Here is a 246,881-nt window from a genome sequence, read left to right as displayed (position 1 = left end):
AAAAGATGACCTCTGGAGTTTCCTTATGACCTCAACCATTCTGTGAGTGCTTCTGTGAAATGAAAGAGACCATTCTGCAGTGAATTTTTCTCCATTTTTCCTGTTTTACTGTATCAAGCACTTATCTACTAATTAGAAGAAAGTCTGAAAAGTACAAGTGGAATGGAGCCACCTAAACATGACATTACTTTAGCTATCCTAATCCTCTATCTGTTAGGTAGAAAGGGTACATCTCTTCTCTAAACCCTGTATCCTAAATAATGTCCTGAACATATGTCTTGGATAGGCTATGATATCACAGGTTGCCCTCAATAGCATAGTTATCTATCCTAGGTATCTCTTGCATATACAATTCTGTAACCTCACTTTTTATTTTCCCCAGCTCATTCAGGATCTAAATAATTTTTCAGGATAAAAAAGTACAACAGAGTACAACAGATGAAAGGCAACCTTTCTTTAAAAAAATGACAGAATCATAAGTTACTTGAATATATCTATTACTGTTTTTTTTTTGTTTTTTTTTTTTTCTTTCTTTCTTTTTTTTTTTTTTTTTTTCTTTTCTGTTTAAAACTTAAAAATCAGTCATGGATGAAATATTTTTTTTCATGACAGACTAGAGTGGAAGAGTGATCCAAAGCTCCAAGTGGTCATCTTCTCCACTGTGTAACAGCTAGCTTATAACCAGAACCCAGCACATAACTATATTAGTTTTCACCCTCGAGCAACTTTACTGCCTATCTTTCCAAATATTACTTCAAACTAGAGGCACTTGAAAGTACTGAAAAATCTGTATTTCTTACTTCTAGAGCAAGAGAAAGACTAACATTTATTCAACAGTTTTTGACAAATGACAATTTCTCTCACAGTGCCTTTGTATCATTTATAAAATAAGCACATATACATATTATATGTATACATATATATATATATTTTACGTAGCTAGCTGCTTAATAGGCTACAAGATTTTTTTCCAACTTGTTTTTTTTTTTTTTTTTTTTTTGCTAAGCATGATGTACAAAATACTGAAACAAGTTGAAGATTCGCCTTCAGATTACTCTAAAGATATATCAATTAGCAACTTCAGTGCAAAAACATTGTGCAGAACATTTTGAAGTCTCTGGAAACACTAAATAATTGTTTTCTTTATAGCTAATACAGAACTACAACTTATGTGTTTAATTTTTTAGTATTTTTTATACCTAAATAGATTATTATATGAAATAAACAGACAAACAACAACAAAACAACAACAAAGAAACAAACTAAAATTTACATTGAGAAGAATCAAGTCAGACCAGGCTATTAAAAAATAAACACAACATTAAAACAAAGTGTCTCATGTTAGTTTTTTTGCCAAATTCTTCTGGGGGCATTCCCAGCTTTCAACTTTCTTCTGACTTTTAACCTGTCAGGTCCAATTCGATAGATGCATGCAAGCATAATCTCTAGTGATATTTCTATTATACTGTAAAGTAACTCTACATTATCAACGTAAAGCAATAAGCTAAATTGTATATATTTCACTATATATACAATATATAGTCAAATATAAAGTATATTTGACTATATATTGTATATATAGTGAAATATAACTATACATTATATTTCCACCTTTCAAATTAAGAGAGTGATCCAGAGTAATTATCAAGTAGTTTTGTAAAGTAGGGTAGATCTTTTCAGTTAATCAGGTAAAGATCTGTTTCAAAAGACTTTCAAAATCATATCCATGCTACACGCTTATCAGATAATGAAAACCATTAAAATAAATGTCCACTACCCTATAATATTAAAAGTCTCTCATGTTGTTCAGGTGACATGTGACGCTTTAGTTCAGGTTGTAATCACATTTGCTTCTTAAAGCATAGTTACACTATTAAATGGACTGCTTTATTAGTTAAGTAATTGCTGACCACCACAAATTTGAGGGTATATAGTGGATTATATAGTGTAAGCTGCACTTTCGAGCTCCTGTGTTAAATGGTAAAGATAATTTTATAGTTGGAGCTTATTGTATAATTGTGGTACATCACATACTGTATAAATCTAGTAGAGAGGAGTACCTAATTTAGATTTTATGTAAGGTCCTCAGTTCCCAATCATAGCCCTATAAATCCTTACCATTTAGAAATTGACTTTGATTTTTTTTTCTCTGTTGACAAGTTCTACTTCCCTTGTCACTCAGTCACTTCTTAAGTAAAAAGTAATTAAAAATCTTTTTTTACTGTTTTATTTTTATCTTTACCTTCTTTTCCCTCAAGATGTTAAAAGCTCTGTACATTAATTAAAAAAGAAAAAAAAAAAAAAAGAAAAAAAAAAAAAAGAAAGAAAGAAAGTAGAAAAGAAAAAAAAGTCTGAAGCAACTATTTTGGGAAAAAGAAGGAAATTTCATTAACTAATGCATATATAAGCAAAACAAACAAACAAACAAACAAAAAAAAAATAGACATTTAAAAAGCTACTGCCAGCAATGGAAGAAAATGCTTTTGCCTGAGGCAGGATTTTCTGCTTAAAGCTTTTTCTCCTCCATCATTTTCTCTGCAAAGTGAAGATTATTTCACCATCAAAAGCAATACAGTGTGTGATTTCCCTTTTTCAGGGTTCTGGAATAAAAATTTTACTACCTTTATGGCTTTGATTTTTCTGCTTCTTTTTTCTTGAAGTTCTGAACAGTTTCTCATTTGAGTGGGGTTTATTTCCTGGAGTTTTTATGCTATACAGATAACAAAATTGCAATGTAAAGATGTGGAAGATGTCATTATTTATCTTGATGTTTTGATATGAACTATTTTCTGGAGTTACACTGGAGGAAAATTATGTTCAAAGTACTTGTAAGATCTTTTTTTCTTAAACAAATAAAGTATGATTTTTTATTTTTATTTTATTTTTTAATTATACATCAAATGAACCATTAGGATTTGTAATACTCCAGTGTTATGGTACCTAAACTAACTGCAGTCATTGCAGTATATATCTTTATAACATGCCAAGGAAAAATTAAGGACTAGATCCAAAACCAGACTACAGACAGATGTATGCTGCGCAGTACCAACATTTTATGCATAGGTCACCCTATTCACTCTGGAAGTGGTAATAACATACCTCACTATGGTGCTGCATTCACACTGATGCAGCCATGTTATTTTGGGGTATTATCTAGAGGAAGTTTTTAGAACTGGTTTCATTGCACAACAATTTTAGGCTGCAGTACTAAGTAATTAACATGTGAGTATGACCCTTACTATTATTTGATAAGACCTAGAAGTAGCATATAAAATAATAAATACATTTCACAAATGGATGCAACTATATCTTTAATATAAAATACTTATTAGCCAACAATTATAATGCACTCCCAAAATAATATTATAGTTCTTATTCTTTCTTGATATTTTAATTAACAAAACAGCTCATCTGCTCCAATTAATTTTCCATGAATTGTTTGGCTAATTTAAAGATCTATAAGGCTTGCAGATTTGACCAAGTTTGTCCAGCCTTATCCCAGAGCAGGATTCATCTTAGAATGCCACACATGGATATTATAATGAAGAACAAAACCCCAGGATTTCTTCTTTCTTAAAGGAGAGAAGTAGGGATCTCCAGAAGGATTTAACTTTTAATTTTAGGATTAACTTTAACTTTAACTTTAGGAAGGATTTTAACTTTAAAATAGACATGTAAAATTAGCCAGATGTATTACACTCCATATCTGCCTCTTCCTCTCTCTACCACCCTCTGGTCCTAAATTAAATTCTTGTCTACACAGATTCAGCTTGGAAACATGTTCTGGCAATTCTAGAGTGCAATTTATCTGATTTGTCTTAGATGTCTTCTTCAGAATGAGATGAACCATACCTTACAAGTACCTAGTTTGCTCATTGACTATAAACAAGATCTAAATGACTCCTTCTGTAGACAGATACATTTGGCCAAATGATTCCCACACACTGTCTAATGCAGAGCACATAGCTGGAGGCACAGTTAGATCATTTCAAAATAATGAATATCCCCAGCATTTTATATACCCCCTCTGGGGCTATATATAACTACGCATTTGTTGAAGCTGTTCTAATATATGTTAGCAGTCAAACTGGCACAAAGATCAAGGGAAAATGGAGATACCCTAAACCACATTTTATACTTCTAATTATGGGCAGTCTTGAGAACAGGTCACATTCATTGAATCCATACTTCATGAGATATGCATCTGAACTAAGGATAAAGCTCTATCCAAAAGCTCATTTTGTCACAGGATAAACTCAGTGTTGTGTGCCAGACCTAAATTTGATGCCATTCCAGCCTGCAGAACGTAAGGATGACTTTGTGCAAGTTTGGCCAAGCTAGATTTGAAAGTGTAGACAGCATAGATGTACCATATAAGTTTGTGGTACTTTGTGAGGTGAAGAGAAATTTTAGGGGAAATCAGACTCTTTTCAAAGAATTGCTTGTGAATACTGTAAAAAAAAAAGCTTTCTAGCTATTTGATTTCATAATTTGGTGTCTGAGTGGGCTCAACGCACACAAATCCATGGGTCCCAATGGGATGCATCCGCGTGTGCTAAGGGAGCTGGCAGATGTGATCACTGAACCACTCCCTATCATCTTTGAAAGGTCCTGGAGAACGGGTGAGGTGCCTGAAGACTCAACGATAGCCAATGTCACTTCAGTCTTCAAGAAGGGCAGGAAGGAGGATCCCAGAAACTACAGGCCAGTCAGTCTCACCTCTGTCCCTGGAAAGGTATTGGAGCAGCTTGTTCTGGATGCCATCGCCAAGCAATTGGAAGAGAAGAAGGCTATAAGGAGTAGTCAGCATGGATTCACCAAGGGGAAGTCATGCTTGACCAACCTCGTTGCCTTCTATGATGGCATCGCCAGCTGGGTAGATGGGGGGAGAGTGGTGGATGTCATCTACCTTGACTTTAACAAGGCTTTTGATACTGTCTCCCATGACATCCTACTAGCAAAGCTGAGAAAGTGTGGGATAGATGAGTGGACGGCAAGGTGTGTTGAGAACTGGCTGACTGGCTGAGCTCAGAGGGTGGTGATTGGAGGAGCAGAGTCTAGCTGGAGGCCTGTGACTAGCTGTGTTCCCCAGGGGTCGGTGCTGTGTCCAGTCTTGTTCAACATCTTCATCGACGACCTTGATGAGGGAATAGTGTCTGCCCTCAGCAACTATGCCGATGACACAAAGCTGGGCGGAGTGGCTGACACGCCAGAAGGCTGTGCTGCCATTCAGCGAGACCTGGACCGGCTGCAGAGACAGGCAGGAAGAAACCAAATGAGATTTAATAAGAGCAAGTGTAGAGTCCTGCACCTGGGAAGGAACAACCCAAAGTATCAGTACAGGCTGGGGGATGACCTGCTGGAGAGGAGCTCTGAGGAGAAGGACCTGGGAGTCCTGGTGGATGACAGGTTGACCATGAGCCAGCACTGTGCCCTTGTGGCCAAGAGGGCTAATGGGATCCTGGCATGCATTAAAAGGAGCGTGGCCAGCAGGTCAAGGGAGGTGATCCTCCCCCTCCACTCTGCCCAAGTCAGGCCTCACCTGGAGTACTGTGTCCAGTTCTGGGCTCCCTGGTACAAGAAAGACAGGGATATCCTGGAAAGAGTCCAGCGGAGGGCCACAAAGATGATACGGGGCCTGGAACATCTTCCCTATGAAGAAAGACTGAGAGACCTGAGTCTGTTCAGCCTGGAGAAGACTGAGAGGGGATCTCTTCAGTATATAAATATCTGAGGGGTGGGGGACAGAAGGATGTAGCCAACCTCTTCTCAGTGGTTTGTGAGGATAGAACAAGGGGCAATGGCTGCAAGCTAGAGCACAGGAAGTTCCGCACTGACATGCAAAAGAACTTCACAGTGAGGGTGACGGAGCATTGGAACAGGCTGCCCAGGGAGGTTGTGGAGTCTTCTTCTCTGGAGATATTCAAGGCCCATCTGGACGCCTACCTGGGCAGCCTGCTCTGAGGAACCTGCTTTGGCAGGGGGGTTGGACCCAATAATCTTTCAAGGTCCCTTCCAACCCCTACAGTTCTGTGATAATTTGGTAACACTAAGTTATTAAAGAAGCTAAAGAAGTTAAAGAAGTTAAGCTAAAGAAGCTAAGTTATTAAGAAGCTAAGTTATAAAAGACACTAAAAGACTTCTATCAGGTTTTCTCTTTTTTGGCTTTTCATCCCTCATTAACTTCATCCATTGATCCATTAAAGAAGCATAAAAGAGAGCAATGTCATTTTCATATTACATAGATAGAAAACAGAAGGCATCAGAACGTTTCCTAAGAATAACCAACAGACCACTGGAAAATTCAGGATTAGAACCGGTTTTGTTAAGATCTAGGCCAGGCTTCTTTGCATGAAACAGCACCACTTATATTGGAACTAATGTAAAGTGTGTGCACTTGCATTCAAGCATGTCTAAGTCATCAGGATGCTGACATGACAGTATTTAATTTTCCAGACTAAATTATATTCCATTTTCATTACATGGTGCCTTAAAAGCAGTTACAGAATATGTTCTCAGGCAATGCATTTACTTTTGGTAACACAGGTAATGAATATATTCATGAGAGGTATCCGTCACAAGGACAAATAGATCCCAATACTCTTTCTTGGCCTTAATTGCTAGTGTAGTACTCAGTGCTCAGTACTGTGCATGTCAGAATTCAATGTTTTAGGCTACATCTTTTTTTCATAATTTTTTGACATTACATGTATTAGAACAAATCCAAAAAAAAATATACTAGTGTAACATGGTTCCACATTTTAATCGGCAGTGTTCAAAAACAGAGAGATAAAGAATGAAAACCCAGCAAGACTGACATGCTTATAAATGAATAGTTAATAAAGAAATAAATGGTGGGCCAGCTGAAAACAAGTTCCATTACAAACAGGTAGAAAGATGATTCTGAAGAATAAAATTATTCAAGTAAGAAATACAAGATATGAAGCATGTCATACTATGGTAATAAACTCTGAAGATTACAAAGTAAAGGACCAGACTTTGAGTAAATGCTCTGTATTTAGCAGGCCCCAAAGCTTTGGACTTTGTATTTCAGTTTTAGTGACTGCTGAACTAGTTAAAGGAAAGACAAACAAAAAACAAAACAAAACAAAACAAAACAAACAAACAAACAAAAAAAAAAACCAACAAAACACACACACACAAAAAAAAAAAATCACAAAAAAAAACCCACCACATATTCAAAGAGCATTTAAAAAATGAGAGCTTGCGAATGCCAAGCATTACTCATTACTCTATGGAGACTTGAAAAGGCCAAGAAATAGGCTCCGCAGAAAGGCCACCTTGCACAGTGGATGTTACACACTGCCCGTAGGCTCTGCACACAATCCAGGCACTGTCAGACAGCTCTACAGGTTCTGGCAAAAGAGTAATTTGAACTGTTTTTGGCTGAGCTTGTAATGCTTCATTGCTCCCATGTCTTTCTCTTGTCTGAGATACAGTAAAGCAATCAGGAAATGTGAACTTTATTTCAATTGACTATATGTCCTGAAGGAGTTCAAGGGGGATCCACCCATTCTCTCATACCTTCCACATAATAAAGCTGCTGCTAGAATGTCATTTTGTCTAAGGTAACTTAAGGTTGAACTACACTGTCTTTAAATTATGTTGGCTTGTACTCAAGGTTTGATTTGAGATTTTAGAGCCAAGTGGCTTAAATATTCATTACCATACAATCTTGTAGGATTAAAGTTTGACAGAAAACATTTTTTTTTCCAGAGTACAGTTGACATACATATATAGTTGACAACATGTGGGCAATACAATAATAAGGATTTTGTATTTAAATGTGAGCTTGAGATGCAAACTAATATAATAATGCAGTTTTATTCTTACTTCTTTTTCACTTTTTGGTTTATACATACACAATAGAATGAAAATTTCAAGGTCATAAATTTATTATATGGAAGCTGTGTCTACACTCTTCATCAGAGTTAAAATGTTCTCATTCTACGCACTTATATATGTGTGTGTGTGTGTGTCTTTGTATTGTATAAGTAATCTCTCCTGTCTAAACCACAGGGAGCTTCCATCTATGTCAGCTTTAGACATACCAAAAGCAGATAAATTAATGAGTAGCCTCTCCTTTTGTCCTTAAGCAATGATGTTATCCTTAATAGCCATTTAACTGCTTTTGCACTTTCTCTAACGCTGGCTTCTATATACTGCAAATCTGTCCACAAAAACATTGTCCTTTCTTCTCTAAAGCTGCTCAACCACTTCTGCCAAGACCGATGGCTCCAGCTATTTTTCTTGCTCAGTTATACCACAAAGTGTCTGTGGAAAAGGTACATAACTGTACCTGTGCTTTTCCTGCCTGGTTCTCCACCCTGTCCTTACTATTTCCTATCCTACTTGATTTACATTAGTATTCTACATTACTAAGTTAAAGATAGTGTTATTTACAGTACTGCTGACCTCAGGCACTCAAAAGGAATGTGTTAGACCCTGAATAATAATGAGCTTGGCTTCAAATATATAAATTTACATGATCATAGGTATGCATTTTATTTGCCCTCTGCAACTTTACAGTAAACTTTTTCCAGTCCTCTTTACAAATTTGTAAGCCAAGATTTTTATTTATTTATTTATTTATTTTTTTTTATCAAAGCTGAGATTCTTATATAAAAATATTACTCTAGAAGCTGAAATGTTGGAGAAAATATCAGATATCCCAAAAGCTGTGATTAAATTCAAATGCAATGTGCTGTGTTGGGAATACATCTGTTTGAGCACCTAAGTTTTACTGCACTGTTATTTATCTTCCTGTACCCCAGAGCTTAGAGCTCTCTTTTTTGCTGGCTTTTTTGCTAACTGATCAAGAAATGATAGATGCATAAAAGCTGAACCCGATGAACTATCTTCTTCCCTTTGAGGAAGAAGAAAGAAGGCCAAGACTATCTTCCTTTTGATGTTGTTATGTACTTCAGCAATTAGTTATCAATGGAAGATTTCACAGCAGCCCACAAGTCTTTCAACCTCTTTTCTTAACACAGCTGAAATAAAAACTGGAAGCTGGATGTACAAAGAGTGAGAAAGAGGATTTCCAGCTAAAACTGAAAATGTTGCATGAAAATCCCGTGATATAGATCTCTGAAGCAGGACCAAGGTAAATCTGAACTTTAGCCACCATATGAAAATATTGTTGTGTCTAGAGAGAATAAGAATAAATGGGAGAACAAAAAACTCACATTCACATTCTCAATAAGCACAATACTAAAAGCATGTGTTCCATTAATCAGCATTATATATAGGTGATTTTACATTGGAAACATGGCTTACTAATAAGCTCAAATCTGCTTTTATGATTTATTTATTTATTTATTTATTTATTTATAAATATAGATGGGGGAGGGAGTAAATCCAACTGAATGTGTTCCTGCAGACTAAAAAGAGCAGCCTGGTAGATTGATTGTGAGTGACTATATTTTGCTATTTCCCTCCTCACCCAAATGGTAACCACAAATGGTCAAACATTAAATTTGGATTTTTATTTCAAGCTTGTCAAACTAAACCTAAGTCTTTCATACATGTATACTTATACCTATGGTTAATATATGTAATAATGCTTTCATGACTTTTAGTGGCAGCTTGCTATATATAACATTAAATACCTGCATGATCAGGTTATTTTATTAGGTACAAGTTAATAAATATGAAGGGTCAAATCCAAATGATTTCAATTTTCTGTCACATAAACTTACAAAAGAAGAAATGTAACACTTCAATGTGATTGATTGAAAATGTTTCAAATTTGGTAAAATATATTTAGGACCTTTGTTTTTTTCTTACATTTGCTGCGTTATGCAGCAAGGTTTACTGGGAGATAGATGTGGTGTACAGATATAGGTTGGATATTTCCAATAATGATAAAAATGTACAAGTAGTGAAAAATCCCTACATTCATCCCACCTATCATGCTGTGCAAAGAATACATCATCTGTTTCAGCACTGTAGCTGCAGCTCTGGCATAAGAACCTACATGTTATCCTGCATAATGAATACCGAAGAGAATTGCAGTAGCAGACAGAACATATTTATTTAATTTTCAGGGATGAATGGCTAGCTGATGTTTTAAATGATGATATGACAAAATGATTAGATTGTGTGGAGGAAAGCTACTTCCAATATCTGGCAGTGGAATGTAGTTTCACTACACCAGCAGCAGTGTTTTTGTGAAGTTTGATCAAAGCAGAGTACTTGAAAAAGATAAAGATCAAAGGATGGTGGGCCATGGCTGTGGGAATCACATATAAAATACAGCTGGATGAGCAGCATCTGTTGCTCTCTCTTTTTTTTTTTTTTTTACTTGTTTTCATTCCATCCAAAATGCAGCTGCAAAGATTTTCAATCTTGCTCTTCCCTTATCTACTCACATCTTAAATTCAAGCATCTCTTCCTCTCTTTCAAAACACTTTACATGTCCACTCCTGGTTGCACCAGGGCCCTCCTCACCGCTTCCTGCTCTCTGCAGCCTGCCAGCTCCTCTTGCATGACTGTTTTCTTTGTCTTCTGAATCCACTGAATATTTTTCACCTTTTATGCTATGACACCCTGTAGGCTGGAAAAATCTTCTGATTATTTCAGGCCAAATTCAGTTCCTCTGGTGTCTTCATTTTTTTTTAATTATTATTATTTTTTTTTAATTCCTCATGTTACTGTATTGGTATGTCAGGGAACAGAGTTTCTTCTTTTGATTTGATGGATAGAGGAATAACTTCCACATGTAATTTCTGGCAGCCCACGTCCACATAATGAGCCAAATTGTGTTATTGAAGGTATAAGGAGTCTCAGTACTTAGCAAAATACCAGGCATGGAGGCGACTGCATGATTTTACACATGTGGAGTTAAAAACAAGCTGAGAGAGTGTAGGGAAAATTTACCTAGTTGGTTTCACTCTTGATTTTATTTAGTTTAAGCTATATCTTTGAAGCCAACATAATCCAATCTGATCAATATGAAGGTGACATACAGCAGCTTGAACTAATTCATAAATTGCTCTTTTATGACACATTTCATCAGTGTATCTGAGAGCACTTTACAGGGGAGATGGCAGGACTGTTCCCACCATGAAGGCAGATGTACAGAGAGTTGAGATCTGTTTCCAAGGACAAAACAGTCATTAGCCAAGAAGTGAAAATAAGTTCAGGTCCTCTCTTTTCCAGTTTTGAGGTCTATCCACTACCATATGTGGTTAACTACTTATCACATCCTGCTTCCTAGCAAAGCCTTCCTAGCAAAGCAGGAGGTAATAAGAGAACAAAGTTCAGTGGTCAAACCATGTGGTCAGTTTTCCTATTATGTTTTAAGACATTTTTTAACTGGGCTATAAGGTTTAAAATAGGTTTTCAAGGTAAAACACACACACCAAAAACAAAACAAAACAAAACAAAACAAAACAAAACAAAACAAAACAAAACAAAACAAAACAAAACAAAACTTATTTTTGTTTTCAACTAACTGAATTCTCATTTTTGTTATATCTGGGTAAGTAATTCCCCCCCCCCCCCCCCCCTTTTTTTTTTTTCTTGCAGAATGAAATAGTCAGAAAATATTTCCTTATAAAATGTCAAAAAACATATCTTCTCTAAGGACAAAAACTCATTACACCTAGTTAGTGATTTATGCCTAGTGTTTTTTATTTCATCTAGCTGGGTTCATTAGGAAAACAGTTCTGATTTGGACATTTTTGGAGTGATTAGGAAAAACATCTCACTGGAATATGAGAAAGTCAGCTAATGCTTACCTTGCGTATTCATATTCATTTATAAATTCCAGCAATATGGGCATAAGACCGAAATAAAAGCACCCACTTTAGCCAGCTATAAATATACTGGAAATGCAATCCTGCCAACAGAAAGAGTTCATGAGGCCCTTTATTTTTGGTTTGCCACTAAGGAGAAGCTCTTGTCTTTCACATATGCTTTACAATGAATCTGTGTTTAGGCTAGATGGTGATATAAAGTCAGTGCATATATTTGGAAAAGAAAACTTGTGGAAGACACTAACAATTTCCTTTGTTTAATACTGAAGGCTCTGTTGAAGGCTCCTAAGAGGATGTGTTGGTGGTTTGATTCAGAAAATGAATAAAAACATGATCTTTTGAGAACCAAAGGTTAATCTAACAAAACAGTATCCAGAGAAGATGTTATAACTACTCAGAAGCCCCACAGAATAGCCTGAGGCAGTAACTCCTGAACATTTCTGATATATCATATTTATTTATTTATTTATTTTAGCTGGTGTGTAGACTTTAAATTGAGGTTACACATACTTTCAGCAAGATACATATAAGTTCTGCACTTAGGTCCTCCAGGTTCTCAGGTACTCTGGGAGCAAAAGCTAGCCATTCTTTTTATTGAATTGAAAAGGAGTATGAATAATTCAATAAGCACATTCAACCTTGTGTTTTTTATTTTGAAGTCAAAGACAGTTATTACCTTTTTGCTGTTGAAAGTTACAGTTTATAGAATATGCAATTTGTACTGTAAATCAGACTGAGCAGCATGAAAAGTCCCTGTAATAATTGTGCAAATCAGAGTGGAAATACAATAGTAAATTCAGTGGAATATATTTTAACTCCTGTTAACTAATTATATTTTAAATAATATATAACAATATTAAAAGCTTGTGATTCTGAAACAAAACATAATAAAAAACAGTTTTTGTAGTATGATAATAATGGTTAGGTATGTAGTCCTGCTAAAGAAATACATTTCTTAAAACTATGGTAGTAGTTATTTATATAAGATTTTTTTAGGGTGTTCAGAAGGTTTACTTTGTGACCATTTCTTTTCTTTCTTTTCTATTTTTTTTTATGTTTCCTAGAAATATAAATTATTCTACTGCAGAATCCTAAAATATAATAATGTTTATTACAAGATTTTATGTATATAGAACAAAAATTATATGTCATCTACATAACTATATAACACCTAGGGTAAATAGATGGTTTTAACATAACTATAATATAATTTTGTGTCAGTTTTCTGAGTAAAAGACTTATAAAACTAAAGATTTCATTCTGCATTTGAGATTAAAAGAAAGAAAGAAAAAACAAAAGTTAACCTAGAATTTGTGTGTACTACGATGTCATATCTTACCTACCTAGTGTTTGTACTTCTTTTTATATGCAAACTTTAAATATATTTAGTCAATGAGAAATATTTGGTAGGTCGCTGTAGTATTTATCCTGTGTCTCTCCTGTCATTCCATAACAATTTCTTATTTCTACCATCAGTCACGTAAACATGTATTACTCACGTGAAGATTTTATGGTTCCTTATTGAAACATTACTGACCATGTCAGTAAGTTACTTAATTATGATTTTATAAATTTATAAATTTGAATTTAAAATTTGATTGCTAATATTACATAAAGCTCATCTCAGTCTAACCATCCTTTGCAAGTTATACTACTGACAATAAATTCAGTAGTTTCCAGTCAATATTATTGAATTTTATATCTATGATGCTTCTGTCACTGAATGAATTACCTCCAACTGGAAGAATGACTCCTCCACTCCTTATTCTTTGCCCATCTTCCAGTTCTTGTGACACTTTAAAATCTGTTTTGCTAGATAATCAAATACACCAATCCACGGCAGTCCACTGTGGACTTTGGCGTAAAAGAACATTGACAGAATTATTAAACCTAAGCAGCAGAACAGATTTTTGCTCTCTGGAAAAGCTCAATCATTTTGGATTATGTAAACCAGCTATTTTGCTCTTCAGTTCTGCAGTTCTGATTACAGTTCTTCATGAAATTCTGTGATTAGACTTTCTATGTTTTATCAACATTAAAATACTTTACATCCTGACAGATGTTAACGAGAAGTATCAAAACATGAATACAACCTGAAAGTGTCACCTGCTATTTCTAGTAAATATGTGTTAGGCACCTGACTTCTGAACTCTTCTATTAAAAGTGCTAATTGCTATTAAAGGTGCTGAAATTATCACTGGATGCTTTAAATCATTGTCTTTAAATCAGCTTCTCTAAGAACTGCTTAAGAGAGCACTGGTAAATGTAATTGTAAAAAATATTAAATACCTGCAATAGGTATTCAATTTTCATGGTTTTTAGTATTTATTTATTTATTTATTTATTGGAATAGCCAAGAATAGTATAGCAAATTATTTCCTATAGCTTTCCCAGTTTACAAAAACATATTGCTTATCTAGGTCCATTAATGTCTAACAATGTTAATATAATGATGTATTTCACAGTTGCAGTCTTTTGCCATAAGACACTTTTGGTGCATGCAAAAAGCCCATGTATATAGCATTTAAAAGAATCTAAATGACTCATGATAGACAACCTCAAAAGAATGTTAAAGTTGAGCAATAAAAATTCTTGAGAAACAATTCAGTTTCTAGTTTAACTAACATAAATATATACTAACTAACATATAATTAGGAAATTTAAGATAGATTTGGAGATATAAAAATTACAGCCTAGAAAAAATAGTTCTTTTTATGCATCCCACATTCTTTCTTCCTCGGATGTTTGTGCCATGAAAGGTATTTGAAGTAAGGCCATTTAAATAACCTAGACTTATTGAGAATGTGTTTACTACACTAAAATGTTCCTGGAGAACTTGAGAATATTGGATATGTTTTGTGTTTGGAAGTGAAAAATATAATCTAGTGTGCAAAGTTGTTTTATGTTTATCGATGACAAATCAAAGTACAAGATGTACAGCCTTCCTGTCACTTTGGAAATATCTAATTATTATTGCGTTGCTGTATATGTATTGTGTTGTGTTATAATATACATTCTGTTTCTCTCTCTACTGAAGAGAAACAAATCATTTGTTTCATCAACAGGAAGGAGGCAAATGCTGATTTTAATTTATTTTATTTATTTTATTTTATTTTATTTTATTTTATTTTATTTTATTTTATCTTATCTTATCTTATCTTATTTTATTTTATTTATTTTATTTTATTTTATTTTTAATTTCCTAAGTGAATTAGTGGTTTTGAAAGTAAACTAGGTAGACAGAAAAGGTGGGCCACTGTTTATAAACAAAATCAGTCTTCATACAGTTCTAGAACCAGTGCCATGGATTGGTGTATTTGATTGTCTAGCAAAACAGATTATAAGGATAAAAAAGAGCTGATAGGAATAGTAATAATTTCATCAATAGCTTTATCATATTACTGACAAGCTGAACTCTTTTTCTGAGTTTCTAATGGTAAAAGACTGTAAAGAAAACATAAGTAGCTTGACCAAAATAAACTTTCATTATTCTTACTGATAAATTGGAATAGATCTGAACTCTGTGTGAATGTAAGATATAAAGTTATTCCATTTTCCATATGGTTTGGAAACACTGGTACCCTTACAGTCTCAGAAGTTAGTCTCATGTGATTATGGTTGTGCAATATATACTATCCCCTATAGCTCATTAATTAGCTTGTGGAACAATTTATAGGTTAAAGAGATAAATGAACTATTATTAAAAAAAAAACAAAAAACAACAACAACAACAAAAAAAAAAAAACTTGAAAATTGTCCAAGTAATAACAAAAGGAGAGATCTGGAAGGAACATGAAGTGCCTTCTGAAGGAATTGGTAATGGGATCTAACAACTTGTGAACCATTAGAAGGAATCATTTTCTCTGCTAACAAAACAACTGGGAACAATTTTCTACAATTTGGCAAACTATTAATTATACTGAAGAGACAGGAAATATAGAATAGACTTTAAGCTTTATGTGGCTTACACTGTGGTAACTTAAGGAGAAATTGTTTAAATAACTTTAAGACTTGGAGCATAATGAAATATAGGGAGAAAATTATTTGTGCCGATGGTAAATGACAGCATAGAATGCTAAGACCTCTATTAACTTATCAAAGAGACTTACAGAACAGAATACAAAAAGATTTTTTTGACATGTTAATTTCTTGACAGATGACTATTAGATGTTTTTGTATCTATACTATTAAGCACATTCTACTTACTAATATTTCTATTACAGTATAATGGAATATTAAATATAAGAGATATTGCTTATAGGCTTTTTTGTTTGTTTGTTAATCTGGCTAATTTTAAGCTAATTTTAGGAATAGAATTGAACTTCCACTCCGGACTGAAATTTTCCTCACATTTACATCCAAGTTTTATTTGGAAAAAAAAAAAAAAAAAAAAGAATTATAATTTATAGGAATGGTAATCTCTGCAACTGCCTTGGAAAATATCACTAAGTTTTAATGACACTTTAATATGCTTCCAAAGCTGCAGATGTTTCTGAATATGTAGAAGAGAAAAAAGCCAACCAAGTAAGCTTAATAAAGAAGGCTTTTGTGCAAGATAGATGCATGCTTTTTTAGTTATTCCAAGTTTATTTCTTGCAAGCTTGCAGACTGAGCTATTCACTATACCTTTCTTATCTGTGAAGGTAAACATTATCATAAATACTTGTAGCATTAGGAATTTACATAATAACTGCAAAAACTCTCTCAAACACCCTAGAAAAACAAATCATAGAGCAGAAGACAATCTGAGGTAAGGATTCTTTAAACACACTCACAAAACATTCCATACATTTCAAGGATTATATATGGAATTTATTTAGTACATATGCAAAACATGCTACAGCTGAGTCACAAAAAAAATACACCTTTCCTGATCAAAGCTATACCAGTAAATTTACGAGTAATATTCCCTTTGTAGCAATGAATATTTTTTTTTCTTTTCATTTTGTGTTTAGCAATTTTAAATGTCTCAGTTATTATTTCATATCAGTATTGATAAAGATGGTCGTTTTATAATTCAGGAAATAGTAATGCCAATGGCTAGCCTCCAGCACATACCATAAATGTTACCACCTTATTATATTTTAGTTAGGATTAGTTCTAACATTGTATTTCTATTCAGATAGCTTTGTCAGAGATACAGAGATATGAAGGTCTTTGTAGTCCTCTCATTAACATCATATATAACAGTGTGTTGTGAGACGTGAGGGAGCCTTTGTGGTTATACATCTTCCTTTCCTAATCGGGTTGAGGATATGCTTGTCTCCATTTTTGCTAATGTTAAAATTAAAATAGAAGTGTACATGGTGAAAGCATACTTTCTAACCTCATGTTTCCACTGGTTTGTAGTAGTAAATTGTATACTGGAATAGCAATAAGATACCTGCAACATGGGTACAGGGTGCACATAAACTGATTACATCCCACTCAATGTTAGTATCAGTATAGTAATTTGTTCCAATTAAGTTTAAGCATTTAACTGAAAAGTTTAAATTAGGAACTTGATTAGATTAAAAAAAAAAAAAAAAAAAAAAAAAAAAAAAAAAAAGTTGTTTCTGTAATCAGTTTTTTCTGTAATCAGTGGAGAGATAAATACATGACAGTTCACAATGAATTTCTAGTAGTTTATTAAATTCATCTATTAGTGGTACTGCCTTCTTGGACTGCCTGTTTCTGTTCCCTGAGCATGGATGAACCTAGGGCAGATAGGCTGTTAATTTATCATGAAAAATGAATCCTGCCTGCAGTGTCCCCCTGCTTGTGCCCACAGTGGTTGAGACTCCAAAGGTGAGACATGGAGAGGGTAGGTAACTGAAGTCTCCTGCAGTGTTTAAGTGGAAGACCCTGTATTCCACATTTTTTCCCAAAGTATGGTAGCTCACTCAAAGTTAACTCTGGAAAAAATCCGAATGGAGTGTCACATAGGCATGACGCTTCTGAATCCAGGAAAGAAAATTCTTCCTATTCTATTGATTTCCAGAAGATTTTTTTTGTTTTTATTGACTTCCAAACTTCCAGAAGAGCATTTGTCCTTGTCCTTGGCATGGGAGCTATGTCTTCCTAGCCCTCCAAGGAATGCTAAGGACAGTTAACAAAAACCAGACTGTATTTGATTTTAATGTTTTTGAAGTATTTCAGGCAGTAGATTCAAAGACATGCTGTGTACAGCTTAGCTTCTGAGTCAACCTAAAAACTGTGCTACTTACCCATATTTCCTAAAGAATTATATTCTTTCTGCTTCTTAGAGTTCAAGTCAGTTACACTAGGATATTTCAACATGTGATTTTAAACATTCCAGCTGCAAGTGCACCACATTGTTTCAAGAAGTTAGGAGTAGATTTTTCACAAATTATTTTTATTTGATAAGATTAATAGTGAATGTTAGATGTTAGATGCTTTAACGACATGATTTTTCCTTGTGTGAATATCTGCGCATTGTAAAAGGAAAATACTATTTGGATGGATCATCTTCAAGCCTGTAAGATTTTGACAAATTTATAGATTAGAGTGCCAGCAATTTGTGATATCAAATAATACAACTGTTTGGAAGATGGAGAAAAATAATAAAATAATAGAAACGTCCAATATTCATTTGAAAGAAGAACTGATAATGGTCAGCTAGATTTTAAACTGTTGTACAAAGAACAGACACAAAGTTATGATTCTCTGAACACAGTAAGATTTGATAAGGCAGAGTAATTACTCCATTTGTGTTTCTTTTTGAAGGCTCACTGCCTCTCTTTATAGAAAATGGTACCTAAATTATGAGTTTCTATAAGGCTTGTCATCCCAATTTAGGCTACAGAACTTCACCTAAAGTCAAGAACATTTGAAAGAATAAAATATTCATGACAATTTTTGGTGTAATGAGCACAAATCATCACTGGACTTTTTTTGGGACCATAGATCACTTCTTTTAGTGTCACATTCTGACTGGCAACAACATTGATACTATATTTGAAATATGGTTTTGATTGAGACTGAAGAAATTATTTAGTATATAGCAAATTACATTTTTTTTGGGGGGGGAGGGGGAATAGCCTCTTGTGTCATACAAGCTAAAGTAAATTTGAATTTTACTAATTACTTAATTAAATTTTAAATCTCTTTGGGAAGAGAAAACATGATATGTACACCTAATTTTGCCATTAAAATGTGTTACTGGAATAATTTTATGTCTTTCAAATATTTATGTATTTTTTAATTATTTTAAATATTAATTAAATATTAATTAACTATTTTCAAATATTTATGTATTTCAAATATTTTAACCATTACGTTAAAATACTAAGTGATGTGGCTTGTAACATCACACAAAAGAATTTCTGCCATCTTCAGATAGAAAGGAAGAAGCTGAATGTAACAAAGTAATTATTAGGTATATGAATATGTATAAACTTCATCAAAGGACTACGTTTGCATAACAATTAAACATCTTGTGTCCAACCTGGCTGAAGCCATGTTAGAAAACTTCTTCTTCCTTTAACATTTTATTTTCTCCAGAATCCCCTGCAACTCTTGGTTCATTACAATTGCTTCAGTGTGGGGTAGATCCTCAGCTGAACCAACAGCCAGTACAAGCTGACGCATAACTTTAAAAGAGTTTCACTGTCGGTGGCACTAAGCAACAGTGTCTTTACAACACCAAAGGGGAATAGGGAATACTGTAGCACTGGTAGGCAGAGAAGACTGAAGACCTTCATTTGGAGGAGGCATGCACAGCCTTTGAAGGATGAATACAAATTGTGTAAACTTGGCATTGAGGAGTTGGCATTAGATATATGCTGTCAAATATGAAAGGTATAGGCATATGGTATGCACTCAAATATCTGCTCCTTAAGGGTATAGGAAATAACTATGCAGAATTGGTAGCAGATGTTCCTTCAAGATACATGTATTTAGGTCCTATGGAAAGGTCCAGAGCTTTAATGACAACAAATAACATCTAAGCTATCCAAGTTTCTATAAATTCTACCTCACCTGCAGAGTTTTTTATGTAATCCAACCATTTCCTCTACATCTCAAGATAAGCTTTTGCTTTCTATGTAATTACACAGGACAGCTATGGAAAAGGTCATAAAGATGCTCAAATTCTCCAACCATTTAGAATTACATGTTCTTAATAAAAGAGTTGTCTGACTTCATTAAAATTATATTATTTACATTTATGTACATGTACATATATATATTATATACATTATGTACATGTACATATATATATTATATTTTTATAAATATATATATATAAATTTCAAAATGTTCTGTTCAAAGTGTATGTTTCAAAATATATTTCAATATGTACTATATACTTTCATTGTGTTGTTTTCTTTATATCCCTATTTCACTATTTTTTTAACAAGTTCCTTCCTAAGCAGAACTTATTTATTTGTGGGTGGCTGACAGGTCAATGATATCTTCTATTCAGATGACCTATCCCTTTAGTCTCCTTGTGAATTTTGTCTAAACAAACTCCAATACTTTTTGTTGTTTCTTTGGTTGTTTATTACCTTAAAATAGTGGGTAGTATCATGCAATTCTTACTAAACATCCTGAAAAGCAATAATACTAGTCTGCATCTATATGTGAAATGATGTAATATGAGAACAGGTGAGGGAAAGAATGAGACAAAAATTAAAAAAAAATAAAAAATAAAAATAAAAAAGAGGAAAATGTGAGGAAATTCTGATTCAAGTTCGGTTTATACAGAATGTCAGGACTTTTATTGAAAAGTTTTGGACAGATAACTTAAGGAGAATTGTTAGATGCTAAAAGTACACAAAAATATTTGCTACTAAAATAAACAGCAATGTGTAATGATGGCAAGATATTAATTCTGAACTTTTTTTTTGCAATATTTCTAAATCGATTACACCAGTTCCTGGTGTAATTTCCTGATGATGCAAAATTAATTCGAATAAATTGAATGATTCAGAGTGATTTCAGTGACTCTGTAATGAGATCACAGTACAAAGTACACAGTAGTAGGGTAGGTCTAAGTCACAAAAACTGTCTCTTTTTAGTTACCCAATATCATCAGGCTTATTCTGGGCCTATGTTTCCTTAATTTCTCACACATTGTTTTTAATACTTATTTTCTTTTTTTCTTTTTCTTCTTATTTTTTTTTCCCCGTGCTTTCCTGCCTTTCCAGTGTTTGACAAACTTCTTGTTTTCTTTCCTTGATATGGTCCACAATATTATTTTTTTTTTCCATTTCTCTTGCTCAAGAACCTTTCTGTCTTTCTGAATCTTAAACACAAATGAATTGACTCAAATATAACCCCCACAACAGATGCTATGATATAATCCTAATTATATTGCATATACATTTATAAAGCTGAGCAAAGCATGCAAAAATGACAAATAAAAATAAAATCAAATAGCGATGATGCATATTTAAAAATATAAATAAATGAGTTACAGCAATTTCTATTGAAGTATTACAAAGGAGACTATTATGCTGTTACTTGCTGACAGAATTCAATGAAATATGTGGAAAGATTCCCAATAATTTTATTTACAATAAATTATTACTTACAATATAAATATGCATAAAAAAATCTGTGAAGTTTCATAGATCAAATATTATTTCTAATAACTGATTTACTTTATAAAATAATATCAATGTTGAATATATATATATAATATAGATGAAGTTTGAATTTTTACTTTATATCAATACCCAAAACTTGTTGCTAAAACTGAAATTAAACACTGTTGTATTATCACATTACCCATTTAAAGATTAATGGGCTTGTGTCTGAATGACTGTTAATGATCATGATCATAAGTAATCTTTTCCAGCCTGTACAGTTGTTATAATGCTGGCAGCATTTAGTAAAAATAAGTTGACTTATTTCTAAAAGAAATACAATGTATGAAATGAGAGGTTGCAAATATTTATAGCTGGAGGAAAACAAAAACAAAAACGAAATCAAAAACAAAAACAAAAACTTAGTATTGCAGTGTGTCATCTTTGACACTTTGACACTTTTTGACACTTTGACCAGAAAACTGTGGAAATGGATCAAATGTGAAAGCTTTTATTTGGAAAAATTACATGCATTGATTTGTTTTTTTCTTTTATTGATTGTGAGCCAGATTCTGCTCTGTCCAGCATATTAATGTCTATCCTTTTTCAGAGCATGATACCCATGAAACACTCCATTATATTCAATAAAGAGACAGAAGGGAACATATTTACCAATGTTTCCTGATTAATGTATCTATAACTCAACTTTCAGGTGATAAAATGAATGCTGTGACATGTAGTGCCTTCTAAACCATAGACATCTTATACTTGCTGCATTTCTCTTTAATGAGAATTTATATGCCTTGTACTTAAAGATACCATTCTTCCATGCAACAGAAATTCCTGTCCTCTCCAAATTCAGTGACTCTAGTAAGAAAACTAGAACAAAACATGTTATTTTGTGTAGGTTTTTTATTTTTATTTATTTATTTATTTATTTTTCTGTAAACATGCCAGGAATGAAATCCTACCATCCGGAGATTCTCAGGGAAATATTTCTTCATAGATTAATTGGCCATCATAAAAAAAGAAATGCTCAGGAGACCATTAATGTTTTCAATGAGATAAAAAAAAAAAAAAAAAAAAAAAAAAAAAAAAAAAGATTTATTCTATATTTCTTTTTATTCTAAGAGAAAAACCTGGAAATAAGGACAATAACCTTAAATAGGTTATTGGAAACCTTGGAAATAGGGATGATAACCTTACCTAAAGTCTAAGATTGCTTTAGGAGGAAATTCAATTCCTTATTTCATAGCTGTTTACCTGTTCTGCTATTGCATTTGCAAGATACTTATGATGTATCCTCCCATCTTAGTTTCTCCTTTGAAATTCTCAGTTAAACAAACAAGTGCAGAGGTCAGAGTGATGTGACCTTTTTTTTCAGTCACACCTTTGGCTTTTCTCAATTCAATTTGTCTGCAATTCATTGTTAAGAGCTTACTAATATTCTTTTGGTCTTATTCTGTCAGGCCATTTTTATTGCTCCAAAGTGAACAAGTTACAAAGATTGAAAATACAAAACCTGACAGGAGATTAGAAAATAGTTATAGTCTCTGACTGAGGAATTCACAGAAATTTTCACTGTTTTACACAGCAGCTTTTTGCTTCCCCCAGAAGAAACGGTTATTTGTAGGTTTTTACTTAAACAAACAAACAAACCATATAAAAACATTTTATTATTTGAGGAAATAAATTAACAGAAAAGAACCTGTAGCTACAATGATGTATTTTCACGTTTCCTCACCACTACATTTCTTGCTTTCTCCATTCCCACATCTTTCAAAAAAATTAGGATTAGGCAGAGTTAGAGATCTGAAGAGAACTATTGATTCCTATCTGTACCAATAATTTTTGCTTTGCATTTCTCTTATGGGTTGTTGAAATCCATGGCTCCTTTCTTCCATTCAAGCAGCCTACTACAGATGAGCTCCTGAATGTGTTAGTGACACAGCACCTCGCAGCCAGGGGGCCCTCTGTACATAAAATAGGCAACAAGGATTTTTTTTCTTCCTCATCCCTCAGCTGCTTGCTGTATTACTGTGATTCCTCTGTATGGAAAGAGAGCATATTGTGTGCTCTAGTCCTAGCACAGAATTTCAGTAAGAATCAAATATGAATTTTCAACTGTAAAAACACAGCCTTTTTTTAATTGACTTAAATAATAGCTATTATTTTCCTTCTCTGTATTTTCAGAAATGGTATAAGTATTAAAACCACTTTGTCACTTATGTTTACTGGGTCATAGGTAGGAGACGTGGCTTCTAAAGTCTGTGTACAAAGGAATTCAAACGATGTATTTGCTACCCTGTGCCTCACCCAGATCTTTGTAACAGCAGTAGGCTTTTATCCTGGAGTAGACCACACAGAATTCACACACACACACAAAAATCCCAGTTGCATAACCCAGTTTCATCTTTTAGTAGAAAGCCAAATACCAAGTGAAGCTCCATTTTAAATTAAATATGTCTTAAGAAATTACATCTTTGTGAATGAGTTGCTGCTGATGAGCCAGGACTTTATACCTCTACAGTTCAGTATTAATTTGGAAAGAAACTGAAAAGAGCCTGGTGGTGTGATTTATATAATATGCAATAGGAAAGGAAAGGAAGCTCAATAATTAGTCTAGCTTAAACACTGTACAGTGTATAAATAATGAAGTAACACTTCCAATATTTTTCAGCTAGTTGTTTTCCTGACTCTATTTTTTTTTTAATTTATATAAAATTAATTCCTCTGGGACCAGTTTGTCAAATGTTCATGTATCCTTAAAACATCCTGTGAAGTAAGGAAGTACTATTAATTCCAATTCTATAGGTGGCTGCTAAGGCACAGAACAAAGATGATTTACACAGACTCAAGAAATCTGTGGCTGAAAACTTCCAGGACATGTAATAATTTATTTTTTTTTCCTCTATTTTGTAGTCGCTGGGTATCAGTTTTAATGATAGTAAAGTCAAGCAACACTTTTTAAACAGCTAATAAAGCTTTATTATTTTCTTCAGAAGATTTCATAAAGTCATGTTGAATGAACATTTAATTTAGTGTAAACACCCATTATGCACTACATACTGGGCATTCTATCCTGCATGTGTTATACCCTGCCACAGACTGTGGTTCACACCACTCAGGTGAGGGCAGCATCTCCATGTCAGAGCTGATCCCAGTTATGCTGTCAACCAAGGTCTGGCCTGCATGAAGTCTCCTGTTCTGCTCTGCAAAGGAAAGGGGGAAGAAAATGTCTCTTCAGGAGGACATTGGAGATCCCCTCTTTACAATAAGAAGTCAGCATAGATGGATTTGTATGAAAAGGAAATGTCTAATTGAAAGAATAAGAAAAAGTGGCTTAACAGATCTTGGTGCTCTCCAGGTTTGCCAGTAAAGAACATGACAAGCATACAGGAAGAACTATTCCTGTATGGAAGTTGAAACAGATTAGAAAACACAAACTCAGCAAATGTACTGCTGATGCTGAGTTAATCATCATCACACTTCAGATATATAATTCACATGTTATGAAATGTGTCTTCATTTGTATGTCTTCTGTATAAACTTTTTCTTAAAGGGACCGTGACTAACATTCTTAGATGATAGATTTTTGGAAATAAATTTTTATTTTTGTTTGACTTTGATTCAAATAAAGAAGAACACACCTAGTTACATACCATTGCTTTTACATCTAGGACTTTGCTTGGTAACATTGGTTGGATGATTTAAGAAAATAAATAAATAAATAAACTCTTATTCTGATTCAGTTCTGTAAATTTTCAAGGCAAACACAGAAGACAAAAATAGAGACTTCCAATGTGTTGTGGGGCTAATAAAGGCTGATCTCATGGGTTTGTGTTCTTTAGTATCCCAGCCTTCCTAGAACAGCAACCATGGCAGGACACAGCGATTAATGGGATTGGTTTAAAGGGTTGCAGATAATCCAGAAATACACATGCTCTTTTTTGGCCATGTTGAAAAGCCAGCCATCTGTCTGAATGCAATATATAGTTCTGCCTGTCTGAGCTATGAGTCCTATCTGTCTGAGTTTGATCTGTTTTTTTCCCAAAGCAGCACTGATAATTCAAATCTCTTTCCCAGATACAGATGACTATTCTTACAAAACGTGTAGGAATTTAATAATATTTATTACTTTCTTCTTCTTTCAGATTTGTTTGAAATGTTCAAAGTTAATCATGAAGAGGATGAGGGAAAATAAATAAGCAGATAGATAGGGAAATAACTACTGCAAATACACATACCTTGTTTCTTGGAGAAATGCAGCAGGTCAACAATAACAACAGAATTGACAGTCATTAGTAAGATTAAAGAAATGCCCGAATTTGTCTACTTCAGATCACACAGATATAGGCCATGTCACAGAAGAGAGCTACAAAAACAAACACCTAAAGAAACTTGGGAAATTCAAAAAATTCATTCCATGACCTTGTCTTTAAATATGCTTTCAAAATTCCTAAATGTTAGGAATTTAATTGTAAGATCAACATGAAATTCATATTGATTATGTAGGTGGATACGGTAGAGGAGGAAAATCATCCCTCTCTATGGAAGTATAAATTCAGAGAATCACAGAATGGTAGGGATTGGAAGGGACCTTGAAAGATCATTTAGTCCAATCCCCCTGCCAGAGCAGCAGGACTAGCAGGGTCTGACTATGTCAGGTCACACAGGAATGCTTCTAGAAATTCTTTGTAGTGATCTCAAAGGATCTAGTTGTGAGATTTGTTTGCTCTCTGTTGGATGTAGCCTGGATAATAAAGTCTTGATCCATAGAGATTCCATTAAAATAAAATAAAATAAAATAAAATATAAAATAAAATAAAATAAAATAAAATAAAATAAAATAAAATAAAATAAAATAAAATAAAATAAAATAAAATAAAATAAAATAAAATAAAATAAAAATTAAATTAAATTAAATAATCATCTGAGGGAAATATTCTTCATCCTGCAGAGTCCCCATAGTAAAGAACTACAGAAAGGCAGTCCTTACAGCCAGGAGAGGTATCTGAGTTAACTAGATGCCCTTCCTGGGGTATTATTATTATTATTATTAACTAGATAATTGTGTTTCAGAGTGGATCTCTATGATGGATAGAGGGAACATACAGCTGCCATACAAATGGACAACTGCCAGACACTGTTTTTCTTGTGAAAAACAATGGAAGATCCCTAGGGATCCTCCAAAGTTGGAATTATTTGGAGATCATTTGTTTTTGTCCATAAAAGGTGTCTTACTGATATTTCATAATAAAAATGAGCTCTGTACAGTTGCTATAACCAGAGGCAAACAGCTTTGAGTTCCTCATTAGGCACTTTAGGCCTAATGGACATTGTGTGCAGAATCATTTAGGTGGTCATAGGAGAGAAGTTCTTAAGTCACAGTGGTGACTTACCCTTAAAATCTTGCCACTAAAATGACTACTGCATTTGGCTGTTAAAATACTTTAGAAATTTTAAAAATAATTCCTAGACCTAGTCAATAAAACTTTATCACATATATCTTGATATGTGTAGCTTAAGCACACATTTAGTTTATAGTCCATGAATTTGGTCATAAAAAGTTACTTTCACTTTTCCACTCCCTTCTGTTTTTTTTTTTTTTTTTTTTTTACTTAAACTTTAATGATTAATAAAAGGTCTAGAATTAAGTTGGAATCCAGAGGTTGGCACATAATTTTTCAACAGATCTTTCTTCTGTATTTGTTGATCCTTTACTTGCTGTCAGACATCTCTTAATGTTTTGGTGGTTTCTGTGTCTTATTAACTAAAAACTCTAAAGTATTATTGAAATCAGTTTACATATTTTTTTATTTTATTGAAATAAGATATTTTGCAAGCATAATAAATATAGGTTTCATCTCAGTTTATGTGGAAAAGCTTTTGTTCCTTTAAAATACTAGGTGTATTTAGTCAAAAAAATGTGCCGTAGTAATATAGCATATCATCTTTCTAATATAACATAAACTGGAATGTATGTACCTGTTTGTTGTCTTCATAGTTTCACAGTTGTTGAGAAATATAATTTCTCCTTTAGTTCCAAATCCTAGACTTCTGGAGAATATTTTCAAAACTATAGATTCAATTGTTTTCTGCTCTCCCTGTAGTGAATGAAAATAGCTTATTCGTATTATAACGACTTCTTCTCTTTTGATCAAAAGATTCAAAATAGAAAATACTTGAAAATTCAAGGGAGAGGGAGGGTACATTCTTCCTCATTATTCATTTTACAACTTAAGCTAGTTGGTGCAATCAATTGGTTGTATTTAAAAATTGTTTGGCAAAATGTTATGCCTGCTAAGACCAAGGTTTAACAACAGCACAAGACCTAATGCAGTAATGTATGAGCTTATTAAAATGAAAAATAGTTTTTACAGAGGCTTTGTAATTCAAAATCAAAATGTCGTAATAGAAGTTTGATAAATTATATAATTGATATAAACAATCATATCTTTTCTAGCAAGCTCTTTGAATTTATTTGGTACACTACTTCACACTCGATACTCTTTCCTGTTGTAAATTGACATTGTCCCTTTTATATTAAGGAAGCTTTATTTTGATTTATGCACATTGATTTATGCCTTCTGAAGACTGGTAGTAAATATTGACATTAGATGTGCTAGTTCTGATGACTCACTAAGAAAGCTGGTGCTTTGTAAGATTTATTTTCTAAAGAGAGAATGAAGAAGGATTTAAAATCTTTCAAGTAAAAGTCTTAAGAGTTGTCACACCTAGAGAAAAGGATTCATTGGAATGTTCTTCAATGTTACCCTAAAGACAAATCCATGCTATGGAAGACAGAAATTCTGACCCTGTGAAATTATGCAGATAAAACTGTATTCCAAAATACTATTTTCCCAGTACTATACTGGACTAAATGTTATTGATAAAATATAAGAATAGTATACAGGAATTCATAATCAGTTGTCATATACAATCATCTGAAAAACTCTCTGACTGGGATTTAACATCCTTTTAGTCACTGTAAATATCTGTATACCACAAGAAGAAAGAATTCTGTTGGGATGATGGATTGGAGATGTTCCTGGTTTTGATTTTCTCATCATCTTCCAAAGGAAAATAATAGTACATTATAATAGTACAAAACTACATCTTAGTTGTGTTTTTTATTCTATATTAACTTATTTAAACATTTTCATTCAGGTAACTGGTTCAATATTCCTTTCAAGAAGACACCCAAGCTACAGAAAACTGTACATAGAGCCAGTTGTAGCTACTACTCTATCTGTAATGAATTCATCCCATGCAGTGCAGAACAAGTTTTAGAATTTTTTGATTATTCTTTTCAACAATTTCTCAAATGCTGGACTTACTGCCCAGAAGACGATATCATATTTAACACCTAGATACAAAGACACTTAGATTAAAAATCTTCAGCTTCAATAAGTGGCCACTAGCAACCAAATTAAAAATCCTGTGTCCTCATCATACACCAAATGTATTTTCAGATGAATTTTGGTCATTGTGGCACATGCTAGTGGTGTTCTACTTTCAAAATATTCTTTGTAATTCAGAATCAGGGATGACATGTTGAACCTCCTTCAACTATATATATATATGCTTTTTTAATTTGTATTAGACCTCTTAATAAGTTATCTTGAAAAGCTGCCTGGCGGAGAAGGACCTGGGAGTATTGGTTGATAGTCAGCTGAATATGAGCCATCAGTGTGCTCAGGTGGCCAAGAAGGCCAACAGCATCCTGGCTTGCATAAGAAGCAGTGTGGCCAGCAGGTCTAGGGAAGTGATCGTCCCCCTGTACTCGACTCTGGTGAGGCCGCACCTCGAGTACTGTGTTCAGTTTTGGGCCCCTCACTACAAGAAGGACATCGAGGTGCTTGAGTGGGGCCAAAGAAGGGCAACGAAGCTGGTGAGGGGCCTGGAGAAGAAGTCCTACGAGGAGCGGCTGAGGGAGCTGGGCTTGTTCAGCCTGGAGAAAAGGAGGCTCAGGGGCGACCTTATCGCTCTCTACAGGTACCTCAAAGGAGGCTGTAGCGAGGTGGGGGTTGGTCTATTCTCCCACATGCCTGGCGACAGGATGAGGGAGAGCGAGCTAAAGTTGCACCAGGGGTGTTTTAGGTTGGATATTAGGAAGAACTTCTTTACTGAGAGGGTTGTGAGGCATTGGAATGGGCTGCCCAGGAAGTGGTGGAGTCACCATCCCTGGAGGTCTTTAAAAGACTTTTAGATGTTGAACTTTGCAAAATGGTTTAGTGGAGGACTTGTTAGTGTTAGGTCAGAGGTTGGACTTGATGATCTTGAGATCTCTTCCAACCTAGACAATCCCATGATTCTGTGATCTCTTCAATTCGTCTACATTAAAAAACAAAGCTTCATATTAATGTATAAAAAAGCTTTGTATATTAATGTAGCTGAATTGAAATGTATGCTACAAGTTATGTGGGAGCAAATGTTAACAGGATAAAAATGTATATCCTATATATAAGCCCTTACATGTGGTAAATAATATTTTCTGTTACATAAAAGAAAGAATTGTCTTGAGGGACAATAGAGTGTCACATTTTTCAACTTTGCTCATCACTGCAATTTAATTGCTGTGGATCCAGATCTTGATCTCATTTACATTTCTGAATTCACTATCTCAGTCATAGACTTCATGGAGAACACATTGCAAAATCTTGATGTCTTTTTGTCTTTTTCTTCTTTTCTTTAATTAAAAGCTTTTATAACTGGCCTTTTTTTTTTTTTTTTTTTTTTTTTTTTTTTTTGTACTTTATAGAAATAATTTCTGGCTATCATTAGACTTACAGAAAGATTAATGAATCTACAACTCTGAAACCCTCTCAAAGAGATCAGTTCTCAGCAGAGGTCAATCAGAAAGTCAAACTGAACATTTTTTAAGCAATTGAATAGGAGAATATTCCATTATAGATGTCAAGAAGAGATGTAACTAATGTCACAGAAGTTAAAGGTTAGGGGCTAATCCACTGAGAAGTCATTCATGGATCATATTTAAATTGTTTCAGACACTTTTAAAAAGTGTATTCCCTTGTAAGATCTCTGCTGAGATGAACCTTAAGTCTTTTCCTTAAAAATAGAAGGAATTTTCAATCAATTAAAAACAATCTCTACTAAAAAATGTTAATGTAGCAAGAATAATATATTTAACATCCATTTACTCTTTCTAGAAGTTCTACTAAATTAAAAATGAACTCTATTAAAATGTGTACCTCAGAGAGCAGAATTTTGGGTGTTAATAAGGTGAACAAATTCTAGTATAAGACTTTTTGCTTAGACATTAGCATATGTACATTTAATAAAACTGATTTGAAGCATCTATTTTGACTGTTTTGACTCAGAAAATGTTAAGAGTAGTCTTTTTAAAATGGAAACTGCCACAAGATAACATTAAATTATCAGTTAACAGAAGTGTAATGAATTCGGGCTGTTCTTGGTTTAAGGGGGAAAAAAAAATAACAGTTTGTTTATGTTCAGAAGACACTAATGCCAAATGGTGCCATAGCAACCATTTCAGGACCAAATCATGCTCTCAAATGTCTTTGCACAATGCCTATGATAGTTTTAATGGGAAGAATGCCATTATCCAAACTGGATTGTGGCCAATAATACACACCCACCTGGATATATTATTACAGTGGTTTCAAGAAAAAATTATGTGATTCAATTAATAAAGGTTGATGCCTCTATTTTGAGATATATGAGTTAGTCATCGTTGTTCTGTATATAAACTGTAGGTTTATATAGACATACAATTTTCATTCTAAAATATGAAATAACTGATTAAATTCAAAGTGTCCATTCCTTGGTATCTACCCCTACTGGAGTAACCAGGCTTAGGCAGAGACGACTAAGTGCTTCAACTTCTACAGTCTAAGGCAAGCAGAGAAGAAGTTTTCTTTCCTCTTTTCTCCTACAACTTTTGTAAATCTGTTTTATAAAAACCCTTTCAGAATAAGGACTTCAAGAAGAACAGTAGGGCTTAGTTCCTAGTGAATATCCTATGTATTGTAGAGACTCTGAAAATTGTTGGGTTTGATCTGAGCAAAAAAGAAAATGTCACCGTTAATTATTACAGCCATGTCTGGCCAGACAGAATGATGATATCACATATCAGAAGCAAATGTTTTGAGGAATATCTCCAGGGTTTTGATTTTAGAAGACAGAGAAAACACTTTCTGCTCATATTTTATGAATTTTCCTTTTTTTTTTTTTTTTTTTAGTAAATAAATAAATAAATAAATCCTGAATCTATCTGCAGGCAAAAGTTTTGAGGTTAAGTTCTACAAAGACAAATAAGTTGAAAAAATTTCTTATGCAATAACTGTTCTGTGTGTTTGATTTGGAAGGGAAGGCAAAGTGCCTGTTTTCTCTTTGGGGATTTTTAAACTGCTAACTTTCTATACTAATATTTGTGGCTGTTTGAAACCATACAGCTGGCTTTTTTTTGTTGTCTTTCAGCCGTATCATCAAACGTAAGCCAAGGACTATGCTGTTGCTTATCTATTTTCATCTTCAGTCCCAAACTGCATCATAGCCATGTTGGCAGTTATCATTTTCAGGGTATTGTGATGCTTGGTGTTCTGTATTAAGCTGATTGGGTAAAATACTTTTTGGATAATATTTATGACAGTTTCCAACTCTTGCTCCTACAATCATATAATCAAAGGTTGGAAAGGGCCTTTGAAGGTTATCGGGTCAGCCCCAACACTCAAAGGAGCTAATTTTAAACTGCATAACTCAAGGCAGCAAAAGTCCTCTCTGACTTCTCTTCTTAAAGCTGAACAAATGCAGTTCTCTGAGCTTCATCTCACACATTATATGCTCCAACCTCCACTCATCTTGGTGCCCTCCCTCAAGTTTTATTCACTTCAGTAAAAGCAAGAAGAAAATAAGCAAAAGATTAACCTAGTGCTTTCACTGTTTCGTAGATGTAAACTGGGTGGGGCAGCTTTCTGTATTACATAGATTTTAATTTCAGTGTACTTAGATCTCTTTCCCTTGATGGAGATTTCATTGCTTCCGTAAGGTGTAAAGAAATTCCTGCTTCCTAAACTGAATGAAAACACATTTCCTCACACATTCTCTTTGTGATTCCATGTATTTCTTGCATTTTTCACTAGGACTGCAATATTTCAGGGTCAGGACTATTTTGTTCCTTCTCTGCAACATCTTGTATAATGAAGCCATGTTCTTGCCATACAGATCTTGATGCTGTGACATTGATTTCCCTCTGCTTCATCCCTTGTTTCAGAGGTAAAATAAGTAATGCTTCAGTATTTCCCCAGCCATAGTGTCACCTGAAACTTTCCTGGCTTCCATGTCACATGTTCCAAGTGCCTTTAAACACTTGCAAGCCCCAGCACACAATTAATAAAAGTCTACATGTCGTGGTTCCGCTCGAGTGGGCAGCCGAGCTCCACCACAGCCGCTCTCTCACTCCCCCTCCTCAAAGAGGAATGGGGAGAAAATATGTGAAAAGGGCTCAAGGATTGAGATAAGGACGAGAAAATCACGCAATAATTATTGTAACGGGCAAAACAGACTCGGCATAAGGAGATAGTAAGATTTATTGCCTACAACTAACAAGCGAGAGAAGTGAGAAAACAAAGGAAAAAAAACCAAAAGCACCTTCCCCCCCCATCCACCCTCTTCCACCTCCTCCCCCCGAGCGGCGCAGGGGAACGGGGAATGGGGGTTATGGTCAGTCTACAGCACTTCTTCTCTGCCGCTCCTTCTCGGTCACTCTCGTCCCCTGTGCTGTGGGGTCCCACCCACGGGATGCAGTCCTTGATGAACTGATCCGGCGTGGGCTTCCCACAGGCAGCAGCTCTTCCAGAACTGCTCCAGATATGGGTCCGTACCACGGGGTCCATCCCTCAGGAGAAAACTGCTCCAACCTGGCTCCCCTACGGGCAGCAGCTCCTGCCAGATCACCTGCTCCTGCGTGGGCTCCTCTCCACGGGCTACAGGTCCGGCCCGGAATCTGCTCCGGCAGGGGTCTTCCACAGGCGGCAGCCTCCATCAGTGCAGGGCCACCTGCTCCACCGTGGTCTCCTCCACGGGCTGCAGCGTGGAACCCTGCTCCACCGTGGTACTCCATGGGCTGCAGGGGGACATCCTGCTTCACCATGGTCCTCACCACAGGCCGCAGGGGACTTCTGCTCCGGCGCCTGGAGCACCTCTCCCCCTCCTTCTACACTGACCTTGGTGCAAGGCTGTTCTCTCATTCCCTTGACTCTCCCGGCTGCTGCGTGGCGCAGCGTTTTTTCCCTGTCTTAAATATGCTCTCACAGAGGCGCAAAACAACATCGCTTATTGGCTCGGATCTGGAAAACAATGGGGCCCTTCCCAAACATGGGGCAGCTTCTAGATCTTTCTCACAGAAACCACCCCTATGGCTCCATGCTACCAAAACCTTGCCACGTAAACCCACTACACTACAATACCTGCTAAAAGCAATTACTGCATCTCTCCACTCAAAATATGCTCTGTTCAGCTGGAGCACCCCACTCAGAGTTTATTAAGACTTGGCTCTGTTATCATCTGTTTCCCAGCCAGGAACTATGAAAGTTATGACACAGGAGGAAAACTAAATCAGCAGAACTGACATTGATTTCCATGTGTGCATGATCTTGCTCCAAAGACTAGTAACATAGCAACAAGGGTTGGATTTTTTCCTCTTTTTTTTTTTTTTTTCTTTTTTTTTTCTTTTTTTCTTTTTCTGTTTATATAGCTCTATTCACCTTTATTGCCTATGGATTAAATTGTATACTTCCTTTGGGGCATTTTGGTTTTATCAAAATAGAAGATGAATTCACAATACCTTGTTCACAGTATTCATTTCCAAATGTATCATGTTTGTGATAGTTAAACCTTTATATAGCATCTGGTTTTGATGGAATTTCTGCTTTTATTCACTAATGCTGTTGGTCTGACCGGGTCATCATGTGTGACTTCATCTGATATGTGACTTCATCAGTATGGTTTAGTTAGTTTATTTTACATCTGAACTTCAACATCTCTATTTCACTCTTTACAGAACTCCCATATATAACTTCAGGAAGATCAATCAAGAATAAGATAATTTTTAGAGATACATTTTATTTTCATTTTCCACTCTGGTTCCCTTTTTGTGTCAATGCATTATTATCTTCTCTTAGCTGGATGGAACAGAGTAAGCAAGTTATGTATGAGCAGTAAGACAGTTACATAACGTGAGAGTGAAGTCTCAGCCAAATTTTTAGGTATCCCACTACCTGGACACTTACACAGTCAGGTTAGGCACAGGGTCTCAGTAGCCATTGCATGAGGCTACCGTGCATTACAACAGGGAGTTTCTGGGTAGCTTTGTTCTAAGGAAGCTGTACAGTCAAAAATGATAAAGAAGCCTATGGTGGTTTATTATTTACCCTGCTCACAGATTTAAGGTACTTGTCTTGTCTCAGAAATCAAAGCCTTCTTTTTCCAACAAGGAAAATTAAATAAAATTTTCTTGAAAGGATACAATTTTCTTCTTATAGCAAGAGTTTACTGCACCTCCTGGTTATGAAGCTGAGGCTGAAATCCCTTATTACAAGGGAAAATACTTTCTTTAAATCTTTATTTCATTTTTTGGTAATTTAACTTCACTAACAATTCTAAACAGTTTGAACTGTGAAGAAAAAAAAAAAAAAAAAAAAAAAAAAAAAAAAAAGAACAGTATGGAACAGAGCAGGAACCTAGTTATATATTGACTCAGTTACTTGTAGTGATTTTGGAATGTGCTTATGAAAAACATCAAGCTCCTGAAAGAAAAAAGAAAAAAATAATAATAACTGTAAGCACTCTGTCAAATCATACTCAGGTGAAAATCCCCTGGTACAAAATTTCAGTCCTTCTCTCTCAGACGGTAAGTTCAACTCTTTCAGAATAAAGTAAATTAACAGAAGCTCAGGATATCAGTTGTGTTCTTTCCATCAAACCACAGTCTCTTGACAAAGTCAGTCAGTCAGTCCATCCATCCGTCTGTACATCCATCCATCCATCCACTCGCCTACTCAATACTCCCCCTCAACCAAGCTTCTAGGAGACTTTTATGAGGACCAGGTGATCTTCAAGCTATTATTTGATTCCCCCTGTCTCACATGTACAATTGGGAGGTACCTGATTAGTTGCAGATGGAGCTTGTTAAATGTTAAGAACTTTAAGAACTACCACTTTTTATGATACCTAATGCCAGATTTCAATGAAGTGGAACAGGTCTGATCATTTCTTTTATCTCCAGATGTGCATGTTATTTTTAGAAACTCTGTTATTAGAAACTATGAAATTGTTAATTGTTAATGTAAATAATGTTTGATGAAGCTATCCTGTATGATGGCAGGCATGATGGCAGTACAGCAAAGCACTTTAATACATGTGCAGCTTAAAATTGTTAATTTCATAGTTTCTAATTATCTAATAAAATATCCCTGAACTTGTGGAAGGACCAAAAAGCCATATAGCTCTCAGTTAGCTTAATTATGGGGTGAGAATCAGGAAGACAAAAAATACAATGGACAGGAATTTCAATTGTCAGACAAGATTCTCATCAATAAGAACTGGTTGCAAAATTTTCTCCCTGCAGGTTAGTACAAATAATAAATAAATATTGTTTAAATATTGTTGTAAATAAATAAATATTGTTGTAAATAAAAGTTTTTGTGCTGTTATTATAACTGAAGCACTTTTAGGAAACAAAACAAACAAAAACAACAAAAAAAAAAACACCAAACAACAAACAAGCAAACATAAACAAACCTATTAGAATTTACAAGTAACATTAGTTTTGGTTTCAGTCTGTCCCCAAAGAGAAGGAATATATTTAGGGGATTCTACTATCTTTTTGATATCTAGGAAACCAGAACAGAAAAAACTATGAACAAGAACATACTGACAAATTCAAACAGACATTTTAGTGTTCTGAATAATTTATTGATACTTAGAAGGGAAAAGATAAATACACAGGTGGCTAATATTTAATGTGAGACTCTCAATGATTTACTAAGAACATCTGTAGGTTGGTTTATATGTGTTCTGTTCAGCACTCGGACACTCATAAAGAAGTTGTACTGAAGGAATGGGAGAACCACTTCAGAGCAGTCATGATGTATACAGTGTAACTCACATGCCAGTGCTGATAGAGAGATTAAGTTTCTCTCAAGGACTGTCAAGTACAAATGGATTATTTTTTTTCTTTGTCATGCTAAGTTTAGTCAGATGGTGAAAAACACAGAAAAGGATTCTGCAAAGATTTCGAACAGGCAGAAAGTGTATGAGCACATGTACAAAGAGGTTTTTACGAGCTAGTAAAACTTTCCTCAATCATCTGCTGTAATTTCAGCAAGGTATCTTTTGTACAGAGTTTACTTTGACTGTTTATTTGGTTCTAGACACCTCAGCTAAACTTCAACACAACTCATGAATTGTCTATACTGGGAGTCAAATAAGATTGCAATGTTAAATATATGTCTCTGGAGATGGATCTTACTGAAATAGTGTGTGCATACTAACGTGAATGTAATAGAGCAAAACTGAACCTTTGGTACATTCATGTGTCACTAAAGTTGGTCCTCATCATGGACTTGCAGTGGATTATAGCTGTCACATGCCAGTGTCTTCCAACAGGTCAAGTTATTAAAGCTAACTCTAGAGGCAAGTGCTCTCTGAAATGCAGTTGTTTGATGAAGCTATCCTGTATGATGGCAGGCATGATGGCAGTACAGCAAAGCACTTTAATACATGTGCAGCTTAAAAGAAATAGTATACTTCCCTGACTACCAAGGAAGTTCTCCTATGCCCCAAGGGAAGGAGCTTTTCAGTCCCAAAGCAAGAATACCCAAGTTCTGACTCATTAAAATAGAATTCTTCTATTTCCCTTTGGATGCTTTTTTGGACTGGGTAGCCCCTTGCAAACCCCAGTACTGTACACAATTATTCAGTTACTTCATAAGATATTTCTATACAATTAAAAAGTAGTAGCATTTCTTTACTAAGATTCCTGTGCTGAAATCCCAAAAGGATACTTTAGAAAAGAATTATGTAGTGATACTTAGAATAACTGAAAGATCCCAAATCAGTCTCATGAGTTTATTACATCTTAATGGCTTTCATAATTCCATTTTGTTCTTTTATGATAAAACAGCAACAAACAAACAAACAAACAAACAAAAACACTTCTCTTGTTATCACTTGTCCTTTATGCAAAATCCAGGTTTGTATCCCATTGCAACAAATGTATAAATGTACCTCTGCCCTTTATTAAGATTGTGTGCTGGGTGAAAGACATTGCTTTTCCTGATGGCTTATAAGACAGAACTGAATTCAGCTCACCCTTCTGTTTCTTTTTCCAAGATAACTTGAGTTAAAAAAAAAAAAAGATTTATTTTTATCATTATGTCAAGTAGATTTTACTTGTTACAGACTGAGGCTCTGAAATGTTTGAAATTGAAGATAAAGAACTCAAGCAAGATCCAGACCACTGATCTCTTCTCTGTAACAGTATCTTTTGTGTGTTACTTTAAAGGTTGAGAGACCCATGAATACCTTGAGAATAGCAAGGAAAGCAAGTAAATAAGTTAATACATCCTCACACAAAATTATCTCTCCCCCACCCCAAAAAAAAAAAAAAAAAAAAAAAAAAACTACACAAATTTTCAAACAATAAAAAGGAACTTTGAAGGTGGAAGGTTGAAAACAATCACAAATGGAAGTCATTTGTGTTTCATACGTTTTTTGGAAGTTTAAGCTTACAGCTATTTATTTGATGAAAAGAAATCAAATATACTATGCTTATCTCCCTGTCTTCTCACACGTGTTCTTCAGGAATGAATTCCTAGTGAAATCATTCACAGTTAAGTGGGGTGAAAGGATGATATAAATAGGGCATAGGGACCATGCATTTGCTCAGCAAGATTCTGCTTATTCTAATCTGTTTTCACTTACTTAGCATCCACCTGGACTATTGTCTTTAGATAATTTCATATTTTTTAACTGCATTTAATGTCATCCTGAAAAAAAAGAGAAAAAAAAAAAAAAGCAATCTAGCAATCTCAGGTATTTGGCTCAGGATCATGGCAATCTCAGGTATAGACTCAGGATTGTGAAATAAAGGGAACAATATGTCAGTATGCAAATCAACATTGACTTAAAATACTCTTACCTTGTATAAATACACCAAAGCAGAGAAGTTTAAGCTCTTCATCAGCCCTGGAGAGATATCTTTGTCTGCAACAGGTGCAACATTTTAAAATTTTCTTTAACATTCTTGGTAAGAAAGCCTTCAATAAAGCAGACCTCTCCACCTCTCAAGATGAAGTTAAATAAATAAAAAACCATTTAATGGTAGCTCTTAATGCATATTGACATAGTAGGTAATGGCTAATTCAACATTTAGAAGCTAATGAAAATCAGTGTAAGGGTGATGTATGATCTGCAGAATACACCTTTGACTTTCTATTCTACAACATTTTGTATCATGAAAGCTTGAGAAGATTTTATCTGCCAATCAATTAGGAAAAAAAAAAAAAGAAAAGAAAAAAGAAATTGTTTTGACTCACTTTTTTTTTTTTTTCTTTATGCTTTCAATAGATTTTGAGTCATCAAAGCATTTAATTAAAGCTCTAACTTCAAGCATGGTGCTGAGCAGATATTTCAAAGAAACCAGCTTGCCATTGTGTTTTGTTAAACTGGAAACAGATTAGCAGGAGGCATGATGTGATATAACATGATATTTAAGTTAATGTAATGTAATGTAATAATATAAGAGATATCTGCAGCTTCTCTGTAGTGGTGTCCAATAGTCTTTGCACCAGATGCGCAGCCTGGCAAAAATGCCAATAAATGGGGAGACAGCTAACACTTTTCTTTTTTTTTTTTTTTTCTTCAGTCAAGGTCTTCCTCCCACTAGTCAGTTCTTTCATCTGAGTGATTGCTGCTGATATAACCACCAGCTTGAGCAAACTGTCAGCAATTTTGGCTTCTCTATTTTACAGTCAAAGGTGTAATTTCAGGCCATGCAGGCATAGTGGGACTGGTATAAATAAGCTGCCTTAGGTGCTACTAATCTACCATGAGCCTGTAGCAACACAATATGGGAAAAGCATAGTGGAAAAACAAGGAAGGAAAGAAGGAAGGAAGGAGGTAAGGAAGAAGGGAAGGAAGGAAGGAAGGAAGGAAGGAAGGAAGGAAGGAAGGAAGGAAGGAAGGAAGGAAGGAAGGAAGGAAGGAAGGAAGGAAGGAAGGAAGGAAGGAAGGAAGGAAGGAAGGAAGGAAGGAAGGAATTATTCAGCATTGTGCATGCCTGTTAAGGCAATCACATTTACAAGAGTCGTTTCAAATAAATGTAGGGTTTTCTCCTTCCAAAATACATACATACATACATACATACATGTACATACATTCTGGAGCTTAGATCTAATCATATCCTGAAACTTCTATCATATAACACAGTAAAATAATTTTTAAACTTTTCTTTTGTATATGTACAGAAAGTCTATGGAGTGCTTCAGGAACCTCAAAAGCTTTCCTAAAATGGTCATTTTATTTAACTTACCAAACCTTCACATTCCTGTTCATAAAGTTGTTAGGTCTAAATCCTGAACTGTTTAAAGTCATTGCCAAAATTTTCAACGAGTACATTAAACGCTGGTCTTTCAAACTATTTTTATATTTGATAAATATTTCATGAAAGACACTGTATTTAGTAAAAGTTGAGATATTCTGACATATTGGTACATACTTTAGGTCATCCTATTTTGTTTTTCAACTTCCTTGTTTTCCAAAGATACAAAGTTGTTATATTAAGAGTTACCACTGTTGCACCATGTGCTGTGCAGATTTCTAGCACTAACCAGGTGTGCCAGTTTTCTCTCACCTGCATCCCTTCACTCATGTTATATTTAGCAGTATAATTTCAAAGTATGATTGGAAATAAAAAATATATACTACTGAACTCTCATCCAACTTTCTGTGAAATTCTGCTTGGTAGGAGAAGATACTGCACTTTTCAGTAATGTGAAAATAGATGTTTTAATTATCTGCCAATATATATGGACTGTACATCATAATGTTTTCCACACTAACAGTTTTGAAATACAATTTATGTATACATGACAGTCAGAATGGTTATACAGGAATGTTTTTTGAACTTGTATCTCAGATTGTGTTTACCTTTTTTTCTGTAGTCACAGGCAAGACAAGGTAACCAAATTTTACTGTTAAATTTTGTAGATTTTAAGAGTGAGTGGATAAATGAATGTAAATATCATGACTGTATTAAACAGTACTAAATTAGGACAAAAATAGCAATAAATAGAAGGAAGGAAGGAAGGAAGGAAGGAAGGAAGGAAGGAAGGAAGGAAGGAAGGAAGGAAGGAAGGAAGGAGGGAAGGAAGGAAGAAGGAAAGAGAAAGAAAAAGAAAGAAAGAAAGAAAGAAAGAAAGAAAGAAAGAAAGAAAGAAAGAAAGAAAGAAAGAAAGAAAGAAAGAAAGAAAGAAAGAAGGAAAGAAGGAAAGAAGGAAAGAAGGAAAGAAGGAAAGAAGGAAAGAAGGAAAGAAGGAAAGAAAGAAGGAAAGAAAGAAAGAAAGAAAGAAAGAAAGAAAGAAAGAAAGAAAGAAAGAAAGAAAGAAAGAAAGAGAAAGAAAGGAAGGAAGGAAGGAAGGAAGGAAGGAAGGAAGGAAGGAAGGAAGGAAGGAAGGAAGGAAGGAAGGAAGGAAGGAAGGAAGGAAGGAAGGAAGAAAAAGAAGGAAAGAAACATTAAGATGTTTATTCTTTTCTTATGTTTTGTATTTTGAGACACCTTTTCACTTCTCAACAATTTTTTGGATGACAGCCAACACAATGCTCTTTTTTTATTATTATTTTTTTATGGTATAGACACTAACTCACCTTACCAACTCATTCTCTCCTCAAAATATCTATTCAAATATTACAACATACCAAGATTTATATCCTTTTATGACAGTTGTACAAGATAAAAATTATGTCTTCTGGTAGAAGATGTGTCATATTATTGTTGAGAGGACTTCCAAGGGATTCCTCTAATTATATTACATGGGTGGAAAGGGAGAGTGGGTGCTGTTAAAACAGAGCATATGATTCTGAATGTGGGTGTCTGCTTGAAACACACTGTGCTGGTGAGTCATTTTTTCAAGCTGTAAAGATTTAGGACTACTTTATTTTAAAATGTTAGAGATTGCTAAATCCACTATTTCAATGAATGTGAGAACACTGTAGCTCCATGTCCCAGGGTTCAGCTAGTAGCAAGGCTGAGCATGAATTCTCAGAAACCCCACACACAGCCAGCCACAGTGATCAAAGCCATGCACTCACTTAAATGCACCCAGCACCCACAAACATGAGCAGTATGGGCAGCCCAATCCTTCTCTTCTGTTGATTAGGGTGTCCAAAGTCTGGTATATGGAATACATATGTGTATATACATGAAATATGGATCATTTCAGTAGCAACCTTAGAGAGTCCATCCAGTAAACAATCAATAGTGTCCCTCAAAAGAACCCCCTTTTCCTCCTGTTGCTGGTACTCAGCCATACAAACCCTGGAGTTTTGCAGTTCCTCTCTGACTGATGGTATTCAGACCTTGTATCCTACTTGTCACCAGTCCATCTTGAAGTTCGCTAGTTTTCACACATACCCACTCAGAACAGAGAGCACACCCCCACAGAAGATCACTGAAGCCAGGATTTGTTAAGATAAGACATGATACAGTGTTCAGGTGTGGTGTTCAGTCATTTATTTTCAAATTTCTGGTCCTTTCAATCCCCTCTGCGATCCTTCCTATTCCTTGTTTCTTCTTAAATCACGTCAGTTCCTTTCTTTCCACATCTTTGGTCCTTCCCCAACATGTTCAAAAATTCCACATATTAAGTTTTACACAATCACAAAACATACCTCACCACAATGAGCCCTCTAATCCCATTCAGTCTGCAGGGTGCACTGGGACAGAGAGTCTTTGTGAGTGGGCTTCCCACCAGGGAGAATAATTTCACCTTTTTCTATGTAAAGTCTCAGGATGTGGCACAGGGTGCCCTCTCCACACTAAGTCACTGTTGTGGTTTTTTTTCAGCTGTCATTGTTCCTCTTCATATTTCTGTTTTTTTTTGTTTTTTGTTTTTTGTTTTTTTTCCCATTTATGATAATGAGCTTTTAATCATATAATCTAACATGCATTTTACAAGCATTTGTTTTTCACTGGTATTGTAGTTAATTGAATTTACAAAGTGATAATTACTTTTCATGGTCAACAACAGAATATAAAGGCACATTTTGTCACAGACATTTTGGTGGCTTGCCTTTTAGGGGTGTGTGATCTGTTCCAAGCATATGTGATTACAGCCTTTATATCCAACAACACATTGTTCTGGTCTAATCTATTCTTTTCATTTTCTATGTTCCACTTATCAATAGAACTTTAGTAGGGTTTATTTCATCTTACTTTCATACAGACATTCTGCAATACCTTTATGCTATAAAGAAAAAAAATCTTTGGATTTGACATAAGAGGTAGTGAGTATGATGGTGACTTTTATGCACTGTAGGATTTGGATTTTCTCCCTAATATTTATTTTAACCTTTGATAAAACCTAATGATCCACGGAGAATCCTTCCTTTTGTGTTTGAATAATGGAAGTTTTGCCAACATATTAATCATCTGCCACAACATGATCTTTTAGACTAATTTGACTGACAGTGTTGAATGTCATAAAAATAATGATTGAGCCCAAGAACATTATTTGAAAGTCTGTTAGAATGTCAGATTAAAAAGTGAAGAACAGACTTAGTATTCCCCTGACAGTCTGTTATTCAGGAGATATGCTTCAACATTTGAGGCTAGTTCTAACTTTGTATATGCTGAAGCTTTAATGCCCTGACAATTTTCTGCTGTGTCACTACATGATGACATTTGTCATGATGGCATTTGTGATGACCATTAGAATAATTAATTATATCATGTTGGGACAGTCATTTTAAATATCTTTGTTAGAGATTCATATCCATTGATAGAAGCAGGGAGAGATTTTTTTTATAACGACCATAGTTCAGAAGGCTAACATTAGAAACTGAACACACATTTAAGTTTTTGCATTCTTAGTTTATACAGATTATGTTTTTGTTTGCTTGTTTGCTTGTTTGTTTTTAAGTATTGCACTAATTTTGAATCTTGAGTTGTAGGAAAACAAACAAACAAACAAACAAAAACAAACAAACAAACAACAACAAAACAAAACACCCCTCGTAAGGGGGTGTCGAGAGGCAGGAGACCTTTTCTCCATTAACACTAGTGACAGGACCTGCAGGAACGGGGTTAAGCTGAGGCAGGGGAAATTTAGGCTTGACGTCAGGAGGGGGTTCTTCACAGAGAGGGTGGTTGCACACTGGAACAGGCTCCCCAGGGAAGTGGTCACTGCACCGAGCCTGTCTGAATTTAAGAAGAGATTGCACTGTGCACTTAGTCACATGGTCTGAACTTTTGGGTAGACCTGTGCGGTGTCAAGAGTTGGACTTGATGATCCTTAAGGGTCCCTTCCAACTCAGGATATTCTATGATTCTATGATTCTATGAAAACAAACAAACAAACAAACAAACAAACAAAAAACAACTTAGGTTTGGTCTTATTTAGATATACCAAAATATTTATTTGAATTATTTTTCTCAAAAGACTCTCCCTCTAGTCCATGGTAAAATGGGCATTTATAATGGAGTAAATGGACCTCACAAAAGGCTTACTGACCACAGTAGTCTTTTTGTTTATTTGTTTGTTGGTTGGTTTTGTTTTGTTTTGTTTGTTTGTTTTTTAACAGCTGCCAGTGCTTCGAAACACAAACCAAGCAGCAGTGAATTAACTTCCCACAGAAAAATATAAATCTTTCACCTAATACAGTAAAACTTTGTAAAATGTTATGAAACTAGTATGACTAAAATATAGCGGAAAGGATTTGATATTACTTTGTGCAAGAATAAAGAATAATATTTAATCACTAGATGGTGAGATCATTTCTAATTTCTTTCCTATTTTTTTTTCTTTTTTTCATATGAAAATGACATTTCCTTTTGAATGAGATATTTTATTAATAATGTCTAGAAAATAAAGCTTTTGTAGGCAAAACAGTAGGACCGTCAGTCTGTATAATTCATTAACATGTTCTCATTAGCTGTCTCTTTGCTCCCTGATGGAATTTGTATTTCAGCCCCCAATACACAGTTATTAAGCGTGTACTTTCCAACACATCATTCTGATATGAACTACAGTATTAACATTTTCATTACACAGTAATGTATAGATGTATAGAAATGGTGCATCACTATCACTGTATGCTTTTAAAAAAGATTTTATGAAGGATTTGTGTCTTGGGAAGTTATTTTTCTCACCGTATAGCAATCAGCCTATGTATGACTGTATATCATACATGTGTTTCACTTAAAATATATATAGATTTAGTATACTTTATGTGAAAACATGAATTATAAACCAAGCAGCACCTTGTAAATTTTTTAAACAATACATGTAAATGTTGCAGAAACCAAATACCTTATGGATAGCGTGTTGGAACCTCACTACATGAATTCTTTTCTGTCCTTAAAAATAAATAAATAAATAAAATAAAATAAAATAAAATAAAATAAAATAAAATAAAATAAAATAAAATAAAATAAAATAAAATAAAATAAAATAAAATAAAATAAAAATAAGAAGAGGAGACAGTGGACCTGCTTGTTTGTAATTGTGTCCCCCCTCCTCCCGTTTTTTTTTTTTTTTTTTTTTTTTTTTTTCCTGTCAATAAGCAAGCCAAATGGATAAAATCTAACAAACACTGCTAAACTAAGAATTATCTTATTTGAGGAGATTCTATATCCATGTCATGGCTGCAATAAATACCATCAACAGAGGCAGAGGAGAAGCTAGAAAGCTATAAACTGTTGGTCTAAAACATGAACTGATGCATCTCAGTAAATATCTTTTGAAGAAGAGAGTGGACAATTAATAATTATCCAAATTATCCAGATTATCCAAATTATCCATGCATCAGGTGAGGTTCAGGCTGGATATTTGGAAAATGCTCTTCACTGAGAGGGTGGTTAGGCGTTAAAACAAACTCCTCAGGGAAGCAGTCGCTGCATTAAACCTGCTGAAGTTCAAGAAGCATTTGGACAACTCTCAGAAATGTGGGCTGATTTTGAGGTATTTCTGTGTGGAGCCAGGGGTTGGACTCAATGATCCTTGTGGGTCCCTTCCAACTCAAGATATTTTATGATTCTGTGATTCTAAATATGGAAAGAGTATGAATATACACAAAACAAAAGAGAAATAAACAATTTTTGTGATGTCATGAGAAATAAATTGATTACTAAAGCAGAAAAATGTGTAAATAAGAGAAATAGTAAAGCAACGGTCAATGGAAAGGGCCTGGAAAGGTACAGATAATTTTGAAAAGCAGGTGCATATTGAACAGAAAAGGAATGAAATGAAGAAATTAAACTATACGTATCAGTATCAAAGAACAAGTTAACAGCTCAGAAAGAAATAACCTTGGGAGGTAGTCTTATTAAGCATATAAACTTTGAATCTGCATCAACAACATACAACAACATACAGATGGATTTAAAATGAACCAAAATGCTTTTTTTTTCTGAGTTTAAAATACTCTTCACACTTGAGAACACTGAGATTAGTTTCATCTGAGTGGTACGGAGATGTCTTTGCATCAAAGTAATGCTGAGTATTGTCAATATCATGAATCTAATGCTCTGAAATTTGGAAAAAGATTAATTAATGTGCTTTTTATTTTTTTTTTTTCAGAAATGTATTTACTGTTCTATTCTTGCTTATTTTCTTTAATATTTCCTCTAGAGAGCTGTCAGGGACAGCATTCCTGATGACCTTTGATGGCCAAATTGTTGAAACAAAGGTTTCCCCAGGTTTAGTTAGACAGTTAAAGAGAGGTGAGTAAATAATGAGTAAATAGATAAAGTAAATAGAATAAATAAAAGATAGTGTTAGTCAAAAATTACAGCAAAAGTTGTAGAAACCCTATCATGTTTTTGGCTGGAATAGAGTTTTATTATTATTAGTATTATTATTTTTATTTTTGGTAGACACTGATCTGTGTTGGGGATTTTTGATTAAAACAGTGATGTAGTGATGATAACACAACAATGTTTTTAGTTGTTGTAGAGCAGTGCTTACACAGATCCCAAGACTTCTGTGCTTCTCGCGCTGCCTGGCCAGTGAAGAGGCTGGGGATACAGTTGGGAAGGGACACAGCCAGGACAGCTGACCCAGACTGACTAAAGAGATATTCCATTCAATATATCATGCTCAGCAATAAAAGATGGGGTAAAGAAGGAGGAAGGGGGGATGTTCAGAGTGATGGCATCTGTGTTACCAAGAAACTGTTACATGTAATAGGCCCTGATTTCCTGAAAGTGGCTGAACACTTGCCTGCTGATGGGAAGTAGTGAATTTATTCCTTATTTTGCTTTGCTTGTGTGGACAGTTTTTACTTTACCTAGTGAACTGTTTTTATCTCAACCCAGAAGTTCTTACACTTTTACCTTCCTGATTCTCTCCTCCATCGCACCTGGGAAGGGTGAGTTAGTAGTTGGGTGGTGCTGAGCTGCCTGCCAGGGATAAACCACAACAGTCTATAGCAGCCCATGTAGGGCACGAAGGGTTTGAGATGTTGACAGATTTGATTTGAGTGTGGAGTGTGTTAGACAAAATTTATAGGTGTTGTAGCTATTTAGCTGCTAATTGGCAGGCTTGGGTGTTTGTCACAGGGTTTGTTTGCCTTACTGTATACTAGAGATCAGTTCCTGTTAGTGGCTGATTTTCCTTTTGCAGTTTGCTGTACTTCTTATCACCTTGCTTTGCTGTGCCTGGAGACAACGGTTATGGCCATGAGCCTGGGCCAGCTGACAGCCAGGGTATTGTACTGCTATACTGGACAGGCTGGAACTCCAGACTGAACTCAAGTCAGAGGGACTGTGACTTGCGGATGAGTCTATGTGGCAGTACACACACCTCAAAGCATCTCTGGCCATGGAAAACTCCACTCCAGAGCAAGTACACCTCAAAGCACCTGTGGTCATGGAGGAATCTGTGCTACAGCAGATACACCTTGCAGTGTTTGTGTCTGCAGGTAAGGCCATTCCAGAATACCTCAAAGCATCTGTGGCTGTGAAAGAGACCACGACATAGCAGGAGGAACTGAAGGGACTGTGGCCAAAGTAAAAGGTGATTTTAGTTTTTTCAATTTTGAAAAATACTAGTTTTTTCAAAATTGTAAACAACTTAATTCATGGTCTAATGATGGAAATTACTCTCTGCTCTTAAAAATGAGTGATATACAATCCCTGAAAGTGAAAGCATGTGAATTACCTCTATGTTTTGGAAGCATGTTTCTTGATGTAGCTGTTAAACAAATCTATTTTCAGGTCATTCAGCCCATCTCTGCTTTCTGTGGTGGTGAAGCTGTTTTTCAGCATTCATGTTCCCTTTTCACTTGACTTCCCAAAATATGCTAACTTATAGCCAGGACCCTCTGGCCACATGTAGGTTGAGATTTACTGCTGTGAGATTTTGATGCCAAGGCCAGGAATGTATTTTTCCACCAAGAATAGCACACTGTATGTGTCAAGTTTCCTGTCTGGTCTCACTTCATTTGCTGTTTTGGACTGGCAGAAAAGGCTGCTGCAGAAAGGATAGGCTCATGACTTGTCTTTTGACCACCTGCCATTTTCCTTTCACTGACTTCAGTTTGAAAAACTTGTTCTATTCTGAACAAATTGTATGTTAGCAACCAAGCCTTACAAAATAGCATAAACAGATTATTTTATGCAAGGAAAATGCATTTATGCTTTCAACATACTCTTGATAACACTTCATAACTTAATAAGCAAATTGTGAAACATTAATTTCTTTCTATAAATTGCAAATATCAATATGTTTTTCAAAGAATTTGGAGAAAAATTAGAGTCCACTCACAAAAATCGTTATTGCTCTTTGTTTGTGTATACCTACCATATACACATAACAAGGCAGCATTATCTGTTACAGAGAGAACTGGCTGAAAATTTTGCCTAGCTCTTAATGTAATTTTGGGTTGCTAGCTGATGTGATGGAAAAATTTTTAAATTTCTATAATTTAATTTAATGTGAATTTAATCGCTCTTTTTTTTTTTTTTAATTTTATCGCTCTTTTTAGGTACCTCAAGGGAGGCTGTAGCGAGGTGGGGGTTGGCCTGTTCTCCCACGTGCCTGGTGACAGGACGAGGGGGAATGGGCTTAAGTTGAGCCAGGGGAGTTTTAGGTTAGATGTTAGGAAGAACTTCTTTACAGAAAGGGTTGTGAGGCATTGGAACAGGCTGCCCAGGGAAGTGGTGGAGTCACCATCCCTGGAAGTCTTCAAAAGACGCTTAGATGTAGAGCTTAGGGATATGGTTTAGTGGAGGGCTGTTAGCGTTAGGTTGGAGGTTGGACTCGATGACCTTGAGGTCTCTTCCAACCTAGAAAATTCTGTGATTCTGTGATTCTGTAATTTAATGTGAATTTCTTCACATTCACCCTGAAGAAATTAGAGCTTTAAACAGAAATTTAAAATGTTGAATGGTCAAGCTGTGAGATTCAAGTGCTGCAGATGGTATATCGCATGCTCAGTTTGTGATTTATCACATTTATCACATATATTTGGAAATGGAATCATCTTTAGCTCGCAACAGTCCCGTGTTTTTATCACTATGAATGAGCCCAAAAAAGTAGGTACTATTTATCAAGCTTCCTTTATTAATATAGGATAAGTAGTTTCAACACAGTCTCAGTATAAGAACCCCTTAGGTCTGATGAATTTACAGTTGTCTAAGACAAAAAGGGAAGTAGGAGGAACACTGTTATCTCGTTTCAAGAGGTAGGGAGTTATGGGCTTGGACATATGGACAAATTCCCATGGAGATAAAAAAGTTACTGAACAGCAACCACTGTGTTGCAACTATCCTTTTTGTGTTTTCTTGGTTTGTGACAAATGTGAAGTAATTCAAATAATCCTTATATTTCATCACATATTTTGTTGAGGACCAAAGAAATGTAAATCACTTCACACTTGTCACAAACTAGAGAGTGAAGATAAATAGCGTTGCAGATCAGTTATATTGAGTAACTCATCACAACACTGTGACTTTCCATGTGTCTGTGAGACCTAGATTGCCTTTCTGTGCCAAACATCAAATCTACTTTTCTTGAGCCTTCTTTCTATGTCTAACCTAAACACAAATCAATACTACTTCTACACTTTTTTCAGTGCCAGTCATGGCAACAAGAATTACTGCAAAAAGACTAGCCATAGGATATATCCAGCCTTACAGTAAAAAAAATAAAAAATAAAATAAAAAAATATATAGATCCTAAAAGTATTGAAAGGGCTAAGTTTCCAGCCATCATTTTTAGACTCCAGAAGCTTGGACATTCAGACAAGCAACTAGCATTTGAAATATTTATTCAGTGAAAGTAAAGTTGAAACTATTGGAGTCTAGAAAGTTCTCCATCACTATTCGTTACTACTACACAGTGCTATTCCAAAAGTAATGATTTATTTGAAGAGATTATGATTATACTTCTCATGAAGAATCTTGAGGACAAGAGAAAAATGCTAGCAATGCATCTGCAGCAGCTGCTTAGTCTTAATACGGTCACTGTGTTTTTTTAATTGTCATTCCCACCTGACTCATGTTTATCTTTCATTTGTGGAAAATAAAGTCTTATTTACCAGAGTAATGAATTACAATTTTGGGGCTAAGGAGAAAGAAATTATCGACTAATTTCTGTAGCTTTCTGCAGGTAGCATAGACATAGCATTTGTGTTTCGGAAAAAGGGTGTTTTTGTTGTTGGTGGTGGTGGTGGTATTTTTAATAAATATAATTGCTTCCACTTTGGTGAAAGTAAGTTCATAATTTATTCTTTCATTACGAATGGCTTGGTGCCACTCAGTTTCACCTTGCAGTCTGATTCTTCTGGTTGCTTAAAAACTACGGGAGGGGTAAAGTTCATGATAGTTCCTGGGCAAATATTGGGGTCATTTTCTGCTGAAGAAAGCTGTAGAAATATTTGTAGAAGCATGAAAATTTCATTGTGAGGAATATAAAGAGGAGACAACACAGATGGATCACTGACTATGGGTTTATTGTTCTGTTTATTCACCCCATCACCTAGTTTAAACTAAATACAGTGCCCTGAAACTAACTATTTAACATAGTATAAATGGTATGCAAGACGTTCTGACCCTATGTAAGAGAGAATATCATCTTCTTTTGGATGGATGCAAAGATCTACTTTAGTGCTTGCTTGATTGTATTTCAGAAATGTCATGAATCACTTAAAGTCCCATCTTCTTCCCCAGACTCTGTCCTCTAACTGCCTAACCACTGTCTTTTACACATTTGAGTCTTTATGACAGGTGATATGCGTTTCATATTTCTTCTTGATCATATATCTTCCTGTTTCAAAAAGATTAGGTGAAATGGAATGACCTATGGGGAAAAGAGAGAAAGTAGCAGAGACTTCAGGGAGTGACAGGCAAAGGCCTCTAAGTGTGGGGCTGGGGAAATTGAGCTCAGAGATGATGAAGCTGCTGTAAAAAACAAAAACAAAAACAAAAACAAAACAAAACAAAAAAAAACCAGGAACTGAACAGCCAAAGTTTAGATGAAATAAAAATGATAAACTCCCTATGGACTAAAGGGCATACAAAGTTTAATGCATTTCAAAGATCTTTGAGTTAATTACAATAGTGTATGAAAGTAAATTTCCACCTGCAGGGACACATGGGAAAAGGTGAAATTGGTGCATAAATATTCCTTGGATAAAAAGTTCTAAAATATTACTCTGTACAAAAAGAAATGATAAATTCTAGTTTTCTTTCTTATAAAAAAGTAACATTTATTGATTTTAAAAGCCTTGTGGTCTTCTTCAGGGAGCTCATTATAAGGGAAAGGCCTAGCTAGGTCTACTTCAAAGTAACAGTTAACTTGGACTCTTATCAATACTTTTCAAAGAAATGTCTTTCATCTGAACTTGGTGCACTATCACTTTTCTCTTTCTTTTTCCTTCTGTGTGCATGTGTATGTATCGATCTCCTAGAATTACAAATAAGTGTTTGAATGCATGATATGCACAAAGACATATACACATATATATAAACATATATGAAGATATGTATATTCTTAAAAACATCTGTTACCTCCTTCAATAGAAAGTTACTTAAGGAAATTTCATTTTAATTTATTTCCTAAATATTTTTGAAAAAAATACACTTCACAAGTAAATGTATACCACATTGATTTGGCCAAGCTGGGTTAATTGATCCCAGTTGCCATGCATACTATTCTCCTTTACCGTTTCACTCCCACTTTTGGAGGTAGCTTCAAATTGCACATGTGGCATGGACCTGCATTGCAGTAAATGAGTTGTGTTAGCATAGTCATTAGAGTTAGATTTATGTGAACAGGAGATCAGGAGCAATCTACTAGTCCCAGTGGATTCCTTCAGTTTGGATTCACAGTTTGTGTAAGTTATGATAACAGTCTAATTAGTGCTTTGGACGTACAGTTTTCTAGTTGGCAGATAAACTACAATAGCTCTTTCAGTAATTCTGCTCATTATGTCTTATTAGTATCAGGCATGACAATATAAATCTAATTTTACAAGAGATTTATAAGAACTCCTACTGGGAAGTGGTCCTTTTCCAAATGACCTTTAGTCTCTTTTTCTGTCAGCTGTATATTTCTACAATATAGTCTACAGCATGTAAAAAAAGTTAATGTCTGAGAAAGTACATATAATTTATTCAAGCAAAAACTGTTTTGGAGAAAAACATTAACGCTAATATTAGTATTTCACCAAATGGTTGCATTAAAAGAAAAAGAAATTGTAGTATATAATTTCTAATCAAATCATGAAAAAAAAATAAATATATATATATATAAATATATATGGTTTAAGTGTAATTCATTTTCACTTACATAAGAACCTGAAAGTCTTTAAAAACATCTTAACCTTAGAGAGGAATTTTTATTTTAGATCAAAAGAGGGAAGGTTGTTATATTCCAAAAAGGTAGTTGTTGTTGTTATTATTATTATTATTATTATTATTATTATTATTATTATTATTATTATTATTATTATTATTAAAGTGGAAATTGAGAAATCACCAAAGCTTTGCACTTTTTAATTTGTTTTTAGGGATATGTCTTTTGATTTTTGAATTGTCCTAGAATTAAATATCTTTTAAATATCCTAAAATATCTTTTTTTTGGGCTATCTTTTATGGGAATGCAGAATATCTAATTTAGAGTTGAAATGTATAAGAATTTTTAACACGTCTGTTGTATGATAGAAAAGAAACTGGGAAAATACTATTTATTTTGTTTCTGGTAGAGTTCAAGTGTCAACAGTGGTCCCATAAGCACAGGTTTCCTATCCTGCAAAACTACTGCGGTTTTTGTCACTGTTGGTGATATTAAATCAGAACATTAATTACGCTTTATATGCTATAACTTCATTTGATGGGGTTTGTATGAATAAAAAGAAAATAATGGTTTCCCATTGCACAGGCTTGTGATTTGGCAAGTACAGCTTTGTCTACATTCAATGAGAATTATATAAGAGTCCTATGCAGTGGACAATCCCACAGAAAGTATTTGATATTTGTTTTAAAGAACAAACATGGTTGCTATTACACTGTAAGAGATTATGCATGTCTTGATTGCAGTTCACATTTTTAGTAACGACACAACAATATATTTCTTTGTGTGAAAACAGAGAGACTAAGATGCCTTCACTTACATCCGCATTGGCCAGTGACTCATTCTGTATTGTAGGAACAGGACAATTTTCAGTCTTTGATCCCTGTCAGCTGAATAACTAAAACTAAATCCAAAAATAAATAAATAAATAAATAAATAAATAAATCAATCAATCAAGCAAGACTTCTTCATCTGTTAAAACTAAATACAGTATACTTATTAAAAATACAATGAAAAATAAATACGTAGAGTCATCCTCTTGTTACATATAACTGGCTTAATATGGAATAAACTCTCTGAATATATTATATTAAAATACATGTGAGGAGATACATTTCTCAGTTCTTTTGAATGTGGGATAGAAGCAAAGTCAATGTGATGTAAACAAAAGGTCTTAATTGCCTCGAGATTTGGATATATTTTAACTCAGATTTTATCTCTTTTGTTTGTTTGTTTAATTTGATAACCTTTAACTTTACTATTGCATATATGGGAATCAATCTGTATAAGTTCAAATACAATGACTTAATTTATTATTAAGTTATTAATTTAACTTTATAAAAAAGTTGAATAGTTTTGTTAAGGTTATTAATTTAACTTTGCTGATGATAATAAACTTGGAGGAGTTGTTGACTTGTTGAGGATGGAAAGGCCTTGCAGAGAGATCTGGACAGATTGAAGAGTTGGGCAATCACCAATCACGTGAAGTTTAACAAGAGCAAGTGCCAGGTCCTGCACCTGGGATGGGGCAACCCTGGCTATACACACAGACTGGGTGATGAGACGCTGGACAGCAGACCTGCAGAGAAAGATCTGGGGTTTTGGTTGATAGCAAGCTGAATATGAGCCAGCAGTGTGCCCTGGCAGCCAGGAGAGCCAACCATATCCTGGGGTGCATCAAGCACAGCATGGCTAGTCGGTTGAGGGAAGAGATTGTCCTGCTCTACTCTGCACTGATGTGGCCTCACCTCAAGTAGTGTGTGCATTTCTGGGCACCACAGTACAAAAAGGATGCGAAAGTATTGGAGAGTGTCCAGAGAAGGGTGATGAAGACGGTGAAGGGCCTAGAGGGGAAGATGTATGAGGAGCAGCTAAGGTCACTTGGCCTGTTCAGCCTGGAAAAAAGGAGGCTGAGGGGAGACCTCATCGCAGTCTACAGATTCCTCATAAGAGGAAGTGGAGGGGCAGGCACTGATCTATTCTCTTTAGTGACCAGTGACAGAACCTGAAGGAATTGTGTCAAGCTGTGATGGGGAGGTTCAGGCTAGATATCAAGAAGAGGTTGTTCAGTGAGAGGATTGTCATGCGCTGGAACAGGCTCTCCAGGGACACCAAGCCTGTCAGAGTTTAAGAGCATTTGGATTGTGCTCTTAGTCATATGGTCTGATTTTCTGGGTAGACCTGTGTGGTGCCAGGATCAATGATCCTTCTGTGTCCCTTCCAACTCAGGATATTATGATTCTGTGATTCTATGATTACTTATGATTATATACTCCTTTTTTTTTTTTTTTTCTACTATTATTCTTGTAACCTGTGAATAAATAAATGAATTGTTTTGACCATAGTACAGCTTTATTTGAGGTATACATGACTGATCACATTGTATGGCTATTAAGTAGGAAAACATTTCTAGTATATTCAATTCAAAAAAAAAAAAAAAGTAACTTGCTTATTTCTAGCTTTTTTTTTTTTTTTTTTTCCTTCCCTAGAGATGTTTTAGAACAAAGAAATCTAATGCAAATCTTATTTGATCTCCTCAGTGATTGTCTCCCTGTACTTGGCTCTGGTGAGGCCGCACCTTGAGTACTGTGTTCAGTTTTGGGCCCCTCACTACAGGAAGGATATTGAGGTGCTTAAGTGCATCTCTGCACTTAAGAGTGCACTTTCTCTGCACTCTTAAATGCAGAGATGGACAACGAAGCTGGAGGGGTCTGGAGAACAAGTCTTACAAGGAGTGGCTGAGGGAGCTGTGTTTGTTCAGCCTGGAGAAAAGGAGGTTCAGGGGTGACTTTATCACACTCTACAGGTACCTTAAAGGAGGCTGTAGGCAGGTGGGGGTTAGTGTATTCTCCCACATGCCTGGCGACGGGACAAGGGGGAATGGGCTAAAGTTGCACCAGGGGAGGTTTAGCTTGGATATTAGGAAGAACTTCTTTATCAAAAAGGTTGTTAGGTATTGGAATGGACTGCCCACGGAAGTGGCTTAGTCACCATCCCTGGAGGTCTTTAAAAGATGTTTAGATATAGACCTTAGTGATATGGTTTAGTGGAGGACTTGTTAATGTTAGTTCAGAGGTTGGAGTAGGTGATCTTGGAGGTCTCTTCCAACACAGATTATTCTGTGAAATTTTGATCTAGATATTTTGGGTTACAGATGAGACATCCTAGTCACAATGGAAACTGTTGCATACCTGGATTTCATCAGGCACAATACAAAAAAGTTATTCTGATTCACCAAGACTTGGTTAAAACCAATACATTCACTTACAAGACACACGTTACTTTCCTTCTACAGATTTAACAGAAAATAGGTTTCCTTACCAACAGGCATAGGCCATGGGAGCTCTGATTTATGACAAAACCAGTCTAACAATATTTTGGAGGGTATATAGGAACTTTCCAGTTTCAAAGCAAAGCCCATCTGAAAAAGGCTTGTTCATAAAAATAAATAAATAAATAATAAAAAAGAGGGGTAAGAGGGCTTACCCTTGGAACATATCCTGAGATAACTGCACTGATTCTCTGCAGAAACCAAGAAACCATCACTATTCCACCCCGTGGAGATTTTCCTAGCCAGTCAGTTGGCTTATGAATCATATGTACTATCATAATAATGGCTGAAACTACAATAAACACTTTTCAACTTGAAGAAGGCACTTAACAGACCTTGGGATGTCCCTCCCCACAGTGGCAGATGCTCTACAAAAACAGACATTAAATACATACTACTACAGACAGCAGTCTCTGGCTGAGCTGCTGTCTTTAAAGGGTCAGAGTGCTCCAGTCTTTGCTCCCAAATCTCATCCCAAATGGCCCCTGGCTCTGTACCACTGCCATTCTGTATTTCCTTTCAAAAGAAAGGAAGAGAAGGAACCAACACTCATTACAATTACAACATATGCACTAATAAGCACAACCTGGGGGCCCACCACAGAATGTATCTGCCCCACAGATAGTTACAACATGGCCTGAGGTTACTTACAAATAATAATTAACATAGAAAAGGGACAATGCTTCTGTAATGAGATTTTTTTAAATACTGTGTAGAGCTCTGTTGACTTTGGGGCTGTGCATGGGTTCAGAAATCTGTCTCAAAGGCTTGTACAGAAAAAGGTAAAAGAACTTTTCCCTTGTTTTACCAGCTGTCTGCAATGCCTGCAGATTCTGTGAAAACTGAACTCAAAATGTCACCTTCTTTTTAATTACAAAGAATCAAACTATGCTTAGCAAAACATAAAAATAGAAATCTCTACAGACAAGATACCATTAGCCAATGTCTTGTTAGTAATTCATTTGTTGTAAAAGGAATTGCCAAGAACAAGTCACTGTTAATTGTATAGCAGGTTATATTTACTTTTTACAAGAATGTCATATGGAACTGAATTTTCAAAATCCTTTTTATGAGTAAATCTCAAACTTTCTAGGCTTGTCTAGAAACAGAAGTTGGTGTTCACTAAGGTAGAACGTGATTTTATGGAATGCTAGTTATTGCACATTAACTCCAAACGCTAATTTTCCAGTCCTACAAGTAGGTAGTGTGCCAGAAATTTATGTATTAGCTGCACCTACAAAAACTTTCCTGTCAAGACGACCAGTCAGGCATCTTTTATTCTACAAAATCCCATTTTTTCAGCAAAGCCTTATTTTACTGAAACTTTTCTATATCTGTGTGGTACAAAAGTCAACTTGTTGGAGCAGTCACAAAGAAAGGTAGAATCATAATTTTACATCTTGAAGAATAGTTATTAGGAATACAACCCCCACTCCTCATATATATATAAATGGCTGTGTAAATGGTCCTCAAAATGATACAGAAACTGAGGGCGCAGAGAAAGTCATTGCCAAGGAATTATATGAACCTCTTAGTCACACACTTAGCCTTTATAAAGCTTCATTAAACTACTATTCATAGCAATTCTTTATTCCTTGAAGGAAACACTAGCACAATGCAGATGTTGAGTCACACAAAGTCATTGTACAAGTATCAAGAAAGAAACTCAGCATATAAAATATTCCTAAAATTGTATCTTAGCTCCTATGAATTTGAAGGCTATGTTAACCCAAAAGTCTCAAAACACAGTCACAGAAAAGAAAAGGTGTTGGACTCGATCATCCTTATGGGTCCCTTCCAACTCAGGATATTCTATGATTCTATGATTCTATGATTCTTGATTTTGCATTGGAGGCAAATATTGTTTTACATTTTTTTACAGGCAAAAGAAAGTGGGTCAAAGAAATTAGGATTTTTCTCCAAGTTGAAACAATTTTTTTCTGGGATAGACAGCATTATCCTTGAATAGTCCTGATACCCAGGCCTGTTCAGTTTCTCACTGTCATACCTTCAAATAATACAAATTTAAGTGCTCAGTGTGTATTGTCTAGGACTGAAGTCTAAGGTGTTAACGTCATATATATTATCTCTCATATATATAACGTCATATATATTCTCTCTCTCTCTCTCTTTTATTATTTTTTTTTCCTTTTTTATTTTAGCATTAAACTACAGCTCTTTACAGTAATGTTTCAGGACAGAAGGAGGCCATGCAGTCCAGCCTAGTAATTCCCAGTAACACAATGTTAATATTTTCATTGCTTCAAAGTGCTTGTCCAACACTTTCTGAATGATCACAGCTGTGGTTTCTGGTGTCATCTCAGATCAGAAGATCAGTTCTCCCTGTTAATTACCTCTTTGCATCCTGATGATAGTCATAGTGCCTGATCTTCTCTTGTTTGACCTTCTGTCTGGCAACAGTAAAGCTTTGAAAGTTCCATGTAACTTTGTCATATTTCTTATTTGTCTCTTTTCTCTTGAATATTTACAGTACACAGTAAAGCATGAAAAGGGGTTCTACTCCTGAACCCCTGTTTTTTATTTTTGATTTTTGATTTAAAAAACAAAAACAAAACAAACAAACAAAAATATTATCTACATATGAGTTTAAGATGTCTGGAGGTACAAAATCAGGTTCCAGATTCTGTACCTTGAGATGTACATTCATTTGCTGAGACAAGGAAATGCTTGTCTTATCTTCAGGTACAAGAAGCCACATGATACATCTCTGAGGCCAAATTTGTACTATATCTTCCATAGACTTTGAAGCAATTTTATTTTGAGTCTGGCAAGCTATTGATAGAACATTTCTTCCTAGCCAGTTTTACCCCAGCAGTTACACTTTTAATTCTTATAATACTCTAAAGTTCACATCTACATTTCACTTCTAGTTCAGTGAAATATAATAAATATGAGCAACCACACACATGTTGTGATTTGAGACCATTCAGTGAAGCACCCTATCACAGCAGCACTAAAATAATTGGGACATCAACATTTAACAAACATGGAAACTTCTCACTGAATCCTGAAGCAGTACTGGAGACAAGTACTGCTTAGCAAAACAAGTTATGGAGATGATTTTGAGGATGTGGGACATCCTTTTAGCCAATGACCTACAATGAATCACCTACTCTTTGTTCCCACAAACACTACGGAAAAGGCTGCCTGGTGGATCACTGTTTTTCACAGAGGCAAAACACCAGTACTCTCACATCTTGCTTCTTCTCAAGGGTGTGGCTCCTAGGCTCTGTCTCTCAGATGTTCTCAGCTCTGAGCCAGGAATTTTGGTTTCTTATGGAGGCACTATATTCTCTCTGTGAGAGACAGTGGATACAAATCACAAATTTTTAAGTCCTTGAAAGTATTTACTGACTTTACTTCTTGTTCATTTTTTCCTAATCACTTAACACTTGCTATTCACTAAACATTAATAGCATAATTATTACTTAAATTTGTGTTTTGTTTCTGTATTTATTTTTAGAAGAAATACTTTGAACCATCCCCACACAAACTACCAAAATTCTTTTATTCTAAGTTGTCTTTAATCCTTTCTTTCAAATTTTCAGTATCTTGCTATCTGTTTTCTTAATTTAAAATATAAATAATATTTGAGTCTCCCCTCTATTTCAGAAACCTTCTACTGTATTCTTCCTTATCTGCATCTACTGAGTTTTGTTGTGCAGTTCAGAAATGAACTTCAAGCAATATTGACTTTTATTTTGGATATCTGGTAAACCTTTGGCATCAGAAAAATTAATGAAGTTAAATAATCACTGAAATATGTATTTCTCACTGTCTATTCTGAATCTTCTCCCCACTCAAGTCTTCTTCTGATTTCATATTATGATCTGAAAAGAGATCTTGTGAGCTAAAAAAGAAATACAGAATGGTTTGTTTTATATTATGTCTATATTTTGTAACTTCAAGTATTGTCTTGCTTAGCTTCATAAATGTTCCGCTATTTGTAATCTGGAAGTTACAGAGTCTCTTCCAGTTGTGATTTATTCACTGAATTTTGGTGAGATTATTTTTTTTTTCAGCTTCAGCTCCTTTTGACTCATTAACAGTTTCTTCTTCTCTCAGTCTCTGAGACCTCTGTTGTTTGTGGATGCTGTGGAACTGTTCTGATCTTTTGGTCATGAAAGTTTCAAATATATTGTCTTTTCCTGACTGCTTTCAGCTTTGCTTCTAACATATTTCCCTGGAGCTTTCAAAGGCTGTAGTGAGCATGTTTAGATTTATTTATTTATTTATTTTTAATAAATTTGCCAAATATGTCCAGATGGCATTTACCTCTAGATAGCAGAGGTAAGTGAACTCTGCATATGGGGCTCTCCTTCCCTCCAAGCTAACCTGCGACCCTATGAACTCCAGCAGGCCAAAATGCAGAACATATTAGCCCGAGCTTGGGAGAATTTAACTACACTCCTTTGGTCTTGTATATCAGCAGGCCTCTATCTGCATAATTATAAAATACTATATTAACAGATCCTTGTTATAGATCCATGCTCCGGAGAAGCATGGTCCTTTCTCCGCCCATCTGCTCAAGACATAAACAAGCTTGTGGTGTTACATGCCAGCAACACTGATAGGAAGCATCAAGTTAACTTGGTAAAGCGTAATGATGATTCCTATTAAAAATGTGGAGGCCCCTCCAGTCCCTCATGAAATTACCTGTTAATATTGCCCTCCATAACATATTCATGTTTCCCTTTCTTTGGAGACTTTGACTCCAATATTTTGAATATTCACAATGTGCTGATTAACTTCTAGACAATGTCTAGTCTTTCTCCAGACCTCAGATTGCACAAGCATCTGTTACTTCTTGACAAATGATAAATTTCTTTGCTATCACTAATAAAATAGTAAATTATGACTTCCTGACTTAAGGCTGCAAGCATGTCCAGAGGTGGCTTTCCCTGGCTCGTATCACATTCAGACAACTGGAGCAATAGCAACAGTGGTTAACTATATGTCAGCTTTGAGAAGTCTGATTTGTGTCCTTCCTATAACATCTATTATATCTCTTGGATTTTTTTCAACATGATTGTTGCTACTGAACTTTTCTAACAGTGATAGGTGTTAAAAATTAGTGCTTCTATATATGTGTCCCCATTCTGTGCTCTACTGCTGTCATTTACCAGTAGGTAACTCTAAATATTAACCATTACAATGAAAATGAAACTGTTTTCTTCCATTGGATAGTAGCTGTAGATGGGGAATTGCACACTTCCTGCACAATTTTTTACTGGTTAAGAGGTTTGAGTTGGCTTAGTCTGAAGCCCCAGTGAGAGCTGTTATTCCTGCCCTTCTCAGAGAAGCCATTTTGCACTCTGATTTAGTTGAGCACTTGGTGTGCACTCACACTTTTAAAAAAAACTGTATACTTTTTACATGGTTTTAATTCCTGATCTTTTATGATGAGCTTGTTTCCACATTGTTGTATAGCATAACTTCTCAAAACCAGTTGTAAGCAGCTGAAAAGTTAGAGCTGAATAAAGTTGAGATAAAAGCTGTTACTTGTGATGTAAATAGATATGAACTGGCAATTTCATATTGCCCTTTCACTATTCCTTACTGTTTAGGACTCTGAAAGCTGAATCTGGCAGAAAATTTGCCGAGTTTACAACTAACAAGTCAGCCTTGAATTTAAACTTGGGAAATTATGTGGGTGCAAGTGCATGACTGTGAGTGAGATGAAATGATTTAGCTTAATGACAGCACAGGCAGTGATTTGGAAGAATTTAAGACACAGATTTTTAACCACTAAAACATAAAGTAACATATGCTTCACCAATGGATTAATAAACTAAACTAAGACTTAGAAAGTTCTATACAAAGTACTAGCAATATTCATACAGATATTCTCTGTTATAAATATTATTTGAATGATAAACTGAAACCACCAGTGAAAGATTAAAATCAGACCTGTACAGTTTAAACCTACTCTTAAAATATAACATCCTGTTGCTAGATGGTTTACAGACAAATTATTGGACTCAATAGAGGGGAAATTCTTTTGCCTGTGTTATACAGGAGGTCAGGTTTGATGATCGAATGGTCCCTTCTGGCCTTAAAAGCTATGAATCTACTTCTTTTCTGCAAAGTACACATAAAAGGTCAAATTTCCAAGGCTGGAATATTTCACTGAAGGACCAGAAGCTCTATAGATGTCTTTAAAATAATGGAAGTGGTAAAAAAATGCATAAAATAAAGACAAGGGAAACAATAAAAAATAAAATAAAATAAAATAAAATAAAATAAAATAAAATAAAATAAAATAAAATAAAATAAAATAAAATAAAATAATAAAATAAAATAAAATAAAATAAAATAAAATAAAATAAAATAAAATAAAATAAAATAAAATAAAGTAAGGATTTTTTAATCTTTCACACTGCAAATAGGAATGGAATGTTAAATACCCAGGTATACCATGTGCTTCCACGAGTACTTGGCAGTGCTTAAAAACAACTCCAGCACAGAGCTCAATCTAGTCTATTTTGCAATGGATGCTTATGCATAATTTCTCACCTAACAAGAACTTGAAATTCTCTACTCAGATGAAAAAAATATTTCCTGAACTGAATGTGTACTTCACCTCCCCATATAAACAAACAAACATAATTAAGGAGTTGCAGGATCAAAATAGTTACTAACAACTTAACAACATTACCACAGTCCTCATATTAGCATCTACCCGCCCATGGACTTATGAAAGTGAAAAATCTATGTTACCACATTTTCATTTTTGGAGTTTATGCTGTAATTTTAGTGGGGATTTCAGACCTTTGGAATTCTCCTTCAGGGTCCATACTACATGTTTTTGAGGCACCTTTTAAGCATTTTAGATCTCATGCTTAAACTGTGTCTTATTTATAGAGACATTATACACTAAAAATTATATTCTACTATTTTAACTCTGAAGAGTTATTTGGTGACACAATGAAAAAAAATCCACTCAACTGCAAAGTACAAGGCTATACCCTCTTAGCAATCAGTACATAATTTAGGTTCCTCCAAATATTTACATTACTCATAGATGACTTATCAAATACAAATAGTAATGAACATTCCTTCTCCTCCATCTTGATGAGCTCAGCTTCTTTGCAACATTGACTCCCTTATGATGAGGCATTTCTAATCAGTACACATGCTGCAGATTCATTCCCTACATCTATACATCATTATTCTGTGCCCCATTAACCTCTACCAACTTACTTGAGGTATTCTGTCAAATAATTCTAGCAAGAGTTTAATTTTTAATCCATACAGATATTTTCTGACAAACTATTTGTGCTTGAAGAGAAGACAAAAGTAGCAAAACATGATAAGTGGAAGAAAAAATGCTGAGCTGGAGAGCACAGTGAGATGTTTTATTTAAATGACAATCTTTCATAACCTTAACCAAAGCTCTTAACCAAAGACCCAGGAGCACTCAAATTTTACAGCCTATATTTTAGAACACTGTATTCATTACTGAAATTCAGATAGAGATGGAAAAAGAATATGACAGACTTGTGAGCATACATCAAGATGAAACAAGATAGGAAGATAATAAGGAATCTTCATACCAGTGTAGGAAATACAGATGTAGGAGCAGTTGGTTAAGTAAAGTTTAGTGGAGATACAAGAATTATGAGCCAGTGTCACTTAAATTAATAATTTCATTCCAAAATCTAGAAATCAGGATTTTTTTGTGAACTGCTTGTACTCAGAAAGCAGTCAGAAACAATGCTGTAGAACTTCCTCCCCCCCCCCCCCCCCCCCCCCAAGGTACCTGACTTATATATATTTAGGCTTGCTTTATGCAAAATTTTGAAAATAAGAATTAACTCTTATACTGTTTAAATAGATTTCTTATTTCTATAACATTATAAAATTTCTTATCTGCTCTCTCCATGTAAAAATGTAAGGCATGTTTTACACAACTTCCCTTCCCTTTTCCCCTACTCTTACAACTCCCCCTACTTAAGAAACAGAAATTTCTGACAGAAAGCCCTCACTGGCAATCACCATCTGTCTTTGTGTTCACTAGTAGGTGCTAATTGGCATGAGTGAAAGGAGGTGGAAATAAACACATAGCCCAATATAGCCAGTCTTGTTTGACTGAAAAAGAAAATTTCTTTGAACTTTATTGGATCTCCGACAAAATGAGATTTTCAGGGCAACAAATGCTTAGATTTTTACCAGTGTTACAACCACATTATGTCTTAGGAATATGGAAAAACATACAGGCCAGATTCTGTGATCGGTTTTCTAGCAAAAGAAAAAGAATCTCAGCACTGGTACGTTTTTAGACATTAATACAGCTTTTGTTTTAACACTTGCCACCCCAAAGGAACAGTTTTGGTGCTTGAAGCCTAGAAGAATTGTTTTAGAGAGTAGAGGATTTGTTGTACCATACCTTAGTCATACTCCAGCTCGGTTGCAAATTTCTTTCCCCACATCTGCAATTACTGCCACTGGATTCAATGGGTTAACTCAGGACAGGGAACAACTGTCAATTGCAGCATCTGGTGTCACTTTTGACTTTTATATATGTTTTGTTTTTCTCAAAAATGTGAAAACATAAGATGGTTTGAAGGACAGCAACTTTCAACTGTAATTTTCAAGTGGGTAAAGCATATATATTACTTATTTGCATTTCTGCAACTGTTTTTTTTTTTTTTTTTTTTTTTCTTAAATAAGTCAAATAGATTTTAGAACATTGTGTTTTTGCCTGCTTTGAAAATTAATGCGAACCTTTTCAGGAATGTGTTCTACAAAGTACATTTTCAAATACTCCAAACAAGTCTCTTCATAAAAATTATGTTTGTGCTGCAGAACCATGGTATGATATTTTGAAACTGTTAGATAACAGAACTTTATTGAACTAATATTTAATAATACTGATCATTAAAAATATTTTAGAACTTAACAAAAAAATAAAAAAAAAGACTCACTATGAGTGCAGATTGTGATTTTTAAGCTATCCTTGTTGAACTTTGTCATTGTTCATCAGGGAATTGGGATTTCAGATTGGATGTCTGTATGTGAACAAGTAAAGAAATAAGTTAGACAATACTCGGCTGCAGTTTCTGTTTGCAAATGTTACTGTTCCTCTACTCCTGCTAAATCCATTCCAGACTTCCTGCCTTATTTTTCTTCATGCAAGTTCAAGCTATGAAACAAATAGAGGTAAACTCAGACTTCATGACATTTTCCTTCTTTCCATTCTTTTACAAATCTCAGTTATTGCAAGGGCAGTATATGTAAACTCAAAATCAAAAATTTACTTTCTTAAATACTGAGCAAAATATTTTCTCTCATCTACTAGTACAAGTATCCTTGACTATGGTTATCATACTGATACACACACTCATTAATAAGTTGTTTGGTCCTCATTTATGATCTAACATTAGTGTATAAATATTTCACTTCATTCTTTTAACAGAGATATTAAATGAGGCAAAACAAAAGAGGAAAAAAGCTACATGCCACATTTAGCATACAGCATAAAGCGTTCAGAATGTTGATGTAATGCTTTTCTACTGAAACATTTTTCATGTAGAAAATAATCTAACTGATGCTGAACAGGGACACTGGGAAACCTTCCACAGAGAATGGTTATACACTAGTTTGATGGGACTTATAGCAAATTGCAATTTTCACATAAGGTTTTTATTTCTAGATTTTGAGGAGCTTTTAGAGAAATTCCTGAAGAGTATTACAGCTGCTTGAGAAAGTAAATAAAATAATAACAATAACAATAACAATAACAATAACAATAACAATAACAATAACAATAACAATAACAATAACAATAACAATAAAATATATTAAAAAATAATAAAACCCAATGTATTTACAAGGGGAAAAAGTCTTCTGGCTTTCAACTGCCACAACACTGGTAATTTTGTGATTAATATTCAGTATGCATAGTCCTAAAAATAAATCAATGCACAGTTTGAATGCTGTCTGTTCGGATACACATAGCTGTATGTTTTTATGTTTTCAGGTCCTGATAGAGAGACTTGTGTTCTGATTTTACAATTGTAATGAGATCCATAATTTTAAAGTCATTTGGATTAATGCCAGTAAATCTAGTTAAGATCTATATTCTTAAAAAAAAAAAAAAAAGGAAAAAAAAAAAAAGTTTTTTCTTGAGTAGAGATGTCCCTTAAGTGTGTAATATATATATATATATATATATTTTTTTTTTTTTTTTTCTGTTTTCCATCTGACTTACAGTCTATTCTTATATGTTGCTGGTAGCAACCTTAAACTCAAAGAATGGCTTTGTAGTCCACAATCCGTTTGGAAGTTAAGCTCTTCAGAAGGATGATTGGCTGTTATATAAATCAGATTTTACATAAAACAGTCTTATTAAAAGAACCATTATAGCTGCACTCTGTATGCTATCCATTAGGTGCCAAACAGCTTTTTCCAGCCACACATGAGGAAGTACCAGCCTGTCCTCACTGCCTCTACAACTGTTTCTAAGGGATCTCATAGTTATGATGCATAATCCTTGCCAAGTGCACCCAAGAAAGTAGCTATAGCAATGAAAGAATATGTCAGATTATTCAAAACCAACTCTCATCGCAAACATCAGGAATCTCACTGGAATAATGGTCACTGTTAGCCATACCAGAACCCTAGCTGAATTCCTCTGTGGTAATTAAGGAAAAAACAATAAGATAGAAGTAGGCTTAAATATTTATTTATATCTCATGGGCATTATCATAGGGATTTAACTTTCTGGAAAATGCCTGGAGAACAGAAGGCCTGAAACTGAAATCTATGCATACATGTCTGCCTCCAGCTTGGTAAGTAGTGATATATCTTAGAAGAAATTAAGCATATGCTATATCAAACCCTGTTACAGCTCTCTGATGAGAATTTCATTAACTAAAGAGTCATTAACTCACGTAGTCTGACCTGCATAATTCAGGATATATATAATTCAAATGTAGTTAAATATAAAATTAATTAATTAATTAATTAATTAATAAACTCTATATGGAAGCTAATAAAATCATGTAATGAAAAATACTTACAATGTATTCCATTTTTATTTTGAAGACTTAAATTTGGGGAGTCCAAAATGTCTTCCTAATCTATAACACAACTGTGTAATGAAAGGAAAGGAGCCTTACTTATAGCTAAATTTGTCTGTCAAATGTATTGTCATGGATTGTCATGCCTTTCACAATATTAAAGTATCTTTGATATTTTTGTTCTCATTATGCCGAGGCTTAATAATAGCACTGGAAATCCTGTTGATAAACACCCAGAATTTATGCAAATCTGCCCCATTGTCCTATTTTCTTTGAACAACCTGGTCTAGTGAAGAGTGTCACTACCTATTTCCAGGGGGATTGGAATTAGATCATAGAATATACGGGTTGGAAGGGACTCACCATCAAGCCCAACTCCAGGAAATTATGATCTTTAACGTCCTTTCCAATCCATACCATTCTGTGATTCTGTGATTCTATGATTTTCACTCGTTGCCTACGATGATGTTACAGAAATACATAATCTTTACCAACATGTTAACTTTGGAAGTATCAGAGCAAACATTGGAATTCTACTTCATATCATTAATGGCACTTGACTTAGCATGAAGAATTGGAAGTATTATGCACTCAAAGGGTCTCCTCAGGATGCAAGTTTTTTTTTAGCATAAGATGTGTGTAATCACCAAATACAATTTCAAGCTCTCTTTATTTGGATTTTTTTTTTTTTTAATTATGTCTTTAATTAGACTGAATATCACCTGTGTCCAGGAATAGCCTCAGGGAAATAAATGGGACTACTTGTGAACTAAGGATCTTATTTAGGGCAGTGTGAGGTGACAGCTTGATACTTACTTTTCCAGTTTTAGCTGGCAACATATTTTTGGACTATTTTTTGGAAAGTTTAAAATTTTCTCTCTGTCATCTCTCAAAGATTGCACAGTCTTTTTTAAGACTAATCAACAGACCTAAATTTTACCTAGGAAAGTAAACTCATGGTCAAGTAAAATCACAACTACAACTGAAACTGCAAAGATCTTTCTTGTCAACAATTAATTCAATTTTCCTCTGTTCTCTGAGATGTCTCTTTCTTGATCTCAACACAATGAGGTTATTTCAATGCATTTAAGCTGTAATAGAATGCACTGTACAGCAAAAACAATTTTAATCTTTTGGATGTAAGTAACATGGAAAGGGCCATCAATTCTGACTGTTTTTTTTGCTCCCCATTTATATGATAATATAGATTTCAAGTGTTTATTTATTTATTTATTGTTATTCTGGCTGGTAGCTCTCATCAAATAAAGAGTCAGGAATATAACTCTGTGAAAAGTTACTCCAAATTTCCCATTACTTTTCCTGAGTCTTCCTCTAAATTATCTGGTTCCCACTACTGTAAATGAAAAGCTTCTAAACCTGACAAGTATGCTTCACTGTAATAATTGTTTTATTTTACAAAGTAGATAAGTCATTCACAGAAAATAAAAAAGATCATGATCTTACATAGTCACATTCTTTCATTTTCTAAAAAGTACTTAGTCCTGTGTAAACTGGAGATGTTATTCAATCATTATATCAAAAACTTTCTCTAACTCAGAAGGACGAGAGTCACATCATTGTATCCTCAAGAGGCATCAATGTGATTCCAACTCTGTCCTATTCTTTCTTTAAAAGTTCTGTTCTTAGTTCATTACCTGAAATAAAAATTGGGCTGTCCTGAATGCTCAAGGTGTCCACCCATACATTGAATGCAATTTATATAATTCTAAATAATTAGGAAGGAAGGAAGGAAGGAAGGAAGGAGGGAAGGAAGGAAGGAAGGAAGAAAGGAAGGAAGGAAGGAAGGAAGGAAGGAAGGAAGGAAGGAAGGAAGGAAGGAAGGAAGGAAGGAAGGAAGGAAGGAAGGAAGGAAGGAAGGAAGGAAGGAAGGAAGGAAGGAGGGAAGGAAGGAAGGAGGGAAGGAAGGAAGGAAGGAAGGAAGGAAGGAAGGAAGGAAGGAAGGAAGGAGGGAAGGAAGGAGGGAAGGAAGGAAGGAAGGAAGGAAGGAAGGAAGGAAGGAAGGAAGGAAGGAAGGAAGGAAGGAAGGAAGGAAGGAAGGAAGGAAGGAAGGAAGGAAGGAAGGAAGAAAGGAAGGAAGGAAGGAAGGAGGGAAGGAAGGAGGGAAGGAAGGAAGGAAGGAAGGAAGGAAGGAAGGAAGGAAGGAAGGAAGGAAGGAAGGAAGGAAGGAAGGAAGGAAGGAAGGAAGGAAGGAAGGAAGGAAGGAAGGAAGGAAGGAAGGAAGGAGGGAAGGAAGGAGGGAAGGAAGGAAGGAAGGAAGGAAGGAAGGAAGGAAGGAAGGAAGGAAGGAAGGAAGGAAGGAAGGAAGGAAGGAAGGAAGGAAGGAAGGAAGGAAGGAAGGAAGAAATCTTATTTCTGAAAGTCTAACAATTGTCACTATAGAGGTTTTATTCAGTGTACACATCCTATTACTTATTACTTAAATCTACTATAATGTTCACTATGCTAACTCTGCACAAAATTTTAGCTGTTTTTTTCTTTTATTTCTAAGCAATCAGCTATAATTATGCATAAAAATTATGCTACTATGTTAGGCTGCAGCTTTTAAATCAAGAAATCCTTATTTACTAAGATGGGGAGAAAGACCTTGTCAAATCAAGTCTCCACTGCCTCTAATTGCCCAGTAGTTACCAGCAGCAAATATACTTTCTTCATTCTGTTTCCCTCTCTTGAATGTATATCAGTTCTGCAAAGTTTCTTGGAGAGGTGGTTGAGAAAGCAAGTGTATATTTCAGAGGAAACATCCTCTCTATTGGCAAGTACTTCATGGTACAACCCTTCTTCTATTTTGTTGATTAAATGGCCACCACAAGCCAAGAGAAGGAAAGAAGCAAGACAATTATCATAGTCTTTAATGTTGTATAAAAAGTGAAACATTCAAAGTGATATTGAATGATGTTGATGAAGCAGAACTCAGGAAATGAAAATGTTATGTCATTGAATAAACAACATGGTGTCTTTTATGTAAAAGAACAAGGATCAAATATTTCATATAGCTCTATAAACATTTAAAAAACCTATTCCAGTAGTCTAGTAAAATATTGGACTAGAGTTTCACATAAATGTCAAGAGTTAACACATGTAGGCCAAAAATCTGGAGTGCAAAAAGATACAAATGAAACATAGCATTCTGTTTTCGGGGTCTTGACCATAAATGTTGAGAAATCCTTACTGACCATGTAGAAAACTTTTGCCTGCTTAGAAACTCACATTTTCAACATTCTAAATATGGGAGATATCAGAAATAAGAGTTGTACATTTGTTGTACATTTTTTACTGTAGTCAGTGATAGTCTATAACTAAAAAAAATCTATTTTTGAACTTGATTCATAATTTGTTTTTCAGTCTTGGACTTTCATCATTAACTTCATATTTTCTTGCAATGTAGAAGGACATCTGCTTTGGCATGGTATAAGGAGAGAAAATGTACAGGACTATTATTGCACCAAGTTTGTCACATATCTGGCTGCACATTGCATACTGTGTGAAAAAGAGACCTCAACTTTGCCAAGTAAAGCTCTTGCTAGCTGAAGCTCCACAAGGCACTGTGATATCTCCACATTAAAGGATCTCTCAAAAGCACTTGCTTTAAATTATTCAGGCCTCTGCAAACCCTACATAGCCAGCCACTAGGTCTAGCAGGCTGAATGACTTCTCTTAGAAAAGTGACAAGTGCAAGATAATTTGGAGAAATTGGTCTACAAGTAGTTGATTAGTGTGTTTACATTAAAGATTTTCTAGTTCCCATCCTGCTGTTGCTTGTAAAAAGAGTATTTAAGAATAAAGATTTTCACAGAATCACAGAATTCTACGATTGGGTTGGAAAGGACCTCAAGAGATTATTGGGTCCAACCCCCCTACCAAGGCAGGTTCCCGAGAGCAGGTTGTCCAGGTAGGTGTTCAGACGAGCCTTAAATATCTCCAGAGAAGGAGACTCCACCACCTCCCTGTTCCAACCTGTTCCAGTGCTTCGTCAACTTTACCGTGAAGAAGTTGATTCATATGTTGGTGCGGAATTTCTTGTGATTCATTTTTTGGCCATTGCTCCTTGTCCTGTCCCCACAAACCACTGAAAAGAGGTTGGCCAAATCCTTCTGTCTCCTACACTTAAGATATCTGTAAACATTAATATGATTCTCAAATATTTTGATATATCTTTAGACAATATTACAAATATAATGTTACTTCGAACACATTTTTATGTGGTTGTAATGTGGTCTTTAAATGCACCTAGAACATTGGTTTATATATGCAACCATGATAAAGCAAGTTTCACAACTGTGGAGAAAAAATAGGTGGTGAAAAATTCTGTTGTTGCTGTTGTTTGTTTGTTTGTTTTAATATAAATAAGACATTTGAAACTTGTAAAATTTCATCATCATATGCCTAGAATTTGAAGAGATTATTCTGTGATTGGTCAGTATTCTCTCTCCTCATTGTTTAAGTTATTTCTAATTACTATCAATGTGTAAGCAAATGCATCAAGCATTTGAACATTTGAATAGATAATTTACAAAATCAGAACCTTTTGAACAAAATCATTAATTTATGCGGATCGCTAATTTCTTGCCTATCTCCATAAAGAAAATCAGAATTAATATTCAATGGGATTTGCAAATTGAAAACTTGTGTATAGCCTAAACATAAATGATTACATAAGAAAAGATTCATGTAAGCAATGTTGAAAAATATCTGCAATGTTAAAGAAATTATTGATTTTTCTCATCTGATTTACCATCTGGTTTATAATTTTTCATACAATACATATACACTTCAGTCTTCAATGTCAAATGCTGAAGATCAAGTGAGAATTGAATAGTTATATAGAAAAAAAAAAAAAAGAAAACAAAAAAAAGAAAACGTTAAGAGAATCATTAAGAAAAAATAAAGTACATGGTGATATAATTTATTCCAAACGTGAATAACTAACAGCTAAAAAGTGAGAGTTTCCAATTTTGGAAAGTGAATTCTGTTGCAAACCAAAAACACTGTCAGCAGTAGAAAGTTATATTAATGTACTTAATACTCTAAAATTTAGCTGTTCCTCATTTTCTCTATTTATCAGGAAATATTTTCTATTTTTATATAAATTAATATAAGAAAACCATTTTAGTTCTATGCTGTATTAAACTTATTATTATAGTTATTCTGTTGTACCTACAGGATTTTAAACCTTGTTGCACCTCTGTACAAAGGATCTGAAGGTTGAAGGACTGAAGGTTGGTCTCAGAAATGCATCCTTCTTGCTATATAACAGATAAGGACCAGCATAGTTTGGTTTCTCGAGGCATTTGTGTGTTAAAATAAATAAATAAATAAATATAAAATAAGAAAATGTAACTTCTATTTATATTCTAGTATCTGGGATCTAAAGTGCTACTCCACATGGGTGTGGCTTTTTTTTTTTTTTTTTTTTTTTTTTTTTTTTTTTTTTTTTTAACAGTTGAAAACAGAGAAAAGAAGGAAGGAAAGATAAAAAAAAAGAATACATAAGAATTTGCATAGGAAGCCACTGGAGCAGAACCACAGATCACTGTCTTGTTAGACTGTGCCACAAACAATTCATCACTTCATTCCAGTTCAAACTTCATTGGTTTCATACCACTATAAAAGAAGACAATGTAAAAGAAAAAGTCTTAGATCAACAGTACTGACAGATGTAGTTGTATAGAGATTTCTCCTGTAACATTTCCTTTCAGAAGAAAATCCACATTCCTTCTTACTGAATATCATATTATTTTTACAACTTCTAGGAAAAATAATACATTGTACTTTTACAGTTCACTTATAGAGCTATTATGCTTTTTATGTTTTTTTTTTTTTTTTTTTTTTTTTTTTTTTTTTTTTTGTAGTATGAGTGTCATCTTTACTTGGTAATTAATAACATCTGACTCCCTTACATGACAAATAATGTTTCTTACATCCAAGTTGTCCCATTGCCAGAAGTTTTGTATAGGACTCCTAGGGAAAACTTTTTATGTTTGTGTGACTTTCTAAAGGGTTTCAGACTTCTGGGAAAACAGATTTCAAGTCTTGAATCTGAAATAACAACAGGTTATTTCAAATTCAGTTTGTTTCTGTTGTAGTTGCTTAAGTAGCGAATGTATGAATAGGAAGAATAAGCCTTACAGTGCAATGTGTAAAACATTTTGAAATTAAACCTATTAATTTATAGTAAGGTGATTGTCTATCTAAAGGGTGTTTCTATTCTAGACTTTCTATATGTAGGCCCCATAAATATTCAAAGAAATATCTTTGCTGCATACCTTTGACATTATTTATTTTTATTTTTATTTTTTTTTTTTTTTGTATTGGGAACCTGATATGCAAAGAAATGAAGTAATGTGAACAAATACCACAAAAGCAAAGCCAGGAGTTGACTGGATCTTCTGATTTTTAATTCTTAGCCCTTTAGAAAATAAATTATATGCATCTTTCATTCGACATTCCTGCGGTTGTTGTTTTGGCTCTCAATAAAACAGTCATGTGGTTTAGAAAGCATCAAGAAGCTGCATATTCATCTCAGCAATTGTTTTGAAAGGCAGCAGGTGGATAGTTGTGTTTCAAGAAAAATATATTTTTCCTGGATGTTGAAACTAAATTTTATATGAAAAATGAAATAAGAAAAAAAGAGTTGTATGATTCATGATTCTATCCTGTGGCTGCCAATAGAAAAAAAAATAGGATCATAATTAGGAATCACAATTTTTGATTACAGATGCCATATATATCACTTGTATTTTAGGGATAGTGAGGGCATTTTTGATAAACCTGAATAATGCATGTTGATCTTAGCTCAGATAACATTAGCAGTTTAAGTATGTATGGACATTTAAATGATGCTACAGAGCATAGACATCTAAACTTCTTTTACAGTTAGTAGAGATGTACCTTCAATGTAGTCTAAGAAAGGATTTTGAGACTGCAGTTGACTAATTAGCAGTTGACTAATATTCAGGTGAAAAAAACCCTGCACTTAGTATTTGTGCATGGACTGTTTAAGACACATGACCAAGGTATTAAACACATCCCAAGAACTCCAGAAGGAAGAGGAAGCCACAAGAGACAGATGTCTTGTCACTGGGTGGAGGAAGGGGTGACAATGAAAAGGATAAATTAAGAGATTGGAGACATATCTTGTTTTCCATGCATCACATTTATGAAGTAGCTATTTTAAAAAGAAGTACATCCCCAGAGAAAAGACTGCAAAGCAGTTACAGTTATCCTTTAGGAATTATGTTATTATTCTGTTTATCTGTCTGTTTTAAGTGCATTCTATTTCCCATGTGAAAAGTTTGTTAAACAAGGTTTGTCAAACTTCTCCCCCGCACCTCCATTGAGGCTAAATAAAAATTAAATAAAAAATAAAATAAAATAAATTATACAAGCACTAGAAGTGCTTGCATAACTTAAGATGGTGGATAGAGACAGTGTTTTTATACCGGCCTCTATAAAATTTGAAACTAGCTCTTGTTGCTGCCTGTCAAACTTTGGCAAAAGGAAAAAGTGTACCAGTATCTCAGCATCTTCACACCAAAGATTCAAAATCATAAGCCTCAGGCAGTTCTCCAAAACAGAAAGTATCTTTACAAATATATATATATATAAAATTCATGTTTATTTAGATGTAGAAATTATTCATATAAAGAAACTTCACAGAAAGGGAAGAAAGTGGTGGGGGAGATCTAAAGGATAATTGTTAACTATTCCAAAGACTTCACATTTTTTACATTTATTATGTTTTTATTATAAGGGAATTTAATCCAAAATATACAGTGAGGGCTAGAATCACATTTCACTATCTGGTGTTAATAAAAATATTATCATTAAAAGAAGGAACACAGACCAAAATGTTATATGTTATTTGTAAGGTGAAAAGATTTAAGAAATTTTAATTTGAAAAAGAGTTGCACTTGGGGGATATTTTGATCAATGCAGCATCACAAGTGCTGCTACAAGCTTTTGCAGTAGACTAAAGATCAGGAAATTTAAATGAGCTTTTTGCTACCAAGGGGTCAATTAAATGTGGATGGTTTTGGAAACCCCACAGGGATGAAGGGCAGCCTGAGTTGACAAGATCCAAATTAAAAACAGTTCTCAAAACTCCTGCTGATCATTATTTTTTATTCTTCCTAAATGTTTTCTGTTCTCTATGTTCAAACTAACACAGAGAAAAACTATAAATCTATGAAGAATATAGTTCCAAAATTAACATACTTTAATGAATAATGCTTCTAATTCAAATTCACAGCTTGCCAAGTACCAAACAATTTAATAATTTGTTCCAGGCCAAATCCAGTCCAGAACATTAACAACATTAAAAACTACAGCAGTCTAATTTATGATTTTATTGTCAAGTGGTCAGTATAAAATATTTGGTCTGGGTCCTATTTACAGGTAGGTTTAATCCATGTGGTATCTGTTGGGAGCTTCAGGAAAAAAAAAAAAAAAATATATATATATATATATATATTTGATTGATTTGATTGTATAAAATGAAGTTGCTTTTTATGAACAAGACTGGTAATTTGTTTTTCCCCTCAGTGTACACTGTCACTTTTTGTGTGGTGTCACTTCTAGAGTTAAATGTCCCTAAATCTGTCAAAGAGACTGCTTTACAAACTTCTTGGCTTCTCCTGTGACTGTGGAGGCAAATTTGAAATGGTCTGTAAACACCAACCAACCTTTCCATAGCTACATTCATTGGTACCTTTCTATTATAATATGTCAGTTTCCATTTTCCTTTTAGCTCCTTTGAAACCCTCTCATGCAGTTTCCCCTTCATTTTTCTCATATCCTATCCTAAAAACAGTTACCTGACATGACATTTCTCAATTTCACTATTCATCTCTCTTGACCTCTTTGCACTGGTTCCATGTAGAAATGCGCTTTGCAAACATTCTTTGGTGCCAAGGCTCTCTAGTTCTTTTGCCCCCCCCCCCCCAAAAAAAAAAAATAAAAAAATTTATGGTGTATTCTATTTTATTTCTTGTTTATTTTAAGACAGACTGCTCTCTTCATAAGCACTAATTTATTATAAAAATGACTGAGAAAGGTGATACTGGTGAATAACTGCCAAGTGAAAGTCTGAAATGAATAAAATGAATAGATGCAGAAAATATATTTGGTTATTATATTTCTAAGATAACATTTTGTTTTGTTTTGTCTTTAGGTTGAAGTTGTGGATCATCTACAGAAATTATAAGAGAATAACATAAGGTACTGTGAGCATTAAAATCTTGAGCAAAATGTTCAAAGTCTTTATCCATAGACAAATTTCTGAGAATATCTCTGGAAAGAGCTAATGTAATGACAGATTAAGCTTTTCCCAAAAGTTAAGTGTCAGTAAAGACGTGTGTATATGATTTTATTTTTAGGGGGATCATTTAAAGACAATTTAAAAACAGGATATTAGCTGTGGAAAATTACTGGCCCTTGAACTGAAATAAATAAAAAATGACCCTCAGTACAAAATCATTCCTCCCATCTCACAGCTATTCAAATAGTGAAGTCAATTGGTCATTTGTTGGGTGCTCAGCCCACAGAGAAATAAGCTCCCAGCTTATGGCTGATCAAGATTTATGTATTTATAAATATATACTTTTAGTTGGCAGGCTTTCTTGATCAAGCCTTTTTTAGAAGAAAATGGCACATTTCCATAAAACTGACAAATAATAGTAATCTTTCTCAGACAGGCTTCCATTCCGCTGAGGGTTTTAGTCTGATCTAACATGGGAACTGAGTACCAGATCTGCTGAGGTCCTCAGAATAGTGTTATGTGAATAACTGTATTTCAGTACTTTAAAAGTGAAAATGAAGTTTCAGGTTGAAGACAATATGAAATTATTTTTCTCTTTAAAAATTATTTATATGTTTGATGAAAAATTATATTTATATTAAACTTCAGAAAGGAGGTTCAAGTAAGTCTATCTGTACATCTATGTCAGATAGCCTTCTAGCTTGGGGTAGACATGCAGAAATACATCTCAATATTATATATGGTTTAAATATTTATTTATATTAAAAACAAATAAAAATTGATTCCTGGGTTTAAATCACATTTCAATTTAGTTTAAAGTTGGATGTTTCACATCTTGACTTCTAATCATTGGCCTAGTGAATCAACCCCAAGTTACCTGTGCACACTTTATCAGTTCTGTGAGCTTAATCACTTTGTTATTTCCATGAAAAGTAGTTGCCTCTGGAATTATTCAATTAATGGGATAGTTTTCTCAAGAAGACCCAGGGAACTACAGGCTAGTCAGTCTCACCTCTGTACCTGGCAAGATCGTGGAGCAGATCTGCCTGGAAACTATGCTGTCCTGCACAACAATTTTGTCTATAAATTGGAGAGATATGGATTTGACAGACCTATCACTAGGAGGACAAGGCATTGGCTGGATGATCATACTCAAAGAGTTACAGTCAATGGCTTGATGTTCAAGTGGAGACTAGTGATTCTCAGGGGTTAGTGTTGGGACTGGGGCTGTTTAACATCTTTTTTAGTGACACAGACAGTGAGATTGAGTACGCCCTCAGCAAGTCTGCAGATGACACCAAGCTGTATGGTGCAGTCAACATGCTGGAGGAAAGGAATGACATCCAGAAGAACCTTGACAGGCTTGAGATGTGGGCCTATGTAAACCTCATGATGTTTAACAAAGACGTGCAAGGTCTTGCACTTAGGTCAGGGCAATCCCATGAACAGGTACAGGCTGTATTGAGAATGGGTTGAGAGCAGACCTGAGGAGAAGGTCTTGGGACTGTGAGTCTTGAAAGCATGAGCCAGAAATGTGCGTTTGCAGCCCAGAAAGCCAACCGTATCCTGGATTGCACCAGAACAAATGTGACCAGCAGGTTGAGGGAGGTGATTGTTCCCCTTTACCTTGCTCTTGTGAGACCCCATCTGGAGTGCTGTCCCCCAGCACTGGAGCCCTCAGCACAAGAATCACAGAATGGCCAAGGTTGGAAGGAACCTCTGAAGATCATCGAGTCCAACCCCCCTGCCAAGTAGGCGTACCTAGAGCATGTTGTGCAGGATGGTATACAGGTGGGTTTTGAATATATCCAGAGAAGGTGACTCCAAAACCTTTGTGGGCAACCTGTTCCAGTGTTCTGTCACCCTTACAGTAAAGAAATGTCCCTTCATATTCAGATGGAACCTCCTGTGCTTCTGTTTGTTCCCATTGCCTCTTGTCCTGTCACTGAGCACAACCGAAAAGAGAGTGACTCCATCCTCTCATTGCCATCCCCTGAGATATTTATACACATTGATGGGGTCTCCCCTCAGTCTTCTTTTTTCCAGGCTAAACAGGCCCAGTTCTCTCTGCCTGTCCTCATATGACAGGTTCTCCAGTCCTCTGATCACCTATGTAGTCCTGCTCTGGACTCACTCCAGCAGTTCTATGTCCCTCTTGTACTGGAGAGCCCAGAACTGCACACTATACTTCAGGTGTGGCCTCATCAGGGCTAACTAGAGGGGGAGGATCACCTTCCTTGACCTGCTGGCAACACTCTTCCAAGTGCACCCCAGGGTACCGTTGACCCTCTTGGCCACAAGGGCACATTGTTGACTCATGGTCAGGCTGCTGTCCGCCAGGACTCTCAGGTCCCTCTCTGCAGAGCTGCTCTCCAGCAGGTGAGCTCCCAGCCTGTACTGGTGCTTGGGGTTATTGCTCCCTAGGTGCAGAACCCTGCACTTGCCCTTGTTGAACTTCATGAGATTACTTTCAGCCCAACCCTCTAGCCTGTTGAGGTCCAGAATGACATGTACCTGTTGGAGTGAGTTCAGAGGAGGGCCACAAGGATGATCAAGGGGCTGGAGCACTTCTTCTATGAAGACAGGGTGAGAGAGTTCAGAGAATCACAGAATCATGTAATAGATTGGCTTGAAAGGGGCCTTAAAGATCATCTAATTCCATCCCCCTTGCCAGGGGGGTTGCTTTGGATGGCATCCCTTTCTTCTGTTGTAACAGCTACACCAATCAGCTTGGTGTTGTCTGACAACCAGTCCCTTGACAGACCTCTGGGAGACACCACTCATCAGTGGCCTTCACCTTGATTTTGAGCTGTAACTCGTGCTGTGGCCATCCAACCAATTCTTTATCCTCTGTATGTATTGGAGAATTTAACCTAGAAAATTGGTTTTATTGAATGAATATTTTTAGCATATTCACATTTTTCACCAATAAAATTATAATTTCACAATATTTGGTGTTCCTACCTCTCACTATTAATAGAATTTGAATCAAGTAATTTTACATTACCAGAAAAAGAGGCTATCCAGTTTCTGGTATTTTTGGTGATGCAATAATTTGGCTCTGAAACCCTTGGAAAATATTACTGAAGAAATAAGATCTACACAAACAGCAGAAGTCATAAACTGGGATAAAAAATAGAGGATTATGGGTTTTAAAACCCAGATGATTGAAGAACTGCATAATATTGTAATTATTATTATTTTAAAAACTATATCATAGTAACTGCTATGGCAGTCTGGCAGTCATGTTGAGCATCATCTTGCACAACAGCACCAGACCATATTACTTGCTATATTGTAAATCAGGGCTTCCCTCAGGCAGACATAATTTGTATCTTTCTGGTTTTGCCTACTTTAACTTTTCTATTTTAGGGAATACACATGTGTTTGTGTTAGAGCAGGGAAGTCATAGCAGACTAAACGACAGTCTATGGTGACTTTTCCTTTTGGGTCATACCCTCCTTTGGTGTAGGAGGAACATGGTCACTTATATAAAAACAAATTATGATTCAGAGAATCCCTACAGTGGGATTAACCAGAGAAGTGTGGTTTTCAATATACCCTCATGAAGTCCCAATATAAATAGACTTGAACTGGTTAATTAATCAGCTCTCTAATCCTTGCCTTGTCTATTATGTACAATGTGGTTTAGTTAATTCAAAATAGACATGGTCCTGAGCCACAACATTTATAAGATCATAACATCTAGGGGTGGAAAGCAGCTAATACATCATCCAGTACACCTCCCCTGCAGGGCAGGGTAGCCTAGTTAAAAATGACCCAAATAACATGGTTTTAACCACATCCTGAGCCAGCTAGTCTGTTGTCTAACTCATCCTGATGCCACAACGCTTTCTTGGATTTTTCTTCATACCTTCCTTCACACAGCTTGCTTTGACTTCAATTCAGCTATGGTAGGGGAGTGAGCCTCCTTTGCCTACAAGATAGCTTTCAACATTCACGTAGACAATCATTTGCCTTCTGTTTATACTTCTATCTTGATTTTTGCTGTTGTTGTTGTTAGTTTTCCTTCATTTGCTTGTTTGTTAGTTGGTTTTGAATTGGGGAAATTCATATTCATTGTATATGAAATTTCTGTATTAGCTAGCACATTCTTAGGATTCTTTTTTTTTTTTTTTTCCTCATATTTGGCAATACTACTGAACTTTTGCTATCCGGCTATAATACTGGATTTCTAACTAGTCATTCTAATGACTGAATGACTGTAACCATTGATTTTACTGGAACAATGTCAAATTGCTATGAAGACAGCAACATCTTAACAGATGAGGGTAATACAATACTTATCTACCCTTAATAATGATATAAATTATGTTGGCAAACAGAAAATAGATTTCCCTGAAATCAAGTATTCATGCATCTAGCTGGAAAATAAAGCGACACTCCTCTTTCTTTTCCTCAAGAAGCTAATTTAAAATATTAATTTCATGTTGTTTGATACCCTGTCCAGAAACTTGAAAGCTTTTTGTTTTGTTTTGTTTTGCTTTTAAGCAAAAGTTAGTGGTTCAAATAAATATTTGTCTAGACTGATGTCAAAAAAGAAATCCAGTGATGACTTTCTTTATCATCGTAATAAAGCAGATGGTAAAAAATATGTTTATGGTGTAAAGAACACCCAAGTTCTGAATGCAAAAACAGATCTTTCTGTTTCAACTAACACACAGCAAAAGTCAGTAAGTCAATCAGACAAGAAGTTCTCTTACAGAGAAATATTCTTGGCTATAAGACAGCACAGGCGTATGTGTGTGCAAAGGCAGTTAAAAAGGTAATGATGGATTTTTGGGGGTTTTCTCCCATGAAGGTGATGATCTGGTTAATGCTGAGATTTCAAAAACCCTTACAGAAAATAGATTTTTCAGTTACTCCCACACTAGTGGGAGTAACTGAAACATCCCTTTATGATGTTTTTTACAGAATCTGAAAGGTTCATTGCCCACACTTCCAAAGCTGTCTATGGCTGCAGAGAGATCAGCTACTGGGAATCAGGAATTGCTACAAAATATCAGGGATTTGTGTGCTTCAGTACAGCATCACAGTACTTAAATGTTAGTTGCCTGACACCAGAAAAAGGATTCATATATATATCTATGAATCTCTTTAAACTATGGAGAAAAATAATGTTCTAACCACTGTGACACAGAAGCATAACAACTAAGCTTCTTTCTGTGTTGCAGTCAAGTACAGACAGCTCCTTTTCTAGCATGTTTCATATTAAATGCCTGAAAATTTTTCTTTAGATTTCCTTTGTCTTTTCTTCAGTTTTTGGACTTTGGTGCTGTCACGAGAAATCTAATTCATTCTTGAAAGCAGATTACATCCTGCTGAGGCAAATCAGAGCATATATCAATTTCACTCTCTGCTTTTAGGATTTGTCATTGTGTCTTCCACTAATAGGTGTAAGCAAGAATACAAACTAAATATAGGTCAGGACATGCATCCAGCCTGATCATGTCATCACCTTGCTCGAGTAGGAATGTGAAATCCATTAGCATGCAATAAAACTGGAACTAATTTTCAGATATTTTGCATCAAAATGCATTTACAGCTGTAAAACCTACAACTGATTTGTGGTCAAAATAGTTTAGTATTTACACTTTCCATTTCCCCTTTGAGACAATAATTACACTAAAAGATGGCCATAGGATTCAGACATAAAATTAGTAAGTTATATCTTCGTGTGTCTGATCAAGGAAAGTAAACTTTTGTTTGTGGCTTTCTCTGTCAACAGCCAAACCACTTCATTCTTGGGTAGAACAACTAATAGCCAAGAAATAAAACAACGAAATGTCACCTTTAAGATACTGTTCTTATATAAATAGCTTTTTTTTTTTTTTTTTTTTTTTTTTTTTTAACTATAATGAAGAATCATCAATCAACTGAAAGCAAAGTCCCTCTTTCTAAATTAGCAGGGAATATCTGATACCCTTAATTACTTAATGCTTTTGATCATTACATTCTTACTTCCTTCTCAGTCATCAGTAGAAAAGATGACATGCCATATTTCATCTTGGTCTTCAACAAACAACTAGCTGTTTCATTTTTATTCTTTTTTTACAGACTTCAACAGATATTTAGTAGCAAAAATATCATTAAAATACACACCCTAGAGAAATCAATAATTTAACTTTCATCTATAACTAACCATAGATATTTCTGTGACCCCTGTACTAATCATAAGTTGGGCACATGGAGTTGATTTCAGGAATAAGATACACTGATAAGCCATTTTTTTTTTTTTTAGTGCAAGCTATTAAGGAACCCCTCAAAAAGTCTGCTTTTGAAGAAAGAAACATTTATTCCATTGTTTTTTATAGGTTAATCAAAGGAAGCGATGTATGGCCCAAACATTACTGTCATTCACCTGTATTTAGTTATAGAAGTGATAGTACAGCAAACAACAAAGTTCCAAGGACAGTAAGTTTCAATATTTACCTGTCAAAACAGTCTTCCTGGAATCAAGAGGGAAGTAATTCAACTGGGATTTTTTTTTTCTTCCTCCAGAGCATTAATTTACTGTATAATTTTGTGGGTAGTTTGAAGTACAGGTTCATGTTTTGTCAAAATCTTGTGCTTAATGAATATTGTATAAATTTGATCTTAGATCAAAGAGAAAACTTACTGTGTATAAAACAAGAGAAACACTTCCCCATCCTGAAGTCATTGCTTATAAACACTTTGACTTTCACATAATGTTAGGATCCAACTTCAGAAGACAAAGGTAAAAGTTGAAATCATTTATAATATGAAAATTCCACACGATGACTAAGTTTTGTTATTATTTCTTACTATTTCCTTGTATCAAACAGGATCTGGCAGCATTCTTTTGCTATCAGTTAACATATCCTCCCTAAGGTCAGTGGGGTCATCCAAATGGTTCTGCTTCCTTCTTTGAGAGAGTACTCAGAAGAAATTATCGAGAGGTTACTCACCTGTTGGATCATTTTTTTCATGTTCTTGTTGTGTCTTGTCAGAAATCTTGCTTAATGTGTCCACAGAATTTTTGTGGGTTGATTAGGAGTTAAGAGGCTGCAGTATCCACACCATGCTGATGATGAGCAGTTCTGTGTTACTGTCTCCTCTCATACTCCTGTCACAACAGAGGCTTTCCAGTGGAAGCTGGAGCAGACATGAATTCTCACCTCAAAGGCAGAGATAAGACAGAGATAAAAATTACATGATATAAAGATATTTCCTTCATCTCCCACATCTCAAAGTATTTCTCTATCACAGAGTTTGAAAGCTGAAATGTCAATAATAACTGTAATGCTCAGTGTATAAGCAGTGACATAAAAAGGTTTGCAAATGAAGTTCTGTAAGAGAAGGATTTCTTTTACTGTCTTATATAGGCTTGTCTGTTAAATAAATGAAAATGTGATTACCCGTGCAGTATTTCTACCACTTCTTAAAGGACTAGTGAGGATTCAGGCATCATTAATTTTCAGTGAAGGCTACACAGATCCTCTTGGGATTGCACACCTTCTTTTGATCTGCAAGCATAGTCCAAAATAGAATGACAGATTTCCTGCCATGGCTCAGCATATTGTCTTCAGAAAAAGGAGGTAACCTTGTAGCTTTCAAACCTGGTTTTAAATTATTATTATGGCAATTCTTGGACCACCCTAGTATTAAAACTTCTAAACATTTTGCTTTATAGTTATAATGTTTAGAATTTGTTACTGGTGCTAGTAGCTGCAGATCTAGTTATTTATATCATGCTCCTGTGTTTACATTTCACTCTATCAGCTAAACTTAAACCAGTTCACACAATATGTCAGAAGAATTTTGCATTAGAGTGTTTAGATTTATAGTCTCAGTGACTTCATTAGAATTGTTCTCGATCTACATTGGTTGCAGCAAATCAAACTGTGTTTCACAGACTTTACACAGCAATTCATAACTAATGTGTATTTCTTTTATTAGACTTTCATACTGTATATACAGAATGCAAATGTACACGCAATCTTTATTTCTTTGTTTTCTCTTAAGAAATCATGTAGTCTTCTTTAGTAGAGAGTAATTATACAAATTCTACTTCAGCAATCAAATACATGGTTTGCATTTGAATTTTTATGTACGTTCTACTTACATGTTTCTAGGCATGAGCTTTTATATATCTGTCAACATACACTTAACTGGAGATTTTGCTACTGAAATAAATTCAGGTTTGACAGAGATCTGTTGTGTTTGCCTTATTAACAGAAAATAGGCAGTAAACTCACTGTGTTTACTCTTCAGAGACCCAGCAGTGTACATCATACAGGCTCTGAAGCCCTCAGGCATCTGTGTTTGTACTCATTTAAGGCAGAATCCTAATATTTGAACATCTTAGTTGCCATTCTTCTACGTACTGTTTAAAATCCTTCAGGAACAAATCTTTCAAAACACCCCTTGAGGGGAGACCATATGTCTGTTTAATTGAAAAGACACTGAGGCAAAGAGCTTGACTGCCTTGCCTGAGGCCACAGTTTTCTGATTTGAAATTGTGTACCTATCCACTACTCATTTTGCATCAGTGTTTTTTGTGTATGGGTGCAGGCTGGTGTAAGTCTTACAGTCCTTATACAGCAATTTTAGAAAAATTAAGCAAGTGTTCTCATCTGGTGTGAACTTTCATTTTTCCTAGGAAAGAAAACAGTTTCCTGTTTACACTAATATATGATTTTTTCCATTTCTCTTCCTTCTTCTGGGGTCTTTTTCCAGTGCAGTCATCTTTCCTCATGGGCAGCAGCTATTTACTGCTTTTCCATGCCAGCACCTCTTGCTGCCAGTCAGCTAAAGGTTCGACATCCAGCAGCAGCTCCAGATTTTGTGAACCCTTGCTCTGTTGCCCTTCCATCCATGGGCAGAGAAAAGAAACTGAGGAACCCACACAGCCCACCCTACTCAAGAATCAGAGGTCAGACACATGCACACACAAAACAAAACAAAACAAAACAAAACAAACAAACAAACAAAAACACCTTTGTCCTTGGGCACAAATATGAAAATCGGCTTGCTTGGGTATTTCTGATGCTGCCAGAGCTCTAGCCCTGAGACACATTGTGTTTGTAGGGAGCCAAGGAGTTATGTACTGGCTGGGGATGTGTGGGGTCTGAAATGCAAGTGAGTGCACGTAAGCTCTCATCAGCAGGGAATTGCCCTCATTTGTATGTACAGTGTGTTTGAGTAGACCTGCTGCACCTTTCCTCTTATCCAAGTACAAAATAAGACCCACAGTTTCCAGCAGCTCCATCCTTCCCTTTCCTCAATTTCCATAACTAGAAAATGAAACCAGAATTTAAAGCAAAATCTGGGGAAATAATTTTGAACTCAATGCACTAACTTTGTCATACCACCTCAGGATATCTCACAGAATCACAGAATTTTCTAGGTTGGAAGAGACCTCAAGGTCATCGAGTCCAACCTCCAACCTAACGCTAACAGCCCTCCACTAAACCATATCCCTAAGCTCTACATCTAAGCGTCTTTTGAAGACTTCCAAGGATGGTGACTCCACCACTTCCCTGGGCAGCCTGTTCCAATGCCTCACAACCCTTTCAGTGAAGAAGTTCTTCCTAACATCTAACCTAAAACTCCCCTGGCTCAACTTAAGCCCATTCCCCCTCGTCCTGTCACCAGGCACGTGGGAGAACAGGCCAACCCCCACCTCGCTACAGCCTCCCTTGAGGTACCTAAAAAGAGCGATAAGGTCACCCCTGAGCCTCCTCTTCTCCAGGCTGAACAATCTGAGCTCTAAATAATTGGATTCCTTCAGCATCTACTGTATTAGCTGTATCCTGAGAATATGAATAAATAACATCCTATCACAGTTTGGATAACAGTTCTAGAGAGATATGGGGGGTTACACTAATTTTCAGTTTACTCACTAAATATGGTTTCAGTTTTCATGCTTGAGCATGCATTTGGATTTTTGTAGCCTATTTGAAAATATATACATTAAATTAGAAAGGGTATTAATTTTTCCGTATCAGGATCCTTCAAAGCAAAAATGTCATTTGGATTACCTCAGAATTGGAAGTGTTTAAATTTTGCAGAACTACATTTTAAAAGGAATGAGTCTTCCAGAATTCTTCTAATTCCATCTTTATTTGGAAAAATATATATATATATGATAAAATAAATAAAAAAGAAGTGAATATTTCTACAAAAGCTAACAGAATCTGGGGGTCGTGGTAGACAGCAAGTTGAATATGAGCCAGCAGTGTGCCCTGGCAGCCAGGAGGGCCAATCGTATCCTGGGGTGCATCAAGAACGGCATCGCTAGTAGGTCAAGGGAGGTGATTGTCCCGCTCTACTCTGCGCTGGTGCGGCCTCACCTCGAGTACTGTGTGCAGTTCTGGGCACCACAGTATAAAAAGGACATGAAACTGTTGGAAAGTGTCCAGAGGAGGGCTACGAAGATGGTGAAAGGCCTGGAGGGGAAGACGTACGAGGAACGGCTGAGGTCACTGGGCCTGTTCAGCCTGGAGAAGAGGAGGCTGAGGGGAGACCTCATCGCAGTCTACAACTTCCTCGTAAGGGGTTGTCAAGAGGCAGGAGACCTTTTCTCCATTAACACTAGTGACAGGACCCGCGGGAACGGGGTTAAGCTGAGGCAGGGGAAATTTAGGCTGGACGTCAGGAGGGGGTTCTTCACAGAGAGGGTGGTTGCACACTGGAACAGGCTCCCCAGGGAAGTGGTCACTGCACCGAGCCTGTCTGAATTTAAGAAGAGATTGGACTGTGAACTTAGGCACATGGTCTGAACTTTTGGGTAGACCTGTGCGGTGTCGAGAGTTGGACTTGATGATCCTTAAGGGTCCCTTCCAACTCAGGATATTCTATGATTCTATGATTCTATGAATCACATCCAAAGACATAAATCCAATTTTCAGAGAGGTTTCCCTGACCTCAGCAGGCACCAGAGCATGTTCATTAACAGCAGCTTCTAATGGTCAAATGCAGCACACTGGTATGCCACAGCACTACAGAAAGGTGCTGATAATAACCCTATCAGATAGATGATAAACTAGCTTGTACTGAGGTCAGTGTTTGGAGGCAAAGGCATTGTCTTCTCTACAGACAATGTCTGAAGCACACATGCTGAGCTACTGCCAGACAGCTGGCTCTACAGCTGGCACATAAATATACAATTTAACACAACCTGCAATGTGTGTGCAAGAAATAGAGCAAAGAACTGTGTGACTTAGCTCTTGCTCAGTTCTTGCTCCTCTTGTTTAACTGTGGCACAGTTTCCAACTGATTTAAAGCTAGCCAAGGTATGTGTACATGACCTGCTGTTGGAGAACTAACAGGTAGACATGACCTCTTCCCCACTTCTGATTATAATGCCTCCAGGAGTCCTTGGGCACTCTCATTGATTTAGTTCTGTCTTTTCCCCAGTTACTTTTTATTATTTTTTTTTTTTTTCCCATCTTAGTAGTTTGTATCTTTCATTTTTCTTGAACAGATCTGTCTTCTCCCATCCATGTATCCTGCCATTACAATTATTAGATTTTCACTATTTTATTGTACTAGATCGTTTTCAGTTTGCTGGCATCCAGAAATTTCTTATTAAATATTTCTCTCCAGACATCATTATCTTTTTTGGCTACAGAATTAGTTTGAGTGCATTATTTTCAAATTCATATATTAGTTTTCATTTTTCTTTCTCTGTGATTCTTTCTGTATAAAACAATGAGAAATATAAAGACCTAACATAACATTAATGCCCCATTAAAGTAGTGCAATTGTTAATAATAAAATACAGCTCACAAAGTGCTAAATGATTTTATGCTAGAAAATATTGTAATCCTTCATTAACATATTACAGACATGAATCTATAATTTTTATTTACAAGAACTTAGTTTTTGCCACAGATATATTTCTAATGATGTGACTTTTAATGATGTTTAACTACAAAGACGTGAAAAAGAGATTATGTTTTCTGGTATTTGGTAGTTTCAGTGTAAGAGGCAGCTACCTGATATTTGTAAATTTGATGTTATCATGTTGTCACAGCTTTTTTTTTTTTATTATTTTTTTTCCCCAATGCTGCCCAATCCTACAGACATTCAGTTCCACAAGTAATTTTACTCACTTGTATAGACCACCTAGGATTCCTGACTCAGATGGTTAAAAATTAAGGTGGAGAAGCCATTGCACAGAACTAGATTTGAAAAAAATAATAAAACAAAACAAACAAACAAAAAAGAAACAAAAAAAAAAATCCACCTTTTAAAAAAAAAAAAAATAAAATAAAATATACAACTTCTATCTTTTTGTTCTGAACTACTTACTAGCATGCTGCTTAATGACTCTAAATGATAATGGACATAAATAGTTAATTCAAGGGTTAATCCTCCTCTAAAACTGAGCTGGGAACAAAAGCCGAAATGACTTTTCAGAAGGGAAGGACAGGAAGAATTCTGACCCTTCTACTGACGCTTTACAGAGTGAAACCATGAAGCAATTGTGGATTCAGTGCATGGCACGTGGATTAAAATGCTTCCTAGAAGCAGCTAGTTCTGTACATCGCTGCAACCCTCCCTGAACTTTCTCAGTAAATACAGCAGCCTGACAGCCTGGCTTCCCCACTGGGTGGATCCTGCAACTCCAGGAGGGAATGGCACTTCTTGTTTTTAATTAGCTAAGGTGAAAGGTGAATTAAAACTGGCTGTTTGGCAAGTCAGAGCAAGGGGCTGAGTTCTGAAGAGCACCAAGGAGGAGGGTGCTTGCTTTTTTTTTTTCTTTTTTTTTTTTTTTTTTCCCCGTCCTTCTCTGAATGAATTGCCTTGCAGGAGGGACTGAAAATACAGCTTCTTCCTGAATCCACGGGCAGAGTTGCTAAAGAGAGCTCAAGACACAACACTGCAGAGTAACGCCTTGGAATGTCCTCGCACGTTATAAACAATTATCCCAGGGAGGGAATATTTTTACATGACATTTGCACAGCTTGACAAATGGCTAGCTGAGGCTGTGTGCTTTTTTGATGAACGTGGAATTTCCCATACAGATACCCCATAAACTGACCAAAGAGAGATATCTAACAGCGCTGGGAAAGTAGAAGTGGAACTTGGAGCCTTAAAACAAAAACAAACAAACAAACAAACAAACAGCAGCAATTCAGCGAAGAACACAAGAATTTGATGTTGGGCAGGATGGCATATGCCCAGGACATTTTAATACTGGCGTTTTATAGCTTGTTACTAGAGTTACCGATGGGATGTCATGCAACAGATACGAGGCAGCCAAGGTTACGTCTGTCGCATAAAGGTAGGTCAATGTGTCAGGTTTTTAAAGAATTTATGTTAATGTAAATTCATTGATTTCACTGAAAGTATTGCACTAGGGTTCAACTGTAGTCCTTTAACAGAGCAAAATATTTATCTTCAGAAATCCTGGAAATTATGCTGTACTAAATTGTATCTGTAATTGAGTTTACTAAAATCAGAGAGATTTGAGGCACTTGCAATGTCTGATTTTAGGCTATTTAAATATTTTTCTACCTGAAAGTGTATTAGATTTGCTTGTCATTCTGACTTGTCTTCCATGCTCTAAGAAGGATGTCCGGTTGCTAATAACATGGAGAAGATAACCCGAAATTATTGCTGAATAAATATACTCTTATGCATCAAGTAATCCTTAAGCAATTGAATGTCTGTTTCACTTTTAGAATTCTATTTTTGCACAAATATAGCTAAGGCAAAAAGACTGAATTCCTGTGCAACCATATGATTCATTTTCTAAACTAGCAAGTGTCATCACACTATAATTAAAATGACTAACTGCCAATGTAAGTCTGCTTGCACTTTAACTGTTACCCAAAGTAAAATGTTATTTTACATATGTGTGTATAATACTTATAAGCATCTTTTTCTTTTCCTTTTTTTTATTTTTATTTTCTTTTTTCTTCCAGTTTACCTGAAGCCTAAAACCTTCTTCCTTAGTGCCTTCAAAGTATCTCCTTGTTCTGTCTTGGATTGCATGTGATTTAAACTCTTCTTTATGATTCAGTTTTAATCCTGCATATATCTATAAATACCTGTGCGTAACCATGCAATTTCAGTTCTCTATAGCAGTATATACACTTGTAAATGATGTACTTAGAAATATATGACAGGCAGTTATTGCAGTGAAGGTGAAAAATGCAAGTGCACAAGATAAATTGGTTATTGGTGAATCAGTAATGTTTTTGATATTACCTTTTGGGCAAAGATGAAAAGGAAATGCCTTTTTGCTGACATTGTTGGGAATGAGAGAATGCTAATTTACTCAAGTACATTTCTGTGCTTATGAAAGTGATAACTAAGCTACATCAGTGTGAAATATACTGGAATACCTATTTTAAGTATGGCTAAGATTTAAAATCTAGCATCAGCTACAGTTCCATGTGTAGACAGCTTTAGTCTAAACAAGGTTTAATTGTGTTTTATATAGCAAACTAAATTACCAATCATAAAGGAAGAAGCAGAATAGGGTAATTGGTCTGAATGTCTTGTTAGAAAGCTTTAAGAAATGGGTTTCACTTTTATAGGGCAGTAAAATATATTTTAAAGAAATATAGGCTTGTCATGAAAAGCTCTCTTGTAAGTAAACAATTAATTGCTATCAATGAAATAAATTATATGATCTGTTTTACTATATAAATCACTTATTTTTTAACCAATGGTTTCAAAGTATAGTAGGAATGAGTGATAAATTATGATTATATAATCCTCTCACATCTTTTTTGTTGAAAATGTGTATTTGAATGTTGATTTATTAAAACTATTAATGTTGATTACTAAGACTATTGTTATTATAGATATTTGTTTACTTGTAAAGGGGTTGAGGAGATGAGAAAAGCAGAGTAAATGAGACAAATAGACCTACTGTTCTGTTGGTCCAAGGCTCTGGTCCAAGCTGCCAGTTTTGGCAAGCTCCCGACTATAGTTCTGCAACTATTAACTGCTTCTGTGCTAACTTGTAGTAGTAATTGTTTTTCCGTTGGTTGGAATCAGTGTACATTTCATTGCATACTACTTCCATTTTCAGCAGGGAGCCAGTAATTTGGACATAATGCATTATAACTCTGATATCAAGGAGATTTTAAAACATCCATTTCTCAATGAGGGCCAAACCTCCCCTAGCTGATATCAGTTTGCCCAGATCCAGTGACACAGATATACCTGTCCCAAGCAAATTCTCTACCATGAATACAGACATCACCATCTTATATTTCACCTTGTAGAGTAGCCTGCCACATTTTTCACACTTATGAAATGTGACTGATTTTACAAGCTGTATTGCAGTGAGTGAGTGTTTGACTACATATCCGAAGCCAAAGGTTATACATGGCATCCCTGCCTGCACCCTGGAAACAGCTCTTGTAATTCTCCCAACCAAAAGAATGTAGCATCCAAGCATGAAGACTATGAGTAAATGTTGCTGTATTCACTAATCAAACAGGAACAGCAGGAGGGTCCCTCATCTTAATTGCACTTACTCCAAAGGGATGCTGCTTTGGGTACCAGCTAGTCATGGGCAGTTGCAAAGTGGTGGTTATGTATCTTCTTTACAAAACTGCTCTAGCCTGTCTGAGGTGCCATTTTCATACAGAAAAGTGAAGTCCATATGTGTAAATTTTGAGGGTGGAATAGACAAAAATTCAGTTATATTTTTCACTGCAAAGACCCTGAAACATGAAAGCAAACATGCCTGTTCACTGCCTCCCTTTGTAACTGGATGTTGACAGTTAATTGGGATTCCAGAAAGCTAAGCTAGTGCTGACTGATAAGTTTAACGGGGGAGTTTTTGCAACTAGTCCACTTTGAAATTTTGTTACTTAAAAAAAAAAAAAAAAAAAGGCAAGAGAAGTCTTCCATAAATTACAAATGCAGATGTTAAGATTTTTATAAATTCAGAAATTTCCTTTTCATTTATTTATTTAGTTATTTATTACTTTATAAAAATGATGTTCAGTGAAAGTGCAAGGAACTGACAGTGACTGAGAACATTTTGCCCTCAATAAACCAACCTTCCAATCTTCACCTGCAGTACACACATACCTTCAAATCCACTGCAACGAGATCAGGTCATAACCCTTGTTCAGAGGGGTCACCTCATGGATAGAAATACCACAATCCCCTTGCCAATTAAGGGATATATTGTGCAACCCTTGTTTGACTCTATGGTCATTTACTCAGCTTCAGTGGGAGTTAATCAAAGTCCTGCATTCTTGAACTACTGTTCATCCTGTCAGGTTAATGTAAACTGTAATGGTGATTTTTAGTATCATAGAGAATGCTCTTTCTTCATATTAAATTCAAACCTGAGAATTTTGTTATTCTTTTACATTAATCCTATAACCACCTAATAGTCGTTTTATGATTTTAACTTTATTCTTAGAAAGTTGAACTATATACAAGTCCAGGACTTCATGTTTTCCTCAAACCAACAATTTTTGTTCACCAGAAAATTTATACTACAATTAATATAATTTGTGGTATTAGCAGTATGGTCGTGCTGAAGGCTGGTGTTTCTTAACGACTAGTGAAGATCTTGCTTGGGGTAATAATGTACTCCAATATCTTCATGTTGATTTGTACAGATAAAAATGTGTTATTGCTCACTCAATATTACAGAGAAATAAAGTTTCTACATTATGAAGTTGTAGGTTGACAACTACATTTAAAAATCATTAGCTCATTTTAAGTACAGTACAGGCTCTGCCTAATGAGGTGTTAATGGAGGCCAAGCTTCAGCCCCTATTTTTTATTGGCTGCTGGTTAAATTCTTTCCCAGTATCCCACAGTTTGCGTTCTCACAATGGGATATATATAATTAAGGTGAAATCAGCACACACTGCATGTTAAAAAGAAACTATTTACATTACAGATTGAAATGTATTAGGTTTCCAAAGGGTAGGAGGGATATATTTATATAAGCCTAGTAGAACTACATTAGACCCTCAGGGCCACATAGAATTCAATGTCAGTACAGAAACGTCTTTGGGAAGGATATACAGATATCACTGGTGGGGTAGAGAAGAGGGCTTTTGTAGTCCTCCCACTGGTCAGACAACTGATTCTTTACACAAGCTTTAGGTTTATTATTTATCCAATTCACAAGAGGTGACTGGCAGCAAGTTTGGGAATGCTTCCAAGTAATCGTAGATGCACTTGTTCACCAAGACTGCATTTCTTTTTGGCAGAGAATTCATCCCAGTTCCTTACATAACTGCAGTTTGTTGACAAAGTCTTCTGTAAGTATTACCGTAGCAGAACTTGAAAGCAATAAGCACTACTGCTGTGGATGCAAGAAGCAGACTCTTTGCTACGTAACATGAATCATTTTCCTGGTTTTGTTTTAAAGGACTAAGTGTCATGTGAAGTTGCAAACCCAAAATATCCTGTGTACTGCTGCTTCCACACAGCTACCTCCCTGCTTTCAAAGTGATAACACCATCTTCTATTTTTAACTCTTCATCATATATTGTACTGATAATTACTTAATAAAAATTAAATAAATAAATAAATAAATACATTTTACTTAAATAAATGCAGGATTAATGATGTTTGTATGATTTACAGTATGCTGTGCAAGGGTGAGCATCAAGCATCTGTTTCATTTTTTTTGAGAAACTTTAGGTCAATAAATATTCTAGAACTGTGCAATGGGAATACTAAATATTATTAAAACTGCTGTCCTAGTCTTCTTCATGAAGCTAGGCAAATATGAGGAAGTTATAACATGCAGTCAACATTAATTAGAAGAAAAAAAAATCTCTTAAAGAAATTCATAGCCTACAGCAAGAAAGATAAAAATCTTTGTTTTACAGATAAAACCCTCTTAACTTGAGTATACTATTTGAAATGCTTTCTGTTGTATAGTTAATGTTTGTCATTTAAATAATCCATTAAGGATTCATGACTGAACATGAAACAAAATGCTAAATAAAAATAAGAGTTAAAAGACTATATTATTAAAAATAAAAATCTGTAGTTTAGTTTTAATTCCAAACTCCTGTGAAGCCAGAATGTTAAGTTTTGAAGAAACAATATATGAGTAGTTTTTAAAATAAATTCCATCTTTAAGTTAGTGGAAACTGTAAACTGCAAGATTCAGATTGAAAAACTGAGTTTACACATAGATTAAAGCAAATAAAAATATTTATTCTCATGGTTTCAAATACAAATGTTACTAACCTATTTTTTCCTCTTTTCAGTCATCTCATACAAACTGACGAACTCAATTTTCCCTTTATCTTGTTTTTTCTGATCTTCCTTAAAGCTACAAATTCTGATTTTGGAAGAGGTAGTTCACCATGTTAACCAATTGAGTTTAATGTTGATATAACTGTGTTTCTCTTTTAAGCATCTTCTGTTTTGATGAAACTATAAATCGATATGTTTTTGCCCGTGCTGCATACCTTTGGCAGACTTTTAGAGTGGTTTAAAATTTATTTTCAAAACAGTATAAAGCAGGACTGTATTATTATGTGTTCAGCTTCTAGTCTTACCTTGTGATCATTTCCACGCTTACAAAAATCAACTAAGTAAAAGTAGTTTTAGATTTTTTTTAAACAACATTACAAATACAAGGAAAGATTTATCTGTTTTTTTCTCCGAGTTTGTCCATGTTTCTTGATGCTAGACATTTTCAGAGGATTTGTAAACTGCAACACATTACAATCAGGCATCTGGATACACTGTTTAGCTATGCTGCTCTAGGAGAATATATCATCTTAGTAATGCATCTTTGTTTCTCTACTAGTCTGCTCTCATTCTTATTTTACCTGTAATTTGCAGGAGCTCTGGAATACTATGGTATGTCAAAGGTTCCATTTACAGTTTCTGTGCAAGTATGTACAGGAGGTACATAACCACAAAGATGTCAACAGAGTGATGTCTGCCAAACACCGTGGCCTTGGCATGACACACAGACAGTGTGTGTAGCCAATAGCTGCAAAACTTGGATCACTCATATAAAGAAAAAAAAAAAAAAAGAGTAAGTTGAATCTCATCTTTAAATTACTTTTTATTAGACTCAGGTAAAAGCAGATAATTGGTAGTTGTTTTTGTCATGTCTTGTTACCCTGTCTCAATATATAGTCTCTCTATCTTATAAACTTCACAGTTTAGTACAAAATCAATGAAATGTACTAGGAAATAGCAATACTCTCTGCCCCGTTGTCTTCCATGATAAAACTTGGTGTCATAGCGAGTGTAACTCGCTATGCCTGTCACTGGTTGACTTCTAGCAGTAACATCTCCAGTATCAAGGAAATGAACCAAAATTGGATTTTTCAATGCTTTTGTAGGTTAAAAAGTCAGCACAAAGGAAACCCTGGAACAGTCTAATGGCAAAGACTAATTTGTCATAGACATGCAACATATAGTTTCTAAAACTGTATTACCCTTCTTAATTGAATTTGCTTGAAATGAGCTTTTGTATCAAACCTAGGCACAAAGGATATCCTTCCAGTCTGTGAAGGAAGGTTGCAAGGTTGCACGATAGAAATGAAAGTTTTGTGCTTTGCATGGCCAATGAAAATGTAGTTGTAAGTATCCTTATAAATATTAGCTATCCAAAATAAAGAAGAAATAAAAGGTCAGAAACTTCATTCTTGGGGAAAAATAAATAAATCCAATCAAACAAAGCCTGTTAACCAGAAATAAAATCACTTTTTGTATTCCTTGGGCCTGAGCAGAAAATGTTGATTATTTATAAGAATTTAATGACAGGTGATATATAGTCCTCTTTAAACTGTGATTTGGCAGCAGCAGCTAAGAGTAAAATAATGTTTATGATCTTTGTGTAATCATGTTGCTAATATTTCTACTTCATCAGTACTGAAGATTTTCAAGTCTTAGGAAATTCATTCTTTCTGTTCAGCATGCAAATTCTATCTTTTGTTTCTATTTCTTTAAATCCCTCCAAGTATATTTACTTACAAATTTAAAAGATTCTTGACTGGATCCCTCCAGCATGATGATGGCTTTTTTTGGCAAATTATTTGCAAAATATTTTTTTAAACCAAGGAACCTGTATTTGGAAGGCAGAAAGAAGATGTCACAATAGATAATGTATCTATTCTGTGTTTATTTTTATCTAAAGGATTCCTGACTTCATACTGTGAAGCAATTGAAGCTTCTGTAGGAATTCAAACAATGGTTTTTTTTACTGTTTCTAAGTTTGCTTTATAGGCTTTTCCTTACAACACTTTTGTTTAATAGGCCTAGTAAAATGGTGAATGCAACTGTAAATATATCTTTTATTTGTTGATGTGTAATAAACATCACAGGGTCTTTTCTTATTTTGATCTTCCTGACACTGGTGAAAGAAAATTGTACAAAATGAATGAAAAGTGCTTTAAACTGATTGAAGAAAACAATAGTCCCCAGATACCTTAGGGTCAATACCTTGTTTCTTTTTTTTAACAGATAGTTTCCTCCAGAAGTGTTACTAAAACTTAATAATAGTAAAATAGCAGGTTGTTTAATGCAAGGGAATTATTCTAGATAGCACTATTCACTGGGGTCATCACTGAAGGTCATTTTTCATCCAGAAAGCTAAAGGTTAGCATGTGTTGCTTAATTCCATGAGTTCCTGCAACACTTTATTTATGATCAGGCAAAGTACTTTCCTGTGGATGTGTGGTAAAAGACAAGAGTGATGGAAAACAAAACCATTCATTTATGTATTAAATATTTCATCTCTGTTGATTGAGAATGATATGATGCAAAGCTTGAAAATATTTGTTGTCTTGGAGCCCAGAAATATGTAAGCTGTCGTAGAGATCCTGTTAAATTGTTGCTGCAAAAATGCTTTGTTTTTATATGCCTGTGTTTACATGCAGTGAGTCATTATTTTCTCTTCTCTGCTTATCTTAGGCAAGGCCACATCCTTCTGCATATTTTCAGGTTACACAAGCATCTGGGATAGTAGTTGTTTGTAAATACACTACTAAGGAGGTGTTAAAATATTTAACAGGTTGAGCATTTCTTGTAGTTCGGGAAGAGGCTGTAAATAGTCCTATGTTGTGTATTGATGCCATAATATTCCTTATTGAGAGACTGCATGTTTCTGTGGGGCAACATTCAAATAATATAATGTGTTACTTCATTTCTAAAATACTTGAATTCTTTCAGATGAAATGCTTAACATTTAGAAGTTAAAATAATCAGTCAAGAGTGGTTCTCCAGCAACAGCTGTGAAAGCAGTACTTTGTGCCTAAATTCAACCACTAAATATAGGAAACTTTTACTACAGAAATAGAACAGAGAACTTATTTCACTGTTACTAAAGACAATGGCAAACCTCCCACTATTTGTATGACTAAAGAGTTGGCAGCATATTTCCTTATTCCTGGACTTATTTTCTGAAAGAGGTGATTCATTTTGTTGTTGCACTTGTCCTGGACATGTACTTATGAGTTCCCTGAGTACAGAAGGACAATAAAAGTCAGCTTGAACCAGAGGCCTGACTTAACACTCAGATAAAAGTAGGTGAGATGGACTTGGGATGAATGTTTGATGATAGATACAGGATGTTACATGTCCAAAGATAAAACCTTGACTGAGAGTGACTTATTTCAGACTTTACATGCAGTACAATTTTCTTGACAAAGTATAAATTAAGATATTATTACTAAGTACTGTGTCTTTAATCTAATAATGACCTGGAACATGAAGACAAGGGTGTAGTCACTTGAGCAATTTAAGCAGCTACTGAAGCTGCTGGGCACAGCTATCTCTGGACCATAGTACTGGCTCAAAGGTGTTCTGCATCTATTTCAGTGCACAATATCCTGGCTTCAGCTAAGCACAATATTCTGAGTTAGGTTAAGCATGATATGCTGATTTAGGATAAGCAGATTTCAGAGCAGCTTAAGCTAAACTTGTGCAGTTCATATCATAATGAACCCCTCACAGCTGCCTGCCAGAGCTCAGCTACTTTCTGGCCAAGAAACAGTAATAAACAGTGGTTATATAAAAGCTGCTTAAGTTATTTCCGTGACACACAAACTGCCCTTATAAACCATATTTGACAACTTTGATCCTATAAATACTTGATCGTGTGTGTTCATTTAATCGTACAAATGCCTCCATTGACTTAAAATTTAAGTTGGTGTTTGTTTGCTGAATCAAAGTCTAAGTCCCGGATTCTCTGTGGCCATCCCTGTAGTGTGATTGATTGAAACCAATCATATCAAAAGTTCTATTTTGCCCGTACCCCAGGCATTACAAAGCAACATGAAACTTTGATGATTTTGATTTATGTCTATAATTTCACTTTTTATTTTTCTGTTTGGTTAAAATAAATAAATAAATAAATAAACACATGAAAAGGCTTAAGACTTACATTTTGCTGGTTTTTTTTTTTTGTTTTTTTATTATATGGAGAGTGGTATTTTCAGAAAATACGTCTTTGTGGATTTTATAGAGCACCATAATAAGTGTGGGCACTGGTAATTTAGAATTGTGAATTAGATGTTACAAGTACTAAGTTGTGATCTCTCTTTTTTTTTTTTTTTTTTTTTTTTTCTTTTTGAAACAGAAAAACTCCTTACTTTGTTAGAAAATGAATCAAATTATTTAATGGCATCAGGTTAATGGATTTGTGTGTCTGTGTGAGATTTCACATTTACTGCTTTAATCTGCACTAAAACTCTTGAGCTGTAAAATTAGCTCTCTGGGCTCTTAAGAAGAATCTTGTACACAATTTAAAAATAAAACAACAGCAACAACAAAGTTTATAACATGGAAATATGAAAATAATAATCACTGATGTTTATATATTCTTGTAAAACAACTCCTGAAGTGTGTTGTGAATTGGATAGCAGCATAGAAACACTCAGTCTCAATATCATTGAAAGGTAACGGAGGTCCTGCTATTGGCTGGGAGTATTGCAGGACCCATGGGGAATAGCTGTGTTATCGTGTGTTATCATGTCTTAACATGTTTTATATTTTAATTGGCAATCTGTAACTTAACACAATGTAGGTTTTTATTCTATGAGGAGAATGTGCCTCAAAGTTTCCTGAATTAGGCATACACCATGTGACTAATATTCCTGGACTGATAGTCCTGCTACAAATTTATTTGGGGTAGTTTGATTTCTATGTCCAACTGTTTGCAGTGTAAGTTTTTACAGCTGTGGATTTCTGTATAAACTCTGTCTCAGTGGTTTTGCTTTATAAGTGTTTGACCCTTCAGTCTGTAAGGTCTACTCTTGGCAGACATTGGCAGAGCTTAGCTATTACCACATTCACCTGAGTCCCATACTTATGGTTGTAACTGCGTAACAGTAGCACAGGGTAATAACATTATTCTGTCAGCATTTTGGAGTTCTGCAGTTGCTTTCACACTGCTTTCTGCAGTTTGCTTTCTAATAATGCTTTCATTATTTTCACAATAATGTTGATACTATTCAGTCATTGCAGGATTGTTTACAGACATTTAAAAATGCATCTGAGAGCAATAAAGGGTGGAGGTGGATCCTGAGAGCTGGGCTTGCATAATTGGATTGGAAAGCTTTCAGACTGGCCTTAGCGTTGATTGACAAGACTTGTTTTGGACTGAACAGTTCCTAACCTAAGCAGTTACTGGTTTTCTCTGTTCTTTACCATACTGAAACAGTCTGCAATTTTCTTCCCTTTATCATTAGTTTTTCTAGTGTCTCCCCTTAACAAATCACTTAATGCTTCCACAGTCATACTCATCTTTCCACATTCCTAATATTTTCTTACTGCGGCACATCTAGTGGTAGACCAGTTACTAAAGGTAGTAACAATCTCCCCCTCATGTAACCTTCACCAGCATTCCTGGAACTTTTTATGTTCATTAACTACTACTTTGATTCCCTAGGTGAACAAAATGTAGTAAATTGTTTCTGCTTGTACTTAGTGACCAGTCAGTTTACATAGCCTATTTGACCAATTACCTACTAATTGGAATAATTGGATAATAACTTAGTTCTCCCTTTTCGTTAAGGAGCTAATGGAATGTTTCCACTCCTTGACTGCTGATTTTCATGAAACTTGGAGGAACTTGGAGGAACTTAGTGTTTATAAACTGAACTTACTCCCCTCCATTTTCCCAAGAAATGTGGAATTTCTCAGAGGGATCCCAGGAGTCATAGGGAAAAAACTGACCACAGACTATGTCACCAATGGGTAGTGTGATCAAGAAAGCCTCTTTTTCTTAGGAAATTAGATTTTTGTTTTTATTTATTCATCACAAGGGAATCAAGCTATCTTTACTATTACAGAACATCATCCTCTCCTTTAGTCCTTCTAAATTGTACTTCTGTGGCAAAGTCAAATGTCAATTCAGTATCAATGCAATTATCTTTCACCATACTTCCTATGAAAATTTCAGTCTTTTGTACTGCAGGTATCTATTCCTAGGTAGTCCAGCTGCTCAGGAAGCCCAATTTAGGCTGAAGATATTTTCTTATTACATGAATTGAAGGCACTGACCTTTCTTTATTGAGGGTTAAAGGGATTAAAAGTAATAAATATGTGGGGTTTGGTTTTTAATTTTTTGTCTGTTACCACTAATCAGAAACAGTATAATAAATCAGTATTTGGAAGTGGTTTTCTATTACATTCCCAACTTTCAGGCTGGTCCAAACCCCTCCCTCTGTAATTTGGTCATTATTTTTATTCTAGTTTGTAGATATACACATCCCCGGTTCCCTACACAGAGAGTATCAAAACAAGAAGCTAAGGAATGAAGAAAACAGACCATATCAATTTAATGTTGAAGCAAATATGGAAGAAAATAACACAAAAATTCTACATGGCTGTGGAAGATGGAAGAGCCCTTACTAGGAATAAATAAATAAATAAATAAAAATAAAATAAAATAAAATAAATGACTGGGAATTTTATAGAAGAACAGATAACTACCTAAATAAAATCCAAAACATCAAGATCAACTAGATTTTATGAAAAGATTTTGTTATATAAAAGGTAAAAGAGAGTAAAACATGACCAAAAGCTTATCAGGCAAACATCTGACAAGTGTGTAGACAAGCAAGATTAAAAGCAAAATCTATAGTATTTTTACATATTCTTAATAAGGAGTAATAACAAAAATATTTTTGTTTACTTTGTATTGTCTTAGATAGTGTCAACCTCAGCTCTGAATAATAAACTATTAATAGATTGTTTTATGTTGTACTCACAAGCAGTAGTATTTATATCTAACCTCCAGAGTACTTAGTAAACCAGCCCTTTATTTAAAGCATTTTGAGATAAATTAACCTATATATTTTCTTGATTGTGTTTTAAATGCATCAAAAAATTCTAGTGTATTGATGGACCCATTTTTTCCTTGGTCTGCTGTAATGTTTTCTTTTGTTATGTTTATCTAAATATTGTAAATTCAATTTTGCAGATAGCTTATTGAATGTTAAAGAAAACTTGTTGCCTCAAAATTCCTGAAAACATTAGCAATACTATTAAGGAGAATATGACGCGTTGTCTTTCAATACTGGTCTCCAAAAGAACACTTATTTCTGTGAACAGTTAAATATTTAATCTTAAAATTCCATATGAATCATTTGAGTAATTCTGAGACTTCCTTTATATGCTAGTAAACTGAACTTTAACATTATTCTTTGAAGTCATAGGTCCTGAAATTCAACTACTTTCAAGAATATTAGGATTAGTATATAATGTTCAGAGTTGCAAAATATTCTTGGAATCATAGAACACAGAGGTGTTAAAAATTGGTAGTAAATTGAAATAGCCTTATGTTTATTTCTTGAAATATCACAATTTTTTCTGGAAAGGCTGATCCCCTGCTCTAAGAATGCCCATTTCTGGTAAAGTTTTTTTTTTTTTTTTTTTTTTTTTTAGATGAAAATCATTAAGTAATAATGACCATTTTCAATAACATTATCAGTGTGTTTAAGTCCTACTTTTTCTCTAGGATATAATATTATATAAATATTATATAATATATAATATAATATATAATTGTGTAATTATTACTTGAAACAAGTTTGTCTTAAGCATGTATTGCCTTAAACTATTGTGGTGGAGAACAAATGTAAGGAAATTATGTTCTGTTGCTCACTTATTACAAGGCAACCCACATTACACACATGCCCTTCTGGAGACTGTTTATCTAGTTTTCTGTTTGACTAATCATTCTTCAGATTTCATCATAGCTTTGCAAATCATGAACACAGGACTCAGGAACACATTCAGCTTAATGAGTCATGTGGTAGCTGGAGAACTGAGTGCACATTTGTGGCCTTAAGCAAATGTAAATTCATGATTCCAGCTTCATAGAATCATTACAATTTGGGACCAAAGCTACATTACTTTGATTCTCAGGCAGAGTGGAGACAAGTATCCAGTTATCACAAGTCAGCTGATTCATGTTAACTTGTCATCTCATCATAACTTCATCATGAATTAAATCATCAGTTCACATGTCATAGCTGGTTCCCTTCTCTTGGCCTCAGTGGGCTGATTCTTTTTGTAAATGGTTTCTGAAAAAATAAAATAAAATAAAATAAAATAAAATAAAATAAAATAAAATAAAATAAAATAAAATAAAAATAAATCTAAGACTCCTGCAAATTTGCTTTGTGGTTTGTCTTTAATTCATTTTCTTGAATCTCCAAGGTCCAGGAATATGTATGACTGGTATCATGTGTTTATGTAACTTTCAGCTAGTAATACAAGGATTTAATTTAACTTTTAAATTATTTTCATCCTTCAAATTTTTTGTGCATTTTAATTTTGTTTTTGAATCTCTGAAGTTTCATATTATAAGTTTAATTTCTCTCTCTCTGTCTCTCTCTTTATATATATATATATATAAATATATATACATATCTTCTAATTCAATGTGGTCATTATTACTTAATTTTGCAATTATAACTACTTTTTAATTTTTTACTAGCATTTCCTTTGGTATGTTCCAATATAAACCATTTTCATGAAGGAATCATTTAAAATGCAAAATATAACTTCTTTAAACTTTTTCTCTACTATGCAGTAATCAGTTTACAAAAGAGATGTTCAAAACATTTTCTAATGTAATGGTGTTCTTTTGTGTGGCCTCATTGTTCCTTCCAAGACCCCAGTCTTAACATTAATACATTCTGTTTAATATATCAGAATGAATTAATGTTAATATTCTCATCAGTGGAAGTACCATATCTACTCTATAAACATGAGTTTAAGAAACAAAAGCACTTCATATACTTTATGATGCATTTACTTTGTTTCAACAATCTTATTTATTATTTACAGATTTTAATTTGTAGATTATAGCTATGTTTCATTATTTTGTTGCATGAGTTTCTTGTTCAATTTTTGGGTGCTGTGAAAGGAAAGAAACTTTTTACAATCAGATGATTATCTGTCCTGACCGATTTTCCTGAATGAACTATCTTTTTTGTTATATTCAGATATGAATTTGAGAATACAGAAATTGCTAAATTTTAAGCTCAAGAGATATTTTACTTTGACTTGCTAGTCCAAATTAGTGTGAAAGAAATTAATTATTTTTATTGAGTTATTTTATGTTAACTTCATATGCTCTAATCTTCTGGAAACTATCACCTTCCACTCAGGGTCATTTTTAAAGAGATGAGCAGATTTATGAAATTTAGTTTGTTGTTGTTGTTGTTTTTGGTTGGTTGGTTTTAATTGGAATATATCAGATGTTGTAAATGTAATGACTGAATCCCAACATTGAACTGCTATGGCAGCAGCATCCCTAATAGTTTGATGGACGAGAGACCGTAAGTATTAGAAGGCCTTACCATCCTTCACACTATATATAAAATATAATTTATATGTATATATAAACAATATAATAAATCTTTTATTTTCCTGTAGAGAACACAAAAGATTGTTAAATTGTTCCTAAATAGATCTTGATTGCTTTGGAATATTATTCATGTAACTAAATAATAGAAATTGTGGAAATAAGTAATTACTTTTTTTCATCCTCCTACATCAAGCACTTGTAGGGTTAGTTTTAGTTGAGTGGAATAACCTCCATATCCTTTTCCAAACTTTCATGACTTTAATTGTTATGATTTGTAAGTGGCAATGAGAGCAAAGACATCAGATTGTCGGTCAACTGCAGAAGCAATCAATAATTTTATCTAGTGTGCATTTCATACAACTAGTAGTTTTCATGCTATTAACCTAGTTAGATAAGGAGAGTCTTCTACAGATTTGCTGATGAGTTTCTCAGTTATATAAAATTTTCAGTCTGAGAAAAGAACATGTCTGTTGATAATGGAATTTTATATTTTAGCTCGCAAAACTGCCAACTTATATCAGCAATCATCTGTATTTTCTTTTTTATTGATCTTTTAAACTTCCACCAAACCCTGAAAAAATTCCAAAGAATTCCAGTAGCAGTAAGTTGTGTGCTAACTCTGAGACATGTACAAACACCTCCTGAGTAATCACTTAAAATTGTTAAACTTGTGATTTATGACAAATGTAATCTCTCAATTTGCAGTAAATTGCTGGGAAAAATTTATATGTCTAAATCAATCAACTATACAGCAGATGAAAACTTTCTTCTATCCTTGGAAAATCTAGAGTGAGAGTCACATGGTCAAACAGAACAATAGATCATTCATGACTACTGAATAAGTGGCATGTTTTTCTTTTCCCAAGCCAATCATTTCTTAATTGAATGCCTTTTTGTATCTGTCTCTCTGTTAAAAGCAGACATTCTTTGGATAAAAAATTTAAAAAGATGAATGATGATATAAGAATACGTGGGATTTGTTCTGAGTTGTAAAAATCAGATTGTAGTAAATGCAGTAAATATCTGATGAATAATGCATTGTATTATATATAGTTTCAGCTCATAAGCATGACCAGCTTTTTTTTTTTTTTTTTTTTTTTTTGTATCTATTAAGGTCAGTTGAACAAGATTTGATATATATATTGCATGCTGAGGCTCGAACTCAGTGTAACCTCTGCAAATGTGTTTGGGACATGTCTTCTGACTTTTTAGTGCTTCAGTTGTCTGTGTCCCTTCTAATCATTTCCATATTTTGAGGGAACTTGTATTTTTGGAAGCTTAATTTTGTTTTCACTGTACCTTCACTGCAAACTCAGGACAGAACTAGCTTGCATACCATGGCCCAAGCCAGGCTTCTCACTTTGAAGTTCTTCTAAAATTAGCCTAAAGTTTCATGTGTGAATGAGAACTGAGTAAAAGCCCAAATTAACAGTGCTGTGAAGATGTGTCATTCTTTCAAATGTTACTTCTCTCTTTCTGTTCATAGTTAAGTAAATCTCCTTGAAGTATCAGAAACACTCTGATGAATTTGAACTGTCTGGCAAGTAAAGCTAAGTTTAGGCTCTTGTGGTTACTAACCCTTTTCAGGGAGAGTATTCCCTTCTGATTCATAAAATCGTATAACTAAGTATTTTTTTTTCTCTGTTTCTGTGAATCTACAATGTGTTTCTGGTTGTATTTGGCTCCCCAATCTTCTACATATGAGCTTTCCATACAGTTATGTGAACTTAGGACTATGATTGAATTTATACTTGAAAATAAATAGTTTGTGAACATCCTCTGCAGCAATTTCAGGAGGGGCAAGAGGAAAACAAAGGAAGAAAGTAGTCCTCTGCACCCTGTTAAAATCCATTAAACTTGAGTTCAGGATGGTACAGATTAAGATATGTTGGGATTGGGTAAGGCTGTGCAACTGTTGAACATTTCCTCAAGCACGGTTTCTTAATATTGTTTCAGCAGGCTTTGTGCCTATACATACTCCCATCACCCTCAAGCTATGACCCAAATCATGACGAGTATATTATTCCTCTCTTGATATGAAATTCTACAGTGATCTCATTCTTTTTAGGGTCTTGGTCAGCATGGCAGAAAGGAAAATGGCAGTGAATGAACAGTTTCATCCAAACTGAAAGATCAGTATCAGTCACACAGATAATTTTTACCTATGTTGGTTGTATTTTTAAACAGTGTCCCAAGTTGCAGAGTTAGAGATGCATTGTTGCTGAAGAAATGGTGGTCTTTCTAAACTTTCTCATCTGTATTAGGAGGGATAAGTGGGTTATTCTCCTCAGAAGAATAATCTAATTAAGATGTTAATTGTCATTCTGCAGCATCACAATCCTACATTTGAGGAGGAAATGTAACATATGTGTTACATTTTCATATGTGTTAAATATGTGTTACATTTGTGTAACATTTGGGGACGACCTGCTGGAGAGGAGCTCTGAGGAGAAGGACCTGGGGGTCCTGGTGGATGACAGGTTGACCATGAGCCAGCACTGTGCCCTTGTGGCCAAGAGGGCTAATGGGATCCTGGCATGCATTAAAAGGAGCGTGGCCTGCAGGTCAAGGGAGGTGATCCTCCCCCTCCACTCTGCCCAAGTCAGACCTCACCTGGAGTACTGTGTCCAGTTCTGGGCTCCCTGGTACAAGAAAGACAGGGATCTCCTGGAAAGAGTCCAGCAGTGGGCCACAAAGATGATATGGGCCTGGAGCATCTTCCCTATGAAGAAAGACTGAGAGACCTGAGTCTGTTCAGCCTGGAGAAGACTGAGAGGGGATCTCCTCAGTATATAAATACCTGAGGGGTGGGGGACAGAAGGATGTAGCCAACCTCTTCTCAGTGGTTTGTGGGGATAGGACAAGGGGCAATGGCTGCAAGCTAGAGCACAGGAAGTTCCACACAGACATGCAAAAGAACTTCTTCACAGTGAGGGTGACGGAGCATTGGAACAGGCTGCCCAGGGAGGTTGTGGAGTCTCCTTCTCTGGAGATATTCAAGGCCTGTCTGGACACCTACCTTGGCAGCCTGCTCTGAGGAACCTGCTTTGGCAGGGGGTTGGACCCGATGATCTTTCGAGGTCCCTTCCAACCCCTACAGTTCTGTGATTCTGTGATTCTCTGATTCTGTGCTTCTGTGATATCTAAGACCTGTGGAAAAAAAAATTTGTCTGAAAGCTGTTTGCTTTTTCCAGCTGTTTCAACTGTTAGATACTAAAACCTTTCATTTTCCTTACCTACATTCCAGGAAAATCTTAACTACAACACTAAAACTGCAACTTAGAAAGTGGTTGACTTATTTAAAAAGTAGTCATTAGAAAGGATTCCTACAATAAAACCCTCCAAGATAATTACCTTTGTCGACATAAAAATCAAAACAAAGAATGGCAGTTTTGTGGGATATTAAATATTTAGATAATTTAGCTGTATATCTTTGCTATTTCCTTCATACTTAGTTTTTACCCTTGTAGTTATAACTAGGATCAGAAATGGAATTGTGGCAATATAGTAAAGGAAGATATAGAATTACAAAAAAAAAGAAATCCCTCATATACGGGATATATCCCTTTATATATTTATCCCAGCTTAAATCAGGCCAATAACTAAATTTCATACATTGATAGTTTTGTATTTGGGAATACATTTTGAGGGCAATTCTAGCACAAATTGGCTAATTGGAACTTCTGGAGTGCTGGAGTGGAAAGCAAGGTCATCTTTCCTCATGTACTGTTGGTAATCTCAATAACTACATTAAAAACAAATTTGAACTGAAGAACTGTGTTGCAGTACATTACATTATGCTTTGATAGGATTTGACACAACTTTAATTGATAAGTTCTCACTTGGCACAATTAATATATTTTTTCAAATGATCTTTTATTTTACTGCCTCCCATTTGAAGAGAAAACAAGTTTCTCTTTACTTGAGATATTATTTATCTACTATTATTTCAAATAGCAGCAATAGCTAAAAAAAATAATAAATCTGTTGCAGGTAGATGCAATATAGATTATGTGTATATGTGTGTGTGTCTGTATATATATTTTTTCTCATTACCAATAAATATTCCAGAAATATGTATGGAAAATAACCATGAATCTAATCATGAGATAGATCTCACCATTTTCTTTATAAATAATCTTGCAAAAGCTAAACTCTAGCTCAGAAGAAAACATGCATTTTACTATAAGTTAGTACTGCTTTTTTTTTTTTTTCTTTTTAAATGTAACAACCATGAAAATATAAATAAACTTATCTTAAAATCTATTCTAATTTTTTGAATTATGTGAATGTTTAAGCCAATGTCTCTCTACTGCAGAGGTCTGATTTGAATATCTTATCATTTAGTATTCACTTCCTGTAGTGTTTTGGATTTCTTAATTGATTAAAAATAAATAAACAAACAAACAACTTTGTTATCCTTATTGAATATCATGTTTTAAAATGTATTATTTTGTTACTTATAAAGGACAACAGTTGCCTTTTTGTTCTTTTCAGTAAGTATCATTATAAACTATATATTGATTTTATGACTACATTAAGAGAAGATGACCATTTGTAATCCTTGTATAGCTTAATGCAGTTCTTCAATAACAGGTCCTGGTGTTTAATGAAAGCTTCATTGTCATTGTAATATCACTTGAAGTTCTAAAGACAGCTTCTTTAATCACATGCGACTGTCCGGAAAATAGATGGACTGTTATAATATAGAATTTAACATATCTTAGCTGAGCAATCTTTGCAGTTCACCTTGGCAGGAAGACCCATCTGCCACTTTGTTTTTCTTCGATGAGTAAATTCAGACTTCCAAAAGATGCTGCAGACTAGTCTGCCACTTAAGCAACAAATGTCATGTTTTCAATTTTCTCTTCAAACCTTCAATTCCGAGTAGCCTGCGGGACACTGAAATGTTGCACAGAGTGTAACAATTGCTGCTCACTACATGTAACTGAGAAGCAGAGATCCCTGATGTTTCAGGTTACCAGGGAATAGATCCATGGAGTATAGCCAGTTTCCTGGACTATTAATTAAGTCAAGGATAGAGTTTTCTGCTTCACTGTGGATCATTTAGACAGTTAATCTTTCTTACAGATCAAAAAGCCATGCCTGTCCACATCTCAAGGAGTAATTTTTTTTCACCCTATATATTGAAATAACATATGTCTTTCACCAGCAGGAAGCAGTTATTCACCTGCAGCGATAAGTAGCTGCACTTACACTGAGAGAACATGACGTTCACAGTTAAAAAAGGCTGTCCACCTTTCTCCTACTCATTGTATTCCATTAACTAACTGAACTATTTTTTACCAGAAGGAATTGTAATGCCTGCATTTTCCAATGCAGTCATATAAAAGCCAGGCCTCCAAAGCAGAAAGTATCAGCATTGGAAGGGTTTGCTTATGACATTGCACAACCAGGTTTGCAGCAGCAATTTTTCCACTAAGAATATATCTTGTCTCAACCTGTATATCTTGAAATGATTGATTATAAAAAGATAGTTGGGCAAGAGTGCAATAATAAGCCCTGAGCAAATCTTGTCCACACCTGTTTGTTTCTATAAGCTTACTACTTAAAAGTAATGGGTCAATGAAACTGTGTGAAACTTTTTTATTTTTTATTTTTTTAATGTTGGTACACAGTCTCACAACTTCTGTGTGATAAGTCAATATAAATTTTGTAGCAGTATAGTATGAATCAGAACTGATGATGACAATAATGATCCTTTTGCTCTTTAATAAATGCTCTAATGTAAAATGAGCCTAGCATACACCTGGCATTTCAATCATCATACTTCAAACACCTTTTTTTTTTAGGAGTGAGTACACATCTATTCATGGAGAAAATATTTCAGTAACAACATACTTTTCTCTAAAAGAAGAAAGTGTTCCAACTTGAGATGCCAAGTAATACAGAAATATATATTTTTTTTCCTTTTTATGCTGCATGAGAATAATTTTCTACTTCTACTTTTTCTATTTGTGTCATGGACCAGGATTTTGCAGAATTATATTTTATTATAATTAGACTATCTTCCTTTTCCTCTCAGCACAATTTAAATTACATTCAAATTGCAGTTCCATTGAAATTTGTATTCACTTTCAATGTCAATTGATGTAGCATCTCTGCCTGCAGTGTCTTCACTTCAGTATTGATTTCACTATTCTACAGCAGTACAAGTACAGTATACCAATAGTTTCCTAGATTTGCAGAGATGTGCTGGACCAGTCCAGATTTGTAGTGATGGATTAACTGGAAGGCCATTTCCCAGATGTAAACAAAATATTACAGTGTTTTGTTTTAAAAAGAAGTTATTGAAATAATTTTCAACTTAACTAGACTATAATAGATATTTTTCTTTACCAAAGTGAACACAGTTCCTATTGAAAATGCCCATCATCCAAGCAAAGACAAGACTTTTACCAGACCTGTTGGGGTAAAAACCCTCAGAGATGATCCCAGGTACATTATTTCAATTCAAATTCAATTCCTAGAGAAAATTCTAATCACTCTTTAACTAGTGAGAAGGTCTGCAATAAAGCAAGTCCTCCAACATGTGCTAACTAATACATTCTTTTTTAGTTTACTCTAACAAAGTACATGTCCAGTGAAAAAGCTGTAGAATAATTGAGTAGTGGGCATACAGTACTATGGATTAGCTAGATAGGTTGGAAGAGGTTTACAAGATAGGTTTACAAGAGCTAGTGAAGGTCGTTACTCTGGGACCTTGTGTTTCACCAAGGACAACCTTTCCTAAAGGATGGCATTTGTTGGACATTTCCAAACTGTCTTTCCAAACTGAGGCAATCATCAAACTGGCTGACAAGTGCTGTGTTGTGGCTGGCACATCCTTGAAACCTTTGGCTTCTCTCATGCATCCAACAGAGTTTAGTAATAACTTGAGTAACTTAAGTACAGATAAACTCTCCATTGTGTTAAGTATTGCATAAACGTATCTAATTAAAGAAATTATTTAGAGAGAAAAAGAAATTATTAAAAAAATTATTAAAAAAATATTAAATATATATATATTTAAATAAATTATTTAAAAAGGAAGTATTTAAAGAGAAAAGAGGTGGTTATAAATTCAACCATCTCCCAGTATAGATGGAAGTTCTAAGCATCAACTAAGACTAACACCAGACTATTACTACCTGCATGGAAGATTGTTTTCACAGCTTCTGGAACCAAATTAAAAGCATTAAATATAAAAGCTTCATAACCTGGGGTTTTCAAGGTGTCTCAATGGATATTGATGTGCAATTTTACATGTCTGTCTCTGTCTAGATATATGTTGAAAGCTGACTTCACTTATATATGTTGAAATATTATATGTCTATTCAGCTTTATACTGTTAGTCTTTGTTAGCTGGCATGAGAATATTCTGTCTCTGGTTTCTATTGTGCAGCTTATATTGGTAAAATGATGTTAAAGTATTCTCAATAAACATTTATGTCTAAATAAAAATATTTATCTTGGATTACCTATAATACGACATTTCCTATGAGAATCTGTTTGATATAAGAAAAAATATTTTTCTGACTGTTGAAATAGTACAGCCTGTACTGTGTATAGGGTCAGAATAGATTGTTATAACATTCTTTTATTTATTTCAAATTTCTGGGTCACTTCTTAATTGACATAATTAGTCTATCTCTGTTGAATGCATAGGTATGTATAGGCTTAGTACAATTTCATTGTCAATAGACTCCTAATTTATAAAGGAACTTCTGATACCCTTTCATCATTAATGCTCAGTTTTCAACTAATGCACGTTTTTTTTTTTTTTTTTTTTTTTCCATTGGACTTTGAGCAAACATGTGAAATGTATTATTTTAGTTGCTACGGCATACCTGAATTTAAAAATAAAGAAAGAAAATGTAGGAAGTTTTATCCTGTTTAACCACAGCATATTTTTTCCATCCTCAGGGAAAAAAAAAAAAAAAATTCTGTTTGAAAAGGATACTCTGTTAGCTATAGCATAATGTTTTCCCTGACTTTAATGGATTTCACTGTTTTAGAAAGCACTGGAAATGGAAAACTTTTGACACTAACAACTAAAATCATATCACATTACTTGTATTAAAAGCAATAAGCCCTTAGAAAAAGAGAGCGAAGAGAAACATAGTTACAGTAGCGTTCTTTCTTTGAAAAGAGATACTTCAAGGATTTATTTTCTTTAGAAACATATGTAAGTAAGCTTAATTATACTGAGACAGAAGTGTTGAATAACAAGGAATTAGTTTTAAATTCAGATAAACATCTATCACTTTAATAGTTTGGATATATCTAGGGACTATTAAGCATTCAGTCTTAATAAAAGCATTAGCGTGACATCGTATTTGACATAACAACTGAAAATCTTTGTGGGACCCACACACCTACCTATGCTGTAACATTCTAATGTTACATTATTTACATTACTTCTATTTTTTCTATTTATTCTTATTATATTCTAATATTCTAATATATTCTAATATTCTAATTATTATTCTATTTTTTTTTCTAAGTTACATTAATTCTAATTCTATGCTGTAACATTCACCATTTCTAGTTCTGTTCTGAATTGAAGTCAAATTTTATTTATATTAAAAGCTGCAAGTATAATGTTTAAGATACAGACTATCATGATATCATGCCATGTCTGGAATAATGCTGAACAATAGATTACACGCCATATATTTACACTGCTGATAAACATGTTATCAGAGTTAACCCTACTGATTTATGGCTTCATAAAAAGTAAATTCAATGTACACTGATTTTACAATTATATGTGGAAAGGAAGTTATTTTGCTGGAATTACCCGTGAATTGGAATTTTTCATGGACTTTCTTTTCTTTTTTTTTTTTTACTTCAAGAAAAGTCAGATATATTTTCCACAAAGAAATGGAGACAACATGTTTCTTTTCAGGCAAATCCAACACAGATATAAACTTTACTTTCCTTTGTATTTCTAGTTAAGCACTAGACCACTCCTCCTGGTGACTTGCATTTTTGTAGAAGTTTCTGTTCAAATGCTCAGATTCTTCTTTGGCTGGAGTACTTCATAACTAAGTATAATATAACCATAACTCAGTGACTGTGTATGTGTGGCTTTTTACTGTAGTATTCCTGCCAGCTAACATTTCCAGTGAACTCTGTGGGATTTCAGTGACCAAATCCTTATATAATCCACTTAAATCCCATTGAAAATCCTACCATTAATTAATCCTCTCAGTAATTCTCCTAATGAATACTAACTGTAAAGTTAACTTTTCTGAGTAAGAACAAACATAGAGTGCCCATATTCAGACAGCAACAAGTTAACTCTTAATATTCTTGTTACCAAGAGGCACAATCTAATTTTAGAATCAGTTAATACGTTCTTAGAACCCCCTAATCATGACATTATTTTAGGGTGGTCAAAGCCTTACAGTATATTTATTATTTATGGAGAAGAGAAGACTGAGAGGGGATCTCCTCAGTGTATATAAATATCTGAGGGGTGGGGGACAGAAGGATGTAGCCAACCTCTTCTCAGTGGTTTGTGGGGATAGGACAAGGGGCAATGGCTGCAAGCTAGAGCACAGGAAGTTCCGCACAGACATGCAAAAGAACCGTGAGGTGAGGGTGACAGAGCATTGGAACAGGCTGCCCAGGGAGGTTGTGGAGTCTCCTTCTCTGGAGATATTCAAGGCCTGTCTGGACACCTACCTTGGCAGCCTGCTCTAAGGAATCTGCTTTGGCAGGGGGATTGGACCCAATGATCTTTCGAGGTCCCTTCCAATCCCTACAGTTCTCTGATTCTGTGATTTAACTGAACTGAGTTTAATTTCTATAGAAATTAGAAAGATATAGAAGAAAAGCTGGTAGGTTACTATCTCTATTTAAACATGCATGATTATCATAACCTATCCAAGGGAAGTTATCCTATTCTATCCTATTCTTTTTTTTTTCTTCTTCTTTTTTTCTTTTTTCCTTTTTCTTCCTCACAGGGGCATTAGACTAGATGATCATTCAAGGTCCCTTCCAATCTCTAACACTCTGTGACTCTGTGATTTTGTGATATAAAACCAACTTTTTTGTAAACAAGATTTTAATGTTTTAATTTTATTTCACTCTTTTCAACAGAATCATAGATTGCCACTGACACTAGAATGAAAAAAAAAAAAAAAGGCCTTAGGCTTTTAGCATGATTCTCTGTATTGATCTGATAACTGTATTATTGCAGTTTACCCTTCAGTTCCAAAACATCAATTATGTGATGTTTTGTAAATCAAAGGAGATATGTACCTGAAAACAAGCAAACAAACACAGAAGAAATAAAAACCTTCTCCAGAGGTGAGAAGAGGTTCTGTCTACCAACTATGCACTTATTTTCCCCTTGATCTTTTAACATGCTCAGGATATCATGAGTTATGAAAATGGAAATATGTGTATATTTTCCTAGATAATTCAGTCTTCATCTTACCTTAGGCCTAAATTTCACCTGACACCTGAGAATTTGGTTTCACATCGGGCATTCTTTACATCACATTAATGAGATTCATGGGTTGTTAATAGCAGTGAAGCAATGTTTGTGAACATTTTCCTTTTTTTATTTTTTTCCTTTTATTTTTTCTCCCAGTTATATCCTTGAATAGAGCTATTTAAGTTTAGCCCTGGTGTCAAGTGGATCTATGGAAGGCCTTGGATTTAGTAGTTATCCTTCAAATCAACATTAAAAAAAAATAATAATTAGAGAACTGTTCATCTGATCATATTCACACAGGTTGAGAAAGTTGAGACTTGCTGCTGTCTTCCAGCTACCAACACCAGTTGTTTTGGAGATCTTTGGTTTTCTTACTTATATCTAGAAAGTTCTGTTTTGGGAGCAGCTACAATAAAAGAGTTCTCATCTCCTCACTTACAGAAAAATGTAACTGTTCTTGAAAACATTACCTTTAGTAGTCAACTATGACTACAACTGTTCTTATGGATTCATTACTGTTTGGTATGCAGTGTTAGGAACATGACAAATAGTCTTATCTAATAATTGAAAAATATCTCGAGTTCCATTGATCAATTCTGAAAGAAATACAGCCTAGTAAAAAGCAAAATGGGAGTAAAAGATTTGAAAAAAAAAATATAAAATGATGGCATTTAGACTGTATGGTTAAAATACAGTTGGAATGGAAAAGAAGTCAGTAAAAGAAGGGAACAAATAAAATGAAAGTTTAAAATTATACATAGGAAAACTTATTGAAGCAAGAGAAACATTTGAAAAGCAATTTAATGTCAGAATGACAGATGTTTATGTTGAAACTAAAATTTCACTTTTCATAGCACTGTATTGTGGACCTTATTATTTGAATAGTATTGAAGATTGAATTTATTTAAAATAGTCTTCTTTATTATAGCTATTAATTTCTATACCACAACTACCTATATTTTGACTTTCAGTTTTTACTTGGAGATCATGAAGTACACTTTATAAGATGTACAACACTCATTAAATATATGGTGTTCATTTAATCAGCAGTTTGCCTGGTTTACTCATTTGGAAAATCAACATGTGTCTATAATGTTCATATGCTTTAATTTTTTGGTGGCCTCTTAAAGACAGAGGTCAAAACGATAACATGCTCATGTACAGCAACTGTGAAAGGCCAATCAGAGTAAACTACCCATACTAGTGTCACAGCTGAAAAATGAGTATTAGTCACTTGTCTAATTTATAGAGACAGGTGAAAAGAACATGAGAATCTTGCATCCCAGTCCTTTTCCCTTCCTAGCTAAATCACTTTTGCAGTCCAACAATTTCTCCCCCAACACTACCCCATAGAGTTCTGTGAGCTCCAGTAAGTCTCAAGCATACTTAGTTAAGATTGTATGTTTCTTATTAAAGAAATATTTTCTGGTAGAGAACATAAATTAATTGAAACATTTCCATTTCCAATTTGCAAAGTATGCTGATTTTGCCAGCAAAGGAATCTTTAACAAATATATTAAAAAATATTGGAAAGAGACATTTTATGGTATCTCTGCCCTGTTCCAAGAGCTGTAATTTAAAAACTATTCAGTTGAAGTCTTCAGATTTAATTTGCTTTTTAAGTCTCAAAGAGTTATTCAAAAATAAATAAATAAATAAATAAATTAATTAATAATAATAATAATAATAATAATAAAACATAAACTTTTCTTTGCAAGTTATTTCTTAAACAATTTTACATACAAATGGGTATAGAAACTATTTGGGGGAGGTTGCATATTACATTTGCTGATTTTTTGTTTCTTTGTGTGTTTATCTTACCTTATCTTCATCCTTGCCTAATAAAGAATTTACATTTGTGGAGAGATGAACTGTGGAAAATATGATCTTAATGTACATAATCTTGGAAAGCAACTAGGCAGAATGTAACAATATAATTCTGACCTTGCCAGGGAGGTGATTATCCTTCTCTATTCTGTCCTTGTGACATCTCACCTGGAGTGCTGCATCCACGTCTGGGGCCCCCAGAACAAGATGTGGACCTGTTAGAGCAGGTCTAGAGGAGAACCACAAAGATGAGCAGAGGTTGGAGTATCTCTCGTATGAAAAAAGGTGAGAGCTGGGGATGTTCAGCCTGAAAAAGAGACTGTCCAGGGAGACTCATTCTGAGTCTCATTCTTGATTCTCATTCTCTGTAATGAAGGACAATGCTCAACATTAGTGTACAGTCCCCCATTCCATGCGTAAGTTACATATCTCAGTATACTCAAGGCAACTGGCATACTACCAATTATGTTATTGAAAGTCAGAAACAAACTGATAATTTCCACTGTGGCAGGAAACAGAAAAAAAAAAGAAAAAAAAAAAAAAAAGTCAACATTTCAATCCCAGTCCTCAGGTAAAAAATTACAACAAAACAAAACAAAACAAAACAAACACATTAGGTTTCATATGTCTGCAAGACAAGACTACAAACATTTTTATTTTTAAAGGTAATCTATTTTTCAAATAAGAGAACAGGTCTCACTTTTCCTCTTTTGACATATCATTCCTATTTAATTTAGGAGGTGGAAGTTTCAGTCTATATAGACGAGGCCCGAACACAACTTTTTTTCCTTGTCTAATGGCAACTCAGCCTCTTATCTTACATCTGCAGTGGGCACTTTTAATATTGAATTGGTCTCTCCTCCAACTGAAGTTATCACTTTTATAAAAGTGTTTCAGAGTCATTAAAGAGAGGATACAAGTAGAAGTTTACTGTTAGTCAATGTCTACATACCAACTTTAAGCATTTTGAGCTAAATTTCTAACTGTTGTTTTACTTGTTATTGTCATTGCTGAATTTTATCACACAACTAGAAAAAACTGCATTTATAATCCATACTGTAGCACTCAATTTAGCTTTCTCTGAGACTGCTGCTTTCCTGCCTTGCTTTTCACATCAATTCTTATTTTAAATTCTGAGCAGGAGTTGTCATTTTAATGTGTACTTAAAATATGTGATATAAACAAGAATGTTAATGTAGTATTAATTATTTCTAGTAGGCTATTCTCATAGGCCTTAAAAATGAGCATTTGCTGTTAAAAGTATGAGTCTGGAAGAGGCAGATCCTACTTATCTGCTAACTTAATTCAGATTGGGGATTTGGTGATTCAAATGTTCATTTTTAATTGCTATGAAAACTTCTCAATTTTCACGGGTCTATTGTGGAAAAGAAAGTGTGCTTTTACTGGCAAAGGAGGAAAAACAAACAAACAAACAAACAATAGAAAAATACATTAAATAAAACTATATCTGGACACTTTAAAATTTTATTTGGTCTGGGACTCTATTAGCTAATGTAAGCCCCTGTGAGATCTGTTGCCAGTAGTTAGCTATATATGTTTATTTACATACCAGTAATGTTTTTAATTCTTGAATCACTGAAACTCACATGCAAATTAGAATTTCTTCTTGGTGCTCTACCTCAGACCTTGGTGAGAACTGTTAGACTGAGAATAGAAATATTTCTGACCAGAGGGTAAAACCGGGACTGCCCACAACCTTTGCTTCACCCTGACAGATGGGTAAAACCAGGACAACCCACAACCGCTCTGTCTGTGTTCCTTCCTAAGCTTTCCAGTCCTGCAGGCATGCCTGCAGACCTGATCTGGTTCCTCTGCCTGCCCAGCCCAGGGAACAAGGCTCAGACAGGGAATTAGCACTCCCTTGGACCAGGTCTGCCTCCACTTGCTGTCCAAAATAGCTGAGCTGGCATGGAGCTGGTACAGTAACTTATTTCTGGAAAAGACTGTAAGTAAAAGACTGTGGGAGCAAGGAGGAAGCAAGAGAAGAATTATGACTCAAAATTATGTCTGTGAGTCACTGTGTTTCCCTGGGCTACCCAGGAGTTATACTCAGCCTCCCACTTGGAGTGAATGCAAAGCCACAGCTTAGCTCAACAAGAAAGCTGAAACTTGAATTTAGAAGTATAGGTTAGCAAAGAGTGACTTAATGATATTTGTTTGTTTGTGTGCTTTTATATTGAATTAAGAGCATCTGCAATAACTCTGATAAAGTCAACAGCTAATCTGAGATCATGATGGAGTTCAGTGCTGTGTTCAGCTCTGGGGCCCACAGCACAAGAAAGTTATGAACTTTTTAAAGCAGCTCCAGAGGAGGGCCACAAAAAGGGCTGGACAACCTCTCCTATGAAGAAGGGCTGAAAAAGTTGTGGTTTCTCAGCCTGAAGAAGCTCCAGGGAGAAGTTATAGTGGCCTTCTAATACCTAAAGGAGGCCTACAGGAAAGCTGGGGAGGGATTCTTTGTCAGGAAATGTAGTGATAGAACAAAGGAGAATGGCTTTAAACCAAAAGAGTGTAGATTTAGATTAGTTTTTTTACTCTGAGGCTGGTGAGACACTGGAACAGGTTGCCCAGAGAAAGCTGTGAATGCCCCATCCTTAGAAGTGTTCAAAGCCAGGTTGGATGGCATTTGGGGCAACTTAATCTACTGGGAAGTGTCCCTGTCCATGGCCGGGGGGTTGGAACTAGAGGTTGTTTAAGATCTCTTTCAATCATAGAATCATAGAATCATAGAATATCCTGAGTTGGAAGGGACCCTTAAGGATCATCAAGTCCAACTCTCGACACCGCACAGGTCTACCCAAAAGTTCAGACCATGTGACTAAGTGCACAGTGCAATCTCTTCTTAAATTCAGACAGGCTCGGTGCAGTGACCACTTCCCTGGGGAGCCTGTTCCAGTGTGCAACCACCCTCTCTGTGAAGAACCCCCTCCTGACGTCAAGCCTAAATTTCCCCTGCCTCAGCTTAACCCCGTTCCCGCGGGTCCTGTCACTAGTGTTAATGGAGAAAAGGTCTCCTGCCTCTCGACACCCCCTTACGAGGAAGTTGTAGACTGTGATGAGGTCTCCCCTCAGCCTCCTCTTCTCCAGGCTGAACAGGCCCAGTGACCTCAGCCGTTCTTCGTACGTCTTCCCCTCCAGGCCTTTCACCATCTTCGTAGCCCTCCTCTGGACACTTTCCAACAGTTTCATGTCCTTTTTATACTGTGGTGCCCAGAACTGCACACAGTACTCGAGGTGAGGCCGCACCAGTGCAGAGTAGAGCGGGACAATCACCTCCCTTGACCCACTAGCGATGCCGTGCTTGATGCACCCCAGGACACGGTTGGCCCTCCTGGCTGCCAGGGCACACTGCTGGCTCATATTCAACTTGCTGTCTACCACGACCCCCAGATCCCTCTCTTCTAGGCTGCTCTCCAGCGTCTCATCGCCCAGTCTGTACATGCAGCCAGGGTTTCCCCGTCCCAGGTGCAGGACCCGGCACTTGCTCTTCTTGAACTTCATGCGGTTGGTGATCGCCCAGCTCTCCAACCTGTCCAGATCCCTCTGCAAGGCCTTTACGCCCTCATTTGAGTCCACAACTCCTCCAAGTTTGGTGTCATCAGCAAACTTGCTCAAAATACCTTCTATTCCTACATCCAGATTGTTTATAAAAATATTGAAAAGTACCGGCCCTAAAATGGAGCCTTGAGGGACCCCACTGGTGACCGCCCGCCAGCCTGACGCAGCCCCATTTACCATAACCTTTTGGGCCCTGCCCGTTAGCCAATTGCTCACCCATCGTATAATGTTTTTATTTAGCTGTATGGTGGACATTTTGTCCAGTAGGATCCTATGGGAAACTGTGTCAAAAGCCTTGCTGAAGTCCAAAAAAATCACATCAGCTGGTTTCCCTTGGCCCACCATATGGGTGATCTTATCATAAAAGGAAATCAGGTTAGTTAGGCAGGACCTACCCTTCACAAACCCATGCTGGCTGGGACCAATGACTGCTTTGTCCCCCAGGTGCGCCTCAATAAGTTCGAGAACCAACTTCTCCATGATTTTACCAGGCACTGACGTGAGACTGACAGGTCTGTAATTGCTAGGGTCTTCTTTCTGACCCTTCTTGAAAATCGGCACAACATTTGCCAGCTTCCAGTCTACCGGGACCTCTCCAATTCCCAGGATCGTTGAAAAATAATTGAAAGAGGTACCGCGATGACGTCCGCCAGCTCTTTCAGCACCCAGGGATGAATCCCATCCGGACCCATGGACTTGTAGGGATCCAGGTGGAGTAGCAAATCCCGCACACGTTCAGGGTCAGTTGGGAGTTTGTCATCCCCACCATCCTGGTCCTCCAGCTCAGGGCACCCTGGGTCCCGAAGCCCATCATCGGCATTGAAGACAGAGGCAAAGAAGGCGTTTCAACCTAAAACATTCTATGATTTTGCTTCATTCCTTCCATTGTGTTTGTTATGAGTCTCACAGTGAGAATGATAACTGTATACATACTTGTTACGCTAGAATATTTATAGCCTGCAGATGAACATCTGCAAATTGAAAGTCAGTTTTGAACATCCATTTAGTGAAAGTTCAGCTTGTTGTTTCTTAGGAGCAAGAATACATTTTTTTCCTACAGGTTCATTCTTCTCTAGTGGCAACTTTCAACTGTTCCCATATTTCAGGGTATGCATTCATGTTCAAATGTTCTAATAGAGCTAAAATGTTAACATTTCTCTGAATATGTCTACATATGAAACACAATTTGCTCCCACAGTTGCTCCTGATAAATTGCTTCAGCACAATATTTATCCATTCCTCCTTAGGATGACAATTGTGCTTAGCAAGTGTCCTTAACAAGGGTGCTCATATGAGTCACAGTATACACCTAGAAAAAGAAAACAGCAACAACACATCTCTTTACTTTGCCTTACTGGATAGTTATTCTTTTTGTGCACCTCATTTGCTGCCTATACATCAATACAGGGGAAAAGCAGTTTAACAGACATAGCTCTGTCTTGCTAAGGGTACTAAAGTGTCTTGTTGTTAAGGTTTCTAAGTGCAGCCAAGGGCTGGGACTAGCAGACTTTCAAGCATTAAAGCTTCAGTGATTATCTGGAAGAATCTTTATAAAAGCACCTAAAGCTTTAGTTCAAGTGTTTCTAGTAAAATAGGAGGAATTGGGTCCTTGTGACCCCCAAATTGGGTCCAGCATTCAGGAAAAATTTCGGGCTCTTTAAGTTCAGTGAGAACCTTGCCAACACCAGATGAGACAGTGGGCTGTCTCATTTAAAACATTTAAAACAAACACGTACATTTAAAATAAAAACAAAACAAAACAAAACACAAACAAATAAAAATCCAACCCTGTAACTTGGCATTGGATAAAGGTGAAATAGTTGGCAGCTTTATTTTCTTGTAATCTCATATCATTATGATACATTAAAAATAGATGTGTGCTTTTGTGTATATGTGCTTATATGCATACTGATGCACTATGTATATGAGTATGTATATACACACTTCTTTTACATGTGTCTTTATATGTATATGCATAGATATCCATATATACACACAAGTGCACATAGCTTCACTTTCTTGGTTCATGAAGTTTCATTCTTGTTTAAATATACATCTTTCATAAAACCTCTTGAGTAATTGGTCCTGTATTGTGGGTTAGCAGTGTACTGTATTTCCTCAGGGTTATAATCCTGTGCACATCTCTCAGAGTTTTTCATTCACTAATTAGTGCAGTCAGAGATCAAGTCCATTTTCTATCAGTTGGAATTACCTTTTCTATCAAGTTTTTTATAAATGTATTTTTTGTCATTTATATCACTAAAATAAAGAAGCAGTTAATATGGCAAAATTCTTACTTCCATATAGAAATTAATTATTTCTTTACACTCATTATTTCCAGTATATATGTTTTTTATATCTTTCAATATCAGAACTTCATAGCAAGAAATTTACATTCCTGTCAGGAGGCTTTCCATTATTTCTGTTCCCCCACACTGAGCTTTCACCCAGCTTTGTTGTTTGAGTGGCCACACTCTTTTAAGGGAGAAAATTCCTCTCTCAGAAAAACAAGGAAGATAATACATGCTTTCATAGTCTAAGTTTTGTGAGTTTAATGGTCAGTTTTCTTAAGAAAACAGAAAGATATTTCTGTTCGTGGTATAAATACACCAGAAAATATTTTCAGATAAGAAGGCTTTCCACCCTGCCTGAAACTAGAAGAGATATAATCCCAAATATTTAGGACCTGTTGTACATGTATTGTATTATGATTTACTAATACAAAATAGTCAAGTTTACAGTTTTCATTTATACATGGTCTGTTCTGAAAGTAGCAGGACTTTTTTTTTTTTTAATTATTCATGAGAATAGAACAAACGATTAGAATTTTTCAAAGTGGCACTCTTCTGCATCTACACACTGCTGCCAATGAGTTTTCCAGTTTTCGTATGCCTCCAGGAACGCCTGGACCATAATGCCGTTTAGCACCCTCTTCACAGTCTCTTGAAGCGCCTCTACAGATGCGGGATGATTCCCCTTGAGCATCGATTTTATTCTCGGGAATAGAAAAAAGTATGTCGGGGCCAAGTCAGGGCTGGAGGGGGGCTGAGGCAGCGTTGCCACCTTGTGCTGGGCAAGATACTCCACTACATGGAACACTGTGTGGCTTGGCACGTTGTCATGGTGCAGCCGCCAATTGTTGACGATGGCTGAGTGGACACAAGCAATGTGTTTTCACAGTCTTGTGAGGACTTCCACGTAAAAAACTGCATTAACTGTTTGTCCGAGTGGTACAAACTCTTTGTGGATGACTCCATGTCGATCAAAAAAGCAAATGAGCATGGACTTTTGCTTGGATTTGCTCATTCATGCTTTCTTGGGGCGTGGGGAAGCAGGGGTGTGCCATTCTGTGCTCTGCCGCTTACTCTCTGGGTTGTATTTAAACACCCACGTCTCGTCACCGGTCACTACATTGTCCAAAAAGTCGGGCTCCTCATTCACATGATGAAGAAGATCCTAGCAGATCGCTTTACAGTTGGCCTTTTGCTCCTCTGACAACACTCATGGCACAAACTTCGCGCACACTTTCCTCATGGCTAAGTTTTCTTTCACCATCTCAAAAACTTGGGTTTGAGGAATGTTCAAGTCATCAGCAATCATTCTGATACTCATCCTGTGAGCACAGTTAAGTAAATTTTTCACTCATAACACATTTTTGTTGGTCTTGTTGGTCGAAGGGCGTCCGGAGTGGTCGTCGTCTTACACTCTTTCCCGACCTTCTTGGAACAGCTTGTGCCACTCAAAAACACCCGATCTACCCATGGCAGCATCACTGTAGGCCTCCTTAATCATGCCGTGAGTCTCTTTGCCCGTTTTACCAAGCTTTACACAGAATTTGATCGTGTATCGCTGCTCCAGTAAACGCTCCATGATTCTCCGTGATGAGGCGTTTCGACAGGTATTCACAATACAATTGACCTGCCGATTTTTCCCAGCGTTCCCAATATCCGCCTCTACTGATCCTGCATGCACAGACCACCTCTCATCTGCCCGTTCGCCCAGGAAAAAGTCAGTCCTACTACTTTAAGAACAGACCATTTATTACTATAAAATCAATTTATACCCACAGTGTAAGTGGGTATAAATTACACCCTCCCAAGGTGTAAGAAAGAAACATTTTTTTTTCTTTTTGGTGTAAGAAGGAACCTTGCCCACACTGACATTAATGACAGAAAAGGCATCAGGAGTTATTTCTTAGCAAATCTTGACATAATTTTTTCATCTCACCTCCACCTTTTCCTGTAGACAAATATCACCTGTAATTATTTTGCATGAATCACTGTCCCAGTAGCATGGGATACACGTGCCAGTGCTGCAAACTATTAAATCTTTTGAACGCCTTTTTTCAAGGAATTTTAATTATAGCACCCAAGGTCATTCTTGTTGAGACTTTATATCATGGGCCAAACTTCAGATCTCAGTGAGTGAGGCAAGAGGTTAGTATGTGTAACTTTATCCACATTGCAAAGTTCATATGCTGCTGATTATAAACTTGCAAACAAATCCTTCATATCTCTCCTCACTATAACAGTTTTATAAGGAGTTCAGTTTTTTAGAAAAATAAGAGTAGGTGACAAGGACAAATTGTCCTGAAGCATGCGAAGGAAATCTAACTTCCCCAATTTATGATGAAAAAGAGATTATAATTAGAAATATCATATCTTTTTGGACTGCGCTGAGTGTACTTAGGTCACTTCACAGTTTTGCTGTCAAGGAATAATTGGCTTGACTTCAGTGAGACAGGATGAATTCTCTTTTCATTTTTCTCAACATCTGGTTTTGTCTCTTTCCACAGGCAGACATATATTTATAGACTAGACTTGAGCTGAAAGGACAGAATCAAACTCTTTGCTCACTAATTTAAAAACTCAATATATTTGGCAATTTGAATAAACAAAATGTTTGCCAGTCTTTATGAATGGTACCATCTCTCAAGGGACATTCTCTTAGACATTTGGTTCATTGTCTGAAATATAAATTTGGAAGTTTTATAAAATTTTAATCCAAATTCTCCTTTGGATAACATTAATTAGCACACAGTAGATCACAGTAATGACAGTAATCAATCATGTTAATATTTCTGCTATTTATCCTACACTTTATGTCTTACAAACATTCATGTCTAAAGTCTATTTGGTCAGTGCAGCAAAACTGCATTTATGTTGTACGGTTCTTTATTTCTTGACAAACTTTGTGTTTTCATTTTTTTTTTCCTTTTCTCAAAAAGAACCACCCTGGTTCATCTGCCTCTTTCACTTTATTTGACATATATATGTTTTACACCTTAAGAATTGTTTTGTCTCACATGTGTAATTTGCTTTTAGCCTGCTTTTATCATATTTGCTTCAGAGAGCTTTCATGTCTTCAGCTGTGATTAAATTGTGTTAATTAGGAAAATATCTAATGGCGTCTTGCCCATCACCATGCCCAAATGGTCTTGTAAAGTTAAGAGAGAGAGAGAGAGAGAGAGACAGAGAGAGAGAAAGGAAGGAAGGAGGGAAGGAAGGAAGGAAGGAAGGAAGGAAGGAAGGAAGGAAGGAAGGAAGGAAGGAAGGAAGGAAGGAAGGAAGGAAGGAAGGAAGGAAGGAAGGAAGGAAGGAAGGAAGGAAGGAAGGAAGGAAGGAAGGAAGGAAAGCAATATATACTTTAAATTCCTTTGATGCATTTACAAAAATGTCAACATTAATAATATCTTTTTTAGATACCAGTGGGCAAAAGTATAACAAGACAGATTTGGATAGAAAATAATGTAAATACTTTTTTTAATAGTAAGAATAATTATTTATTGGGAGAATTTTCTAGCTAAAGTGATGGAGCTGTTATAATTGAATGTCTTTCTAAATCATGTACTTGAGCTCATCAAGAAATTATTAGGCTTGATGCAAAAATTACTTAATTAAATATTATGTCCAGTGTAAAGGTCAGACTACACAGTCATAACAATCCTTTTAGGCCTTCACTTGCAGGTAAAATTGTTGCCAAGCGAATACAAGTCCTAACTTCTATTGATTTCAATAATAAAATGTTTTTATCCTATAAATTTATGAACAAAACTTTGATTTATATTTTAGTTCATTTATTTTTAATCTATTGTAAATAGATTACAAAAAAAATAGATTACAAAAAAATAGGTTACAAAAAAGAGTGAGATATGGATACAATGATATATACTTCTTTATGTTTTTACAATGGCAATGAGTAGTTATATTTTTAATTGTACTTTGTCCCAAAGAATTCTGAAGGGCTTTGCAAATGGATAAATCAAGTTCATAATTTCAGCCAGTAATGGAACAAAGCTGTCTCTTGCATAAATCTTGTTTGGCTATTTCAATGGTTTTACGCATTGCTGTTTTTGTTGTAGTGATAGGGTCATGGTATAATAATGGTCATGATATAATAATAGTTGGAAAATGGAAAAAAAAAAAAAAAAAAGAAAACAAAGGAAAAGTTCTTAATGTTCATTCAGCCATTAGTTTCATTCTCAGTGAAAGCACAACAAAATGTCTTCAGGTATAGTCTTAAAGTTGTAACTATGCACCAAGTTAACAAACAGTTGTTCTCTGAGGGTATGGACTTAATGATGTAAAATGTTTTATTATTGTCTTGTGTGTCTTTACAAAAGGACAAAAAATATAAAACTACCTTCTTAATCACATTGAGAAATGTCCCTGAATGAAATGAGCTAAATGTCCCTATGGAAATTTAGCATTTTTCCATCTGCCTTTTCTTATCAATGAGCCTGTTAAGATATATATATGTTTTACTTTAATATTGGCTTTAATATTAATTAAATATTTAATATTTAATATATTTGATATTATGATAGTGTTTATATACACCATATATAATGTGACTTCCTCTAGTCAATTACAGAACTTTTTGACTTCCCTGAGACACAGAGAAGGTCCTTGCTGCCTTTTCTCTTCTGCAAGTTAATGCCTGTATTTATAGCTCCTTCACAGCAGCAGAGTCAGGCAATTTAGAAACTAACAGGGGTCAGTCTGCTGTTGTGACCCTTAATTGCTTCTGTCTTAAAACATTTCAGTATTTCTAAGATGTGTAATTCTTTTTCTTTTCAGTGCACATGAAAAGGGATAATGTTAGCATTTTGCAGTTAATTCAATTACTTTCCACTTGTGAAAATGCTGACAGGATTTCCGACCACTGGAAGAAGTGCCCTGACTGTTAGATGTGATTGGCAGCCCAGACATAACTTATAAACTGCAGCTGAAATTAAAGCATTTTATCTTCACTGATATATATCCTTCATGACAAACCATTCAGCAATACTTTTAACCCGTTATTTCAGATTTTCAACAGCAATTAATGACCTATTTGTTAGATAATGATCTCAGTCAAATCACAGACAAATCAGCATCTGCTTCAGTAATGGACAAGACTTTGAAGCACTTGTGAACGTAAGTTATAGCTGTTGCTTTTTTAAGTACTTATAGTATTTTTTTTAGATTTATATTATTTGCAACACTATTATAAAAAGACTTTGAATTGTGTATTTCATATTATTTAAAAAATATGAAAAAAAAAAGAAAAAAGAAAAAATATTCAAAAAGAAAAGTGTCGTCTGCATACTAGAGAAAATAATTTACTAGATTAAAACATATATATTTTATTAATTATATTTAAATATAATTTTAAGAATTTGCAAAATAGTATAACAGAAAATAGGTTTGGAAAGTAAAGTGTGAAAAAAAAGCAATTATAAAATGCATGAAGAGAAAAAATATACTTTAAACTATGATAAAATAAAACTTGTAGTCATCACACCTATGTTTCTTCACTTAGACTTTAGTTAACCCAAATGTTCTCTACAGTATATGGAAAGAAAAAGACATGTTTCCAAGGGTGATTCCTGTGGGGTTAATTTCCATCTCCAAGGGGCTACATTCATGATTAAGTACATAGAGATACAGGATGCCTCTGTACCTGGTTTAGATTGGGCATCTAGATTTTAGACAGAAAACATATGGGACATGAGCTTCCATTAAGCACCCATCCAATAATATTATCAAAGCATGAGTTTATAACAAAATAAGGTATACGAACAGAGAAGAACTAAAAACGGTGAAAATGTCTATATGACAAATCAAGGATTTATTCCAGTATGAGTATTGCAGACATGTGCATGAAACCTTAAAACTCAGAAGAATAGATAACAATAGATAACAGCCACATACTAGAGCTCTACTTTTTTTTTTTTTCTTTTTCTTTTTTTTTTTTAAGGTCATAAAAAGGAGGGGAAAAAAAAAAAAAAAAAGAGAGAAGAAAAATTTGAAAATATTAAGTAGAGTGAAATCCTAAATGAGCAAAAGATGCACTTCTAGCTTGAGGCGCAAGAATATTAAGTATTTATTTTATTTTATTTTATATTTTATTTTATTTTATTTTATTTTATTTTATTTTATTTTATTTTATTTTATTTTATTTTATTTTATTTTATTTTATTTCAATTGGCATATCTAACCTGAGGAGCTAGAATAACAATGTTTAGTCTTCTGCATAGCAAAGGCTTTCTTAATTAAATATATGTCTGGGTCTGTATGTGCAGACAGCTGCAAGAACAGAAGGTTTGACCAGGGCCAACTAGAACTCTCTTGAGCAAGAGTGTTTCATAGCTTACAGAAGAAAATTTATTTGTGGTCTCTCTCTTGGGTCTCTCTTCTCAAGGAAACTGATCTTATTGTTAATTTGTTGCCTCTCCTCAAAGATCAATGGGAGATTGATGCATCTTCCAAAATTTGAAATCAGAGATGAGATTGACATACCAAGTTGCCTTGATGCAGTAAGGAATATTGGTTGAAATGCCTTAGACATGCATTATGGGTTTATGTTTTCAGCAGTGAATATCCAAAATATCATTACAGCTGATTTTCTACTGAAAAATAGTGCCCTAAGGATGTGAGAGGAATGATTAAATCACATTAAAGCTATAAGCATTTTAACATAGTCAATATATAGGTATACTGTTCTTTTTTCTTTCTCTTTTATTTTTTTTTTTTTGGAAAATAACTTAATTATCTTGAAAGACAAGCTAATATGAGATATGAAAATTAAGAGCTATTAGGGAAAATTAAGTAAAGAACTATGCTTATATGTAATTTAAACCTTCCTTGAGGAAGGTTTAAACCTTGAGGAAGGTTTAAAATCATGACAAATTATAAGACATTTTTGTCCTCTTTTTTTGTCCTCTTTTAATCAAATTTACTTTTACACTCTGCTTCATTTTAATTATTAATTTCCATTTTTTTTTAATTCTTTGGCTTCTGCAATGATAAGTAAACATACACAGTGCTTATTCACTTAAAAATGAGTCAAAATGATTCTTTTTTATTTTTTTTTTCAGAAAAATCTCAGTTATTAAGGAATCATTACTACTCCAATATGTAGCTGGTTCTTAAGACATAAAGTCTAGCTTTTTTCACGTATCTTACAGATTTTTCTTGCAATATTTATTTTTAACTAGGAAATAGTTACAAGTTATATAGTGTAATTCCTTTTGTCATTTTAGTGGATATAAGCAAAAATAAATAAATAAATAAATAAATAAAATATTTTTATAAATGCCTCTTTGTTATGTCTCTGTTTAATTACACTTACAGATATGGTTTTCCCCTATCATCATGTGCTTTTGGTTATAGTGATATCTGCATTTTAGAGGATTTAAGTGTTAAGTATTCATCATCTGTCAAGAAAAGAAATTGTTTCGTTGCATTTTAGAACAGGTATAGACTAATTAGAAGCTAGTGGAATTTTATTTATTTATATAAAAGAATTCTTCAATTTAGGACTTAAAAAGTCAGAAACATATCTTCTGCTTCAGTGCACCATTGATTGTGCAGATTGGATTATTACTTAATCCATCAAAGATGTTAATTACACCTTTTAATAATTGGAATTGTTAAGACAAAAGAAAAAAAAAAAAAAAAAAAAAAAAAAAGATTAATTTAATGATAAGCAGTTTTAACACAAAGCAAGCATTTTAAGTTCAAGACGTTGCCTGAAACAGGAGAAATTGCCTGAAGGCTATGGAGAAAGCTTTATATGGTATTTATGTGACATATTTCCTTACTTTAGCACAGTTTACAGCTGGTTACTTCTGTTTGTGCTTGCAGAGTCTTCTAAGGATTATTCATGTTGACTAAAATAAAATCAAATGAAGCTTGAGATTTCTGTACAATCTTTGTATTGCTAAAATTACTTAGCTATATTTCTATGAGTATTTCTATAGCAGTAATTAGTGAAAATCACTTTCTCAGTGATATCTGTTTTGAGAAGAATATAAATATATAACAGACTAGGTGAAGCAGTACCAAAACAAATTTCCCCTGTGAAGTAAATATATGCGGGCAGGAAGAACAATACTATATCAGTTTAAATTGTGATGATGAATTTATGGAGACAATTTGTAATTATTAGTTTCCTTACCAGGCCTATAAAATTTACAGAGTGAAGTTCACTTGAAAAGTCCTTGTCGAATCTACATGGCCAGATATATTTTATTAATTTATCACAAGCGTCTCTTCAGTGACTTTAAATTAAGATGTGCTGAGGGCAAAATGGCTACATAGAAGTAATGCAGTGGATACGCAATGGATACATAGAAGTAAGCTCTTGTAGAGTAAAAGAATATTGACCATAGAGTCATCAAGAATTTCTGTGAACACATAATTTTTTGCTTTGCTTTGTTTTATAATGAAATAAAATCAATTCATTTCATGGGTAATCAGTTCAATGAAAGGAATGGTTGTAACATTTGTTTTTTTTTTCTGATGCAATAATTATAAATACACATTGACAAGCTATCATATTTTAGATAGGAATGAGTGTGTTGGGCTTTTTTTTTTTTTTTTTTTTTTCCTTAAGACTCCACATATATTAATTTAGGTTTCTAAGGCAGTTTTTTTTTTTTTTTTTTTTTTTTAACATGCAGAGGAATATAGGCTACATCAGTACAAAATAGATAATTTCATATCTATCTTCCTCTTTCTTCAGTTTAGACTAGGTCAAATCAGACAGACTAGGTGAAAGAAATATCTTGTGAAATTCGGAGGTTGGTTCAAATGGATCTCATTCTGAATTCTGTGGAAACATTTTTGTAGGTTGCCTAATCTCTGAAGCCTTATAAATACATTGCCAAATCATAATCCAAGATCTACATGAATCTGTATGTTCTGATCCTTGTAGGTATTATTTTCCACTGGTATTAAGAGAGGCTGAAATTTAACCTGAATATTTCCCATGATCAGACAGACTTCTAACACATTTAATAACAGCCCCTTGGCTGTCTGCAAATGATGGCAGTGCATGTGCAGGGTGGAGGGGTGAGGGTCAGTGGACCAGCTGTGTGCAAACCTCAAGACACTAACTGTGTTTTTTCAACAGGCACTGTAGTTATCAGTTACTATTTCATGTGAGAACCGTAGCTTTGGCCTCAATGATTACCTTTAACCCTAGCAACTGCTAAATCAAGAGAATGTTATTTTATTTACTCTGAAGAGGTCTAAGATGCTGAAGGTGATCTGAAGACTCAGCAAACATTGAACTTTAAAGAAAAACTTTTTCTGCTCGTGATGTTTCTTTTGGCAACACTTGAGTAATGTGCTTGTCTCTTATATCTTCTGATGGTGATGGAAATGTACGCAACTTCAGGCTAGTACTCTGTCAGTACTCTAACAAGTGTTAAATAAAAAAATCTATCTAGGTTGCCTTCTGGATAACAAAAACCCTGAAAATTTGTTGCTTGCTGTTGAAATGTGGGCTAAAATATTGAAACTATTGAAGTATAAGACCATGAAATTGCTCTCTTAAAGGTGCTTGCCTGCACAAGGAAGAAAAGCAGTCAAATTTAATAAAATAAAATAAAATAAAATAAAATAAAATAAAATAAAATAAAATAAAATAAAATAAAATAAAATAAAATAAAATAAAATAAAATAAAATGTTAAAGTATGCAGTGTCTGTAATAATTGAAAGGGTGGCATACTTTCACATTCTGTTTTGTAATGACACATTTTCAAACAATTGCCTTTCACTTGTTAGTATACTTCAGTGTTACTATATGGAGAACCCATGGTCAGCGAGTAACTGAAGATTCTTGAAAATCACAGTAGTCAAAGTTCAGATGTAAGAATTTATTTCCAGATTATGAATTTAATTCTAATCATTGGGATATAATGTTGAAAATTGTGAAAAAACAAACAAACAAACAAAAAAAAACTGTAGGAAAGACAATTACTGGAACGAAAGAGCTGTGTTTTCAGTCATTTTATAACCTAATGTCAGTCTTACATAGCTGACTCAGAAAATAAGGTAGAATAGACTTTTCATTCTATTCTAGGAGACATTTAAATTTCAGAGCAGGTACAACTGGAGAAAAGGATGAAGCTTTCTGTATCTTGCCTTGCCCTGTGTAACCAGACTTTCTCCCAGGCAAGCAGAATGTGTATCCCTGCCCCCATATATCATCAAAGTGTAGCCAGGGCAAAGACCTGAAACCAGGAACTCCCAGAAAACAGTACTCCCAATTCAGATTGCAGTCCTGCAATTCAGATACAGTGGTTATAATGAGCAATTGACCAAGAGAAGGACATGAAATTGTGGAAAGTAAGAAGAATGTTTTGTTGATTGACTAATCTTGTGGTCATTTAATATAACAAACACAAGTTTGTAATAGGATATAGAAATTAATTTGCAGTCCTCTAATGAGAAAAAGGAAAAGGAGGATGTGACAAACTAATATTTCTTTTTCTTTCTGGACTTTGTCAGGGGAAAATGGTACACAGACTTCTTTATTATATTGCAAAAAATATTTATGTAAAAAATATTTATTATATTGCAAAAAAATATTTTTGTCTAGCAAGCTACATTTACTGGACTTGCTAACAATGTTCACTAATGTATTCTTAATCCAAAGTATCTTGGGAACTTGGACCATATGTAGTGACCTTTCAGATAGTTCCTTGAAAAGCTATCAGAGTAAGAGCTAGAAAGTGAGAACACAAAAGCTTTCACCCTAGCTTTAACCAGGAGGCTGTCTCTCTTCATATTGTTTTCTTGGATTAAAACAAGCAAACAAACAAAAACAAAACAAAACAAAACTGAAGACCAAAAGTATGAATTTTGTCTCTTAAAGATCTGGTTCTAGTTCCAAACACTGATATTTATTATTTTACCTCGATTTCCAAGTTTTCACATATTTTGACCCACTGATAACATGTTAAACCTAAGCTAACTTCCAGAAAAACACGAAAGCAAAAACATTATTCTTAAACACAGAGATTCTGTCAAATACTTTAACAGAGGAACTAATGGGGATCTGGAAAATTCTCTTTCAGTAGTGCACAGGAGAGTACTACAGCTCAGCTATGAATTGGTCATAATGGAGATTTAGGTAAAGCATGATTTAAAATCTATATCTAGCAGTACAGCATAGTTTTGTTTGCTTATTGCAGAATCGTGGGATCATACTTGAAGTGTTTCAGAGACTATATAAGTTTTTTATATGTTGATGTATAATCTGAGGGGACTAGAGAAAAAAAATGAACAGTATTATGTTAACATACATTCCCTGGGAAAAGATAAAAAAATAAAAAAATACAACAACAACAACAACAACATAACCCACATAGTTTGTGTACCAAGCTAACAATGATTCTATAAACAACTTTCGAGCAGATTCTGAAACCCAAAGATATTAAAAACATGTTGACCAACACTGTCAGAAAAAGAGTAAAAGTCAGTTTTTAAGTTTGAAACTGCAAGTGAATCTGGTGGATAGAAGTAATGGAATCTATCGTATCACTAATATGCTTCTAAATAGAACTACCAAATTCTTGCACCAATAATTACACCTGAGCTTCTCGTAAGAGAATCCTTTATAACCAGTGGAGGGGAGGGGAAGTTGGGTAGGGAAAAGGGGGAACACTTCTAGAGTGCAATTTATCTCAGCAATGTTGGACATATGGATGAGGTAAACAGCTGTGTCCCTGGAACTAGTTACTTCTTTGCTGTAGAGATTAGTCAAAGTGATCATAGGTAGTCATTAATGTCGGGCTTCTGAAATTGGATGTCCCTCCTTTAATGTAAGGTTTTGTAAGGTATTAGGTATATATCTGAATATTTAGGGATGAAAAAATGTTTCTTGTTTCTATGTTTAATCTTTTTCCAGGCTGTGATACAAGGTTGATGTCATTAGCCTGTCCTCTAAATGTGGTCCTGAAATCTCACTTCAGAAGTGTTATGAGTATTCTATAAATGCAGAAGTGAAAGCAGAACCTAGTTTTTTGACTTCTTTGGCTCTTCAAGTATTGCCAAATGTCTGCTGCCCAGGAAGTAATAACAGCAACCTAGCGGTTTTTACAATACTTGACTGAAAACTTTTGAAATTGCAAATGTATTACAATTGGGAAAAAAAAAAAAAAAAAAAAAAGAGTTACAACATCAATTTCTGATGACAATTTCTTTGGAACTTACTTAGGTTTTGAAAAGTACTTTAGTTGCAATTAAAAGAAAATATGGTGCACCTGCAATTTCCTTTGGCCTAGTCTTGACTGATTTCCATGTATTCTAATAACATTCTAATGAATGTTAAGTACTAAGGTTTTTTGTTGCTGCTGTTTTCTGTTTGTTTAATGAAGCAAATAGGATTGAGTGTCCTTACTAGTACAAGACATGAAGCATGCAATTATTTGGCTAGCAAGTAAGTAGTAACTGGCAAACTGTGTGGAGAATCTGGAGATTAGATTTGGATGTGGTGCTTTGGGGCATGGTTTAGTGGGTGATATTGGTGGTAGGGAGATGGTTGGACCAGATGATCTCGGAGGTCTTTTCCAACCTTAATGATTCTATGATTATATGACTGTCCTGGTCATCCCAGAGTCTGCAGTGAGGACTGAATGGCATAGGGACTAAACTATTCTTGCAGCTGAGTGGGTGGGTCTTTGCACTTCAGAGCTAAGACAAATAACTAGCTAAAGCAGGAAAATATTTACTGCCACTACCCACTACACATACTGCCACCATACATAATGTACTGACATTATGACTGAAAATAACTTTCCTGGCTCAAAGACTATCAAAGTTGCATATTTTCCACCAATAATACAAGATCTTTCTTAAATCAAGGGACACGGAAACAACATCTCTTATAATATCATAACCACATCTGTGTCTGCATCCACTGTACAAGTCAGTGCACATTTTCATCTTGTATCAATTCAGTCATCTGTACTGCCTGAATTAATAATACCATCTTGCTGAACTTCTCATGCAGTCAGTAGACAAGGATGAGCCATTACAAAGGGTCAAGTAGGTCAAATCTCTCTTTGGAGGGTCATAATTCTCTCCATTTTATGGGATTCAGTTTATGGGATTCAGTTACTGGGTATGCAGTTCAGTAGCTTGGGTGTCTCTGATAAGTCCTCAGTAGAGCTGGAATTAAAATAAATCCACATGATTTAGAAAATTATTAAGGGCAGTGCAAAGGAGATGATAGAAACCAACCAATCAGTATCTGAAAGGTTGCATTGGTCTTCTGTACTCAGGTTACTAAAGAAAAGAGGTCAGAAAACATTGCATTTCTTTCTTTTTCTCCTTGAGCTTCCTCAGAAATTCATTCCAATATTAGCATTGACCATGATCTTCAGCCAGTTAAACATGCCATGTTTAAACTAAATGACTTAATTTGTCTTAAGAACTGAGATCTTGAGTTTTATCATTAAACAAAGGTCTTCTGTTTTAGGTCAAATATGAAATAATGAATATTTTCTAATCTTTAATCTAATTGTATCAAATGCTCAGCATGTCTTTTCTTCTGAAGAAAAAGAACTCCCAACTGAAATAGCAAGCAAACAGTAATGTTTAACCATTCCTGTTGTTTCTTCTCACCTTTTAGTATGAGATCCAGTTTGTTTAAACCATACCTAAGTTTAGGAGCCTGTAATTCTTAACAATTCCATATAATAAAGCAGTGATTTGTGTACTCAATTCATTAAGAAATTTCTCTGTCCTTCAGACGTCTTACCTTGAAAGGTACATGAAATCTTTGGACTTAACAAAATTAAACTTGTCTTGAGAAGCAGAAACCAGAGCATTAGAGACTCTTCCAAACCAGTGAACTAACTGTTAGGCTAGGCCCATATGTGTGTTTGCTGAAATGGTTGCACAAGCCCTTGTACTCTTCACTGACATACCTTTCTAAGCCACTTGAATTGTACTTTGCCTCATAAAAGAAACTCACACTTATTCCACTGAAGTCACCTAATCAAAGTTTAATGGTAGAAAAGGATGTCTTAATCAATAAAAAAATGGGAGTTGAATTTTAGATATGTGTCCTCATTTTATATACAAATAAATGTATATTTTTTAATTATCAAACATTTTTGATGAAAAATAAAACTTCAACATCTTATGTGCTAAAACATCTGACTGGTTGTTACAGTTATTAACATATAAATACTTCAAGATCTTCATTATAAAGTATATATTTATCTATTTACACCCTTGAGCTACACCATCAAAGATATCTTTGTAAGCTACAATTTTTAGTAAAAATAAATTAAAATTGTTCTGAATCCTACTGAAATAACAAACTGTGGCAATCCATATGGAATTCATTTTACTTCATATTATGGGGTTTGTGTCACTGCTGTCCAATTTGACATCGAAAAGCACAAAAAATAACATTGACATAAGGATATAGTTATGTTTATACTTACGGAAGCAGATTTTTTCTGTTATTTTCAAAGTAATGTCCTTAGAATTGGCACTCTCAACCAGTTTTCAGGAAAAAAATGTTGGTAGCAAGCATGTTAAAATGCAGCAGCAAAAGCCTATGAAATGAAAAAGCTGTCAGTTCAGCTACTGTTCTTAGTCAAGTACTTCCATTGTACCAATCAGAGGCTGGGAGACTGGAACTGGGAGATTAAGTCTTTACTTTATTTACCTAGACATGCTTTGAGGAAAAAGGTAGAATATGTGTCTGCTGGCTGTATCAATGCTTTTTCTCTTAGGGTTCATTAAGTCATCCCCATTAAAGTCAATAGACATATTTTTAATATGCTTAGTATTTCTTTCTCAAAGCAAAATGAATTGCATTTTTTCTTTTTCTTTTTTTTTTTTTAATGTATTTCCTGAAATCATATTTTATACACTTATATAATGCACTTTATTATTTTTATTATTATTATTTTAACATCTACAAAGCTTAGCCTCCACAATGGCTGTAATAGTAAGATCTTTAGGTGCCTGAAAGAAATAACAGAAAGGAGAAGGCAATAAATAATTGTTCAGTGAAGACTGAGCAGAACTTAGAAATTATCTAAATACAACCAAAGCTAAATGAATATTTATTTTTAATAAGGGTAGGGATCACAGATTCACACAGAATCACAGAATTGTCTATGTTGGAAGAGACCTCCAAGATGATCTAGTCCAACCCCAACCTCTGACCTAACACTAACAAGTCCTGCACTAAACCATATCACTAAGCTCTACATCTAAACGTCTTTAAAGACCTCCAGGGATGGTGACCCAACCTCTTCCCTGGGAAGCCCATTCCAATGCCTAACAACCCTTTCCATAAAGAATTTCTTCCTAATATCCAACCTAAACCTCCCCTGACATAACTTTAGCCCATTCCCTCTTGTCCTGTCGCCAGGCACATGGGAGAATAGACCAATCCCCACCTCGCTACAGCCTCCTTTAAGGTACCTGTAGAGTGTGATAAGGTCATAGAATCATAGAATCATAGAATATCCTGAGTTGGAAGGGACCCTTAAGGATCATCAAGTCCAACTCTTGACACCGCACAGGTCTACCCAAAAGTTCAGACCATGTGACTAAGTGCACAGTGCAATCTCTTCTTAAATTCAGACAGGCTCGGTGCAGTGACCACTTCCCTGGGGAGCCTGTTCCAGTGTGCAACCACCCTCTCTGTGAAGAGAGGTCGCCCCTGAGCCTCCTCTTCTCCAGGCTGAACAATCCCAGCTCCCTCAGTAGCACCTTGTAAGACTTGTTCTCCAGACCCCTCACCAGATTCATTGCCCTTCTCTGGACTCTTGAGGACCTCCATGTCCTTCTTGCAGTGACGGGCCCAAAACTGAACACAGTACTCAAGGTGCAGCCTCACCAGAGCTGAGTACAGAGGGAGAATATGTAAGTAAAAAGTCATTAGTAACAATTAATACATACAAGGGAAAATCTCCATCTGAGTTAGAAAAACAAGTATGAGGAGTTTAGTATATTCAAATCAGGATATAATTTTATTTAACCCAAAAGCTGAGAGAGTTAGAATCTTAATTTTTAAGTTCAATGACAAGATTTTTTTTTTTAAATTAATTGTCAAAGTGGAGAGAAAAATGTGTGGATGGAACTTAACAACAATGACAGCAGCAAAAACAACAAAACCACAATATTCTATCAAGATTTTGTTCTCCTCAGAAATGTAGAGTGAGATTCCTACCACCTAACTTTAGGCTCATCCAGCTAATCTAAAAATATCAGTTCACTCAAAAAAGAAAAATAGACATCTCCTTTAATTCTAAATGTCTCTATATATACAGATATGCATTCATATGTAGTACTTTCCTCTACACATACGCTTATGCTTTCCCACTGATTTGATGAGCCTAAAATACTATCTCGCACTACAGGCCTAGATTCTGTTTTGCTAAATTTACGTGGAGTCTCTTCAACTTAAAAGTTCTTATAACTTGGAATTAAGCTGACAATGAGATGACACTGAAGATAGCTTCATCAAAGATAAATGTGCTTACTTGTACTACCATATTGTTATTTGATATATGATGCATTTCTTCAGACAGATGAAATGTAGTAGAGCAAATGTGTCTAGACTTCAGTAAAAATTTAATGTGGTGCTATGAGCTTATATTACTCAGCTGAGGGTTAAGGTTAGACAGGTGTTAGTACAGACCTTATAAAATACATAAAGAAAGGAGAGTTATTGAGTTTGAAGAAGGGCTGTTTTTGGAGTTCCAGAAGTGTTATTCATGGAATGCAACTAATCTAATGGACTCGTTTATAGGCTTGGCATAAAAACAAGCAGAGTGTTAATGAATTTTGCAGATAATGCAAAGAATAGATGACCTTCGGAATGGGGGTGTGGGTGTGTTGAAGTATTAGACAAAATAAATTGAATGAAATTTTAATAGTAACAAAATCATGGTAATGAACGTAACAGGCTTTAATGAATTACTCTTAAAAGCTGCAGCCAAGACTTTTGGGACCCATAGGGAAGGAGAAAACAAAAGTCTAATGACTGATCCCAGCGTGATTAATTAGTGATTGGGATTGTCCATGAAAAGAAAAAAGGGCTCCTAAAATCTATAAAGAAAAGTATTTCCAATGGAATTGGGAAATATTATTATATGGTTAATATAATAATATTGTCATTGTCATGGTTATAATATGGTTATAAATGTTATGGTTATAAATGGTTATAATATGGTTATAATATAACTATTGTCATGGTTAATACTGATGACATATGCCAGCCCAGTGCCACTGAGGAGGCTAAGGACTACTGCCCATATCAAGCTTGAAGACAAGTTTGGGACTTCCATTGGGATTCCACAACTTGGGACTTCAAATGAGAATAAATATTATGCAATGCTGTAAGACTTCTCCAGCTTCATTTTTTCTGATGCCAAAACCCATAACAAAGCTCTGTGAATTACAGGATGTCCCTGCTGCAGCTCAGGAGCTAGAGTTACTGAATTTGATCAGAAAAAAATAAATAAATAAATAAATAAAAGCTAATGCAGAAGGATCTGAAGAAAGGCGCAGGCTAGTAATTCAGGTGGCTCATGAAGTGGAGTACAAGTGCATGGTTCAGAGTCTTCTGCTTTCCTTCCACACAGATGATCTCCCACTCATCACAGTTCATGTTATAGAAAAATACTGCTTGAGTTGTGTAGTAGAAAGCCAGTTGAGAAAAGGTAAATTTAGAAATAGGACTTCAACTAAAATCATATGCAGTAAAATAAAATGAACTCGCAGGAACAAAAAAAATATCTTAGTAAAACTGTAACCAGGAATAAGTTATTAAATTGTATTTAATATTTTAGTAATGTTCTCATACAAGAACATTGAACAATGCAAAGAAGCATGAATTTTTTAATTTAATTAAAAATAAAGTAAATGCTACATTAAAAATTCTGATACATACAAATATTTATCTTTTACAAATAATAATAATAAAAAAAGATAAAAAGACAGAAACAAACAAACAAAAACACAAACAAACAAACAAAAAAGAACTGAGGTACCTGAAAATGGATCAAACTGAAAAAAGAACCAAAAGAACCTAGCCAGACCAGAAGGGGTGGGACTCATGTTTATGAGTACTTCTGAAACCTTAGTAAGCTTTCAGTTTCTAAACAATTCTGAAAAGTCTTACCTTGATCTTTGTTTTCCAACCAAAACTGCTATCTAGTATAGAATATAACCATGGATTTTTATTAATTTTAAGGATTTCATAAGCTCATAGTGTAAAGGTTTATATTGTTGGTGTTTGAATCATTTTATATTTTATGATTTGACACTGCTGATGAAAAAATTGTTGTAGTGTACATTTTTCACAATATTGCAGATAATAATAAATAATAATAATAATTAATAAATATTAATAATAATAAATATAATAAATAAATAAATAATAACAATAATAATAATAATAATAATAATAAATAATCATAAACAGAGAAAGATAAATATTTTTTTGTGAGAAAGAGTACCCAAACAGTAACTTCTGGATGTTCGGTGGCAATTTTTACATCTTGTCAATAGTAAAAACATTGAAGACAGTAAAATCTTGGAGTTGATATCTAGCTCAGATTAAGAGTATCATATTTTTCTTAATTGAGAATATTACCGTGGCTTTTTATTTGTCCTAATCTCATCTGAATGTACTTAAATGTGATTTATTTATCAAAAACCCAATTAAATGTAACATTTAGCAGAGTTGGGAAAGATTTTATATTCTCCAATACTATGGGTAAGTGAATAAGAAGACTTTTAAACAATATAGTTTAAAATTATATATACATCATAAAGCAGAAGAATATTAAAAGGTTTATGTATTTTCTGCAACCTATAGGACTGAATGTTTTAGTTCAAATCAATGTACTAATAGATCTATCTATGAGTTATTAATATTATTGGCATTAGTTCTTATTCATGAATGATAATAGCAATCCATTTTCTCAATGTGTATTAAACACCAGAAGGCTATGGTTCAAAACATATACTATGTCACTTAGTATTCAAATTATTCACAGTTCCTGAAGCATCAAATTTTAGCCAGGGTCAGAAGAAAAATATGTATAGATAAGCGAATTATTTAACTTAAAATTAACCTTACATTCTCTTTTTATTATGAACAACATATTTCAGAGCAATTAGCTAAATGGACTTGAGGTAGTGGAAAATATATCTGCAATTCTCTTGTGGAGCTAATTAAGTCCTCTGTGTTACTTTGATGTGTTTTGTAGTATAGATTGTTTAATATTGGATTATGCAATTCAGCATGTCTACATTACAGAGTGGAAAATGTAACACTATGCCTACAGCAAAAAGTAAGTGAGGCAGTGGCATGGCATGGTTGATCCTGTAGCACACTTATTATTCATTTCTTAAATGAGGAAAGTTGGCTTTCACAAACAAGACGGTGATTTATCATGTAGATGAAGTTAGAAGGCAAAGGTTACTAGAGGCACACATGTAAGAAAATGAACCTTTTTCATACTTTAGTTGAGTAAGAGGTTTATGTCTTCCTTAAGCAGATATAGTATACAGTTCCCTTTCCCTTCCTAAAAAGAACCCTACATTATTTCAATGTATTGATTAGTGTACCTGAAAATCTAGTCTAAGCTCTATTCCCCATATTCAGGTGTATACAACCTGCAGGGGAAAATATAAGATGTATTCAGATATATATACAAGATGCAGAGGGGAACTGATAAGAGAAAATATATATATATATATTTCAAAGCACAAAATTCTGACTATGATGTTTAGATTCTATTCTTGGCTCCAGAACAAGTCACAATTGCTAAGTTGCTTCTAAATTTAATATATTTTTCATGCAACTATTATTTTCCCTGGGAACCATAGCTTATGCATATGCAAAATATCAGCCTTTTTGAATACATACTGGCTATAGAACATGAGTTTGATAAAGAAGCCATGATGGGTAAAAGTGACATATATTTCACTGTCTTCAAGGTAATTACAAATTACAGTTTCCATAATTGCAAGCAACTATTTCATCTTCCTTCAACAGAAAGAAGGGAAGTCATCCACTTGGGTCGGGGCAATCCCAGACATGAGTACAGACTGAGAGAAGAACTCACTGAGAGCAGCCCTGCAGAAAAAAGATTTGGGAGTTCTAATGGATGAAAAACTCTACATGAGCAGCATGCACTTGCAGCCGAGAAGGCCAAAAGTGTCCTGGGCTTCATCAACAGAGGAGTGGCCAGCAGGTGGATGGAGATGATGTTCCCCTCTGCTCTGCCTTTGTGAGGTCACTCTTGGAGTGTTGCATCCAAGTTTGTGGCTGCCAGCACAAGAAAGATGTGGACCTGTTAGGCTGAGTCCAGCAAAGAGCCACAAAGATGATCAGAGGGCTGGATCAGAGGGCTGGAGCACCTCTCCTATGAAAAAAGAGAGAGCTAGGGAAGTTCAACCTGAAAAAGAGAAGTCTTTGGGAGACCCTATTGCAGCCTTTCTGTACTTAAAGGGGGACTTATATAAAAGATGGAGAGTGACTTTTTACTTGCAAAAATAATGATAGAAAAAGGGGGAATAGTTTTAAACTAAAAGAAGATAGATTTAGATTAGAGATTAGGAGGAAAATCCTCATTCAGGGGGTGGTGAGGCACTGAAACAGTTTGCCCAGAGAAGCTGTGGATGCTCTTCCCTGGAGATGTTCAAGATCAGGTTGGATGAGGCCCTGGGCAACCTGATCTAGTGGGTGGTATCCCTGCCCATTGTGGGGGGATTGGAACTAGATGATTTGCCAATCCAAGCCATTCAATGATTATCTATCCACTGTGAACTAGGCTTTTTGGTTAAATGTTAGAACTTTTTCTGTAGACAAATTCTGTGACACAGATTCTTTGGGGGCTGAATATGCCATTAGAATGTGATTTGGATTAGAATTATTTAGGTTGGAAAGAATCTTTAAAATCTTCTAATCTAACCTTTAACCTAGCACTGCCAAGTCCACCATTAAACCATATCACTAAGCATCTACACATTTTTGAAGACCTCCACAGATTGTGACTCGACTATTTCCTCGGGCAGCACATTTCCTATATTTCACAACCCTTTCAGTGAAAAAATTTTTCCTAATATCCAAACTTAATCTCCCCTGGCACAATTTAAGAACATTTTCTCTTGTTTTATCACTTTGTGTTTGGGAGTAAAGACCAATCTACACCTCACTATAGCCTCCTTTAAAGTAATTGTAGAGTGTAATAAGGTCTCCTCTGAGCCTCCTTTTCTCAGGGCTAAATAGCCCCAGCTCCCTCAGCGACTCCTCATAAGACTTGTTCTCTATACACTTCACCAACTTTGTTGCTCTTCTTTGGACATGTTCCGGCACCCCAATGTCCTTCTGCTAGCAAGGGGCCCAAAACTAGTTCAAACAGAATGAGTTTCTTAATTTTGCATCCCATACTCAAGTGATTCCTCGATTAAACAAGATTATTATTGAATTATGTAGTCAGACTAACTAGACTAGCAGCTTCCAATGAGGTTTTAATTAACAGATTACAAATACGCTTTTCTTAAAGCTGTTGTTGATGGTTACAGAAGTTACCGCTGCTTGTTAACATTACTGTGGTAACATTATTTGTGCTCATTATTGCCCCTTGGCTATGATTCTGCAATAGGAATGTTTCCCTGCTGCTTCTTGAAATCCAAAGACAAAGAACCAAGCCCTTCAGAAGCAGTCCCTTTACGGTAGACGTAAGAGATGCTTGGGACAACAAAAACTCTTCTTAGCCATGTCACTGATGCTGTAATATATCAGTTAAATAATAATTATTATTTTCTGGAATAAAATAAGCTTGCAATAGAATAAGTTATCCAAATTAAAACAAAACTAGCAGGCACAGATTTAATAAAGAGGAAAGACTGCATCTAATAATAATTTAAAAAAAAAAAAAAAAAAAAGAAAAAGAAAAAAAGTGGATCCAGAGAACAAACGCCACAGTAGCACTGACCTGTGATTATCTGTAGCCTTTAATTTTTTATATTCTTCTTGGCTACTGTGAAAACTAGTACTCTTCCAAATAATATCTGGGCATGGTTCAGGAACAATACAAGAAAGACCATTCTGAGTTAGGGGGTTGGATGATTTAATGTTGTCTGGAGATGAAGATAGTAGAACAGTTTAATTTTATGGGTATATGTTATGTGGCCAGAAAAATTTAGCAGTACTTATGTAGCCAGGGAGACGATACTCTTTCACAATAGTGGGACCTATTACATCATTAACACCTCTCAAACAGAAGAGGTATCAGCAGTTTCACTTCTGTAAATGTTGTTTTGTATATCACTGTGGTGGTTTTACTCAGGTGGGCAGCCGAGCTCCACCACAACCGCTCTCTCACTCCCCCTCTCCTCAAAGAGGAAGGGGGAGAAAATACAACACAGAGAAGTCTAGGTTTGAGATAAGAAAGGTTTAATTAAAGGGAAAGGGAATGGGGAGGAAAAAACAGAGACAAAAGAAGCAATCAGTCCGCGCGGAAGCACAGAGAGAGAAAAAATTATTCTCTACTTCCCATCAGCGAGCGGTGTTCGGCCACGTCCTGGGAAGCAGGGCCTCAAAACACATAGCGGTTGTTCAGGAGGAACAGCCCCCTCCCCCACGAGAGCCCCCACTTTTATTGCTGAGTGTGACTTCAGGTGTTATGGAATATCCCTTTGGCTGGTTTAGGTCAGCTGCCCCAGCAATGTCCCCTCCCCATCACTTGCCCACCCCCAGCCTGCTGGCTCTTGGGGGCTTGGAAGGAGTCCTGATGCTGTGCCAGCACTATGCAGCAATAGACACAACACTGGAGTGATATCAGTGCTGTTCCAGCTACGAGTGCAGAGTACAGCACTGTACGGGCTGCTGCAGGGAAAAGGTGACTCCAGCTCAGACAGACCCAACACAATCACCAATGTTTTTTTGTTATTGATGTGTGATCTTTTTCTGAGAATAACAGTGGCTAAACACAGTTTAGATAATGTTGGGAAAATGTTACCAAATCTAACTCATTAATTGTCTTCTATAATAAGATTGGTAACACAAATATTCACCGTATATTTAATTTTTAGTACAAATAAATTTTAATTAGTTCTTTGAAAAATATCTCTTGGTTTGTTTATTTACATTTCAGGCTGAATATAGTGCAGAATAGAAGAAATATGATTCAGAGTGACTTTCATCTTTTTCTTTTTTTTATTTTTTCCACAATGATCAAAGTCTTCCTTGATTGCAGACACTGAAATTTATTACACTGTAGCTTCCTACGTTCATCAGCATGTGACAGAAATAACAGCATTTTAAGCATTTTGATCATGAGAAAACATTTATCAGGCTGACATTTTGGCTACTTTACAGAAACGTATGAACTTATGAAGTCCATCAGTAGCGCATAAGAAAGGTATAAATTAAAGTTCTTTTATGACATTTTGAGATATATGATTAATGGGATATAACCCAATTTGATTAATCTATGCATTCTTATGCATTCTTAGTATCTCTTATTTGACATTTATAGCTAGTTGCTTTTTTTCTGAAAATTCTTATTTTGTTTATATGCAATAGGATATTAATCATCCTTCCAATTAGTCTTTTTTTTTTTTTTTTTGGCACCAAAAAGCCTTGTCTTTACACAGAGTGTTTCCATTAAACACCTGCTGCTATACTATTTGGTAACTCCACCACACATTTACTGTTTTCTTCTCTCTTGTCAAAATTAGTTTTCATTCTGCACCTTTTATGCTGTGTAATGTTAACAAAGTATTTGAACACAAAAAGCCATTTCACATGTAATGAAAACAATTTGAATGGACATGCATGATGTTCATGCAAGGGGAAAAAAAATCAAGCAGAAATGAGAGTCATCAGTGCTGGAACCCTATATTTCCATTTGATAAACAATTTCAGTGTTCAGTGACAAATTATATGTCTTGAGTATACACCTGGAAACAATAAAGAATGAAAAGAAGTTAAACTACGATGTGTGAGAGTATCCATTAATGCAGAAACCATAGTGATTACCTTTAAATCATTATTTTACTTCATTCCAAATGTGAAAAATCTTACAGGGAAAATAAATAAATAAATAAAAGTGCTGAAGTGCTAAAAATAATAATAGTTAAACAACAACAACAACAAAAAGATAAAATCTTGTGGCGGCCTCTGAAGCTCTCACTGAGGTTTCTTCAGCTTTCAACTTCCATTTGAGGTGAGGGCTTTCATTACACAGCCTGTTGATATTTCAGATATATCAATGCCAACAATGAAAGCCATGCTTTTTGCATGCTAATAACCAGCCCTGGTGTTAACACATGGAATGAAAATAAATGTCTATGTGATTTTCAGGGAGCCACGTATGTATAAGAAATTCTTGAAAAAGGCCAAAGATTTTTTCAAAATCTGTTATAAAACTGACCTGGAAAAAAAAAAAAAAAAAAAAAAAAAAAAAAAAAAAAGTAGTTTCCTAATGAATTTGGAGGCAAGAAACAAAGAAGATCTTTACAAAAATAATAAGGGAATTGGTAGTGTAAGTTTCACGATGGAAGATATTAAATGCTTCTGTGTCGTCCCTCACAACAGAGTATTTGTAACTATGAAATGAGCTCATTAAAAATCTATCACTGAATCTGGATCTTAAAACACATGCCATCATATATATGAGTGAGAATGCTTGTTAGTAATAATAATTATTGCTTGCAGTACTAATAATTAAAGCTCTTCCAGCAGCCAGTGTGTGCTCTTTTCAAGATATATTTTTATATATTTTTTGTCATCTCCTTGTCTCCTTTTGTCATCTCCTTTTGCCTAATCTCCCCCAGACCCCTCACACCCTTTTTTGCTCCTTCTTTTTTTTTTTTTAAAAAAAAAAAAAAAAAAGAGAAAACATCTCCCCCCTCCCCCCTCCCCCTCCCTGACTTGTAAGGATGGCTCAGAAACCTTTTGAAACTGTAGGCAGACAAAATACCTGGCTAGCTGTAGAACAACCATAGATCAGCTTCAATTTTCAAGGTGGACTTTCATATAAGCTGGAATGGTGTTCAGGCAGAGCTTATTAATTCAACAAGCCTAATGGTAGATTCTTATATAGAAATGTTAAATGCTGTGTAGGCCTGTGTATTTATCTAACGTAACAACCCTGTGGTCGTATAATTCATTGATTTTCTGTGTAGTGCTGCTACTGCCCTTTTAACATATTTCTCCTACATAATCTGTTTTAGATAAACATTATCAAATACCATTTTTTCCATGCTCTATCTACTCTCAGCAGCTCTGAAAGATAAAAAAAAATCACTAAAAAAAAAAAAAAAAGCATACACTGAAGTGTGGAAATGTGAATGCCAGTTTTTTTGTAGTTTGATTTTTTTTTTCCTTTCTTTTTTCTTAGACTGACATGCAGCTCAGGTGCTACTGCCTGCACCATTAGCAACTATGTCATTCCCTGTGCAAACATAATTCAGCAAACGTTAATAAGCTCTTATTGAAAGCAGCTGATAAGAGTTTACTGAAGGCATGGCAGTGCATATTTTAATGCCATTATTGCATTTTTAATTGAAATTGCTCTCCCCTTAACGTGCCACACTTAACCTCTAAGTACAATACAGCGTACAAGAGTTTTGAGACTGTTGCACATTAAAGGTGTGTAGTTAGGCATAAAGCCAAACCTAAGTGCTCCTAGCTTCTGTAGAGAATAATATCTTCTAAGGAATGCAAATATTTATATTCAGAAGGTTTCCTTAGAAGCAAATGATTCAGCCTTCAACAATCTCCAGTTCTTCCGAAGAAGGAAGTAGATTATTTTACAGTGTTAATGAATGATTAGCTTTCAATTTATATTGATTCATAAGCACAAGTAAATAAATAGCTATTTTGTTTAGTACTGTCTTTCTGAGTGTTATACTGATACTTGTGAGTCCTTGAGATGGACATTGTATTTCTATTAGCAATTTTATGTTAAAAAATATGTGGTGCATATAGGTCTGTTGTCCACTATTCATCATTTTAAAAAGTGATAAAACAACAACAAAAACATTAAATCCCCATTCTGTTATCAATAGTGGAAATAACAAACAAACAAACAAAAGCTTGTTTTTGACAGCTGAACAGCTTTGTTAGATTGTTTGCTGGGCATTAACAAGCTTCCAGATGTCTCGAGCCTCTTCTCCAACCTTTACTACTCTCGGGAAAAAACAAACAAACTTCATGTAAAACCAGCCATAATTTTATGAAGTTAGTTGCTTATGCCAAAATTAATTTCAGAGGAAAAAATGGTGTGTTAACTAAGAACTGCCCAACCTGAATAATCAAATGTCTGTCAGATCATTGAATGAGCTTAGAAATCAGAAGTATCTAATTAAAAGTATTTTGAAAATGAAATGAAATGAAATGAAATGAGTTTCTTTTTCAATTTCTTGTGGTTTCAGGTCTTCATGGTTTTGTCACATATTCAGCATCTTCTCCACAATCACAAGAGAAATTTGCAGTCTAAAAATATTAGCTTCTCAAATAGATTGAACACTTGCAGAAAATTCAGTGCAACATGGTGGAAGCTGGTGATGTTGTAGAAGAGGTTAAAAATAGAGTGTGAGTGATGCATTGCACCTGTATTGACAATTTCAGTCAGTATGAATGAAAAAACTTATAAGGTTCTCTCTTACATAAAACTCATAAAATTCGGAAGGGCTAGATTTATGGAAAAGTTAAGACAATGTTCAGGTCACTAGATAGATTGCCATTATCTCTGGTTAGAGAGAAATGAGAGATATCATTAGTTTAAACAAGTCAAATACCTTATTTATTTGTTTAATATATTTTCAATATTTTAAATACTTTATTTTTTCATTATAAGTATTCTATTATCCCCTTCTAAAAATGAAAATATAGATACCCTATATTTAGTCAGTTGTCAGAAGACCAGCTGTAAAAGAACAGAAACATTTTGATTTGAAAAGAAACTTATGTATTGACACTTCAAAATACATTATTTTTCTAATCTATACATGTATTGAACTAAAATTGAGTAAGCCATTACAATTCTATCACACCATGTCTTGTAATTTAGTGCTATGTTTTAATATAAATATTATATTCTCTGACTAGAAAGACATCAAAGTGGAAAACATTTTTGAATATTACTACACTCTTTTTGCATCTTTCTTGTACTAAATACAAAGTGCCTAGTTCCTCAGGGAATTAGAAGTATCTAGTGGGAGTGAGGATAAAGCAATATTAAAAACAAACAAACAAACAAAAAATCAATTTATTGCAGAATTTCACAGTACCTCCGGTGTTATTCAACTAGTGTTTCTATTCAACCATTACTTAAATTTTTAAGATATTCTTCATAGTTAACAACACAAATAAAAATCCCATGCATATCCAACTGAAAGCCTTCCAATTAATAAGGAAAGACATAAAGCCAACATTGGCTTTTCATTAGTTCTATATGCCATTTCTAATAAGGACTGAATAATAGAAATTCATGCTAAAACTAATCTTTTCTTTACAATAAGAAAACTATAGTGCAGGAAAAATTATAAAATTTTTGGTCTGCATTTCCACAGTCAACGGACATATCTGTTACTGTATATTACTGTAACATTTCAAACACTAAATTAAATTACAGACAATAGAATCAAGTATAATTTACATCTGTGGGAGATTAAAAAATGAGGCTCATTAAGTAGTGTATTTTTCCTATTAGAAATATACATGCTGAAATAATGTTCTTAAAACTTTCTTTTCAACTAGACTTTGCTGTTTCAAATGTACTCCTAAGGCAATGTACATACTTGTTTTTTAAATGTGACATGCTGAAATCAACCTTAACTTTCTTGGATGACTTGACTTTCTTGTGCTGCAGTTTAGGTAACTTTACCACTCCTAAGTTCCAGCCCTGCTACTAAACCTATACAAACAGCCTGAAGCATACTTTATTCAACAGGGCTACAAATAAGCACCAAAGGTCCACCTGTGTTAATATGTTTTGTAGGCTTCTGCTACTTCTGTCACACACTATTAATGTTATAACCAGAAGGAGAGATCAAATAATGTCAAAATTGAACCTGCAAACTTTAGTCTAAACACATGAATCTGTACCATCTGAACTGAAAATCATACTGTTAATTTAATATCAGTAGAGCTCACATAAGTCATAAAAGAGCTACAAACATTACTAGTAGGTATGTTTTTAAATTTATCTTGAAATTGGTATATTGGAAGTATTTTGGATTTTAATAGTAGACATCGGGTATTTTTGTTCCTAACGCCAGCAATTTTTTTCTGTAATTTAAATCATCAGACTATATAAATAAATTGGAAACAGAAATTCAGTGTATAAAGGGCTAGATTCTGCATAGCTGTATTTTCTTTTATACCAGTGCAAATAGGCCAACTGAAATGAGTTTTGCCCCTATAGAACTGGTCTTCAGTTTCTGTTTAAACATACCAAAATGACTTGCAATTTATAATACTCTCTTTTGCACCATGATCTTACCATCTTTTGCTGCTGTGGTTTTTCACCCAGTGACAAAGACTGAATGGAACATGAAGTTGAATCTATGTTACATCCATCCATTTCTGGATTTGTTACATTACACTCTAATCACAAATATTTCTATAATTTCTTTTCTCAAAAGACTTATTAGTCTTCAAGAAAAAGTCTGTACCTGCATAGAGTTTGTAGCTTGATGAGAAGTTTAATGTTTATAACTGTGTGTTGAGTTCTGGGACTGAAAGCCCAAATTAGGTGGTATTGGAAGACATATGAAGATGATTAAGCATAAATGAATCCAAATTTTGAGAACTCTTGTGTAATGAAACTTCTGAATGTTTACAGTAATATTCCGGAGACTCATTCCACTTGTTTTTTCATTTAAAACTCTCTGACATGAGAATGTAAAAAGGAGATAGAATAAATATTTAACATGAAGGGATTCCTTAGATGTCTGTAGTACAGCTTACTTGAAGCACAGGATGGTATTTCAAGACGCAAAATTTGTGTTAAAGAGCTGATGCTTATATTGGTGGTACAAATGCAAGTACAGGGGCACATAGACTTAGTGGAAGTCAGAGTTGCATTAACAATGTCAAGGCACCTATGCAATCTGGTTTCTAGGCTGGACGTCAGGAGGGGGTTCTTCACAGAGAGGGTGGTTGCACACTGGAATAGGCTCCCCAGGGAAGTGGTCACTGCACCGAGCCTGTCTGAATTTAAGAAGAGATTGGACTGTGAACTTAGGCACATGGTCTGAACTTTTGGGTAGACCTGTGCGGTGTCGAGAGTTGGACTTGATGATCCTTAAGGGTCCCTTCCAACTCAGGATATTCTATGATTCTATGATTCTATGATTCTAGTAAAGACAGATTCCATATTGCTGCCTTACTAAAACAACATGTGTAAACCCTTATCATACACCAAATGTGCAAACAACCAATGGATACACAGTGAAAATAAATCCTTCTAAAGGACTTGCTTTCTGTTCTCTGATCTTTATAAACCTTCTAAATAAATAAAAAAAAAAAATATTGAAATTCCAAAGTATTAGCTCCGTGACCTAATTTAATAATTGATATAAAGACACTGGCCAAGTGATCTATGAATTACCAAAATGCTTAAATTTATAGGGAAAGAAAAGGTCATTGTTTTCAATAGATATTTAGCTTTTTTTTTTTTTTTTCTTTTGCATTAATATAAGCACTAGGCAACACTTTCATAGACAATGTTGTAAATTAGTTGTGTGACAATTTTTAGAGATTACCTTATTTTCTGTAGTGATGTCATTGTCACTGAAACTAGTTTCAGAGGAAAAATCTGCTGTCACAGGAAAAAGAAAAAGAAACAAACAAACAAAAAAAAAACCAGACTGCTGTTTGCTTTTATCAAATTTACTTTTCTGCAATAATCTTTTGAAAATACAGGTCCTCATTATAGCTATCATATTCGTATTTTTCGAATACCACCATTCGAATACCACCATTTTTAGCACAGTCTGAGATGGGAAGTGGCTTTGTTGATAAAATGAGAACGTTGTGTGAAATAATGTATATAATGTAATGTATATAATGTAAATAGACATATTATATACTCATTCACACAAGCACACATCCTGTGGGTCACAGAATATTTTCCTCAGATGCCTGTACTCCCACAAAGACGGAATTTTTATCTTACTTTTTTTATCTTACTTGAAAAAGTGACAAGTCCAACTAATGATTTGGTATCAATATATGCATATAGAAAATTCTGTTCTTTAGTGCAAATTGCATTACGGAACATGAAAATGGGTGAATAACCTGGAAGATAGCTAACATGGCTATTAACTAGAATAATTAGAGTAGATTGTGGAATGTTTCATCTCATTCTTGCTTAATAGGTTCATCTAATAACAGTTCTGGTGCTTGCCTTTGTAGATTATTATAAGGCTAATAGATCTGACTGTCACATTATTTTAAGGACTGTATCCTTATTGTTAAATGACCCAAAGGTTCATTTGGTTCCCAACCCAATGGTCCTTGGTTCCATTGTCCTTGAAGTATTTTGTTTTTGGTTTTGTTTCTCTCTCTCTCTCTTTTTTTTTTAATGTATTTTTTTTAAGCCAATATTAACAATTGTGTTGTGTTTTAACAACTTTATTTTCCATTACTTCTGAAAGTTTGAAATGGTGAGAGAATGTCTTATAGTTATCTTACACTCAAACAAATGTCTGTGATTGCAAAAGATGCAAGGAAGAACATTCTGATCTGATTTTCTTGTGATAAAAATGCAATACAGATTGTGGACTATGTGGTCTCAGTGTCAACCATACAGTTGATGTGCCATCCATTGCCAACCATCCATACCTAAGAGTTGTTTATGCAGCTCTTAGACTGAGAAATATATCTTGCAGCAAAAGAGTATATTGAAATTAGAAACAATTTATATGTATGATACTTATTTCTGTGAATAAAACTGGCATATTTAAGCTATTGATAATATAAATATTTCATTTACAATACACAAATGTGTATTTTCTGATGTTTTTCCTCCTTTTTACTTTTCTCTATGAAGAAGGCTTTCTTGTTGCTTTCAGAGCAGACAGTATTTAATATTATCCTAGCGGGGTCAGAATAAAATAAAATATTCCCAAATCTTTAATTCTTAAAGAGAGGAAATTCCCTTGCACTTCAGTTAAGTTTATATGGTAAATGGCAGGATGACTTAACTGTAACATTTTCTTTTAAAGTATTAATGAAATATAATATAAACAATTAAATAGCTTTCAGTTAAATAATATATGTTTAGGACCTATTCGTTCCTAAGTGTACTCACTTGTGACAGTTTGATAATAACAGTATTCTGTGACAACCTATTTCATACAGTTCATGATGCTCATTTTACATATCTTCTGTAGTATCAGGAATGGAGAATTGTATAACAGAGCAATATGAAGTATGTCCTCAAATAGCCCCAAGGTCACAAATAATATGCAGAATATGAATTTCTGTTTTTATTGGAACACTTTTATATAAATTGTTATTTATTTTTTATATTGCAATATACATTTCTGTTTATATTGCAAACAAAAACATTACTCTCAGACTCATAAGTAGTATAGTACTTGGGACATATAGTTCTAATATAACATCTTTGAAGTTTTAATATTTACTTTCTTGTTTTTCATTATTATTTTGGACAGGAAAAAAAATTAAAAAAAATTGAAATAAAAAAAAAAGAAAAAGAAAACATGGGGGTGTATATTTGCACATTTTAAATGAATACTCCTTTTTCTAGAAGAACATTTCAATTTGAAGTCTTAGTTGGCTAAGATGAACCAGCTTTAATCAAAATAAAATATGCAAAATTATCAAAATAGTTCCATTATGTTGAAGTGAAAATTATAAGACTTTTCAATATTTGAAAATGTTCAGCATTTGAAGATTATATTCCAGTTTAGGATTGCAATGTTTTTCAAAGTCACTAGAAATTCTTTCAGTGCCAGAAAAGAGTTCCATCCCAGTTCTAATATATGTATGTTCTTCTTCCCTTTTATTTTTTTTTTTTCTGAAGGTAAATTATCATCTATCAGGATTGTAGCCATGTAAGTTGCTCATTTTCATTTCATTCAGAATATGAAGTTTCCAACCTCCTGAATGACTTTGCCAATCACATAAGTATAAAACCAAGCCCTGGCGAATTTGATGAAATCTGAAATTATTATTTTCTTATTTTCCCCATCTTCATAATGGAAATCTTACTTTTTGCACTGTTTGGCTGTGTCTTCCATTTAGATTGCAAATTCTTAGAGAAAAGGATTGTCCAGCACTGCATGTTTCTAATCCCTCAGTCACTATGGATTCTACACAATATTCTATTATAAGAAAATGAAGACACATGTCAACCTCTCATTTCTGTACTATACCTACATACTACAGAAAAAAAGAAAGCAATAACCCCTGTGAGGAATAAACACCATTAAAGGAAATATCTCATGTTTTACCTTCCATAAAGTCAGCTATATCAAGAAAAAATAGGTTGGCCTTAAAAAATCTGACATTAAGCACCAATGCCTAACCAAGAAGCAAGTAAAAGGTGAATTTCTAAAGGGAAAGTGAAGAAGAAAAAAATGCCCATTCATAGATGATATTTATATATACCATGTGTATCAATCAAGACAGGGTAATACCAAGGTGGTGTTCTATTTTGAAGGAGGAAGAGGAGGAAATCTTCTTTTATGGTTACTCTCAGGTTGAACAAGGATATAGAGATGTTACTTGTAATTTTGTGAGATTGTGAGAAAGTGGAGACTTTACATGTAGATTTCTCTAGTGTGACAGGACTTTTTTTTTTTTTTTTTTTTTTACCATTGGGTATTTGTCTAAAAGCATCTGAAGGGTTTAGGAGCACAAATTACATCTGAAATTCAGTAGGAGGTAACCTCTGACTGTTAGATGTTTAATCAAAATCATACCAAAATTTACTGTAAGAATTTTATCAAGATTGAAATTGCAAGAAAAGTGCAATAGTTCATAATATAATTTGTAAATGTTATGTGACATGTTCACTTTTAATCTCTGGTTGCACCGCTTATGATCAATTCTGCTGAATTCTACTATCTCAAAGACAAATGCAGAAATACCTCAATTTTTGACTGCTACTGTTTGCGAAGTGTTATTGATTCTGAAATCTTTCAGATATATGTCCAATTTTATTCAAATAAAGCTTTTATCTGTCTCTTTCTTCCAAGACATTTAACCTACCCAGCGTTTTACAGTTAATTATGCATTCTCAGGCAGAAAGAGTGGAGACATAAATTTTAAAGACAGTTATTTCTATGTATTGCTTTTCGTTGCAGTGCTGAAAATTGCAAACATTGTCAAGGTACAAACTTAGCTAATGTATAGAATGCATTTTGTAGTGGACTTCACCTATTAAATTTAATAGGCTTCCTTAAAATTCAGAGTATAGAAATAGGTTGCATACCTTTGGATTCCTGTACAAAATACTTTGAAATGTCATTTAGGAATTCATCTTTCTCTTGTTCTGATTTAAAAATAAGTAAGTAAATATGACAGCAGGATAAATATCTTTTATATTTGTGGGATTTGGCCAACCTATTTGCAATGGTTTGTGGGAACAGAACAAGGGTAAATGGCCACAAAATGGATCACAGGACATTCCACACCAACATGTGAAATAACTTCTTCATGGTAAGGGTGACAGAGCACTGGAACAGGCTGCCCAGGGAGGTGGTGGATCTCTGAAGATATTTATCTCTGAAGATATTTAAGGCCCGTCTGGATACCTACCTGGGCAACCTGCTCTAGGGAACCTGCTTTGGCAGAGGGGTTTGACCGAATGATGTCTTGAGGTCCCTTCCAACCCCTACAATTCTGTGATTCTGTAATCTTGAACTAGATATCTGACCAAACAAAATAAAAGCTGAATGAGGCAAATCCCACCAACAGTATAAGAGAATGAATTCTTACATAAAAATCCATCTCAATGAATTAAATAAATAAATCGATAAATAAAATAGTCATAAATAAACAAACAGACTTTTTTATGTATTAGATTTTCATAAATATTCAAAAGCATTTGGGATGTACCAGGAAGACCAGGATGGAATCACAGATATGTAAGTGCTAGTTACCTCAAATTAGGTAGGCTTTCTGAAGACAGTGATGCTTAGCAGCTGAATACTTGTCTCTATTCTGTGGATTAAATCTTTAAAAGAAACTATTCTTGTTAATTAAAGAGAATGGACTTTAGTGTAATAACATAATAATTTCCACATAGCTTCATTCACTGATATAGAGGTGCTGTTCTCAGTAAAACATGAGTTTATTTCAGCATGTGAGGTGTAGCTAATCATTTTAAATTGGCCTATGGAATATTATCTCAAAATCTGTATCTGCTGTGAGTAATTGATTTGTCAGGAAAAATCAAAAAACAAAAAACAAACAAACAAAAAAAAACAACAAAAAAAAACAACAAAAACAAAAACAAAAAAACAACACACACCTTGAAAGTTTCCTTTCATCTTTTTCATGCTTTCCATCTCAATTTTCCCTCTGCTTTTGCTTTTTTTTTTTTTTTTTTTTTTTTACAATGTATCCTTTCTCTTTCATTCTGTTCTTTGTCGTGTTGACGATTCCAGAAAGCCTTACGTATATTGTCAATCACATGCCATCCTGCCCAAGAACATATGCCCCTGAAAATCACATGGGATAGCTCATTTTTATCCATCTTTTCAAAGGAAATTCAATTTAACAGTCATTTTGAATAGCATAAAACCCTGACTTCTGGCATCTTCAGTTTAAATGAAAGCACCAGATTCTCTTTCTGTCAAAACACTGGATCTCTCCATAGGAAGAATTCTACCCTTACCAGATTGGTGTGGTAATAAGCATGTAGTAAGCAGTACACCTTAATAAATTGAGCCCTCAAGAGACTGGATTGTCTGTGTTTCATCAGAAGAGGGCTATGATTATTTGAACCATATGTATCTTTCAAAACTCAAGGGTTTTAGAAATTGGTTCTTTCACTTGTTAACACTTAAGATATTAAACATAATGTAAAACATTTTATGCAAGCATAATGTAAAAATAACATTTCTTTCCATAGATATGCTTTCTTCCATAGAAATGCCTTGGATGAAGTGAATAATGTGCTCAAAGACTATTTCATGGATGGTTCTGTCATCCTTAAACTGAAGTAATTTTGTATTAAAAATACCTGATTTACATTTCTGCTGGAAAGTATTAATAGGCAAACATATTTCTGAAGTTTTCTGTCACAAATTCTATATTTAGAATTCATATTATATATATATGTATAATGTATATATAATGTATATATGTATATATACATTATGTATATAATGTGTATATAATGTATATATGTATATAATTCATTATATATATATGTATAATGATAATAATAACAATTATTATTGCATACAACATTATCACTTCTTATCACCAGTACTCAAAATGTTTTATTAAATAAATAAGGATCATTAGGATTTGAAATCACTAGAGAATTTTAGGCAGTCACATTATACTGGTTTAATATTGCTCATAAGAGTAGATGTCTATTCTTTGGACTGAGATCTGGGGCAATGTAATAACAACAATGGTATTATGTCATTTTGCATAAGCAAGAAATATAAGAAATATGGTTTAATATTTTCTATCACAACCACATTTTAAAAATTTAAAAATGTGGTTGTGATAGAGAATATTTTAAAAATGTGGTTGTGGTAGAGAATATTTTAGGATTGTATCTACATTTTCTGAAAAAAAAAAAAAAATCACACTAGAAAGCTAAACAATTCGTTTTGATAATGAAGTCCCTGGTACTAGGAATATTTCATTATGACTATAGAAAATTTATTTGAATGCTTCCCAAAATTTGCTATTTATCATCAAAATGAATAAAAAAAAATCATCACTGTGCAAGCAGTATCCTATTATGTGGAACTAAGTATGGAATCAGTATAGTAAACTTAATTTAAAATACCTGAAAACATATGCTGAGAGCCAGTTTGTTGAAAGCATGTTGTGAATGCATTAAAACAATTATCTTTTGAATTCCATTTAAATATTTATCACTTTTTGGGATAATGTCATGCCTGTTGTTTCTCAAGTTCAGATAAAATACAGGAGGAAAGTTATTATTAATATGTAGTTTGACAAATGCTTCATGAATATTGGTGTGGTTACCTAGCTTAAAGCTAATGGATTTAACTGGGGAAATGGTGGTTGAGCTCTGGATTAGGCCTTATGTCTGAAGCCATAGTAGCTCATGTAAATCAAAAGTAATATCCAGAATTTTTTAGGGTCACATATCTGACAGAAGGCAGATAACACCTACAGTATTATTAACAGGTACTGTAAATGTTATCAATTGATTTACAAAGAAGTTTTCTTTTAAGACAATGTCAATTGGCTGTAGTTTCTAACTAGGTTTGATTAATTATGAAAAATATCCAGATTTTATTATACTGCATTGAATTTCTTTTTAAGAAATAGTAACAATAGCTTAAATATCAGATTTTTTTTTTTTTTAATAAAATGTGCTTCTGATTAAAATTGCTATAAATCTAGCTTGTATGAAGATTATATGTGTTTATTTTCAATTTGATATACAGTTCCATTGCAGAAGTTTCCAACAAGAACTAAAAACATTAAATACGATCTAAGCATAATTTTTGTTTGTTAATAGTGTGTAGCATATCAATACTATGTGCCTTGGTAGATTTATAATGGTCAAATTTCTGTTTAATAATTAAAAACAGACCAGCTACAGTGGTACTAACTGAACATAATATTTTGCCACTAGGGAAGAAAAACTAAATATTTGCTAGATGTGACAGGTGAAAATATAATAACGTGAAATGGAAATATCAAGAATCAGGACATGAGCTAATATGATTAGCTGTGTTAAAGGATTTCAAATTCCACTGAAATTTTTCTGCCATAAATGAAGTAGAAGTAGAAGAAACAAAAATATAACCTATGATTTATTAAATGTTCTAGTTATAGATTTTTCCAACAGCCTTAAAGAAAGAAGAGAGACTATACTGTGTTTAAATTGAAAATCTTCTCATCTGTCCATACCATACCTTTCAATTTCAGAAACTTTTGCCTCTGTAATTTAAACAAAGTCACAGACAAAGGTCTTCTAAGGAGGGTGCTTACTTGTCACTATTAATTAAACTTCATCATTAGATCCACACATTCTTAGGAAATGTCTAGAAAAGCACCAAAGAAAAAACATTTTTTCGGGGACTTTGCTGCATCAGCTCACTTTGTGAAGCCAATTACATTCTCCAAATATAGCTAGATAGCCAAACTCACCTGCTGTTAGGAGCAGAGGTTGAATCATGTGAGAGTATTTATGAACTAATGGGTTTTTGCTTGTCATTACTGGACTTTGTTTTCTGTGTCCTACCCTGCCAAGTTTCTGAGGCTTCTGCCTGCCAGCCACAGAGATAAAACCTCAAGCAGTGTAAGTTCATACTTCAGTCTGGCTCTGACTTCTAAGTTTACCTCCTACTGATTCTAGTTACCTAAATGGCACTAAAGTATCTCAGGATCCAGGTATTAATAGTATAATGACAACTTTCACCATTACTACTATATTTTTGAATTAGCTTGTTATTTGCATATAATTTTGCCTTTAAAATTTTATTTTATTTTTTTCATCAGATTTTACTCACAAACCTCATGTAGCCACATTAACTTTAGCTGTTTCTGGATGTTTTACACTGCTTGCTTTTCTGTTGCTCAACTGTCACTTGTTTACCTGAGATAGTGCCTCTGTCCTGACTCTGTAATTAGTTTTGCAGCAACTGACAACTGATGAGCAGGAAAGTAAAATTACTAATGCATTAGCTCATATTCAGCAGCATAATTTTGGGGTGAGTTTTCATCTCTACTATTTTTTTCCAGGGAAGAAAATTTTTACCTCCTGTTACCAATTTTAGTGGAATATTGCCATTTAGAGGTCATAACCTTCTCAGAAAGATCCAGCCACTTGTAAGATTATATTTATGTCCTTGTGATGTATGAATCTTTAGAGTACCATTGAATATTAACCTTTTTTAAAGTACTGGTGGTTTAAAACTGAAGGATACTTGCACAGATTGATATTATCATTAACCTATAGTTCATAAGCTGCATTACAGATGTTTCAGGCTGTCTCCATATGTCTCCTATTTGTTTTTCTTCCTTTTTCTTTCTGTCCTTGTTAGGCACAAGCAGATTCTGGTTTTCACTTGTCCTATAATAGCAAATAGTTGAATAGAATACCATTATATAAGGCACACCAAACTGTTACAAAGCCTTTTCCAATATGCTGATAATTGGAAACGTGGAATGTCCTCCAGGTGTTCACAGTACCTCTATTTTATATCTATGGCCTTTTACATTATTGATGTGGACAGAAGGCAAACCCAATTGTTACCTCTTCCTGTAAAGCAGCACTGAGATGCACATCTTACCTATTCAACATGTTCAAAGTGCTAGACTCGTGTCAGTGCCCTGCATCTGGAAAACATCTTTGCCAGAAGAATGTTCTGCAGAATTAAGTAGTGTGGGAGGTGAGACTACATCTCTGTAGAATTTGAAAGGGGAACCAAAGACTTTTATGAGGGCAAAAAAGGGCAAAGGCAATAGACTGTTGTGGTGATGTAATACTATGGAAAACAGAGCAGAAACTTTTTCACTCCCTGGGAAAATAGAAGACAATGCTGAAATAATATTTATTTGCATCCAAGGTCTAACGCTATACATTCCTCACTATGTTTTTTAATTTCTGAGAAACTGGACAACTCACTATACGCTGGCTATTGTGAAACAGTAAAAATTTTTCTACATTTAATGTCCTAAGCATATTTTAGAAGTTATAAAGAATGAGGTTTGGAACCACATGATCTTTAAGGTCTCTTCCAACCCAATCCATTCTATGATTCTATGATTAAAATAAACAAAAACAAAGCAAAACAAACAAGAAAAAAAATAAATAAAAACAACACAAACACACCGATATTATGAATATAACTAGCATTGCTTGACAAATAACTAATAGAATCCTTCTTGTCAAAGGGATTAAGTATGAATATGTTCACTGAATTATATTTGTTATAAGAAAAAGTACAGTAAATAAAATCTGTCTGAATATTTGCCAACAAGCAAAAAGACAACAAACCTGTAAGTTTATTCTCAGCATTTAAACTGGGAAGAAACTAGATTTGTTCTACTTAGATACTACATAGTGCTATTATGAGACATAATCTAGCAGGCTGGATTTGCCTTCACTATAAGTATAGTGAATATATAGTGAATATGTACATATTGAACCAGTAATTTTTTTTGTTAAGATCATTCATATTGTAATGGTGTGTTTTTATTTATTGTGTAGAACTTTTAAGTTAAAATAGTAAAACACTATACTATCATTAATATCACTTTCTCAAATTTGGGAATTTGGGGATCGTTACACTGAGGCGATTTGTTCATCAACTGTTAGGAAAATGAATGGTCTTTTCTCTTTTGTCCTTTGTTTTGAGCACTAACTATGCACTCTCCCTCAAAAATTATTCTTTTTTTTTTTTTTTTTATCATGCATTTTATTTTTTTCACAGAAAAACTTTATAGAAAAGTGTTTTTTTTTTGTTTTGTTTTGTTTTGTTCTATTTGTTTTTTTTTGTTGTTGTTGTTTTTTTTTCACAGAAATCTGTGGAAACTCAGCAAACAGAAGGGTTGTACTCATCTGAAATCTTTACCATGTGAGAGAAGCTGAGAGTTTTTCGTCCATGTGCTAGAACTGTTACTGTACTTTATTCACTAACTCTTTAATATAAAATGTACAGACTATTTTGAGCACTAGAGCCAGCACATCTTTCCCAGAAAAGCAATTTAACTACTAAGTTAGTGTCACGCTCTTGCTTGTTCACTGTGCCTGAACCTGAAAATTTTGTTGCACTGCTTCAACAGGAAATGGAGAAAGCATCCATCCTTCCCTACCAATCTAGCAGCTAATAACTTGTGATTAGTCCTCTTTATGGAAAGAGGAAGATCTGTGTTTTGATGCATTTAGAAAAGGAAATTGAACTCATCTCATGTCTGCTATTCCTCAGGTGACCAATTAAAACAATAAAATATTTTTTTAAATATTAGTCAGTACTATATTTTCTCTGTCCAGAATTTCAGAGGAAATCACAGTTGCACCTGATCTTGTAAGTGTTTTAGATGTGTTCAGTATAATTGCAGGTATTAAATCCTAGGATTTGTTAGAAGAACAACCTCTTTTTGGCTTGTGCTCAAGCTTTAGTATGAGCTAGGAACTGAACTGTTCAATTTAAGGATGTGGGTATAGCCAGAAGCACAACGCTTGACAGCTTGAGGAGTCTATAATAACAAGGTAACCCTTGCAAGCATAAGCTTGGTAATTTACATGAAGCCATATATGAGCAAGAATCAGTTGCTTAGATGTGACAGGCATCTAGTGCCATTTTAGACTCCCTGGGACATCCATCCCATTTTCTTGGTATTCAGAAGGTGCTGTAACCTATTTTTGTACACTGTCCTAATATCTCAGATATCTTACAATGCCCACAAATCCTAGTACCTTTCAAAGGAGCTGCATAATACTAATAAATTTGTATTTTTATAACCAAATTGTACCCCAGATCTCCCTGCTTGGTGTTTTGCGGCCCTTCCAAATGTCACATTTACTTCTGTGCTGATCTCTAAACCTACAGCAAAAATATGCCTGTATAGATATGGTGGAGGCAGACCTAAAAATACCTCTTTTTACAAGCTTGATCTTGAGAGGTGTTTAATATAGTCAATGTTCATTTAAGACAATTAAAGATATAGGTGTACTTGGCAGGACTGTCTCTTACATGAGAAAGTTAACAGTTTAAATGATCAGGTAGAGGAATTCATTGTGCTTAGTATTCTCACTGAAAACAAGCAAGTGATTTCTTTGATTTATTTAAAGAAATATTGTCTTGCCTATGAAAAATTTGCATTCAGGACAAGATGAAAGTAAATCGAGGGAAGATACCAGAGTATCCTTTCATGGCTTGTACATAATTAGAACTTTAAAATGCAATTCATTTTCCACAAAACTGACTTGAAAATAAAATAAACTGGATGATTGATATGCTTACTAATAAAGTCATTTTATTTAGGACCTAAAGAATATTAACCTAAAGAATATTAAGAATATAATATATACCTAAAGAATATTAAGAACATAAAGAATTTCCATTTCCATCTAATTTCTAAGCATTTCTAATTTCATCACAAAAAAATAAATAAATAAATGAATGAAACATCAATCTGCTGGATTTACTTGGCAAGAGAAGCTTGCATTGAAAATACCATCTCCACATTGCTATTCAATCTTACACTAGGTGTATCATTGCCAAAAATGGTCAGTGCATTAAGCTTTGACAAACAAGACTCTTGTTTTATTCATCATGATACTCCTCTCTGTGACTTACTTTTTCTATTTGTTAAATCAATCCAAAAACACACGTGCAAATTGTTTTAACCTCTTCTGTTGAAAAATGTAATGGAAAGTCTAGATATTAAAACAGTTCTCCACAGCTATTTAGTTTTTGAAGATAGCTCAGGAAAGAAATCACTTGTGAGGTTGAATGACTCCTTTGATTAAAAGAAAAAATTATCATCTAAGGAAACAGTTTTCAGAAAATAGTTGCTTTAAGCCTCTGTTGACATGAATCAGATCTAGTAAACAAATATAGCAAAATATATTTATCTAATTACTAAACTTCTTCAATGCCACAAGAACAATATAAATACTAATTTAAAATAAAACTAAGTTGTGTTTGTTGTATTGAATTCATAGAATCATAGAATGGTTTGTGTTGGAAGGGTCCTTAACTATCATCTAATTCCAATCTCCCTGACATGGACCTCCCACCTGCCACACCTCCCACTAGACCAGATTGCTCAAAGCCCCATCCAAGCTGGCCTTCGATAATATCCTTAAAGAATACTAAATATTAAGTTAATTAGAATGCCAAATTTTATGTTAAAATTATATAGCTATTAAATGCTAAGTTTATTTCAAGTAAAAAGAATTATTTTTTCTCTTTTCTATAATTTAAGATGTAAGTAAGGTATCTATTGAGGAAAATTAGGAGTCTTTCCTTGAGACTAAACCAGAGATTTAATCTGATATTTCATACCAGTTCCCCTGTGTATTGGTATGACAGAAAAATCCTTTTTTCTGTTCAACTGGAATATTTCTCACATATGTTATTGTGTATAACTTTTGAATGTTGAGTAGCAAATTGCAAAACAAGAAGAGGGAGAGAAAAAGAAATTCAAAGACAAGAATCTGAGTAAACCCTACTGGGACTCTATTTTGTTTTTATTCACACAAGAATGGAAATAAGAATTGTTGTCCAGAGAAGGGCAACAAAGCTGGTGAGGACAAGTCTTACAAGGAGAACAAGTCTTACAAGGTGCTACTGAGGGAGCTGGGATTGTTCAGCCTGGAGAAGAGGAGGCTCAGGGGTGACCTTATCACACTCTACAGGTACCTTAAAGGAGGCTGTAGCTAGGTAGGGGTTGGTCTAATCTCCCATGTGCCTGGCGACAGGATGAGTAGGAATGGGGGCTAAACCCAGGGGAGGTTTAGGTTGGGTATTAGGAAGAAATTCTTTACGGAAAGGGTTGTTAGACATTGGAATAGGCTGCCCAGGGAAGTGGTTGAGTCACCATCCCTGGAGGTCTTTAAAAGACGTTTAGATGTAGAGCTTAGTGATATGGTTTAGTGCACGACTTGTTAGTGTTAGGTCAGAGGTTGGACTCAGTGATCTTGGAGGTCTCTTCTAACCTAGATGATTCTGTGATTCTGTGAAAATTAGTCATGATAAATCTTTTTGAAGTAAGAGCATTTGAGTTCAAATACAGAACTCAGATCTCATTGGTTTGGAACACCCTTTCCTCAGAGAACTCAGGACACATTTTTAATAGTGATGTGAATTTTGGTAGTTTTGTATTTGGGCCCCTTATGAAGCTGCCATTCTTAGCTTAAAGATGCAAATCAATTTCTGAAAACCACAGAATATATGACCGGTATCCCATATATGGATGCCAGAGTGTTACACCAATGCAAGAACTTTCTTTGACACATGAACTTTCTCCTCCTTTCTCTTCAAGGACTTTCTCTCACACAGTGGGGCAGTCCTCTCACAGAAGACCAGATGAGGGTCCACTTTTAATTTTTTTTCCCCTAGCTCTGGGACCATCCCACCTCTTCCATCATCAGCTGCTGGGACACATCTAAACAACTGGCAAAGTTATGTTTAAGGACAGCTGTGAGGATAAAACTAAAAGGAACTTAGTGACTTTTACCAAGAATGACTTTTGTTTCTTCAAAATGAAACAATTCACCATGATACAGATATAGGAATATAGTTCTTTCCCTCAGTCCCAGCTCTGCTGTTTCTAAAACAGCCCTAGGGCACTTCTTTTGAGACTTCCCAACAACAAAATGATTCTTAGCCTCTCCAACATGTTGTGAGCCAAACTGTGCTCTGCACCATCTGATGAGAGTGCAGAAAGACCCCCAATGCTTGCCTCTTTCTTCCTTCCTTCCTGAGGCCTGATTCCAAGTTTCTGCAACATTACACAGGACGAATTTTACTTTCTCTGTGGAAGTGACTTTAGTCTGGATCATACACAACTAAGCCCCAGATCCCCTTAACAGTTCAACATATTTCTTGACAAAATTAGTAATCACTTGGAAAAATATGAATATGTATCTTACAAAGTTTATACTGTTATTGAATTTAGTGCCAACACTTTCCATGAAGTAAGTGGACACAGTGCTGGGTTTAAAACAAGCTTTTTACTTTTCTTTTTTTTCATTTTTTTCACATTTCAGTTAATGTCCTTTAGTCCAGTGTTTTTTGGTTGGTTGGTTGGTTGGTTGTTCATTTTGTTTTGTTTTGTTTTGTTTTTTTCCTTTTTATAAAATATTTGGGAGAACACTTGTTCCCCCAACACCAACCTGCACAAAGATTATGATGTAAAGATTCACATACAAGTCTTTTGGAAAGATGACTTGTTTTGAAAATTGTTCCAAATTGTTCCCAGGTGTTTTGTCTCTTTCTTACTCAAAGATTATATGATTAGCATTTTAATGTCCCACAGCTTCTTGTCTAGTTCCCTAGGAAAATATGAAAATGAAGCCATGAAACTAAGCTGTATGGTATTTATCATGTGTACTCTGTATGTCTTTCAGAGCTCTGGGATTTAAACAGGACATCAGTCTTTCATAGCCCATTTGGATATCTTGGCCTTCACATAATGCTGCTGGATGAGTATCAAGAACGACTGTTTGTGGGAGGAAGAGACCTCTTGTATTCCCTCAGTTTGGACCGAGTCAGTGACAACTATCGAGAGGTGGAGTAAACAGATATATATATTTATCACTTGGTTTGATAATGTGTAGCACAAAACAACAGAGTTTGCATGAGTGGAAATGAGATAATGGAGTTCTTCTAGATATTAACATTTTGTGTATGATCTTTAATGCCATGTTTATCTGTAAAAAGAATAAAATAAAATACACTAACTATCATTTCTTTTCCAATGAAAATGACTCTTGATAGAGATCTGGGAGTCACATAGTTATTTTTCAGTCTCACTTTTTTCAGCATGTTTACTAAAATTTAAAGCATTGCACAGCACATTATATATACCTAATTTCTGTATCTCTGCTATATAATTAAGGCTTAATCACTCCCCGTTATTAGTATATTAGAATTAAAATTAAATTAGAATTTTTCTACAGCACCAGGAAAACAAACAAACAAAAACATAAGTTATAAGAGAACACATAAATTATGCAATAGCAAGATAAATCCTGCAATTAATTTCTACCCCTTTCTACCCCAAGTCAGTGCTTGTAAGTACTGACTGAAAGTATCATTTGAAGTCTACTTTGTGGTCTGTGGGAGGAGAAAGGGGAGTCAAGTCACAATGTTTCAGATTCTTTTGTTTCTGTCCCTTCTTGTAAGTGAACAGCATATTCTTATACCAACATCCTGGTCCACTTCCTTATCTCTAAGGGTAATTAGCATGTTCTGTTATTGTGAATAGATATGTTTTATCCTTTTTATAAACAGTTTGGGAAAGGCAATCTTAGATATAGGGAAATAGAGATACTCAGGGAGGCCATTTGTGTATTTATCTACATTTAAAATATATATATATTTTTTACATATATACATTATACATATATATATATTATGTATTATATATTGTATGTTATATGTTATATGTTATATGTTATATGTTATATGTTGTTATATGTTATATGTTATATATATAATAATTTTTTAATTCCTCAGAGGTCACTATTACATACTGAGCTTTGCTCCTCCATAGTCAGATATGAGTTAACTTCTTTTCCATTTGACAAAACTTATTAATATCCTGTGACAAGATATTAGAGCTCAGGGATATAAAGACATTTATGAGGCAGTTTCTATAAAATAAGCTTGTTTTCCCTTGCTTATTCCCTATTCAGCAGTAAACTTGTATGAAGAAAGATGACAGAATAGAACATTTTATGCTTCTGTCCAATCACCATTGTTCCATCTAGACACACTCTGAAAGTTTGTTACTCTCTTTTTTGTTGTTTTAAAATGGTAGATCAGCCATTTACTCTGAAACTGTATGCTGTCTTGAGACCTATGTTCAGAGTATGACAAATTAATGGAAGCTCTTCTTGCTTACATGCCTACTTTTATGATGTGCAAAAGATGAGACACTGAAATAAATGGAACTTGACCTAACATGTTTTGAAACATGACCTCACTGGGACTTATCTCCCTTGAATACAAATGTAACAATCTTTTTCTCTTTTCCCAGTGTTCACTCAGTGCAGATCTTATTCAGTGATAGCTAGGGAAAACTTGATTGTCCCACAGCACTATCAGCAGAAGTGTGGAATGAGACATTTCTGTTATATGAGAGCTTAATTACTGAGATATGCTGGGGAAAGTTCTTGGAAACAAGAGACCAGTTAATTCATTACTAACAAAGTTATGTATTAAGCTGCCTTTAACTGTATGTTGATTAGCCTTCGACCTTTTCTTTCACACTGAAGACTTTAGTTTAATTAATCTAAGATACCAGTTCTAATCTAGAGAAAGTATAAGAAGAAGGAGACAAGATTCTGGGTTTTATTTTCTCTCTGGTAACCAGGATGAATCACTAGCTGCAGAAAAGCAGAAGAGATCTTCCATAAATTTGGTAGCTTTGGGGTAGATCTAATTGATTTTTATTCATTCATTTATAAATTTATTTATTTATTTATAGCAAATAGCTTATGTTTTTTAATCCATTACCATCCCATCTTCCACAATTTGGAAGATGAGTATGCTCTCTAAAAACTAAAATAAAACCCACTCCCAGCCAGATATGTATCCCTTCTGCCATAAAATGACCCTGTAATTCCTCAGGTAGTCAGTTCTAGCAAGAATGTCAGGAGTCCCCCAAAGAAAAACAACAAAATGCTGAGTGGATATAAAATGCTTATGTTTTGAGACCTATTGGCTTTCAAAGTATTTCTAATTAACTCAACATGTTATGTATGTATCCCATAAATCTGCATTTGATAAACCACACTGTTCCTTAAAGTTCAATTCTTTGCATCTGTCAAACACAAAGTAGCACTCTCAAAGATAGATCATAGGCACACATTATTCTGAGCACCTATAATATACAATAAAGAAAAAAATGTATAAAAAATGGAAAATATCTCTTAGGGAAGGAAACTGTTCCTGTCATTCTTGTACAAGCAGAAGATTTGAGGAGAGCTCACAAACATGGTGTAGACCTTCTTGGTACTATTGGACAAACACAGGGTATCGCTTATCCACTGGTCATATTCTATTTCCTTGGCCTACTTTTTATTTTTATTCTTTGTCTCTTTCCTTGCATATAATATGCAGAGTTTTTCTATCTTAGTGTTTAGTACTTCCTACCATAAGTTTCTGAAACAAAGCTAATCTTTTTTTTTTGGTTTCTAATATTAATGCCCTAACGATATCAGTGGCAAGAATGATGGAGGCCAAAATGAAATGAAACTTCATTACTACTTGAAACCACGTGTAAAGCCAAATCTGCAGAGGTACCCTCCATGTGAACTTTGCTTTCCCTAGAGATTTCATTTCCTTTCATACCACCTTTGGAATCAAACTTTGCACATATTTGGGATTTGATCTAAAGTCTTTAAGGCTTGTAACGAGCTAAGACACTGATAGATAATTGTATTTGATATCTGTTGCCAAATTTAATTTATTTTTAAAAAAGCATTACAGTTAATTTTAATTGTTGTCAGAGCAGATCTTTGTTGACAGAAAGCTTGAACCAGTGCTGGTAGTTCAGTGATCTGACAACTTTTAGAGGAGGACAACCACTGGTTTGAGAGCAAGCAAGGAGGACAACCTCTTTTCCTCTCCTGTAGAAGTGAAATTAAATTGTACTTCCTATTTGTCCAAAACCTCTTTTCAGATATTCATTCTGTGCAGTTTTTGCTTTAAAGTGTTCAGGAAGGGCTTGCTATGAAGAAAAGCCTTCATAAGTACAGAGGCTTGTCCAGGCAGGTTTCAATATGCTGTTTCTGTTTCTGATCCATTGTGAGATAACTCCGGGTTAGGATTTATGTTGGTGTTGTAATACGTAATAAAGCCCTGACAACATATCTTGTGTTTCTCACCTCTGGTGAAGCTAGCTGTATTTCTGCTCTAGACCTAGCTGAATATAAGCCCACTGGCTTGCATTTTCTTTGTATATGAAACATATGCAAACTGAAGTAAGAAGCACATAAATTTGATTATCCACTGGAATTACTTTGAAAGAGGTAAGGTGGGTATGTATTTGTTGATACATACACATAGTATCTGCCAGACATAACAGGCTATTTTTGCAGAATTTGCATTCCAGATAAACACAAGTTATGTGTTAGTTAAGCAGCATGTATTGACTTAAAACAAGAACTGGAGTTGCTTAATTGCTCTGTCATATACCACAGTTCAGACTAGTTCACACAGTAGTACATTTTAGCCTGAACTACTATGAAGTTAATATAATTTCTTGAAATCATTTTTCATTCAGCATGCCATCCTGATTTTTTTTTTCTGAGACTAGTGACTGAGTATTGAAACTGTTTGGAGATTCTAATTAGGATTCCAGATGCAATTAAAAAGTCTTTTTTCCCTATCTGTAACTATCATTTCTATTGCCCTATTATCCCTATAATTCTTCTATAATTCTTTTTTTTTTTTTTCTTTCTTCAAAGAGCATTTTTAAGTATAGATTTTTCCTGTCTTTTCAACAAAGAATTCTCTTCAACGAAGAATTATATCAGTCAGATATCAAGGATAACAATATTGTGGTGCAAGATGAGAAAACATCACTAAACATGAAATTTAAAAACTTACTTCACAGTAATCTGCAGTAGTGACAACTCTTAAATGATTATGTCCAAAAAAAAAGGTCAAGCTTGTAGCCCTGTGAAATGTATGTTAGTGTGATGTTATTCCAGCCTAGATGCACAGGAAATTTCTCAACAGTATGTATTGACAGCTTGCCAAAAGATTTAAATCCTGGCAAAGAACCAATTCAAAGTTAAAGCTGGTAGTTTTCATGACTCTAAAGCATAAACATAAGGAAAAATTAGATGTGGCAGGTTAAAGGCTACCATTACAGTTGATTAATATCTGGATATCCATGCAGTCCAGAAAAATCTTATTTATCCCAGTTAAGGGAAAATGCACTAACTGCACAAATATACTTAAGTGCAGTAAGTACACCTTGATAAAGTATTATTACCTTAGGCCATTTACTACCCATTTCTTTTCAAATGATCATAGAGAGACCAAAGTTGTATATCGGTTGTGTAAACCCAGCTAAAAAATTCTTGTGAAGATTTCATGATTAAAAGGAATGATAATAACAACAACAACAACAACAACAACAACAACTTTTTTGGTGTTTTTCAACACTTTTTTTTTTACTACGCACATTTTTGAGTACTACGATCAGACTTAGTATGCACATAAAATCAAATTTTGAAGAATGCTTTGAATCTGATGTGTAGAGTCTCTCTAGGTCTAAGTATAAAAGAATCTTGAAGAGATCAAAATCTTAATGCTTGTTTAGATTAAGATTCATAAGCTTTGTAAGAAATTACTTCAGGCAACTAACATGAGTTTGCCTTACGTGTAGGTAACTGGCTATGAAAATACAAGATAGATTCCCACAACTCTGCATAACTGATGGAAAAGGTGCATAGATGACTGCCTTTCTCCTTCTGACAGACACTTTTTCTATGACAAGCTATGATAAGTATCCTAATAGGTAATACACATATGTCTGAGACAACAACAAAAACAGGGTTTCACTTGGAGGATTTGTACAGGAGTCAGTTTTAAAAAGCAGGTCCACAGCAGAAGTGGTAGATACAGTACAGCTACTGTTGCTCATTAACCTTTTTATAAGAACAATCCACCCAGGAGGGAAATCCCTCCATCTCTGCAAGATGGTTATGCACATATCCTCCACTTCCCATCACAGTATGCTAAGGACCAAATCCTTGCTGCTTATTCTGCTTCTGCTTTTCAGCCTTCCAGATAAAGGGGTAACAACCTTTTTTTTTTTTTTTTTAATATATATTTATTTATTTAATCTCTCTCTTAATCCTGTTTATGTATTTTAATTACTATCTCTTAAGTGGAGTATGTTTACATAAATATTTTGAATAGCACTGGGACTAAGTACAAAAACAATCACCTACACACTTTATATTAGATAATAGCTTACAGAGTCAACTGTTCAGTTGTTCATTCATGATGTGTTTTCTCAGCTTCTGCATTCCTAACATCCCCTTGTATCACTTACAGGCTAAAAAGAAAACAAACCTACAACATTTTAGCCTACCAGTAAGAGCACGTCTCTGTGGTTGAAGTTGTGGTTTTAAACTTTTATACTCAAGAGATCCTAGAGCTCACATCTCCTAACTTCTAGGCCTTTGGTTAAGAACAGGCTGTTCCCTACTCCATCCTCTCTGCCAATGAACAAATGAAATAGTAAAAGACCTTGACTTCTGAGCTTTAGGCTGAATAAACCAGGAATGATGACTGAATGAGTGCCTTCACAGTACTTCAACAGAATTCAGCCTTCCAGTACCTAAAGTGGGCTACAGAAAATCTGTAGAGGCGCTCTATGTCAGGGAGTGTAGCAATAGGACAGGAGGAATTGTTTTAAACTGAAAGAGAGTAAATTTAGAGTAGATATAAGGAAGACATTCTTCACTATTGACCACGTTGGCCAAGAACAGTTAAAATTGTTGCCTCATCCCTGGAAGTGTTCAAGACCAGGCTGGATGGGGCTTTGTGTAACCTGGTCTGGTGGGAGGTGTTCCTGCCCATGGCAGGGTGGTTGGAACTGGATGGTCTTGAAGGTCTCTTCCAACCCAAACCATTCTATGATTCTATGACTTCAAGCTTTTTTTAATACAACTCCAGGATTTGTAACTTGTTCTAAATACTTGGATTTTTTTCGGGGTAAAATTATTTCAAGAAAATGAGGTAATATAATTAAAAAAAAAAAAAAAAAAAAAAAAAAAAAAAAAACTAAGAGAAGATGGATTTAATTTTAAAATGTTTTCCAGATATAATAATAATTTATTACTGGACTATTGACAAAAATATCTTAATGATGGCATCCATTTTTTCATACTTATTTTTTTTCAGCCAAGCCTGTTATCACTGAAGTGAACATGATTTTGTTTTCACTTTTAAAAATTCTAAGAAATAAAGTAACCATTCCAGTCTGCTGAGTCAATGTTTAACATTGTTTTCATCCAAATAAATCATGCATTTGGAATGGATTTTTTTTTTTTTTTAATAGTAGTAACAGAAAAATGATCCTAGTTGTATAATTTGGCTTCACTTCCAGTAACTGACTGTGGAGAGCTGATCCTACTCCCATGAGGTTGATTGCTGACCCTCATTAACTTCACTGTGAGCCATTTTTTTTTTCCTAACTGCCACTTAAAGAAGGAAATCAGTAGTTCAAAATTAATACTCTAAGGGAAATTGTTGGAAGTCACTGACAATTTAGCAGGGATATTTCTACTCAACTTATATAAAATGTCCAATACATTAACTTATTTTAAATCTGTTTACCAGTATTAATTTTGCTGAGTTACCCTATGCAAAACTGTTACAACTAAAATATGTCACCATCTTGTACATTTTTAGAGATATTTTTAGCTAAATTATTTGGCTTGAAAACTGTTCAAAATGTAACAGAAACTTGATTAAATGTTATAGCATGCAATAAAATAATCTCACATGAAGAGCAGTGGAAAAGTGATATTAATATGATCAAACTGCCAATTGAATTATTTCCTGTTTGTTTGTTTCTCTTCAGATTCACTGGCCTAGTACACCTCTTCAGGCAGAAGAGTGCATAATTAAAGGAAGAGATGCTGTAAGTATCATTTATTACAAATCAAATATATTTTAATTATACTCACTGCTGACCAAAAACAAGGATTCAAACATCCCTAAATTTCAGATAGATCAAAGCATAGATATAATTCTAAGTGTTGCAGCTTAAAAGTATGTAACCACTATGAATACACTAAATTATTAGTTTAATTGCTTTTCAAAGCAGCTCAGAAACAGGCCATGAACACTTATCATCTGAACTTTCTCCTAATTCTTTCTCTGGTGACAGCAAAGAAGTTACCTTAGTAAATACTTTTCCTATTTCTATTTCCCTTTCTTTTTATACACGTATAATACCATCTCTTTTCAAACCTTTTCATATTCCAATTAATTTCTAAAATTCAAATTCTCTAAAAACATTCAAAAAGCAGCTAAATTATTAGTAATTATAAGATATATTCAAAATTCTTTTGCCCTATAGGTTTTCTTCAGTTTAAATTGAGTTATATAAATATTTTATTAATAAACCTAGAAGCTGTTCTGTTCTTGTGTTTCATTGCTTTGACTTTAATCAGTTACCAGGAAAAGACATGAAAGCTCACTGACATACAGTGGCTAATATCATTGGCATGACAGGATTAAAGTTCTTCTGGATGGGAACTCTCCATAATTTTGCAGTGCACCAAGCTCATTATCTGCACCTCATAAATACACAGCAAATACAACACCTAATAAATCTCACAGCTGTGAGAGCTCACACTGTACGAAAGGATTTGAAAATTATGATAGTTTTACAGAAACAGTGATAGGAACACAGAACAAGAAAGGGCACATACAGTGGTTTTCCACAAAACACAGCAATCAGGCAGCCTTGATGATAACCACATTCACTGTGAAGCCTAGGAAGCAATATATATTCCGGTTGAGGTAAAAGCATGAGAAACATCCACATTAAGGGAATGGATGAATCAGAGTGGAAAAGAGAATATAATAATAATAGTAGTAACAACAACAACAATAATTTATTAGAAGTTCATTGCATTTTTCTGGATGCTTTTGGACCTTTGAGGATTTCAGGTGTCGTGTTGAATGTAGTGTTTTTCTATACTATCTGAACTTCATGGTCATATTAAATGAATCAAAAATCTATGGTGTTTCAGTTTTATTTAATACTACTTTTCAGCATAGGCTGCAATTACACTAAACCTCTGTCATTTTTGCTTCACTATTACATGATACGTTGTATTTTCTGATACTTTGAAAATATTCTTTGGGTTAAATAAATACATAAATAGGTATGGTTGTTCCAATTTAATGTAAAGTTTTCACCCTCAGACTCTCTAAGGATTCCCTAAAATTTGAAACCTTTTAAAATCCATTCTACTAGTGTGTCTTCAAACATGCACTGTAATGAATATGATCATTCATTACATATGTTTCCCAAATTCTCTCTGTGAAAGTCAGGTGTCTCATTTTTAAGAAGAAAAACAGAGAATTTTTAAATAAACAAAATAATACAGAGTTGGTGTCTTAAAAACAAACAAACAAACTAAAGGAAATAAAATGTTAAAATTGTGAAAGCTGGAAATATTTCAATACCAACAAATAGCGAACGATCCTCTGATCCTCATTCAAGGCCTAATTATGTGTGGGACAATGTTAATGGGTAATGCTAATTAATTCCAGGGAATCCTTAGTAATTTTCATTAACATGCTCAGTATTCAGTGAGCTAAATTGCTCAACATGCAGAGAATCTAAATTAGAAACAAAATTACTTGCCTTCTCATCTTCATTTTTTGTAGACATAAATGAATATTGGCCTAATGGTGTTATATCTTAAAATCAACCTTTTGCCATTTCTAAGTTCTGAATTCTATTTATCACACTATAAAGTCTCTGAGAAAAACAAAACAAAACAAAACAAAACTCATCAGTGGTCTTTCAAAGTTTTTTTCTTGTTTATTTCCAACTTTATTTTCCTTTGCAAAAGATCTGGTGCTCACTGCATAACTGATATTAAGGAGGTCTGAAAATGTTATAATAAGCATCTCAGTGTTGAGGAACTTCAAGTGTTCTCTGCTAGCTCCCTCTCTATGACACGACAACCCACTTTTGCAATGTTTTACAATCTTTAAAGGTTATCAGTTCATCTTGTAGCAGTAAAACCAAGTATTGTAGTCATAAACAAAATTTTTGAAAGCTTGAAACAGACTAAATAGGACTTTTGAAAAAGTCTTGTCTTAACACTTGCATCGTCTTAAACTCAGGTCACACTTTTCTGATCCAGTTCAAGCCAAGGATAAAATCATTCTGCTCTCATCCAGTGTGCCAGGAAACACACCTGTAGGCCTGTGGTGTGAGAACTTTTGATCCTTTCAATTACTTTATCAGAGCTGGAAATCATACAGAAACAGAAATCAAATTCTGTTGTGATGACTAATTCCTTCACACTAAGAAGATTCAGATGAATGAAATTCTACAAATCTATTAATATCAAATCTGTTAATATGTCTATGGAGTCTCCTAAAGATAAACAATATTTATTAATTTAAATGTAGGAAGACAACTTATTTTAATATCTCCTGCCTGATCCTTCCTTGTTACATGTACAGGATATTATTAGTGGGGTCAACAGCAGTGTCTACTTGTTTTTGTTTTTGTTTTTTTTTCATTTGTTTTGATAAAGGCTAAAAATGTGGAATGATTTTTTCTATATTTGGTGTCTTCTCTGCAGAAATTTTCAGGCATTTCTGTGAAGAAACACAGGAGAAAAATTGTATAATTTATGCTCATGCGAAGAAAAAAATAATCCTAAAATCTCTGTTCCTCTAAAATGCTTTTGAGACAAAGATCAAGAGTTGCAGAGATATATGGATTAAGAAAAAAATAAATAAAAATGGAGAAAAGAGCTTCAGAGATACCACAGAGACAGAACAGAGGGGATAAGTCAGAAAGGTCATACTTGGAATACAGAGAGAATGAAGAAGACTATCAGTGCAAAGCATCTACTTAAAAAAGCTACAACACATCATAAAACTACTATGTTTTAATATTCCACTACTACCAGTTAGTAAATATGTACGAAATACAAGAAAAGTGGGTATCTCTGTGTGTTGATTTTCATGTACTTGATGACATCCCACTAATCTCAATTCACTGATTTTCTATTTGTCTGGCAATTAAGTAGAAAATTTTTCTCAGTGGGTCTAAAAAGTACTGTCGGGTGAGAGACCATGCAGATGCCATATGGAATAAGACATTAGTAGTAGTAGTAGTAGTAGTGGTTTCCTTCAAAGAAATAAAAATAGAAAAGAACAAAAAAAAGGGGGGGGGGGGAAGAAAAAAGAAAGAAAGAAAGAAAGAAAGAAAGAAAGAAAGAAAGAAAGAAAGAAAGAAAGAAAGAAAGAAAGAAAGAAAGAAAGAAAGAAAGAAAGAAAGAAAGAAAGAAAGAAAGAAAGAAAGAAAGAAAGAAAGAAAGAAAGAAAGAAAGAAAGAAAGAAAGAAAGAAAGAAAGAAAGAAAGAAAGAAAGAAAGAAAGAAAGAAAGAAAGAAAGAAAGAAAAAGAAAGAAAGAAAGAAAGAAAATATCTAAGAATTAAGAAATTCAAAGACTGATATTAAAAAAAGTTCATTTGTCCTTTGCATATTCAGCTTGCCCAGAACAGTTCAAGTTGTTGCCCCATCCCTGGAAGTGTTCAAGGCAAGGTTGGATGGGGCTTTGGGAAACCTACTCTAGTGGGAGGTGTCCCTGCCCATGTCAGGGGGATTGAAACTGGATGGTCTTGAAGGACCCTTCGAACTGAAACTACTCTATGATTCTATGATATACATATTTAATTACACAGTGTTTTTGTTACCTGCCTGTGTAGACTATCTAATTCTTTTGAAAAATCACATAATAGTCATGGTTGGAAGGGTACTGGCCCCATCCCTGATGCCCACGTACAAGCAGAGACAATTTAAGCAGAACCTGGTGTCCTGTTGCTTTGTCTGGATAAAGTCCCCTACAAGGACCAGGTCCTATGAATGTGAGGCTGCTCCTATCTGTCTGTCGAGGGCCTTGTGTTTATTCTACGTTTTCAGGTGACCTGTAGCAAGCATCCACTATAATGTCACTTAGCCCTCTCTTCCCTTTCATCCTAACCCATGAACTCTCAGTCAGCTCCTCATCCATCCACAGGCAGAGCTTAATGCTCTCATGCATAAAGGACAACACCTTCTCATCATCTTCCCAACCTGTCCTTCCTAAAAAGCCTGCATCATTTCATTACAACACTCCATCAGGGAGCCATCCCACTACATCTCCATGATCCTAGAAAGATCATAATCTCGCAACTGCATCCACATCTCTGACTTGTTTTCATGTTTATTCCCCATACTGTGTGCATTAGTGTACAGGCACTTAAGAGAGTGTCCTGGTTTCAGTTAGAACAGAATTAATTTTCTTCCTAGTAGCTGGTGGAATGCTGTGTTTTGGCTTAGGATGAGAAGAGTGCTGATAACACCCCGATGTTTTAATTGTTGCAGAGCAGTGCTTATACCAAGCCAAGGACATCTCAGCCTTTCGCTCTGTCCTGCCAACAGGCAGGCTGGGGGTGCAGTAAGAGCTGGGAGGGGACAGACCCAGGACAGGTGACCCAAACTAGCCAAAAGGGTATTCCATACCATCTGACATCATGCTAAACAATATATAGGGGTGGCTAGCCGTGGGGAGGGGGCCGGACTGCTCGGGGTTAGGCTGGGCATCGGTCAGCGGGTGGTGAGCAATTGCATTGTGCATCACTTGTTTGTACATATTATTATTACTTTCCTATTATCACCATTGTATTATTATTATTATTATTATTGTTATTATTATTTTGTTATTATTATTTTCCTGTCTTATTAAACTGTCTTTATCTCAACTCACGGGCTTCACTTTCCATTTCTCTTCCCCGTCCCAGAGAGGGAGGGGGGAGGGTGAGTGAACGGCTGCATGGTGTTTAGCTGCCGGCCGGGTTAAACCACGACAGAGAGGCACCTCAGTATGTCAGATTCCTAAAGAGGGTTTGAGAGATTTCTCCATGCTGGTGCCCTGTAGGTATTTTCCTTCTTACATGCAGGTTGGAGGTGACCCTGACCCAATGTTGTGGAATCAGTGCTCCTGTCATTCCTGTCATATCCATCTTGTCGTATCCTGTCATATGTATTCTGGCCATGGCTCTGCCACAGACTCTCCCTCTGAAACAATAACTTCTTTCAAATGGTCATTAAGACACAGGATTGTTCTTATCTAAATATACTAGTCCAAAAACTGGACTTAAAGAGCAAACTTTCCAAAATGAAATTCCTCCACTCTCTTTCACACATTCATTTTATGATAGATTAACTTGTCTTTTGGAGATGTATGGCCTTCTTCACTGAGTATTGAAAGAGCCTAGAAGAAAAGTTTTGATTAGAAGGCCAAATTTTATAATAGCTACTTTATAATAGCTATAATAGATATCTGAGATTAACCCCATGATAATTGTCTTACACTTCATATGACCTGGGTCTTAAAACCCAGGGTCTGAGAAACAGAAATGTCACACAGTGAGTGAAAATGAACAGAAATTTTACTCAAAACATAGAAAACACTGCATAATATTAAACACTCCAATAAACCAAGTCCCAGGAGTTCCAAAATTAATGGATACATTTTTCTCACTCTCTCTGTTCCTAGTTTAGCACAGAAAGGATAATGACCCCACATCTCAAAGCAATGTTTGAAAAAAATTTAATTGCAATGTTTATGAAGCTTAAAATACGCTAATGAGTCCCAAAGTATTGCCTCAGGGAAAATGAATAATTTCTTCTTCAAAGGAGGGTGCAAATGGTGGAACTAAAAGAAAGCATGAGGTTATACAATATAAAAATATTGATTAGCAATGAATTACACACACACAAAATAGTTGTGCGGTAGCCTTAAAAATAAATAAATAAACAAATAAAATAAAAAAGTGTTATTTTTCTTGAGTTTATTTAACTTGTGAGGGAAGACATTTTCTGACTCTTCATATCTCTTGCTCTGAATTTAATGCCTAGTGCATCTAATAAAAGTTAGTAAAATTAATATCTAGATTTGGATAATATACTTCAGATTAAAGAAACACGAAATATGTTTTATAACTTATTAACTCCTGAGTCATAAAGTGCTTAAAATAAGCTGTGATAAATAAAAGCTCTAAACATGCTTCTAAACATGTCATAAGTGTCTAATAAGTGTCTATCCATGGGTTTGGTGAGACTGGGGTACTAGTATAAAGTGGGAGAACTAAGATTTTATACATGATGGAAAAGGAATTCTCTGTATGCAGGCCATCACTTGACATATTAAGCACATGACATATTAAAACAACAACAACAAAACACAAGCAAACAATCAAAAACTTTTATGTTTTTAATCTATCCTTTTTAACAGAAATGCTAAGATATTTCTATGTTTATTTTTTATGTAAACTAGGATGAATGTGCGAATTATGTCCGTGTCCTTCACCGATACAACAGAACACATCTCCTGGCTTGTGGAACAGGAGCTTTTGATCCACTCTGTACCTTTATTAGGGTTGGGCACCCATCAGAGGTAAGAAATATCTTTCATAGTAATGACTCTTTAGATTTATATTGCAGCTCTATGGCTAAAAATAAATATTTAAATTCAAGTGCTCAGAGTTCTCATACAAAGCATACAAGAGGTTGTTTTTCCCAATGGAAATGTAATCATCATTCAAAACTAAGTTTGTGACTAGGGGATCTCACTAACAAGGTATATTTTGGAAAATTAAGCAAAGGACTCATCTTTTCATCTTAGAATTTTATACCATTTGAGCTGATACAGCACTTTTTGAAACAGCATCCTTCTTAAATATTTCATTTTTTAGCATAATCTGTTTTTTGGTGTTGTTATTCTGTTTTGTTTTAGGAAATAATGCACCGTATAACAAATATATTTTTAGTTTGATGGCAGATGGAATATCTTAAGCATTTTTTACCAAATTCAGCTTTTAGTGTTGATCGTATTCAACAATGCTGAATGTATTCAGCAATTCCTTAATATTAATTTTAACTGGGTGAAATAATACTACAGAACAGATCGTTAAATGTAGCATAGAATCTATACAATCTGGATCCTTCCTGCCTCAATTATATTAGATCAGAATTAAAGGATCACCAAATGTACCAATTCCTCATTTAAAATTAGTGTTTAAACCTCCTTAAGTACCTTCTCCTGATTGTATGAAAAAACTTTGTTACTACATGGGGACCACAATGCTGACTGGTTGGACTTTGGACTTGCTTACATCCTGATTCCTTTTATACTTGTTTCCTCCTGCTCCTACATACAGTCAAAAATAAAATAAAATAAAATAAAATAAAATAAAATAAAATAAAATAAAATAAAATAAATAAAATAATAGTGAATATATTCTGAAATTCCTTCTAAAAAAAAAAGAAAAAGTCTTAGACAGTGTGGAAAGGTATGAATTAAAGGTATAGATTACATTACCAGTTCTGGACCTGCCAGTCCATATGGAAAAAACAAAACTAAAATTCAGCATGAAAATTGGACACTTAGAGCAATCCTTTTGCATATACTTAGTGATGCTGAAGAAAATATTTATTCTATTATAAGGTGAAGCAACCAGTAAGGAATCCCACTGTTTATCCAAGCTGCCCTGAATTTGGAGATTTTCAGTAGGATGTTAAAGAGGCATATGTGATGACTGCTTTTAGGAATCTGACCAGAGATTCCTGGTCATGCAGTTTGAAGATGTGCTGGATAATGGCTTAGTTGTCTCGTGTTTAGTGACATCTCCCAGTAAAGTTGAACATTTTTCATGGAGCTGATGTTAAAACACCATCCAAGAGAGTTCTTGCTTTTTCCAGTGCCATGTACAGGATTTTCAATTTGATTGCAGTTATATTAGTCCACTTCACAGGTAGGTTTAATTTTGTGTATATTATTTATAAAATAACATAAAATGAACAATAATAAAAAAACTTACTGATGATCATAAGAAAATAAGAAAAAATAAAGCTTCTAAATAAATATTTACAAGTGTTTTTCTTTCTCTTTCCATATTTTGCAATGTTTGCCAAAATCGTTAAGATATGTTACAAATAATCTGTTGATTTGTATGTATATACAAGGAGAAAAAAATATATTTAATGTTTTATGCAGCTGAAATTGGATAAACTGGAAAAAACTCTGCTATATTCTAGAAAATTAAAGCTCAGTTTTGAATTATGTTCTATAAGTTTAAGGCTTACCTTCAATTGTGAAAGAAATATTGCAAATATACCTTATATTTATTTATTTACTTTTGCCTAGTTCCACCCCCCCTGCAATGGAAAGGGACATATTTCACTAGACGAGGGTTGCTCAAAGCCCCATCCAACCTACACTTCCAGGGATGGGGAAGTGTATATTAGTAATTAAGTTAAAATACAATGATGATGATGCTAGTGATAATCTTAATGTACATTTTAACTGTATGTTAACATAAATATGTGACTACAGGGGACATTCTTCCTTCCCACCCTAACACACCTGCAGTTATTCCATATCAGAATTACTCACTTTATCAGTCTATTAATAATGTGTTTTCCCTAATTCATTTTCTCACAGATTACAGTTTATGCTCTCCTAACCAATCTGGTTTTATTCCATCTTTTACATCACACTTCAACTGTTATTTCATATATAGCTGGGAGTTTTGTGCCTTCCATATCGAAGCAGCTATTCTTCAGACTTTTCTCATACATACAGTATTGCTTATTGGTGTATTGGTCAGAACAGCAGGAAAACAAAGAATAGGGGCTAGAGATGATTTAAAATAAGCAGTTGTCTCAAATAAATATTAATAACAGATATAATTTTTATAAAGTCTACTAAATAAGTCAATAAATGTATTTATTTTAGTAATATATATATTTTAATAAGCCTTTCTGTGTAAAAATGTACCCCTTTGAAAGATTAAACTAGAACCACATCACCAGAAACAATCTCCAAGGATCCAATCTATGCTGTAAACCTTCATCTGCTGTTAAAATCAGAAGCACTTCAATAGTTACGAATGCAGTACAGGACTTATATTTAAAGCTATTTGATATTCAGAAATACATTGCCTTCTAAAAATGAGGAACAAAATAATGAGCAATTAAAAAAAAAAAAAAAAGTGAATTTGCATTTCTTCTTTGGTCCTGTTATGAACCTTGTGTCAGGCTTCCTTGTACAGTTTAAAAGAAGCAATGTCTATATATTTAGGAACACTATTTAAGAATGTATAAGCAACAGACTAATAAAAACACAAACCAAAAAATAAAAAAAAAAAAAAGAGAGAAACAAGATTTGTATATAAGAATGTGTGGCTCATGATCCTCCCCTTATGTATCACTGTCCTTCCTTTCCTTCTTTTTGTTTATTATTCTTCCTTTTAAAATTGAAGTTCTAAAACTTTACCCACACTGAAGTCATGGGAAAATTACAATTTTTCTGTTTATGTAAACCAACAGGAAACTCTTTTGCTACACTAGTAGCTATAAGGACATAAGTAGCTAGACTAATTTCCATTATCTGAAAAGTTGACCATCAGGATTAAAAAAAGACAGGTGCCATGTGTATGGCAGTTTAAAAATAACATATGGTATGTGCTTGAGTGGGGAAATTGTAATCTTGAAGGATAAGGTTATCATGTAACTGCAGGAAGTAAAGGGACCAGATCTGTCCTCAGAAAATTGCAGTTTAGACTCTGTGGTTCTCTCTGGTGAGAGTACCCTGAGTCAGTAACTTCAATTATTGTCTTGCAGTTTCCTCCACCTCAGCTCTCTTGTCTCTGTCTGACTTTCATGGAAAAGAGAATAACAAATCATTGGCAGCTGCTCCCCAAACACTTTAGGTCCAGCCTATATATAGAACCTAAATATAAATATATATATATATACAAAAATATATATATATCCCACAAATAACCTAATCAGGGAATACAGTGATCCTTACACAGTACTACTGGCTCCCAGCCAGCCTCAGATAGAGACCATGACAGCATCGCACTCTCTGCATTTTTCTGAACTTATTTTTAATTACTAAGCACAGTTGTACAAAAACAGTTTGTTCTTTCTTATACATTAATGCATCTATTTCTTCTTTACTACCCAGTTCAGAGCACAATTGAATCACAGAATCACAGAATTTCTAGGTTGGAAGAGACCTCAAGATCATCGAGTCCAACCTCTGACCTAACGCTAACAGTCCCCACTAAACCATTTCCCTAAGCTCTACATCTAAACGTCTTTTGAAGACTTCCAGGGATGGTGACTCCACCACTTCCCTGGGCAGCCTGTTCCAATGCCTCACAACCCTTTCAGTAAAGAAGTTCTTCCTAACATCTAACCTAAAACTCCCCTGGCTCAACTTAAGCCCGTTCCCCCTCGTCCTGTCACCAGGCACATGGAAGAACAGACAAACCCCCACCTCACTAAAGCCTCCCTTGAGGTACCTATAGAGAGCAATAAGGTCGCCCCTGAGCCTCCTCTTCTCCAGGCTGAACAAGCCCAGCTCCCTCAGCCGCTCCTCGTAGGACTTGTTCTCCAGACCCCTCACCAGCTTCGTCACCCTTCTCTGCACACGCTCAAGCACCTCGATGTCCTTCTTGTAGCGAGGGGCCCAAAACTGAACACAGTACTCGAGGTGCGGCCTCACCAGAGCTGAGTACAGGGGGACGAACACCTCCCTAGCCCTGCTGGCCACACTGTTTCTGATACAAGCCAGGATGCCGTTGGCCTTCTTGGCCACCTGAGCACACTGCTGGCTCATATTCAGCCGACTATCCACCATCACTCCCAGGTCCTTCTCTGCCTGGCAGCTCTCCAACCACTCATCTCCCAGCCTGTAGCTCTGCTTGGGGTTATTGTGCCCCAGGTGCAGGACCCGGCACTTGTCCTTGTTGAACTTCATGCAGTTGACCTCAGCCCATCGGTGCAGCCTATCCAGATCCTCCTGCAGAGCCTTCCTACCCTCAAGCAGATCGACACACGCCCATAGCTTGGTGTCATCTGCAAACTTACTGAGGGTGCACTCAATGCCCTCGTCCAGATCATCGATGAAGATATTAAAGAGGACCGGCCCCAGCACCGAGCCCAGGGGGATGCCACTAGTGACTGGCCTCCAACTGGACTTGACTCCATTCACCATGACTCTTTGGGCCCGGCTATCCAGCCAGTTTCTAACCCAACGAAGCGTGCGCCAGTCCATGCCAAGAGCAGCCAGTTTCTTGAGGAGAATGCTGTGGGAGATGGTGTCAAAAGCCTTGCTGAAGTCAAGGTAGACCACATCCACAGCCTTTACCTCATCCACCCAGAGCGTCACTTTGTCGTAGAAGGAGATCAGGTTCGTCAAGCAGGACCTGCCTTTCATAAACCCATGCTGACTGGGCCTGATCGCCTGCTTGCCCTGCAAGTGCTGCGTGATGACTCTCGAGAGGATCTGCTCCATGAGCTTCCCTGGCACTGAGGTCAAACTGACAGGCCTGTAGTTTCCCGGGTCAGTCCTCCGGCCCTTCTTGTAGATGGGCGTCACATTTGCTAGCCAACAGTCAACTGGGACCTCCCCCAATCAACAGAACTGCTGATAAATGATGGATAGTGGCTTGGCCAGCTCCTCTGCCAGTTCTCTCAGTACCCTTGGGTGGATCCCATCCGGCCCCATCGACTTGTGCACATCTAAGTGCCGTAGCAGGTCACCAACCAGTTCTTTGTGGATAGTGAGGGCCACATCCTGCTCCCCATCCCCTTCCACCAGCTCAGGGTACTGGGTATCCAGAGAACAACCGGTATTGCCGCTAAAGACTGAGGCAAAGAAGGCATTGAGCACCTCCGCCTTTTCCTCATCTCTTGTAACTAAGTTTCCCCCCGCATCCAGTAAAGGATGGAGATTCTCCTTAGTCCTCCTTTTTGTGTTGACGTATTTATAGAAACGTTTTTTGTTATCTTTAAAGGCAGTAGCCAGACTGAGCTCCAGATGAGCTTTGGCCTTCCTAATTTTGTCCCTGCACAGCCTCGCCACATCCTTAAAGTCCTCCCTAGTGGCCTGCCCACTTTTCCAAAGATTATAACCCTCTTTTTTCTCCTAAGATCAAGCCACAATTCTCTGTTGAGCCAGGCTGGTCTTCTTCCCCGCCAGCTCGTCTTTGGGCACGTGGGGACAGACCGTTCCTGCGCCATTAAGATTTCCCTCTTGAAGAGCGCCCAGCCTTCCTGGACCCCTCTGCCCTTCAGAACCACCTCCCAAGGGACTCCACCAACTAGTGTCCTGAGCAGCTCAAAGTCAGCCCTCCGAAAGTCCAATACAGCGGTTTTACTGGTCCCCTTCCTGGCCTCGCCAAGAATAGTGAACTCCACCATTTCGTGGTCACTCTGCCCAAGACAGCTCCAGACAATCACATCCTCCACCAGTCCTTCTCTGTTTGTGAAGAGAAGGTCTAGCGGGGCACCACCCCTGGTAGGTTCACTAACCAGCTGCGTCAGGAAGCTATCTTCCACGCTCTCCAGAAACCTCCTAGACTGCTTTCTCAGGGCTGTGTTGTGCTTCCAGGATATGTCAGGGAAGTTGAAGTCCCCCACGAGTACAAGAGCTGACGATTTCGCAACTTCTGTCAGCTGCCTGTAGAATTCCTCATCCGTCTCCTCATCCTGGTTCGGTGGTCTATAGCAGACCCCGACCAGGACACTAGCCTTGTTGTCCCTGCCGATCCTAACCCAAAGGGACTCGACCTTGTCATTCCCAGCCTCGAGTTCTACAACCTCAAAAGACTCTCTAATATAGAGAGCCACCCCACCACCCCTTCTGTGCCCATCTGGCTTGATAACTTGCTCCCCAGCTACTAGTGATGCTTCCAGGGAACAGAAAACTGATTAAGAAGAGAATTATAATCTTAGGTGGAGACATTACAAGAAAAATATGTCTCTACATAAATATTTGTAATGAAGTGGAATAAAATAACACAACACAACAAAAGAAAATTTGTCCATACCAAAAACGGTCTTAAAAATATAAGAACATTCCATTCTATGCAGCAGCAAAAACTGCTGCTTTTTTTTGTTTGCTATTTCTTAATAAATAAATAAATAAATAAATAAATAAATCTAGTAAAACTGAAACTTTTTATTTAAGGGGTAAATGCTAGCTTATAATATGTAGTTACTGCATATAAAGAACATTTCTTTATATATAAAAAATATATAAAAATATATAAAATTTTTTCTTTATATATAAAAATATTCATAGTTTTTAAATATATTGAACTTCATTATAAGAAAAATCTAAATTGATTTGTGAAGTAGGTTACTTCTGTAAAGAATCTTTGGGATCTTTTATATTTGACTGTTTCTATACCTTCTTTTAACAATGATACTTTGCAGACCTTTTGGGTTATCAAATGTGGGAGGAAAAAAAAATCATTTTAGCAGACTTCTGTGTATCTACATGCCTAGCTATCAGAGCATATAAAGCATTAAGTCTCCCATATGGAATTATGAACACAGAAGAAATACTTGCTTTGTGGTCTCTACCTTAAATTAAGTGTCCGTATTGCTTTCTGAGCAATACTGACAAGGAAAGATGTAATCCTCTCAGCAAAAGATTGCAGGTTCTTGAATTTTAATGTGCATATTAATAACAGTTACATATTGTAGACATTTAAGAACTTGATAGAAGGACTGTATTTTCTATAACCTCGGCCCTTGCAATTTACTGAAAAATACAAAGAGAAACAGTGTGGTGGAACAAAATAACCAACTGAGATTCTAGCTCTTGTGTCTCAGTAGTCCCATGTTGCAGGAAAAAATGTATTTTGTTGCTGAATGAATGCTTACATTAAATCATCCATTTCTGAATATCTTTTTGGTAAGAAAATGGAGTATAACAATTCTTCCTTTGGACTGTGATAATATCCCAAAAATGGGTTCATGCTTGTATTCATATTCTACATTATCCTCTATCCTGATTCAATAATTAGCATGCTTTTGTGAGGTGCACTCTGTCTTATGAAAAAGAGTGTTCTTCCTCCAAGTGCATAGTCTTACTATGCAACTACAAATGCATACTTTCTCATCCAAAACAGGTTTGAGTTGTGTCTTGGAGAACACTGGACTCCTGTCAGCAATCAGTGAAGACAAAATATTTTTTTTTTTCTCAAAAACAGGCAGAATTTGGTTGATTAATTGGCAGAGCATTATTTCCTGTAACTTACTGAAAATCAGAACCTTTAAGTTTCTCAAAAAAACAAAAACAAACAAACAAACAAACAAACAAAAAAAAAAAAAAAACAGTAAAAAATGTCCTTTTCCCCTAATCAGTTTTCCTAAAAAATATTAATCTAAGTTACTATGTGGTAATTGAAATCTTTCACAATAAAGTTATATTAAGATACCTTATATAATGATTCAATTCATCTTTCATGCTTTTAATGGCTTATAGAAATATAGTAGAAGTAGTATCTATAGATCATAATTATAGAGATATCATTACATTTATTTTAAATAATTGAAGTTTTTAATTATTTCAACTAAATATTATTAAATAACTATACTTGAGCATGTTAATCATATAAAAAATAAGCAACATTTACTGGATTTGTTGAATTCCACCTCATAATTTTTTTCTACAGCTACAGTCTCATGAAATATATTTTACTAATTCAAATTATTTATAAATTCTATGATACGTAATATACATATACATAACCATTTGAAAAAATAAATGTATGACAGATTAATACAGTTATTTTATTTGAATATTGTTTTAATTGATACTACTGTGGAAATCCAGGCTGTTGTGGTCACTTTAATAATGTTGCTGCCAGCATTATTACCTTATTACCTATAAAGTTTTTATAGGTATATACATATAATATATATATAATGTAATATATATATAATGTAATATATATACATATATAATATATATATGTATATAATGCAATAATTATTACATTATTACCTATAAATATATTACCTTTCTAAAAATATACAATTATTGTCAATGATAGCAACAAACAGCTTTTGATTTTTTTCTCTCTTTCTAATTGTTTTGATTCTGATGAATGTTGCTTTCCCAAATCTAAACATTTCAACAAATTACCCAATATTTTTCTGCCATTTAGAAGTTACAAATACGGAAAAATTTGACTGCCGATTTTGAAGACAGAACTAAGCTGGAGTTTCCAAAAGAGCATACTCCAACAAAACATAAGGTAATTGCCAGCTGCTCAGTGAGTTCATTATCACTGACTTCATGAAATATTTCCAAATGTCAAAAAGGCCATCCAGATCAGAAAAGGTGGGTTTGTCTATCATCCAAAAAAGAATTTCCTTCATATTATTACAATTAAATTGTGTGTGTGTGTGAACAAAGCAAGTGTCAGAGGCCCTCCAACCTCAATTTCCCATGATGCACTGAATATGTATCCTTCCCACGTGTTCTGTGAGAACAAAATGAGATAAGTCTTCAAACAAAATATGAAAAAAAGATGAAGGAAAGTAGAGGGAAAAAAAATTACTCTGCTTCAACTCTTGTCAAATCCACTGTTGTCACTCCTGTTGCCTTTGATACCACCAGGAAAAAGAAAGTTTTGTAGTAGAAGATGAGTAGATAAGAAGATGAGTCTGTAGGAGAAGATGAGAACAAGAAATGTTTTCCATTATCAGTCAATGTTTCTTCACATCTACTTGCTAGTAAAACAGTTCTGTACTGTTGTAAGTAGCTCAAAATACCCTAGATGAATTATGATGAACCTTAGGTAAATCAGATGAAGATGTCAGACAATATTTTTTTCTTAATGAGCTATCTATTCAGCAGAGCAGCAGGTTCTAGGAGCAGCTTTCAAATGTCCAGACTGCCTTATTAAACATGAAGTAGCTTTAAAAATGTATGGGATTTCTACCAAATACAGATAGTGTATTTGTTGTAATACTCAACCTCCATAGGACCTGCAAAATGAGTGGAAATACCAAAAGAAAACAATTTGCAGAAATAATATCCTACGTTTTTTACAAACTATATGGAGACAATAAGACACAACTGATTTATGGAGACTAAGGTCTATCTGCATGAGAAAAACCTGTTGAGGGAAAGGAAGATGTGGTAAAGAACAGTGCATTAGATGTATCAGCAGAGGAAACTAGGGCTGTTTTGTCTGGACAAAAGGAGGCTGAGGGGAGACCTCATTGCTCTCTATAATTACCTGGAAGGAGGTTGTATTGAGGTGCACATCAGTCTCTTTTCTCATGTGACAGGTGATAGGACACAAGGAATTGGCTTCAAGTTACACCAGGAGAGTTTTAGACTTGGATATCAGAAAAAAAAAGTTCTTCACAGAAAGGATGGATAGGCATTAGAATGGGCTGCCCAGGAAGGGCAGAAATACCACCATCCCTGGGGGTATTTAGGAGATGTGTGATGTGGCACTTAGAGACATAATGGAGTGGTGGACTTGGTAGCATTAGGTAATGGTTGTACTTGATAATGTTAAGGGTCTTTTCCGATGTAAATGATTATATGATTCTATGATCAAGAATTTTTCTTCCAGAACATGCTGTAAATCTTAAATGTGTATGTAGAGCTGGCAGAGTACCTTTTTCAGTGCCTCATATAACTAAGTAAACTGCCTACAGCTGTATTTCTCCACCTCAGAAAGCTGATGGACTAAGTCATCCTTTCCACAAAACACCCTGGTTGTTTCAGGGAACCCACCCTAAATATTTCTAATCTGATGTACTGTTTATTAAGCTCTTTCCTCTTCAATTAGCCCGATGGGATTCTGCTTGTCAGGGAACAACAGCTTTAAATTCCAAGTCTTTTAGGCCTGTTAGAAAGAAACACCCTAAAGTGAAGTAGCAGGTGTACTTGTTTGTAGAACAGTTCATTCAAACTGGAATTTCTCCTGTCTTTCTAATCTGTGTTTCTCTTAATAATTTATTGGATTAGAGGAGTGACATTTGTTTTTCTATATATTCAGAACAAAAATAGGATAGGGTTCAACTGTGCATTATGCTTTCCATTTGCCTTTCAACCCCCCAAAAAATTAAGTAAAATAAGTCCCTCAGTTCTTGCTTTAGCAATTGAAGTGAATTGACATGTAAATTAGAAAGAAATAGCCTTTACAGGAACATGCGAGTATTCCAGTTTAATATCTTAGTTTAATATTTACATGGCAAAATTTTTATGTTCTTGACCAACATTTGGTAAAGTCATCATTATTTCAGATTGTTAAGGAACAAAATTCTATACATATTTATGTCTATTATGTTCAGATATTTTTTCTGATTTATCTTTTTATAATCAAAACAATGATCTGCACAGTTATTCCATCTCCATAGTTTTCCCTATTACCTCATCTCCGCTCTCAGTTTGCATAGGATTAGGGAGGAGGAACATCTGGTTCCACTGATCAAACAGAAGTGGGTGTTGGTCAGTCTTCATTAAATAGAATGTGTGACAAATTCTTGCCCTGAAAATATTTGCTCAGAGACATAGTGTTCCTCTTTGGAAGGATAAAAAGACACCACTTAAATACCCATCCACTAAATCTTAACACAATCTATTTGTGCATTTGAATCTGCAATGCTAATCACTATGAAAATGCTTTCTTATTGAAGTTCTGTGTACCTATAGTTCATGTGAAACTATTAGTTAAGTTGAGTGATCTTTAAACTAATGTCAAGAGTTCATGTACATAAAGTGACATCAAGTAAGCAACTCACTGTCATAGAATTTTTGACCAGAAGGGATCATTATATCATCTAGTCTGAATTGCCACCTCACAGGCTGTTAAATTACATAAAAGCATCCAAAAGCCTCAAATTTCATTTAGATAAAAGGATTTCAGGTTTTAGAAGTGAAATATGTATGTGTTTCAAGAGAGATTAAAATGTTACCTAAACTCAGACAGGAAATGAATTAAATTAATATTATCTCTAAAATCGCAGCAAAAAAAAAAAAAAAAAAAAAAAAAAAAAAAAAAGGTTCTGTGCTGCAACAAGCAAAAAGAAACAAACAAACAAAAAAAAGACCAACACCAACCTTAATCTGAAGAAATATTTCTTACTCAATCCATTTTTTATATATACATCCCTATGAAAATAAACAAGTACTAGATAAGCAACACATGAAAAAGATTTTCTGCACTGATTCAAAGAATACCATCTTCTAAACTGGACAATCTCTGATACTTTTGAGAAAAGATAAACATCCTTTTATGACATGAAAACTTTCCTTTCTAAGCAAAGCTCATGTCTATGTGAGAATTCAAGTTTCTGAGGTACAGTTATAATAATTATCCTTATGAACAGTTACATATGTGAAGCTCAGTAAGTTTAATAAAGAATGGGCAATTCTGTTCTTCCAAATGCTTTGCTTGGAAAGGAATAATTAGTATTGCATAAATAGAAATAAAGGCCTGAAAGGATCACTTGAACATTTTATGTGATCAGTCACACATTGCATGGATGATTTCTCCCAGATAATGAATTAAAGCATATTTAGGAAAATATGTATTGCCATTTTAAATAATCCAAATAATGGTAACTCCATTCTTTCATTGGTGAGCTGTCCTAATATTTAATTGCTTTCGAAGTTAGGAAATTGCCACTTACTCAAGGTTAAATTTATCTAACTTCAACTTCCTGCCGTTTAACCTTGATATGACTGTGATAGCATAGTTGAAAATTCTCTTACTACCATTTCCACATCTTTTCCGTATTTAAGTACCTATACACAGAGATCAAGCCACCTCTTCACTTTTTTGATAAGCTGAATAAATATAGCTCCTTAAATATACTACCACAAGGATTCCTCAGCCATATTTGTGTCCTTCCTGTGAACTCTGCAGTATTTTTACACGTTCTGGAAGTGTGGACACTAGAACTAGACATGGCATTTGATGAGGCAAGGTCACTTCCCTACTTCAGTTTGAGATTCCTCTTTTCACAAATTCAAGTGCTGAGTTCTTGGCACAGCATCACACTGAAAATTCTCATTTTTGTATTCTGCACACTTGACTCAAAGATACTCTCTGGAGCCCAAAGTTATTCCAGTTGATTTTACACATTTAGTTGAGACAAATAATTAGTAGTCACATATAAGAAGGTAAATGAAGAGATTTCCAGAGACGCTTGTTACGTTTAGCTGTAAAAAGGCACTTATCATATCCAAGATCCCAAATAATAGTAGTTGAAGTAGTTGAAGGTAGCTTGACTGAATGAAGATCTGAGCCTTCACTTTTTAGGGAATTCTTAAGTAAAATCTTATGATATAAACTGTTGTCCTTTTTCCAAGATATACCGCTTTGGATATGGTTGTGTTAAAATATATTTTGTCATCTTCTGACCTTTGTGTTTAGAGTATTCCATAACCTGAACACACTCAGAGCACTTATTAACATTTTCTCTTAGTAGTTATGCCTGATGAGTCTTTTTGTATCATCCGTAAACTTCACCATTAAAGAAGTAATATATTTGTTTAAATCAATGCTAAATTAAAATAAATAAATATATAGATAAATAAATATATAAATAAATAAATAATAAAAATAATATATATAAAAAATCAGCTTTCTATAAAAACAAAACGAAACAAAAACTAAGGAAAACCTTCAGGAAAGGAGGATTCATCAATGCGTACCTAATAACAACTATACTTTATTATAAATAAGCAGTTAATTCCTTAATAATTCCACAATGCACATTGTTTCATCAAATAGCTATGTAGTTAAGTCAAATGCCACAGAGAAAACCAAGTATTCTATATCAGCACAGTTGTTGTAAGACTGTCTTATCAGTCAGTCTTACACATTGTAACAGAGAACAGGTTCGTTCGACAGTACTCCTTATCCATAAAATGGGGTGAGTGACTTTTGGGCACTATCTAAATATGTCTATATCTGAAATTTAAATTTAATTTGGTAGATCGGTAGAGATTATGATTTGATCACCCATATGAAATGAATTGTCCATTGTATTAAGCCTGTCTTTTAGAAGATTAAAGACAGATGGTCAGGAGAGAATGAATCACTACAGAGGTATAATGTTATTAACCCAAAGAGAAAGAAATATTCCACCTGTGTGGTAATCTGATTGGGATAGGTAAAACATTCCAGTCCTCATCATACCAATTTTTAGATTCTGCCACCTTTATTTATCATAGAAAGTATTTTTCTAAGAGAGGGTACCTTATGTATTCTATGGCATTATTTGAGGAGTGGAGGTACTACACGATAAGGTGTTAGTAATCATAATTAAAACCAGCAAAAATTGAACAATGACAGGATTTAGATAATACAGGTTTATAAAATACACTTTTAATACTCAATAATTCTTATATAATTTCAGAATGATTTTTTTTTTGTTATTTTTTCTTGATCTATCAATATATATATATATTCTAGATTATAAAGTAAACTAAAAAGAAATATTTCTTGCAGTTCATTTGTGTCTTCAAGAGCAAATAGCTGGAGGCTCCTCAGGCAGTGGATCCAATCCTTTGTCCTTTCTTCCAGAAAGCCCATTTTGGCATGCCTTTCTGTAGCTCTGTGGAAGGACTATTAGCTATCTAAGGCTCCCTTAGTCAGAGAGCACTTCCCCAGAGTGTCTCTTTCTTTCTGAAATGCAGTTAAATGTAATCATTGTCTTCTCTGTGCCTAATGCATCTGTTCCTCCATTCATCATCAAATCCTGTAATCTAGCCTCAAACTACAGAGCTGTATCTTTTGCTTTTTCATGACTTTTCTCCCCTAATTGTTATGATGACAATCATCAGATAAAAATACTTTTATCTTGCATTTGCTCTGGTGTGACCCTCACAGTCTCAAGACAAGTTTAGACTGTCAAAATCAAGAAAAATTGAAACTCTTGGCTGCCCTTGCTCTGTTCTGTGTAAATACAGAGCAGTTCCTCACTAAACTTCCTTTGCTTATGTGCATAGTTTTTGTACACTCTGTAGCTCTTCTTTCTCCTGGTCATAAGACTATATCTCCATATACAAATATTTAAATATTTTTATTCTAGAGATTCTTTATGGGGTCTCTGGAACTTTCATATATACCAACCATAATACTACTGCAATATAATTATAATTATTGTTGGCAATGGTCCTATATACCATAAAACTTTAATGAGTTCATCTTTGTTAAGTTAAGGTTTTGTAAAAGTGTGTCCCCTAAAATTCTGATGAATTCAATCACTTCTGCATAACTCTGATCAGCCAAGGACCCATGATTTCTATACGCAGTTTTTTCTTTTGCCGGAGTATTTCACATGAACTAACTCAGAGAAGTATATTATTTCTGTTACTTTAGGCCAGATATTTTGACAGAAGTCACATATTTCTAATCCTTCAGCAAACCCAGATAGCAGTCTGACGCAGCTACAGATTTTAAACATGTATTTTCACTGGTGCCTGAAGTATATTAATCATTTGAATGTAGAATAAAAGGAATTGACCTGAAAAATACATTTGATTTTTTAAGGAGGATTTAATGTCTGTAATATTTTATGCACTCTTGTACCATAGGATTGTCGTGGTTCCGCTCGAGTGGATAGCCGAGCTCCACCACAGCCGCTCTCTCACTCCCCCTCCTCAAAGAGGAATGGGGAGAAAATATGTGAAAAAGGCTCAAAGGTTGAGATAAGGATGAGAAAATCACTTAGTAATTATTGTAACGGGCAAAACAGACTCGGCATAAGGAGATAGTAAGATTTATTGCCTATTACTAACAAGCTAGAGAAGTGAGAAACAAAGGAAAGAAACCAAAATCACCTTCCCTCCCATCCAACCTCTTCCACTTCCTCCCCCTGAGCGGCGCAGGGGAACTGGGGACTGGGGGTCATGGTGAGTCTACAGCACTTCTTCTCTGCCGCTCCTTCTCGGTCACTCTCGTCCCCTGTGCTGTGGGGTCCCACCCACGGGATGCAGTCCTTGATGAACTGATCTGACGTGAGCTTCCCACAGGCAGCAGCTCTTCCAGAGCTGCTCCAGATATGGGTCCGTACCACGGGGTCCATCCCTCAGGAGAAAACTGCTACAACCTGGCTCCCCCACGGGCAGCAGCTCCTGCCAGGTCACCTGCTCCTGCGTGGGCTCCTCTCCATGGGCTACAAGTCCGGCCCGGAATCTGCTCCGGCAGCGGTCTTCCACAGGCGGCAGCCTCCATCAGTGCAGGGCCACCTGCTCCACCATGGTCTCCTCCACAGGCTGCAGTGTGGAACCCTGCTCCACCATGGTACTCCAAGGGCTGCAGTGGAACATCCTGCTTAAACCCACATAAACCCACTACAAGGATGATTGATCTTTTCAGTATGTCACTGAAGAGTAAGAGGATTGAAAACAGATCCTGAGAAGAAATACAACACCCCCCCCCCCCCCCAAAAAAAAAAAAAAAAAATCTCAATTATGTCAAATAGAGGAGATCTAAATTCAAATGGCTCTTTGAGAACCCTAGCCTTATTATTTAATCCATATTTGGATCAGAAAATAACCATTGAATAAACATGGAAGGCATAATTTTCAAATTTAGTAATCCTCTGACAACAGGCAGAACTATTTTTTTGCCAGTGCTTTTGCCAGATACTTTTGAAAATTAACATTTGGAATTTTTTTAGAAGACCTTACATCATGAAATATAAGGTATTTTTTCACTTCTGGAGCATCCTAGTTGTTCACTTAAATAGCCTAGCAATTGGACTTATAAACTCCAATTATTGTCTTATAAATTGGTCTTATAAACTCCAATTAGTTTTCTACTGGTTTTAGAATTTTAACTTTTTAATGAGTCTCTTGGATTTATACAAATCAGGCATCCATCTAATATTTGGGACTCTAATTATCAGAAACTGCTAATACAAGCTTTTCTTATTGTCTAAGTGTGGGCTACAATACAAAAAGGATATATGATGTAAGTCTTTTCAAGTCTGATTCAATAAATATCTTCTGTTGTTATTCAAAGAAAAGAGATAGTGTTTATCTCTTTTACCAGTGAGGTAAAATGTGATGAGGAAGACATACAGATCATTATGGACATACAGGTCATTATGGAGTCAGAATTCGGTTTGGAGACCTGCATTTGAATTATATTTTCTTCTGATTTATTGAAAAGTTTTGTGATTTTTCAGATTTTTTTATTTTATTTTTTAATGGTGATGTCAAGGTTCATCTTTCCTAGATGTGTATTTGTACTAAAAATGTTATAGTGCAAAAAAGAATTAAATCAATATGAGGTTTATTCTGTGGTCAAAAATATATTCTTTTAGTGACTAGATTTTCATTTCTCACATGAGAAAAAAATCCAGTTACATCAGTGAAGACAAATCTTATATTTGATTAACGTTAATGTAAGTTCATTTTTCCTTAGTTTAGGTCATGTGAGTGTGTATGGGTGCATATAAACATGCAAAATGCCAGACTTTAAAGGTATAATGTTACATTAAACCAGAATTAAAAATTATATGAATAAATGAGAAAGTGCATATGAGCATCAAATACTTTATTTGTTTATAAATAGCATATTTGCTATTTTGAATACCTTGAAATTCTATTCTCCACAGAATAAAGTTTGTTACTGACTTGGAGATTTCATAAATTACATTAATTCCCATGGAGCTTAGAGCAGTCAATAGAGCTGCAATGTTGTCCCATTGGATACCAAACTTGGTGAAGTTCTTAAATCACGTTTTCCGATGTGTTACTTTATTGTTTTGTTTCTTTGTTTTTAAAACAGTATTAGAACACAATGACTGTATAGAATGGGTGAATCCAAGAATGATATCCATTATTTTGTGACAAGGGTCTCAGTGTAATTGTCATAAAGATAATATATAAATGCAAGTAAAAAAGGCAAAACTGCAGTGGACCTTAATGGAAGTACTGTGTGAGAGAGTACTTCCCAAATCAGAGTTAATCTGCCAGCTCTTGTGCACCAGTGTACACAGATGCCATGAAAGCTTCTGAACATGCTTCCTGCACAGTAGAATGGTGAAGAACCCCGCAGGATCCCTCTCCTTAACATACCCCCTCCATTTGCAGCTCTCCTTTTTGCTCTGGGCTTCAGAGCCCAAATCCAATGACACTTGTTGAAATCCCACTTTACCAGGTCATTCAGTCAGTGAGTCCATTAGCACGTTCTTCCCTCATGAAGTCAGTGTGTCCCAATGTGTACTGTCCTATCCCAACAGTTTTTCTTCCTCAATCAGAACCCTATAATTAAATAAGATCAATCTTTAATGTTTATTCTCCCTTTATTTTCCATATTAAAAAAAAAAAAAAGTTTTTCATTCTTTCTCACAAGCAATGCATCCCTACTTTACAGTTTCACCATTCAACACTGTTTGCAGGTGAACCTTCATAGTTTTTATTAGTTTTGTTTTAAAAAGTTTCAAATTATATGGCCCCTAGAATATGAAACACAACAAATAGCTCTTGCATGAAATGCCATTCATACTCTAAGGTCATGTAATTATGGGCTCATTAGTACTAAGAATGAATTTTGTGCAGTGAGTTATAGTAAGTAACATATCCAATGTTAAGAACTGTATTCACAAAAAAATGTATAAAAATCTGACTGTCAAAATACTTTAAATATGATTTACCATCCTGCAATATATATATATATATATATATATATATATAATATAATGATAATAACAATAAAAAGGCAAATGTCTCCTGGAGAGCAGACTTTGGTTTTACACTTTGCAAGTACTAATATACAATTACGAATGTAATTAAAGGTTCTGAAATTGTTTAAATTTCCTTTAAAAATGGCACTGTGGTATGTTTTACTTTTTTTGTTTCCTGGAAAATATTAACAATTAAGAGTGAAACAGAAATCCACTTCCTGAAAATCAAATTATTTTTTCTCATAAAAATTGTATCATAGGAAATCCCAAACAAAGCCTCTATATTTTTAAGCCCCTGATTTAGTCAAAACATACAGACATTGCATTAAAGCTGAGAATAGGCTTAGGTACTTTGCTGAATAGCAGTGGAAGAAAGCATATGTTTTAAATTAATCACATGCATAAATGCTGTCTTGAACCAGAGCAAAGCTGCACTCGGCATGAAAGAAAGCAATTTTCTGCTACAAAAGTTAAATACAATCTTTAAATTTTAATGTCTCTGATTGACCTTTTCTTTCATTATTACTTATAACCAACATTCTTCTTCATTGTCTAAAATTATCAATTCATATAAAGTTAATGGTAAAATGCTTGTCACCCTTGGAAATATCTTCTATCCTTTTAAACTACAAAATTATTTTAAAGGTGTATAAGTTTTTCTGAGTCACAGTTATCATAAATCAAACCCAGAGCATCATTTTTGTCCAAACTACATGAAGAAATTAGTAATTCCACTCCCAGTCCTACATATATTTTTTTGCATGACTTTTATCCTAACCATGAGGAGTGCCCATGAAATAAGTTGTGATGTTAAATTGCTGTGTTGGATAATCTTTGAGGAAACTGTCAGTTTTCTTCTGACATTTCTCAAAGTATTCCAATGTCACAAACAGCAAGGAGGGTTAGAATTATGGTATTAGCCTTCAAAGCCAGTTATTAATGTGTAACGCTTATTTCATTTAAATTGGCATCCTGTGGAAGCTGACACATTTAACACCTGATCTTCAGTTACTTGCTTCAGTAATGGGAATAACTTATTGCCACCACGGAATATTTGGTATGCTGTCCTAAAACATAAAAGTGGAAAATCTCTCCTGCAGAAATCCCTGCTTACATTTTGTAGTGACTTTTCAGACAGTTTCATGCATCTGAAAGCATTTATTAGATGTGCATCCTGTTTTGTATCAAGACTGATGAGATTCATTTAAAAACTTTTCCAAGTTACATTGAAATTCAAACTTTTGTTTACTTTTACTGTTAGCAAGGGTTTATATATTTAAGTTATAATCCTTATTCAGAAATTCCAGCTGTTAAAATATAGATAATGAAGGGACATTATGTATGCTGCCTAATGTTTTCATTCATGGTTATACTGTTAGCTGTATTAAACACGTATATGTCATGAGTGTTAAAAGAGATGGGCTTATCTTCACCATTGATTTTTCTAATTCTCAGGTGAATGGTTAACTATGTTAGTAACTTTTCATTGTCATACTATACTTTGGAGTACAGTGACACAAAATCTTTCCACATCTTCTGGAAGAATCCCACAATGCCCCAAGTCTCAATGGTCTGTATGAGTGGAGTTTTACCAGGAGAAGATCTGAATATGAAATCTGATTTATGATAAACAAGTGAGATCACATATTGTCCAGGGAAATTTCATTTTGTTCCCTCTGTAGGATGACATATGGACCTTACAGTATAAACCACAAGATATAAATAACAAAACTTCTACCAATATTGATTCAAAATATTTTTGTTTCCATCCTTTATCACTTTACGTGAGTATGTTTCCTCAATAAGTTACAATATTATTTCTTTTTCCTATCATTGGCAAGTCCATTTTTCTTTTATTGTGGAAAAAACAAATGTTTTTTTTAAAAAACAAAGTATTAAGACTATGAAATTATATTAAATTTGAAGCTCTGAATTTATCTCTTCTTTTACTTCTACAACTTCTTCTTTTTCTTTATTAAGCTGATCCATTGACGAATACTTTAGCTAAGGTCCCAGAAGGTTAGCTTTCTCATGAGTAACTTTATTTTTAATACCTGATTAGAGGATAAATAAAATCAGACATTCATTTATATGATATTTTATGAAAATTATGAATTCCTTGTCCCTTTGTGTAATTTCAGAATTTTTTTCTTTCCCTTCCTGAGTTCTTCTTGCTATTCTTTTTCTACTGTTGACCCAAAATATTATGGTATTTAATTTAAAAATAAATAAATAAATACATAAATAAAAAGGTATGTATGTAATGTCTGAAAAGTGTGGAATGGGGTTGAGAATTCCACACACAGAGATTTTTCTTCATTGTTTGACATTTACCCAAGAGCAGGGTGGGAATAGTTACTTCTGATGCACAATTGTAGCTGATAAAGTATTCTTGCAACACTGCTCTCTACCCAGAATGCTTATATTTTTGCTGCATCAGCTTTAACATCAGGCACAACTGTAGGTAATCTGCCAGGTTTCATCAGCAAAGGAGCTTCTGGAGATGTAAGATGCTGAGTGTCTTGTTACTTCATGGGCTTTAGGACTGTTACGAGCTTTTGTGGGGTTTCTGCTTGTTATTTTTATTTTGGGGTGGCTTTTTCACTCCAAGTAGATAAGAAACAGATGTTTTATTTTCCAGACCTACATTCTGGGTTACACTCCATTTTTATGGAAACTCTCCAACTAATGGAATTCTTACATTCTGACCAGAAGTTGCAGAAAAAAAATAAAAATGAAAAAATCATGTATTATTTAGACAGATGGGAATGAAAGATCGGTACAACAATATGAAATACATAGAGGTATTCCATTAATCATCCAGGAGTAAGCACTAACAGCTCCCCAACTTTCCCACTTTCCTTATTTTATTTTATTGTATTTTTTAATTATCTTATTAGTTTTCCATCATATGCAATGGTTAGTATCTCTCCTGCACCTTTTCTACTTGTACATATTTTATGTTTCTTTTAGGAAAACTTAACTGCCATGAACAGTTAGGAGCATAACTTCTCTATTTAAAGAGAAGGGAATATTAGTTTTGCTTGGGAAGAAAAATTTCTAGGTTTTAGAGTTGGATGGGTGGACACAAGAAGGTGACCTGAATGGAGAGGGAAGCATGAAGCATTAGACAAAGCAGACACATAATCAAGTTTCTGTGCCTCTCAAAAACACAACTTTCTGGGGACTGAGACACAAACACTATAACACCTTCCCACAGATTCTCCCCAAAAAAAAAAAAAAAAAATGTAACTAACAGTAGAAAAAAAAAAAAAAAGAACTGTTATAATGTCAAGGACTAAAAGATCATAAAACTATACAAGGACTATCAGGACACAGTATGAAAAGGGGAAAAAAAAAAAAAAAAAGTGTAACATTTTTTATTTATTTTTATTTTGTCCAGTGTAGATACACTGAGATTTTTTTTTTCCCTTATGAAATACTGAATTATTCTAATTTGCAGTCTAATAAAATCTGACTTTTATCATTAAAAAGCTCCCGGACCTCTTTGGGCAAGATCCAGGGAGAGATCCAAGTAGATCCACATCAGAGTTCTGGGGGATTTGGAGGTCCTGCCATTATTTTACGTCATGGAGGTGATTTTATGCCTTAAAAATATTATATTAGCAACCTGAATCTGAGGTTAGTTTACTGAATAGGTAGATTGAATTTATTTGATATGTTTATATAATCTGTATTTCATTAACCTTTTGAATAAAACTTATTTCAAACTGGAACTACTAGACTATTATAATGTTTCTTAGTTACACACTTGATGGCTGAGTGGCTTATAGATGAGCTTTCTCTCTGTTTCACTTTTACTCTCCACACAGGGTTTTGTAATAATTTTTGTTGTTTTTTAATTATTTTTTTTAAAGGTGATGACTGTCACTTGATAATTTCATCAGACAGCAGTATTTATTCGACTCTTCTGAGAAAGATAAGACAAAAGTAGCATTTCAAATGAAAATTTGAGTTGTAATTTTCAGCCTTCAAAGCCTTATACAAACAAAAATTAACGAAGTTGCCTATACTCTTCTTATGCTGATATTCTGTTAAATTTACTCTAGAAATCACATCTGCTCTGAAAACTATAACTGTGGATTCATTTCTAAACATATTTTTAGGAAGAATATATATAAACATCTCAAAGCTACCAACAGAAGATAACACAGCATGATATATTTTACTACTGGAAAAAAAAATGTTTAAAGAAAGAAAATACATTCCATGGCTAGATATCTATCTAATGTTTAGGTGATTTGGAGAAAAGATAGAGGAATCTTACCTCCTTACTCCCATAGAAATGAAACAAGTAAAATTTTACTACATATTTTAATGACTTCTTTGGGCAGTGAGAACACAATGGTGATTTGTAGAAACCCAGATAATTTTTACAAGTATATCAGTGAGCAACAGTAATTGCATTTACTCCCTAATGAATTCAATTCAGAACAAAGGTATAACAAAGTTAAAGTTGGTCTCTGAGGATTTTTTATTTGCCTGCAGGGCTTATGCTGTTTTCTGTGATTTTTTTTTAAAGGATCATCTGTTTCAACTGGAATCGCACAAATTTGAGAGAGGACGAGGCAGGTGCCCTTTTGACCCCAGTTCTTCCTTCACCTCCATCTTAATTGGTAATGATCTTTATGTCACAACCTTCACAATCCTGTCAATCATTCATTCTGAGTCTCTTTCTTCAGCACACTGAAGGTGTTGTCAATCTTTCATTGTAAACTTCCACATGTCATACTTAATCTTCATACTTAATCCAGTGTCGCCCACACTAATATTACATCCTAGGCAGCATTAACTTCAGCAAGAGTGCCTCACTGAAGTAAGTAGATGCTATGTGACATGCACCATCTTGAAAAGGTAAATGATTGTTGCATAATTTTGAAAATAATAATTTCCTGTTTTACTTCAAAGCAAAGCAATATGCCTAGATTAATCTTTTACAATGGTGATGCAAATATGCAAACCTAACCATTTTTCTTCTTTTCAGATGTAATCTGAATAACAGACATCTTGTAAAAATGTGAATTTAACTGTTTTTTTTTTTTTTTTTTTTTGTTTGTTTGTTTGTTTGTTGTATCTGAGGCACTTATTGTTTATATAAATTATAGTTTGTGGAGATTGACAGAGATTTATTTCAGTGCTGTTTATAAAAATCACACACACAAAATGGATGAATACCTGTTTTGAGGGTTGATCTTATACTCAACAGTTATAAAGACAGAATTCAGTGTAAGTCACACACTGCCAGAAAGCTGTGGTTAGGTAGTGCTTCTCTGCACCTTGATGGTGAGTTTATCACTGCTGGGCTGGGATCTTTGAAGTTGTAGTAGAGCAAACCATACATTTTTTCTCCTGTAATGTGTTCCAGAAAACATTTTGTGAGATCAAGTAAACACAGTCTTAGCAATATTACAGTACATTGGCTAAAAATAGGCTGGAAGAGCAGGTAGAGGGTGAAATTTAGATATGGTTAGGGAGTAACACAGTGACTATGTGCTTTTAGGAAACATAAATAAGATGAAAACTGAGTATTCTAGAAGAATAGTCTGTGAAAGAAATTACTAGAAAAGAGAGGTTAAGGATCAAATAATTTTTTCAGTGAGAAAAGAAAAGAAAAGAAAAGAAAAGAAAAGAAAAGAAAAGAAAAGAAAAGAAAAGAAAAGAAAAGAAAAGAAAAGAAAAGAAAAGAAAAGAAAAGAAAAGAAAAGAAAAGAAAAGAAAAGAAAAGAAAAGAAAAGAAAAGAAAAAAGGTAGAGAGACCTTGATATTTCTATTCCATTTCAAATCTTAAAGTTGGATCTTTAATTTAAACAGTTAAGTTTCTAGTTATTAACTTCTGTGATATAGATAACCCTTGATTGTGAGGAAGTATTTGCCATGAGTGACAGATATATTTGTATAAGCAAGATTTATTTGTTCCTTTACATCAGCAAATCACAAGAAGAATATTTACCAATAATACCAAATTTCTCAAAGTCCAGCAATTCATCAAAACCTTGTTCATTTCCATTATCAAACATTACAACTCAAAATTTTAAGTCAGTGGTTTAAGAAATCATGAAAGAATCAAGGGAAAAAAAAAAAAAAAGTATTTTGACTGACCTTTCACAATCCATTACATACAGATTGTTACGCTTTTCTTCCACTCTTATTTCTAAATTGTTTCTAAAATTTTTAACAGATTCCAGTCTTAGCTCAGTCTGGGAACAAAGGCTCATCCCATGGAATTTGCTGTAGGCCTGAAACCTCATGGTCTAATCTTGAAGTCCTCCTCAACCTTTATTCAGACAGAATTAAGTAAATAAATTAACCTGATCATGTTCCTACTGTGAGATCAATGTGAATTTTATTTGCTTAAATGGAAGCCAGATTGTCCCAGTGAGCATTTCAAGACAAATGATTAGTCGTTGTGCTTCTGGTCTGTTCATTACATTGCCTGGATTATTGGAAGTCCTATGAATCCTCACAGCTTTAACTGAAAGAGAAATTCACTAAATAAGCTTTTCCTAATAGTCATAAACTCACTAAGCTAACATGGAAAGATTAACACAGAAAAAAAAACAAACAAACAAACAAACAAACAAAAAAAAACTTATTTTTTATCAGCTCAGTGGTACAACTCCAAGAAATAGGCAATTTCTCTCCCCGTCATCAACAATAATATGACCTGAGAAAGCTATTTACTGGCTGTTTTTCAAGGCCTCCACTGGAAATTCTATCATTTCATAGAATCATAGAATGTTTTAGATCATAGATCATAGAATATTTTTAAACCATAACCAAATTATTTGTTATGTTTATAATTTTTATTTATAATTCTATTTATAATTCTATTGAAACTGAACACTTCTAACACTTAAGAAAAACATCCTAAAGTTTCTTTTTGTTTTGTTTTGTTTTTTAATTTCCATATATTTCACTATATTCTACTAACCAGAGACATACAGATTACAGAATAAACAGAATTAACGCTGCTACTTAGAGGACAGGATGTGTTTATCTCTGTAGGTATCCATTTAAAAAGGGTGGAAGAGACATTAACCAAATATGGCTAATGTTAAAGAATCTTTAATTGACATTTGAAAATGAGACTGAGACCTCTATCCCAAATTAATTCTAAAAGGAAGAGATGTCCCTTCATTCAGCCTTGATGTCTACTCATGACCCCACGGCAGGAGATATCAGCCTCTGCATCGCAAACTCTTCACGAGTAGTTGTACAGTTTTCCCTCCAACACTTGCAGGCTGCATTCCTCTTCACATCCTCCAATTTTATTAGAAAGTGAAAACTGCTGCTGGTATGAGGTCAGTGTTCTCTTGGAGACTACCCCTAGGCTGCACCCATTTAGGCTCAGACAATGTGCATATCCTTGAAAAGGATTCAGGCAAACCTGTTACCAAAGGCTTTCACATCCCAGCTTCCTTTTCTTCCTAACCAAAAAAAAAAAACAAAGTCTGCTTCTGCCTCTGTAAGAACCATATCTAACTCACATTAACAACAGTCTACACCAGTGTGGCTATTGGTTAGCAGTGAGGATTAGACTAACAAAGAAACTTTATCTACTTCTGGTAAAAGTTTGAAAGCTCTTCATCTTGCAAGATCTTTTGCACCATTGCTAATTAGAACCAGATTTAGATAGATAAATTTAGGAAGAAACAGAATCTATTGTGTGGTGTCTCTTTGCATATTTTGACACTTCAGCTAAAACCTCACTTCAGGAAAACAATAATCCGTGACTTGGCTTTAGAACTATGCATCCATGCTGTTATATGTTTTATTACAGGTTATCTGACTCATTGGTAAAGTAGCTTGTGATGAATTCCTCAATTTATGAACAATTAACTTTTAGCAATTTATTGTCACTATCAGGAAACAGAATGGATGTTGGATGGCAAGCAGGCTGAATAAAATGTTCATGTTTAGATAAACTGCATTTTAAACTTTTGGACTTTTATTTCTAATGAATTCTCCCATCTGCTTTCAATAATCAAAACTATGTTTGATATCTGTTCATGCACACAGATTAATTTAGAACACACTCGCTCTTGAAAGCTGAGAAATTAATTTATGCCTATATTTTGTTACCTGCAATATTTCACAAGCATATGGTGATAAACTTAAACTACATTTGAAAAAGTTTTTCCACCCAAGGAATCCATTCTGATAATGGTTTCTGTTCTCACAATTTTAGAACAGTTTCATGTATTTGTGTATTTTTTTTTTATTCTAGACAATTAACTAAAAATAATACAGTTTCTCTCAGAACGAAAGACAATAATTGAGTGACAGAAAAGCACATACAATGAGAAAGTTTACTGGCTAAACAAATGCTAATTTCTTTTGAATTTGTGGTTTCCTACTGGGAAAAGTATAGCTTTCTGCAAATCTGAGCTGGCATTTTAAATATAGCTGATATAGGAAAAAAAAATGACAAGAAAAAAAAAAAGTTGACAAGAAAAAAAAAAAAAAGCATGGCTGACAGAAAAAGAAATGCATGAAAGATGCTGCTTATATTCTATACCTTTATTCATAACTGAGTTAGTCCACTTAGTACAAAGTCATGTAATGGGATTTCACATAAAAATACTACAGATGATTAGCTTATATCTATCAGTTTGAAGCAGGTACACAAAGCTATACTAATACCTATACTAAAGCTATACTAATAACCAATGAAGGAAATCAAATTCCAAGATGGAAGCAGCCTATTTATAAAAATTCCTTGTATGTTAAGTTTTTGGAATGAAATCACATGCATCTTATGTAAAATATACCAAATAATTTAAAATAATTGGAAATTTTTACACTGATAGTTCCAAAACAGTATATATTTGTAGCAGATTTCAGTCAAAAATCCAACTTTACTTTGTGGTCTTTACTATGTAAAGGTAGAGATTTTGTCAAGAAATATGGTTGTTCTGTTAGTAAGTCTCTGTATGAGATTGGGAAGGTCATATGACAATAGGTATCATTAAAGAGCATGATAAAACCCCTTAAAGGAATGAAATAAAAAAAAAAAAACAACATTAACAATGAAAAAATACCTGTTCTGTTTGTGTGCCTTAGTCTGCTGAAACTAATAGTAATGAAAAGGACAAATAAAAAATATCTGATAGTTTGGGTACTTCTGTGAAACAGAGACCCCAATAACGACTGAAACTGGTATGCTGTACATCAGTTACATTAAAAACAGTAAATATGGGGCATAACAGTAAATATGGGACATATGTCCTGCATTATTAATAGCAGGAGCTTCTTTAAACCATGACATGAATGGATGTTAAAGTGAGAATAAAACGAACAAAAAACTAACTTAATTGTTCACCTCAAAGCACATTTCTAGCACATTTAACTTGTGTGTAGTTTACAGACACCAGAACAAGATCACAGAATCACAGAACTGTAGGGGTTGGAAGGGACCATGAAAGATCAGCGGGTCCAACCCCCTGCCAAAGCAGGTTCCTCAAAGCAGGCTGCCCAGGTAGGTGTCCAGACAGGCCTTGAATATCTCCAGAGAAGGAGACTCCACAACCTCCCTAGGCAGCCTGTTCCAATGCTCCGTCACCCTCACTGTGAAGTTCTTTCGCATGTCAGTGCAGAACTTCCTGTGCTCTAGCTTGCAGCCATTGCCCCTTGTCCTATCCCCACAAACCACTGAGAAGAGGTTGGCTACATCCTTCTGTTCCCCAGCCCTCAGATATTTGTATACACTGAGGAGATCCCCTCTCAGTCTTCTCTTCTCCAGGCTGAACAGACCCAGGTCTCTCAGTCTTTCTTCATAGGGAAGATGCTCCAGGCCCCGTATCATCTTTGTGGCCCACTGCTGGACTCCAGGATATCCCTGTCTTTCTTGTACCGGGGAGCCCAGAACTGGACACAGTACTCCAGGTGAGGCCTGACCAGAGCAAAGTAGAGGGGGAGGATCACCTCCCTTGACCTGCTGGCCATGCTCCTTTTAATGCATGCCAGGATCCCGTTAGCCCTCTTGGCCACAAGGGCACAGTGCTGGCTCATGGTCAACCTGTCGTCCACCAGGACCCCCAGGTCCTTCTCCTCAGAGCTCCTCTCCAGCAGGTCATCCCCCAGCCTGTACTGATACTTCAGGCTGTTCCCTGGGGAACACCACTAGTCACAGGCCTCCAGCTAGACTCTGCTCCGCCGATCACCACCCTCTGAGCTCAGCCAGTCAGCCAGTTCTCAACCCACTTGCCGTCCACTCATCTATCCCACACTTTCTCAGCTTTGCTAGTAGGATGTCATGGGAGACAGTATCAAAAGCCTCGCTAAAGTCAAGGTAGATGACATCCACCGCTCTCCCCCCATCTACCCAGCTGGTGATGCCATCATAGAAGGCAACGAGGTTGGTCAAGCACGACTCCCCCTTGGTGAATCCATGCTGACTACTCCTCAAAACCTTCTTCTCTTCCAATTGCTTGGAGATGGCATCCAGAACAAGTTGCTCCAATACCTTTCCAGGGACAGAGGTGAGACTGACTGGCCTGTAGTTTCCAGGATCCTCCTTTCTCCTTCCTGCCCTTCTTGAAGACCGGAAGATCAGACTCATGAGTTTATACATGCCTTAACTTTGTATATTATGAAAGGCATTTTGAGTAGATTAGAAACAAGTAAGTAGATCTTATGAATCTGTTTTACTTTAAAGAAGTAAACTTATATGTACTTACTATCCTTTACTTCTAGGAATTCTTGATTTTAGAGGAAAAAAGTTTGGAATTGATTGAATTATGCCCTGTACTTAACTCCAAGGATAGACAAGAGTAGGGAAAAAAAAAAAAGTAAAAAAAAAAAAAAAAAAAAAAAAAAAAAGTTAAAGTACCTTTAATTGGTCCCAAGAGAATTTTAATGTATTTGTTTGCTCAAAACAAGTAGTAGCTAAAAGTGTGTGCACATCACTTGAGCTAAAACTGTTTTTTGACTGGGGGGGGGTGTTCTTAAATAAGAAGAAAAAAAAAAAGGGGAGAGGATGAAAATTTCCGTTCTTGTTTTAGCAGGAGTAACCATGCTGTGTTAAAACATAATTTTAGCAATTAATTTGTTTAGTATGTGTGAATATAATTCCTTACTGAATCTGTAATTTAACTGGATGAGATGAAGAAATGTGATGGTCTGTGAAATCACTCAATTTGCAGCTGATTTTCATTGGAAGATACTGGTTTATCAGTGTGTTTTGCAGCACTATAGAAACTGCAACTAGGATGGAAGTGAGTTGATATGTAGTAGTAGGTTTTCAGTGGAGGAGAAAAAGTAGAAATATTGCTAGGGTTTTTCAAAACTCAACTTCAGTTAGTTCTCTAAAGTTAGAATTAGTTAGCACTTGTAAAAACCAAGTGGTGTTCAGAATTTGTAACATGGATTAAAAGGATATAGGCAAAGAACTATTGTAGAGCAAAAAAAAAAGTAGATCCTCTTAATGTCAAAAGTGTAAAAGATCTCAGAATTACATTGAATGTTCTTGAATTGAGATTTCTGCTGGTCACACTCCTCAGTATCTCATCACCCTCGTTAGGTCTTCAACTGTCTGTTTGACAGATGACTCCTGTCATTTGTCTTCTGTTTAGATTAGTAACACTTGACTGTAAAAAATCAGATTTAATTTCTGTATCTGTAAAATTGCTTTAATGTAACAATATCCATCCAAGACTGTGACTTCAATTTATTTCTCCCAGGATCTCACAGGTAAAATTAGTGATAACTTTTTGGGTGTATGGTGGGATACCGTACCAGTAGGTTAGTTATGCATACAGAATTTAGACCTATGTCAGACAAAATGAACAGGCTTCCCATCTGAATTTATGAATGTTTGTATGTATCCTGAGCACTAGGAAAATGTGAAGAATCATCTTTCCCACACTGAGTCTTTTTCCATGTTTCAATACCACGTTAAAGGGATAAAGGAATCATATTTTTTTATTACACATCACAGAAAGTTGCCAAAAAAAAGAACAATCACACACACACAAATAAAAATGCAATAAAAAAATTATCCAATGGCATTCTTAAAGGGGGCTTTCTGACTAATGTAACTCATTAATTTCTGTTGTAAAGATTGATTAGGACATTATTCAGACACTGGCAAGCTCCATTGTATAAACTGAACTGTGTTGTTAAAAAAAGTTCTCTATTAGTTCTGGTTAACTTCTGATACTATAACTTGTTGTTAAAAAAAGTTCTCTATTAGTTCTGGTTAACTTCTGATACTATAACTTGTATTTAATTTCACTTGCTAATATTTTACACTAAATCACCAACATGTATTTTACAAGGCAATATTCATTCTTCATAAAGTGAAAACTATGCTCAGCCCTGAATCAGCAGAGATCTCCGAACAAGCTCCACCTGCCAAATTACTCTATGTTGTTCAGAATGTTTATTTAGAGTTACTGTACCATTACATTGATATATATCTCTTGAAAGAAACTAAATTCACACACTGAGGGAAACCAACAAGATTTTTTTTTTTTTTTTTTTATAAATTCCAGCAAACATTATTTGAATTGATTTGTCATGATTATTACTTTTTTTAGGAGGTAGGGAACCGTGCCACTGGAAACTCCACTCAGATTAGCCTAGAACTGGAAATAATTTATTTCCCTCTTCTTGTGCAGTTTAATTCCTGCTGCGTTATTTTCTAACATAAGGGTGCCACCTAGTGACCATCAGTGTCTGCTTTTAAAATTAGGCCTAAGAAATTTCTAATCTAATTCCAAATGGATATGAAGTGTATTACTCTTAATGCTTGGTTAGTTAAGAGAGAATTGCACCCATGCATAGAGAAGTTGTAGAATTATTGCTAGTATTATTGTAGAATTATTGCTAGTATTTCAATACAGTAAAATATATCCAATATCATGATTATAGGTCAGATAGTAATAGGCCAGATTTCTGAACTAGAGATATATCTCCTTTGGTTGTACACAACTATATGTAGATTTTCAAAAGTTATTGATAATCAGTATATCATACGTCATTCCACTTGCTTAATTCATGAGCATCACCTAAACCTTTTTGAAAATGGGCCCCATTTCTGCTCCCGTAATTTTGTCAGCAAATGTTCACCATCAGATATGCAGGATGGAAGACATCTCAGGTCCTGTCCCTACTCTGGTGAATATTTTAATGATATGAAGACAAGTTGATGATGGACAAGGGCAAAATAAGTTCCTTTTCCTCTGTCTTCTGAACACCTAAACTCGTCAGCCAGCAAGATACACCCAAGATGCATTTATCCCAGGTAAACTGGAACAGCTCTAGCAGTCTGACTGGGGAAAAGCAAAAACAAAACAAACAAACAAATAAACAAAAAATATAAAATAAAATAAAATAAAATAAAATAAAATAAAATAAAATAAAATAAAATAAAATAAAATAAAATAAAATAAAATAAAATAAAATAAAATAAAACAAAATAAAACAAAATAAAATAAAATAAAATAAAATAAAATAAAATAAAATAAAATAAAACAAAATAAAACAAAATAAAATAAAACAAAATAAAATAAACTCAGTCTAATAAAACTTGTGCTTGTTTATAGAAATCACTTCTAAATTGACAGGTCCTACTTCTTATTTCCCCAGCTCAGGAGAAAATCCAGCCCTCAGTGTTTTCAGTACGTTCTTCACTAATGAATCTTGTTTTCAGCCATGTTTTGCACAGAGCCAAATGTCACAACCGTCCTCTGAAAACACTTCCCTTTTTGAGGCTCATTCTGTAGATTCAAGCGTGGTGGCACCTTAAGCTGTATCCATGCACTGTAGCCTAAATCAGTGGGTTGATGCAGCTATCATCATTCTTTTCCTTAGCACTGCATCCTTTGGAACCTGCCGCTGCATTTTCATTCAATTCAATTCAAATTTCATTCACTTTCCTATTTGTTACCCACTCACCCTTCTCTTCCTCTGTCCCCACAATTGCTATTGCTTTCTTGCTAGCCATTTCTCATCCCTAAAATACTCATAAACCATAAATCCAGTTCTAGGGGACAAGCAGTTAGCTGCTCCTTGTTAACAAGACTGGTGCACATTCAGAAACAAATCACTGATCTGAATCTTTGCAGTGGTGACAATTTAGGTGTTGACAAAGGATAGGTATGTCTTGGGCTAGACACTGTATGAGAGTGAGATCTTTGAACATTGGTACCTGATGTGACAAAATGTTGTTGTGGTAAATGTGGTTACATGTTATTTTAATAACTTCACATTTTGTGTGTGAATATATCCCAAAGTCATTGTCAGTCTTGAAAATGAAGTTGAGCCCATGAATGAAATTGGAAATTCTTGACCTCATTCTGTTCCAACTGTTAAGTGCCACAATGCTGATACAATATCTATAAACCCTTTGAACTGCATGTAATTTACTGACTCACTTTCCTGAATTTGAGCCAATCCAAATGACATGTTTATAATGCAGTTCCCATCATTTGCAATGAAATTAGTAAGTAGAGCTTTATCATATTTGTTTGTTTGTTTGTTTAATGTATGGTCTACAGGTGGTGAACTTTTTACTGGTCTGTACAGTGACTACTGGGGAAGAGATGCGGCTGTCTTTCGCACCATGAATCATATGGCGCACCTCCGAACTGAACCTGATAGTGAGCGCCTGTTAAAAGGTACAGCAAGTAGAAGAAAGAATGTAGAACCAGCAGTGTTTTGGATGACTAGAGAATTTCTGTTTAATCAGAAATTAAAATGACATTGTTCATGAATATGCATATCCAATTACAGATGATTATTTTTTTTTTCATGATTTTTTTCATTAACTTCCCACCAGGTTTAAAAAATTGAAATCTTTACTCTGATTGCATATTGGTTTTAATAAGTGAGGCTTTGAAATCCTTAATTTTTCACTTTTAAAAATGTTTTCAATATATACTTTGGTTATTCCATACTGTTTCATGACATCAGTTATAATTAAAATAATATTTTAAAATTCTCTAATTAATGGGAGATTTTAATTAGAACATAGGTTTTTTTTTGTTTTGTTTTGTTTTGTTTTGTTTTTTCTAGATGAGATCATTTAATCTTTATGTTGCAGTCAAATAACTGAGTGGTTGCCAAGTTCTGTGCTAAAGAGGCTTATTGTTATACAATAACATAAAATAATAAAAATACAATAAACATGCAGTCCAATAGAATAAAAAATAAAGCAGATTATTTTAAATAAAAACATAAAAATATTGCACAAGAAAAATATTGAGAAAATTTCTGTGCTGGTAAGTTTATGAAATGTTTCATGATCTTTAGTCTGGAATGTAACTGAATTTCAAAGCACAGAAGTTTCTGTGTACTGGAAAGCCAGAATCTTGATTTTTCTTACTCCAAAAGTATTGCAATATTTCATCATAATAGTGACATATAGTGACAATAGTGACAGCTAATGTTTGGCAAAAAGAGTTAATAATTTCCTTTTATGGTAATTCATATGGTGAGCATTATCTTCTCAGTGAACATTGCTAGAAAGGGCAAACAGAATTTTTTCCTCTCAAATTTCAAGGCAGTTCGCTCTTGAATCAGAAGAGAGAAAAAAAAAAAAAAGTTCTGCTACATGTTTTTTTTTGTTTGTTTTTGTTTTTCCTTCATTAATTTGGCATCAGACTTGAATTAAATTCATTTTAAAAAAAATGTGTTTAGAATGTGTTTAGATATCCACTATAAGTCCAATAGTTAGGCCAGTGATGAATGGAGTGTTTAAATATATGGGTAGCAACAATTACATAGATGCTTTCAATATGCAAGCAAAGTTGCTTTTCTCTCTGGTAGATGTCATTATTTGTAATATACAATTATAAGTATTATGGCCTTAAAAATAGTTTTTAATTTACTCTGTATTCAAAATTTAATTTTTCAATGTCCTTAAAATGAATGTCCTTTCAATGTCCTTGAAGAACACATTAGAAAATTTACAAGCAAAAATTCTCTAGCAATGTCTTCAAACACAGTAACTGTTTTCATACAGAACAGAAATTTAGAAAATATTTACACTACCAGCTGCTTCTTAAGAAATTGTACTAATTGCACAAACGACATTCTAATTTTAAAAGCTTGTAAAAATTTGCTGCAATTCTGTGAGATGAAATCATTCATAGCTCAACTTGGTGTGGGGTTAAAAAGTATATAGAATAGACTGAAGTTTGTACTTACATGTAGGTTTCCACTCTGTAATGAAATGTCAAAGTAGGAAAATTTTAGAAGGTTTTTATTTCATAACGAATATACACAATGTGTCTTCTATCTATGAAGATATGTGTCCTAATATGCCTATTAGCTGAGATTATAGACCAGAGATTTTTCTTTAACTAAAAGGCTATGTTTCCAAAGGTAGCATTTGTATGCCTGATTTGTATGGGGCAAGAGATTTTTATGTGAATATTAGTGCCAGGTTTCAGCCTAATACAAATTAAAATACATAAACCCTGGAGAACAGAACTGGAAAGAGATCCTGCACGTATACAAAAGGAATATTGATTTGTGAATTACAGCTATAAAAATAGTTTGACATTAATGTATTCCACATGTTCTAAAGATACCCACCTACAAAAAAAAATCATTTTTTTTCCATCACAATGTTCCCCTCAGGTAGTTTTCTGACTGACAGATCCCTGACTCTTTCAGTTCATTATTTTTTTCTTTTCCCACCAGTTGATTCTAAGAATTGCAAAAATAAAATAATGTTTTAATAAGCTTGACCTCAATGCATTTTTGTTTTCCTTTGAAGAACCAAAGTTTGTTGGCTCATACATGATTCCTGACAATGAAGACCACAATGATAACAAAGTATATTTCTTCTTTACTGAAAAAGCATTAGAGGCTGAGACAAGCAGTCAAGCCATTTATACCAGAGTGGGACGTGTGTGTGCGGTAAGATCCTTTTTCTAACAACCCAATTAAGTGGACATTTTGGTTGTTCTTCCCCAGGCAAATATAGCATCTGTTAATGTACATGAGATTAAATTATAGGTCTGAATGAAAACCCTGCTTCTAAACAGCCTCAAACATTAGAAAACTCAAAAGTGTCCCAAAATCTGGGCTTAAAGTGAATTCTGCTGAGAAAGAAGGACAAAGTTCAGAAACCTTATTATTCTGCTCGTCCTATTGCTTGTTTCTTGAAAGAGACTGACCCCAATTTCACCAAAACCTCCTTTTAGGTAACTGTAGAGAGCACTGATATCTCTCCTTTTCTCTAGGCTAAATAACTCCATTTTCCTCAGCCACTCCTCATAAGATTTGCTCTGTAGAACAAATTCACCAGCTTCATTGCCCTTCCTTGGACACTCTCCAGAACCTCAATGTCCTTCTTGTAGTGAGGCCCAAAACTGAACACAGTACTTGACATGCGGTCTCACCAGACCTGAGTACAGAGGGACTATCACTGTATCCCCAATCTTGCTGACTACGCTGTTTCTTGTACGTTTCTTTATGTGGGTTCATGATGCTGTTGGCCTTCTTGGCCATCTGAGCACACTGCTGGCTCATATTCAGCCAACTATTGACCAATACCCCCAGGTCTCTTTCCACCATGCAGCTTTCCACCACTCTTCCCCCAGAGTGTAGCATTGCATAGGGTTGTTGTGCCCCAAGTGCAGGAACCCAGCATTTGAGCTTGTTGAGTTTCATAAATTGGCTTAGGCCCATAGATCCAGCCTATCCAGATCCCTCTATCTATCCTTCCTACCCTCAAGCAGAACAACAGAACAACCATACAACTTGGTGTTGTCTGCAAACTTTTACTGAGGGTGCACTCAATCCCCTTTTCCATTTTATATATATAGACATTAAAAAGAACTGGCCCCAGTACCGAGCCTTGTGAAACACTACCACTAGTGACTAGCTGCCAACTGGATCTAACACTATTCACCACAACTCTTTGGGCCCAGCCACCCAGCCAGTTTTTTACCCAGCAAAGTGTATGCCCACCCAAACCACGAGTAGCCAGTTTCTCCAAAGAATGCAGTGGGAAATAGTGACAAAGGCTTTTTTAATGTCTAGATAAACAACATCCACAGCCTTTCCCTCATTCACTAGGTGCGTTACCTTGTCTTAGGAGATCAGGTTCATCAAGGAGGACTTGCCTTGGATAAACCCATGCTGACTGGGCCTGCTCACCTGGTTGTGCCATATGTGCTGCATGACAACACTCAAGATTATCTGCTTCATAACCTCCCCTGGCACCAAGGTCAGGCTTGTAGTTCACCAGGTCTTCCTTACAGCCCTTCCTGTAGACAGGAGTTATATTTTCTAGTCTCTAGTCAACTGAGACCTCCCTGGATAGCTAGAACTACTGATAAATATAAGGAGTGACTTGGTAAGCACTTCTGCCAGCTACCTTAGTACCCTTTGGTGGATCTTATTTGGCCCCATAGGCTTGTGTGCACCTAACTCGTAGGTCGCTAACCATTTCCTCCTGGATTATGGGTGCTTCATTCTGCTCCCCATTCCTGTCTACCAGATCAGAGGACTGGGTACCCAGAGAACAACTGGTCTTACTACTAAAGTCTGAGGCAAAGAAGACATTAAGTACCTCAGCCTTTTCCTCACCCTACGTCACTATGTTTTCCTCCACATCCAATACAGGATGGAGACTCCCCTTAGCACTCATTTTGTTGCTAATGTAGTTATACAAGCATTTTTTGTTGTCTCAAATGGCACTAGCCAGATCAAGCTCCAGCTGGGCTTTGGCTTTTTTAATGTTCTCCCTGCATAGCTTCACAACATCCTGTAGAACTCCTGAGTGGCCTGCCCCTCCTTCCAAAGGTAATAAACTCTCTTTTTCTTCCTGAGTTCTAGACAAAGCTCTGTGTTCTGCCTGGCTGGTCTTCTTCCCCACCAGCATGCACCCTTTTCTTGACACAACAACCCAACAGCCACAGCAAGGCAGGAATTGAAAGTGCTGAAAATTTGTTCGAACACCTTATAGATGCTTGCCTCAGACTTACTCTAGCTGTATTAGCTCTATAGATAGATCCAGAGCTTCAGTTTCTAAGACAATGTCCATTAAACCCTGCACTGTGATTCTAAAGCAAAGCTAAACTTTGTTAATGTACTCACTACATCCAGTTAACCAAAATGAGACATAAGAGGCCTGCAGCAGCTGTATATTTAACCTATGCAGGGATGCAGTACAGAATTAAGAAATTCTTACAAACCCACAGCTCTTAATGAGACCTGGACTTGATCAATGCAATCTTACTTGAAAAGCAACTCCAGAGAAATACTACTAATGGACGTGTGGTTTGAAAATGTATACTTTTGACATTAAAAGATACAATGAGTGGCTAATTCAGTGGACATGTCTGTGGTTTTAGATTTGTTCAAATTACCATCAGTGTTTGTTTCTTTTTATGCAGAATGATATGGGAGGACAACGAATGCTCGTGAATAAATGGAGCACTTTCCTGAAAACCAGATTAGTTTGCTCTGTGCCTGGGAGAAATGGAATTGATACACATTTTGATGAATTAGGTAAATATCTTAGACTTCAACAAACTTAAAACCATCATATAAATGATATTTCATTGTAGCACATCTTACTCTCCAATATTGTACATGTCTTCATTAGTCTTTTGTTTGTAATGTATATGAAGTTCTATATATGGGGAGTTAATTATCATCAATTATGCCTTTACTGCTTGCATTGTCTTTAAACATTGCTTTTAAACTCTGCATAAAAATACATAGCATATATAAGTAAAATAACATTATGCTTTTAAGAAGTAATGACATTTCTCTTTTGAGTCTGAGAAAAGTAGTTTATTGCCAGTAACACTGCATTTAAATTTTACAGAGGATGTGTTTTTGCTGCAGACTCGTGATAACAAAAATCCAGTGATATTTGGCCTCTTCAACACTACAAGGTAAACAACTAGAAGAAATAATAACAGCAGTAGAAGAATGTTTGAACAGCTTATTGAACAGTTAGAAGTTGCATGATAAATATCCCAGAGTAAATATATAATAAACAGTTTAATCCTTTTTTCATCCATAGCGGGCTTTCTTGTTAAAGAAAAAACTGCTTTATGACAGGAGCTTGAAGTCTCACACAGTAATCCAATCTGATTCCAAGAAAACAAAACAAAAACAAAACAAAACAAAACAAAACAAAACAAAACAAAAACAAAACAAAAAAAAAAAAAAAAAAAAAAACATTAATTAACTAAATATTTCCCTGCTTGAAAATTTTCTAGTGCCAACATGTATGCACTTCAGCACACTTATAAAAGAAGTCTATTAAAGCCACCTGTCTTTCTTTAAGAGATTGACTGTATTTCAAGTTTAAGTATATAGCACCTTAAATTTCTTCTGACTTCTTAGTAAATCCTAAAATGTTATCTGTGATGTTGCTGGTGGCCTCCTTTTCCACAGCAGCCTAATCCAAGTGCAAGACTGTTTATTGGAGATCTAGCTTTAGGATGTAACTGGTAGAAAGGAGCAGCTATGCTATTGCAATTATTTATCTCTCCTGATTTGCTGTTTTCAAAGAAAGAGAGGAATATATAGTCCTGTAAGGAAGTGGTCACCTATTACTTCCTACTGGACTTCTGTGTCAGTAGGCAGAGGTTGACACCATTAAAATTATCTGAATCACCTTCTAGTCTTCAGAAAGAATTCTTTTGTAGAGATCTTTGATATTTCTTCAAAAAAAAATATTAATTGCTTCTCCAGAACTAAGAATGTAAAAACAATAATAATTTTTTATATATATATATATATGTATTTATATATATATAATTTTGTGGATTGATCTACATTGTGTGGTCTTTATGAACCCTGACCAGCATTCTCGCTCAACAATATAAAAAGACTCCTGTTCATTTCAGTCAGTTCTTGGCTAATTCCCATCTTTCCAAGGAGCAAGAATAGGAAAAACCTTTGAGAAGAAAAATGGTTAAGTGTTTAAGTCACTCATCAAAGACCAAAGAGATAATTTCCTTGTCCTTCCTCTCTGTTTATAAACAAGTAATTGAGAGCCTGCTTCAAATTTTCAGATAAAAGCACTGAGCACTTTTTAAGTATTATGAATATAAATATATTAAAGACCTTGTAAAGAACATTGCACATAGTAGTTACAAGAAAAATATATAAGAAACACCAATTATTTTTTTCTACATGAATGGTGTTGCAGTGTGACTTCTTTTTAACCATATTACAATACCAGTATTATATGTAACAAATGTGACATATTGTTGTAATAATGTCTTTTAATTTTACTTCATAGCAATATATTTAGAGGGTATGCTGTATGTGTTTACCACATGGCAAGTGTCCGAGCAGCTTTCAATGGACCATATGCTCATAAAGAAGGACCTGAATACCACTGGGCTCTGTACGAAGGGAAAGTACCTTATCCTAGACCTGGTTCAGTAAGTAAAATTTATTTTCCACTTCTTTACCCGTGTAAATGAACTTAAGAAGAAAAAGCAAACTGCTAGTAACGCATAAATCTTACTGACTTCACAGTCCAGGATATATTTATTTTGATATATACAGATTATAACATTTCTGGAAGAGTGTGGAAACTTAGCAATAAGTTTTGTCAAACACCAGAACAATATATCTCCAAAAAGAAAACAGGGGAGTCAAGTATATAGGGTTTTTCAAAATCCTAATGGGACTTGAATTCAGGATCCAAAGAGGAATGGAATGGAATGGAATGCAATGCAATGCAATGCAATGCAATGCAATGCAATGCAATGCAATAGAGTAGAGTGGAATGGAATGGAGTAGAGTAGAGTAGAGTACAGTAGAGTACAGTACAGTACAGTACAGTACAGTAGATCGGAATGGAATGGAATGGTTCAGTTGGAAAGGATGTACGAAGATCATCTAGTCCAACTGCCTGACTTCTTCAGGGCTTACCAAAAGGTAAAGCATATTATTAATGACATTATCCAAATGCCTCTTGAACTCTTGAGCAATGAAGTTACCTCTCAGGCTCCTTTTATCCAGACTGGACAACCCAAGTCTTTTACCATCTTTGTAAAGTGTAAACTTTACACTTTGTAAAGTATACACTTTCAAGTACCTTAACATCCTTTTATTCTGTGGGGCCCAGAGCTGCACACAATATTCAAGGTGAGACTGCACCATCACTAAATATGGTGGGAGAATCACCTCTTTTGACTAGCTGGCTATTCTGAGTTTAATGTATCCCAAAATGAAGTTCACCCTTTTGGCAGTTCACCCAGGGCACACTGTTGCCTCATGTTGCCCACTGTCACTAGCACCATCAGAACACTTTCTGAAGAGCTGCTCTCCAGCCACTCATCTCCTAATCTGTAACTATCTCCAGCATTACTACATCCCAAGTGCAGAACTCATTTGTTGACTTTCATGCCATTGATGACTGTCCAGTTCTCCAATGCAACTAGCTCCCTCTGCAAAGCATCTTGTCCCTCCTGGGAGTCAACAGCACCTCACAGTTCAGTATCATCAGCAGTCTTGCTAAGGATACATTCCACTCCTGCATCCAAATCATTGATAAAAATGATCCCAGGATGCCAGGCAATGGGGAGGCACCTTCAGAAGGTTGTTCTGATGCTGCATTCAGATGCAGTAGGTGCATCTGTGAAGGAACTTATTATTAATAATAATTATTATTATTATTACTAATTTACCAATGGAAGAAAACAGTGAAGAAAATAAATTATTGATTTTTGAATTATTTCAAAAATCTAATTCATCTGGCAGCTACTGCAGCATATCTTGAAATTGTACAGGTGCTGTCATCCAGAGAATTGTTCTTGCCTGTTACTTAGATTTTTTCATTTGGTAAACAAATTCAGGAGAAATTACCAAATTTATTACTTACAGAGAATTTCTACAAGGAATTCCTAATTCTTATGCTGATATCTCAAAGACATAACTGATACCGGGCAAGTAGCTCTGTGTGGCCCTGTTTGAGCAGGGGACTGGACAAGATGACTTTCTTAGGACCTTCCAACATCAACCATTCTGTGATTCTGTGATCACATGTAATCTTCATCTCAAGCTCTTTTTCTGTTTCAGTCTCTTTTTGAAGAGTTTCCAAAGTTTCTATCTATGTTGTATTCTTAACGCAGGAATTTCATGTTCCACCTAAGGGGGTGAAGAGATCAGTGGTGCATGAGGGTGTCCTTTGAATTGCCGGGATCCATCATCATTTCAGACATTGGTCACAACTAGGGCTTCCCTCACCCTCCCCTTCTTGCTGTAAATCAGGAGGAGTCCTACAACAGGCAAGGCCAGGGTAACCCAGGGAAGCATCACATCCAGTCTTTCTTTTTTGTGCCATACCTTTTGGGAATACAGCTACTTGCCCACCCATGGCAGTTGTTATGTGTTGCAAAGCTGCTTTAGTTTACGCTCATTGAAGGTCTACCATTTAACATGTCAGTATTGTGTAGATTTTAGTCTTTGTGAGACATAAAGACATTTCTAATAGCCATAGTATGTGGCTAAAACCCACACACAGCTTTCACACTTCACCTCTTTTATCTTCTTGCAGGCTAAGGACTCACTCTCTTGAGCTGGAATAAACAGTCACTGGAGCATTACTTAGAATGCTGTTTTTCCTTCGCTAACTGAATCAATATTCTCTTTTATACCAAAAGCAATCACTTGCAGAAGTAAATGTTTTATGCAATTCATTTATCTCTGAATCACAGGAATGAGAGGTGAAAAGGCCTATTAGCTTATCTAGTTCATGCCAGTACAGCTTTTCTCTCTGTGGCATGATTTCAAATGCATGTCCTCTCTCATTTTAAATTACTGTTTTCTTCTGCTTCTCTTGAGGTTAGACATAAGTCCAAATACAGAACTGGATACTCAGAAAAAAATTAAATCTGGGATTTTTAAACACTGTGAATATGATTGACTATCTTGGCACTATAATTGTGCTGATATCAATACCATTTTTTGTTTGTTTGTTTGTTTTGATGTTCATCAAAGTAAATCATTGGTTTTGAGTCAAGATAGTAAAAACAGATAAGTAAATTATCAAATTTTGAGCAAAACAGTGTAATTCAAAGGAACTATTGATTTCCTATTTGGTTTCCTATTTATAGCAAAATTACAGTTTTTACACTTTTACCAAGCCATGAGACAGTAACATCTATGCACTGCAGAATGGATATTTATTTTAAAAAGGTGACATGATCTAAGTTTTTTAAGTGGCATTGATTTAATTTTCTGGCAGACGAACACCTCACATACATTATTTCAACTGGACTTAAACACAGGCAGAAATTTAGTATTAAGGATTGTAGTCATTACATTGGTACCATTACATTGACTAGCACTAAAGATTAAATGATGTTTTTTAGGAAAGGACAGAACACTGTGCCAGCACTTCAGTAAAGTTGACAATGATTTACACGAAGGTTGCATTAAATTCCATTCCAAATCAATGCTTCCCTCCCTTGCCTCTTAATGACCACATTTGGGTCGTAGTGGATTGTAGATTCTCTAACAGGCAAAGCATAGGAGCTGAAAGACACAAAAGAAGAGAACAAATAATTTTTCCAGTGTCATGGAACAAGTTAATTGTGAAGTCAGGTCTTTCCTGAGCATTAATTGGTTTAATCATGTTTGTCTATAAGTTACAGAGCACATCCGAATTTGGATTAACTGGTTATGCCGGTTAATAGAGGATTACTTCATTTTTGGCTGCTCCTCAAGGGCATAGTTTAGAGGTCCTTTCAACACTTTTATTGTAGCAAGAAGCTGTAGTTTTTTTTCACCCTCCAAAGAACAGGTCAGCATATTGATAAGGTGAATCTCACTACCTTTCCCATTACAAGAGACAGTGAAAAGCAGCCAAATGCATCATATTTTTAGGCACCTCTGCGAGTCAGCACTTTCATCTCAGCTATTGAATAGGAAAAGATAGAGTCTATAAGGAATAAGAGGAGAGCTCAGAGCTAAATAAATAGAGAACCACTGCTGGATTTGCTCTGAGTCTGACAGGCTCTGCAATCTGCTGCTCTCTGAAGTCTGCTTGAAGCATTGCTTCTGCGATACACTAGGATCCTACTCTGTTGATTCACTTAGTGTATTTGGACTGCAATGTTTCTGAGAATGACATAAGCTACCTCAAAAATGGTGTTGATAGACTTCAGGGACAGCTGCGTCTACTGTTTCTTTTCTAGACTACTTTATTTTCTATAATTAAAAACAAAAAGCCTGTGAAGGATTATTTTTATTAAATCTCTCTAAGGCTAGAAGTTTGCAAAGGGAACTTGACAATGACTATTCATTTGATATGCTGTGCAGTGCATGGAAAGCAGAGACTTAGCCTATCTTCATGCTCCTGTTCTGTTTCTGTATTTCAAATAACCAATGAAACTCCATTACTAGGTTAGTTAGACAATTACTTTAAAGTCAACACTGAACAAATACTTTCCTGAAGCTAAGCCCAAAAAGTGGAAACAAACATTGCCCCACTTGATAAGTGCAGGAGTTTGTTCTTGTCAACTACAGCTGAACACAAGTTTTAAATTACTGTTTCTAGTAAACACAAAGAGTATTTTATTTCATTTTATTGATTGAAAAAAAAATCCAATTTAAGTAGGGAAATGTTGCTACTGTGGCTTTGCTTGAAATGCTTCTTAAAACCACACTGTCTTATGAATATTTGGAGAAAGTAAATGGTTACTGAGCTATTTCCAGCTTGATCATAAATGGTTTAAATTAGACTTCATGAAGCAAATTGGAAATGTAGAATCTACGTGCAGTTAGGGAATACTATATCCTTCACAAAGCATCCTAAAATTAACTTCTCTATGCAACGCATTAAATTATCTCTAATTGCATATTTGACCAAAGCAGTAAGCCTCTTTTAATCAATCATTGAAGTAAAGTGTATTTGCAAAATGGTAGATTGATCATTGTAAACATTGGTATTTTGAGCTAAACTGTGATATATAATACTGCCATCATGAGATAGGAATTGGAATCAAATGTAATACTGTTAGAGTACTGGAGATCAAGAATCACCATTGCTGGAATCATTTTTAAGTGTGCTGAGTTTCTTATGGTAATACATTTTGCATTCAAAAGTAATTAGAGTAGAGATTGATTTCAAGTATTACTATTCTGCTGACTTTACATGGCTGTCTCTCTGATGAAGCAGGAAACCCTTTTAACTCTGTCAATGGCCATTCTCATTACATTTTCAATATGAATTTGGGGAAGAAATAAACACTCTATATTTTTATTTTTATTTTTATTTTTATTTTTATTTTTATTTTTATTTTTATTTTTATTTTTATTTTTATTTTTATTTTTATTTTTATTTTTATTTTTATTTTTATTTTTATTTTTATTTTTATTTTTATATTTTTATTTTTATTTTTATTTTTATTATTTTTATTATTATTTTTATTTTTTTTTATTTGTTGCTGGTTGTTGGTGTTGGTAGTGTTTTTGTTTGTTTCTTTCTTTGTTTTGTTTTTGTTTTTTTCCAAAATCCAGAGGTGTCAATATAAGTTTTCTATTTCTAAACATGCAATTACCAAGTCTCTGTTCAGTAAAGCCTGATTAATAGACCTTGCTGACTGGGTTCCCATGATTAATAATCCATACATGCATAAAGTGTAGACTACGGTGGAGTTCTGTGCTAGTTTTTATGCCAGGTTTGGTGTAGACTTGTCATTACCCCTGAAAACAATACTAGTCTCTGACAATTTACTTGGCAAACCTTCAGGATAATCTGAGTTTTATGTTTTTGCAGTGTGCCAGCAAAGTGAATGGAGGTCTGTACACTACCACCAAAGACTATCCTGATGAAGCTGTCCATTTTGCCAGGAGTCATCCACTGATGTATCAGCCCATCAAGCCTGTTCATAAAAGACCAATACTAGTCAAAACAGATGGGAAGTACAATCTTAAACAAATAGCGGTAGACAGAGTAGAAGCTGAAGATGGGCAATATGATGTCTTGTTCATTGGCACAGGTAAAGTAAACTAGGAATACAATTGATTTAACGGGTTTTTGACCTCCAGGATGAATGAAATTACCTACAGTCCAAAAATAATGAAGCAATACAACAGTCATTTTAAGAATAATTCTGTGCATGATGGAGCCAATCTTCACTAACAGCCTTACAGAAGTGGTTAGTCATTCCAGACATACAGTTCACTGTGGCGATAACATAATACAGAAAAATAATGGTAAGAAAAACTTTTAAAGACTAGGACTAGAGACTTAAGTATAGTATTCACCATCACCTTCACCCTACAAGAACTTTTAATCCAATTCCTGACCTTATTTTTAAAACTTCACAACACAAACATGTATTTCAATATCTTTCTGAGCTGAGACTTAGACTCTGGGAGAAATAGAAATGACAATGAATTTCAGAAATATCAGTTCAAATTCCTCCATTTCTGGAGATGACAAATCTATCTGCTACTGTTAAAAAGAAATTGATAGCTTCCAGACTTGGGTTATGACACAGCTCAAGGAAGGAAGGGGACTATAACCAAATTTATGGTTCAAAAAGAAAATTAGAAATTTCCTGCAAATTTTTTTTTGCCTTTCTTTTGTGATGTTTTCTAAGATACATAAAGGTTGTTTAAAGAGGATTTTTTAAACACCTACCAAAAAATATAAATAAGGTATAATGTGTCACAGAGTTCTGCAACCCTAAGCAATGGGGAAAAAAAAAAAAAAAAAAAAAAAAAAAAAAAAAAAAAAAAAAAAAAAAAAGTGGAAAGCCTAGAACTGGACACAATTTTAGTCATATCTAATCTGCCTGTAAAAAATCCAAGGATTCAACATTCACATGTTATCAAGCTAACAACAGAAGTGGTGACATAAATTGTTTTGACCATTTTGTCTAGGCAAGCATTTACTGTGAATTATTTTTTACTAATGAAATTCCTCTGATTCCTCTGAAAGCATTTTTCAGTGTAGAGAACATTGAAAAGAAGAAAGACTGTAAACTAACAAAGGCTTATTTATACTAGGGATGTATTCTGATCTTTTAAATAGCTTCTGTATGGTCTCAGTGTTGGACTCAGTGTGGTCCATAAAACATTGTGTCACTTACGTTTCCACAGCAGATTTAATAACAGTGACTAGATTTTTAATATTTTGCACTTGCACTTATGATTTAGATATTATATCTAATACTTGTACACAAGTACTCTATTTAGCAAAATTGAAACCATTGAGATTTAAGTATGCACTTTAGAGCTGGGCTGGACTGGCACCTAACAGCTGCTTAGTCTTGCCTAATCTCAGGTGACAAGAAATTCCATCATAGGTATTTGGACTTTAGAAACTCTAAGATGATTCCTGCAACCTCCACTTTGGCAAAGCTCCCATCAAAACCCTCACTGCTTCTTTCATCAGTATAATGTTAGAAAGGGTTAATCTTCTTTCATCCGAGTCCAACACCTTCTATGTAACATTAGTAAACAAGGTCTTACATCCCAGCAAAAATTTCCTTATGGTATCAGTGCAGATTTATCAAAAGGGAAGTCTGAATGTCAGAATGAACTTTCACCATTTCACATCACCAGGATTTGAAGAAGGACTTATGAAAATCAGAGCTCAAATTTCTTCTTCCTCTTCCTCTTCCTCTTCCTCTTCCTCTTCCTCTTCCTCTTCCTCTTCCTCTTCCTCTTCCTCTTCCTCTTCCTCTTCCTCTTCCTCCTCTTCCTCTTCTCTTCTTCTTCTTCTTCTTCTTCTTCTTCTTCTTCTTCTTCTTCTTCTTCTTCTTCTTCTTCTTCTTCTTCTTCTTCTTTTGATTATTTACTATTCCAACACAAAATGGATTACTTATTCACTTTCAGAAGTGGTGTATGACCCCAGTTTAATGGTTCCTCTCATCCCTTTCATCTTTTGCTGAACATTTTTCCCACTGCTTGTCTGCTTAATATTTCCCCTGTAAATCAAGGATGACTGAAAGTAACATAAGAAAAGAAGCAATATTTGCATTGTTGATGGCAGATTTCAGACTAAGGAAAGTAAGACTATTATAATAATAGTCTGCAAGACAAGGCTGAAGTGGTGGAAGACTAGATGCTGCTCTTGTGTTTTAATTTCCTGGAAGAGATGTGCTGACAGAGAGACTGGTAAATATAAATTCCAATGTACTTTAAACTTTTTGAAAGTGCAGCTTTTCTTTGTTTCATTTTCCTTTGATTACTACCTTCAGTTCAACAGCAGCTCACTGAGAGAAAGAGAACTGTGCATAATGAACCCCTGAAAGCATTGGTATTCTTGCCTCAAGAACAGAGCTGCTGCCAGAAATTAAGTATAATTAGTAGTTTCCTAACCAGTGTCAACACACATATCTTATAATTCAAGACACTTTATATTTCCCTAATTTGATGGTCTCAGCTTCTGCCTACACTTATTTCTTTTATTTTTCTCAAAATTTTAACTCTCTTAGATTATTTTTCTGCTCACCAAGGGGTTCTGGCCCAGAATTTGAAAACTACCTGAATTAATCAGGTAGGTCAAGGATGTCTCAGCTGCCTCTTAGTTGACAGATAGGCCAGAGCATGTCACAATGTCTTTGGAACAAATTAGCATACATGATTGTTCTCTAAGTGTAAGAACCCTCATCAATAACAGCAATGTGCAACTACTTGTATGTATAAGTTCCTATTCATGATCAGTTTGAAGATGTTATTTAATGTCTTTTAAGGCCAAGTAAAAGTTTCCACCAATTATATATTTTAGTATTTTATTTTTCATTTTTATTCCCAGATAATGGAATTGTTCTGAAAGTCATTACAATTTACAATCAAGAGACAGAATCAATGGAAGAAGTGATTCTTGAAGAGCTACAAGTATTCAAGGTGAACTGTGCTTTACATGAAACATACATACAACTAACTGTCTTGTATGTTTTTCAGATAAAAATGTCAAAAAAATCTGAGGATAGACAAATATAAAATAATTGTGCACAAGAAAATTTCTGATTATCTAGATATTATATGACATAAAATCTTTATTTTCTACTAAAGTTTTTCTAAAGTGGAGTTATGTTTAAGTACTGAAGCACACTGTGGCAAAGCAACACTGTCTTTCTATTTACATACTCAGTGTGTGATTAGAAACTTATAGCATTTTACTTAATTTTCCCTCATATCTAAGTATTTAAAATAATATAATTGCAGACACAAAAAATGTGTCCTTAATGTTGGAAGCTTAAAAAAGGACCAGATTATTATTAATAATAATAATACTAAAAACAACAAGTTCCCAGAAAGAGTGAATCAGTTAATGTGTCATTACAGTGAGTAAACTTCATTCCTGGTGAGGCAAAAGTCACTTTTGTTTAAGAATAACCTAAAATTAAAGCTCACTATTCAGTATGTGGCAAAGGTAACACAATGAAATTCACTTAATGAATACTCACATCACTTTATTTTAGCCACATGAAGTAGAAGGCTAACCCACTTGTAACCACAGAGAAAACCTAACATCCAAATGTAGATATTTAAATCCGGCACCTGAATTTGGGCAGAGTAATTATGGACTTGCTACCCTGGGGGAAAAATGTTGGTTTTCAATATACCTATTAGGAGCCGTGTTTTGCCATTGCTCCAGGAAATCTGAGCAGAGGGCAGAGAGGAAAAAGTATGAGAAGGAATTCCTGCTATTTTTACCTATCTTCAATGTATGTTTTGTTATAAAGAACACTCCACTTATCACTCTGGAGTATGACAAAAGGGATTCAGTGGTGGCAAGAGCTAATGTTATGTTTGACAGGGAAATTTTAGTGTTCCTGTGACTCTGATAATCCTGAATTAAGTGTTGGCTGGTTGTTTTTAAATAAAATATTAAAAAAAAATAATTCTCAAAAACAATTGCCTCACGTTTTTCTGTAATGTCAGAAGTTAGAGCAAATCAAAGTATTTCACAGAGATGAACTTAAGTAAACATCAACACTATTTTACCTAATTTATTGTCATGGCAAAACTACTTTTTTATTTTTATTTTTTTCTAAGTAAGGATGCTTCCTATTTTCTAGGTGCCAGTTCCCATAATTTCTATGGAAATCTCATCAAAAAGGGTAAGTATTTCGTGAGTTTGACATGCAAACATTGGGACTCAAATTCAACAAAGCTGTAAGTCTGTGTGAGAGGGAGAGAGAGAAAACAATGTATATCATGTCTAAAGAGACCAGGTCTCATAACATGTAATACGTTTGCAGTGCAAACTTATGGTTATATGCTCTGTTCCTTTATAAAGCATTAATATTTTTCAAATCTAACATTAAAACTCTTTAATCCATCTCCTTATCTTATACATATTGTTCAGACAAAAACAAGTAAAACAAAACAAACCAAACAAACAAAAAAGACAATTTGATCCATGAGTTACTGAAATAGAAAGAACATCAAGGATTAGCTTGGTGGATATGGCAACCCAACGAAAAGTTCCTTGTTGATAAAAGTAGACACGTCAGCCCCACAGGGATATGAGTCCTAAAAGAGCCTTGCTGCCTCCCATAAATACTCAGGGGCCCATGAAAGGCAGAGCTGTTTGGATCTAACTCCCTTTTGAGTCCACCACCAGGACAGTTATTTCTCAGAATAGACAATCTTTGCAATATAGGTGCACAGAAATGTAGTAAAACACAAGTAACAAAGACTGAAGATTGTATTAATAGTAGGCGTGAGTGTGCCTCAAAGATCATTTTAGTCTTGGTGTCTAGTCAACTTGTATTCCCTCTGTAATGTAGAAAGACAAAGTCCTCTGAGCGATTTAGGGGAAGATCCTAACTTTAAGTTTTCCAAATTATTTCTTGGATCTATTTATTTTTTTTTCCATAGGCTGTGAAAGGACCTCTGGAGACTAGATTGTCTATCATTACACCTAAGTAATTATTTGGACAAAGAGGCCTGGAACACTTCCACGGATAGGGCATTCACTTCTCTGGTCAACCTGTTCCAATGCCTTACCACCCTCTGAGTGAGGAATTTCCTCCTTATATCTAATCTAAGCCTACTCTTTTTTAGTTTAAAGCCATTACCCCTTGTCCTATCACTCCTCGGCTTTTCTGTAGCTCCCTTTAGGTACTGGAAGGCTGCTGTAAGGTCTGTCTGGAGCTCTCTCTTCTCCAGGCTGAACAACCCCAATTCCCTCAGCCTGTCTTCATAGGAGAGGTGCTCCAGCCCCTTGATCATCTTTGTGACTCCCTACCTCCCCCCCCCCCAGCTCATTCTAATACTTCCATGTCATTCTTGTACTAGGGCCCCAGAGCTGAATGCAGGGCTCCAGGTGGGGTCTCATGAGAGAAGAGCAGAAGGGGAGAATTATTTTTTTTCTCAGAACTTTTGATGCAGCCCAGTTGGCCTTTTGGGCTACAAGGACACATTGCTAGCTCATATTGAGCTTCTCATCAATGAAGACCCCCAGGTCCTTCTCCTCAGGGATGTTTTCAATATCCATTCTCCACCCAGCTTTTATTTGTTCTTGAAATCTTGAAATAACAAGAAATTTCCTGGTACTGTGGACAATTAAATGTTTGAATACTTGCTAGGCACAGGGTTGGTACCAAATTATTTTGTCTCTAAAACATGATTTTGAGCAGAAGTATAGTGCAGTTGAGTTTATGTGGAAAAAAAAAAAAAAAAAGGTTTCTCTAGTGAAGCATTTTTGCTGTTCCCCTTGGACTTTGGAGTTTGTAAGCCTGTAAAGATCTCATTGATAGCTTTGTTTCAACATCCTTGTAACACTAAACAGCCTTCACTTAGTCAGTGATATAAAAAAATATTGTGTTTCAGGGTTGAGCTATTTATCTGTGTGGCTGGGAGGGAATGTTCTTTGATGTTCTGTTGGCTAGATATTGGATGCTTTTTGCCATCCTCTCATGAACCTAGACTTACAGTAGAGCTTACTCTTTCTAAGAGATGAAAGAGAAAATCCTATTTTGTATGTTTCATTGAAAGAATTGTTCATGTGTTCTGGGACAGTCATGCTGCAATATCGGAAGATGAAAGAATTCCCCTTGAACAAGAACCCTAGGTTTCATCATTTTAAGTTATCAGATTTAGTTCCTATTTATCTGTTTTATCTCAGCTAAAGTCTTTAAACATTGCTTCAAACAGCCTCTCCTAGTCTCTTCCATTGACATTTCTGACAGTTCAAATTTTGAGACCTAGAAAGATATAGGAGGTATAATCAGGGACAAGAACGAGCTATTTGGATTAAATTTCATGGTTTGTGAAAGGCAAGCCAGGCTAAATGAACTGACTGTATTTTCCAGCTTTAAACAATTTTAAACTATAAAAAATTTGAAAGCTTGGACTATGTTTGTCCATTAGGATAAGCACAATTTAGAGTTCATTAGGAATGTTTTTTTCTGACACAAAAAAACATTGAAGCAAGCAGTGCAAAATCAGTTCCTATTGCAGTTCCTATTGCAGTGCACACTGTGTATTTCTGCGTTCAGTTGATTTACATTCACCAGCAACAAGAAGTATTTCTCATATCTCTGCAAATTCAAGCTATACTTTTCTGGATTTTTTATGTCTTAGATCAACAACTTGTGAATCAGATTTATCATCTTTCATTTCTTTTGAAAATGAAAGTTACATTAACTTTATTCAAGCAGTCTTAGAATGAATGATGGTGATATGTGTATATATATATATATATGTAGATTGTGACCAGTTAAGTTACAAGGAAAGGTAGCACAGAACCAGAAAAAATACCTATCTTCTGTGCATTGAGGGATTATATAAATCATAGAACTATTGTGAATGCGTATATGTGACTATACTGTATGTATGTAGCCACATCAAGAGTTAAATCCTCATAACTCCAGTTTTAATACTGAGATTGCTTGTAACTTTATCAAATTTGAACTTCTTCAATTAAAGACTTTAAGTCAAGTTTTGCAGGTTTTTGTTTGTTTGCTTGCTTCTTGTTTTTGATGATCGGTTAGGTAACAGAAGTGCTATGGGGGAGGCATTGGAAACTACCCTGAGGAAGAAAAAGACATGTAACACTCCCCCCCCACCCCCCACCCCCCGCCCCCAATTCAAACAGAAAGCTTACAAAACTGAAACTTCCAAAGTTTCCAAAGTGAGGAAATGCCAAGCCAAACTTGCTCATTCTAGATTCTTTCTGCACCTCCATCCTCATGCAGGAGAGTTTAGTTTGTAACCAGTTTTCCTGCAGAGTAACTCTGCCTCCCTCAGGTTACAGGCTAGATGCACAACTGGCAATCTGCTGAATAACATTTCTTTAAAACTCTAGTAGTGGCAGAAATTTTAGTGGAAGTTCTAGGAATTTAATCATACATATATATATGTATGATTATACATATATATATATATATATATTTTTTTTTTTTTTCCTCCAGCAACAACTCTATATTGGATCTGAGTCAGTCGTAACACAAGTGAAGTTCCACCAGTGTGACATGTACGGCACAGCCTGTGCTGACTGCTGCCTGGCTCGAGATCCTTACTGTGCTTGGGATGGCATCTCCTGCTCCCGGTACTATCCCACAGGAATGCAGGCAAAGAGGTGAGAACTGCTTATTTTTGTGAAATCTGTTTTGCAAAATAGCTTAATAAAAGTTCCTAATGCAGTATAAATTACTTCATATCTCCTCTTCATACAAATGAGTGAGAAGACATATTAGCTGATAAGTTATTAGTGAGCTTTAGGGAACAGCTAAGGACCTGAATTAACAGAATGGCATAAATTGCAATACCAAGAATATTTTATGAATGAAGAAAACTGTCTACTTAGTCATTATTTAAACAAACCCCAATTTCCTTTTATTTCACCTGGTGGGCAGAGAAAATATGTTTGTTTCATTCCTTAAATTGTCAAGGACCTATTTTGTTAGTATTTGTACAGAACAGGTATCACACAGCAAAAATATACTATAGAATACTATATAGAATACTACAGAATTTCAGAGGAGGGAGGGAAGGAAGAAGGAAGGATGGAAGGCAGGAAGAGAGAGAGAGAGAAAGAGAGAGAGAGAGAAAGAGAGAGAGAAATGAAGGAAGGAAGGAAGGAAGGAAGGAAGGAAGGAAGGAAGGAAGGAAGGAAGGAAGGAAGGAAGGAAGGAAGGAAGAGAAAGAGAAGGACAACTCTGTTAATAGCCATTCACCTCCATCAGATAAAACAAAACTAGGATATCTGCAAAAGCTACAGACTTTATAAAGTGACTTTATAAAAACATGTTGATCTGCAGGCCAGTTCAAATCACTTTATGCTTTAACTCTCATTGGGCAGACTTCTCCTCTCCATGCCCAGTCACTTATGGATTCTGGCCTTCATTCTTTGTGCAGTAATTTCTCATATATCTATCTTCTTTCCTGCCCTCTCAACTCCAGGTTCTCCAACTTAGGTCAATAGATACCTGACCAGACATATAAAACATGCACATTTTAATCCAGACATTTTCACAGGACCTGGTCTGCTCTGCAACTAGAGTGAGTCACTCAGATCCTTAGCCAGCAAAACTCTGGTTATGACTAAGTCAAGCCCTTTCTGTGGCATTTTTACAAGTACTCTTTCTGATGATTTATGTTTAGATATACTACACCTACATTGACGCCAGGCTTCAGAATTAATTGAATAACTTCTGGAGACAGTTTTGAAAACCTGTGCAGATTGTTCAATCAAAACAAACTATCCCCAAATTGATTATTGTTTTTTTTATGGAAAACTAGGGAGGTTCTTTTCTTTTATTTTTTTGTCCTAAACATCTTATCTTCCCATGAACCTGGATACACTCAAACAAAATCACTGCTATCCAGACAAAACAGACATTTCTGTGGCTTTTGTAAAAGATAATGAATGCAGGAATTGTTGGGTAGCATAGCTTTTGGGTAGGGAACATAAAAAATTCAAAATAAGGAACAGAGCTAATGACCGCATATTTTAAAATCTCGGACTTTTTACACTGAGATATAAGCTAAACCAAGTAGGAAATCCACACCACTTCTACAAGCAGGATTGCATAGTCTTCTCATGTCTCTTGCAAGCAGACTTATGGGAGGAAGTGCGCTCTGCTTGCCTGCTCAATGTGAGAATTATTCTCAATGTGAGAATGAGAGTTATCATGATTTTAATGAGTATTGGTTACTCATCTAATGATTTAAACGCCCTTTGGGGAAGAGAGTAGGGGGTAAACATTTTCCTACCAGCCTGCTAGGCCTGCATCCACATTTATGCTGTTCTGTTGCAGGCTGTTTACTGTCTATGAAAAGATAAAAGAAACTCGCTCAGTCCTTTACTCAGTTGCACATTTTTAGCATATTTCTCACCTAAGACAATTTCCAGAGTAGCAGCCCTTAAGTTCCCTGACACATGCATTTATCCAGGGTTGAGTGATATGGGGCAGCACCCAGGCACCTTCCTGTGCTTTACCTCTGGAATTTTCAGCAGGTCAATCTCTAAAAGAAGAAAATACTGCTGTTATCACCCTTCTGTTGTTAAGATAAGAGCTGCAGTATTAGAGAAGGGATTTGCACTCTACTGAATGTTCTCAAGGTCTGTAAAACTTTTAAAACTACATTTAAGAGTTTGGGGAATTAGCAAGAACTTACAATACTGAGAGGGATGTATAGTATCTGTTTTGTTCACTTTAGCTCATACATAAAGCTCAGAACGTTTTAAAAGTTATGAGCTTACATTAACTGTGCAAAAAATGGTGAAGCAAGGAGAGCTCCTCAGGACACACATATGGAAGTTGTTTTAATTTACCTCCTGCTGGGTTCCAGGTGGAGAGCACTTCTGGAAAGGCATGTCAATAAATGATGTGGAGTTTTCTAATAGCAAGCAATGCTGAGCAGGTGATAACCCTGCCGTGGCTGCCCTGTGCTCCAGACATATTAATGCCCCACCCAAGAGCAGACACTTCTTGATTTGGCTTGGCCTTGTCTTAGGGCTCCAGACTTTTGCACAAGCTGTGCAGGGTCGTACAATTAGCATTAGGACCAGAGGCATTAGAGTGCGCCTGTTCTCCCTGTTCCTGGCAGCCATACCTCCATGGGGCCTCATGGAGCAAAGACCTTCATACTGCAGCACACTTATGCTGGCTTTAACTGTCAGCAGAAATGTGGCCCTTATACTGTACATTTAGGTGTGCTTCTGAATTGTATGGGTAGCCCTGCTAGTGCAGTAAGAGTACTGTCAAGAGCTCTTTTAATTCCAGTTCTGCTGCTGAAATGTTGAACTAAAGCAGGGATGCACAATGTATATTGCTCCCTTTGATTAAAATGCTGACTGCTTTAGAGCCTAATGCCCAAAAGGTATAACAAGCATTTAGAGAAACAAGAAATATAAAAACTGTAAACTGTAGGCACATGAAAGATATAGATAGAGCTGCAGCACAAATTCAAACAAACAAACAACAACAAAAAAACACAACTCTTTGCTTGACAGCTGGTACTGTTTTAAATTTGAAAGCCTATATTTTAATTCCTTGCAAATTCATAACCTGTTTAATTAATTAAATATAGGATTTATTTAGGGAAACGTAAACACTGAGCCAAAAATTCCATATCATAATGCTGGCAGCATAGCATATTATAATGTCATGGTAGTTACAAGTGTATGTCTCCTGCATACTGCAAATACATTAGATGTCAGAAGGAAATTATTTTGCATTCAACTTTGAAATATGCTTGCAAAAGCAGAGAGATTCAGGACCTAAAGAACTGTTTTAGTTCACTATTACCTCAGTAATCTAATTTAGACAAGTTCAATTTTTATCCAAACAAGCACTAAATTCCACAGATGAGGTTCTTCACTGTGCCACCTCAATGTCTAGGCTGAAAAAACACTGGAGTCACTTTAAAATACCTTTCAGCTGGTAACCCTTTATTACTCTGCTAACTATAGGAAGCTGACAGTTGCCATCCTGCCCTCTCTCCTTCTCCAGCCTTTCTTCACCACCCACTCCACTAGCACACACACACGCATGCTTCATCTCTCATGGCTAGCAAGAGAGCTCCAAACAGACATTTTTTTTTCCCCCAAAATTTACTTTTTTTCTCCCTGTGTACTGAGCCCACTTGTACACAGTACCTTGTGTGAAGAAGATAAAATCCTAAGCATTCTTCCTCAGTCCCCATGTTACTGTTGAATGGTGTTTCATGGCACCAATCATGCTTGTAGGCAAAAGAATATTTTAACAGTTTGCTTAAGTTTCTACTTAAGTTATATGCTGGCATTTGAATGAAATGCTTTGAAGAATAGAATCCAGGTGCTAACTCAAACATCACTCAGTTGTAACATTTGGTTTTGCAAAAGAAAACTCAGTCTACTGGTTTATTTATTCAAACTGCAATGATGTGTTTTCTCTGTGAACCATTTTGACTTTGCCTCATCTATCCCTACAAAATAATGAAGAAACATGAAGATAATGGTGATAAGTATGATAACTATATTGTTTTCCTATAAATCATCTTTTCCAAAGTCCTGAAGACACAGAGTTACAGACTGAAATCTAAATTCATGAATTTATGGATTACAAAAGACACCTCTGTGTACTTAGTACATTTGTTAGTCACTGAAAATTATTCTTTATAGTAGCTTATCTCAGTGTTGTCTGGTAGCTTATTATTCATGGAATTCTGTATGAAATGATTACAAAGAAAAAAAAAAAAAAGGATAACTAATACCAGGATTATATCAATATTTGTGAAATACATTTACCTCCCAGCATCTCTCTCTCTTTCAGCACCTCTTCTCATTTTTTTCTACTCTTCAAAAAGTAGCAGGTGAAGGCACAGATAAATGTCTCCACACTCACAACATCAAAAATCCTTCCAACAAGTAATTATTTTTTCTTGAATCATTCCAATGACTGGAGAAATATTATATCTTACAGGACTATGATATTTTAGCACTATGACAGTAGTACTGAAGGGTACTTGGTATACATATATTGCTAACTTTTCTGTTCCTACCAGATAGGGTTGCCCCACAGCAGCGGAGTTTGTTTGTTTGTTTGTTTGTTCCTTTTAAGGTTAATGTCTGTAGTATTTATGTGTATTTATGCAAGAAAATGTCTCTTCTGAATTACCTGTACACACAAATATGTAAAGCTGTTGGCAGCATTATTTAACACTGACACTTTGCAAAGTTATCAGTAGCCATGGCTACTACATCCATACATTAAAATGAGAACTCCCAGGACATGTTAAAGCCTTGTTACTATCTCAGAATCTCATCTTTCATTCTGAAAGATGCAATTATTTTTAGCATTTCTGTCCAGTAGTCCCCATGTAGTCCCCACCAAATTTGCAGATTCCACTGAAACAACAATGGCAAAACATTATCTCTGCTGCTCTGATTATCAGTAAAAGCTAAAGCTGTTCTGTTGGTCCTCCAGTACCACTACACCAAAAGTCTATTTGTGTGACAGGACTCAGAAAATAATCCCTACCTACTACCTATGGCAGTAGATTGCAAACAACTTCTTATTTCCGATCAGAATCTCAGTGCAACTTGTACCCATTGTACCTCGTCTTTTCTATGTGGTTCCTTCTAAAGAGGGAGTCTCCATCTTGTAGCTATGCTTTAAATATTGGAATTGCTCTTTATGTAAATTCAGGAAATGTATCCATGGTATAACTGAATTTCGGATTGTTAGAAATACTACATCTGGCCTGATACCTCACTCCAGTTTCTTTTCCCTAGTAAGCAATCTTAATTTTATTTATCAGGACATTCAGAAAACAAAATTTTGATAAAAAGTACAATTCTTCTGGGGATACACTGTACAATTATGCTTCTAATCATTCTTTTGTATTAAAAAATATAAAATAAATAAATATATATATTTAAAAAAGGAAATTTTCCATGGTTTCAAGAGTGAGAGAACCCAAAGACAGGCTAAAAATCTGTTTGCCACTTCCTAACATGGAATGTTCCCCAGTTGGTTCAGAAGATCTTGTTTTAGTATTTATAGTGTTAGTATAGTTACACATAAACTGCACATAGTTATGACCATTTCTAATTAAAATCTACATCATTTTTTTCAGACATGATCACCAATAGGTTGAACTGAGAAAAAATACCAATGCATGAATGAGTATTTCTCTCAACAATGCTAAATTTTTAGGACCCAATATTTAGCTCTCTATGCTTTTAATGAATGTCACTCCAGTATAACGCTAGTAATCTGTAACCTAAACACATTATCTCAAACAGTTCTGTTTTTCCCCTCCAGACGTTTCCGCAGACAAGATGTTCGACATGGAAACGCAGCTCAGCAGTGCTTTGGCCAGCAATTCATTGGTAATCTACTCACACATTTATACATTGCTACCAAATGCCTGGAACAGAAAAAAACAAATTTTGCCAATAGTATGGGCGAGACCACGATCTCACCTGAGATTTTTTACTGGCATATTCCTATAATAAACTATAAAAGTTATGGAGATAAGCCCATATCATCCAAGTCTAAGCAATTACTTTGTTTCAATGGCAGGACAGGTGCATCCCCATAGAGTGTGTGCAGTCTTGCAGTCCTGTTGTTGACATTAGGGATGTGGGTAATGAATCTCATGAGTGCCTTCTGACCCCTGGGCAAAGGCTTCCAATGGAAATACATAAGGGAAGATGGGGCAGGACTGTGTCTAATGCTGTTGTCCAAACCTTGGAAAATGTTGATTTCAGACACTGGTATTGGGAATGGCAAAACAGACAGAAGCTGAGACGATGGGAAAATTTACTTAGCAGCTTTTACCAGGCATCACTTTTCAGTAGCTATCTGGTTGGATGTAGATTAAATTTCACTCTTAAAAGTAAATGTATCTTGAAGACAGAGTATTGTCAGAAACAAAGTGGCAGACATTTTTAAAACCTTTATTTTCACACCAGGAGAAGTTCTGGAGAAGACTGAGGAGCGATTGGTTTATGGAATAGAGTACAACAGCACCCTATTGGAGTGCACACCTCGGACCTTACAAGCAAAAGTAATCTGGCTTGTCCAGAGAGCCCATGAAACTAAGAAGGAAGAGGTAATTATTGTTATGTCCTAATCTTTTAATTAAAAGATCCCATGGTTAAGAATATTATGTCTTCACTGAAAGGCGTGCCATCAGTTGCTGAAATGTGCATGGGCATAAGGGAAAATCATTGTTCATCTGAATCATTATGATCCACTGAATTAATAGAATTTCATCTGGTGTCTGAGTTCAGCATCTTGAAATTGAATAACTACACAGATGTTCTAGAAGAAGCTAAACTTGACTGAATGTCTCAGAACAAAAGGGAATCCACCACTTCTCTTGGTATGTTATTACAGAGGTGAAAATTATACATATTACTCCCAGTGTTAGTCTTGCTTAATGTCTATTAATTCTGGCTGCCTCAGCCATTACATCACAGAGACATCTAAAAATGAGTGTTCCTGGTTCTCTGCCACCAACATGCATTGTGGTATTATAAAAGTACTTAATGAGTGTTGCCATACTTAATTCCCTGGTACCTATCTGATACATGTCATTTTAGCTATCCCCACTTAGTATGTGTAAGCACTTAGGGAGGAAAGACACACGACCAAAGGATATGGTTGGTTTCCTTACTGCCTAGCGGCTAGGCTCTGCTGCAAACTCCAGCTCAGCCATAGACATACACAGATGTAACTGTTGAGTCTGAGGAGTGGGATCCATCTAATATTGAATATGGACATTTACAATAAAGATAGCTAAGTGGGAGCTGGTCCCTGTAGGCTGCTTTGAGGTCAGAATAGCTGTTGTTGCAGTTATAGCCAGTGGTGTCATCTCATGCCAAGCTAAACAGCTTCATTTGGTCAAGTAAAAAATGACTAGGTAAATCACTGAATGCAAAAGTAAATGAGGAGGCCACACACAGCAGTAGAAACATAAAATTAAGCAGGATGGATGCCATCCCTACTCTCCGTAAAACATATTTCTTCCTGAAGTTTTGTCCAAGTCCCAGACCCTCAGAGGGACCTTCACATTTGGTATTTCCTAATGCATTTTACTGGGAGATCCCAACCTATTATTCATGATCATTCTTACAGTAGAATTGTTCTTTCACAAAAGGCAGTGAATTTTGAGGATTTTTACTGTGTTGGGCAGGAGGATGTCCTCATATATGCCATTAGACCCAGCACCTCAAATGCTGAGCACCAGAAGCACAAACTCAAACAGACTCTAACCTTCCAGTACATCTTTATACTACTAGGATGAATGTATTTTAATGTTTCCCCGTCATAGTTATTCTGTTTTACATGAATAATTCTATAGTCATTAGTAAAAGGTAATCCCAAGCAGAGAGAAGCACTTCTCTTCTAAATAATATTTAGCATTTTACTGCTTAAATAGAAAAATGGGGCTTCCATTATTCTGCTGAGCTTTTCTGCTGGTTAAATCAGACAGCTCAGTGCTCCCTGCATGCTAGCATCTCTAAAAGCTTCATATTTAATAACCTAGTTCTCGGAAGCTGCAGGGGGAATTCCAACACCAAACTCAGAACTGAGGTTTCAGGATCACAGTTAGATATAAACACAGGTGCTGCTTCAAAAACATTTGTAAATGAGCATTCACGGGGACAGTTATTGAAGGTCAGCTGGCAAATGCCCGCTTGTTTTCCATCCAGTAGTTATCTGCATGTTTCAACCTAACTCCCCTCTGTGATTTAGCCACAAATGACTAGCTCATGCTGGGAAAACAGGAAACTATCTGCTCTATTGTCTGTTCTACCATGCTTGCCAGATCCTTAAGATTGCTTTCCTTTCACAGCATAACCTCTTCTTTACTTCAAGTAAATATTTTATTTACTTACAAACTGTGAATTAAAGGAGCTTAGAACTTTAATATTCCTCCACAAATTTAATATTATATTCCTGAAAGTACTTTTCAAAAATAATCACACTGACTTTTTGCAATAGTGAACTCTCATCTATGCTGTATTACTGCATCGATCTGTTTTTCAGGTGAAGACAGACGACAGAATAATCAAAATGGATCTTGGTCTGTTATTCCTGAAGTTGCATCGCCTAGATGCAGGGATCTATTTTTGTCAGACAGTGGAACACAGCATCATTCACACTGTAAGGAAAATCACCCTGGAAATAGTTGAGGAAGAACGTGTAGAAGAAATGTTCAATAAAGATTATGAGGAGGAGATAACTCACAAAATGCCATGCCCAGTGCAGAGCAACATACCTCAAGCATCAAAGCCATGGTACAAGGAATTTCTTCAACTGATAGGTTACAGCAACTTCCAGAGGGTGGAGGAATACTGTGAGAAAGTCTGGTGTACAGATAAGAGGAGAAAAAAGCTGAAAATGTCTCCATCCAAGTGGAAATATGCCAACCCTCAGGAGAAGAAGGCAAGGATCAGGCCAGAACATTACCGACTGCCCAGGAACATAGCTGACTCTTGATGAACAAAATCCACCTGCTGTTTCTGGGCAAAATTTTATTTGAACTTAAATAAGAGTGAGAAATCAGTCTTGGTTTTGGTAATTGAAACAGGTTTATATATATAAAATATCAGGACTGAAAACAAAAATGCTATGCTAAGTTATACTGTACACTCATGATGACTGTTTAGAAGAATTTTACACAAAATCTTCTTAACTATCTGTTTCTAAGTAGGTCAATGCAATCAGAGTTGTGCATTAAGGAGGACGTGACAATCTTCAGACTTTGAGTGCTAGAATCACTTTCCTGTGTGGACCATGCTTGCTCTGTATATTGTTGCAAATGATGGCATATTTAAGCAAATTCAAATAGCTAAGCATTCACAAGTGGATGAAAAATATAACATATCTTTTCTTGGTTTCACAAGTATATCATGCTTCTGAAAGCAGCACGTCTTAAGATCTTTCATTTTGATTGTGACCTGTCTGAATTTATCACTGAGAAAAGTGAGATGTGTTAATATGGTGTCCTGCTATTTCTAAAGATAATGAAGGGAAACCCTATTTACTTCCCAGCCGTATTTGTCTCATCAGTCATTTATGAAGTGCAGTGTACTGTCACAGCTAAATAATATTTCCTAGTAACTTAATGTAAGTCAAATGCATGTTCAGAACACAAACAGAATGAAATTCTTCAGCACTTCCATATAAAATGTTGGAATAATGGTATGGATAGAAAACAATTCTATCTTGTCTCTAGTAATGGGTATTTCCTTAATAACGACAAGAATTAAGAGAGTGCCCTCTTGTGGCAAAACGAAGCAAATCTGATATCATATATTTTCTCAAGAAATGAGTATTGCTAAGTATTACCAAGACCCACAGCTGGGTTGTTTTCAGCACACACGTCTAGTCACTATGTGCTAAACACACAATAAATAGAAGGTAGAGTTGGAAGTCAGTTATGCTGGACAGACAATATTTTAAGTAATGCTTTATGTTGTTAATGTGCTTTGGAGGTAAGATGCAGTAATGAAAAGTTAGGAAGTAGATTGAAACAAGAATAGCATTATATAGATGTGTTTCTATAGTTTCACAGTCCAGATAAATCTTTTCCTGATATGTACTCTCTGGTTAAAAGAGCTGTTTTGCTGCTCTTGTGCATGATATCAGGAGTGGAGATGAAAGAAGTAAATAACTTCTAATTGAGGGCTTTCAATACTTTTTTTTTTCTTTTTCTTTTTCTTTGAGTACAAGAAATCAGATTCAGGAAATGCAGAAAGCATTTTCCAAGCAGTTTACTACTTGGAAAACCTGATATTACAAAATGAGCTGGAAATAAATAATAATAATAATAATGATAATAATAAAAAGATAGGGAAGTTATAAACACAAGTGAGTCATAAATGAGCTAACTCCTCAAATAAGAACATGATGCCAGTAAAGTAAATAGCCAAGCTGATAATAGATTTTGATGCTGCCAAGAAAATATGCAAGGAATTAACCAACCACAAAGAATTTAATGTCCAGCTTCAATGTCTAATCAGGAAACAGAATTTGGAATTAATGGGAATTAACATCCTGGAGAATAGAGATTTGCTAGGTTTGCTATGCTAACAAACCTAGCAATGGATGCTGAAGGAATGTTCTCCAAATAGACTGGATCTTACAGATGGACCAGGAAGCTTTGCTGTGCTCCTCTGGGAGAAGAGACTGTTCCCGGGTTTGAAATGAGCCTGTGTGCACACTGTCAGCAACATGAGTACAAGAAAAAACACGTTTGACACTGTGTCCATGGAAGAGCAGATTCAACCCTTCCATTAGTCAGTTATGTTAAGGAAAACTTTGCACTTCATTTAGCTAGAATGCCTGTCTGAGAGATGGGAATGGACACTGTTCACAGCCTTGCATGAATTTTTATGTTTGCCACCTTTGATCTGATATGGGAGACTGGATAAAATCACTCTTCTGTGACAGTTTAATAGAACTTAGCTGCAGTTAGAATTGTCTGTTTGTTTACAGCTACATGAAAAGAACTAGCACTGAAGGTTGTAACAGAGAGAACATGTAGAATAAGAATCCCTAATTTATACCTCTGTTCAATTCACCCTGGAATCCCTGTCTGGAAAACTGCTAAAACATCACTGAAATACTCTTTTGATAAATTATGGAGTCCACTTCTTTTCAACAGTAATAGGAGTTATATATTACTTTTTTTTCAGATTCATTTGTTAGCTTCTAGTGCCAAATGTACCATTAATGGATTATGAGAAAAGAATGACAGCATCTCATCCTGATGGAACAAATGTAACTTTATGTCTCGTTCTCTGAGATTTCAGGTAGAAATCATGTGATATGCAAATCAGGATTTCTGATTTTATATGAGTGTGTATTTTTAGCACCCCATCCCTTTAGTGGTTACATGTGGAGAATTCCATTAAATTTTTATTAAAATAATAAATTCCTAACTCACACCTTGCAACTTCCATTGTTGCAATGACTGAGAATTTGTAACTACAATGTCTTGTTCGGAATGCTACAACATCTATGGAAGAAGACAAAGACTGACAATAACGTATTTTGGAAGGCTACGCACAAATGTGCTCGTACACTTACAATGTTATTTAAAATGCTTCTTTGTATATATGGGGGGCATTGTCTACTTCTTTTCATTATGAGTTTGATGTATTTTGTATGTGCATGAAGTGGTCAAATTATAAATATAAATAAGAATTATATTTGGCTGACATCATCTGTATTATTTCTCATAATTTAATTTGACCAGACAATGTGATCCTGTGCAGATCACTAGTCACACAGTGCTATTTGCAGATGCACTTTGCCATGCATTTTATGAGCAGGTCTTAGAAGAATGTTAGTATACGGTTGCCAGTTGGGAAACTGTGGCACTGGGTGATCTACAAGTAGTAGATCTAGTGCAAGTGGTCTACATGGCTTGTCTGTCATCAGGCAGCAGGGTGGAGAGTTAAAATAACTCTCACTAAGACATTATTTATTCTTTGCTCTTGCTTCTGTGTTGTAAATGAGATTATTGTCACCTTGTACAAATTACTATGATCTCAGACTCTGTTGGGGCAAGATAGTGCTAGCCTGCAGTGAAATTCCTGCCTTGTATGTATCTAAACAGGGCTTTAAGGTCTACAAAATGCGGTCCCATCCAGGTCCCTGAAAAGTAGAGTTAACAGTCAGTCATATTACAGGAAGTGCTTGAATTAACATAACTGACATAGTTAGGCAGTTTTTCTTTTTTCCTTCTAAAAAATAAAATAAAATAAAATAAAATAAAATAAAATAAAATAAAATAAAATAAAATAAAATAAAATAAAATAAACAAACAATTGTTTTCTTCCTCCTCCCTCTCCCTCCCCCCACAAACACCAGTCAAACAGTTTCCATTTTAAAAAGTCCATTAATCCCCTTAGTCTATCTTGAAGCAGTAAAGCTGGAGTTATTAATGCAACTTTATATCTCTGGGACCAGAAGGTACAAATGCCTTTGAAAGATGCACTGACCAGATAAGAAGCACTGAAAGTGAGCTTTTCTACATTTGTAATCTAGCAGGATGTCTGCAATGCCTATCAGTCCCAGAATCCTGTTCAGTTTACCAAATTACTGTTTTAAAGGAGAATTCATGTCCAGTTAACATGAGTATTTATCACAAATGAAACCATGATTGACATGCCTAGTCTTGGGTGACACTTACTTTCTCTGAAAGTAATGAGTGACTTTTTTTTTGTTTTTTTTGTTTTTTTTTTTTTTGCTTTTTTAATAATTTAACTGACTAGCACTATAGACGGGAAAAAAGCAGAGCTAGCAATGTCAAGTAAGGCTACTAGGTGTTATAAATTAATAAACATTTTACAATTTCTGAACAAATTTGACAAACATCAACCTAATCCATCACCATAATCCCATTCATCAAGACAACTTTGATGATTCACCTTATCAACAATGGAATAAGACATGACTCTCACGTAATGTTGAACCAGGAAATATATTGTTAAGTCTTTGTGCTCATAATTTGCTGAATTGTGAAACACTATGTAGAAGTGCAGGATTTAACATTGTTGAAGAGAACTGGAGCCTGGAAGCCCTGGCTGCCTGATTCTTATATTTTCTGAGATACTGACACATATCTAGAAAGAAAAGATTTAACTGAAGGAAGAGAATAATCACTGGAGATTTCAGGGAGTCAAAGATTGCATTTCAGAATATCTGCTGGTTAAACAGCTACTGCACATAACCTGTTTCAGTAGACTTTCCCAATTGCAACACCTGGCAAATTCCAGTGAAAAAAAAAACACTTTACATGCAATGCTGGCTAATTCAAATGCAGAATTTCATGGCTTTGAGAGTGTTTTTGCACATATTTAAAAAAAAAAAAAAAAAAAAAAAAAAAAAAGCATTTGCATAAGTACGGTCTAAGATTATATTTAATGTGGGTGCATTTGTGTGTGTTATGAACCCTAAGAATGTCTCTAGTCAGTTTTGAGAGCTATTTGAAATTCAGCATATCCTGCAAAATCTGACATATATGCTGATTTCCATGCTGACTTTTTTTCACTAGCTCTGAAGAATCACACTCACCCAATGCCCTCAACATGAATTTCAAGCATATCTGTACTCATAATTATGTCACATAAATAATAATAATAATAACAACAATAACAGTAAACAGCTGCAACATCTGTAATTCACTGTCTTCTCCTTTACCCAATAATGGGATGAAATTTGCAGAGCAATGGGCATAATTAATGCACCATGATCATTTTCGACATTTTAATTTGCTAGATGTATTAAAAGATGTTATTAATAATCAGAATTTGAAGAATGTACTCTGGACCTTGTCAAAATCAGGTAATTGAAATATTCAACCTTAGTTTTAATGCAGGCACACAGACCATTAGGATTTAATTTAATAGATTTTTGTTCTACTTAAATATGCTACTTAACACATTATTATTTTGCAATCACATGCACACACACAAAAAAGGTCATTTTTAGTGCTTTTAATATTCAAAGAAATACTGAAGTATTGGCTAATTCAGTTTCACAATAGCCACCAGAGGAATGGAATAACTATTAATTATTAATCATTATAAAATCATTAATATAGTTAAACATTATAATATATATCATATATTATTCATATATATTAATATATTATAATGTTATATTATCATATATTATTCATATATTATATATTAATATATAATAATGTTATAATATTTATTTTAGCATCCCTTACTCTTGTTCACAGGAACAAGAAGCTACACAAAGCTCCCCTATGAAACAATGCCATATCTTGCTGCAGCAATATATGGCATAGAGCCAGGTGAGTGGGCAAGTTAAAACACCACATCACGATGCCAC

General features: G+C 35.0%; 1 protein-coding gene across 3 annotated transcripts; it reads left to right on the top strand.

The window, feature by feature from the left end:
• Positions 1-88,815: 88,815 nt before the first annotated feature.
• Positions 88,816-244,232, top strand: SEMA3E (semaphorin 3E). Of its 3 annotated transcripts, XM_084496317.1 has the most exons (19): positions 89,176-89,300; positions 93,220-93,270; positions 166,230-166,390; positions 173,435-173,494; positions 179,936-180,055; positions 188,634-188,723; positions 202,682-202,775; positions 212,661-212,780; positions 214,886-215,028; positions 217,515-217,629; positions 217,952-218,021; positions 219,383-219,527; positions 224,876-225,098; positions 227,867-227,958; positions 229,137-229,178; positions 232,479-232,645; positions 238,320-238,387; positions 238,973-239,112; positions 241,056-244,232. In XM_084496317.1, exons 3-19 carry the CDS (start codon positions 166,295-166,297, stop codon positions 241,506-241,508), a joined length of 2,238 nt encoding a protein of 745 aa, XP_084352443.1. In that variant the 5' UTR covers positions 89,176-89,300; positions 93,220-93,270; positions 166,230-166,294; the 3' UTR covers positions 241,509-244,232. The 3 variants fall into 3 exon arrangements, with proteins under 3 accessions (XP_084352441.1, XP_084352442.1, XP_084352443.1); XM_084496315.1 differs by lacking the exon at positions 93,220-93,270 and having other exon boundaries at positions 88,816-89,300; XM_084496316.1 differs by lacking the exons at positions 93,220-93,270; positions 188,634-188,723 and having other exon boundaries at positions 88,816-89,300.
• The last annotated feature ends 2,649 nt before the right edge of the window (positions 244,233-246,881 follow it).

This window comes from Aythya ferina, assembly GCF_964211825.1.
Source record: "Aythya ferina genome assembly, chromosome: 1".
NCBI lineage: Eukaryota > Metazoa > Chordata > Aves > Anseriformes > Anatidae > Aythya > Aythya ferina.
This window is presented reverse-complemented; position numbering and strand designations above follow the sequence as displayed.

Bases quoted from the DNA above. Each gene is read 5' to 3' on its own strand.
- SEMA3E (XM_084496315.1), top strand. From the start codon at position 89,174: ATGTTGGGCAGGATGGCATATGCCCAGGACATTTTAATACTGGCGTTT. The intron at 219,528-224,875 runs GTAAGTAAAATT...ATGTTTTTGCAG, and splicing joins CTTATCCTAGACCTGGTTCA to TGTGCCAGCAAAGTGAATGG. The intron at 225,099-227,866 runs GTAAAGTAAACT...TTTTATTCCCAG, and splicing joins TGTCTTGTTCATTGGCACAG to ATAATGGAATTGTTCTGAAA.